At 51.6% G+C, this 259,875-nt stretch overlaps 13 protein-coding genes and 1 long non-coding RNA gene across 41 annotated transcripts; 5 read left to right on the top strand and 9 right to left on the bottom strand.

Annotated features, from left to right (window-relative positions):
• Nucleotides 1-2,783: 2,783 nt before the first annotated feature.
• SRF (serum response factor) lies at nucleotides 2,784-16,653 on the bottom strand. 4 transcript variants are annotated; one of them, XM_064647855.1, is made up of 8 exons: nucleotides 16,112-16,648; nucleotides 14,532-14,798; nucleotides 9,585-9,843; nucleotides 9,067-9,246; nucleotides 7,353-7,472; nucleotides 6,463-6,654; nucleotides 5,857-5,933; nucleotides 2,784-5,590 (listed from the first exon to the last, which is right to left on the bottom strand). In XM_064647855.1, exons 1-8 carry the CDS (start codon nucleotides 16,550-16,552, stop codon nucleotides 5,495-5,497), a joined length of 1,632 nt encoding a protein of 543 aa, XP_064503925.1. In that variant the 5' UTR covers nucleotides 16,553-16,648; the 3' UTR covers nucleotides 2,784-5,494. The 4 variants fall into 4 exon arrangements, with proteins under 4 accessions (XP_064503925.1, XP_064503927.1, XP_064503926.1 ...); XM_064647857.1 differs by lacking the exon at nucleotides 6,463-6,654 and having other exon boundaries at nucleotides 16,112-16,651; XM_064647856.1 differs by lacking the exon at nucleotides 9,067-9,246 and having other exon boundaries at nucleotides 16,112-16,645.
• A 5,570-nt stretch (nucleotides 16,654-22,223) lies between these two features.
• Nucleotides 22,224-59,817, bottom strand: PTK7 (protein tyrosine kinase 7 (inactive)). Its single transcript, XM_064647844.1, has 20 exons — nucleotides 59,708-59,817; nucleotides 35,534-35,827; nucleotides 34,903-35,005; nucleotides 34,175-34,365; nucleotides 33,369-33,516; nucleotides 32,276-32,406; nucleotides 31,750-32,016; nucleotides 31,394-31,527; nucleotides 30,867-31,002; nucleotides 30,613-30,732; nucleotides 30,297-30,446; nucleotides 29,869-30,019; nucleotides 29,388-29,515; nucleotides 28,880-29,083; nucleotides 24,819-24,974; nucleotides 24,406-24,638; nucleotides 23,779-23,859; nucleotides 23,547-23,698; nucleotides 23,291-23,469; nucleotides 22,224-23,069 (listed from the first exon to the last, which is right to left on the bottom strand). Exons 1-20 carry the CDS (start codon nucleotides 59,736-59,738, stop codon nucleotides 22,909-22,911), a joined length of 3,150 nt encoding a protein of 1,049 aa, XP_064503914.1. The 5' UTR covers nucleotides 59,739-59,817; the 3' UTR covers nucleotides 22,224-22,908.
• A 974-nt stretch (nucleotides 59,818-60,791) lies between these two features.
• On the bottom strand, nucleotides 60,792-66,584 carry LOC135410922 (heme-binding protein 1-like). Of its 2 annotated transcripts, XM_064647861.1 has the most exons (6): nucleotides 66,166-66,251; nucleotides 65,129-65,224; nucleotides 63,898-64,065; nucleotides 63,428-63,569; nucleotides 63,112-63,295; nucleotides 60,792-62,947 (listed from the first exon to the last, which is right to left on the bottom strand). In XM_064647861.1, exons 3-6 carry the CDS (start codon nucleotides 64,054-64,056, stop codon nucleotides 62,773-62,775), a joined length of 660 nt encoding a protein of 219 aa, XP_064503931.1. In that variant the 5' UTR covers nucleotides 64,057-64,065; nucleotides 65,129-65,224; nucleotides 66,166-66,251; the 3' UTR covers nucleotides 60,792-62,772. The 2 variants fall into 2 exon arrangements, with proteins under 2 accessions (XP_064503931.1, XP_064503930.1); XM_064647860.1 differs by lacking the exons at nucleotides 63,898-64,065; nucleotides 65,129-65,224 and adding an exon at nucleotides 66,368-66,584.
• A 91-nt stretch (nucleotides 66,585-66,675) lies between these two features.
• Nucleotides 66,676-92,093, bottom strand: KLC4 (kinesin light chain 4). 8 transcript variants are annotated; one of them, XM_064647850.1, is made up of 16 exons: nucleotides 91,951-92,093; nucleotides 81,461-81,727; nucleotides 81,036-81,266; nucleotides 80,584-80,662; nucleotides 80,270-80,495; nucleotides 79,865-79,952; nucleotides 79,459-79,560; nucleotides 78,981-79,154; nucleotides 78,724-78,823; nucleotides 78,146-78,198; nucleotides 75,715-75,782; nucleotides 75,524-75,632; nucleotides 74,608-74,730; nucleotides 67,774-67,898; nucleotides 67,603-67,660; nucleotides 66,676-67,158 (listed from the first exon to the last, which is right to left on the bottom strand). In XM_064647850.1, the coding sequence occupies exons 2-16, from the start codon at nucleotides 81,707-81,709 to the stop codon at nucleotides 67,069-67,071; spliced, it is 1,875 nt and encodes a 624-aa protein (XP_064503920.1). In that variant the 5' UTR covers nucleotides 81,710-81,727; nucleotides 91,951-92,093; the 3' UTR covers nucleotides 66,676-67,068. The 8 variants fall into 8 exon arrangements, with proteins under 8 accessions (XP_064503920.1, XP_064503924.1, XP_064503919.1 ...); XM_064647854.1 differs by having other exon boundaries at nucleotides 74,581-74,730; nucleotides 91,951-92,003; XM_064647849.1 differs by lacking the exon at nucleotides 91,951-92,093 and adding an exon at nucleotides 90,255-90,631 and having other exon boundaries at nucleotides 74,581-74,730.
• Nucleotides 92,094-92,155: 62 nt separating this feature from the next.
• MRPL2 (mitochondrial ribosomal protein L2) lies at nucleotides 92,156-93,771 on the top strand. Its single transcript, XM_064647859.1, has 6 exons — nucleotides 92,156-92,414; nucleotides 92,500-92,641; nucleotides 92,730-92,845; nucleotides 92,935-93,045; nucleotides 93,366-93,439; nucleotides 93,527-93,771. The coding sequence occupies exons 1-6, from the start codon at nucleotides 92,171-92,173 to the stop codon at nucleotides 93,737-93,739; spliced, it is 900 nt and encodes a 299-aa protein (XP_064503929.1). The 5' UTR covers nucleotides 92,156-92,170; the 3' UTR covers nucleotides 93,740-93,771.
• A 477-nt stretch (nucleotides 93,772-94,248) lies between these two features.
• On the top strand, nucleotides 94,249-109,697 carry LOC135410914 (cullin-9-like). 5 transcript variants are annotated; one of them, XM_064647842.1, is made up of 29 exons: nucleotides 94,249-94,318; nucleotides 95,117-95,725; nucleotides 98,008-98,162; nucleotides 98,527-99,045; nucleotides 99,186-99,321; nucleotides 99,514-99,704; nucleotides 100,177-100,552; nucleotides 100,752-100,953; nucleotides 101,262-101,469; nucleotides 101,572-101,759; nucleotides 101,905-102,122; nucleotides 102,268-102,499; nucleotides 102,882-102,987; nucleotides 103,284-103,511; nucleotides 103,658-103,992; nucleotides 104,178-104,283; nucleotides 104,437-104,532; nucleotides 104,620-104,795; nucleotides 105,297-105,430; nucleotides 105,510-105,686; nucleotides 105,929-106,044; nucleotides 106,515-106,697; nucleotides 107,048-107,208; nucleotides 107,531-107,741; nucleotides 107,836-108,001; nucleotides 108,146-108,291; nucleotides 108,474-108,591; nucleotides 109,047-109,243; nucleotides 109,324-109,697. In XM_064647842.1, the coding sequence occupies exons 2-29, from the start codon at nucleotides 95,131-95,133 to the stop codon at nucleotides 109,606-109,608; spliced, it is 5,961 nt and encodes a 1,986-aa protein (XP_064503912.1). In that variant the 5' UTR covers nucleotides 94,249-94,318; nucleotides 95,117-95,130; the 3' UTR covers nucleotides 109,609-109,697. The 5 variants fall into 5 exon arrangements, with proteins under 5 accessions (XP_064503912.1, XP_064503911.1, XP_064503913.1 ...); XM_064647840.1 differs by lacking the exon at nucleotides 94,249-94,318 and having other exon boundaries at nucleotides 94,940-95,725; nucleotides 103,658-103,748; nucleotides 103,821-103,992; XM_064647838.1 differs by lacking the exon at nucleotides 94,249-94,318 and having other exon boundaries at nucleotides 94,933-95,725.
• Nucleotides 109,698-109,894: 197 nt separating this feature from the next.
• Nucleotides 109,895-171,370, bottom strand: LOC135410916 (phosphofurin acidic cluster sorting protein 1-like). Of its 2 annotated transcripts, XM_064647845.1 has the most exons (25): nucleotides 171,168-171,370; nucleotides 129,753-129,840; nucleotides 124,687-124,776; nucleotides 124,214-124,339; nucleotides 123,866-124,028; nucleotides 123,623-123,714; nucleotides 121,446-121,526; nucleotides 120,585-120,644; nucleotides 119,788-119,939; nucleotides 116,256-116,349; nucleotides 115,867-115,938; nucleotides 115,451-115,572; nucleotides 115,195-115,327; nucleotides 114,966-115,070; nucleotides 113,535-113,641; nucleotides 113,065-113,219; nucleotides 112,861-112,971; nucleotides 112,671-112,773; nucleotides 112,281-112,313; nucleotides 111,880-111,922; nucleotides 111,735-111,777; nucleotides 111,502-111,643; nucleotides 111,127-111,350; nucleotides 110,823-110,936; nucleotides 109,895-110,722 (listed from the first exon to the last, which is right to left on the bottom strand). In XM_064647845.1, exons 1-25 carry the CDS (start codon nucleotides 171,353-171,355, stop codon nucleotides 110,607-110,609), a joined length of 2,757 nt encoding a protein of 918 aa, XP_064503915.1. In that variant the 5' UTR covers nucleotides 171,356-171,370; the 3' UTR covers nucleotides 109,895-110,606. The 2 variants fall into 2 exon arrangements, with proteins under 2 accessions (XP_064503915.1, XP_064503916.1); XM_064647846.1 differs by lacking the exon at nucleotides 112,281-112,313 and having other exon boundaries at nucleotides 171,168-171,361.
• Nucleotides 171,371-179,664: 8,294 nt separating this feature from the next.
• Nucleotides 179,665-183,071, top strand: LOC135410910 (transmembrane protein 121-like). 2 transcript variants are annotated; one of them, XM_064647827.1, is made up of 2 exons: nucleotides 179,665-179,855; nucleotides 181,535-183,071. In XM_064647827.1, the coding sequence occupies exon 2, from the start codon at nucleotides 181,536-181,538 to the stop codon at nucleotides 182,469-182,471; it is 936 nt and encodes a 311-aa protein (XP_064503897.1). In that variant the 5' UTR covers nucleotides 179,665-179,855; nucleotide 181,535; the 3' UTR covers nucleotides 182,472-183,071. The 2 variants fall into 2 exon arrangements, with proteins under 2 accessions (XP_064503897.1, XP_064503898.1); XM_064647828.1 differs by lacking the exon at nucleotides 179,665-179,855 and adding an exon at nucleotides 180,106-180,331.
• A 2,378-nt stretch (nucleotides 183,072-185,449) lies between these two features.
• Nucleotides 185,450-196,758, bottom strand: RRP36 (ribosomal RNA processing 36). The gene is made up of 7 exons (XM_064647826.1): nucleotides 196,541-196,758; nucleotides 191,544-191,682; nucleotides 188,174-188,240; nucleotides 187,280-187,384; nucleotides 187,085-187,159; nucleotides 186,869-186,986; nucleotides 185,450-186,630 (listed from the first exon to the last, which is right to left on the bottom strand). The coding sequence occupies exons 1-7, from the start codon at nucleotides 196,728-196,730 to the stop codon at nucleotides 186,491-186,493; spliced, it is 834 nt and encodes a 277-aa protein (XP_064503896.1). The 5' UTR covers nucleotides 196,731-196,758; the 3' UTR covers nucleotides 185,450-186,490.
• Nucleotides 196,759-196,786: 28 nt separating this feature from the next.
• Nucleotides 196,787-201,970, bottom strand: LOC135410906 (neuronal PAS domain-containing protein 4-like). Of its 2 annotated transcripts, XM_064647817.1 has the most exons (8): nucleotides 200,072-201,970; nucleotides 199,352-199,518; nucleotides 199,118-199,254; nucleotides 198,838-198,943; nucleotides 198,446-198,692; nucleotides 198,083-198,192; nucleotides 197,509-197,678; nucleotides 197,125-197,437 (listed from the first exon to the last, which is right to left on the bottom strand). In XM_064647817.1, the coding sequence occupies exons 1-8, from the start codon at nucleotides 200,170-200,172 to the stop codon at nucleotides 197,252-197,254; spliced, it is 1,224 nt and encodes a 407-aa protein (XP_064503887.1). In that variant the 5' UTR covers nucleotides 200,173-201,970; the 3' UTR covers nucleotides 197,125-197,251. The 2 variants fall into 2 exon arrangements, with proteins under 2 accessions (XP_064503885.1, XP_064503887.1); XM_064647815.1 differs by having other exon boundaries at nucleotides 196,787-197,678.
• A 122-nt stretch (nucleotides 201,971-202,092) lies between these two features.
• KLHDC3 (kelch domain containing 3) lies at nucleotides 202,093-224,765 on the bottom strand. 7 transcript variants are annotated; one of them, XM_064647818.1, is made up of 11 exons: nucleotides 224,568-224,765; nucleotides 216,353-216,588; nucleotides 213,981-214,157; nucleotides 211,690-211,805; nucleotides 210,253-210,324; nucleotides 209,814-210,027; nucleotides 209,451-209,537; nucleotides 208,051-208,159; nucleotides 203,399-203,472; nucleotides 202,948-203,026; nucleotides 202,093-202,728 (listed from the first exon to the last, which is right to left on the bottom strand). In XM_064647818.1, the coding sequence occupies exons 2-11, from the start codon at nucleotides 216,504-216,506 to the stop codon at nucleotides 202,662-202,664; spliced, it is 1,149 nt and encodes a 382-aa protein (XP_064503888.1). In that variant the 5' UTR covers nucleotides 216,507-216,588; nucleotides 224,568-224,765; the 3' UTR covers nucleotides 202,093-202,661. The 7 variants fall into 7 exon arrangements, with proteins under 7 accessions (XP_064503888.1, XP_064503893.1, XP_064503889.1 ...); XM_064647823.1 differs by having other exon boundaries at nucleotides 224,574-224,765; XM_064647819.1 differs by lacking the exon at nucleotides 224,568-224,765 and adding an exon at nucleotides 224,263-224,339.
• A 91-nt stretch (nucleotides 224,766-224,856) lies between these two features.
• On the top strand, nucleotides 224,857-226,075 carry MEA1 (male-enhanced antigen 1). Its single transcript, XM_064647829.1, has 3 exons — nucleotides 224,857-225,127; nucleotides 225,207-225,318; nucleotides 225,385-226,075. Exons 1-3 carry the CDS (start codon nucleotides 224,915-224,917, stop codon nucleotides 225,546-225,548), a joined length of 489 nt encoding a protein of 162 aa, XP_064503899.1. The 5' UTR covers nucleotides 224,857-224,914; the 3' UTR covers nucleotides 225,549-226,075.
• Nucleotides 225,954-254,028, bottom strand: PPP2R5D (protein phosphatase 2 regulatory subunit B'delta). Of its 3 annotated transcripts, none has more exons than XM_064647813.1 (16): nucleotides 253,923-254,028; nucleotides 253,034-253,117; nucleotides 246,233-246,440; nucleotides 244,892-245,091; nucleotides 244,382-244,492; nucleotides 242,519-242,611; nucleotides 241,893-242,023; nucleotides 241,726-241,785; nucleotides 240,931-241,039; nucleotides 240,007-240,060; nucleotides 237,063-237,233; nucleotides 234,927-235,054; nucleotides 232,793-232,894; nucleotides 230,529-230,601; nucleotides 229,162-229,278; nucleotides 225,954-228,810 (listed from the first exon to the last, which is right to left on the bottom strand). In XM_064647813.1, the coding sequence occupies exons 1-16, from the start codon at nucleotides 253,947-253,949 to the stop codon at nucleotides 228,673-228,675; spliced, it is 1,806 nt and encodes a 601-aa protein (XP_064503883.1). In that variant the 5' UTR covers nucleotides 253,950-254,028; the 3' UTR covers nucleotides 225,954-228,672. The 3 variants fall into 3 exon arrangements, with proteins under 3 accessions (XP_064503883.1, XP_064503884.1, XP_064503882.1); XM_064647814.1 differs by lacking the exon at nucleotides 253,923-254,028 and adding an exon at nucleotides 253,581-253,724; XM_064647812.1 differs by lacking the exon at nucleotides 253,923-254,028 and adding an exon at nucleotides 253,533-253,613.
• A 307-nt stretch (nucleotides 254,029-254,335) lies between these two features.
• LOC135410912 (uncharacterized) lies at nucleotides 254,336-258,225 on the top strand. 2 transcript variants are annotated; one of them, XR_010428933.1, is made up of 3 exons: nucleotides 254,336-257,042; nucleotides 257,284-257,631; nucleotides 258,037-258,225. It is a non-coding gene; the product is annotated as an uncharacterized LOC135410912 (long non-coding RNA). The 2 variants fall into 2 exon arrangements; XR_010428932.1 differs by having other exon boundaries at nucleotides 254,336-257,631.
• The last annotated feature ends 1,650 nt before the right edge of the window (nucleotides 258,226-259,875 follow it).

Genomic DNA, 259,875 nt, shown 5'->3' with positions numbered 1-259,875 from the left:
CAGTTCTTGGAGACTCCACAACCTCTCTGGAAAATCTGTTCTAGTGCACGGTCACTGCACAGTAAGGAAGTTCTTCCTCATGTTCAGGTGGAACTTCCTGTGCATCAGTTTCTCTCTGTTGCCTGTTGTCCTATTGCTCGCCACCACCGAGCAGAGCCTGCCTCCATCCTTTTGGCATCCTCCCTTCAGATACCTATAGACATTGATGAGGTCCCCTCTCAGTCGTCTCTTCTCAAGGCCGAACAGGTCCAGCTCCCTCAGCCTGTCCTCGTAAGGCAGATGCTCCAGTCCCCTAATCCTCTGTGTTGCCCTCTGCTGGACCCACTCCAGGATCAACGTGTCTCTTGTCCTGAGGAGGCCAGAACTGGACACAGCTCTCCAGGTGATCCTCACCAGGGCTGAGTAGAGGGGCAGGATCACCTCTCAGCGTGCTGGCAATGCTTTTCCTAATGCACCTCAGGATACCACTGCCCTTCCTGGCCACAAGGGCACTGCTGCCTCCCCTTCCCGGGTCCCTCTGAGGCGAGGGGATGCAAGCTGCAGCTGCAGCTGGAGCTGGAGTGCAGGGGCCTGTCTGTGGCCACACAGCCACGGGTCACAGGGCTGCTGTCCCTCCCTGCTGGTGGTGAGAGACAGAAAAACATGGAAGATCAGAGTATCTTCTGATTCTCCTGGCTAATATTAGAAATGAGAAGAAATGGAGATGAGAGCTGAAAACTGCACCTGCCATAGCTCAAGAGGCTTTTTGATAACATGTGTTGCACTGTGCATTGGTACAATTTCTCTGGTGGTTAATTGTCTTCATCAAGGGCTGTAGCAGAATGGGTGGTAGGTAGGCTAAAAGCATGTCATGTCAGCACTATCATTATTATTGCAATAATAATGTAATAATAACCATTAATCAAAAATTACAGCAACATCAGGCCCGTGGCCCTGGGGTGGTTCCAGCCCTGCATCCACCCTGTTCGGCTTCAGTGACAGCTGTGCTGGCTCTTGGCAGGTTTGGGCCTCTGAAACTGTCCTGTTCTCAGTGTTGCTAGAGAGACAATTGAAGCCTGCTGCACACAAGTTTGTGCTATTTCCAGTTCCTTTCCACCTTTGGTGTAACACTGTAAAATCTAAATTCTTATCCTTTATCCATATTTCCCTTCCTTGGTAGGCCTCACAGCAGTCATCAGACTGATAGAAACCTGGATTGTGGCTCACATTTGTTTTAAATTATAAACAAACATTAAAATCAGCTAAATAGATGAGACTCTACTTTCTTATTTGATGCTGGAGCAACTTCATGTATGTGCCCAAATTAATTTCTACCCTCAGAACTAATGCAACTGATCAGACAATTTCCATGTTTTACAATAGCAATCAGCAATTAATCCCAACAATATAATGGCAATTAACTGTAGGCTGGATAAAGCAGTGCAGTACTGCATCAGTTTGTGGAGACCATCCTCTAAAGCTGGGGCACCAGTGGTGGACTGTAAATGTTCATGTTTCCAAGCCAGGCTCTTGATTTTCACCATTAGTGCATGTAATCTCTTCTGATGCTATTGATGCTCTCTTTCTAGAATCCCATGGATGCTCTTGAAATCTCCATGTTCTCAATTAACATGTCATTTTCCTTCCCCATTCACTACCAAGACATCTTGTTTGTGACACTGAGAGGTTTTCTGTGGTATTTACACGGCCTGCTTATGTCTTGGCTCTAATGGTCTGGATTCTATGCTTAGTAGGTCATTTATCCTAAAAAGATACATCCTAAAGATTACATCTGTGGTATCTTGCTCCATATGTCACAGACAGCCCCCTGTGCACAAGTGACATGGGATTGCTTGTGCTGATAGGAGGTTTGTGGTGCTGAACCACGAGACACACCTGTGTAGGCATGCTGCACATGGGGCTAGCTGTGGTGTAACCTGTAAAAGTGAAGCACCTCACTTCCTGATGGGGTAAGAGCCATTTGAGCTGTGTTTTGCTCCTAAGCACTTTCTGTGCAACCTTCTCTCCTGCTGCACTGACATATTTTCTCCAAACAGCACTGTGAGGAAAAGTGCTGTGCCTCCACTGCACAGACTTTTATCAGTGCTAAGCTTTCCTTGCACCATACTGGTATCTGCTCCAGGATCTGATGCTAGATAGCAGCATTTTTAGCTGGCATACTGTTGCCCCAGCAGTCCTGAGGATTGTAATGAGCCCCTTTCCTTTTGGTTTCATTCACAGCTTTACACGCTTTACTGAGCCCCCATGTGCCTTGACCTGGCTTCTAGGCATCTGCCTTTTACCTGACTTCATGCCTCTCCAGTTTGGATTTTGAATATTGCCGTACCTTCTCATAGCAGTTTTCTGCAGGGAATTTAACAGTCCCCCTGCTCCTCCCTATTAACACCCATGATTTAGAACAATTCTTTTTCAAAATTCCCCATTCCTCCTCATTCCTGGTTTTTACTTCTCTTGACTGACACCATGCCCTGCTTACCACCAACATTGTTCCAGAGCTTTCAGAAAGGACAGCCCTCACAGTCTTGCTGTCAGCCAAAGGCCCCCTCTGGTCCTGCACTAGGTCTGGAACTCCCAGAGTAGAAGTCCAGGTGGTTGGGTCTCACCTGTGCAGGAGGCAGTAGGGATGGAGACTTTTGCAAAGAACCTCTCTTTGCCACATCAGGCTCAGACAGACCCTCATCCTTGACAGTAAACAGACCGATGCAGGATCTGCCTTTGATCCCCATGCGTTGCCCCTAAGGTATGTGTCATCCCCTCCCGCAAAGAATGATCAAGATCCCAAATCTGTGCACAAAATGATAACATTTATTGAAAGAGTAATTTTTTTTTAATACAAAAGAAAGCTCTGTACATAGTACTGTGATTACTTCCACATCCTTCCAGAAACACAACCCTGGAAACTGGAGGGAAAAAAAATAATAATCCCAAACACACTTATGCGTACACACACACGCACGCGCACACACACACACCCCTCAAACCAGTAAAATTAACTAAAAATGTCACCACACAATAAATGCCATTTCATCCCTGATACACAAGTGTTCTTACAAGTCTGCACTTAAATAAAATACACCATTAGCGTTTAACCAGCAGTTGCCTTTGGGGAGCCAGGGAGGGGATGCAGTCAGACACCCTGTAGCAGCAGGGGCTCTCCTGCCATTCTGGCCCAACAGCTCTGCTCCATAGTGCTAGCACAAGCAAAGCAGAGCAAAGCCAGGCCACACTGACGTGCTGGGGCAAAGGACAACGCAAACCCCAAACCCACACTTCTCCCTGGATGAACTTCTAGGTACCCAGATTGCTTTGGAAGCATTACTGAGCAGTTTTCATACACCTAGCAAAGGGACATGGCTTAGCACTCCCATATGCTCTGAGCTGCAGTGTATGCATCACTCTTAGAGCAAGGATACTAAGGGGAGGCAGCATGCAATGTCACTCACCAACTCTCCACAAGCCCTTCCCAGGCTGTCAACAGACCAAGGGCTGAAAGACCCTTCTGGGAATTCTTTGTACAGGGAGCTTGGAGGGAACCTGTCCATATCTGTGTACTGCAGAAATGCTGTAGAGGGGGATCTACAGCCCAGATCTTCAGCTAGGGGTTCAGAAGATGCCACCCACACAGCAAGCAGGGAGAACAGGGATTAGCCACTGCTGGTCACTCACCACACCCAGGGAACAGTGGGGATGCCTAAATCCCTTAGTCACAGGCAGCACTGCTGCACACCAAGAGCAGTGACAGAACAGCTGCAGGTCCCTGGATCAGAAGTGAACAGGGTGATCATCAGAAAACCCAGCTCAGCTCTGACTCCCATGCATGCTACAAATCCCCTGCTCCTGAGGAATGGGTTTCCCACTTCTAGAAACTAGCCACTGCTTCACTCGCTTTCTGCCCATTGAGCCCAGAGTTATGAGTCCTCAGTATAGATAAGTGGGAAACAAGCATCCCACTCAGTTGAGCTTGATCCCTGGCACATGCTGGTGGATGAAGAGTGTGGCTTAAACGCTAATGCTGAGGGAACATGTCCAAGGTTACAATACAAACTCAAAAGCAAGGCCCCTTTCCTGCCTCCATGCCCACCCACCCACCCCTCTCCCATCCCCCTGGTACAAATCCCATTAAAACTGTACAGGAGCCAAACTTTTATTCCTTAAAGAATTACATAAATACTGAGTTTAACACTTAGAAAAATAAAGTAATTTTCTTTTTTTTTTTCTCCAAGGCTTCTTTTGTCTTTAACTTAAAAAAAAAAAAAAAGTTACAGTAGCTGCTTCTTCTCTTAAGGATTCAGCAGCTTCTCTCACTTGCTCACTCTCCCTCCAGGGACAGGGCTAGGTAGCAGAGCCATTCACAGCAACTCCCATGCAGGACCAAGCATGCTCCAGCCCTTCTCCCTCCAGCCTTGCTGAGCCTGTACAGGCATCACAGCTGTTCCTCCACAGCCCAGGATGGCCTGCAGATCACCCTGATGCTCAGAGGAAGAGCCTGGCACCTGCCCAGCAGCTCAATGCCCCATGGGCTCTTCCCTTTGACATTTGAGTTGCTTCTCCACCTTGCATCAGACACAGAAATTTAGAACACGCCGGCTGGAGCTGCAGGGGGATGTAAGAAGGACCCAGCCACGTTCCCCTGGGTGTACGGAGTCCACAAGCAGTGCGAGGGCTGAGAGTGTGGGGCTGAGCAGAGCACAGAGCCCCTGAGGAGCTCTCCAGGGCATCATTGTGTTCCTGGACATCTACAGACCACCTCAGCTGTGCAAGGGCAGCCACTGGGGCTGTGCCAATCAGGCTGAAAATCTGCCAGGCAGCCCAGTGAGGAGGCACTAAGGGCAGAGGGCTCACTGTAGTGCATACAAGGAGGACAGGGCCACGTGCCAACAGCTGTGCCCTGCCCTCCAGAAGGAGGGCGCACAGGCCTAGAGATGCACATGCAAGCTGGCCCCTCTCTCCTGTCCAGAGCCCAGGGTGAGTTGCTGCAGCCAGGACCTGTCACCCCACAAAGGCACATTGCTGAGGCCAGCAGCACAGCCTCAACCCACTCTGCTCTGAGCTGCGCCTGCGTGATGGCTCCGGGACTGAGCTGAGCCCCACGCAGAGTAAACACTCATGGGCAAGGTAACTCGGAGCGCCCAGAAGGAGCCAGAGCCTTCAGCTGGGAATGGCCTGCAGTATTTATTTACAGTGCAGAGCAATCCTCCCCTTGAGAGACAAATTTCTTTGGCTGGCGTGAGACAAGCACAGCTATTGCAGCATCCAAATGCCCCAAGCCCTGCATGGCCCCAGCACCGCTCCACCCCAGGTGGGTTCTGCAGCCCCACGCGCATGCCTGTGTGCGTGGGGGTGGGCGAGTGCGTGTGTGTGTGTGCATGTGTGGATGAAGGAAACGTGAAAAGGCAACAATAAATAACTGGTGCAGTCTGTATGAGAAGGAATTGCCACCAGCCCCAACACTGGCACGACAAGCCAGATACAAAAGGCTGGCAGCAGAGGCCTCTCAGTCACTCTTGGCGCTGTGTGAGGTGTCCAAGTTGACCACCTGCAACTCCGTCAGGCTGCTGCCACTGCTGCTCTGCTGCCCGATGACAGCCATCTAGAGAGAAAAGGGAGGAGGACCGACTGGGGGACAGCATGCCCTGACACCATGCATGCCAGCAGCCAGGGGGGCACTGTCCCTCCTGGGCACCTGCCCACGGAGGACAAAACTGCGTCACCCAAAGGTGGGTGGCACTGACAGCTTTCCCAGACCTTGAGGACTGACCCTACCCAGCCAGGTCTGCCCACGTACACAAAGGATGTGCAGGCAGGAGCAGAGCAAGAATACCCCCTGAACACCTGCAAGTACTACTCTGTGCCTACCTGGTGAAGCTGGACAGCTGAGACTGGGATCTGAACAGTGCCTGATGGGGCTGTCAGGAACACTTGGGGGACGCCACCTGCCACAGAGAGAAGCACAAATGACACTGTCCCTTAAACAGTGCTGCCCACTTGGATCCATTTTCTGAGCTCCATGGAGCTTCACAAGGACAAAGCTGCCAGTCTGCATACATGGAGGCATTCCAGAAGAAAGCCACATGCATTAGTTTTCCAGATGCTGGGAGAAGCAGGCACAAGTCCTCAATCCAAGTCTTGACCACATGGCTTCATGCTGTTTAGTTCCCTCATGCAACCACACAACCTCTCCAGAGTCTCCTAGCTCCCTCTGCTGCCTGCCCCACACGCCACCCATCCCAGAATCCCTCACCCTTTTTACCCAGCAAGAGCTCAAGCAATCCTTTGCACAAGAGAATGGCAAGATCTAGAAGTGCACATCAAGCATCACCCTTGCCAGGCCTTTGTACAGCCACTAGGACTGCTGAGAAGAAAATTCTTGGAAATTAACATACAGCATAAATACATGCAAGAGGAGAAAAATCAGGATGTGGGTGCACTTTAAGGGAGCACTGACCCAGACAGCTCTCTTACCCTGATCCTGGACCTGGCCGTGGGACACCTGCATCGCTGAGGGCGCCTGTGGGAAAGCGTTGAGGACTGCAAGTCCACCGTCCGCAAGGCCAGATGTGGGCGCATACATCACCGCGTGTGGGCTGGGGTACATCATGTGGCCACCCACAGTGGTTGGCACAGACGACGTCATGATGGTCGCTGGGAGGGTCACTGGCACCAGGACAGACTACATGTGAGCCACATGAAAGGGGTCTGCCACACTCACATGCCTGCTCAGCACCCCTCAGCCATGCTGTGCTGAGGCATGGTGCATGAAGATACCCATCTTGTCTCCCAAGCTCTTGGGGAAAAGTCCCACAGATCAAGTAGAAGAGCTCAAACCTCTCCTTTCATGAGTATGAAGGGGCAGAAAAGCACAGTAGTCAAACATCCCAGGACTAAATTCAACTTGTATCTCAAGTTCCCTGATGAAGCTTTAATAAAGCTGTTGAACTAGATTCAGCCTGCATCCAGGCACCTGAACTCAGAATTTGCCAACAAAGAGATGTCCTATGCATAGACAGTAAAAATCTCAAGCAGATGTGAGCCAATGCCTTGTGAAGCAATGCTGCCTCACTAAGAAACCATCTGAGAACTGGGTAACCTGTTCCCAGCTCCATGCTGTAAGAGTTAATGATGTATCTGGAGAAGCTCTGAAATCCCTTGGAAGGTGCCCTAGGCACAGCAGCATCTACCTAGATATGACATAGCACAGGAGCTGGCAACAGGGATCAAGACACCTGGGAAACTGTCAGAAAGGCTGGGATAGAGTTGGTCTGAAGAAGGAAACTGGGCAGGGAGCAAGCACGAGGTCTGTTGGTGTGGGTTGTTATCAGCAGTGGTCAGGAAGGCAGACAGAAGGTGGTTACCTGTTCCGCTGGAAGAGGTCTGGGTAAGGTCAGTGCTGCTGTCACTAGAGGGAGACGTTTGCTGCGGTGCCTGGTGCACCTGGATCGCTTGGACTGGGACCTGCTGAGCCATGGTACCACCTGGGGAGAAAGAAGAACCCATGAGCCTGTGGCTCCACAGGGATACAGGCACTCTGGACCACGTGAAAGCGCCGCAGTCCTTCACTGGCTGCATACAGTTCCACAGCATGACACTGCACTGGGGAAGGCTAGACAAAAGCAGCATGTGGCAGAAACCAAAATGTGTTCTTTCCTGGCACACGGGCCAAGAAGGTAGCTGGCCCACAGAACTCCAGAGAGTAAAGAACAGGCCACAACAGCTTTTGCCAAACTTCCAGGCATGGTTCAAGAACATCTGGGGCCCTCCTCACCATTCCTGGCCCCACCAAGACACAGCACAGAATATGCTGGGAGGAGAGGGCCCAGCATATGCCTCTCCAATGCTCAGCCAGCTCTGCAAGGATCATCTCGCTGCACCAAGCAGAACCGCAAGAGCCTAAATGCGCAAACCAGCTGGGCTCTGCTGCCTTCACAGTCTGGAGATCAGCTTGATCCTCCACAGGGCTCTAGGCCACTGCTATCTCAGAGCTTGTGACCTCAAGGACAGCACAGTGCCCTACACAGGCATTACAGAACACGTGGCCTCAAGGCATTGAATCCTAGAGGTGCAGGGGCACAGCCACACAGCCTCTGGCCCAGACCACTCACTGCAAAGCAATTCAGCTCCAGAAACAGAGCTTCGCACAGAAAGCTCCCCTAAGGCTGAGGTCCTGTCTCCAGAGGGAAGAGTAAGGGATGTCAGGGAGCAGGAATCACTGTCCACCTTGCTCAGACGGGGCATCTCCCCACACATCAAACGAGAGAGACATACATCAGTTATCCTCTTAGTTCCTCCAGATCACAAGGGAAATCCAGACCCCTTGCATGGGATCATACTGTCTGCCAGGGCCCATGGGAGCCTTAAGCATTCCAAGAAAGTACCCAGGCTATCAGACTCGTCAACTTGGGTATAAACAGGTAGGACACAAGAAATACTGTCATACCAATGCTGGTCCTCAGATGATGGCTGCCCCACAAAGGAGAGCCTAACCCTGTTCTGAAACTCCAGCCAGGAGCATGTCCAGCCACAGCACCACACCTGGAGAGCCTTGACTCAGCACAAGAAGAAATTCCTACAAAGGACAATGTACACAAGGAAGCACAGCAGCACCACTCCTCTGCTCTTTGTCTCCCCCTAATCACTGTGGTTCAGTGACTGACTGCAGACCCCAACACAAAAGCCAGGGCAGCTGCTACTCAATAAGTAGCCACTGGGCACCTGAGCCCCTGCAGTATCCTTCCATCAATTCTAGCACCACAGTTCAGCCTCAGCACAGCTGCACTGGAGACCTGTCTCCTCTGTGTTTGCTAGCCACAGGCCAAACCCTGGAGCAGGAGACTGAAAACCCACTGCTTCTCTTGGTCTGTATCCCCCAGGATGCCACTCCTGCCTACATCAAGCATTCTCTGCCCTGTCTTCCAATCTCTCCCCCGAAGCTACAACAAGGGTACTCTGTGCTCTGCTTCCTCTGTGCTCCCACCTCAGTCAGTGGTCAGCTGTGTGGCCAGGACCAGGACCCGCACAGACGCCTCCATCCCCCCACCTCTAGCAAGCGGAGGAGAAGCGAGTGCTGACCTGTCAGCGACACGATCTGCCCTCCAGCTCTGGCAGGGAAGCGGAAGACTGTCTGTTGTGCCTGCTGCAGCTGTCCAGCTGTACCTGTGACCACCTGGCCCTGCTGGCTGGAAAGAGCCAGAGAGTGCGGCTGTAACTGAGTGAGAGGAATGGTAGGGGTCCCCGGAGAAAGGGAAGCACCTGCCAAAAGGAGGGAGAAAGAAAAGCTTTGTCACCACCAGCTCTTTTCACTCCCTCCAGGCTTCTTGGTGCTGTCCTGGGGTCCTAGCTCAGCTCCCTACCACCTCCCAGCAGCAGGGCCAGCTAGCAGCACTCTAAGGAAACGGTCACTACATGACCCTTCCCCAGCCACTGGCCTGGCTGGGTTTGGACAAGGAATCTCAGCCAGGTTCACCTTACAGCAACAACCCACTCTGCTTCCCTTCTGCCACTAGGCCTCCTCTTCCCCAGAGAGAACAGCAACATACTCCAGGTGCCAAGACAGACAGATGCAGCCCTCAGCCCCTAAAGGCACTGACCTGACATGAGGGTGAAGCCAGTGGGTATTGGCATGAGGCCCCCAGACGTCACTGCACTGGCTCCAGTAGTCTTCAGCACTGTCCCGTTGGCACTGGTGACGGCGTTGGGGCTGATGCTGGCAGACACTGGTGCCAGGTAATTAGTGATGGGGAATGACGGGCCACTGCTGACCTGCATGGAGGTTGAGGTGGTGGGGGCTGTCTGGATGGACGTTGTTCCCGGCAGGTTGGTGACAGCGAATGCGGGTTTCAGTGCATCCTACAAAAGGAGAGATGGTGAAAACTCAGACCAGCCCATGAGACTTCTGCCCACGACACCAAACCAGGCTCTGTAGGTTGCATCCCCTTGCCAAATCATACCCTCAATAGCCTGCTGCCAGCACATGGAGGAGAGCCAGGGCAGCAGAGAAGAGTTGCTTGTACAAACATGAGGAAACTGTACCCAATAATGCAGCATGAGGAGAGCTAGAGAGTGCTCAGCATAAACTCTGGATACAAGCCCAGGGCCACACAGATCCCCTGAGAGCCTTCCCTGCAATGCATCAGGGGAAAAAGCAACCCTTCCCCTCCGCAGGAGTCCCCAAAACATCTAAGAGGAGAATAGCCTCTTTTTGGCACACAACAGGTAAAAGCAGTTCTTGCAGGGACAGATGTAAAGGTATACACTGCCTCCTGTCAGGAACACACAGCACTTCCCTTAAGGCAGGAAACACACAACCAAGAACAAGCCGAGAACTGGCTCTTAAAGGCAGCTGTATGCTGAAAGCAGCAAGGGAGAGGTGAGCAAAGGCAAACCTGGACACTAGGGAGACCCAGACCTGACAGCAGCTTTGGCAGGCCCTGGGGAATGCCTCAACAAATCTCCTGGAGCAAAGGCAGTAGAAAGCACCTATTTGCAAATCTACTAGCAGGAGACGGGCACAAGGCAAATGCTTCCAAAGGACCCTACGTGTCAGCTACAGCCAGCACACAGCACAGTCCTGCAAGGAGCATCAGAGCACTATGCCTGAGGACAGCATTGCCAGAGAAGCTGAGCACCAGGGAAAGGGCCCTGTGCTGGGCCAACACTAGCCTCGGAGACTGGTCTGCCAGGTCTGGAAACAAGGGAGGAATGCGTGTGCCAGGCTGCAGAGCACATAACACCCTGGTTTCCACAGCCACAAAGCACGAAGCTGGATGTGGCTTGGGTCTGCAGAAACCGACCAAGCCTTGCTGTCTCTAACAGTCATATTTCACCTAACATGCCTCTGTCCGCCAAATCCCCTTTCAAATACCCAGGGTCCCCATGGCTCCTCCCTGCCCTGCTCATCTGGCCAAGAGCACACTAAGAATGCACTGCTTCACAGGAGACCATGTCACAAGCCACAAGGGACCTGCCATCCCCATGTCCTGCCACAGCTGCCAGTACGTCTGGGAAGAGTTAAGGCTGCCACACTCCCACCCCTCCCACTGCAGGCTGGTGGGCCCAGCTCTCCCACGTGCTAAGCCTTGTTCCCAGCTTGTCAGGCTGCCAGGAACAAGGAATTCACAGCTCAACGAACAGCTAAAAAAGGGAAGGCAGCCCATTTTGGACAGGGGGATCCAATCCCAGGCACTCAGTCGTGCCCCAGGGCCTGGGGAGGGAGGAGAGTAACACCCTTGGCACCGCAGTGCCTGAAGTCCAAATTAGAAGAGGCACGTGATAACGGAACAGAGCCCAGCAGAAGCACTTTCCATTAGCTCAACCACAAACTCCTGCCGTCGCACATGGGACACAGGAGGCTGTGGGTGCCCTCTCCATGTGGGTGACAGGGCAGAGCTCTCCCCAGCCCACTCAAGAGTCAGAGCAGAGTGGGGCAGGACAGATCCTGTTCCCAGTTGGAAAAGCCAGGGTTCCACATCCCCAGCTATAGCTCTAAAGCAGTACACCCTTGAGACAGTCCCCAGGCAGCCAGGGCACTCCATTCTCTCAGGCCTTGAGGAGACATCCCAAAAAGTTCACAGCACTCTACTCAAGAGGATTCCCAGGGCTCCCTAGAAGCATAAGAGCAAACCTCAGTATCATGAGAGCAGCAAAGGTGCTTGGAGAGTTGTTGCCAGCAGGCTTGAACCATGCATACTCCATCTCTGCACTCCCTGTTCTGACACAGGGGAGACTCAGATTCCTTCCATCTTTATTGTGTTTGTCTTGGGCTGCATCAATAGCTCCCAATACAGAAAGAGAGCTGGGAAAGGCTTTGGGATTGGACACCCGCTGCCACATACCCATGATTGTCTGGGGTGCCTCAGTGACCCTGGGCTCCTTGGCTTTCCCCAGCACCCTGCAAAGCCCAGACTACACGCATAAGGCCAGCCTTCAATAGGAGTCAAGCCATGGATCACCTTCAGCAGAGGTTACCCAAGGGGCCATGGACAAGCCTTGAGGCAAACAGCAGCCCTGAACTCCATTCCCTTCCTGATCCAGCTGCATGTCCATTCCCCATCACAGCTCAGTGCAAACTTCAGTTTGCAGAGCAGTGTCTGGGAACAAGCACAGAGCAGAGAGGTGCAGCATAGCAGCAGATGTCTGCCCGCACCCACATCACTGCTTTACAGAATGAGTGGATCACATAACCACACCCAAGAGATTGCACACGGACAGTGTCCTTTGGGGCCTGCAAAAGATGAGACAGGTCAGTGCGCAACAGTATCATCACAAGGATACAGCATGCCCCAATCCCAGCTGTGGTCCGAGCTCAGCATCATGGCAGAGTTTGGGTCTGGCACAACAGGAGAGTCTCATAGCTGCTGCTGGCTGTAGCACAGAGGAATGCCAGCAGGCTGCTGACTGCAGGTAACAGCCTGGCTCCATTGTCTTCCCAACTCTGCTGCAGCAGCTGAACACAAGCAGGTTTTGTCCACACAGAGATCTGGAAAGCAGAGTTCACACAGGAAGGCCAGAAAGCCTCTCAGAGCATCCTATGCAGCTGGACCTGATCGTCCAGGCTCTGAATCTCCTGCCACCTCCTCCAGCGAGGTACCTGTGTAACCCAGCCATGTGTACCACCCATCCCTCAGCAAATGCCAGCCACCCAGCAGGCCAGGGTGGGTTTAATCAGAACGTCAAGCAGAAGACAGGGCCATAGAGCTCCTCCAGCCTCACATCAAATGCTGGCTGTGGCCACAAAGCACCCCACACTAAGCATTACCACTGGGATAGAGCTTGCAGTGTCGCATCAGAAAGTGGGAAAAGAGAAGTTGTGTTAAGAAGATCTCTGCAGAGTAAGTGCACCCCAAGAAAACAGTTCATTTGGGGCTAATTAGCAGTACTTTCAGGAAGAATCTAAAGGGATATGATGCAGACAAGTCCCGTGCTAGGGACAGATCAGCTGCCACGCACAGTGCTTCCTGCACCTCCAAATTACTCCAGGCACAAGTAATTCGTCTCATTACAAAATGCTCACAGAACTTGTCTTTTCATCCAGGAGAAGCCCAAGAGACACAAGTCCTTACAAACATAGGCTGCACAAGGGAGAGATTGCTGGTGATAGCTGGCTCCTCTGTCTACTGGAAAGGGCTGACACAGCTCACACTGAGAATCAGAGGCACTCAGGGAAGACATGCCAGACTGGGATAGCCCGGACTGATGTTGGGCTCTCATCAGAAGGAAGCCTTCCCAAGGACTCTTCTGGGCTCCTGCACAGAGTCTCCAGTCAGGAACACTTTGGCCCACCACAGCTCCTCTGTTTCCAGGGATCTCTGGGACTGCTGATGTTTCTCAGGGCTCAGCAGCAATAAGCTTGTGCTTGGTGCAGCACTGCACACATGTGGGGAAGTGGCCATGGGGGGCTGCTGGGCACCCAGCAGCACTGTGACCAGAGCTGTTGTGCTGTCATAGCATAAAAACAGGCAGCTGAACACCCCTGAAGCCCCAGGCAACATGCTGAGCACATGTCAGGGCTGCACTCACTACCTTTGTGATTATTCCACAGAGATCTCAAGGTTCTATCTGCTTAATGTTCAGCGGCTACTGCATGGCAAGGATGCTGCTGTGGCTTGTACATAAATGGTTGGAGAGCTCCTAGAGCAAGGCCACAGTTCACTTGGAAGGATACTTTTGCAGCAAGCCCAGTACTCATGCCACAGGCACAAGTACAAGACTGCTCTAACTCACAGCACCCAAGGGCACTGCACACAGATCTGGGAAGCTGTGGCTCAACTCCAAATTCAGCATGTCATCCCAGCCTTGCACCACAAACTTCCCTGCCTCCCACCTCCAAGTACCTGTGGAACCAAGCACCAGCCTGCAAAGGAAGTAGGAGGGATACAGGAGACGGCTTTCTTGCAACAGCTGTGAGGAACAGCATCAGGGAATGCAGGGATAAGACAGAGCCCTTCCAGCAGAAAAGCACTATTGCCTGACTCAGCACCCACGGGCAGGCCACCCTGAGCAAAAGGCCACAAGTAACACAGGCAGGCAACGGCCAGTGTCTGCAAGGACAACAGGCAGGGAGCAGAAATGGTCTGTCCAGCCAAATGTTTCCATTCCCCATGTCCTCCCTGCCCCCTTCCAAAACAGCACCAAAGCAAGAGACAGCTGCAGCTTATAAGGAATGTGAGGGGCCCTGCCAGGGACTCTGGCGAGGGAAACCAGGCCTTATAAGGCCATGGAGGCAGAATCAAATTTTTATCAATGAGTGAGAGAGCATGGAGACGCCTGGGGAGAGATAACAGTGCTGAAAGCTGGCCAGGGGGGTGGGTTGGGCCAGTGGGGAGCCATGCTGACACCTGCCACCCACTTCCCTCCCTCTTCAAATCACCACTGTTGTCAGCCAAGGATTCAATCCTAAGAGCACACAGCACAAGCTCACTGTAGTTGCAGTAAAAGGGGATCCATCCCCAGCTCCCTAAGCTGCTATTTAAAGAGGCCTGGGGATGATCAGGGCTCCTAGCACAGGCCATGCCTCCTTGGGTGCCCAGGAACATTACCTTGGTCTCCCCACTGCTGTCCGACTCAGACACCTGGTAGGTGAGGTCCGTCTCCTCAAAGCCCGTGGCACTCATGCGCTGATCAGTGGTGGGGTCCGAGCGTGGGGGTGAGTCTGGGGAATTGAGGCATGTTTGGATCAGCGCCTTCCCGGTCTCACTGGTGATCATGGGCTGCAGCTTCCGTGTGGCAAACGTGTACACATGGCCTGTCTCGCTGGCCACCAACAGCAGGACTTGAGTGCCAGTCAGTGTGGAAAGCTCGTAGGCCTGCCAGCAGCACAAGGGAAGAAGAGGAAGTCAGGGAAGTCAGAAGAGGTGACAGGGACAACATAAAGTGCAGGACAAGAGTCACTGCATGTCCCTGCACTCCCAGCATGGCTGTCCTGTTCCTCACACCAGCTCAGGCTTCCTGTCATGCCAGAGGAGCTGTGGCCTCTAAAACCAACCCAAGATTGGTTCTGTACAGGTTGAACTGTCTCGAGCTGTGTCTCCACCCCCTTTAGCATGCCCTTAGGTGATGCTGCCTGCCAAGAGGCCGCAGGTAGAGTGGTCCCCTCAGTAGAGCAGTCTGAGAACACAGAGACAATGAAATATCTCCATTCTGGAAATCCCACTCTCCTGTCCAGACACATCCGGATGTCTCTCCTCCTCACCTCTGTGAAAAGATGTTACTGGGCCTACACGTCTGTTACATTATAACAATGTTACAATGTCTCTGCTACCTTGTTCCCCTTACTGACATTCCATTCGGACTAGGACCCAGATTGCTCTCTCAGGCTTCACAGTCCTGAGCACAGCTGCACCCAAGCAGCACTGCACCATCCCCCAGGTGAATACCTGTGGACTAGGAAGTACACTCTTCATATGCCATCACTGCGCACTACAAGCTTCCACAGACAGGATGTCCTAATTCTACATCCCATACACCCAGGATGTGTCCAGTGGAACCCCATACCCATTCCCACCTTCCCAAGGTGCATGATGCCCAACTCAGCTGGGGTGCAGCACTGCCCAGTTGTTCAGAAGATGCTATGAGCACCACCAGGGATGCAGGTGAGCCAGCTGCTTCCAATCGCCCACAAATTCCCCCAAGTTTCTAATCTGTCTTTGCACACCAGGAACCACGGAGTGCACTCTGGACCGGCCGAGACGTGGCGTTAGTCCCTTCCGCGGCCCGAGGAGCCAGTCCTGCCGGGCCCCTTTGTGGGGCAGGGCAGTCCAGCTGTGCCACCAAACACCCAACGACGGCTCACAGCGTGGAGCGGCCCAGAGGTGGACGCTGCACCGGGATGGGCTTCCCCAGGCATACCAGACGTCCGTGGACCGCCAGGCACACCGACATCCCCCGGCCGCGGGGGTTCCCGCTCCTGGCCGCCCAGCTCCCCGCCCGAGGCTCCCGCGCAGCCCCCCGGAAAGGGCTGGTGCCGGGCCGCCCCCTCCGGTCCGCGGGACCGGGAAGCCTCAGCCGTTTCCGGGCACGGCCCGCTCCGCGCTCGGCCGGGGTCCCACGGGCAGGTGGGACGCGGCCCACACCCCCGGCCAGGCCGACCCCCTCGCCGGCCGTAGTCGCGGGGCCGCACCTTCTTCATGATGCCGGTCTTCCTCTTGCTGAAGGTGGTGTAGCGCCGCAGCTTGTTGTCGATGAACTCCATCTTGATCTTCACCCGGCCCCGCGTCTTCTTCCCAGGCTTGGCGCCGCTCACGGCCCCACCGCCCCCGCCGCCGCTGTAGGCGGCCGCCGCCGCCGCTCCCGCCGCGGGCCCCGCCGCCACCGCCGCTGCCGCCTCGGCCAGGCCACGCTTCACGCCGCGCCGCTCGCCGCCCAGCTCCTCCTCCTCGGCCGACTCCGAGTCGCCCTCGCTGCCACTGTACAGCGCCTCCCGCTCCAGGCGGCCCCCGGGCGCCCCTGCCGCCGCCCCGCCGCCGTTCGCCCCACGCGGCACCGGCGACCGGCCCAGCCCGGAGCTGCGGGCCAGCGCGGCGGCGGCGCCGTTCCCAGCCCCGGCCTGGCTTGGCAACATCGCGGCGGCGAGCGCGGGTCGGGTCGGGCCGGGTCAAGCCGGCCCCGCCATGGCCCCGCCGCGCTCCGCGCTCACGGCCCCGCTCCGCCGCCGCCCCCGCCGCGCCGCACCGCCCCCATATAAAGCGATACAATGTTGCCTTTTATGGCGAAGGCGCTCCTTATATGGGGCGAGCCGGCGCCCCGCCGGGACGCGCCGTCCCATTGGCTAGCGGCTGCCGAGCACCGGCGCCCATTGGCCGGCGGCTGGCGTTTGATTTGCATACGGCCCGACCGCGCTCGCGTCACCCCCGGGTTGAAACACGCAGGGAGGCTCTTAAAGGGACCGCACGGCCGGGCGGGCGGGGTTGGGCCCGGCCCAGCCCAGCTGGGTTCGGTTCGGCCCGGCCCGGCCCGGCCCGGCCCGGCCCGGCCCGGCCCGGCCCGGCCCGGCCCGGCCGTCCTGCGGCAGGGCGCAGAAGCGAGGGCTTAGACGCCCGCGCTGCCAGCCCTCCCCTCGCCCTCTGTTCCTACCGCCAGCTCCAGGCAGTCGGTTCCTCGTAGGGGACACACCACGTGGCTCAAAGATTACCTCGAAATCCTCAGGATCTAGCCAGGAGGGGCTCCGCACCATCCTGCCTGCCTGTAAGTAATGCCACTAGCTGTTGCTCGCGGCAGCTCTCCACCCCGGCTGCTCTCAGACCCTGCAAGGGACAAAGTGCTGTCCCCCTTGTCTCTCTCTGGCTGCAGAGGCAGTGGGAGGGATCTGTGGGCAACGTGGGTGCTCTGGGGTGTGCAGGACACAGGACTGAGCAGATATGTCTGAAATACACATTGCCCAAGCACAGGTTGATCACTAGTCCAAAGAGAAAGGGTCTTGATTTATCAGGATGGGCCACAGCTGCCTTCAAATCCACAGGTGAGGATGAGGATGTACGACAGCCATCCACGGGTACGACAGCCATCCACGGGTACGACAGACCACTTTGTACACTTGGGACGATGGCCGGGCAGGCTCCAGCACAGATGGCAGCCCCTGCCCACCCCTGCTCTGTAGATCAGAGGGCTCCTAGCAGGTGGCACAGGTGTGACCCAGGACCTCCACAGGAGGGACAGCCCACATAGCCAGGACAACTGTGTGCAAGGCAGGCTGCCTGTGGGTCAGCAAAGCTGCAGAAGGGACCACAGCCCCAGAGCTCAAAGTTGTGAGAACAAAGTCACATCCTTGGCTGAGGAAAGGGCTCTCTCACACCCTGTCCTACAAACAGGAACTGTACCCCAGGGCAAGACCTCACCTGTGACAGCACCAGCCCTGCCACAGGCCCATCTTGTCTCCTGGGCACCCCACGGAAGGTTCTGCAACTTGCACAAGCCTTTTCCATATCTGCCTCATCACTCAGAGGACATGCACGCTTGCCACCAGTCTTCCTTCACAGCTGTCTCCCACAGCCCAGGGCCAACCTTCTACAGAGCAAGGGAGTAACTGCAAAACTAAACACGCCCCTCACTGCCACCACCGCCTCCCCCTCCTCCCCGTCAGCCATGCTCCTCCAGTGAGCACACATGCCATTTTTAGCTCCCAGCAGGGCTGCTGGAACTCACATGCCTCCATCACATGCCCTGGCCACCTTCCCTTCAAGCTGAGCACAAACTACACCTAGCACAGGTGAGACTGAGGCCCTTCTATGTCATGCCAGACTGAGAAAAGATCAGCAAGACCCTCTGCATGGCTTGAGGCACCAGTTAGACTGGGAACAATAAACACATAGATCTGACAGCCAGAGCCAGGCCAGTCTGCGTGCCTAGCACAACTGTACAACCATTGCAGGCTACCAGAATTTGGTTTTCTCTTGTTTGTGAGATGGCTACACACTCCCTTCCTCTCCCTGGGCCTTCTGATGGCAGGGCCATGTGGAGGCCTTTTGCTCCCCAAGCTGCGGGAGGGTCTACACAGGCAAGAGATGAGAGCTGGCTCATCCCTTCTGTTGCCATCTTTTCCCTCCCTGGCCTCATCTTGGGGATGTTTTCCAAGACACTTGTCCTGCTTATTCTCTGAATGGGACCAGAGCCTGCCTCAGCTTCCAGGGATGCCAATCTCTCACCCAGGGCAGTCAGATGCACGCTCTAGAGCCAAGCTGTGTCCCCAAGCCACCATCACAGGCCACAGGACACAAGTTACCAGCACGCCCTCCCTAACCAAACCAGCAGGCAGTGACAATGAAAGCAGCTTAAAGCAGGTCTTCAACCACTTGACAGTCCCATTTTATCTTCAGGGCTATTCTCATTTACAACCCCCCAGTCATAAAATTCCCATTTCTAACCCTCTTCTTACACAGCTTCAGGCACAGCACTTAACACTATGCCATAAAAGCCTCTTAACCTGATTACTCACAAGGTTCCTTCCGGACAAGTTGCCTAACGGCTCCGCTTTAGCATGGGCCCAGCTGCCAGATGCCCCCAGCATCACCCCAACCCTCCTTGCCCCCTTTTCAATCCTCCTCTAGGCCATTGCAACAAGCCCTTCTTCATCCTTTTCCAGCTCTTCATCCATATTTCAACTGGGAAACTATTAAACACCCTCTTCACTGGGTGCTGGGGTTTCATGGTTTCCATCCTGTTCCTGATCTTCCTACTACTGATACTTCAGCTGCTTTTTTTTGACTGCTGCTGAGTACAGATAGCTGCTCTTTTTTTAACAGACAGATCTCTTCTATGAGCAGTAACAACTAGAATGGTGGTACTGCTGCACATGTAAAACTAGGTTAGGGCCTTTCTTAATGCGCTTTTTTTGGTCAGCAGAGGGGTGCATGAATGGGGCTGCTCCACGAGGGGTGACTAGACACTAAGGGTGACCCCATGCCCTCATGAACAGGTCCCGCAGTGCCTGAGCAGAACTGAGACAAGTGTCGGTATCAGGGTCCATCCACAGAGCAAACAATGAACCAAGTTCAGTATCTACATAGTCATGAGAGAGAGCCAAAATCAGGACTGGATAATAAGGCCTATGTGTCTTATGTACAAGACAAAACCAAGAACGCCTACAAAGTTGCTCAACGCAAACCTGAAGGCCCAGGCTTGAGCTTAAATGCAGCTCAAGAGTGTGTGGAAGTCGCAGTTGAGGCTGCTTAGGACCATTAAGGCCCATTAGTTCCCCCACAGGTGCTTGACACAGAGCTGCAGAAGATCCACAGGGCAACAGATGAAATTGGAGTAAACCAAAAAGCCACGCAGTAGATCTGTGCATTCACTGATCAGGGGTGCTCAAAGTATACATGGGTGCAAGGGGAATTTGGATAACTTTCTGGCAAGAAAAAACATCAAGGACTGCTGGAAATGCCTGGTTTGGAGGTCTTAATGCTTTAGGGAGTTGTTATTGGGACTAACATACACCTGTGCTTGCTCTTCTCTTACACTGTTCAGTAAATGTTCAATTTTGGCCACAGAAGGTGGCCCACTAGGTGAACCTTTGCTCTGATGGAGCCATGCTGTTTTTCCTGGCCCTGGATAATCACATCTTTAAGGTGTTCCTTCAATTTGGGCTGAGGCAATTAAATCCCACCTCTGCCAACTGCCCAAGTCCTCTCATTCTTCTGTAGGGGCTTTGGCTAGGACTGTATTTGCTCAGCTTGCTGTTTCTAATTAGTTTGGCCAACATCTGTCCTATCCCCAAGAATACAGAACATTTTCATGACATCACTTCCAAAAATACACAATCCCAACCCCCGTCACTCGGCACTGTTTGGGTCTGGAGTTTGTCCTAGCTTTGGTGACTTTCCATTTGGGTGTTTCCCTGTAGTCACCAGGTCTCGACTGCACAGCAAACAGGTACTCAAGCCTCCAGGATGTGTTGGGATAAAGAAGATAACCCAATCCTGACACTGCTCACTGAACAGCTCACTGCAGCCATGGTGTTCCCTCCCAGTACACAAGATACCTGCATGAATAAAGCTGCCAGAACAAGGATGTTACCCAAAAAATCCTTGGCATCTCTGTTCTCTAGTTATGGCATCACTGAGATTCTGCTTGGCTAGGCCACTGCAAGTGGCTGCAGGAATCAGCCCAAAGGGTGCAGTGGTCCTGCCTGAAACGAAGGACAGCAGATAGGAAAGTCCACAGGAACAGGATGGATGGGAGAAATGGAACAAAAGAACATCAAACAGCAAATGTGAGAGGTCACTTGCAAGTTTGAGAGCACATACGCAGCAGTGCTGCAACACTCATGCTTCAAAAGGGTTGTGTGCACACTGGAGAGAGGACTGGGGGGTGACAAGAGGGACATGCAGCTGCAAGGGGGAGAAGGCAAGGCACATCCTGACACAGCCTATAACAGTTCCTCCCAGCAGTGCCACCAGTCCCAGGCTGTGGTCAGGCCATCTGGTCACGTAGGCAGCAAGGGTTCAGAGTGGCAGTAACCTGCAGCCAAGTCCACCAGGAGCACTAGGTCTAGTGAACTAGACGTGGTTGTCACCCTCTAGAGAGGGGCCCAACATCCAGCCACTGCCAGTCTTAGCTTGCCAAGAGGCCTTGGCTTGGGGAGACTCCATAGCTCCCAGCTGCAACACACAAGTGTTGGAAAACAGACAAACACTTTCGATAACTGTTCTATGGCCAGCAAACTTGCTTGCAGAGTTTCCAAGCAAGCCATTTCCTGGACCAAATTTGAGCTCAGAGTCAGCTAGCACACTTCAAGAAATGAGCCCTTTTCACCCTCCAGTATCTCCACAGCCTCTCTGGGTAGCAGAGGTGGGAAGGGGATCCTGGACATTTCTGGTCCATGCCTGATTAAAGCAGAGCCATCTAGACTGGATTGTTCAGGACTTAAGTGGTCCAGGGTTGAGCATTTCTGATGATGATGATGGAGATGCTGTAGCTTCTCTGGGACTCAGACCTTTGTTACACTTGAGGGGAAGCATTTTCTCTAATACCCAATATGAAAGTCCCTGGTGCAGCTTACGCCCATCACCTCCAGTTCAGCCTGAGTAGGCTTCCTGGAAGAGCTCAGATCTGTCTCTATAACCCCCCCAACACAGAGCTGAGCAGCAAGTGAAACTGCTGGTCTGCATCTTGGTCAAGCCCTGCATCTCACTATGTCTCCAAGGGACTTAGCTCATGTTCATGCTGTGGGGGCTGGGGCTTCTTGTATGTTATCTGCCCACCTTTCTTTTCCCAAGAAGAGACTGCCAGGACCCTGCCACTGCTCTGGGCCATTAGCACAGAGAGGGTTGCAGACCACATATGACAGCAGGATTTCCCCCAGTATCCCCATACAGGCCCGGCCCTACTAGCTTCTGTGTTCCTCAAGTAGTAGCAGCTGTGCAAAAACACAACCCAGTGCTGGCTGCAAAGCTGCCCCAGGCCACAGAGGTATGTGCACAAATCCCATTACTACCTGAACTGGAGGGAGACTGTCAACGGGTCCATAAGTGGTTGTTTGCTTGGAGTTTGAGAGGGACATTTTCTCTTGAGACACCTGTTCCTGTTGGAAGGCAACCCATGACTGCCCAGAGAGACAGTAGGTGCTGAGGCAAAGTGCTCCCTCAGGAACACAAAGCTCAAATTCATCTGAGAAGGGGGCTAAAGGGCTAAACACAGGAGACAGACGCCTGAAGAACTGGCCCCCAACCCTTCCCAGGAGCTATGTGGAAGAAAACAGCTATCTGACAGCAGCATCTTACAAAGACAAAAAAAACCCAAAAAAAAAAAGCGCCTTCTTTATTGAGAGCAGCACATAAAAACCCAACAAAACCCAATCCTTCTTGGCTGCAGTACCCTCCACTCAAGCAAACAAACTAACCCACTCTAGGCTGCATTCCAGTAACAGAAATACTATGGTAGGGAGGAGTCAGCGCTCTGGAAGAGGGAGAGGGAGAGAGGGGGCTCTGCCCGGAGTCATAGTACAAAAAAAGGCACAGGGTAACTGGGAAAGGTAGTGAGCTCCTTCATATGCCAGGCACTTTGTGCTCCTGTTGGCTGGCCTGTACCCATGGGGGTGTGGGGAAGTCAGGCATGCCTAGCACAGATGGACGGAGAGAGAGGCTGGGCCAGGCCGGCAGGTATGGACGTGGTGAGCAGGGACACCCCAGCTCTCACTGGATGAGGGGGAGCTGCGCTCCATCCACACCAGCAGCCTAAGGGCACCGGGCTGAGCAGGCGGAGAGCAGGAGGCAGCAAGGGCTGTCTTTTGGGACATGTGGAGGAGGGAGGTGGGGCTGGGGTACACTGGCTTGTGCTTTGAGTTCAGCAGCTGCTGGCACTGAGCTGCTTGCTGGCGCATTGGGGTCGGGCTCAGCAAGGGGCTGCAGGAGTGCCAGGGGCTCCCCAGGCACATAGAGACCCCCTTCCACCCCGCCACGTCCTTCACCAGCAAGGGCCGGATGCTCAGGCTTTGCTGTCAGCTGAGCTGTCCCCAAGGGTGGTGGCAAGCTCACTGAAGGAGGGCCGATCCTTAGGGCTGGGGGCCCAGCAGCGCTGCATCAGCTTGGCCAGGCGGGAAGGGCAGCCCTCGGGGTGCGGGAGCTTCGTCTTTCCTGACTGCAGACCTGGCATGAAAGAAAAGTTCAAAGGGCAATAGGGAAGGGCTGTGATCCTCTCTGTGGAGTGCAAGGAGGGCAGCAATTCTCCATGCAGGCTGGGACAGCCTCCTCAGACAGATTAGCACCATGTCAAGAGGAGGGACATCACACAGCTTGTCTGGCCACCCTTACCACACGAAAAGAAATAAGGCTACAATTTCAGAGACAGCGCAAGGTACTCCACATACCTGCTAAGACCTCATCATCTGCCAGTGGAGTGTAGGGCATCTCCCCATGCGTGAAGACCTCCCACATGAGCACCCCAAAGGACCACACGTCCGACTTAGTGGAGAACTCATCTTCCAGCACAGCCTCAGGTGGCATCCAGCGCAGCGGGATCCAGGCCTGGCGGAAGTGGTAGTACTCACTGTGGGCAGGACAGGCAGGCAATGAGATTGGCGCCATTCCACCCCCATTCATTCCCCTATCAGGCTCCCACTTGACCTGTTGTACACGTCCTTGCTGAGGCTCAGGGATGAGACCTTGACCTGCCGCTGGGCACTGACCAGGCAGTTCCTGGCTGCCAAGTCCCGGTGCACAAACCTGCCATTGGAGAGATGCTCCATCCCCAGGGCCACCTGTGTGCAGAGAGACACCTGACCCCAGAGAGGTGTCAGCACTGGCTGTCCTCCTTTAGGTCCCCAACCCCACAGCACTTCAAAAGCTGCACTGTCACCTTATGTTTGGTAGTGAGAGGCTGTGGCTTCAGAGACTCATCTTTGCTCTTCGAGATCCTCAGGAACTGCTTCAGGTCCCCCTGGGAGACAGACAGCAATTAAGACACAGCACCTCTACATGCGGCCAGTCTCATCAGTCCTTGCAGTGCCTGGATTTGGCAGACCCACAGATCCTCATCTCCTGATCCATGGTCCCTGCCTTGCAGGGCAAGCCAGTATCTTGCTTCTGGGCCTCAACTGGCTACAATCAGGGCAAGCAGGTCTTAAGTTTCCAGGAGGTTTTTCATGCCCCAGATTGATTTCTCTCCTACAAACTCCAGACTGCCTATAGCCCTTAGCATTCACAGCCATTCTGCAGCATGCTGTCCCACAGCTTAGCTTACACAGCTGAGTCCAGGACATAAACCAGGAATCAGGAGGATGTAAAGAACAGTCACCTCCAGGTCTTGCAGAAGAACTTCATTCCCCTTGAGACTCCTCCACAAGTTGGGAACAGCAGTAAGCTCAGCCTGGTATCCCTACACCTTGCCTGCCCTGTGCTGCCAGCCTGTTGTCACACTTGCAAGCCCCATGCCACTGTTGTCATCCCCCTGCTTCACTGCAGGCACTGCTGGTAGGGCCCTTACCAAGTCCACATACTCCAGGACCATGTAGTGTGGCTCTGCCTCACGGCACAGCCCCAACAGCCGCACCACGTTGGAGTGGTTCAGCTTGCCAAACATCTCTGCCTCTCGACGGAAGTCCAGCTGCAGCTGCTCATCCCTCGTCTGCAGGCTCTTCACCAGGACCAGCACTTCCCCCTCACCATCTTCTGCACCTTTGGCCTTGGCCAGGAACACTTCGCCAAACTCACCCCTGCCTGAAAGTGCAGAGAAGCACATGGGAAGAGAGCGTGTGTTAGGACAGCATGTGTATTTGACAGTCCAGTGGCTGCAGGGCCCTCAGTACCCCAGCACATTCCATTTTTTGGCTAGGACAGCTGGGGTTTCAGTCAGGTTTCCTGCTGGAGAGGGGTCAGGGCCAGGGTGGCCCAGCATACCCAGGGTTGTGATCGTCTGCAGGTTGGAACGTGGAAAGTGCATCTTGTCAGTAGCACTGTGCCGCTTGCTGGGCCCAGAGCTGCTGCCCAGGTTGGTCAAGGCCACTTCTTCCTGAATCTCTGCTGTCATCTGCCCATTCTGCAGCAAAGCACCACCTGTGAGGGAAGCACAAATGGCTTCAGCATCCTGCCAGGCTGTGCAGAGAATGTTATATTGGGGCTTAACCCCTTCTGAGCCTCTGACACTCCAAGCACTCACAACTGGCTCCAAGCACCCCAGCTTGATGTCTAGCCCCAGGCAACAGAGTGGCCTTCATGCAGTTGTTCCCTCTGGGCTCAGTTCCGGCCTCATCTCTGGCAGCCCTGCAGCCACCCTTGAAATCAGATGCTGAGCAATGGCTTTGGTCCCAGAACCAGCCAGCCCCATCTGGCCTTGTCCATCCCATGCCACTCAGTCATTCCAAAGCGGTGGCTACATCCAAACTACCACTGACAAAACTCCGCAGATCAACAGCAGAGGATGAGGCATGACAGAGAGATGGAGCAGAGTGAACCCTGCTCACTATAAGCACAGTCTCGTGATGCCAAAGAGCATCTCAAGTCTATCTGGCCTCAGCTGCTGCTGTCTTGATGTCCCTGCTTGTTACACACTTCCCAGCAAGCCAGCAATGCTCATGTCTTCGGAAATCTTGAACCTGTAAGACCAGATCAGTCTGGACTTTAACTGGCTTCGTTAAAGCAGTGCTGGGAAGTGCTGTCCTTGCAATCAATCCCAGTAAATTTTCTGCACAGGAACTCCACTAGAAATTTCCTTAGCATAAACAGAAGCCAAAGAACAGGACAAAACATTATTGCCTTGAGAAAGCAGAGAACCGTGCATTTTACAGGCAGCTTGTAGAAGAACAACTGCATAGATAGGAAACCTTGATTTTAAAGGCATTTTGGATCAATTTGGATCAGACCTGGTACTTTGGAAATGGTACTTTCCATGAGCTGAAGGCAGGAGTTGGAATGTAAAGGAGGGCACAGCTCTGAGCTAAGGTGGCTGACACACTCTTAAGCATCACTCTGTGTACTACTGTGCACACTGCATTTCAGCTAGTCCTGAAACAAGCATTAGGCAAACACTTAGCCATGCAAAAGGAAATCACAAAATTAAGACTTAACCCAACAAAAAATTAACTCCAACAGGAATCCCACTGCCTGTAATTTCCATCAAAGGTTATTGTATAGCAGTGCGTGTACATTCATGCTTACAATGAAGGTGTACAAGAGAGGTACCAGCACATCCTGAGCAGGTTTGGCCACCCTGACAGGGACCATGACTTTATCACGGGTAGGACTGCAGCTGTGAACACTGAGTTATGTTGACTTAAGAGCCATGGCTACTGACAGCCGTACACTCTCACATGCTGGAGTAAGATTTGCAGAAGACAATAGTGAAAAAACACCACCTATCCTATAAATCAAAACTTGATGCTACTTAAACTCTCCCTGTTTTTACACTAATTATCAGCAGGACTGTTTGACCCTGTGCTGTCTGCACTCATGACTGATCATGTCTTAAGACTACAAGCTTCACGCCAAGAAGATAACACAAGAAGACCACTGCAACTGTGCCAAGAAAATCCCAAAGGCTGTAGAGTGAGTGTGCTGCCACTGAGAGACAGCACCAGCAGGCAGCAAGAACAGATGCTTTTGAGAACAGACTGTTTTACAGAGCTTGGAAAAGGCAGTTAATAATAGGGGGACTGCAAAAATAACAGGAATTTAATCTGTGTATCCAGCAATCCAGAGGCAAACCAAGTGTAAAGAAATGGCCTACTTTGCCCACCTGCCTGCAACACCTGAAGAAAGAGACAATGCCATCCTGCCCTAGAGACATTAGCACATGCCACCTCAGAAATCAGTCCCCACAGCCATTAGCCTCCCCATATGCTATGTCTGTATTCACAAAAAAAAAAAAAGCAGCACAGTCAGACAGAGGGATACTGAGAGCAAGCACCCTTTTTATAGAGGCTGTGGCACAACAAGGACATGACCTTGGAAGGTAAACTGACTGGTTAGGAGTGGACTGAGCCATAGGAAATCCATAGGAAGGATCTACTGCACATCCATAGGAAGGTCAAATCTTTCTGGATTCTGAGGGCACTGGACAAGTCAGCTGGTAGTCAGCCAGGGAATACTTGTAGTTACTGAGGTAGGTGCTGAGATACTTCAGCTTAAGAGGGACCATATCAAAAAGAGGCATAGAGTCAGATCTTTGAAGACTATGGTGAGTGGGATGACTCCAATGGAGCTGAGAGCAAACACAAACCACTTCTCCAGACAGGCTATGAAGAGGAATGTAGACATCTGGGCAGCTGGATCTGCTTGTAGCAGTGAGGATGCATCTCTCTGATAGCTAAAGTGGTTACAGATGAAGGCAATAAGAAGAGGCAAACTCTGGCAGAATAAAAATATAATAAAGAGAGGCCAAGATAAAAATTTGAGACCACCTCAAAAAAGATTTTAAAAAAATCCTGTCCCAGGAAGAAGATGTTGGCCAGTGCCTGCTGACACAGGTGAGCTGCCTGTGACTTGTCCACAGAAAGAGTTCACAGTAGTGATAGCAGCAGACCACAAAGCTGCAGAGATGCTCCCACATGCCTGCTCCCAGGGAGTTCCCCACAGCCAGACTTCTCTTCTGGAGGTTTGGCTCTGTTCAAAGTACCAATGCAAGAGGAAAACCAGGAGACAAATCCAGCAGTTATGTTTTGCCAGGCCCTCACAGCAATTCACACGTGATCAAGTCATGGCTGTGTGCTAGATAGAGAATTGGGAGGGGAAACATGTGCACTTATGGGGAGGTATCGGGAGATTCAGGGGATTAAGGACAGCAAACTCGACTGTGCTCCATCACTTACAAGTCCTCACTAGTATCAGTGATGCAAGGACAACCACGTTGTCAGGAGAAAGCTGAAACAGCTTTTGGAAATGAAAATTATGCCCCAGAGATCTCTTGGGTTCATTGAAGGAGTCCTGTAGCTCATGCACAATGGGAACCCAGTTTAATCTATTTGCTGGGTCTCATGGAAACAGCTGTTAAAGAGCAGCTCAGCTGCTACAGGACATGAGGAAACATCCTCCAACGGACACACAGAAGGTAGGAATCATGGCAGTACAACACGTTGCCAACATGGATGGGGTACTGCTGGCAGCTGTTTGCCAAAGCTGCCAGTGCAGCTAGCAGCAAAGACAGAGGCCAGCTGTGGCCAGCTGCAGTGACACTGAGAACTGGGAGGTGCAGCCAAAGATGCAATGTGAAGCCCGAGGAAAGCAATGTCTTATCCACAGTGGTGGGCTCAGCCAGCTCTGTCAACAGGGAACTGAAGCCAGGGGCACAGCTGGGAAGAAGACATAGCACAGCTGTGTCACTCTGCAAGGTGGACGCACCAAATCCTGTCTGGGGCTCCCCATCCCAGGAAGGTGACAGCACAACCAGAAAAGGCACACGCAGGAACAACCAGACATACAAAAAAGTTGTGTGTTCCAGTGCAGAGCTGGTAAGTGACAAGCTTGAAAAGCAAAGAGAGAATTTTTAGATAATCTGTTATGCTCCAGAAGTCCTTGTTGGAGAATGCTGTAGATGCTCAAAGCTTGTAAGGGTTTCAGGGATAACAAAGTGAGTTCAATGAAGCAACTTCTCTCCAGCACCAGGAGCTGCTGAGCTGTGATTTGAAGAGGCCAGCAGAGTACAACTATTTCATTACATTGCAATAGGGATCCTTTCCTCCCCTGGTGTATATGATGCCATGTACAGGTGCTGGGATGCAGGAGTAATACATAACTCAGCAGAAAGAGATGCCCACAATGACAGGCTGGGACGCAGGTTTCACACCGACTTTCCTATTTCTCACCTGGTAGCAGGTCTCTGCCACCAGCCATAGACAGAACCAAGAACAAGAGACCAAGGGCAAGGAATCGCCCCGTTCCCTGGGAACTCCCTGCCCCTCAGACCCTCCAGCACAGGCATAGGGGGCCAGCAGTGAAATCCCCACCCTCAGGGGTGTCAGCCTCACCATTCAGACACTCCATTTCGGGCTCCTCGCCCTCTGGGTGCTTCTTCAGTCTCTTGGCTTTTCTCCGCTTCTTACAGTAGAACATCAGCCCCAGCACAATAATAATATAGGCAACAGCTGCCCCCACCGAAAGCCCAATGGTCTGGATCATCTTGTAGGGTGTGTGGCTGCCAAGTCCCTCATCCTCTTCTGCTGCTGGCTTATCTGTGGAGCAGAGAGCACCAACCACATGAGGGTGTGGAGAGATCTCCCAAATCCTGCTCAGGAATGTGCTGTAGGAATGAGAAAAGCCCCACCCTCCACCTGCTGCTGTGGCCACCTCCTCATCCAGGCACAGCAAGCTGGGCACATCCCACAGCACACTGTGCTGCATCCCTATGGGGATGATGTTGTGACTACCTGACAGGCATGACCTGACATGTAGCACCCACATATAAGGCCAGAAGCAAGGCCTAGAATTGCCAGGGATCCCAGGAGGCCACGTCCCAACACTGGGCACCTCCCTTACCTACAACATATAGGAAGGCCTCGCGGTGCTTGATGTTGCAGCTGTTGCCAGCGATACAGGTGTATTTTCCAGAGTCCTCGGTGGTGACGTCGTAAATCACCAGGGAGCCATTGGGCATGATCTGAATCCTGCCAATCACACACATAGAGCTCTTTGCAAACACCAGAAGGATGAGGCAGACTTGGGGCACCTGAAGCCCCATCTGTCCAGAATGCCTCAGCCCCACGTCCCTCGTGCAATCATCTTCAGTCTCAGGCTGTGCAACGCTCAAGAACAAATGACTGCAGCTCAATCACAGCTTGGCAGGCTGTGCCAGAAAGAGTAACCCTGGGACCAGGGGAGTCCAGGTCCTGGCACATGGAGACAACTATGTGTCCACCAAGCTGGGAACCCAAGATTGCACTGCTGGCACCCACATACTGAGTAGGCAAGGGGAACATCAGGCTGCACCATATTTCAGCTTGGAATGGAGGCTGTATACCTGGGCAGCAGCTTGCCAGGATCCAAAATCTTGTCCTTCCCTTTCCACTGGATGTGCGGTATGGGGTCCCCCTCTGCCTGGCACTGGAACATGGCTGTGTGCCCCTGGTACACCGTTGTGGGCTCTGGCTCTAGCTTGAAGGTGACATAAACTGAAGGCAGAGAGACCAATGCGAACACTATCAGTTCCTGGGAACGGTGCTCAGCTCCCACAAGGGTGCAGGGCCAGCACTGGCACAGTGGCACATGCCCTCTGAGGCTGCATGCAAAGCACTGACAAATCAGACACTTGAGTGCCACAGGGCACAGCTTGGGGTCAGGCCAGACATTGCTTTCTCTGCAGGGATATGCCAGTTGGGTGCCGCCCAGGCAAACCCACTGCAAGGCCAGCTCAGTAGGAAACCCACCTGGCTGCTGCAGAGCCCTCACCTGCTACCACAAGCTGCACGGTGGCACGGATCTCGCCCTGTGGCCTGTTGGAGGCGATGCATGTGTAGTTCCCTGAATCGCTCCTGCTCACCTTGTGGAAGGACAAGACACCAGCATTGTGGCTGACATGGGATGGCAGGCTGCTCCCATCTGCAGGACACAAGAAGATGGATGGACCAGTCATGCATGAAGCACTGTGCCACATGGCAGCTTCCTAGGCAGCCATAGCACCGCTGCTTCACCCACATTGGAGGTGGGACAAAGTTCCTGGGGCCCCAGGTCAGAAACAGACATATCACATCCAAGTCTCTCTTACCTGTTTTAGTCCACTGGATGGTGGGTTTTTCCCGGCCAGTGGCTGAGCAGGATACTGTAACCTCTTTATCAAATTCCATGCACTGCAGTGGCTGGGGTGGCGGGGTGAACTTCAGCTTCTCTGCAATAGACAGATGCGCTGTTTTACACCCCCCACAGCCACAGGAGGCACTGGAGCCACAGGTATCACACCTGCACCCTGCCAGGCAAAAGAGGTCCCCACAAGGGAAGGAGGTGAGGTGACTGTCAGCATACCTAGCACGTGCACTCGTGCGTACCCCTCGATGCTGCCTGCTGGTGTGCTGCTCACGCACTTGTACATGGTCCCATCATACACCTCCACGTTGTTGATGCGCAGCGTCCCATTGTCAGAAATCTCAAACCGTGAGTCCTGCCCAGAGGGAGGGAAGGAGAAGGGCAGAAATGACACTGTCACCAGCCCTGGGCTCAGCCCTTGCTTGTGGCACTTCTGACACTCCACATGCCCACACCATGCTTCAGATAGACATATCCCTGCTGAGACCCACATGGAGAACTGAGACAAGCTGCAGTGACCTTTCTGTTGTCACTGCCCCAAAAGCACAGGGCTGACTGGCAGCCAAGTGGCGAGAGACAGCCAGTTGTGTATCAATACATCAGAGGGATGAAGATAGTGGCAGGAACATGGCCAAAGTGGGGGTGACAGGGATGCTGGGCCTAGGAAAAGGTGAAAAACAACAGCAGCAGAGCAGGTGCCCAGCAGAAGTGCCCACAACTAGCAGGGGCTTGCCCCATCACCTCACCTCAGAAATGGAGACACCGTTGCGGTACCAGGTGACAGTAGGTTTCAGGGAGGCCTTGCTGAGGCAGTGCAGGTATCCTGGCTTACTCTCCTCCAGCTGGCTGTCCTTGGGCATCTCCACCCACTTGGGTACCGCTGGGCACGAAGGCAAGGGGTTACACAGGGCCACTCACTATCCCCCTGACCAGCACCAGTGCAGACCAGACACGCAGTGTGCAGCCAGACAGGGGGCCTGGCAGCTCAACCATGAGAGAAGTGCCTGTCTGTATCAGAGAGGTGATGCACCATGCTGCCCCAGCTCACCTTAACCCCCATCCAGCCCCTTTTCTGCTCCCCCCTTCTCAGAAAGTTGCCTACTAGCCACAGTGATGCTCAGCTCCTGTTTTTTCTCTCCAGCCTTGTTGGCAGCATGGCACGTGTAGATCCCTGCATCCATCTCAGTGATACTGGTAAAAACAAGCTGCTCTGCCTCTTGGTACACCCTGCCAGCAGTGGGAATTCGTTCCTGGTTCCTCTCCCACCAGACCTGGGGGGTGGGTACACCTCGCGGGGCAGTGCAGGACACGCGATGCCCCTGGTTCGCCGTCAACACCTTCGGGGAGAAGGGTGCCATTTCTTCGATCTCTGAGAGGAGCAATAGACAGCAGAGCTCAAACAGGGCAGGAACATGCAGGAAACCCACCAGCATCATCATTCAGATGGGAGGCATCATTAGAGGTAGAGAGTGCACAAGCTATGTTTGCTCCCCTCATCCAGGCAGCAAGAATGGACCATTCCACAGATAAACCAAGCAGTTTTCCATGTACCATCGTCACACAGCTCCAGAGTGACACTGGAACTCTGGGACCCACTGCCCACCCTGTCACCAGCCCCAGGACCTCACCTGCTAGCCGCAGAGTCGCCTTCAATACAAGAGGTTTCCCCCTCTGCCCGTGGCCAACACACTTATAGACACCGGTGCTGCGAGCCCTCACCTGGGTGATCAGCAGGGAACCGTTGGTGAACACAGTGGTCCTGGGCACATGGGGAGAGAAGGGCTCAGTGGGCATCTCTGCAGGGCATGGGCCAGAGCTACAGCCCTGCAATGTCCCACACGAGCCCATGAAACCAAGAGGGAGACTGCGCTGAGCCAAAGCTTCCCAGTGTGGGGGGAGCAGCACACATACACAAGGAGATGGCAGGATACATTCTTCATGGAGGAAATGAGCTCACAGAAGTCTTTTTCCTGGTGAAGAGCTGGCTCCCATCAAAAGATGCATCACGAAACTGGGCCAGTTCCGAGAGAAGGAACAGCCAGGAGAGGGGGCAGGGGGCACAAGGTGGTGCCCAGGAGCTGCCGGGCCAAGGGCATCTGGCACCCGGGCAGCACTGCTTGCCTTGCACAGTCCGGTTGAGAGACAGCCGGCCTCCAGGATCACTGTTCCCAGCTCTGCGGACTGACTAGGTGTCTGGGGCTCAGAAAGGTTCCTGGCTTTGGGGATCACCATGCACTGGTATCTGGCAGTGCAAGAGAGCCATGCACCCAGTGATTGCTGTGCAGATGCTGGGGGTTGGGGATTTGGGGATCACCACGTGTGGGCATCTGGTACTGGGACACATTCCTGACTGTGAATTGTCCCAAGTCAGTGACTGGAGCTTGAGCAGTCCCTGGCTCCATGAAATCACCACACTCAGACATCTGGGGCTGGGAGACATCCCCAGCTGTAGGGGCCATCATTCAGGGGCATCTAGAACTGACAGCCCCATGGACTCATTTGAGGACAAACTACAAAGAGTCCTTTGCAGATAAAGCCATGCACAAGGACCAAGCCCCTACTAAACCCAAGCCAGCGAAGCTGAGAAACCAATCCCCATGGCCAGCCTGATGCTGCATGCTTGCCTTCATGCACAGACAGGGTTTGGCCTCTTTCTCTCACTTCCGGAACACAGTGCCCCTCTCCTCCCAGCCCTGCCCACATCACTGAGGTCCCTGTTACTTGGATCTGTTGGTGATGGGGTTGTCTTCAAAGAGCCATTCCTGGGTGGGAGGGGGCACGGCTGCAAACTGGCAGTCAAACATGGCCTCTTCATTCTTGGTCACAATGAGGTCCTGTGGGACGATCACTGCCTGAGGAAAGCTCTCATCTGCAATGGCAGAGACCACAGGAGGGTGAAAGGAACAAAATGGCCTGTGTCCCCTCACCAGTGCTCTGGGGGAAGCTCAAAGAAGAGGTGGATGCACCCTGCAAGCCCAAAGGAGACCGACACTCCAGCATGGCTGGAGTTATGGAATCAGAGCCCAGGACTGCATGTGGTAGCTGCCCTTCTGCTTCCAGCAAGGCCCTGAGCACCCTGGCTCCTAGCAAACAGATCAAAGTTGTCACTGGACTGCAAATTCCCTTGTCCAGTTCCAAATACCTCTCTAAGGTCAACATTTCCTGCCCTCCTTGGGTCTTGCCTCCAAAGGCCAACGGGAATCTACCCATGTGGCACTAATATTAGCAAAACCAGCAGTACCTACAGCTTCCAGGGTCCAAACCTGGTGCTCCACTACCAGAGACAACAGCATAAACCTGCTCCAGAAAAATACAATGGCAAATTAACACCTGTAGATAGGGCAGGGTTCAAATCTGGCCAGGATTTTCCAGACCTGTCTCTGGCCAGAAGCTTTGCACAGAGAAAGTCACACTAGCCTGACACTTCCCCTGCAGCCTGGCTCCTGGTCCTGCAGGAGAGGGGAGGCTGTTATCAGGGAAGTAAAACAGCTGAGCCTCCAGCCCTAAACAGCTGGGTCACAACTCACCAATGACATTCAGTGTGAAGTTGTTCTGGCTGCAGATGAAGCCAACGGCACTGCGGGCGCAGCAGTAGTAGAGCCCGTTGTCATCAGGGCTGGCACTCTGCAGGGTCAGAGTTCGCTCCTTGTTGCTGACAGAATAGGTGCTGCGGCCATCGGGGAGGGGGTTACCATCCCGAAACCACTGCCATGTGGGGCTGCAAGACAGGGACAAGAAGGTGACCAGCTGCATGGCACCGTCAGGGCTCCCCAGAGAGCAGGTGTGCAGAGGAGACAGCCCAGAGATGGCCCGTTTCCCTGGTTCTCCATCCCTGCTGCTGGCCCTGACACAGACACAAAGCCATGAGACGTGCAGCCAAGTGGATGGGACGTGACTGGAAAGCAACAGAGAGTGACTGCAGCACACCAAGCAGCTCAGCGACGGAACTGTGACAGCCCATTCTTACTGTGCTCCTCGCTACGCGGCTCTGAGGAAGCCGTTTGCCTTCTCCCACGGTGATCAGCCACAGGCTCAATCCTGCCTTTCGCCTTTCCTAGACTCTACTGAATTCTTGTAGGAGAGAGGAGGGTAGGTGGGGGAGAAGGAGAGAGAGAAAGGGCAGGGAAGAGAGAGAGAGAGAGAGAGAGAGAGAGAGAGAGAGAGAGAGAGAGAGAGAGAGAGAGAGGGGAAGAGCACACAGCCAAGGTGCAGGGGGACCCCTGGCAGGGTCCACTCCTCAGGAGGCAACCCTTACCGCGGGTGGCCATCGATGTGACACCGCAGCACCACTGTAGAGGAGGGCTGGATCTCAGCTATGCTGGCCGGCTGCTTCAGCACCACACTGCCCGTCTCAATCCCTGTAGGATCAAAGAATATCAACACAGCTGGCTCTCCAAACCTAATGAGCCCAGGTAATGATTACTGGTGACGCACAAATAACCAGAGCAGGCAGCAAGGGCACAAGCATGCTTAGAGACGCATAAGCCCTCAAGCCAGCACAGAGTAAAGGGACACCCACACTGCAAAGGTCCAACTTTGCTCTGTGTAGCTGTTCTCTGAGGGGTGTTCTGAAAAGATCTGCAGTGCCCAGGACACACTTGGTGCAGTAATGTCTCCGTTTCATATATACAAATGGGAATGACAGCATAAGAAAGCATCTCTGACAGTCTTGGTACACCAGAAGACACAAGAGGTCTAGAGGACATGTTAACTGGAGAGGAATCCTACCTGCACAGTCCAAGCTGTCCAACCCCTGCCTAGCCCCTACCCCCACAAGCATCAGCAAACAGTGTGGCAAAGCTGTTTCCAGCTTCAGGCCCTCCCCAGAGTGCTTCTCCCTGTCCACAGTGGGCAGCATCAGGCTGTTGCCTTCACCCCACACTCACACTTGATATTGAAAGATGCATTGGCTGTGTGGGCCTCCTCCCCAGTGAGCACGTTTCTCACTAGACACTGGAAGACCCCAACATCCCGGTGCCGATCGACAGCAGCAAACTGAAGGTTGCTGCCTTCCTTGAAGCGCTGCTCCGTGTCCTGAACGGGAAGCCCATTCTGCAGCCATTCAAACTCCACATCCGCTGGCTCTTTCACCTCGCAGCGGAGGATGGCACTGCGGCCATGCAGGGCATCCTGGGAGTACGGCTCTTTGGTGAAAAGGATTGTTGCCTGAGTCCCCATGGCTGCAAGACAGAAAATGGTGGGGGGCACGTTCAGAGCAAGGGGAGGAGGAGAAGGGATCAGGTAAGCATGTACTGTTCTCAAGGGTCTCTAGAGAGTCAAAACCACTGTGTTAGGAGAAACATATCCCAAAGCACATCTGTCAAAATCAATTCAGAGCTTAACAGATCTATGCTCAGATTCCAGCACAGCTGCTTTAAGCCTGTCTCTCCAGCCATCACTGGAACAGGGCTGCCTGAGCTTGCCAAGACAAGGAGAGCCTTCTGCTCTGGGGCCAGGGGAGTTAAGAGGGAGCTCCCATGATCCACTACTGAGTGTTAGTTACACTTTCAGCCTCAACAGAGAAGTGTCTTGCAGCTGGGAAGTCGGTCACCAAAACATTGGACAGCAACCAGCTTCCTGGGCAGTTCAGATGTTTCTTTGACCTCTTTTTGGGTCTTCTGGGATGCATCCTAAGTCCCAGCCATGCATCGAGACTGCCCCTGATCAGAAACACCTACAGACTGTTTCTAGGCTTTCCTCAAAGTTTCTCTCCCTGGTATTACATCTCCGTCTCACCTACACATCCTCAGAAATTACCCAGAAAAACACTTGTCTGGAACAGGGATTGTCTATGTGAATAAACACAGAAGTTGCTGGAGCACAGCTCAGGAGAATGACACCCCAAACTTATGCTGGTGACTCAGCCCTCTTGCAAGTTGAAGAGGAAACAAGAAATCCAATAGTTGACCTCGAGGTCTGATAGCAGCCTGAAGGGCTGGAAGCATCTTTCTACCACGATAGAAAACCCAAAGAACCCTCCTTGACACACTAAAGCCCACCCAAGATCTCAGGGTCCCAGGAACAGAGCAGCCAGTACTTGCCTAGGCAATGCCTGACACGGCTGCTGAGGGACGCTAGCACACTCCCAAAGCTGACTGCTGCCTGCCCACAGCCAGCCCTGCAGGCACTCTGTACAGTTACCAGCTGGCCACAGCAAGGAAAGCAGACAAAAGGGCAACTCAGCACATGCTGATGGCTGTTGGACTCTGTTCCCAGCAGCATGCTCTGTAGGTAAAGGGGTGAAGCCAGGCAGATTTCGAGCATCTCAGAATGAAGATGAGCAAGAAAGTGGTCAAAACAGCACATTCCCAGTGCTGAAAGCAAAACATGGTTGCCTGGACAAGTTACATGAACAAGATCCAAGTCCAGCTGAAAGGCAGTTTCTCTTAAGACACTCAGCCAGATCCTCCTGTGTGGTGTTTGTATACAAGCCTGGTAAAGGGAGACAATTTGACAGGACATCTCAGTCCCCAGAGCTAAGGGTAAGGGATCCTATTCCAAAAGAGGTGCTTTGAAGATCATCACATTCCAGAAAGCCTCAAGAGCCCTTCCCATGCTGGAAAGCCTTTGGAGCCTGCTACGCAGTGCAAGCACCAAGCGGAGCTGCTCACTGGTGTCCCAGTGCCAGCCACACATTTCCAATGTGGCTAGCCTGAGCTCTCCCACTCTCAGCAACAGCAAGGTATAGACACAGGTGCTTATCCAGTGCTGCTACTTCCCAGGATGCAGCTCCAATCTCCCAGCTCCAAACACATCAGCCAGGAGCAGGGGCACCTCAGCCCATATCTGCTAAAACCCTCTCCCCACAGTCCAGACAGAGAGAGCAACAAAGTCCTCCCATTGTGAAAATCATAGAAGCCTATTCCCAAAGACACTGGGGCAGAGGAAACAGTAGTCCAGAACCCAGAGGTCTTTCCTGCCTACAGACTGTGCAAAGTGTGACTCTGGGTACAAATCTAATTTTCAGTCACCCCAAAGAAGCCATTCGGAAGGAGGCAGCAAGGAACTGGGAGGTCACAGGAACAGCAGCGTACAACAACATACTGCAGGGTCTAGATTATGGATCTCATTGCAGCCTGGCTTTTTACCTTCAGCATACAGCTGAGTCACTGACTTTGGTGTGCAGGCAACATTCTCAAGGGACTGCCCTCAGTGAGATTAAGTCCCACAGTTCCTGGGTGGACATCATTTGCCATCTGTCCTCACAGAATTAAAGGTCACCAGGAGTAGCCACAGACTGACACCTGTGGCCTGAATGGCAGAGCTGCAGACAGTGATCGAAGTCCCATCTTTTGGGTCTCCTACTGAGCCAAGTCCCATCAACATGCTGTTCTCCAAAATCAGCATGTCCAGTGAAGTTTCCATCGCCAGCTACCATGCACCTCCCCTAAAGGTAGGACCTCTCCATCAGTCTGTGACACTTGTCCACTTGTGTCATGAACACCACAAGATGAACACATGCCCCAAGGTGACACAACATGTGGGAACATGTTCTTGCACAGGTACACACATCTAGTTCTCTGCACATCAGATCTGTCTCATCAAGAGCACTCAGCAGGGCAGCAACCACCCAACCTCACACAAACACAGCTATGTGCTCAATAGTCCAACAGCTCCAGAGCACCAGGAGCTGAGGTCATGCCAGAACAGGCTGCTTGGAGAGACAGAGAGGATGAAAGGGGAACAGAACAGTCAAATCCATTCAAGTTTGAACCTAGAGGAGCCGGATCTGTCTGTTTCCACAGATATGCCTCAGGGCACCAGGCACATGACCATCAAACCATATCTGTATGGTGCAAAGCATGTGCAAGGTGGCAGGGTGCATTAAGAGAGCTCATGAAGGAAACAGATTTGTTCTCCTCTTGGGGTCTCAGCCTACTGGTCATGCTAGTGCTGGAGTTTGTGATGAGGTCCCGCTCTCTGAAAGTATATGCCATTAGGGTATTAAGACATGATATTTTAAATTATAGTGTTTCTAGCATTAAATTAGCGACATTACCAATATAAGATTAAAGAACAGCAGAACTGCTTTCACCCCATCAGTGACAGCACAATTGCATTTTCCTCAGTGCTGATCAGCTGAGAGTTTTAGCTGCCTCATTATGCCCCATGTCCAGGTAGGACATGGCTCTGTGGACAGAGGGCATGATGAAGGGTTGGCACAAGTCCCACATGGGAAGCAGGGATTTTACCAGGTGTCAGGAAGCACTAGGATCCAGCTCCCTGGTGAAACAGGAGAAACTATTTATGTCCTTGTTTTCCATGCTGGGGAAATGGATACAAACATTTCAGCTCTAGCAAAATCCCTGTGATGAACATCTAATGAGCACAGGTGTCAAGGTAAATTGGGATAAATAAGTGTTAAAGTGCAGCAAGAGCCATAAACTTGTGTTTTGTTTTGACGATAGCATCTAAGGCGCCATTAATGAACTGGCTACACATGCTGGAAAACCATTGTCCCAACCATATATCAGGTTTGGACTGCAAGGAAAGACTGATAGCAGCTAGACGTAGTCCAGATGTTTTGGGTGGAAGACATCAGAAGTCCAGAGCTGGACACAGCTTTTCACAGTACTTTAATCCAGAGCACCAGGGCCCACTGTTCGGAGATGAGAAGTGCTGCACTTGCCCATAAGAGCTGTACAACCCTGGCCCAGGAAAGGGCTGCAGTAAGCAGGGTTCATGCATCCCCCCTACATCTCACCTGGGCCTTTGGGACAGAGGCTCAAGAAAGCTGTCCAAGGAGAGGGCTACTGTGTGGGATGCCATTACACCAGAGTTTGGGTAAAACCTGTATAAAGTCAACAATCTCCACCAGTGATGAATAAAGAAGAAAATTACTCTGCTTATTGTACTCACCAGTCGGAGGATCTCCCAGCTTCACTGTGTGGCAAAGTCAGGGCTGTGCATGGCTCAGCCACTGGTGGCTGCAAGAACTGCCCCAGCTGGCAGATGAGAGAACTCTTGCAGCACTGATGGAGAGCAAAGATGACCCCAGTACAATCTGACTGGACACCTTCCCAACAGCATGTTTCTGCTGTGGTTTCATGAGCTCATCTGGGCTAGGGCGCATTGCTGGGAGCTGCTGAAAGAAGCAAAATGACTCTTTCTATTCCCTTAATGAGAGCCACCTCAAAAACTACTCAGCAACACCAAGTTAGCTTAGCAAGACCAAGCCAGTGCAGAGCTCTCCCCAGCAAGACGGCTGGGCCAGCCACAGTCCTTGGCCAAAGCCAAGCAGCAGTCCCAAATGTGTACTCTGGCAAACACTCGGCCTCTGCATATGTATGTGACACAAGCCACCCCTGGCTGGGAGAAAAAGAAACCCTCAGCACATGTTTCTGGCCTAAAACCATCTCAACTGTGGCTACAGAAAGCTTTTCAGGAAAGCTTCAGCCAGATTAGACAAATATTGTTGAAATGCAGCACACTTGAAAACACCCAGTAGTGTGTTACCCAAAGGATATTTAATTGAAATGCAAACCCCTCCTGTTGGAGCAATAGATAAAGGTTAAGTGAATAGTCCAGGGAAGTTGAACTAGTACCTACAGGTCCTGAGGGTATCATTCCCACACACAGAGCAAATCACCTGGAGGGGACGTGCACCAGTAGGACGCACACGGACAGAGAAATGAGCAGGCTCAGATCACATCCTGGCTCTGAGATCATACGGCAAAGATCTGAACGCAGGAACACAGCATTTTTTATGCAGAAGTATCTCCTGCTCAAAACTAATTTCATTTATTTAAGGAGGCAAATATCAGCTCCCCAGGAAAAACATTCCACTAGATCTGCATTGCCAGTCCAAATTTCTACCAAGTGTATCTCAATTCACTTCTTGCTCTTGGTATGTCGCCAGGACTCAGCCATTGCCAGGTTCCAGCCTGAGCATGCGCAGAGCATTTCAGGGTGACAAATTAAATCATCAAAGCCGTATTCAGGACAGAGTTGTGAGGAACTCTATGAAATTAGCCACTGTTGTCTGAAGCTCTACGGGATTGCCAGGAAGCAAAGGGCTCTCCACACATCTGGCAAAGGAGACCCAGCCCCATGGTAGGCAACCCACTCAAAGGCTGCCACAGCATTAATGCAGTGATCTGGTAGCAGACTTAGCAGAGACTGGGAATGTCTTTGGTTTGGGACCATTCTCCAGAGCTAGAAGAGAGAGATATATCAGTATTGCTCTTTTCATCAGCCAGAGCTATAAGAAAACGCACCCAAAAAGTAATAAGGATCTGGGGGACCCATGGCAGAGCCGGGGGCTAGCACAGGGAAACTGGAGCTGAAATTTTGGGGGATTCCACATTCCCACCTGGGAAGCACCAGGTTTGGTATATCCCAAACACAGAGACATTGTAGGGCTCTGGGGGAAGAAGGTGACAGCAAACTGCCCAGCCCTATGTCTCAATGCTCACCTCTCAGGATGGACACTGTCCTCTCACTCTGTGCCATGGAGATAGCTGGGCAACGGGCTCCAACCTCATGGACTGCAGACCTTTGTAGGATGCTGGTCTTTGTAAGCACAGAGATACAGCCAGAAAATGTGTGGAATGGCAGAACTCAGCCTTGGGAGATCAGCCCTCTCTAAGTCTATATTTAGGGCTGCAGCCAACAAGAGGGTCCTGGCACAACCTGGACAGGCCTGGCAGTAACAGTACCAACCCCACCTTCTGCAAGAGGCCTGAGAGCACCAGGAATGCTGACTGGTGAGTCCCAGCCATGGTGCCAAGGCCAAATGTTCATGGTCATCTTACAGGCTGCAAGGGCATGGGGGGCAACATTACAAGCCAGGCCTCGACCCAAGCTGGGTTTTCCATCCACTGCTTTAATGCATCAGAGTACCAGTTCCACATGAGCACTTGCCTGGGGACTACACTCCAGTAGTCCAACACCATCTGGATACTGCAGAGCAACTGTCTAAGCTTGAGGAGACCAGGCAGCACATCTCCTGCCCTGCTTGAAAGGCCAAGTCACCTACATCTTGAAACAATCCAAAAATCACTGTCTCCTTGCCTGACGACATCACTTGGGAATGCAGCCTCAACCACAAAGCCCTCAGCTGCTTCACAGCCTCAGATTCCTGCTGAGTCCACAGCCGTCCCCCTCACCTAGAGCCAACAGGCAAGTCACCTGGCAGCTGGAACACAATGCAATGCTCCACATCCCTAGCCCCATGGGAGAAGCCATGCACCCTCAGGCATGCCCTGGGTCCCGTTCCTGGGCACCTCCTCCTCACCAAAGAGCTCTGAAAGGGAAAAGGAAAGGATCCATTTCACTGGGTACCCAAGAGCTCACCAATCTCTCGAGACACCACAGGATATGAGTAATCCCAAAGCTGTTTGCAACCAAACAAGGAACTAAAAGCATGGGAATGGGATTTGGGAGAGGGCTTTGTGCAAGTTTAAGGTTTCCTGGTTTGGCAAGCAAGCACAGCACTGTGGGGCTTCTGCAGCTTGTAGCCCAGCCTTACTCTCCAGCCAGGCCCCAGGGGAGACTGCAGACTTGCTTCCAGAAGCCTGCCCCTCTGCAGACTTGCTTCCAGAAGCACTTCAGCAAAATTCATCCTATGTCAGCTCAGCCAGATGTGCAAGCCAGTTCCTTTAACACTCTGCATGTGGAATGGCAGATTAGAGGATCTGTAATTCATCTGCAGCACCCAGGACAGCAAAGCCCAGAACATCTAAACTGCATCCATCCTTTCTCCCTAGAGGGGAACCCTCCTTCTCCTCCCCTGCTAGCAGGAGGTCTCAGAGCTGCCCCAGATGTGGAGGGGGATACTTGGTTTACAGGAAACAAAGACCCAAAAGTACCAGGATGCAATGGAAGAAGCCAGCTGCAAATACTGGCACAGCCAGCTTCACCAAGGAGCTGTTCTGGCAGACAACACAGCTGGCCAGCATTTGTCTGGCCTCTCAAAGTAGAGTTGGTGTCACGTGGCCCCATGCCAAAGCAAGGGAGCTCACAGCTGTGGAGCCAGCTCTTCACAGGGCTGCACAATGAGCATGCAACTCTCAGACCTGAGGTGGGAGCTGAATGTATTGACACCACCAGCTCAGCACCCAACAAGACAGAGAGCTTGGTAAAACACTGCTGAACATTTGTTCCCTGCCTGTTTTCAGTAACAGTTAGCAAGGATGTCATGATCCATTAGAAGGCACTGCTGCAGCACACAGGTGGGGAGCCTGCTCCCCCTGGCTCGCCAAACTTGCAGGGCCCTTTGCAACACCCAAGGAGCAAAGAGTACAGCCACTCAAGGAAGGCCCTGGGTACCTTGCAGCAACCACACAATGCACATTGCTGCAGAAAGGAGGCCAGGGATACAGCTGGGAGAAAGGAGGGTAACCTGGCCAGAGATGCCCTAGTCCTCACCACTACCTTGAGGCGGACAGCAGGAGTAGCCCAAATTCCATTCCCAGGCTACAGCCCTTCAGCCTAAAACTGAAAGACCAAGATTAAGAGGCACTTTCACCACTTTTTAATCAAGCTACCAACTCTGGGTGTGTCAGCTAATTAACAAACCACAGCAAAGCACGGTGGCAGCAATAGATTTTAGCCACCTAGGAGTCCACTGCCAATGCATCGCTACCCCACCATATCCACAGTGACCTCTATGTTTCTGCCACTGCCATTGCTCAGACCACTGAAGAAACAAAGCCTCTGCAATTCATCCAGCGGCAATACATGCTATTCCTCTTTGATGAGCAACCACTAAGGGAAACAGAAGATTTGGATGACCTAATGCACTCTGCACTCATATTGCACTGCAGCACTCACTCTCAGCTCCACAAACCCGTAACAAGGCAAGGAAGACACAGGCTCTGAAGCTGTCATTGTATCCCTCAGCAGCATGTTTAGCTGCTCATAAACCTGAGCAAAACCAACAAACCAGATCACAGCTTCAAAAATCACCTGGCTCTCTGCAAGCTCAGAGGCAGAGCTAAGGGTCACAAGAAAGGCAGACCTTGAAGGAAAAGAGAGAAGAGACTGAGAAGCTCACACTCAGGTCCCATGTCCCAAAGGAGGTCAATGTGGGGGGGACACAGATAGTCCCAAACACAGGACTGATTTATTACCATGTTCTCTGAGGAAGACATTGGGCCACAGCAGAAGTCTAGTGTCAAAGGCAACCATATGCACATTTTCAGAAAAGATCATGACCTGTGCTCCATCCCAAGGCCACAAAAGGCACAGCAGGGATGGTATTAGGGTTTGCAATCCAGGACTCTTACAGGTTTCAATAATACGCTCCCTAAGAGTGTTATCAAACAAGTCTTTTCTTTAGGAGTAATTTATTAAACATCACTGTCTGCAGGCAGCAATTCCTTCAGTTGCCAAGTTCTCAGGAATGGCTCCAGTACTTAGGCTTTGCTTTTAGTCACTCTTGGATCAAAGAGCAGCAGACTCTGTGTTCAAAGCCCTGGCTTGCTTCCAAAGGCTGGGCAATGAAATCACTGAGCTGGAGCATCCTGAGCTTGCTGGTCCAGAGGACTCACCAAGCCCCCTGTCAGAACACGGCTGCACTGCCTGCAGGCAGGTTTAACTCCTCATGTGCTGGGTGTGCACTTCTCACCAGTAGCTCAGCTCATGCAGGCTTGACAGCAGCTCCTAGAGGGGAGCACCAGTCCAGACACTGAAGAGCTGCTAACGCTCAGGACTGCAGCTCTCACCTGACAGCCTTTTCTTCCTGTGGCAGCCAGGCACAGGATGCACAGTCACACTGTCCATAGGATACTTAGGGCCCAATGGGTTTCACACATCTCTCTCGTTCTCTCTCATCCCCATCCACAATCATCATCCTAAGCTGTCAGCAGCACTTCTTTGCCTGCCAGCAGTGCTCGGGCTCCTTCCTACCCAGCCTCCACTCTAGACCAGGGGAGCCCCAAAGAGCAGCACATAGTAAAACCACTCACTCGGCCTCTTCTCCTGCCCTCTCTGCCACCACTGGACCAGCCAAGCACTTAGTATCTTGATCCCATCTCCTGCTCCCCATCCACTGGGGCCCACAGGATATAGACTGCTACAGAGCGAGCAATGCATGCCAGCATCTGCTCTTTGTCCCTGCGAGGCTCTCAGTGAGCACAGGGCCCCATACAGACCTCCCATTCATGGCTCAAGCAATCCATGTGTTTCCTGGCACAGTTCATTATGAACATGCTCCTATAAAAGCAGATTTTTGGCATGCCAGAACTGGGAACAACACATGGGTCAGCTCTCCCTTCCCTCCTGGTCACAAACACAGAGCCAGGAGGCTCATTTGCACCAGCTGAAGCTGTAGAAGTGGCAAGAGAAATCATGAATGCTTAATAACATGAGCAACCCCCTGCCCTGTGGGCTGGTCCCTATAGCCACATAAAGCAGCTGCTCGGAGCACGCCTGCTCCACACACAGCTTATTCCACTGCTCAGCAGATACCGTGGAAACAGCAGCCAAGCCAAACACCCAGAGATATTAGCATCTCCAAATGATTTCCAACCAGCATGTTCCTTTCTGCAAGAGGTTCCAGTTGAGAAAGCCTCTCACATGGATAGAGTTGCAATAAACCACTCTCTCCCAACAAGCCAGATGGAAAGGGTTTTTCATTCAGGCAAGGAGCTCTGAACATGGCAGACTTGGTCTGATCAAGCCCAACATCTGGAAAGTCTTTGGGCACCCATCATCTAAGCCTTCTAAACCTACATTGTTTCCCATTTACAGTTAAAAGTAAAAACAAAAACTCACTGCACCCAGGAAAACAATCGTGGGTACAAAGCAGCATTTCCAAGAAATGCTCTGCAAGAGCCAAAGCTGACTTTGGCTTCGTGAGCCAGAAGGAACTGGCTCCAGAAGCTCCAGGAGATCAAGATGATGATGAAATTGGGAAAACATCATCTATATGTCCCAACAGTTGTACCACGCATCTGGATCCAACAGCTCTGCTATGAGGGTGAGTTTGCTCAGATGACCACCAAACCTCTCCCTTTCGTGGCAGGTTGCTCCAGATTTGCAGGAGACACGATGCCTGCACACCACCACTTCATGCCAGTTATCACACCACCACACAGGATGGGAAGAACCATCCTGTTCTTCCCACTTCCTCCACGGATGGCCACATCAAATCAGCCTGTACCACAGCCATTTGCCTCTGTGAGCAAAATTTCAACTGCAAAGCACCCAGATACGCAATCTTCCAGGTTGGATTTACTGATCCGGAGGAAAAACAACCCAGAATCAAAGAAAGCACAGAGACATCCACATCCTCTAACAGCTGCTCATCCCACAGTACTTGCGTGTTTTGCTTGGGTCCCAAATGGAAACTGAGACTGGTCCATTCTTTCCTCAGCTCCATTCCTGTGTGCCAGTTCAAGATTACATCTGCCCAGGCCCCGGACACCTTCATGGACCCCACCAGGAGCCCTATGACTTCTGGCACAAGTAAGCCTTTGCTTGGAAACAACTTGGCTGCTGGCCTACCAACAAGTGTCAATTGCTCTGCTGCAGGACTGCAGCCTGAGCTCACTTCAGGTAGTCCACAACACCTCTCTCCACTGCTTTCTAGGTGGAGCACAACCAAGCAAACATTGAGAAGCCAATTCTGCCCTTCAAACCAAGCTTTAGAACTGGTGGGGAATTAAAAAAGAAAATTAAAAAAAGCTGCAACCACTTAGCACAATTCCCACTAGCCTCCCCAGAACTGTTCAAAGAAGCTCCAAGCTGTGGGGGATCCCTGCCCTTCAAGGCCCAGGATCCCATACGTGGGAATGGCCAAGCCCAGCTTCTGAGCAATTATCACAAGAAACCAGAATAAAGCCACTGCGGTTTGAACACTGTAAATCAATTGCTGGAGCAGACACTAAGGCAGAGCTCACAGTAATGCACTGGAGTACAGCTGGGCCACGGGAAGAGCTTGCTGCCACAGACAGCTCCAGTCCCAAAGCAGGCAGGTCCTACTCACACACCTGCTGCAGGAGAAAAGACCAGTATAACTGAGAAAAAAAGCTCACAAGGACAGTGAGCCCAGGTAACCAGCTGCAGACTCCTCCTGATTGTTCCAGCACATGTCAGGATAGATAGACCCTGGCACTGACTTCACTCGCCCACTCAGTTCAAACTAGTTTGGGGCTTCCCTGCCTCTGTTCCTTACATTGCCCATTCTACTTCCTCAGCCCAGACCCTGTGAATCCCAGCCCCCTCCCCAGCCACACATCCCTCCGGCTTCCTTCTTGCAAGACCATTCCAAACCGAGCTTCCTAACTCTGCCATAGGAGCTCTGCAGCCCTTAACTTTCATAGCTCCCTGCCTTCACCCTCACCAGAAGTGAGCAGAGACCCTGCCTCCCTGTGTGCTCAAAGCCAGGCAGCAGCCACCCCAAAGCAACAGCACATGATGATACCCTCTGCAGTCAGGGACAGGGCGGTAGTGGGGAGCGAGGTCTGGGGCAAGAACTAGCTGCTGCTTTGGCAATGAGCAAGAACAGCAAACAAGGGTGCTACTCTGCAGCCACAGAGTGATGGGAATATTTCGAGAGGTTCCTACTCATTCTCAAGCAGAGCAGGGCTGCTGCCAACCAATACTCCACTGCAGGCTTAACCAAGCTGGCAGGGCAGACACCATGCTGTGCAGTTTGTCTCCAAGGTTGCTGGATTCATTTGTGGTCTTTATGGAGGATGTCTGGGCTGAGCTGCACTTTGCCCTACAGTCTCTCACAACATCATAGCACCTTGCTCAAACAGGAAAAAGCTGGAGCGAGAGAGGGGAGTCCCCATGGTAGCCAAGCTCCTTGGCTCCCTGAAACAGCTGGGGCTGCTGAACCAGAACAACTGGCCTTGGCACTGCAGGAGCTCCCTGTCTGCCCTAGGAGTAGGTTGGCACCGCTCCGAGCAACAGGGCTACCGCCCGTGCTCCTGGCAACCACTGCAAGAGGAGGCATGGGCATCTCCCCATGGAGACATATCTGGACCCAGGAAAAGGATGCCATTCTGATGGGCCACTGAGGCCACTGTGTGGTCCCAGGCCCCTAAGAAAAGCCCAGGTACCCCTCCTGAGCCCCCAGCCCAGAGAAGCAGCCCAAGCCATGAGTGCAGTGCTGTGGTCATGCAGCTGGGAGAGGAACAGGGCAGAGTTGGTAGCTAGACCACCACTTCTCCTGCCCAAACATTCGGGGCACAGCTGCATGCTGGCAGCTGTCTGCACCACTTGGCTTCTGGCTTATGGAGAAGGAGGCTTGGTCAGGCAAGTGGGCCTGTGCCCGTGTGCTGAGCAGCACAGGCAGTGGTGGCCATGGGACTCCCAGAAATACCAGGACAACATCTTCATAGCAGATAAACAGAGAGAGAGCAATAAGTGAGACAGGAAGACCACAAGTCCAGCGCAGGAGATGGGAATCCTGCTGGCTCAATGAAACCATCTTTAATGGTGCATCAGCCAAAGGCTCCCAAGCAGACATCGCCAGCTGCATTGCCAAGCCCCAGTGAGAAACACAAATGTTTCAAGGGTGACTCAGCACCACTGCAGGCTTGCTGCACCCACCACTCTTGCCAACTGACTCTCCCAGGCTTGCTCTGAGCCTTTGAGCAATTCTCTGGCTTCCTCATAAACAGCTGATGATTGCTTCTGGCAGCATGTGGCAGATTGGAGACACAGTGATCTGAAGGCTAAGCTCTCTGGCCAGCACAGCAAAGGTATTGCACTTTTCTCCCACTACAGGAAACATGGTAGACAGATGCCAAGTGGAGCTAGGATGAACCGCACGCTTCCTGTGCAGTGGTCCTGAACGATGATGCTTCCCCCACAATGGGGCATGTGAGAATGCAAAGGTCTTCACCAAGCAAAACTCCTCTGATGGTAGAGGAGAGCCTGGTGGTGTTGAACAGCCAGGCAGGTCCTGCCAGCAGGAAAGAGCTGCGACAGAGCTGGCTCAGCATTCCTTGCCCCGGAGCTGGAGGCGAGGTGAGGACCTGTGGCAATGAGGCTGCATTGCTGCACCCACAAGGTCTGTGTGGCTCAGAGCTCGTCCCGTGGTAGCTGGGGCCAGCACCTCCTGATCCATCCCTTCCCTTGGGCTGAGGACCAAAGGCTGACGTTGTTCCTGCCATCCCAAGCCCAGCCAAGAGGGATTCCCCCATAACAGCACTGTGTGTGTGTATGGAGCTTCTGGCCAGGGCTTCACGTTTTTCCTGTTCCAGCTGAAACACCATTCCAGATGACAGGAAAAACCAGAAGAAGCTCCATAAAACTGTCTGGCACTTCCCTTCAGCAAACAGGAGCCCCAGCCAGCCACCCCAGAGAATGGAAACTCAGGCTGCAGAGACAAAAGGGCAGGGGGTGGGGGTGGGAAGAGGCCAGGGCAAGGAAAGCAGTGCAAAGAGAAGCAGCATGCACATGGGGCCTGCAAGCCAAGACAGCTGCTTCATCAACACATCATAGGAAAAGACAAAGCTGCTGTCAGAGCCAGGTCCTCTCCATACAGCACGGTGCCTACTCAGCACCTGAGCCAAGGCTGGACTGGGCATGGCACACTCCTGCCAGCAAGGCCTCTTTGTTCTCCCAGGACTGACTGTTGAAGAAAAAAGCATATTTGGCACTGAAAGTGTTTGTGTGAGCTGCTTCTTTGCGCGCTGCCACCAAACCCACTGGAAGGATCAAAACCTCCCCAATACCGCCCAAACCCCTGCTGGCCTTTGGATACACTCTATCCGGATGTCTTGCAGATCATGCTTGCTCAGGAGGCCAAGTGAGAGGGTTACAACCCTACCCAGGCAGACCTCAAGACATAGCTCACCAACAAACTCCACAAACACCCTGAGTGCAGGGACAGCAGCTGGGGAGGGAGGGGGCAACAAGGGGACAGAAAGCGCAGTGAAGAACTCACATCTACACTAGCGCAAATATCCTCTCCATTTTGCTGTCAGCTACATGTTTACACTATCCATATGGACATCCATGAGCAACTCGCCAGTCCCAAAGAGGACTCCCAGAGCTGGGGACAAAGGGACAGCTGCACTTCTGAGCCTTGCGTGCAGGGAAACAGACAGGGAGCTTATTTATATCCCAAGCTCTGCTCTAGGATAAATATTTTAAATCTCTCTCCAGGTCATGGCAGTATATTTACAGCTAAGTTTCCCTTAGTTATCTGCCTGTAGAGACTCAGATGGATTTGCCATGAAGCCAAGACGATCCAGCTGGCCAAGCTCTCCAGACAGCTTACAGCTCATGGGAGAAATGGTTCATCCAGTACCACAGTCATGAAAATTACTTGCCATGCACTTGCCATGCACTGGCAACTGCTGCAGGGATGTGTACCCCCTCATGCTGCTGCCTCTGTATAGCCCACTCACAAGCATGCTCTCAGCCACTCTGCCTTCCCAGGAGCAAGGAGAAGGCAGAGGTTGGGAAATGCCACATACAACAGTAGATCAGGAGCAATCCTGCCGCTGCACTCCCCACAGAGCACAGCTGCATTGTGGGTCCCACTGGAGGTGAGTGGGTCTCTGGAGCATCCTGCTTTGCCACTTGGTTTACTGAAGGTTTAACCTGTTTGCTCCCCTCCCATAGGAAGAGAAGAAGCTCCCAGAAGAGGCATTCACAACAAATTCACTTGAGCTTTTCCTAGCAGCCACCACAGTGCTGCAAACTAGAAATTGCTACAAAAAGGCACGGAGGAGACACCTCAAATAGGCTTCACTCCACTAGCTGCATTCGTGTCTCTCCTGTTTATATGGGCTCTGCACTGTTGAGTTTTGACTTCTGGCTGCCTCTGAAGCTTGAAGAGGATGGATTGGTTGCCCCGGGCTTCCCGCTGGGTTTGTATGATTTCTGTGTCAACTCTCACAAGTGTTTCAGGAACACTAGTTCATAAATACTGCCTGCATCTATGTGGCACTGACTGCTTCCTGGCTACAAAATATCATCCACAATTCCCTATATCTGTCTCCCACTAAGTCCTAAGGTCTGCAGATTTCTCCTAGATCCTCCTCTTTTCATTCCTGGAAAGCTGAAGATCAGCCTTATTTCACAATCATCATTTACAGTTGTGCAGGGAAGCACTGTTGTCCAGGACCTTTCTTCCTGGGAGAAGCATCACCAGGGAGGCTGAACCTGCAGTATTATCTCTGAAAGCAAAGAGGGCACAGAGAAGAACAGCTCCTTGTTTATTTTCATTAAACCCATTTATGAATCTATATTAAAAGCCATAAATATAGGAAAGCAGACAGAGAAGCTAATATTTCCTCTGCTCATGCAATATTAATTAAAAGGTAGCTTCTCTATGAGACATTGCTACATTATCTCTGCTAAAAATGGAAAAAAGTCACTGAGTGGGAAGAATATGCAAGCAGGACACTTTCTGGAATATTTTACAAATCAATAACCAAGCAGAACACTTGCACTAAATAGATCTAATGCAAAGCTCCAGTGTCAAATTAAAAAAAAGCTTGGCTATAACAGACTCACTGAGACAGAAATTCATGCTAACCAGATCTCCTTGAAAAACAAGCGCTTTCCTCCATTGTGGCAAAAAAGCTAATTTCCAATATATCTGGAGAGCAAATAATTCTTACTGGACAGCTACTAATCTACCAGTGTGAGGAGTACCTGGACATTTGATTAAATGCCAAGGCAGCACACAAACTGTGGCAACAGACAACCAACAACGGGTCCTGGAGAGCAAGAAGTTGTGCTGAAATATCTGCAGGTGCCTGGCTGATCACTGTGGCCACTCAGCAACCCAGGTAAAATGGATTGCTCCATCAAGCCCATGACAGGCCTTTGTCTGCAGGAACGTATCTCCAGCCAGTGAGAGGCAGGGCCAAATCCCAGCAAGGCCACAGAAACAAAATGTGATGCTGAACGATGCCCAATATGACACTTGTTATTTCCTTGCCAAAATGTTGACCATTCAGATTAGTGGTTTCTGCTTCAGGCCACGTGGCTTTGAGATGTTTCTTCAGCTAAGAGAAAGAATTCTTGTCAAAAAAGACTTATGATTTCCAAGATCCACCTGAACATCTCAGCAGCCCTGCGCCAGCTCTGCTCTGATTTCTCACCAGCCTGAGCGAACTGGGGGCCTGGCTCAAGAAGACAAAGGCAATCTCAGGATGGGATGAGAAAGCCACAGCCACACCTGGCAAAACAGCAGTGCTCAGAGGCAGGCATTGGAGAGAAACCAAGCAACAGCAAAGTCTGAGAAGGGAGCATGTGGCATGCTAAGCTGGGTCTGGATAGAGGAGAGGAATCAGGAAGAAGGGGAGACAGGAGACACAACTGGAAAAGGAACAGCTGCACTTGGGCCAGAACAAGGCAGCAAGACAGAGGCAGGACCCGGGCAGGAGGGTCAATGCTGGTGAGGGCCCAGCCAGCAGCTCTTCCACTTACACATCTGAAGGCTGTAAGCACACACACAAAACATCAGGGAGAGCCATCAGGAGTGAACTCAGCAGAGAAAAAAAAGCAACAGACGTGTTGCCTTTGGAGCTCGGTTTTAGCTTGGAATATGGTGGATACAGAACTGTTCAAACCTAGCTGGAGGAAAGAGTGATCACAAAACAAGATCTCACTGCCATCTCACTGCTACAGAAGGTGGCTCAGCCCAGGAACTGGCCACTCCCACAGCACCTGCCAGGTGCCCAGATGTGTCCCAGGCTCACAGCGTTTACAGTAGGCAGTACGGATGGATAGGAACAAAGAACATCAAGTAACTCACAAGAAGCTATCTTCTTCGGTCCAAGACAACTTGCAGAATTCCTGCAACTGCTGAAGGAGACTTCCAGTGTTGGCCCCTCTGCAGAGGTAACTAAATTACTTGTCCTCAGCAGCACAGACCCATCTATGCTCCCATGAACAGTTAAGGAGCACTGGATGCACTGCCCTGTGTGGCACCCTACAAGACTGTCTGTCTTTATCTTCTCTAGTCCTGTCTGCTGGGAAAGACACAAGCCACAACCTTTCCTCCCATGAAAACTTCCCACAGATACAGGCACTGTAGCAACTCCAACAGAGCCAGCACCATGGAGCACCCATCAGTCTGTGCCACGTGAGTGATGGGCTGGCCCAGCAGAGGCAGGACACACACCAAAGCACAATGCATGGAGAGCAATAAAGGAACTTGCAAGCCACAGCTTGTCCTGCCTTTAACCATTTAGAGCCACTGTATGGTTTGAATCAAAGGCTTCCTTTGTGCTCTTCAAGAAGCCAATGAGCAACTGTAGTGAGGAGAGCATTCATAGTTGGTCTTAAGCAATACCATGCCTATCTTGTGCATCACTGGACAGCAAGGACAACCCCCTATAGGGCTGCCCAGAGGCATGTAAGCCACCCCTCTGCTGCCAGAACGGTACTCGGCCTTCACGTGCCATGGCTCTGGGGACAGACTCCTCTGGCTTTCTGGGGGACGGAGGACAGAGTCAACTTGCCAGTGTGCTCAAATCAACAGCAGTAGGGCGCTGTCTTGGCTGCTCTTCAGGGTGGCCTGAGCTGCATTCAGGTGTAAAATTCTGATGCTGGGACAAACCTCATTTCACAGCAGCATCACAGGAGAGGAAAAGTTATAAAGCCTGTCACTTTAGAGCTACTCTGGAAACAAACATCTGCCATTAGCACTGAGGTCCGAGTGCACAGCACTCATGGACTCTGCTGTCTCCTGGGAGATAAGTCACCCAGGAACTGAACAGAGGTTAACCAGGGGCTGAAATACAAGTAGACTTGTAATCCTCACTCACTTAAGCCCTAGCCCCTTTCTGCACTAGCTCCCAGCACACACAGCAACCCCGTGTCATCGCTTTCTCCCAGCATGCAACATCTTTCCTTCCAGAGAGGGAAGGTTCATGCCCTGAAATCAAATGCGTCACGCCACTTTCCAGACAGAAATCTGCTTGTATCAGTTTTCTTCATTCATCATCCTGCACAATACAAGCATCAATCCAAGACATCCCAATCTCACAGAGGTCCAGACCATCTGACAGTGGTGGACTGAATTCATGCACACTCAGGGGCCCTGTGCACACTGCAATCCACAAACGCTGAACTTCCTGCCCGCTCCATTCAAATCACAGCTTAATTTGACAAGGAGAAGACAGACCATTGGTATCCCACTGGCAAGCATCATCTCACACAAGGAATCATCAGTTTAAAAACAGTCATGCCTCCTCTCCAGACACACAATCTGTGTGGACCTGCTGTGCAAGGGGACAGGAGTTCAAGAGTACTCCTCACTGCGCTGTTCCATCCTGATTTTTGCAGCTGCATCTGGCTAGCTTTCATTCTGCTCTCTGGGGCATCTGAACGCCTCAGCATTCACCTGTTCGCTACCAACAGAAATGTTTTAAGTAACGACATAGGCCTTTGCCTGGATGTCACCTACAATTTTTAAGGATTAGAATGCATTTTCAAGAGAAGCCTTTGGAAAACAATTGCAGAGGGTCAAAATCAGAGAATAGAGGATGGATTTTTGAAAGCTAATCAAATAAAAGGAGCAGTCTCACGCAGTAACAGTCTGCAAAGAGTATCAACAAAAGCACCTACCCATCAACTTTCCCAAACTACTCTAAGACAAGCAAGCTCAGGAATGGTCAGAGCTGGGCAGGCACACCCAAACTCCCCATCCCAGGCACACAGAACAGGCTTTCAGAAACTTGCAAACCACTCTGAAGTCCCCCCTTGCCTCTCTTTGTTGATCAGAGAACATGTATTAGTTACTTCTCAGAGCAGAGGGAAGCAGTCTCTGTCTGGTCACAGAACAGACTGCTTCCCTGAAAATGGCAAGGCTTAAATTAAGACTAGAAGTACTGTACGGCTCAACCTTTTAAGATCAGGGAAAATATTTTTGTATTAAATTTAAAAAAGAGCTGGCAAGAGTGAGAAATGGAGCCGGAGCAGCAGTCAATGAAAAGCACATGCGCTGCAGACCTGGCTGCCAACACAAATTGATGCTTTGAAACAAAGACCACTTGTGTTTGGCTTGAAGATCTTCCACAGCTACTCGGCAAGGGCTGCACAGATTAAAAGGAGACACAGGTAAACACAGAACAGCACTTGCTGCCAAGTATTTCCCTGGAACAAAGGAATAACCAGAAATGGAGTCCTTGCCTTGACGGGTTAGCATGGGTTCATCCTCACTGTGCTGCAACACACCAAAGCAGAGGCAAGACGAAATACTGGACAAACCTATTCAACCTCTATTCAAGCAGCACCCAGATCCACAGCCTGGACATGGAGAACTGCAGCTGCTAAAAACACTGAATGTGCCTCCATCCTTAAGAGCCCACAGGACTACAACCAGCCTTTGCCCACTTCCAGAAGAAACCCCAGACATCTATTCTTCCAGTACTTCACTTCTTGAGACTGCAGACACTTGTGTGCCTCCTGCAAAGCTAGATTCTGGTCTAGTTCCCAGACTAACCTATATCCGTATAACAACATACCTTGCAAGCCTCTTTTGCTTTCTACTGCCTGCACAGTGATATATATGTTCAGAAAGCACAGGAAGAGTGAAACAGGAGATGGTTTCATCATTCTTCTCCAGAATGATAATCCTTCAGTCTGGTCCTTTTATAGGGACACCAGCTGCCCTCTAAACCAAACAGCAAGAGCAACAGTTCCCATTGTAGTGCAAAGGTGGACTTGCTGGCCCTGTATGACTTGAGAGGTGACTGGACACTGCTCCCTCACATAGCACCCAACAGCAGTGCAGGAAAGCAGCCTCTGGATCAGATCCCACAGTGTTAGGTGGGGAAAAGGAGAGAGCTGACACCTCATCAACACAACCAGCACAGCAGATCCTGACAGGGTCTGGTAGGATGAAGGAGGTAGAAGTACAGGACTCTGAACTGGCCACATCCTCCAAAATCAATGTGCTTGCTTCCTTGTGCTGTGGTTCAATAGCTTTGGCATTAGGAAGCAAGCAAACAGGTTTCTAAAAGACCCCAGGGTCCCCTGTCTTATTTGCAACTCCCTCAGAACAACCTCCCTAAAAATGCAAGAGATGCACAACATTTCTGGACTGCTGAAAGCTCACAAGAATATGAGGAACAAGACGTGAACTACATGCAGAGCCTCCAAACTATGGCAAAGCCCGGAACAAGATGTGAACTACATGCAGAGCCTCCAAACTATGGCAAAGCCCAGGGAGTGGCTGCTGCTCTAGCAGCAGCCATATGAAAAGCCTGAAAATCTGCAGCATCCCTACCTCCTTCCTGTAAGGTCTCTCTCAGAGAACAAATTCTTCCATGTCCAGCAGTGGGATTGCTTATTTCAGGCAATCCAGCACATAAGGTACACTACATTCACAGCACAGCCTTTTAACCCCACTGTGCAATACAACATCTGCTCTTCTAACAGACTAAAAAGCATTTACAAGTAGCTCTTAGATGACACCTTCCAACATCTTCCAAGCAAGGAGCCTGACGTGGAATCACACCACTCACCTTGGTACCTCTGCCATGCTGAAATGTACACTGAGGACCAATTACCAATATGCTGGTCTTTCTTTCGGTCAGTTGTCAAATCGTCATTTCTCCATCTCTCCTTCCTCTCTCCCCCAAGACACAGTTGATTTCTTATAAAGGTAAAAAACACTACAGTTGCCTTTCTCCCACATCAGGCACTATCAGCCTTCTCCAAGAGGTATTTGCCATGCCAAAGGCCCACCTGTGGGCCTGCCTCTTTCCCTTACACAGCAAAATCCACTGTGCTGGTTCACAGCCTTTGCAAACCCCACCAAACCCAAAGTTAACACCCTGTGCAACTTAAACCTCACCAAGAAGAATGTTCCTGTGCATCTGCCAAACATCTTGTTGGTCTTGCTGCCCTCCAGGCTTCCAAAGAGCTGCCTGTCCCAACCCACGAGACCACGTTAGGAGAACGAGAACTGCTCCTTGTGGTCTGAACAAACAATAACATGTCCCCCAGTCTCAAGGGAATTTCCCTGCAAACACCGCAGCAGCAACTGCCTTCACAAAGAGCACATTTGTACCTAAATTTGTCCACTGCTAAATAAGCATTTGTTCCAAGTTCCCAAATATCGAAAGTAGTGGAAACACCCACTGCTAATGTGAAATATTTTGCATTCCAGGCATGAGAGGTATGCTTGAAAATGTTCAGAGAGGAAAGAGTGTTTATTCACTGGAAAGAGGTGTATACTAGGTCCAGCTATTTACTTAAGTCCACGTTAGCTTGCTGGAATATAGCTTTGATCTTTGCAACTTAAATAGCAGATGAATTGAAATGAAGGCAAGAAAAATATTAGTGTAAAGATCCTCTAGCAAATACCTGTAACCAGGCCTCACAGCCTTCAGATCTTTTTGAAGTGCCTTATCGCTTACAGCCAAACTGGCCTTTGCATTCTTGTCCATTGCCCCAAAGCCAGGTTCTTCTCTTCCTACCCCTTTCCTACCTTCTTTTCTCCATTCCCCTTGAGCTCCATGGCCTTTAGAGAAAGTGCAGCCTGCCCTCCTAGGACACGTGCCTATCTGCTTGGATGCAACATGGACCAGCCCTTGGCCAAACATCTGACCTACTAGCAGATATGAGCTGCCATCCACTTGCCTCCCTTGAGCAAGAGGTATTCAGCAGACTGGGAGGAAACATATTCTCAATCGGCAAGTATTCATTACCCAGCATGCAACTAAATACAGGGTGCTTGCTGCAGTTTAAACCTCTGCCCATCTGCCTTTAGAAGACAGCTTCATTCCAAATCAATTAAGAGCGCAGAGGACATCTTTAAAGGATGCAGAACATGACAACCCTCTGATCAGTGCCAGCTCACAGTGGTTCAAGACCCCACTGTGCAGACAAAGAGGTGCCTATGGCCACGACTATGGAGCTGCCATGCCTTTGAAGCTCCTGCCACATCAGGGTTCCAGCCCGCCTAGAGCCCCATCTGAACACAGCCAAGTCCCAAGGGGGATCAGATCATTACTGTCTTCAGAAATTTTCTTCTTTAAGACCAGGCTTGCTAGCAAACATGAGAAAAGTACTGCCATACAGAAACACAGAGCTCACCACAGGACATGGAGGCATTTCCAGAACAAAATCAACCTTTTGGGGTTTTTTTCGCTTTAAAGAAAAGTTGACTCAGCAAATATTTCCTCTGCTAGCACTTCAACCAGATGTTCCAGCCTAACTCAGCTCACATTTGGCATGCTGCAGTGCCACTGCCAGAAAGATCACAGCTTCACTGAACAACGGAAATGGAGGAACAAGGACCAGCAGTCCAGGCACCGAGCACTTCTGAAACACATGGCAAAGGACCTGCATGAGCCTCCACGCCTCACAGGTCTTTGCCCAGTGCTCTTTCCAAACAGCATCTACAGGCAAAGGGAGACAATGCCTTGCAGCCCACAAAACTTACCACTAGCCTATAAAAACCTAGATGTCAAACAGTATGTTTCACCGAGATTTTTTAGTGTCTGAGAGCCCAACAGCAGCATGTTCCTCCCAGTGCTGCAGGACATGGTCTTGCTCAGCAAGAGAAACAAGGAGTAGTGTACATGCTTGGAGCTGCACAGAAACTCCAGCAACTGAAGAGCGGAGTGTGCTGGTAGGAAAGGCAACCGACAGCCCTCATAGGCAGGTCTGCACATCCCAGCTGCCGGTAGTGGCCTGCTGGCAGCTAGGTGAATGCTGTGGCAGGTTCACAGGGCCCTGTGGCTTCAATCCAGGGCCCAAGCTAAGCATGCACTCCCTCTCCAGAAACAGCCTTCCCAGAAGGCTGCCAAGACGTTCTGCAATCACGGTGCTAATCAGCTAAGTAAGCGTTGCTTTTCATGCTTATCAGCTGTAAATTGGACAATACTTACCGCCTGGCAGCAGGGCTCAGCCACACCTCCAGATATGGAAGGGCAGAAGCTACAGATATCTTTCCCTCAGAGGCAGTATCCTACCCAAGTGCTAAACTAAGATTGCTCTTGATTTTGCAGCAGAAACTGGAAAGCAAATTCTACAGCTGTGCACACAGTGAGACAGAAAGGACTGCAAACGGCTACTAGCAGCACGCAGGACACTCCCCATCTGCAGGGCTCCAAAGAGAAGAGACAAAGTGCTCTGTTATGGGGCAGCCGTGGGACCTTTCAAAGCCAGGCTGAAAACCAGCTCACAGCCCCTGCGGCTCTCGTGCCACAGCCAAGACCTTGGGCTCCTCAGACGAGGGAAACGGTGCTAAGAGGCCAGCGGGGGAGAAACACCATGGAGCAGAGCGAGGGAAGGTGGGTCTGGGCTTTGTAGTTGGAGTTGGACAACGTGAAAAGCAAGCAGCCAGGCAAATCAACGGGCCGCAGAGCTAGGGCAGGGCAGGGAGGCTGGCTCACACCCTACACGGCATGGAGGGTGGCACGGGGGGCGGGGGAGAGGGCTCATCCAGATGCGCTCAGCAAGGGACAAAACCCCTCCAGCAGCCGGGAGGTCAATCTCCACGGGTGGAACCCCCCCGCGCGCCCACTGTTTGTTCTCGAGTTTTGATCTGATCAGATTTCACAGGAAAACCACCCACCACTGCACACAAACAGCCTTCCCAGTCTCAGCTCTCTCCACGGAGCCCGGAGGGGTGCAGGTCGGGGCCAAGCCTCGCTAGAGGGGCCTCCGGGAGCCCTCCCCGGAGCGCGGCTGCTCCGGGAGCGCCTGCTCGCCATCTCCCAGACGGCAAATGTCTGGCGCATTTGCATCCCTGTGGATTTAGGCACGACGCTCCCCCATAGGAGCGGGCGGGCGGGCAGGGCGAGCCGGCGCACGCCGGGGAAGGAGAGCCGGGCGAGGCGCCCCGGTGGCTCCCGGGGCTGCGCGGGGCGGGGGAGCGGCCGCCCCCGGGCTGGAACACATAGGGCCCCACGCAGCCCCTGCTCCGCGCCGGAGCCCCGAGGCTTCCCCCCCCCTCCCTCCCTCCCTCCCTCCTTCCCTCCCCAACCCGAGGGGGCGCAGAACACCGGAAGCTCGGCCCCGGGGACGGCCGCACCTCCTTCAGCCCCGGAGCCCCCCGCCCCGCCGTCAGCCGCATCGCGGCCCAGCTACGGACGCGAGAGGGGGCGCGAAGCCCCGCCGCCAGGACCTGCATTCCCGGGGCGGGGGAAGCTGCGGCGGCTGCCCCGGCCCGCACTCACCCAGCACCAGCAGCGCCCGCACCGCCGCCATCCTCCGCACCCCTCGCCGCCGCCGCGCCAGTCAGCGCGCCCGCCAGCCCCCAGCCATGCCGCTGCCGCCCCGCCCGCCGCCGCCGGCGGGAGGGGTTCCGGGGGAGGGGCAGCCACCGGAAACCGGGCGGGGTCGGGAGGAGCGGGGTCCCGCGGCCGGTGCCAGGCTCGGACCCCCCGTGCCTGCATCGCGAGGGGAGGGGCTCGCCGGCGTCATCGTGCAGAGCCTCCCCGGTACCGGGGGCCGTGAGGGCCGCGCCGGGGGCCCCTGCGCTGCGCGACCCCTGCTCCTGCCGAACACGGCGTACCCGGAGCAGCGAGGAAGCGACAGAGGTCCCTTCCCGCCCAGGAGTTCCTCGTAGTCGGGCTGTTAAGTTGATGGCAGAAGCTCCCGGTCTGTACCGCTGTGAGAGACCCTATGAAGGCACTGGGGCAGCAGGGGCCAGGAGCTCCACACCCTGTTAGGGGCAGAGGGCTGGACACAGCACAAGAAGCACAAGAAGCCTGCCCCTTGCTGCTCCTCTGCAGGGCTCAAGCCGAGGCATTAGCTGGTCTGGCCATCTGCATGGCTGGAGGCCTCTCTGCCCGACCCAATGCATCCGGTAGAATGTGCTGCAGTCCTGCAACACGGGCTTTCACAGCTGTAGCTCTGAACGCCAGCTTTCCAGACGGTTTGTTGAGCCTCCAAAATGCTAGCTGCTTTTGGTACTGCATGAAAGTCTTGCCATCAGGCACACAACATCCCCGCAAGCGCTGCTGAATCCATCATAGAGGATGCTGAAGCCTGTACTCACCAAAACCTGTGGCACAGGATTGGAGCGTGCTGCTGCCCTGCGTGGCAGTGCCACTCTGGTGCTGCACCAGAAGCCTCCATTACCACCTCCTGGAAGACCACAGAGCTGCTCCCACAGGGCATGCAGCCATGGAACTTTGCCAGTAACCACAGACCAGTCCCCTCGTGTAGGGAAGCCATCATCTCCTGCCACCAAAAGCTGTTCTGGTTGTGGTTGGGGACCAAGAAGCCTCAGAGGAAGTGGTACCCTACTCAAAAAGCTCTAGAAAGGAAGTTTTATTTCAACCTGCAACTCAAGACAAGCAAAGCAGCTAATGTGTAGTAAGAGAAAGTGTCTCTGTCCCACACACACTGGCAGACTTTCTCTCCCACTGATACTGAGCCACCTGACCTGAGCCTCACATAAGAGCATTGCTGCTTTTTCCCCAGGAGAGAAAGTGAGTTCAGCTCTGCTGAACCAGGTATCATGACTTGTCTGAGGAGCACTTACCACATCAGCCTCAGAGCTGCAGGCTGTCACTGCATCTTCCCAGTCCATATTGCCTTTAGTGCCCCAGGAACAAGAACTGCACCATAAGATACCCAGGAAACCACTGTCTGCCCTTGCTGTGCTTGCCCAGACTCTGCCTGAAGCTTCCTTGCTTCCTTGCTCCCTTGCAGGGAAGGATGTAACATGCTCAGCCCCACTCTCCCCACAGCCACCAGCTAGGCAGCCAGACTCCTTGCTGCCAGAGGGCAAGCCAGCCTGGAGAGGCCAGTGAACAGCATCTGACTGAAGAAAGGAGTGGCAGAAGCCACCTGTGCTGCTAAAGGCAGTGAGACCACAGAGCTGGCCCTGGCTTTCCCCCCATTCCTACCCTCCAGCTGCAGTGTAGGGCCAAAGGGCCAGAGCCAGAGTTTGAGCAGCAGGCAGCGAGCCACACAGCACACATTCAGTCACAGCAGGAGGAAACCCCTTGGGAACTGGGTCAGAAGCAGTCACAAGTCCCTTGACACCAAGCCAGTTAAACACTTCCCTACAGAAGTACGTGTTTCTGCAGCCAACCAGCATGACGTACAGTCACATTAGAATTCTCACCCCCAAAGATCAGGAGCCCATGTGCAGTACAGCCAAAGGATCCAAATTTTGCATGGAGAAAAATGAGGCTAGAGCAGACCCCATCCAACAGCAAAGCACCTTACTGGCAGGGGAGCGTGCCCAGAGTTGTTTGCAGTAGCAACAGAAGCAGCATGTGCAGCAGTGCAGAGGCTGTGCTTGGCTTAACACAGGGTCATAACCTGGGCAAACATTAGAGCCCTTCAAATTAGCCACAGCTTTGCAGCCTGGAGCATCTTCAGGAAGGAGACAGCAAGCCTCTTCCCAAGCCAACTCACGCACCCCACATCCCCACCATCAGTGATCTGTAGCTGCAGTGGTTTGAGCTGGGTTTATTTACTGTTGGCATTGCCAGCTTCCCCCAGGAAAGCATGATCAGTGCACAACACACAGTGGTGCCACGCCTGCTGCTGTCAGCACCTGTCCCTCTCAGCAGCAGGTCTGCAAAACAGCACCCACAATAGATGGACAAAGGCTGCCAGCACCCCAGTCCTGGCTGATGACTGTTGAGTGACAGCCAGGGAGGCATCCAACAGTACAAAGAGAGCCACCCCGGCAGGAAACATTCAGGATTCTCACCTGAATTCAAGCCCTTTCCCCCTTCAAATCCCACTGTCCCCGTAGCAGCATTTCAGTGGCTCTGTTCGGGACAGGCAGCCATTCTCACAGGAAGCAGGCCAGAGGCCACACAGAGCCCCACACCTTATACACAGTCATTTGCTTTCTAGACACCATCAGCTTGTGCTTCTGCCAACCACAAGCCCCACTGGCATACCTGGCACAGCTCTGCAAGCCCAGCTCAGAGCTGAGAGGAGCACAGGTCAGGCTAGCACATTGCGCAAGCCCACATGGTTACTGCCTTAATGACCCCCCACCACATGCTTCCCACCAGGAGCTTGCTGCAGAGATTGTCCCTGGTGCCGGCTCCAGCCTCAGCTGGCCCCTGTGGAGGCAGGTGAAGTGCAGATCAGGCAGGATTTCCCCTGACAGAACCCTTGCAGGGCAGGCTGCAAACCCACCCCGCAGTCTCTTGGTCTGTCATTTTGTGGGTGAATAGTGGGTCAGGACGTGCTCCATCTCCTTTGGGTCAGAACTGCCATCTGCACCAGGTCCAGTTACAGGACGGTTTGCAGTCACAGAGGGGACTCACTCTGCTCGGCAGATGAACCAGATCTCATTGCGGCGCTGAGGGATGCTGGGATTTTCATAAGAAGCCACAATGTAGGTTTCCCGGAGCACAGTGTCTGTGGAGCCCAAGAGCTCCCAGAAGAGATTGATCTCCCGCAGAATTGTCTCTTCAGTGGTCATCCCATAGAAAACCCTGCAGCAAAGGAAGCAACATAAGCAACATAAGTAACAGAGCCAGCACATTCCCCCTTCCCACAGCCAGGGCTCCCATCCCTCTGCCCAAAGAACCATAGCAGCCATGCAGGGAGTTCGTACATCTCCGCTGAGCTGAGAAAACACCTCTGGTGCTGGGGTCACCTGGTTATAACCCGGAGCGGTGCCCTCTCAGTGATGTGGATTTCAGGGTCCATGGGAACAGGAGGATTTTGCTGGAACTCTCCTGGGAGATAATAGGCAGTTACGACCTCACGCTCCAGCTCGGTCTCATCTTTGGTCAGGTGGATTTCGTTGAGCACCGGGACTGTCATGCCCAGATAGCAACCTAGAAGGAGGTAGGAAGGCAGTTAGACAGGTGGGTCAGAAGTGGCAGCGCTCCTCCCCACTCCAGATGGACAGTGGCAAAGCCCTCCCTCTGTGCAGCCTGCCAGCCCCTCCAGCCGTTGCCTGCACACACCTACTGAGTTCTCTTTGCAGATGTAGCGCATGAGCTTCATGAAGCTCATGGAGATGCTCTGCTCATACATGGGCTCCCCCTTGGTGACACACGCCCACTTCCCAGCTGGGTAACGCCGCTCCTCATAGGCTGCTTCCTCGCACTGAAACAGGCCACAGAGAAGCCAAGTCAGAGTTAAGCACGCTGACAACACTGCAGCACTTGGGTGGAAAACCAACACTGACAGGCAAGAAGCGGGTAGACACAACCCTGCCAAAACAAGCCCCTCTGCTAATCAGTTGGCAGAGGAGGACAAAGAAGGCAAGGGGAGCTGGCATGACACACACTTCAGACAAGGATACTTATGAGCACCGGGCAAAAGTCAGCAAAAGGAAAGGCACAGATAAGGGACAGGGTGCAAGGGGGTCTGGAGGCTCCCGGCATGCACAAGGAATGCAGTACATCCTCTGGTCTCTGTCCTGCCTACTCACAAGGATGTTCCTGATTCCAGGCACCCAAAGGCCTCCAGTAAGGCTGATGTTATCCTCAGGTACAGTGCCTTTTCCTTGGAACACTGTATGCACAGAAGATAATGAGCAAAAAGACTCCCACCCAGTACAGGGGAAAATCTGGCAGAAGAGCTCTAGCATCCAGAAGAGCTGTGAAGACAGGAACAAAACTCCTCTCAGATCCTTCTCCCATACGAAGAAGTGACAGGAGGAAGAAGAGACATGAACCCAGCTGGTGCAGAGAGGACAACTTTGTGAGATGGGTCAGAATCTCTATTTCCAAGACAGAATGTCCAGTCTTCTGGAGAAAGCCAACACAGAAGCAGGGCAAGGGGAGTGGGGAAAATTGCACCTGGATATGTTCATAGTTCAGCTCATGGCATGTCTGTGATCACAGGTAACACATAAAGAGATGCTGGGAAGTTGTAACCAGCACCTATCTTCCTGCTGTTCTCTTGTTCTTCAGCCAGATTAAAGTGGTCATGAGACAACCTTGTTCCACAGAGCTTAGGGTATCTTTCTAAACTTCTTGCTTCCACAGCTGTGCTGGCAGTGACTGAGCCAGGAAGCTGTGACTAGACTCAACAGTGAATTGTTGTCCTCCCTGTGCCTCCACCCACATCAGGTCTCTGAGAGCCAAACCAAAGGCAGAAGGAAGGCATCTGGCCTACTGTTGTGCATCAGTGGGATGCCAGTAAGACTGCCCCAAAACACTGCAGGCCAGCCTTCTAGCTGAGGCCATGCCAGCTATTGTCCCACCAAGCAAAGCAGAGCAGGGCAAGAGTCTTTTCCAAGCAAGAAAACTACCAGTTCCTCTACACTATTTGCAACTCTCATCTGCCACACCATCTGCAAATAAAATTATCAACTCAGCAAGTCACAACAGCAGGGTATGCCACAGCCTGACCCTTATATTAAGCACTACCACTCCAGATAGGAGTTGGCCAAGAGAAATATTGAAGATGCTTCACACAGATCCAGTAGCAACAGGTCCCTGCAATGTGAGCTGGGGAATTTGACTGAGTATCGACAGAGCACAGCACTGTAGGTGACACAGTAATTCACTTGCCTCTGAGAGAATGAGGTCTTGTAGCACTGATAGCTCAGGAGAAGCAACAAATACTAATGACCTGCCTGAACCTGGGAAATGTGTCCCTAAGAGTCCAGCTCCAAAGTCCCCTCAGCACTAATGCCAGGAAGTGGCTCTTCTCACCCAGCCTCAAACTCCAAGAATCTTCCTCAGGCACAGAGGATCTTCAGGCAACAAAAGATCTTCAGTTCCCACAAAGTCCTGGGGCCCCATTCCTGCCTGGGATCAACACAGGTGGAGAAGAAGCCAGATTAAGTCCCTGGGACCAGAAGAACAGGGAAAGAGAGTGTGGTGAAACCCCAGTTCAGAGCTGCACAACCCACATGCTCAGACATGTTTTACAGGGAGTGCTGGACCTCAGCCCAGAAAAAATGGTTAATCTCTCCTCATATAGAGGACAACTGACAGATGCCTTGGGTAGCAAGCCCAATGAGGCCTGCAGAGACACAGGAACCAGTCTGACAAGCAGTTATTTCTCAAAGCTCAGAAGCACCATATGTGCAAGAAATGAGAAGAAGTGTGCAACTTGACCAGCATGGAGAGGAGATCTTCAGGCAGAAGATACCATGTTTGGATTGGCAGTTGTGACAAGTAACAACACATGCTCAGGTCTGACGACAAGGGCCAGAGGCCCTGCATTCCCCACAGAAGCATATTTATCTTATGCCTGCTGAGATCTCCAGCTCAAAGAGTAGCCACATAACCAGCATAAATACAAAGCCAGCAGGGCTTTGAGCTATGCAATGAGGAGTTTCGAGCAAGGCAGGGAGCAGACTCTGAACTGAAAATTCACTCTCTTGGATGTGCCCACCCCAGCAGAGAACAGGTTGGTAAAGAAGGCAGCTAGAAGTCAGAAGACCAGAGAAAGCAGCAGGACTAGTCCAATTTTAAAATAAAGGCCGAAAAATTGAGCACTGCCATTACTCTACAGAGGAGGAGATGCAGGAACACCAGAATACTGCACCGATCCAAAGGTGCCATCCTGGGATGCTTGTGCGGGAACCTCTGTGAGGCTTGTGCGCGCCTGCCGACACGGGGCCACCTTCCCCGCCAGGGAGAGGCTCTTCCTGCTCCCCGGGCTGGCAACAGCACCGGAGCCTGCCTCACCACGGGCGGGCAGCGGGTGAGAACCCGGGCGTGCGGAGAGGGTCCGGCCTCACCTTCCCGTGCTGCGAGAGGGACACGTACGGCACAGGCTCGCGAGCCTGGTTGTGCCGGGCCATCTGGGCGATCGGGCCTGCCATGTCTGCAAGGCAAAGCAACAGGAGAGACAAGGCTCGCCCCGGCCGCAGCGCAGGAGGAGTCCTGGTTCGTGCCGTCAGCCCCGGCGGGCCCGCGTCACCCCCGCGGCCCGGCGCTCACCTCGAGGCAGGCTCACTAGATGCGTGCTAGCCACGGCCTCCCAGTGCGCGAACAGCCGGCCCTGCTCCTCCTGGTCGTCCTCGCTGTCGCCGCCGTCCCCGCCGGCGGCCGCGGGCTCCTCGCCCAGCCGCTCCAGGTCCTCCAGCGTGATCCGCGCCATCGCGTCCGCCGGGAACGGCGCCGGGAGCGGCAGCGCCTCGGGAGCGCCCCCTGGCGTGCCGGCGGACCGCGCGCGGACCGTCGCCGCAGTCCCCCCGCCAGGCGGCGCCCGCTTCCCCCCGCCCACCCCGCCTCAGGCCGAGCCGCGGTCGCTTCTAGGGTCGGTTTTATTTAATAAAATAAAGTACAGCGATCACCCGGCGGGGGACCGACGTCTGGGGGCACGGGGCACTTCTGCCACTGCCCCGGCCGGGGGATAGCCCGCCCCCCCTCCCCGGGCTGGCGATTCTACCTGGCGAGCGTGTGCGACCGGTACCGAGCAAGCCGCCACCGGGGCTGCTGAGCCCGATGTGCGGCAGAGGAGCATGCGGGCGGGCTGCGGTGCCCAAACTAGCTAGGGACTCCCGGGGGAGGCCGGGCTGGGCAGGCAGACGGTGGCACGAGAGCCGGTGATGGGGAAAACAGAGCAGGTGGTGTGGGGAGGTGCCGGGTGCTGCCCTGTTCAGCGCGAAGCCAGGGTGCCCAGCAGCAGAGCAGCCAGGTCAGTTGGAGGAGAGCAGGGAGCTGTGGGAGGACAGGTCCATGCTGCTGGCGCTGAGGCCTCTGCTCTCCGCACGGAGGCCTTGGGTGCCCTAGAAAAAATACAGTGCTGGTGAGGTACTTGGAGTCCAACCCCATGCCCCAAAGCTGCTACCCCAACTCCTGCACCCCTTGCCTCACAAGCCAGAGATACCCTGGTGTTGCTGCTGTCAGACCCATTAAGTGCTGCCTCTGCTCTCATTCTGTGGCTGGAGGGGTTGCTGAGCAGGCAGGGAGGTGGGTACTTGGAGGCAACACCTTCAGGTTTGGAGCTATGACCTTGGAAGAGGTCTGCGGCTGCCCAGGGGTGCCATGGGACCACCAGCCTAGGCAGAGTGGCTCCAACACCGCACAGCCGCAGAGCGCACACACTGTGAGGTCTCAGGCACTGCACCTGTGGCCCGCTATTATGCCCCTCACCAGCTGTGATGCAGGCCACAAGGCCGCCACCCCAATGCCCGCTCCTGTACCAGCCCCTCCACCCACCCTGTGCTTACCTCAAATGAAGCATCGCTAGACTTGTGCAAGTAATTTAATGATGCAGCTCGTTTCATGCTACAAGAAATCAGAGGAGAGCAGGTTTGACCATGTTGTGTCTGATCAGATCCAGACCCACAAGGTGTCAGGGCCCCCACCTGCCCTGTACCCAGCCTGATCCTTGTACCTACCTGGTATTCCTGGGCTCCAGGGGACCATTGCCCTGCAGTTTCTTGACCAACATCTCACTGCTCCTCCGTATCACATCCCGGATTTTCCCCAGGGAGCTGCTGCGCTGCAGAGTGCCACTGCCGTCCTGGACACAGAGACACAAGCCAGGATGATGGCTGAGTGGCACTGATAAGGTTCTGGCATGCTGCTGATGAGTGGCTGGAATTGGCTCCAAACATCCTCTTGTCTACCTGCAACTGAGGATTTAGCTCTGGCCCAAAGCAGGCTTAGTGCTGACTACATGGCTCCCCCCCACCCTGGTCCTTCACAGGACATGGGGATCAGGGATCCCCCCATACCACTGTCTGGCTCATCCAAACTGATGAGCCTATCTGGTGCAAGCCTAACACCCAGACAGGTTGCTGACTTGCCCCAGGGCACCAGCACAAATGGCACTGGCACAGCTTCATCACCTGCAACAGCTCAGGCAGCAGCTGCCAAGGAGGTACCACTGCCCAGGGAAGCAACAAGCCCTGATGAGAGTCCCAAGTTTAGGGATACTTTTGTCAGGCCAGGACACACTGCCAGGACTCTCTCCTCATCTGCCACTGGCTGGAGACTATCTTCCCCCACCCCTTGCCCTTCTTCACCATACCATTACTAGTCCTCCTCTCCGTCCAGCACTCATCCCGATGCACACCCTGGTCCTGCAGGCTCACTCACATCAAACAAGACCATTCTACAAGCACACACAACCTTGTCCCACCTCTAACAGCCCCAAGACAATTAGCTTTGAGCCTCCTGAGCAACTCAGGCAGCTCCACTGGGGACACATTCATTTGGCTGCTGCGTTGCCAAGACTCCTATGCCCCCACCCTTAATGTGTCCGGCCACACTAGCTGCCCCAGGGGTGGCACTTAGCAGGGGTTTCTTTATGTCTGCCTGCTTTTTCTGAAGACCAAAACCAGGCAGAAATCTTGTTCCCCAGTCTGTTTCCTCCCACGTGCCTCCAAAAGTCCCCAGTACTCAGAAAGGCACTTTCAGCCCTTGACAGGCTCTAGCCCACCTCCTGCACTTAGCTCCATATGCAGGCAAGGCACAGGTTGCCTGCCTGACACCACATCATGCCACTGCGTCATTACGGCACCAAGCTCTTCCCCTGTGGCCTGGCCTGCTCGTTACATAAGGTTATGGCACCACTGCTGATGTGGAATTACTTTTGCTCTGATGACCTGATAACAGCAGTCTTCCCTGCTCCCAATTCCAATGGCCCCTGGCACACACAGGCAGTAGAAACTGAGATAAGGTGATGGCAAAAGCCCTTTGCTCCTTAAGATGTGGGGGAGCCCCTCTGAACCATTCCGAATGACCAAAATGCATTGTGACTCAGGCTAGCAGCAGCAATTACCCCAAGACTATCCATGCAGTTCTGCAGGTAAGCAGGGTCTCTGCCTTAGGCCAGTCCCTCCCTTGTGCTGACCACTACAGCTTGTGGTCCTAGGGAAGACTTTTCCAGCACTTCTCTGCCCTGATTTCTCAAAGCTGATTCAGCCTTAGACCCCTCTCTAACAGCTGACCACGACTTTTCTTACCAGCAACCCTTTCTCATGGTATTCATTTCATCCCTTCTTGGATAAGCCAAGTGCATTGAATCTCTTCACTTTCTCATTGGAATGAGGGGTTTCCAAGCTGGGAGCCATGTGTTGCTGCTGCAAGGGACTCACTCACCAGAAATGCAGAGCACCAAAAGCAGCAAAGTAAACAATTCATTCACCCATGAAGCATCATGGGTAGGTTTTGGAGGAGATGGACATCAAGCGTGTGGCATTAGCAAAGATGGGGTAGGGTGTTTTTTGCCTCCACAGTAGATTTGCACTGGTCACAACTCTTCCTGCCATGCTAGACACTGTTCCTTTTCCCAGGGCACACAAACCAGTGGTGGAAGAGGGCACACAGCTTGGGAAGGGGAGCAGGACTGTAGTACAAGGGCAGCAGGATCTGGCCAGGAAGTGTGCTCTTGTGTCAGGGCTGGAGAGGATGGAGCCACATTTTCCCAGCTGCATTGATGCAGACTGACTGCAGACCAACACCAGAATCGAATGCTGCTGCATGCTGGGTTAAAAATAGCCTCTCTTCTCTCCCCACTCCCTTTTCTGCAGGGTTATTTTTAACCCAGAACATTTATGGGGTTTGGTTTGCCGCAGAGCCCCCACCCCATTGAATGCTCTCATCCTGGTGGGTGCAAAGAAAAAGCAGCAGCTCTACCACTGAGCTGCTCTCCCCTGCATGCTCCCACCCTGCCTAACGCACAGAAGCAGCAGACTTAGGCAGGATTTGGCAGCATGTGGAGTTAACTCAGAACTGGGAGACACAAGGGGGTATTTCTTTGGCTAAATAGAAACGCCTCTTGGTGAAGCTTAGATCCCCCAGGGCAGCCTTGCCACACATGGTTACAGAACTGAGGTTAGCAGCAATCCCAGACTGGAGGACAGGGAGAAGCACAGTGGAGCTGGGTCCTTCATCTCCACTTCTCGGCCTAAGAGAGGTGCCCTGGGGACAGCATATGCCCCTGAACACACACAGACAGACACCAAGCATCCCCACACCTGCTGCAGCAGCATTTGCACTCACCACCCCAGGACTGACCGACGCTGGCCTACAGAGCATGGAAAGAAGCACAGGGCAGCAATTTGGGTCTGTCTACCTTTAATTAGAGGTATGGTTGTTACAGTACCAGGTCCAGGACATGGCAGAGCACAGGGTCAGGTGGCCCCAATGTCCAAATGCACCCTGCCCTGGGGACTCACAACTCTCCAGGACCATGGAGCAGCACTAGGAGAGGCAGGGAAGGCACAGCCCTGGAGCACTTGGTCTTGGGCTCCACAGCCCATGATCCAGAGGACAAGCTTCCTTTCAGCAAGCACAAGCGCCCAGGGGAGCAGCATGCATGTACCCCAAGGCCTTTGCACCACCACAGGAAAGCCAGGCCCAGACAGACACAGGCACATTTAGCATCATAACCTGCCAGAAGACTAGCACGAGAGAAACAATCTAGCTAAAAAAACAAGGAAGAGTCCTGCGCTGGCTTCTGGGCTCTATCCTGCTGGCTGCAGCCTCCTCAGCTTTCTTCCCAGATAGGAGGGCCAGGGAGGTTCACTTCCCATAGGAGGCAGGATGACTGTGTAAACCCAAGGGTGTGAGACTCAGAACAGTGGTAGTCTGACTCTGGGAAACATTTCCTTTCCCAGTAGTGACCAGCAGCACCAGATCCTGTGAAGGCCTGAAGTACCAATCAGAGGCACTGAGCCACCCCCACAGACCCTCAGGGTCAGTACTGTGTTCCTAGCAGTTAATTGGGTTACAGATTTCCCACCCACTTGGCTAGGGACAGACAGACTGCAGTCAGCCCCAGGGACCACCTATGAGCAATCCAGCCCCTTCCCCCATGGCAACCTCCCTCCAGCCATCCCACCTGCTCCCACATGCTCAGAGCATCCCCAGCCCCAGCTCCTCCCTTCCTCACATCCTTCTTTGCACCTCCTTTTTCTCCCAACCATTCTGCTCCAAACCAGTCCTTTCCCCATCTCAGCCACTTCTAATGGCCTGGGATCTGACCCCTTGCAGGAAAGTTCTTTCCTCCTACCCTTCCTCTGCCTCCAAGGAACAGCAAACAACTTCAGCCCTGCTTCTCCCACCAGCCACACCTAGGAACCCCACAGCAATGGGGAGCTGATTCACCCCTTAATGCCAACAGGTGAGGAACGTGGCTACAGCATCCAGTCAGGAGGTTGCAGCCAAACATGCCTGTGCTGGCAGGTCCCTGTTCCATGCATGGCCCTTGGCTGTCACCCCTTCACCTTGTCTTGGATGTCCAGTAGCTCTATGGGTCGTCCTATACTCCTGTGCCCTGCAGAGAGACCCACATACTGCCCCTGGGTTGCTGAGCTCAGCAGGGAGAAGGGTAGCAAGATAGGGACTGCCCTGTGCTGCAGGAAGAGCCCAGCTCACCAGGGACCAGCGCAGGTTTGCTACAGAGCACTAACATCAGCTAAGCCTACAGGGAAGAAAGCAACTGGGCACATGACAGCCCTGCCTAGGCCAGGCCTTGCTGTCCCATAACAGCCACCCATCTTCGTGCTTCTGTAGAGATGGAAGGAATAAGCTAGGAGGGTTGAGGATGTCTAATGACAGTGGAGTCACCATGCCTGGACTGAAGACAAGCCCCTGCAGGCCTGGTCCCCAGGGATGTACAAGGGCAGGCTGGGGGTGGGGGCATGCAAGGGGACGGTGGCCCGTCACCCTGGCCTGGGGGAGTGGGCAGCTCCTCGCAGATTCTTCCTGCTCTTGCTGGCCATGGGACTGGAGCTGGGCCACGTGGCCAGGCACTCCTCTGCAGGCATCACGGTGCCCTCGCGCGCCGGGAGGGTTGGGGGACTGGTGTGGAGTTCTCGCCGAGGAAGGAGGGATGGTGTGGAGGAAAAGTCGGAAGATACAACACAAACATCCAGGTGACTGCAGTGGAGGGGAAAGAGGGAGTCTCGGGAGGCATTTAAGCCTAGTGCACAGAGAGGAGAAAGACACAATTTACAAGGCTGTGAGGTTGTAGGTCACCTAGGGAACAGGTGGGGCAGGGCCCAGGCTGCATGCAGAGACAATGGGCCACATCTGAGCAGGGAGAGATTCTTGTGAGACAAACCGCAGTCTCATTTCTTTGCCAATGTGTTTAGCAGGCTGGCAGGAACAGCTAGCTCAGGGAGGAACAGCCTAGGCCTCCTGCTCTGGGGGCTCCTTGCTCCTGGGCCTTGGGCATGGGGTACCTGCCAAGGCCACTGCACCACTGAGCTGGTGCCATTCCTGCGCTCACATCCCAGACCCTGGCTCTCACAGCCCAACTGCCTGGGCAGCAAGCAGTTGGTCCAGGCCCTGGGGTGCTTCCAGAGCTGCCCATGGGCACAGAGGTTCCTGGCATCCTGGGGGCTCCAATGGCCCTACCTGCAGCACATGACAGCTAAGGGAGGGCAGCAGACACAGCTTTAAGGGAGCTCATGTGTGGTCTCCGGACCAACACAGAGAACAACAGGCCGTGACAGACAGGAGCAGCAGGAGCTGCCACAGTCTTCTTTTCAGGGGAGCTGCAGCACAGTGCAGGGCTGCTGGCTTGGGAGAGGAGACTGGTTATGTGTGCAGCAGGCTGGAATAGGCATCATGTGGCAGCAGCTGTCTCGCCTAGGCCCTCAAATCCTCTATCTACACCTGGCTGGGTCAGGGAAGCTCTGTGAAGACCCTTGTGGAAGGGTCATACGAGCAGGAACTACTCCCCTTGTCTAGGATGGGCTGTGGGAAAGGGTGGCATTGCCTACTTGTCTTGAAATGATCACCTCAGAGACTGTCAGAAAGGTCTTCCCAGACCATCACCAGTGCAAAGAGATGACCCAACACCAAATACAGCCAGGAGGAACTGTAGAGATTCAGCAGCCAGCGTAGGGACCAGGCAATTCTAATCCAAACCTTCAGCCCTCCCTCTGTGCTTGTCTAGCCCCATTACTAATGAGGAGTGCAAGGGCCCAGGGTTGGTGCCTTGACAGGGCTAAAACCCTCTTTACTCCTTATGCCAAGAGCTGGCACAGAGGAAGCCATGCATCTGGCAGAGGCTGCTGGGTCCTCTCAAAGGTCTGTTCTCCAGATCCCCTTCAGCCACCTCCTGCGTACAATCCACAATCAAGAGAGCCAGCAGGCTTCAGGCTTCGGGTGTTGAAGGGCTGTCATGGCAACAGGGAAAAAAAAGGAGGAAAGGAGGGAGCTAATGCAGGTGAGGATAGAGCAGAGCCAGGTGGAGAAGGGTTAGTGACAGCAGATGTGAGGGAGCAGCAAAGGACTCCGTGTGCTCAGCGTCTTGCCTGTTCCAGGCTGCAACAACTCCTAGGTACCCAGCTACACTACACTCTCAGCTATAGTTTGCAGAAGTAACAGTAAGTGTTAAAAGCTCTAGCAACCCTCAAGCCAAGCACCCACCAGCACCATGCTCACTTGTCGCCTCTTCTCCATCCTCCTTGCAGGAGACAAAAGGTGCCTGTTCCAGACCTGGATCACTACCTTTCTCCAAACTCAGTGCTAGTAACCAAAGTGCCCCTCAGCCTCAGAGCAAACCTAGACAGCCTCAAGTTGGCCTGTCTGTGCCTCAGCTAACATCAGTCTCTACCATTAGTCAGCTCAGCCTAGCATCCCACAAAGATCTGCCTTTTATCACCTCTGCTTGGCCAGAGACAGTTGAGGGCATGAGACCAGGAGATGGGGACAGCAAAGACACTGGCTGCACACTATTCCTGTGCCCTGCAGTCACTCACTCACAGACACACCAGGCACATCACATGCACACAACCCTCCCCAGGCTCAGCATTGTCTGTGGCGCAGTGCAGGACAGACAGCCAAATGGCTCTCAGAGGCTGTGTGAGCCTGAGATGGGGCCGATGCTCTCAGCCAGGACCTCAAGAGGGGAGCAGCAGGGAGAGATGTTAATAAGGTTGCAAGCCTAAGATTAAGGGCAGATCAGGACCAGCTCATGCTGTGCACTGCCAGGGCCCGGCAGCTCCCCCGAAGCAGGAGCCCTTAGTTGGGAATATCTGGCCTGTACACCTGAAGCCAGACCCAGACACGCACCTTTGCAGGCTGTTTGGCTCATGCCAAGAAAGAGGGGAAGGAAATGTGCAGGGAACGAATGGAGGCAGACAAGGATGCCACGACAGGCCACGCGGGGACAGCCCTCAGCCAGGTTGTCCCTTCTCTCTGGCAGCCGGCTGAGGCCATTCTTGATGGTGTCTTGTACTTACCCCGCTCCATTCCACGCCCATACTCACTTCCTCGCTACCGTCTGTGGCATTCTCGTACTTGACGCTGCCTCCCAGGCTCCGACGTCTCTCTGTGCCATCACCCTCCTTCAGGATCTCCACCACCTTTGTCTGGTTGATTGGGTCAATGCCCTGCAAGTAGAAAAGGATAAGGAAGAATCATGTTTTGCCCTTCTGTATTCCTTCCCTCTAGAGATCTGTCGTGCATCACTGTGCTTGGTTCCATTCCCTCTCTTGGCCATTGCCCCATCACAGCCAAAACATTCCAGCACAAGCAGGATGCAGCCAAATGTCATTTCCTGCACTTAGCAATCTCTGTTTGGATTCCCAGCTCTGTGAGACCCCACAAAGCCATAAACCACCCTGGGGAACAAGGACTTGCTACCCCAAAGCTGACAGCCTTTTTTCTTCACATTCTGGAGTGCTGTCCTTCAGTCTTTGTGCTAGGTGCTTACAGTTCCTGCTTTATTATTTGAGGATTGAGAGGAGACTAGGGAGAGAGGTACTCTAACAAATTCCAGGTGTGTCCTCTGGACAAAAAAATTAGTGTGCAGAAAACATCCCAGTGAGTGCAGTTCTCCTCAGTAGCTGACTAAAGTCCAGTAATCTGCCTTAACTCAGCTGCAGTATTTCTACACTCAATGAGCCATGCCTTCTTCCTCACGCATGCACACACTGACATCTGCTCCATCCCTGCGCACAGGCACATGCACAACCCCACACATTTACACACGTGTGTACCTCTGCACAAATGCAATCCCAACCACCAAGGTGCTCTGGTGTCATGTGAATGTAAACCAAGAACATAAGAGACTGCAAGGCCCAGGAGAATCCCTCACCACACCCAAACCAAACGCAGTGCCATAACCTCCCACCTCAAGTCCTGCAATGCCCCCTCCACCAGGGAAGGTCTCTCTGGGGTTACCTGTCGCCGAGAGCGAACTGCGCACTCCTCCAAGGTCTCCGCTGCCTCCAGCTTGCCCTGGCGCCGGTACAGTGCACCCAGGTTCCTCAGAGTGGTATTCACAGTTGGGCTGTGGTAACAGATGGAAGGTGAGTGGGAGCCCTGGGGCCATGCCCTTCAGCATCCACAGGTGCCCACAGACCACCTCTTACCTGCTAACCTTACAGGCCTTGTACCAGCCACCGTACTCAGCATAGGGAGCACTGTCTCTGTGTTTGCTCTACAGAAGAGATCAGAGCTGTTAGTCCCACACCTGCTGCCCTCCTCTGGCCTGCGCTCTCCCACTGGATTCCAGGGGCAGGCCCCAGGCTGCACCCCCACACCAGCCCAACCTTTGGAAACACAATATGCAAATACAGTGATGAAGCCCAGCAGGTTCCTGGAGTGAAAGTTAAAGGCCCATTTGCTGCAACACACTTTAGCCACAAGCAAAAGTGATAAGCCAATACCAGGAAGGAGCATTATCCCATCTCCTTACCCCCTTCCATGGTACCAAAGGCAGCACGGACAACACAGCCCATTTTCATGGCATTCTGGAGGGCGTAACACCCCAACCAACATGCAAAAGGGAGACGAGAAACCCAACAAAACCCCAAAGGCATACCAGGCTGCATGGGCACTAAGCCCCTCAGCCACGGCTAGCAAAGGAATCAGCCAGCCATATCCCAGCCTTCTGCCTACAAGGTCAGGCCTGCCCCACAGAGCTCAGCCCAGTTAGTTGTCTCCTCTCCATGCCCAGCCTTTGCACCCCAAAGGTGGCTGGCTGGCCCTGTCATACCCAGGTGCAAAGGGGCAGAGCAACAGGACCAAGCAGGTTCAGGGAGCCACTGCTCCACAGGAGGAGTTTCCCCTCTGGAAAGAGTTTTAGCCCAGAAGAAACTGTCTGCATGGGGGACCATTTTTCTTACTCAGTCCCACAGCACTTCTCAACTTTATCGCACATGCCAGAGTCTACCTGAGCCATAGGCACACGTGGTTTTCTTTGCACCAGAGCCTCCACAGCCTGGGCAGACACCAAGGACAGAAGAGTTCAGGACTCAATACACCTCTGAAGCTTGAGGCAGCCCTAAAGGGTGTCCAAACCTGATAGGAAAGGTGTCAAATCCTCTAGAGCAGATAAAGCCAGGGCTGCCAGCTGTGCCCAAGGCTTTGCTGTTGTCATGAGCTGGCCTCCCTCTGCTGCCAGGAAAGAGGGCAAGGGAAAAAAGTAGTGAAGCTCTGCAAGAGGGATTTCATGCATTTTAAAAGAAGATATGGAAACAGCACAAGGCAGAGCACAGCAGCCCCATCTCCTGGGCCAGCAGTACAAGCACGTCTGTGATTACTGCTGCCTGAACAGGAATGCCAACCATGCTGTGCCATGGGGCACAGGCACAACTGCCTTAAGGACAGGAGCCCCAGGGGCAGGGAAAGAGGCTCAGCCCTTGCCTCAGACTCACATGTAAAATGAACCTCACTCCATCTGTGAGCCCCTGAGTCTGCTGTCTTGCCCTGTGGCAAAGCTTGCATTATCTGGAGCATAGCTCCATACTGCAACTATCTACTTTTGACCTCTTAATTCTCCAAAGATACCATCAGAATAGTCTCAATCCCAGAGGCGCGGGGGGGGGGGAGATCTCTACTCCAACTTGGATTTCTCCAGGATGGTGCTGCAGCAAGTACAGATTCCTTGCAGCAGAGCCTTCATAGTGCAGCAACTGGAGCACTGAAAAGCTGAGCACTGCCCTGCACTGGGAACGGCACGGAGCAGTTCAATAGGAAGACAAAGGATGCTGGTGGGAAGCACCTCCTAGTGCTCTGCTCCCAGGACTCATAGGATGGGACTGATCAGTCACTAAGTCAAGCCTGCCAGCCTGCTGCCTGAGCCCATGCAGGGTTGGGACCTGCTCTGAGGGCAAAGGAAAACGAAGACTGTCTGCTCCCACTGAAGCTAGAGGATTAGACTAAAGCCCTTCACTCTGCTGCTTCACCCACCTGTTAAAAAGTAGGCAAAGTCTTAGACTTGGCAAAAGCAGAGATAGGACTTCACTGTATTTATTGGCTAACCACAGAGCAGGGCCTGGGCAACAGGAGCAACAGCAGCTTTGCCTTCCAGCCTACTTCAAGGCAAGCACAACCTATTTCTATCCTCTTTAAGGGCCCACCCTGTTCAGAGATCTTTTTCAGGTTTGGCTCCATTTCCTACTGCAGTTTCTTCTTGATCTCCGTTTTTCCCTAGACAGCCCTACAGGGCTGCTTCAGAAGCCGGTTATGCTCTGAGTACTGGCAGCTCTTAGGAACAGAGTGCCAAGGCGTTGCAGCACAACCCTCTGCCGTCTACCATCTTCCATCATCTGCATGCCCAAGAGGAATCACTAAAGCAAAAAGAGATAGCATGCAGCCATGGCTGAGAAGCTCAACAGTCCTAGGAAAAGCCTCATGCTCTCTGATGGGCCTTCCCTCCTTGTTGTCCTAGGGAGCAGCCATGCTGCATCCCCTCTCTCCAGACACCTCCTGGCCATGGCAGCTCTTTAGACTGCAGCTCCTCCAGGAAGAAGCATGTGGCTGTCATAAGAGAGGATCAAACCTCCTGGAATCACTCACCTTGCTCATCTCCTCTCTCTCCTCTGCATGCATCCAGATTGGCTTGTGTTCATCTGTGTGGGGAAGAATGCAGAACAGGTCCACTCACTACCTCATCCTGTTGCTCTGCCTCCTGCACAACCCAGCACTCTGTCCCCAGAGCCAGCAGCTCCTCAGAAAGAAATGACAAGGTTTCCAGATACTTCTGGTCCCTAAGCCAGAGCCCCAAGAAAGGAAACCAACATTGCAAGGGCAGGACAGGGGAAGGAAAGAACAAGTCCTCTCATGGGGAAGTACATGTGCCAAGTGCACAGGAGAAACTTCAGCCCAAGTCTGGGAATGACTGCACCATTTGCTATTCCCCCTTTTAACCACAAGTATTCCTAGCCCAGTAAAGACTGGGTTGAGACTTCTGAGAGAAGAGGAGGAACAGCTTAACATTACTGCCATAACTAGAATGGCAACATCTCAAGGGCTGCCCAAAGCAGGGACCCTGCAAGTCATCCCATCCCTCTTTCAGGGCAACACCAGAATCAGCTGAGTTTAGGCTGAGAGCCAGGAGACCCTTCCCCAGCCCCAGTGGCTTCTGCTGTACAAACCATCCACAGAGCCAAACTCCTTCACGTGAGCACGGGTAAGGATCTCCTTATACAGCACCTCTGCATCTTTGTATTTTCCTTGCTTCAGGTAACAGGAAGCCTGCAACCAAAACAAAACAGTTCCAGCCCCACTGGGCAACACAGCTGCAAGAGGGGGCAGAGTTAATCTATTTTTCTGCATCTTCTAAGCACCAGGCAATGCTCACCTTTCCCATGGCACCCCTCCCTAACCACACAGCATCTCCCCAAGGTCTCACCAGGTTGTTCTTGGTCTTGGCCACATTGGGGTCATCAGGACCCAGGCAGCTCTCATAGATCTCCAGGGCCCGGCAGTAATAGTACTCCACTTCATCATACTTGCCCTGGTTCTGGCACAACAGGGCCAGGTTGTTCAGCTGCTTGGCCACATCAGGATGGTCTTTGCCTAGAACCTGGGTGAACAAAAGAAAAGAAGCCACAAAGACTGCAGTGGACTCCTGGAATTAGTAGACGCTTGTCCCTCCAGCACATGCCTATGTCAGACAAAAGCTAAGGACTAGGGAGGTAAAGAGGAGAAATTCCAGCTTTCACCTCCTGGCAGGCCTCTCTAGGGCTGCAAACACTGGAGAGACAGGAAAGGTGGTGGCAGAATCAGCAGCTAAAGAGACTAGGTAGGTCCTGAATCTTCCATGTACATTGAGGTAATGGGAGAAAGGCCTAAGAGAGCTGAAAGGAGAAAGTGTGGGAGACTAGTACCTTCTCACGGATCTCCAGGGCTCGCTTACACAGTGGCTCTGCTTCTTTGTACTTCCCTCTCTTGCCATAGAGAACAGCCAGATTGTTCAAAGTTGCTGCCACCTACAGAGACATAAGCTTCTCCGTGAAACAAAGCAAATTCCAGACCAAACAAGGGGTGCAAGCAGCAGTAACAGTGACTGTCCCATTTCTTCCATGCCTGCAGAACTGCTGCTTCTAAAGATAAGAAGGTCCAGAGACAGAAGGCTTCCCTGCCTATATGGTAGGATCCAAGAGAAGACAACTCCTGACAGGCCATACCAAACCAGACAGCAGGAAATATTGAAGCAGTAAAACACTGCCAGAACAGTGCCCCAGCAGGACCCAAAGGTGAAGGAAGGGACTGAAAGAGGAGGGAGACACTCACCGCTGGGTGGTCTTTGCCTAGAGTCTTCTCACGGATGGAAAGAGCATCATTCAAAAGGTGTGCTGCCTCTTTGTATTTATTCTGATCCCTGCAGTGCAAAGCCAACCAGTTACTTGGGATTTGGACAACACAGCCCACAGCAGGCAGAGCTATGAAAAACAGTCCTCCTTCCACACAGATCCAGCCCTCACAGCCCTTCCATTTCTCCACTCCTCCCTACTATAGCCAGTCCCTAGCTATATCAGGGAGTCTGGCAAACTAAATACCTCACCTATGCCAAAACCTTTTTAAAAGGGAAATCACTGGAAGCTGGGGGAGCTCCCTGTCACCAGGATGTGCCATAAAGGTGAACAGGAGATGCAGAAGCCTGTCTTGGCCCAGTCTTGTCCTCCCCACCATGCTCACCTGTACACTAATGCTAGAATGTTGAGCATGGTAGCCACATCAGGGTGATCGTGGCCTGATGTCTTCTCCAGATCCTCCAGCGCCTGCTTGCAGAGCGGCACAGCCACCTCATAGCGCCCCTGTGACGCATACTGGATAACAAGGTTGTGGAGGGTGCGCAAGCGTGCAGGAATCTCATAACCTCCCTGCTGGGCAGCTGCCACAGCACTGCTGTGCTGGTGGGGCACTATGGGCACAGAGAAATAAACATGGCACAGTTGGCACAGCAGGCTTGAACAGAGACAGGCAGCAACCATGCATGAGCAAACACTTACATCCGGGACCATGCTCCTCCTCCTCATTTGGGAACAGATCATCCAGGGAGTCCTTGGTGGAGTCACCCTCCTTCTCCTCCTGAGAGGATGAGAATCACAATACTGTTGCTTCTCAGAGGAGACAACAGCAGCCTGGGCTAAGTCAGTTGCCAAACTCTCCACCTTTCTGCAGCCCACCAACACACTCAACTTCCCCTGTTGTCTCTGCCACCATATTCCCCCCAAAACAAAATGGATAAAAGACTGATTTCCCCAGCACCAGCATCCATGCTACTCCACGTTCTTCCAGAGACACTGCCCCATGCAGGCCCCCTTTAGTTACAGGCATTGCTGTGCATGGTAGTTGGGAAGGGACAAAATCCAAGGCAATGCCTGGATTACACCCAGGCAGTACTGCTGGTCCAACCTCCCAGACCCACAAAAAGCAGCTGCTCAAAAGGACTCAGGCATACCGAAGGTGAGACATCCTCATCATACTTCTTCAGCTGATTCATGAACTCAAGGTGTTTCTTCTCCTCCTCCAGCTGAGCCACAGTTTGTTCACTACGCTGCAGCTTCTGCTGGGTGTTGGCAAGCTCATCACGCAGCCACTGGTTCTCCTGGCACAGTCTCCGCACCTGAGCACGCAGCTTCTGCTTCTCTGACTCCACAGCATTCAGATGGTTGGACAATGCCATCATCACCTGGTTAAGAGTCTCAGTCAGTAACAACCACAATCCTGTGTCTCCCTCACATGCATGCTTAGGGTACACCTCAGGGTCATGCTGGCCTTCCACATTTAGCCCCCTCCTGTCCCTGCAGCTTATGGGAAATGGCCACATGCCTACCTTCCCCCATCAGTCCTGGATAACACACAGGGGATCCCCCACCACCTCACCTGAGCTTCTCCAAGCCCTAGTTCAATCATCTCCACTGATTTGCGGAGCAGGTTGGATTTCTCATGCACGAGATTGGCTTCTTCATCTTTCTTCAGGCACTTAATGGTCTCCAGCAAGCTGTGCAAGATGGAGTTGTGTTCATTCTTGAGTGCTTCCAGCCCTTGCATCACCAGCTTGGTGTTGGAAATGATCTCCTCTTGGCTCAGCTTGTCCAGTTTCTCCTCCCTTGGGTACACCATGGTGGACATAGTCCTACTCCTGCAGCCCTGCAGAGACCACGACAAAACCTGAGTGCCTCGGTGCTATTTCAGAGCGCCACAACCAGACACAGGTATCACAACCTCCTTTAAGCAGTCAGAGATAGAGTTTAAGTGGTTGCCTACTCTAAGCCCTTTATCTTACCCTCTCCCTTTGGCAGCAGGCAGCTGTCAGGGCATACGCCTCTGCTTTTGTGGCCTGGCATGCTGGCAACCAGTGCAGGTGGCACACGTGGACAGGAGACAAAAAGGCTAGAATCAGTGCTGACCTCCAACACTCCCACACGCCCAGCAGGAGGAAAGCTAATTTAGCTTCCATTTAAGAGTAGAGATTTGTGGTTACAATCCGTACATCTCCTGCCCACAGACCACTGATGCAGAGAGGCTGTCAGAGCTCAACACCTCTTCTGACTGCAGAAGAAAGGGAACAGAAAGTGGAAGGATGCCAGCTCAAAGCTTTCTGCTTCCTCATGGAAAATCTCCTGGAAGAACTTCTCATAGACAGGGGGACAGCAGTGGCATTACTGTGCCAAAATATTGCCTGACCAGAAGAGCACATCCTGACGATCATGGCCCTGGCACAGAATGGCCATTGTGGTAATAAGGGACACAATACCGCCAGCAGGACTGACTCACACAGCGTGGGGAAGCTTACATACACCGACTGCTACAGTCACACTAGCATAACCCTTGTGTGGGTGTCAGCTTGAAACACTAAGAGTTTTTCCATCTTCATGCGCCCTGCTGCCAGTCCAAGGACTCCTCAGGATGGCATAAGGACTCTGTACTCCTTCCCTAGATATACAATGGGAGAATACCAAGCTACTGCCTTGGCACAGGGACACCAACCACTACAACCCACAAGGTTAGTGTGGCTGCAAGATCCCTTCATAGAAAGTCCAGGAGCTAGGGAAACACAACAGGCGAAAGAGTGCGAGGCACAAGAGACAGGCAAGACCCCTTATAGCTGGTTGACAGTACCCTGGCTGCTCCATGAGTCAGTCATCTAACCCGGTCCCAACCTCCCCCTCCAGCTGGGCCACCCCAGCAGCCTCCTCGCATTACTCAGTAATAAAGCCACCACCCACCTCACTATGGGTCACTTCAAAACAAGCCTCCTGTGATGCCCTGCACAGGCAGCACCTGCCCACCAGCACCTCCTTGCCATCTGGAGCTGGCAGAGGGCTCTGCAACCTGAGTGCCCAGGGCCCTGCTGCCAAGAAGCTGGAAAACTGCCCAGGAGCTATGCAGGAGGTGGTGAGAGAATTGCTGCCAATGGATTTGTCCTTGCCCTTCTGTAGAAGACACCTCTGCATGGTTTGAGCTCTTTGTTGGGCAGCTGCCTTATGCCTAGTTTACTGAGAGAACAGAAATCCTGCCTCAGGTACAAGAACAGAGAGAGCAGAGCTCCTGGCAGGACTCATTTTCTCCTCACCTGTGCAATCTGCCCAGGAAGGCTCAGGGCTATCCCACAGTCCAGCTACCAGGGAGCTACTAGGGAATCGACCCTGAGCAATTGAGGGGCCCAGTTTCTTCCTCATTGCAGCACTGAAAGTAAAGATGACGATCAACACTGGGACAGTTGTTTCAAGTAACACATCTCATCATATCCACTAATTTCCTCCTCTTTATCCTCACTCTTTCTTGAGTTATTTTATAGGCCTGAACTCTCAACTCTTCTTTGGTTTCTGTTTCAGTGATACAAATCCATCCGTCAGAAAGGGGAGAAAACCCTCAACACACAGTGGAGACCTTACTGAACCTCAGCAGGGCAGAAGCACTTCATATCTTTTGAAGACTCCATTCCTGTTCACACCTCTGAACAAAAACTGAGTTGTGCTCCCCCATCTACCCCAGTCACAATGCTGACATCACATTTACTTCATGATCCAGCATCAGCAGCAACCATGAGTCAGACTTCACCGTATTCTCCACTTTTGGGTATCTGCCATGCTTCATATGCAGTTAACCCTGTGCATTGGGCACTTTACACCAAAATGGTCTCATATGGACCACAACTTACGGCAGTTTGCTTTAGAGAAGACCATATGATAAGAATAGCATGAAAAACCTCATTATGGTTAAGATGGAGGGCACAGACTACTGTTTTGAAAGGAAAAATAGGTCTGTTGAGAGTTGGCTGCCACTCTCTTCCAAACTGATCTTCCAGAAACCAGCAGTTAAGCAGACCAGTTGACAATTACCCTGGTTATTCTTTTTCCCACCTTTATAACACATCTGGAGTGTGATCAAGTGCTAAAGCAATAAAGGAAGCCTTTCCTAAGGCAGACTTCTGCAGGTGAGCACAACTCAGGAAGAAATGTGCAACAATTCCCAGCCTGAAAGAAAGAGGCTGGCAGCCCAAAGGACACTAGTGCTGCCTCATCTGGCCAAGCACTGTTGTCCTGCTCTGAAATAGGTCCAGACAGCTTCCCAGGAAGGCTCAGCAGGCACTTACCTGCTTTCACAGAACCCAAGGGTTCTGCTTAAGGGTTAAATGGCTCCATCACTTGTTTCAACTCATAAGGAAACACAGCCCCAGACTTAGAAACAGGGAAGTAGGAGTTCAGTGGAGCATAGGCAATGCTTGGGACGCAAGAATATACCCAGGAATGGCCTCCTACCCAACATACCACAAAACTAGAACTCTGCTTTAAAGCTGACACAGCTAGGCAGTCCCTCTGGGTACCGGGTCGGCTGTGAAATGCTGAGTTTTCATGGCAGCACCACTTATGTCCATATCGAGATCTTGCTGCCATCTTTAAAAAGTACAATACATATGCATTGGGTAGAGGAACATGTTATAGGATAAAAAGCCACCAGAGCTTGCACCTTGCTAAGTAACAGTCAGACAAGACCCAAATCCATAGAAAATCAGCCTCAATAGTTCTACTGTACACAGAACCACTCCCTAACTGTGAAATTGCTGTGTGTTAAACCACCGGTGCCTCTACAATAGCAACATTCTTTCTTCAGCCCTTCCAGCAGAAAACATTCGAGCATTTCATAGTCCCTACGATCAACTTGTTTTTTGAAACTGTAAAAATTTCAGACTGAGAAGCAAAAATAGTTAAGACATCCTGACCCATAGCACATCAGACTCACCCTACCCTGCAACTACATCCTCAGATCCTTCAAGACATACCAATACAGGCTCTTCTCTCACTGGCTGTGCAAACATCTGTACACAACCTTGGCCTCTCTCCCCTAGGATGACATCCTAGAAACACAGCTCTGCTCGATACCAACATGTTTCCAGTGTTCAATGGCTGACAGGGGATTGTTCAGACTGGACAGACCTAAGAACAACACACAGCTGCTCAACAAGAAAACAAATGGGAGACTGCAGAGAAGTCACTCGAATGCTGCTACCTCTTGCACAGCAAAGAAAACCAACAAACACTGGTGGGAGCTGACTTATTATCCTTCTAAAGCAACAATTTTCCCCCCCAGAGCCTTATTTCTAGTTCTCCCCAGTGCTGACAGGTCTACACTCAGTGCTCAGCCCTCCAAGGAGGAAACATGCTCTGTGGCATCAATGTCAAGGTCAGGCAGGCTGAGGCTGCTGTATACACGCTCTTCCTACTCCTTTGCATTCAGCATTCAGTGTCCTTTATCCAGGCACAAAACACTCAGAGGTTCCTGAAGAGAGGAGGGGAGACATCATCATTTCCCTTTTGCCAGGTGAGGCTAAAATGGAATAGGAAGAAAGAATGCTTCTCCAAATAGCTCCTTGAGAGATGGACTGCCCAGTTCCCAGCTTACTCTTCTGCATTCCTCATGGCTCTGCTGGTGTCACAGCCCAAGTCTCCATCTGCACGTTTCCACTCTAGTTGGCATGTCTTCCCTATTTACCATGAGCTGCTAGAATAGCCTGGCTTTCCAACAACACCCATCTCATCTCCCCTCTTCCGCTCCCGCTTGCAGGAGTGCTGCTAGAAGACAGGGAAGGAAAATGCGTGCACTGAGCTTTGTGGCAACTGCAGCAATCAGCCAGGAATCCACCAGCAAGCACATCCTCCCTGGCACAAACCTTCCTCCTATATTCAAGTGCATAACCGGGAAATCACTGAAACTGCTGATGCAATTTCAGCAGCTCATTTTTCTGCCTCTGAAAACTGCTCCCACATGCAAGAGCTTTAAGATGAAAGAGCTGGAAGCTTCACTGCTTTTATCTTCAACCCACAACAGCTACAAGGATGTCAGATTAAATGGGTCCAAATGAATCTTGAAGCTCGGATTATGATGCCTAACGCTGAAAGACTATGGAGAGTGGAAAAAAAAGCACCAGGGAATCAGGAGTCAAATACAACAGGACAGAGACTCAGGTCTATGCACACCTCAACAAATTCAGTTCACTGCCTCTCTGCATGTTCCCGGACCTAAGTGAAATGCAGGGTACCATCCCAACTTGAACAAGCAATAGTGTCAAGACAATAACTGCAGCTTCCTTCAAATTGCAGAAGGTCTGCCAGGTGATCTAAGGATAAGGTAGTTGCAGGAAAACAGCTGGGTTGTGGAAAAAGCTTCCTGTGGAAGAGTAAGTCTGACCCATAGCAAGAATGAGTGACCATTTGGGAGACAGATAGCAACAGCAGCATTTAGAAATAGGAACAGAGGGCTTAGTCTTACTTCACCATAATTATCCCAGTCTCATGCTGTGAGACACGCTTATGCTACCTGGTAAAACAGCAAGGTTATACATTTGGGAAGAAAAACAACTTGACAAAAGCAGGGAGGGGTGGCGCGTAGGGTGTTTTGGTTTTTTCACTGTTGGACCTCTGCCAGCTCATTACTGCTGAACAACAAAGGGTCTCTGGAAAGACTGGTTGACCTCCAATGAAGCTAGAAGTGAGTTCGCAAATAAGACAGTTGAGTCTTCAACACTGCAACAAAACCATGACCTAATACTTTGGATGCTGAAAAATAAAATAAAAGCAGTAAAAAGCAATCAAAGTGCCAAAGTTGCAACCACCACAGAGGCCATGTCATAAGCACAAGCTTTCTCCTTATTTTGATACCATAGTGTCAGAAAGCAAACAGAGGCTGTAGGAGATTACAGTCAGCTGCACAGAGCCTCTGAGATTTCCACTGCACAGCCAGGACAGATTAACACTGCCAGGAAACTTGCACACTGCCACACCACTGCTAGAAGAACCACTGTGCTCAGGGTCACCACCCTAGGCTACCTGTAACAGACCGATAGAAAAGGGATGACAAACTGGTGCTGCTGAGCTGTACATCCAACAGTCAGCATTTCCAGAGCTGCTCTAATACGGGTAAAACAAGAAATGCTGAGGTTCATGTGAGGCACAGAGCAGCAACAGTGCTCTGTGATGCTCGTTACCACTGCCAGAAATGCCTGTATGCTCCCCTAGAGCCACTAAGAACACGCAAAGAGAAGATCAGTGACGGGTCAGCACCCTGGAAGTTCATATCCAACAAATCTCTGAGCTGCAATCCCAAAGTCTTTCAGATATTACAAACTCCAATGTGCATGACATTCTCTGTCACCATTTGTTTCTGGCTCAGAAGTTTCTACCCTACTGCCAAAAAAGGGGGCACCTAGAGCTTCATCTGCCACCCAAAGTTCTTTCCCAACACATTTTCCAATAAATTCCTGAATTCCTTAGATAAACTCAATGCATTTGCCTTTGCTGAACACCTTTTCAGGACAAAGGAGCGAGGCACAGCACTAGAAACTGATCCAAGGCCTAGAGACAGGGAATGCAGTGCATGCCTCCTTTCAGCAGGGTCCCACAGGGATCCTTCTCCAAAGCAAGAGAAGCAATGCAATCTAACTCAAGTAACAGAGCAGGCAGTGGAGGCAACAAGCTCTCTCGCTCACATTCTTCTGTGTCCCAAAACCAGGACTCTCTTTGGCATCCAGGCACCCTCCGCACATAGTTTTGAAGCAAACCTCCAAGACCAGAAAGGCTTCACCCAAGCAGCTTCCACAATCCTTAGAGTAGTGTAACTCAGTACAAGTTGACTGTGCTATTGGAAACAGCATAGTCCTCCCTATCCCCTGGACAGGGATCAAGGCTAAGATTGCTTCTTTTAGCAGCAGCTGACACATGCCAGCACTAGCTGACTGTGAAGCTCTCAGGGTTTTTTTCTAGATAGTGTAAGGCTTGTGTTGGGAATGTCTGTGCTAACCAGCAGGCTGCAAGAGGCCCAGAGGACTAGGACTAAGGACTAGATTTGCAGCTCAAGTAGAAGGGTTCTGCAAGGAGATAAGAGGCTCCCTTGATGCTCTTTCCCTTCAGCACCAAACACTCCTCTCTGTCCCAGAAGCTTCAGCTCCCTACTACCTACCACCTCTAACAGAAAACACACCTTCACATAACCCTCCTGAAACCAAGGGCAACGTGGTGCTAAAATGGCTTTAAAAGGACTTGGCCACAGTGAGTCAAGTTCAAACCACTTCAGAAAGAACATGGGAGCTTCCCATCCTCCTCCCTCTTTCCAGCCTTTAGCTGGAAATGACAAGACAAAAGGTACTAGGGTTTGTTCTGATTGACCAGAGCAAGCAATTTTTGCGTTATCAAAGCATGATCCAATTCCAATATGCATACGTACTCTGAGGAAGACAGAGCAAGTGGTCTGGTTGGCTTTGTATCAGATCACTCATTTCTTTCAAGACCATGAAGGTCTTACTCCCTTCATTGATTACTACTAGAGAATACAGATATTGGAAGCAATAAGAGTTAAAAAACCCCAACAAAACAACCATCCATAGCAAAAACAAACAAATAAACAGCACCAACCTGTTAGCAGAAAACCATTAGCAGAAAACCACTCTGCTCTGTATTACACTTCATACTGCTTACAACACCAGCTGGCTGGGGTAACGTGCACCTTCCAGCAGGCCATTGGAATGAGAAGCAGTCTCCACTACCCCCACCAGCAAGCTTGTGCTGGCACCTCCAGATCAGCTGATAAGACCTTGTTTTTAAATTCTTGCTTATGTCTGCAGCAGCTCACCAAATCCATTCTGCATCTGCTGCGCCGGGGACTACAGTAGAACACCATCAAAATGTGTTTCCAGGCTAGTGGAGACAAGAGCTAAGCAGTTGGAATAAAGCCAGGACAAGCATCTCTTCCTAGTTTCAGAATCTGATTGGGAGTCTCACTCTATAAAAAATAGAGTGAGAGCCATTACCTTGCCCTGACAGCATGAAGTGGTATTAAAGCAGGCAGAATAATTCCCAGTAGCCAGTGCCTCTGCAGGCATCTGTCTAATGTGAATGCTATGCACTGGATTTGCCTGAGGAGTACAGGAGAAGGCCAGGATGCAGATGGGACCAGCAAGAGCCCTGAAGCCACTGTGTGTGCCTCGAAGGGCTCTGGAGTGCAGAACACTCCTCCCATGGTGTACCTGGGGCAGCCGCAAACACCAGTCGACTGCAGACTGCAAGACTGCGCTATTATTTCCAGAAGCAAACAGGTTTTGTAAACCATAACAAGGCAGCCAAATTCACAGAGACAAACCTCTACCTGCATAACAAGCAAAGGATCCGTTCTACCTCTGGCTCCCCTGTCTAGCTGGAGCTCTTTGAGGAGCTATGTGGCTCTTTCCCAGCAAATTAAGCCTTTATCCAGAAACTCTGCCAAGGTCAGAATCTGGCCACGTGTCCTTTGTGCCCCAAGAGCCATTTTGGAATTTGGGGTTAATATTGTTATTCCAACCTGGACATTCCTCCAAAACAGCAGATGAAAGAACACATGCTTCCTGCTCCTTCTGCCAATTAAAAGCAAAGCGCAGCCATGTTTATTTACCCTGTGTCTGAGCTGGCTAGATCTTTGACCTATGTGTGCTGAACACCACCCTTTCCCCACACTAAGAGGCAGGGGCGGGTGCTTTCCATATCTCCAAGGTGGCATGGCAGAGAGGAGAGCAAGGGCACTAGGGAGCATGGAACCGCAACAGAGTGCCAGATGTCCCTGTGCAAGACACAGGGAAGCCTGCGGTTTCTGGTAACGTGCTGCTGTCCCCCACGATTGTGCAGATTTCTCCGGCTGCCTGGCCAGAGCGTTCTACTGCACCATCCCCCAGCTCTTCTTCAGACACCACCTCCCAGACGCATCCTCTCCTTCCCAGAAGCTTACCAGCGATTGCCCCCCCTCCCCCAGCCCACCACTTTTGGTAGGGCGCACCTCCAATTCAGAACAGCTTAGGAAGCAGTTAATTGATGGAAGGAAGGTTTGGGAGGAAACAAGGCTCTTTGAGAGCCATCGCTGTATGACCTGCCTCCGTCATCGTTTCTCCGGCTTTGTCTGGCAGGAGTCACGCCCGCTGCGTATCCTTGGAACACGTAAGCCAGAGAAACCCCTTCAACCCTCAGAACCACCACAGAGAAATTCTGTGGCCACCTGGCTAAGTGCAAGCTTTGCGAGGAAAAAAAAAGTTTTCATCAGCTCTGCCCGAAATTGCGCATCAAAGCGGTCCTTTGTTTCAGGGTGCCTGGGCACCCTGCCTGCCTCAGTCACCGGATGGGAATGTCCCCCGCCCCGTGCCGCAGAGGAGCGGTACCTGGCTGCCTGCAGCGGCTTGTCCAGCGCCGGCTCTCCCGAAGGAGGCGAAGGAGCGATGGCCGCGGCACTCCGCAGCTCCCTCTGCCGCGCTGCCCTCGGAGCGAGCAGCGGCGCAGGCACCCGACGCTCGGCAGCCAACCACACTGCGGCAGGGGGAGGGGAGGGATGCGGACAGGCTTGGGGAACAGGACGGTCGGACGCTCTCCTGGAAGCGCAGAAAGCGCCACGCGCGCCAAGCCCACGGCTCCCTCCTCAGGGATCGACGGGAGCACCAAGGAGCAGGGCCAAGCCCCCGAGATGCCGACAAACTCTGCTCAAGGAGATCTACCCAGCATCGAGCTCCTACTCAGATCGGCAAAGCCCTGTTCCATCCCACCCTCCATCCTGTGGCAAAAGGTTTTACATCCTGTTTGGCATCACCCTCGCCTTCGTCCCACTGCTGACCCCATCCCAGCCCCTAAAGCCGAGCTGGTGTAGCTGCAGAGAACCATCCAGTTGCGTGGTTGCTATCGCTGTGCCCACAGCGATGGCCAGATACAGGAGATGTGGGATGGCTGGAGCCCTACTGTGTACACACTGCACAGGGTGGACTAGGCCAGGCAGTGCTGAGAAGCACTTGTTCAGTCTCTAGATGCTTTACACGGAGAGGGGAAAATGACACAGCCTCCAGCTTGGATAGTTGCTACAGTCACCCCATCCACAGTAACACACAACTGTCATGGTGCTCTCTACGATGTTTTGTGAGCCTCATGCTGTCCCCAGTTACCTACATCTGCCTGTCCCAGTGCTTCACTGGTGTTCCTGTCCCTTCCCACAGATTCCCCCGAGGGGGAAGGGCTTCAGGTATCCCAGGAGGCAGCCCAGCCATGTTGACACGCAGGTTCTCTCTTGCCTCATCTCACAACATATATTTCTTCTCTAAAGCTGTTCTCCCTTCCCTAATTCTGAAGGGCAAACCTGGCTTGCTATGGGGTATACACAGCAATGGAACAGTTAAAAGTCACACAAGTTACATAGGAGGAATGCAAACATACATTACATACGTTATTTGTCTTACAGTGAAGGCCATTCCTGGCAGTGAAGGCACAGACTAATTATAGAGCGGTGAATCCTGCAGTCTGTGCCCGCAGCACCCTGGAAACAGCCATGGCTGGGACTTCGGGCTGACCCGCCGTTGTCACATACATAGTCTGCTTCTCCCTCGGGGGCTCCTGGCCCCCGCCAGCCGACCCGGCCCTGCCCGCGGTGGGGCCAGGACCACCGAGCCCGCGGACCCGGTGCTGCCCGAGTAGGGCGGGCGCCGGCGGGGCTCCCGAGCCAGCGGCTCTCCCGGTGTCGGCGGGGGCCGGTCCCGCGGGCTGCACCTCCCCGGCTCCAAAGTCCGCAAGGCCGGCGCCCTTCACGCCGCCGACTCGCGGCGTTACCGAGGCCCGCGGGACCCGGGCACGGCGGCCCTAGCCCGAGCCCTGCCCTCGCTCCTCCCGCTGTCCCGGCGAACAGGACACGCTGCGGTCCCCGAGCCCCGACGGTCCCGGGCCCGCCACAGGGACCTCCCCAGCTCCCCGCGGGGATCCCGCCGCGCCCCGCAGCCGGTGGGCTGGGGGCGCCGCCCGGGAAGGCCTGCGCCGCCGAGCCCCACTCATCCTCCCCCCGCTCGGGGCCGCAACCGAGCCCCGTAAGCCCGCCCGCCCCACCTGCTCGGCGCGACACCTCGATGGCGGCCCCGGTCGCTGCCCTGGTCCCGGTGGGGGCGGAGCGAGACGCGCACCCAACGCCACCCACCCTCGCAGCGGCACAGCCCCTTTAAATCCAAGATGGCCGCCACCTCCGCCCGGCGGCGCGCGCGCCCCCTGCCGGCGGCTCCCCCCACCCCTCAGGCGGCCCCGCCCCGCCCGGCGGCCCCTGCGCGCGGCCATGGCGGCGATGGGGCTGTGCCGCGCCTTCGGGGCGCTCCTGCTCTCGGCGGCCCCGCGCCGCGCCCGGCCCCCCGTGCTGCCGCCTGGGCCTCCGCCCTGGCTGTCGGGGCCGGTGGCTGCCGCCTGCCGCGGGCTGGGCGGCTCGGCGCCGCGCTGCACCACCGACCCGCTGTGGAAGTGCCGGGTCAAGTACACCGTGCGGCCCATCGGCATGAAGAAGACGGGTGGCCGCGATCACACAGGTGGGCGGGCAGGCGGGGACGGGCGAGCCCCCGGGGCCGGCGGGGCGGTGCGGGTCCCGCCTGCAGCCGCTCCCGTGTCCCGCAGGTCGCATCCGCGTGCGGGGGATCGGCGGAGGGCACAAGCGGCGGTACCGCATGATCGACTTCCAGCGGCTGCGCTACGAGGAGGGGGCCCCGCCGGAGCCCTTCACCGAGAAGGTCATCAAGGTCCGATACGACCCTTGCAGGCGAGTGCGGGGTGCGGGCTCGGCCCGGGGCCTGGGCAGCCGTGCCAGCAGTGACCCCCTGCTCAGCCACCGCCGGCTCCCCGTGCAGGTCGGCTGACATCGCCCTGGTGGCTGGCGGCAACCGCAAGCGCTGGATCGTTGCCACGGAGAACATGCAGCCGGGGGACATCATCAAGAACTCCTCTCACATTGGCAGGATGGCAGGTGCATGCCAGGGCCAGGGGCAGCTGCACTGGCCTTGCCAAGGGCTCGTCAGTTGCTCTTTGCCCAACTTGTCAGCTTGTGTCTTCCAGTGTCTGCCAACGAAGGGGATGCGTACCCACTGGGGGCTCTGCCTGTCGGCACACTGATCTGCAACCTGGAGAGCCACCCTGGGAAGGGAGCACAGTACATCCGGGCAGCTGGTGAGGAGGCCTTGCACTGTTTGTAGTGGTTTGGTTCTGCACAGATGAAGAGGAGGACAGGGGGGCACTGCTGTGGGTGGCCAGTGACAGGGAGTTGCTTTCCTCTGCTCTCCCCCTGTTAAGAGTGCAAAACAGCCCTCCAGAGAGGCAGGGACAGCTCTGTCTTGTTGATTTCTCAAGGCCCTGTCTTCAGCAAGAAGTGCTGCATGCAGTACAGGCAGGGTCTTTGGAGAGTTTCCAGCATGGGGTTGTGCTTGCCACAGAGTGGGATACTTTGACCTGCTGCTCAAGGCAGCTACCTCCTCTCTTGCCTGCTGCAGGGACTTGTGGGGTGCTGCTGAGGAAAGTGAACGGGACAGCCATCGTGCAGCTGCCCTCCAAAAGGCATATGCAGGTAAAGGAGCTGTGCTGCCCCTGGCTTGACTGCCTTGGCATGCAACTGTGTCCGCAGGGAGGGCTGCAGCTCTTCTCTGTCCTCTAGGTGCTGGAGACCTGCGTGGCTACAGTGGGCCGCGTGTCCAACGTGGATCACAACAAGCGGGTGATTGGGAAAGCGGGCCGGAACCGCTGGCTGGGCAAGCGCCCACACACAGGCCTGTGGCACCGCAAGGGTGGCTGGGCTGGGCGCAAGATCAAGCCTCTCCCGCCCATGAAGAGCTATGTCAACCTGCCACGGGTCAGAGCAGCGGAGTGATGCCAGCGGCCAATAAAGCATTCTTCATGCCACTGCTGTCACATTACTGATGCCTTTTATGCACAAGGCCTTGGGGTCTGGTAGTGGGGTTGCCAGGAGAGATGAGCGTGGGGTTGTGGACTGCCTTGGCTTGAGTTTGAGATGGGTGGGTGACTCAGTGGGGTCAATGGGCACACTCGTGCCAAACACAGCTGTAGGACAACTAGGCTCTTCCCCCACCCTCAGCTTGTGGAGCAATGAAGGCGAACGGGCAGGAAGGTGGCTTCCAGCAAGAGTGACCTGCTGCACAGCTGGGAAGCACAGACCTCAATGCCTCCCAGCCCCGTTAACCCCTCACTGCTCCCAGCCCGCGCCGGTCGCTGCCTCCCCTTTCCCTCTCCACCTTCCCTGTCCTGCTGCCCTCCGAGTGCCGCACTGTGCCCCCGGTGCCTCACACAGCCCCCAGCGCTGCCCCGATCCTGCAGTGTCCCGCCTCCGCCCGGTCTGAGCTCCCGGTGCCGCCCGCCCCGCGCAGCCGCGGTCGGTGCGGGGCCCGCGCAGGCGCCCGCGGGCCGGAGCGGCGCGGGAGCGGTGCTGGAGGTAACAGGGCCGCCCCGGCCCGGCCCCGCGACGGAGGGAGGGCGGCGGGCTGGGCACAGCACGGCCGGCGAGCGCCCCGAGCGGCGCTGTCCCGGGCCCTTTCGGGGAGGCCTCGGTAGCGGCCCCCGGCCAGCCGGGGAGGGGGTGCGACAGCCAGAACGGGCCAGGCCGGACGCTCCTCGGTGCCCGGCGAGCTCTCGTTTGGCCCGCGCCTGGAAGGAGCTTTGCTGCTGCCGCTGGCGCGGCCTGCCCGTGCGAGCGCTCTCCGCGGTGATGGTAGCGCCGTGCCGCCTGCCTTTAGCGTGTGTGTCCCGGGCACAGGCCTGTCCCTGCACCGTGCTCCCAGTCCCGACTGGGTGATGTGCAGCGGAGCCCTCCAATACAGACTTGTACAGGCCCCTGGGTCCAGCATGCATGTTCCAGCTGGCTCGGGGAGCTCCATCAGCACACAGACAAGGTGTTGCAGCTGAACTCCTGGGGAAAGCTGCCGTTCCTGGGCACTGCTGTCCGTGTTCCTGCCATGCCCATAGCCCATTTGGCAGTCCAAAAATTACTGTGTTCTACCGTATTGTCTTGTTTCCACACATATGCAGTTTTCCAAAAAGAAAGCAAGCTACATCTCATACTTTACTAGACTTGCTGTATTAGGAACTTGTAACACTAACCATGAGTACAGCCACTACAAAAGCACATTTTATTGGTTGCACTGCCATGTCCTGAGCACTAGATTACAGATCTCTAGCCATAGCATGCCTCAACCACCTCTCCCCAGCTCCTACTTCCCCTCTGTCTCTGCAGGCACATCTGCTGCCATGGTGAATGAGAAGCACAATGGCAACCTGCTTGTGCAGCTGGGACCCAAACTGCAGGCCCACCCGGAGAAGCTGCTCCGGCAGCGTCGAGGCCACAACGACAGGCTTGAATACCTGATCCAGTGGAGTGTGATTAGCTTGGAAGAGAGAGCAGTGGGAGGCAGCAGTGCCTCCTGTGCAGAGACCAAGCCGGAGAACATCTCGATGTGGATGTCTGCAGAAGAGGTCTGTGCCAGCTGCCCAGCACTGCTGGGCAAGAGGAAGCTGGAAGGGCTGTGGATGAAAGAGGAGAAGGCACCAAGTCCGTTGGCTGCAGATGTCCCGCTGGACGAAGCCGCGCTGCTGGAGATGAAGGCTGATGTCAGGAGCCTGGTGCAGCGAGCCATGCGGCAGTTGGCCAAGGCCGGGACGCCCAAGTGCTCCATCCTGAACACTGTGCACGTGCTGAGCGCCTACGCCGGCATTGGCTCTCTGGCGGGTGCCTTCAGGGAGACGGGAGCCCTGGACGTGCTGATGAAGATGCTGTGCCACTGGGAGAAGCAGATCCGCCACAGTGCCGGCAAGATGCTGCGGACCCTGGCTTTGCAGGATGCAGGTGGGGGCTGCTGCTGCTCAGTGCCTCTGTGGAGGTGCTGCTGGGCAGCTGAGGGGTGACAGTCCTTTTGTGGGGGTGAGATGCCTGGGAAGCAGCATGCCTTGGGGCTTGTTGGCAAAAGGGGAAGAATCAGTCTGGATCTTCCAAACTTCCTCAGTTGTAGTTGTCTGGAGTGCTGTAAGAGTTAAAAACCCCAGACAGGTTTCTGAGCTGGGATGCTAATTAATTGTTAGGAGTGTTAAAGAATATTAGGGGTGGCTGTCTCCTCCAGCAGTCCCAGCACCTCTCCTGCTCTGCCACTAGAGCCCAGCCTGAGGAGTCTGGGGTTCCTCAGCCTGAGGGGTGCAGCTGTCGCTTTCCTGTTTGCAGGTTCAACTAGTAGCAAAGCTATCCCAGAGCACAGACACATGCAGGACACTGACAAGGCTGGGCACGGACAGTGGTGCCGTCTTCAACAGCACGTACTTACGAGACTCACATAAACACAAGCACAGACAGCCATGTCCCCTCCTGCTCTTCGTCCAGCCGAGACAGAAGGTCGCTCCTGCCAGCACACACTGCACTTTCCAGGTTCACAATTACACACACATTCATGGATCCCTTGGGTTCCAGCACGGCCCCTCTGTCTGTCCTGCACCTGTGCCTGGATCCAAGCCCGCCTACCAGCCTCAGGAGTCCCCCTGCTCATCCATTTGTCAAGCTCGATGCTTGCTGACAAACATATAGCACTCAGACACTTGTTCCTCCCACAGTCCACATTTCACAAGTCCCTTGGGACTTCCAGCACAGACCACCACCTGCCTCATACCTTGGTCTGGACCCAGGACCTCCTACTTTCCAGCTAATCCAGCGTGAAGTTTTGCTAACAAGTTAAATGCACACTCCGTGCCCAGCAGGACTGGGGAAGATAGAGATACTCGCCCTTTCCTGCTGGCACCAAGCACTGCAGTCCTGTTTCAGCTGCTGGTGCTGACCTTCCAGTAGCTTGCCTCCCTTCCAGTAGCTGTATTTTGGGACACACACTGTTCGGTCCCCAGTGGCTGATGGCCGAGGACCCTCCCTGCTCCAGTCACTAACACTGAGACCCTTGCACTTGCCCCAGTAGCTGGCACCTCAGACCAGGGACACCTACAAGTCTTGATCAGACTTGAGTAGCTTGTACTGAGCCCACTGTACGCCAGTCTTCCCAGTAGCTGGCTCCAGGCTCAAATCCGTGAGACCCTCCCCAGGTCCAGAGGGCAATGGCATTTCCAGTTGTCAATCTCTCCACTTGCTGACTCCACAGGGCTCCCACGCCCCCAGTTAGGCTCCAGTTCCTAGTACCGAATGCAATTTGCACAGGTCTCACCAGTAGCTGGCACAGAGTGCTTGCAGTACACACACACACGGGGCAGAGAGAGTTAGAAAAGATTTAATAAGAGGACGTAAAAAAGTAGGACAAACTGTGTCAATGAAGTACAGGGCTGTCAAACAAGTGCACTGGCTAGCCATGCTTTAAACATGACTGGTGCCTTTTATATTCCTTTCTGTGCACCCTCTTTTGTGTTCCTTGCCAATTCCAATTACTCAGATAATCTTACTGAAAAATAATCATTCTTAAACTCCAGATGTCCTTACTAATTATTGTGACTGACCAGATTTGTTTCTCCTCACTGCCTCCATTAGCATTTGTCAGTCACGTTTGTGATTCTTTATGTTATCGTTTATGGCTTCCTTCTTTCACTTTTTGCAGTGAAAAGGTCCTTGACTAGATACACTTAGAGGAACAGACAGTCTCCTTCCGCATACCCTTGCAATGACGACTGGTACCAAGGGGCTTGGCAGAAGCCTGGAGGATAGAGGCTGGTCCTCACCCAGTTCTCTCATTTAAGAGGAGCTGCCATGACTTGGAAGTGCCTGATGAGCCTTGGGTGCACCTGGAAGGTTGCTGGTTGTGGTGTATCCCACAAGAGATCTGGCTTTCCCTGTCCTAGTGTCTGAGTTCATGCAGCTCTGAAGTGGGGCAGATGAGGGGCTGATTGAGGTTAAAACTTCTTTTCTTCCCTGGGGCCCTGATCTGTAGTCAGTTATTTGGGTTGCTGCTTTGGGTGAATCTTGCAGCTTTAGGGGTAGAAAAAATACATTGTGGAGCAAAATGTTGCCACTCCAGATGGAAGGATAGAACATGGTTCAGGTGACAGGGAGCAGCAAAGCTGTTCCTTGCCTGTGGATCTGTCTCTCGCAGGGAGGGTGGGGTACGGGTTGTCTTTATGGGGCCTGAAGAGTTTTTGTTGCTGTTGCAGAGAGCCGGGCCTATGTCCTGCTGTCCCTGAGCCAGCAGGATGGCATTGAGCAGCACATGGACTTTGACAGTCGCTGCACCTTGCTGGAGCTGTTTGCTGAGATAACATCCTCTGAAGAGCAGTGCATGTCCTTTGAGGGGATTCACCTTCCACAGGTAGTGGCAGGCCCTGCCAGCCCTGGGCCTGTGGGGCTTCAGGGGCCAGGAGGGGTGGGAGTGGAGGGCCAGGGCGGTGTCCTTGTTTGGGACAAGAAGGTAGTTGGAGTTGGGCAGCTGAGCAGGACTGGCTATTGGGAGAGCTGGCACAGGATCTGGGCCTGGTGTGAGGCTGGCAGTGGAGGAGGGGCACATGGAAGCCTTTCTGTGAGCAGGGAGACGAGGGTGGGCTGAGAGGTCTCTGCTGCTGCCAGCTGGTCCAGAGCTCTCCTGGGATCCTGACTGTGGATGAGCTGGTGGCTTGGAGAGAGCCGGGAGCTGGAGGTGCTCCGCAGGCTGAGTCTGACAGCTGTGCTTGTTGCAGATCCCTGGGAAGCTGCTGTTTGTCCTGGTGAAGCGCTACCTGTGTGTCACTTCTCTCCTGGACAAGCTGAGCGGTGGTGTGGAGCAGGGAGAGGAGCAGCAGGGGTGCTCTGTACCCAGCCTGCTCCCTGAGGAGAGGAGCCGTGTGAAGCAGGAGTTTGAGTTCAGCATGGCCATGGCAAACCTCATCTCGGAGCTGGTGCACGCGATGGGCTGGAACCACAACCACAAGCCAGAGCTGTCGCCCCGACAGGAGCTCCGGCCTCGCACCACCCGCTCCATCTTCCAGCAAAAGACTCCAGCCACCACTGCTGCTGAAGCAGCCCCTATTTCCCCACCAAAAGAGCCCATCACCTTCAAGACACGCTCAGCCTTCCCGAGCCGCAGCAGCTACGTGGAGTACGTGCAGGCGAACCTCACATGCGGCATGCGAGTGCGCATGCTGGAGGACTATGAGCAGGTCAGCGCGGGTGACGAGGGCGAATTCCGCCGCAGCAACGACGGCATGCCACCCGTGCAGGTACCCTCTGCTAGGGGCCAGGGGCTGCCAAGTGGCCTGTCTGCTCTGTTGGCTACAGGCTGTTGTGCAGCCTTCAGTGGGGACAGTGGGGTTAGGCTTCCCTTTCCTCAGCTGGGCTTCTGTTGGGCTTTCCTCTTCAGGTATACTGGCAAGCCCTGGGCTGTACATACTGGGTTCACTGGCACATGGTTGAGATGATTGGCCCTTCAGAGCAAAAGGAACTTGAGGGCCAGGAGAAGGTGAACAACCTGACACAAAAACACAGACTGAGAGCAGGTGAGCAGCCTATCAGTCTCCTTCCAGCATGTTCCCCCTCTCCCACTTCCCCTCCCTTTCCCCCAGCAAGCTGGGGATCTCTTCTACCCAGACACTCCACAAGTTCTTTCCTTGGGGAATGTAGAGTGTACAAAAGAGGATGGGGGAATTGGCAGAGCTGACAGTGCCCTTCCTTGCTCTGCCCTCCTGCAGTTGCACAGCCATTTTTGTGCAAGCCCTTGGGAGGTCTGTACTCCCTGCCTTACCTGGGGCAGCCGCTGACCAAGGCTGCAGAGGCCCTGAGCCGTGCCGAGTGGTGGGAGCTGCTCTTCTTTGTGAAGAAGCTGGAAGCACAGGAGCAGAAAGAGATCACCTTTCTCATCCAGCATGACCAGGGAGAGCAGGTATGGGCCAGTGCCTGCAGTGGAGAAACAGGAGGGAGAGAGCGAGGGAGAGCATTAGGGAAAGGACCAGGACCAGTGGAGATGGCAAACATGAGCTATGCAGGGACAGACTGAATGGGGCAGAAATGGGACAGAAATGGGAGGGTGAGTGGGGATAGCAAAACCATGGGGAGCTTGTCCCAGCAAAGCTATGAGGAGAGATGAGAGGAAACGCAGTCTCCCATGACTGGAAGAGTGACTGTCCAGTGAGGTTTGGGGTCATTCTGCCAGTTGCAGTTGGGTAGTGAGTGCAGGTGGGAGGTCTGGGCTGGTGGCAGTTGGGTTGGGGACAACCAGGGTGGCACTGGGAAATGGCTCCAGGGACCTCCAACGGTGCAGCCTTTCCATCAGTTCTGCCACTGGCTGTCACAAGGGGCATGAGGGCTGTGGCGAGTCCAAGATTAACTTGGCCCCATTGGTCTGGCTGTTGGAGGTGGATGAAGAAGCCCTGATCCGGCTGTCGGTACCTGTGGAGCTGGCCCAGAAGGTGCTGCAGGTCTTGGAGAAGCGATGCCAGGGCAGCACTCTGCGTGACCTGCGTGGCTGCCGCGTCTATGCCAGATACTTCCTCAGTAGGGGAGCTGAGCAGGATGGTGGGGGAAGCACTGCAGTGTCCTCAGAGGGCAGTGGCTGCAGGAGTATTGGCCGTGAAGCCACGATGGCCAAGGCAGCAAAGGAAGACCTTTCTGCAACTGCAGTGCCGCCCCAAGCCCCCAGTGTGGCAGTGAAGTCCGATTCCCAGCTGTTCAGCGAGCTCCTTAGGAGTGAAGGGCTGTGCTTCCCAGAGGTGACGGAGGAGCAGATCAGAGGTAATGTCCTGCTACGTGCTGGGGTGCACAGGCAGTGCTGGAATTGGCACCGTTGCCTCAAGAGAGGAAGGTTCTGGGCAGGGCATGGGGGGCCAGGCAGCTGGTGGGGTGCCTGTGGGTGCTGGTTTTGTGAGTGCATGGCACCCTGGGAGCTGCTGGGGGTGTTACTGCTGCCTGATGCCTCCCTCCCTCTGGCCAGTGTTGGGCAGCACCAAAGGGGTGAGCGAGAGCGGCTCGCTGGCCGAGATTGCAGCCATGGTGGACGTGATCGAGAGCAGCAGCTCAGCGGTGGGGCTGCGCTTAGTTGGGCTCAAGCAAATCTTGAAGATCCTGGAAGAGGAGCCCAAGTCCGAGCAGCAAGTTGGCACAGCCCAGGGCAGGCTGGGGACCGGGAGTGCTGGGTGAGCCGTGGGGTGCTGCACACCCCTCCTGCTGCCTGGGGAGGGCTGTGTCGGCACGGTGGGGGACAGTACTGGAGCTGGGAGTACCAGAGGTGGCAGTGGGAGTGTGCAGACTGGTATGTCCCTGCATGCTTGGCAAGAGGAAAGTGGATTTTGTGTCCCTTTGTCTCAGGCAGGCTCATTCCTTGGGCTGACCCAGCTGCGGCAGAGCCATGTGGGCAGAGAGGAGGTGGCTGGCAGGGCCCAAGGTGCTGGTGTGCCAGCGGCAGTGCCAGGAGGCTCCTCCTGAGGTATCCTTTCCTGAGCAGGGAGAAGCTGGTGCAAGTGGCAGTGGAGCTGCTGAGCACTGAGGTGGCAGAGAAGGCGCTGGTGGCGGTGACGCTGCGGCTGCTGGCCGTGCTGATGGCACAGCACGACTGGCGTGTGCCGTTTGCCACGGAGGGTGGCGTGCGGGCCGTGCTGGCCTGCATGCAGCAGCACAGCTCCTCCGCCCTGGTGCAGCAGGCTGGCCTGGCGGTGAGTGGCAGAGGGGATGCTGTATGTGGGCAGGCAGTGTGCAGGCTCACCCAGGTGTGGTGGAGATGCCCACTGCCCTCTGGACCGCTGCTGACTTCGCAGGCCCTGAAGGTGCTGGTGGGAGCTGCAGATGGTGAGCCAGGAGGTGGGAAGTCCTTGTCCTGGAACCATGCTGACGTGCAGATGATGCGGGAGATCTTTGCCAGCATCGGCTCTGCCTCCAGCGAGGGCTCTGCCAGTCTGCTGAGTACTATCCCTGCTGCCCTGAGCACCATGCAGAGGGTCCCAGGGTAGGGGCAGAGTGCGGACAGCAGCTGGGGCTGGGGGGACCCTCCGCAGTGGGGAGGAACGAGCACGGCAGGCAGGCGGCTTGTGGGTTCAGGGGAGGCTCTGTGCCTGGGGGAGGAGAGTGCCCGCATGGCTTCGTCCCTGCAGGGGCTCCTCAGGAGTGCAGAACGGCTTGCTGGTGGTGAACATGCTGATGGATGGGCACCGGGGCCTTGCGGAGCAGCTGGCGAGTTGCGACCTCCCGGCGGTGCTGCAGAGCTGCTGGAGGGATGGGCAGAGCAGCGGCTGCCCTCATGCGGTGCTGGCCCTTCGTGCCATCAACCGCCTCGCAGAGCACGGGCTGCCCCTGGGCCTGAAGGCAGCAGGTACCGCACTGCCCATCCTCCCCATGCCACGGCTCCACGGGTGCCGCAGGCAGGGATGCCTCACCTGCCAGGGCAGAGCACCCCGAGATGCTGCTGGCTCTCAAGCTGGTGCCTGAGCTGGGCCCACATGTGCTTGTCATGGCAGGCAGAGAAGTCCCACTGGACCTGAAGGGTGTGCAGATGCTTCTGGGCAGCCTGGAGGATGGCGCTTTGTCCAAGGAGGTGGTGGTGGCCCTGGAACGGCAGCTCTGCGGTGAAGGCCCTGTCCCCTCTGGGCAGGTGGCCCAGCTGCTGCAGGACCACAGCTGCTTCAGGCTGCTGCTGCGCAGCTTGGAGCTGCTGGGGGTGGAGAAGGCTGTGAGCCTGAGCATCCTCAGGTGGGTGCAGGGGGATTTGGTGGGGGTCTGGGGCCCCCTCAGCAGGCGTGTGAGTGCTGATGGTGATGTTGGGGAGACACAGCACATGTTTGTGGGTCCTAGTGGGGGTGTTCTTCACCAGGGGCAGGGGCAGGAGCACCCCAACACATAAGCAGGTGCTTATTGGGTCGTCCTGGGTACAGGGCCATGTGGGGACAGAGCAGGATGTGTCTGGGTGCTGGTGGGGACATGCAGGGGCAGCACAGAATGTGCCTGGCTGCTGATGGGGTGTCTGAGGTACAAGGGGAGCCTTGGTTACCAGTCCCTGAGAGGTGCCTTCCAAGTGGGGCAGGGAAGCAGAGCTGCCTCTGGCACTGCTGTCCATGCGCCCTCTGTCGCTCAGGATCCTGAACAAGTTCCTGGACAGTTATCAGGAGGATGTGCTGCCCTGGCACGAGTGTGTGGAGCCCTGTGTGTCCTCCCTGAGCGCCCACAGCAGCAGCTGGGAGGTGAGGGGGCCCTGGGACTCCGGGCAGGCAAGGGCAGCTGTGCTGGCTGTGCCGTGCATTGGCCGGGCCCAGCATTGGTGAAGCAGGTCCCAGCCTGGCCTTCTTGTGTCTAACGTGCAGCTGTGGGGAGCAGCTGTCCTGGCCGTGTCCATGTCCTGATGGCCACGTGCCTGGCCAGACTCTGGTGGGCACTGGTGCAGTCGGGGTGGGGGGGATGGAGCTGCAGCACCTGCAGCTGGGGGGGGGCAGGGGAGTTCCTGGCACTGCCCCTGCTGCTCAGGGCTGTGGCTCAGCAGGTGCTGCAGGAGGTCGTTGGCTTCCTGCACCGCCTGGCCACTGCCAGCAAGGACTGTGTGGTGGTGATGTGCCACGTGGGCACCCACGAGGCTCTGTCCAAAGCCCTGGAAAAGCACAGTGTGGCTCCGTCGCTGGCGCCAGCCCTGCTCAACCTGGTGACGGACTGTGAGAAGTACACCAGCCTCTACAAGAAGCTGACGACCAGAATCTTGGCTGGCTGCATCCAGGTGGGCCTGGGGAGGCCCAGCTATGCTGGGACTCTGAGTCTTAGGGCACTGAGGGACAGCCTTCTGCTCTCTGCCAGCCACAGCTCTGCGGTGGGGGAGGGGAAAGGACCCAGGCCCCCCAGTAAGAGCCTCACCCCATCCTGTAGCTGGTCCTGGGGCAGATTGAGGAGCACCGCCGGAGTCACCAGCCCATCACCATACCCTTCTTTGATGTCTTCCTGCAAAACCTGTGCCGAGGTGAGTGCTGGGAGTGGGAACTGACCCCTGTGCTGGCTTGGTGGCTGAAGGCTCTGTGTTCTCTCTCCACAGTGTCCAGCCTGGAGGTGAAGGAAGACAAGTGTTGGGAGAAGGTGCAGGTCTCCTCCAACCCGCACCAGGCCAGCAAGCTCACGGACAGGAACCCCAAGACATACTGGGAGTCAAATGGCAGCACTGGCTCCCACTTCATCACTGTGCACATGCAGTGTGGTGTGGTGATCAGGTGGGGTTGGGCCAGGAAGGCTGAGAGGGCTGTGTATGGAGAGGGCTCTGGGGATCTGTGCAAGCCCTGCCATGGTGGCCCCTGTCCTGAGGGTAGCGGGACATGGACAGCAGTATGTGGGACTGTCAGGGGTCAGGGCAGGGGGGTGGGAACTGCTGGGCAGCCCTGTGTTTGCTGTGCTGCAGGGAGATGAGCATGCTGGTGGCCAGTGAGGACTCCAGCTATATGCCATCCCGCGTCGTGGTGCTGGGTGGGGACAGCCCTGCCACCATCAGAACGGAGCTCAACACAGTGAGTCCCCATGGGAGTGGCAGGTTGGTCCTTGCTGTGCCCTGTGGAGGTCTGGCCCTGGTATGAGAGGCTACTGGGGAGTACAGAGGCTGTGACTAAAATGGGGGGTTGGCCATGGGAGGGTGTGGCATGCTGAGGGCTCACTGCCTGCAGGTTACCATCCTGCCATTGGACAGCAGAGTGATCCTGCTGGAGAACATGACCCGCTTCTGGCCCATCATCCAGATCCGGGTGAAGCGGTGCCAGCAGGTAGGGGAGCAGGGGCCAGGCCAGCCAGCTGGCAGTGTGGGGTGTCAGGGCTGTGCCTGAGGAACTGAGGGTCATGCTCTCCTGTAGGGTGGCATTGACACACGTGTGCGTGGCATCGAGGTGCTGGGTCCCAAGCCCACTTTCTGGCCCGTCTTCAAGGAGCAGCTGTGCCGGCGGACATTTCTCTCCTGCACTGCTCAGGCTCACGCCTGGGGCCAGGAGATCTGCCGGGACCGGGGGCAACTGCTGCAACTCTTTGGCAGGTGAGTTGTCTCCTGGCTGTGCTATCACAGGTGTCCCAGGGCCCCAGGGGGTGTTGCTGGCAGCTTGCAAGGGGACTGCGGGGCTAGGAAGGGAGCAGCTGGCTGTCCTACCTGGACAGGGAGGGGCCCTCACTCCTTCCTGGCCACCAGTGCTCCCAGAGGGCCAGGGCCACCTGAGGTCCCCCAGGTTTAAGCTGGGTGTGTGGACTTGGTTAACCCACCAGAGAGGGGTGCTGGTTCCCCACAGGAGCTGGCACATGCTGACATGGCAGAAGTCGGCCAGGCGCAGCAGGATCTCATGGCCACAGGCACTGCAGAGCCCCCCAGCTTGGCCCAAGGGCCATTGCGAGCAGGTTCCAGGGGCAGCAAGGGGCCCTGGCTGGTGGGCGTGAGTGAGTCATGCCTGGCAAGGGGCAGAGCAGGGAGCAACCACGGCACTCTGCTTTCCCACGGGAATTCTCCCAGCCATTGGCACCGTGTGCTGCCTGGTTGCTGTTGCAGACTGAACCGGGCGCTGCAGCACGAGCAGGGCTTCGCTGACCGCTTCCTTCCTGATGACGAGGCAGCCTGGGCATTGGGCAGGACGTGCTGGGAGGCCCTGGTGAACCCCTTGGTGCAGAGCATCACTAGCCCAGGTACGCTGCGCTCTCCGGGGCCCATCCGTGCTGTGCCCCAGGCAGAGGCAGCTGGCTCTGAGTCTGGTTGGCCTTGCAGACCCTGATGGCATCAGTCCCCTGGCCTGGCTGCTGAGGGAGTACCTGGAGAGTGTGGAGCCGCCCCACCGTGCCAGGGGACACAGGGCTGCCTTTGGATCCTGTGTGCGGCGCCTGACCCAGCTCCTGGTGCACGTGGACCCTGATGGCCCAGAGCCAGAGGAGACAAGAGCAGCTGGTGAGCGAGGCACTGCCCTCCCATGGGGCTGGGCTGATGGTGGTCCAGGATGTCAGGCTGTGACCGTGGGGCTCGTCTTGGGAGGGCTCTGTGGCACAGGAGGCTCCTGAGCCAGGAAAGGCTTGTGGTCATGGCCCAGCAGTGGCCATGCCTGCCCAGCGTCCCCTCTGACCTGCTGTGGTCGATCAGTGTGTGGGGTCTGTCCACAGAGCCACACTAACCCCAGGGTTGACCCTTGGCAGGTGGGAAGGCGGGGAAGAACAAGGAGGTGCCGGCCAGGGCTGCGAAGGGAGTGGTGGAGAAGTCGAGTGGCCTGTGGGGAATCTCTCAGTGCTGGCGTGGCGTGGTGCAGCAGCAGGTAGAGCTTGGAGGGGCAGCTGGGAGGGGCATGTGGGACCCACACTGGGTGGGTGGAGCAGAGAGTGAGGCCTGGCAGTGCCCTGGGAGCATGGGGAGGGCACAGGGCTGTACCAGGCCTCCACAGAGCCCAGAGCAATGTGGGAACAGCTCCGCTGCACTTGCCACCCTGGCATGGCTCAGGTGTCAGCCAGGCCCTGCACCCAGGCTGATGCTGCCAGGCCAAGAGCAAGGTACAGTGTCAGACCCCTGATTTCCTACTGGGCTGCTGCTGTGCCTCTGTCATTCCCTCACAGACCCTGCCCAGCCCTCTCCACAAGCTCTTGGCAGCCTGCAGCAGCAACAGGACCCCGAGTTGGCCCCTGGCTGGGACCCAAGGAGTCAGTGTTGGCAGAGCAAGGCTGGGGCTGCAAACATTCCCACGGGCACATCCCGCTGTGGGGCTCACCCCTCTCGCTCTGTGTCCCACAGGTACAGCAGTTCCTGGAGGCAGCAGGGCAGGTGCCAGACCTTGCAGAGCAATACTGCGGGCTGTACCAGCGCCTGCGCAGTGCCACAGAGGAGCTCTTTGGGCAGCAGGCCGCCTTCATGCTGGCCCTGGGCCAGGGCTTTGCAGGGGCTTTGCTGCAGCTCTCCTTCCTGACTGCCCTGCACGTGAGTTGAGGGAGTGCGGCACCGGCACCAGTGGCCCCAGGCGGGCGCAGGTTGGGGAGCTGCCCTGGCCCATGGCCTTGGGGTGAGCTCTGGGTGGGTGGTGTGCTCGTCCCCACCGAGCCACAGAGCCCTGTCCTGCGGCAGCCCGGTCCCCAGCTGTGGGTGTGTGGCGCTCATCATGGTGTGGGGCTTGCCCCGGCACACGTGTGCCTTGGGCTGGTGCTTGGGCACCCTTGGCCCCCACCTGAGAGTGCCAGAGCTTCCCAGCTGCTCCCCCAGGGGACATTCCCCCAGGCCTGCACTGTGGCCACCCTGTGAGTCCCCTCCACAGCTAGCCCTGTTCCTCACAGGTGAGTGAGCAGTTTGCCCGCTACCTTGATGTGCAGATCCAGGAGCTCCGCAGGGCAGCACAGGGCAGCACAGGGCCGCTGGAGCGGCTGCAGCAGTTCTTGGAGCCCTTTGTCGTCTTCGGTGGCCTGGAGCTCGCCCACAGCTTCGAGCACTTCTACAGGTGAGGGTGCTGTGTCTCCGTGGAACCAGGGGCCTGGTGCAGGGTGGCATGGCATGGTGGGGGAGCCTGGCCCAGTGTGGCAGTGGTGCTCCCGCTTTGCTTTTCCCGGCTCTGGTGTGTGGAGGACCTGTGGGTGCTGCCAGTCTGCAGAGGCACATTCCCTGCACACACATTCCCAGAATGTGTGTGCATTCCCAGAATGTGTGTGCTGCCAGGCCTGTGTGGCATGGGATGAGGCCGGGGCTGTGTCTGTCTCCTGGCGGGTGGCTGATGACCACAGGGCCGGGGCCCACCCCTGACCTAATGCTGGCGGCTGTGGCAGGCACTACCTGGGGGACCGGCTCCTGACACAAGGGCCGTCTTGGCTGGAAGGAGGCATCGTGGAGCAGATCGGGCTGTGCTTCCCCAGCCGCTTTCCCCAAGATATGCTGAGCAACTTGGCTGAGTCAGAGGAGCTCCAGCGGCAGTTCTGCCTCTTCCAGCTGCAGGAGCAGGATAAGCGGCTGCTGGAGCTGGACACGGGCCTGGATGAGGTGAGAGGGTGGGGTGGGGAGGTTGGAGACCACCGGCATTCCTCATGGGGATCCTGGAGCCTGAGCTGAGCCACCCTCATGTCCCCATGCCCAGGTGCTGGAGACAGCCTCGGTGGCAGATGTGCCAGAGGTGAAGGTGCTGGCCCTGTCCTCACGCTGCTGGCCTGTTTCCCCACTCTGTTACATGGATAACCCTGGGAGATTTTTCTCGGCAACGCTGAGCTCCCCCCTGGATGAGTTTGCTGACTTCTGCCGGCAGAGTGAGTGCTGTGGCAGTGGGTGTGCGTGTGGGTCTTGCCGGGGCCCAGACCCTCCCCAGCAGCTCAGCCAGAAGTGGTGGTGTGCTGGCATGGGCTGGGAGTGCTGGTCAGGGCTGGCCCTTGTGCTGACACTGTCCCTGGCAGGCCAGAGCCAGCTGGGCTGGGAGTGCACGAAGCCCCAGCGATTGCAGTGGACGTGGCTGGGCCACGCTGAGCTGCAGTTTGGAGACTGTGTCCTCCACGTGTCCACGCTACAGATGTACATCCTGCTGTGCTTCAACAGTGCTGAGGTAGGAGCTGGGGCCACAGTGGGGGGAGGGAGGCAGTGGCTGCCAGAGCCTGGCAGGGCTGTGTCCTCCCTTCCCTTCCAGTGGGGTCTCCAGCAGCGTTTGGGGCACAGGACACCCTTGTTTAGCTGGGCCTGCAGCCAGTAGGTCTTGGCCAGCCATTCACCTCCCATGCCCTGCTGCAGGAGGTGGCTGTGGAGGCCCTGCTGCAGGCTACAGGGCTCCCTGCTGACCTGGTGCACCACGCGCTGACACCGCTGACCCACGGCCAGGGCGTCCTGGTGCAGAGCTGCACACTGGGAGGTGAATGTGGGGCTGGGGCACCCCTGGGGAGGTGCTGCTCTGAGCCCTGAGTAGGTGCTGGGGTTTGGGGTGCACAAACTCGTACGGCAAGTGAGTGGGCTGGGGTGGGTCTGTCTGGTGGTTCTGGGGGTGCGAGTCTGTGTGCCAGGTTGGGGCCATTAGGCCAGGTGTAGGGTTGGGAGTGGTGTGTGGGGCTGGGGCTTGGGGCCATGCTTGGGGTGCAGGTCAGTGTGGATGGTTGTGTCTCGGGTCTGTGTGTGTGGGCTGGGGACAGGGATGGGGTTGTGTGCGTGGCTGTTGCTTGGGGCCACGTGTGCGGGACAGGGCTGTGGCGGCCAACTGTGGGGGCAGCAGGAGGAGGCCCAGGTTGGGTCCAGCAGCCACATGTGTGTCCTGGGGCTCCTTCAAGGCCCTGCTGGAGGCTTGGCTGACCCTGGGTTGGGTGCTGGCTCCAGGTGCACTGCGGCTGAACCAGGTAGCCCTGGCCCAGGCCTCTGGCCGCCACCTGAGGCTGCTGCCTCAGCAGAGGTACCTGCGGACAGAGAGGGCTGAGGTGAGCGCCCTGGAAAGGAAGAGGAACGTCCTCTGCTGCCTCATCACCCGCATCCTCAAGGTGGAGAAGCAGCTCCACGTTGACAACCTGGTGTTCAGGGTACGAAGGTCCTGGGGGGCAGAGAGGGGCTGCATGGGTGCTGTGGCACACTGCAGTGTGGGGCTCCCTTGCTGCCATAGGTGATTGATGCCTGTCAAAAGGGTGAACTGGGGCCAGGTGTGCAGTTTCTGAGCTTCTGCTGCCACAGCGTGGATGTGCTGTCCTGTGTCCTCCACCTGTTGAACCAGGGCTATCTCCGGCGCCAGGAGGGGAGGCCTCATGTCTTGGAATACATCTCTGCTGAACCCACAACACCCCCCACTTCCCAGGTCCAGCCACAGGTTGCCTTCCAGACTGTAGAGATCAAGATGGCATCAAGCCTGGCCTCTGCCGAAAAGAGAAAGGCATTTTCCACATTCAGGTAGATGAGGACCTGGTTGGGAGGACTCAGGCTGGGTCTAGTCTGTTTCTTCCTTGTGGGTTCTATTTAAATAAATGAGCCAAGTGCCATCCAGTCCTGGTTCATAGTCTGTCAGAGAGTTCAGCTGGCTCATGACTGGGAGTGTGGTGAGGCCACGTTGCTGTGGTCAGGCAGCCCTGACTGCTGTGCTTGCTAGAGTGGGTGTAGTAGCTGCACCCTGCCCAGATTTATTCTCCCCCAGCTGTGCTTGGTCATGCCCTGAGACATGGGGACACACACACACCCTGCCATAATGGTACCAGCATTAATTTATTAAAATTAATCCTGAAAAGTAACCGTACAATAAATTTAAAAAAAATAGAATCTTGTAAAAAAAAAAACCCAGGTGCCCTCATGCCACACCTCCAGCTGGCAGCACCCTGGGGTAGGGCTGGTTGGGAAGGGATGGGGGAATGAAGAGGACAGCCTCAGCAGCAGGGCTGCAGGGGGACTGGAAAAGCTGCTGAGGCTCTGCTGCAGAGGGCATGGCCAGGCACAGCAGCATGAGGCTGGCAGTGGGGCTGGCAAGGGGCAGCACAGGGGTTGCGGGCCCTGCTCAGCACCTGCCCCCTGCAGGTGGCTGCAGCGCTGGGGAACCTGCCCAGGCCCAGCCCAGCTGGGGCCCTGGCTGGCTGCAGAGGTGGCCTGGCAGGTGCATCTGTGGAGAGTGAGGCCCAGAGCCCTTCCTGGGGCCCTGCTGGCTGGTGCCAACCCTTGTCCCAGGCTGCTGTTGGGGGTCATGGGAGGCAGATGGCATGGTGCCCTGGCTGGTGTTGGAGGGTGCGTGGACCCAGTCTCACTGGCCTCACCTTCACGGGTCTTGGCCCACAGGGTGGGGGTGTGGTATCCCCCCTCCACGGAGCAGGCAGGGACTGGCCACAGAAGATGAGGACAAGAGCATGTCCATTTCTCTGTCTCTTCTTGCAACCCACTGCAGCTCCATTCCAGGGATGCCCCCATGTATCACACACTCTTCGAGTAGCCAAAGATACCCACAGGGAGGTACTTCACGTGTGTTGGCCACTGTGCTGCCAGCTGGAAAAACTTCACATCGTTCCACTCCACCCCATCTATGGAGACTGAGAGGAAAGGGTGCAGTGAGGCACAGCCCTGCCACAGCCAGCCTCTGCTGCTTGGTCTGCCCCCCTACAGCCCCAAATGGCTTATACCTTCCCTCACCTCGCAACATGGTGTTCTGGTGCTTGGCTGTGCAGATGAGGCGTGTGATCCCTTCGATGACTTGGCTTTTGGGTTCCAAGTCCTTTTCTTTAGGTTTCTTGCTCAGGAACATCACTAGGGGCCAAGGCCAGACAAGACCAATGTTAAGATGTCCCCACCTGGCGCTGGGTGGGAGCCCTTGCCCTAAGGCTGGCTTATTGACTGGCCCCTCCTGGGCCAGCTCTCAACCCTGTCCTCCCTCCCACCCTTTTTGCAAAGGACTGTGGCCCCACAGCCAGAGAGCACCCAGAGTGGGCTTGGTTACCTTTCTTGTTTTTCTCCTTGGTGACCACAGTCATGGCCATGGTGCTGGGGGGCACCAGTTCCCCTGTGCCAGGGATGCGGCTGACCTGGAGTGAGCGGAAGTTGCTCTTGAGTGTGTTCTTGATACCCGTCTCTCGCTTGTCACCCTCCTTCTTCCTGTCCAGTCCTTGTGTTGTCCAGTAGTCCACCTGCAGGCCCATTACCTCCACACCAGGGCTCAGAGACCTGGGCAAGATGGGCAGCACCATGTAGCACACAGGTGCTGCCCGTGCTCCTCTCCTTCTCAATTGCCCAGCTGCAGCCTGCCCGGGGAGCAGCAATAATACTCCTACCCCAGCCCCTGCTGCCTCAGGCTAAGTGTGGCTTGCCTTCTTACCCAGCACCCGAGAGGCCGCTGCTGACGGACGGGGAGGGTGGCGGAGTGCTCACGGTCTCCTTGCCATAGGGAGCTGCTCCACTGGTGGCTGGCGCTGAGCTCAGCAGGGAGGGGGTACAGACTGTGGCATCATCTGAGTCCACTGTGAAGGAAGAGTGCGGGTTGTGGGGGCTGGGGGACCCCAACAAGGGCCTCCCACAGTGGAGAAGAGAGCTGGGCTCCCAAGGACTCACCAGAGGCACTGAATGACTGCTCCACCAGGCCCACCTTCACCACCTGCAAGGACAGATGAGTCAGAGGACAGCCAGCATCAGCAGGGCTGCGCGCTGCCCCTCTCTCTTCAGCCCCAATGGCCTGCTGGCCCCTCAAAACACTCACCCCCACAAAGGGGACAAACTTCTGGCAGGAGTCCTCGTCGGGGCTGGAGAAGGAAGAGAGGTTGGTCAGGGTTTGGGTGTGCTGAGCACTGAGTGTCATGTGACTATCCTTGTGCCCAGGCACCCCTGCACTGGCAGGGGTCAATGCTGGCTCACAGCCACTGGCACAGTCTCCTCTGCCCTCCCTCCCATGGGACCCCCTGTCCCCAACATGGCAGCACAGGGCACACTACACAAGGAGGCAAGGAGTTGTCCCCTCCAGTGCTGGGAAAGGGCTTGCATGCGGGAGGGCAGCCCTGCCCCACTTTGGGGTCATGGCTCCTCTGCACAGCAAGAGGGATGGACGCACATGGGGGAAGGTGGGGGGGGCCAGGCAGCGGCACAGCAAGCACAAGCCAATACCTGATATAAAAATCAAAATAGAGACTTCTCTTCCTTGAGTGCCAGAAACCAAGAGAAGGGAGAGGTGAGAGTGCAGCTGGAACACGAGCGTCAACCCCCGGGCAGCACAATACCAGCTTGCAGCCCCCACCCAGCCCATCCCAGTCCTGGCAGCTGGTCCCCACCACTGGGACTGTCACAGCCACAGCTGCTGGAGGGGCCGAGCACACCGGGAGGTGGCAGGGAATGGTGCTGCTCTCACTGTGGAACCCCAGCTCCCCTCAGCACCACGCTGCTCGTCAGCGGAATGCCGAGCCTCACTCACTTGTCCCATGTCCCACATCCCTGTCTTGAGCACAGCCCAGACTGGGGCGACATGAGGGAGGACAAGTGCCCTGGGGACATGCTCACCTCTTCTGCTTGTATGTCAGCATGGCCTCAGAGATGGGAAGCTGGTGAGAGAGGCTGGCTCCAGCGATGAACTGGGCAACACGGCCTGCAATGTCCACAGTGTCTGTGGGCACAAAGAGCCGTGAGGGCCTCAGTGGCACCTGGGATCACCATCAGGGCACTGCTGATGCCACCCTGCCCTGCTCCTCACCTGCGGTGGGTGGCTCAGCCCTGCTGAACAGCTCCCGCCATGCTGTGTCCAGGAAGAGAGTGCTGTATTTGTTATCCACTGAGGCCAGGTACTTGGCCAGAGGGTGAGAGCCTGTGGGTAAGAAGGGCAGCATTGGCTCCAGGCAGGGGAATCTGGGGAGGTAGGAGAGGACAGCCCTGGGAGCAGGCTCACAATGGCTCTCACCCAGCGGCACAAGAAGAAAGCGAAGGTAGTTGAGCCAGTCGGGTGTCTTGCTGGCCAGTTGCTCCACAAAGAAACGGAGGACAACACTCAGGTAGCTCTGGTCCCCTGCCACCACCACCTTCACCGGGGGAGGCATATGAGAGTTACAGTTACAGCTGCCAAAGGAAGAGAAAAAGAGACCATGAAGGATGTGTAGTGGCTCAGCAGGCAGGCCAGGGGACATGCCCTGCCAGGCCAGCTGACAGAATCCCATCGCTGAGAATTTCCAGCTTGCTGTGCACTGCCAGGGGCAAAAGCAGCACTGGGATACTGGGATACCAGGATACTCCACTTTCCCCAGGTCTACACTTGTCTCTACAGTAATGTCCACAACCCCAAAAGGTCCTAATGAGCCCTGGGGAGCCACAGCCATACTGAGCCCTTCTCTCAATTCATATGGTGCCACCAGGCTGAGCCCAAGCTGTACTCACTATCGCTGGATGCGGGAGACAGTGGTGTTGAAGGCTGCCTGGATGTCCGCCACGGAGCAGGTGGATACGACCAACTGCTTGTGCGCCTGGAGCTGCTCACTCACGTACTGCCAATGCAGAGAGCTCAGGTTAAGGCACCCTGGGGGCATGGCTGTGCTGGCCAGCAACAGCACGTGCCTGCCCTGGCCCCCCCCCGCCCTCTGGGATAGAGCTGAGACCCCTGTCCCCACCCATGCCATGTGGGTAGGCTGAAACCATCAGGTCACTCATGGCTGCATGCCTGAGCATCCCTGCTCCTCCCACCTCTGCTCTAGAGGCTGCCTGCCCCAGCCCTCTGCTCTCACCTTTGAGCACAGCAGTCACCACCCTTGCCATGGCAAGGGCAAAACCGTCCCAAGAACCAGGCTGTGCTCCTTGAGATAAGTGGTTTGGTCCAGAGACACTCTGATTTAAATTCTGCTATCCCACAGCACGGCCCAGCTATAAGCTCAGTCCACCTCTGCTCATTCCCTCCTTTTGCTCTCCCCCACTGTAACACTCCAAAATCCTTCTGTGTCTCTTCAGGTGTCTGCATGCAGTTCAACAATTGTAAAACAAGGGGGCTTAGAAGATACCCGATGGGGTCTGGAAGTGGGCATTGATCCTTTTTTCCCTATCCAGGACAAGTGCTAGAGCAGGAATATGTCAAGAATGCACAGCCTGAGTCAAGACTTCACCACCCTTACCGAGAAGCCCTTCCTTCTTCCATAAAATTTTCCAGCACTGTTTCTGGATATCAGATGTAGCTGCAGGATCCTGAAGGGGTCTCAGAGGTGTTTTGTCTAACTGTTTGCATGTTTGCACATACGTACATGTCCCTGCTCACCTTTAGCGGTCAACTCCTCCAGGTATGGGGAAGGCAAGTGCTCATCAGGGGCTGGGCCCAACCTCACATGGACAGTCAGCATGAGGCAGGAAGGCCTCACATGCCCCCATGTCTGGAGACCCCAGCTCTGACAATGAAGTTAATGCTCCCTGGGAATGGCAGGCAATGTTCTTCCATCTCTCAGTGGGAAACACCTCTGCTGCTTCCCAGGGCCTGGTGCCCACAGAGGAAGGGAGCCTTTTGCCAGGGCATCCAGCAAAGCTCTAACCCGTGGGGTTCCTGGGAGCCAGGACCAAGCAGTGAGGGCCCAAGGTACAGTCCACTAGCCAGCCTTTCTGGGACTGAGCTGCTATGTGGCACGTGACAGAGGAGACACATGCGACTCTTCTGTATGTGGCTCAGCACTGTGTAAATGCATTGTCTCCCTGAAGGAAGGGCCATGCTGGGGGAGAGGAGGACACAGCTAGTGCAATTTTCCCTAGGACACCCTGTCATGGTTGGGAGAATCCTTGAGGACCCTGCTTACAACTGCCCTTATGCATCCAGCTCCCATCATGCCTACTCACCTGCCCCTGCCACTCAGCAACATTCACCAGCACGATGCTCTCGGGGAGCTGCTCATCTGAGACCAGGATCTGGTTCAGCTGATCGTAAACAGACTTTCGGGGCACCTATGACAGCATCAACATGAAGGTTAACCCCAGTGAGCCGCCTTGGACACTCTGCCCATGGCTGAAGACCTGGCAGAGCTCTCAAATGAGAAGCCTCCAGCTGAGACTGTTCCCAGGGCCTCACCTGGGTGCTGTGCCACGAGTCTGGAGAGCTCTCACTGTCCAGACTGCTGGCACGGCCACCCTGTCCCTTTGAGCTCTGCCGGTCCTTCACAGAGGTGCTGCGGGGACGCCACAACTGCTTGCTCTCTGCCTTGCTGTGAGTGAGAAGCAGGAGAGGCAAAACTGTTGACGAAATCTCATCTCCACCAATCCCCACTCTCTCCAGGGAGTCAGTGTGGGCCCATGCAGCCCCAGCATGGGGCACAGGCCTGCCTTACCTGGGGGACACGGCACTGGGGAGCTCAGCTTTGGTCCCAGGGCCCAGTCTATCCACGCTGCCCTCCCTTGTGGCAGCCTCTGTGGGGGCCAGCCGTGGACATGGCTCCTCTGCAGCCAGCTCCTGAGGGCCACACACAGTCACTTCATACACACTCCTCTCTCTGCTCCTGCAGGGAGCAGCCCTGCACCCATGGATGCCCATCATCCAAGACAGGCCTGGAGAGCCAAGGCTGCAGGGCCTCGAGAGGACTGGGCTGCATCTCCTGCAGACCCTAACATTCCCTCCACTCTTGCCGCTCTCCAGCACAATGTACTTGTCTTCCCAAGCCCTGCTCCCAGGCTGGTGGGCACTCTTGATACTCCAGAAAACAAGGTGGGGCCTGAGAGAGATCCACATCTCATAGCCCGTACTCACCACTGCAGGGATCTCCACTCCTGGCTCTTCCTGTGGTCGCTGTGCTCCTGGCTTCCGCTTGTCTGCCTCGCCCTAGGGGACAGGGAGTGGGGTCAGAGCAGGATGGAGCATGCTGAGCAGGGAAGGTGCCAGTGACCCATACCTGGCCTCACAGAACACATGCTCCCACAGGGGAGCCCGGCGTCCCCCTGGGACCAGCCCCAGAGGATGCCCCCCATCGCTACCTGTCTGCCTGCGCTGGGAAAAAGAGGAGGAAAGAAGGAAAGGAGCAGCCCCAGGCAGGTGCTGCCAGGAGCTGTGGTCTCAGAGTGCAGGCACTGTGGGGGTGCTGGGCTGGCTGGGGAGGGAAGGGGTCAAGAGGTGGTGGTGATGATGGTGGTGTAACTCACAGGGCTGCCCGACTCTTGATCCTGCCCTTTCTGGCTGTGCAGACTGCCGATCTCAGTCTGGGAACCAGAATGAGAGACTCCCTCAAAGAAACGCCTGCAGAGAAACAGACAGACGAACGGACGGACAGACAGACAGATGGGAGAGAAAAAGGCAGGAATAAGAGAGGAACAAAGTCACCATGATCCCAGCACACCCCCACCAGCCTGTCCCAAGCACAGACCACTGTGGAAAGGCCCCCAGTGGGACACAGGGCCAGACACCCAAGTGCCCAGGCAACTCACAGCCTAGGAGCAGACCTGCCAGCAGTGCCACCTGCAACCCTGATGAGCTGAAGGAAGCATCCCTATCTCCCAGCCAGCAGTGCTTTCTCCCTCAAGTGATCCCCTACCCCTGCAGTGCAGGTGAGGAACTGCCGCCATTTCACTGGAGTATAGTCTCTGTAAAACCACAACTCCAAAATACTGCTGAACCTCTCTGCCTCCTCTGCACCATCACAGCTTCCACAGATTTCTGCTACCTTCCCTTCTGCTTCCCCATTTTCAGGAATGGCTCCTTGCCTCTGCCTGCTGCTGCAGCACACTTCTAACCACATCTTCCAACTTCTCTTTTGCTTTCCCCTTTCCCAAGGCTCTGAAGATCACAGTATTGCACACAGAACCACACCTCAGCACAGTACTTAAATCTGCCTATTTTTAGTCTCTGAGCTGACCTTTTGGTAGAGCTGCAGGGTGCAACTCCAAGGACCTGTTTCCAAATCACCATGGTCAACAGAGGAACTCTCTTGGGGCAGCCAGCACAGTCTTTGCTGCAACAGTGTGAGCTTCCACCTTTGCTTACCCTTTTTCCACACATTATTTATTTGCCAAGGACCCCCTTCGTATCCTGTGGGCTGCTTGAAGACCAGTCTTTAGGAAACAAGCAGGCTCTATCACTGAATCTCACTTGCCAGTTTTCCCAGGACCCTTACAGCAACCACAGTCCATCTGCAATGTGTGACTTTCCTGCAGGAGACTTGAGCTAGATTCCCTCTAAGCTGTGTGTATGTGTTCATTAACTCCCAGGAAATGTTTCTCCTGATTCGCCTAGTGCACAGATGGGGACATCAAGTTGCAGGTTTCCAGGGATGGCCACAGAGGCATAGAGAAGTTCTTCTGTTAGGACTCTATCAGAGTTTCTTTCTATTGTTTTCTACTGTCCTCATCTGGACATATCTGCAGCTTTCTGCAGGATTCCTCCTCATTTTACTTTCCTTTTAGCATGCTTCCTCCTTTGTATACAGCACACTGTAGTGCCAGGCACGACAGTGTTTGTCAGGTTTTACTGCTACTAAAAGGACATTCTATCTCTGTAAATACATGATGGTTCCCACTGCAGAGCAGCTCTTCAGCAGCAGTGTTTATACACTGGTTGGGACAAGTCAAGGCTCGATTTTCCCCTCACTGGCCCAGTGACCAGTTGCTCACGACATGTTTGTTTACCAAAGCTCCAGATTTACAGTCAGAATTGTACTCTGATGGGACATTTTCTCCAGGTCACACTGGGATAAATTATGTCTCCTGTTAATAAAATATCTCTTCTCTCTTCTAGCCCTTCTGAACAGCCTCCTTCCATTTTCAGCAAATTTATTCCCCTTCTTCCCCATTCATTTTCTCAGTCATTTATAGAGACATTTGTTCCTTCACCTTTGATCTACAATCAGTTGGTCTGACTATTGAGGACTTACCTAACAGCCTCAGTTCCAGCTCCAGTTTTGCCCCAGTGCAGGAGCAGCCTACAGCTGCGTAGCCTCCCTGGCCGATCAAAAGGATGGCTATCAGCTCCCAACACCACTGGCCCAATCCAGGGCACCAGCAACTGCTCACCATTAAGGACTACCTTAATGCCCTTGCTCCACAGAGACCTTCACAGCGTCTAGCAAGGCTGTCTATGACAATAAATCCAACATGAGGATCACATCTCGAATTTACAGGTTGGGCTGGAAGGTCTCACCAGCTGAGAAGGCTATGCAGGAACCACGGGAACCATGAAGTCTACATTAAACACCTTGGCAGTCAGCTTCCACATCTCCTTAGAAAAAGTACAGACACAGTAATGTGAATTCAAGGGATACATACAGCACTGCCAGAAAGTGAGGCACTAGAGACCGAACCAAGCCAGGGACACTTTGTGAACAGGCTGAAGAACACGTCAAAGCCCAATAGGCTGTCCTTCCAGAGTCAGCACCAAGAAGACTCTAACAACAGGTACCAGCAGAAACCAGTGCTCACTCTGGGATGCTGTCCCAGTGACCAGATGTTTGCAAGTAGAACCAGGTTGGAGGTCTTACATTTAAATACACTCAACAGACTTTTCTTACAGTTTCACATAGTTCACATACATAAAGCGTTATCTGACCATCTTCCTTTTTCTCCCACAGCACCTTTGTTTCCTTTGATGAGAGACCACGTGAAACTCCTTTTGGAGTCAAGCAGATCATCTAAGCAGCTCCTTGTCCATGTGTTTGCTCTCTCCTTCACAATGACTTGCGGGTTTGTAAAAAAAACGACTTCTGTCATGTCCCTGTTTTTTCCCCAGTGCCCCATGAGTTCCAGAATCCAGCAGATTTAATTTCAAAAAGTTTGCCTGCAGCAAACCAAGTCTGCTACTCCTGCTAAGTACCTTCAGCAAGGATACCAACTAAGCCAAATTATATTTAAATACTATATATATATATAATATATATATTTACATGGCAGGGAGGTTGGAACTAGATGATTCTTAAGGTCTCTTCCAACCCAGGCCATCTTATGATTCTATATATAAAATCTATAGAAAAAATAATGTCAAGTGAGCTTGGCTTGGCTAGAAGAGACCCAATGCACTATGAGGCAGTCAAGTAGAAAGACAGTAAAAGGCGACCTTTTCACAAAAAGACAGCACAAAAGCAGAAGAGCCGTGAGCAGAGAGGCCAGGTGATCGCAAATCACATGGGAGCAAAGCCTGGTTTCACTGCATGGTCCACTGGAGACTTCTGTACCAAGTCAACAGTACTTGGCAGAGCAAGTCAAGTCACCAGCGCCTGGGGAATGGGATGAGGAACATTGCTGATGGTTGCTAGTCACGTTTCCACAAAGACTGGGAACACAGCATGCACATCTCACAGGGACATAAAGACTGGCCCAGGCAGTCACTAAGTGCTCATGCTTCAGTGCGGAGAGCCCAGAAAACACCAGGACTGTTGGCAGAAAGATATGAAAGCTGGGAGCAAGCAGCCGGGGCTTAGATCAAGTAGGTACTCTTCCAGCAGATCAGCGTCAGATGCTGGGCTGGCAGAAAAATGAGACTAAGTGTGAAAGAAGATGGATTTTATGGGCAGTTTTGAATTTATTAAACAGGATATGCAAGTGAGGAGCTAGAGGTGCCAACAGAAGATGGCAATAGGAGTGGAGACAAGACAATGCCTGCATTAGCCCAAGCAACAGAAAAGTGTCGGAGGGCATTTCTTCACATCCAATAGACTGCTGTTGGCCAGGGACTCCCTTCAACCCTTACCTCAGGGTGGGCTTGGGTGTGCTGTGCACACTCTCATTGTCCTCAATCTCTGGGCCGCTGTCACTGTTGTTGCACTCTTCCAGGCTGTCATAGAGCAAGCCCAGGTCTTCCTCCACCTCCTGGGTCTGGTCTACAGGGTCAGAGTCCAGGACCTGCAGGACCAAACCCAGAGGACAGTGAAGAGATACAGAGTTACCTGCATCCCAGAACAGGCACATAGAAACTGCCTGACAGTCACAAGGCACACCATGGCACCGTTCTCACCTGAGAGAGCCAAATCCAGGCTGTGGACAAATCCAATGACACTGCCATTAGGCCAAAGGAAGGTGCCACGAGCATGACATCCAAAGGAGTCTCAGACATCCATCATACTTACTGGCAGTTAAGACACTTGGGAGGACCTTCACTGACTGTGCTGCACACTTAGTGCAGACTCTCAGCCAAAGCAAGCTACCCCCAGGCTGATGTTAGCCTGCTCTCAGTCACGGTCAGTATTGCCCCAACAATGTCAGCTCCTGGTGCAGAATCAGTGTGTGACCGAAGCCTTCTTCCCTGGGCACCTCTCCCCAACAGGAAGGTGCTTTTTGATTTTAGCACAATGCTCAGAGCTACATTCTTGAGGCAGAAGGCTTTGGAAAAGCCAAGGCCCAGTCTATGCCATGTCTCACACCACCTTTGGCACACCCCTGAGCAGCTACAGCTCATGCCTTGTGCTCCCAGTGAGTGGGAACCAGGACTCTGACATCTATACATCTGCCAGAGACATTCTCAGGTGAGGCAGCCTTCTCGCTTCTTACCTCTTCTGTCACTTTAAACCTCTTCAGCAAAGCCACAAATTTCTGCTTGAAGTTTGGTTGCTAAAACAAAAGAAGATCAGAAAGAAGGTCAGCAAAACTACTAAACCTCATTCCAAGATGACTAACATACAGGCCACAGTTACTGTCTCTAACACGCTGTCAGCTCCTTTCTAGCTCCATAGGTCCAAGGTCAGCTATGATCTCTCTCACTCTTTAAATTTGCTGTAGGATTTGGACTAATTCTGTACTCCACAAGAAGCCACTGTCTGGGCATGAGGGGGGATGAAAGGCTTCATACTTTTTCTGCTACAGGCTGGAATAGCACTCCATTTAAATCTCCTTTCTCCCCAGATCATCTGGTTGAGGAATACTGCCTTCAAGCAAGAAAAGATGGGGAATAAACTCAGGAAGAAGGTGGCCAGACACCTACAGGGCTGAAGTCAACAGGGATGAGAAGAAGCTTGGAGAGCAAGGGGCTGGCAGAGCAGCTCCTCCCTTCTGCAGATAGGCAGAGGAGCTGCTAATCGTTCACCTTTCTTTGTGCCTACCTCCCCTTCCTCAGGAAAGGAAAGAGACCATGTCACAGCAGCAAGTTAAAACTGTGTTGCATACAGATCATCACTGATATGAAGTCAGGCTAAACACAGTACAGACCATGAATCAAGGTACAGCCCTGAGCAACAAGCTAGCTAGCTCATTAATGGCAAGAGGTTTGTTCCTTCTTCTCAGAGCCAAGGGGGCTCTCCCCTGCTTTGCACCAAGGCCATCATTCCCCCTCCCCAATGCCCCTCACTGCCTTCAGGGAGGGGACAAAGTGAATCCCTTCCATCCCTTTGATCACGTTGTAAATGCTGATGTTACTCTGGTCATTGATGTGGTTCGGATCATTTTCCTCCTAGCCTTCTTGGTTTTCCTCAAGTCATCCTCTTCATCAAACAGATCCTGCAGGTAAAAAAGTCACAGCACATCAGAGCAACTGAGTTCAGGGAGCAGCACCTCCTAGTTCTCCTGCCCCACGCTTGCCCTCCATTTTGAAAAGCTTTGGTCCACTCTGCTCCCAGAGTCTTGCTTCTTATTTCCGCTACCTCTCTCCATTGGAGCTCCTTCTCCCTCCTTAGCACTGTACCCCAACAGACCTTCTTCCCCAGCACCTGTGCCACCAGGCCCCTCCAGGGATAAATGTACCAGCAAGATTAAGAGGAGAGACAGCAACTTTCTGCAACGTTCCTTGTTGCAAGCTAAAACTCTGCTCTCTGCACTCATCAGCCTTCCCCATGAACCATGTCTTGTTCTCCTGCTCTCCCCTCTCCATAGTTCAGAGGGTACAGCACACAGAGTCACAAAAAACCATTTTTTCCAGGGATCAGCCTTAACAAAACGCACAACTCCCTGGGACATGGGACCCTGATGTGTTAACTCAGCACACTGGGACGGGTAATCTGGAGAACCCTTGTGAGAGAGTGAAATGTTAATCATTAATGATTCAAACAATCAGTTATTTGCAAAAGCAGCAGAGTGTTTTGCCAGGCCAGGTTTGCACCTGTAGGGGAGGAAGAGAGTCCTGGATGTGTGGTGGAGAAACTTCTGATCTGCATAAGAACAGCTCAGGAGCAGAGGGGGTGGAGCACCTGTCACCACAGGATGACCATGACAAATCAAGCTTCGCTAAGCAACAAACTGGATTTTGAGCCAGATAAGGGAAGAGGCCACTAAAAAGCAGATCCTGCTAGGTGGGATAATGCCAATGTCCCCCCTTACACAACCAGCTCAGCTGTAAAACCCCACTCCACCCCCCCCAAACCCCAGGATGGTATCAGGACATTCACAGGTAGGCCTGAAGGTATTGATCCTTCTGATGAGGCATAACTGGCTCAACTACACTGATGTGAGAGGCAGCTGTCACGTCTTAGAAGGTATCATAAACCATCAAAGTCCCCCAAAGCCCACCAGACTCATTCCTGAGACCTTCCACCAGGAGACTGATCCACAGTGTTTCAACAGATCCACAGTGTTGCAACAGAGTGTAAAACTGTGTCACTCTCACCTCCCACCCAGAGAGGTATCTGGGTGTTCACACCTAAACCTAAGCATATATTAACCCATTGAACTCTATGTTTTGGGGGCTTCCCCCACCTTTGACAGATCAAGACTGTGACCATCACTTTGACCAAGCAACAATCAAGTCTCATTGCTGGATCCACAGGTAGTGATATCTTTCCTCTCCACTATCTACTCTTATCCTTCCTTCTTTCCTTTCTTTCTTTTCCCTACATATTTTCTTAAGTGATATCTTTATACTTTTATATTGTTATATTACTATAGATAATAATAACCAAAATGGCTACATTCCACCTTTCCATTGCAACCAAAGTGTTCTGAAATAAACCTGCCATATATATATATAAACACCAGTCATTCATTGTCACTTCACTCTAATCTGCCCCAAGGGATCTATTAACAAGAGCCTCAGTTACACCTGCCTTCAGGGGTGGGTCATAACAACCCTGAAAAGGGTTTGTCCCCATGCTTGATCAGCATGCTACCACAAGTCTTTCTTTGGCCCCAAATACAGGCAACCACAACATGAGGACAGCAAACACAGTGACACAGATCATCACAGGGCTGGGATGAGTCAGCAATCTCTGACCATTTTCAGACCTAGACAGTACTTCTTCCTAAAATCTCTGTTCTCTCTCAGAGAGTGAGCAGTCTGGTCTGTTAGCACAGGGAGACAGGAGAAAATCATGGTGGCCAGACTGAGGAGGGCTCAGCAGTGGTTTTCTGCTGCAGACCCGACACCTCTAAAGACACATGGTTGAGACCTATGGCTCTCCAAAGTCCCTTGCCTCACCATGGACTTGACAGCAGCCCACAATTCTTTCTGCTGTCAGGTATTATGGCTCTCTGCCCTCTGAAACCATGCCAAATGTTTCATGAGGGAGATGAGAGGGCTCAGGGTGATCAAGATCTTCAACCCCCTAACTCTTGGCCCCAGAAACAGGACCAGGACATAAGCCATTTTGCCAGGCCTCCCTTACCTGACCCTGCACAGCATCATCACTGGCTTCCTGCTCTGAGGAGAAACTGTCATCCTCTTCTTCAGAGTAGTTATCAATGTCCGGGGAGCGATCTGAAACCAGACAGTGCAAATGCACAGCTAAGCATGATGCTTGTCATGGCTCCAGCGAAATGACTGGTACTGCTGGCAGGCACTGGGGTACACACTCTGTTACCCATGTCCTGTCCCAAACGCTCGCCTTCAGGTCTGAGTGCTAACACACCTGAAGCTTTGATTTTAGGACCTGAGGGGACGCTCCCATCCTCGTGGTCAATGGGCTGACTAGACAAAGAGTAGATGCTGATTTCAGCCACTCGGATGTTCACATCTTTCATGTTGCTGTGGAGGCCCAGAAGTTGCCCACCATCCGTCGGGTGCTGCATCACCTAGACAGACAGACAAGCTCCCTGACAGGATGACACAGCTGGGAGCCCACCTCCTCTATATTATAACCCACCAACAAGCCAGAGCACTCCCAGCAATGAGGCTCTGTCCACCAGCCCAGCTCTGTGCCCAGCGCTGGCACAGGGAAGGCCATGTGAGGCTCCCCTCTGTTCCCAGCTCCCTGTACCTCGGCCATGTTAATGATGCCCACTGCAAGAGTCTTGTAGCCCAGGATTGTGCGGTTCTTGTATCTCTTCCTCCGCTGCAGCATGATCTGTAGTTTGTTGCCATCTCTCTTGAGGAAATGTGGGTACTGGGGAAGGAATGGCAGCATGAGGGCAGGGCTCAGCATGACACACAGGTAGAAAACTCTTCCTCAGTGCTGATGTACAGCAGGATACGACCTGCCAAGCTTTGAGGTGCTCCTCAAAGGCCACTCGCACTTATCCATCATCCTCCATATCCCGATGCCCAGCAAAACAACCCCTGGAGCAACGGAGCACTTGGCCTGTAGCAGGAATCTGTGCTGCTATGGTCTGAGCATGGGCAATCACTGGAGGCCCCTCCCCAGAGACTATGCCTTTCACAGTTAGCCCCAGTGTTGTGGTTGCTGAAAAGTGCCAGGCAAGAAAGCCCAAGGGACCAGGCAACACCAAGTACCTGCAGTGAGAAGGTCAGCTCCAGCTCAGTCTCCATCAGGCCTCCAGGTGGGAGGACGTATTCATTTGATCTCAGGACTCGCTTTGAACCCTACAACAAGATTGGCAGACACACACTGTAAGTTAAGCTCAACCACAGACTCCACTGCACCACACACACAAGTCAATGGTGTTCACAGTCCATAAGGAAAGAAGACAGTGCCATGACTCTGTTCTGTTCCACCTCACAGAGCCACCTTACACACACCTATCAATGCTTTGCAAAAGCCTGCAGTTTCTCCTGAGCTGCCAGAGGTCCCTTCTCCTTGCCTGCCTGCCAGGGAGCACTTGCTCTTCACAAGTCTGTTTTGCTTAATCTGGCTCTTTGCATGGGGAGTGCAAGTCTAATATTGTGCAGGGGACACTACTCGAGCCAGAGGGAGCCATGCAGAGGGAAGGAAAGGGTCCCGACACACTGCCTGGCCAGGAAAGGGAGACATCTCTGCCCTGCAGTAGACAGACCCTGTGCAGACAGATCCCTGTCTAAGCACAGCTGGCAGAATGGTTCTTCTGGGACCAAGTCAGAATGTCCCAGGAGAACAGGGGTCCCTCTGCTTGCTCATCTTGTGTCTCAGAAAACTCCTCCTAGTCTTTTCCTCAGGCAACAGTCCTTATGTCTCCACATATAGATATGGTTTTTTCCCCAGAAGGACAGTAAGAGAAGCACTCTAATTATGTACCCACTCCAACTCTTTTACTTCTGTCCTATCTTTACTATCTCTATGTCTTGGCTTCTGACAGAGAAACTGAATGACTTGTGGGATGAAAAATGCTGTCTACATGCATGCAACAGGCTCTCTTGGCTGCAGGGTGGCACAACTTGCAGACCCTCCCGAAAGTTGTCTGCAATGCTGTTCCCAGAGTCTGTGCCAGGACCAAGGCTTTCCTATGAAAGGTCTTCCTAAAACTGAAGAGAGGAGGTGGAGCACATCCCCTTCACCATCTGTGAGCATTCCTGGCCAAGAACACACTGACTCTTTCTTCCTGAACCCTTCTTTGATAACAGATGACAGGTAGTCACAACGAGAGTGACCATTTGCTGTTTGATGCAGAGAGATTATCCACCAAAGATTCATTCTTTCATCAAAACACAAATACTACTGCAATTACTCTTGAAGATGCTATTTTTGGGGAACGAGTTATGGCAAAGAAAAGGTGAGGATACCCTGGGTGGTGTGTCCAGCATGTGAAGGTTTCATAAACGATGCTGTCCTGTGCCTTATTGTCATTTACCACTATGTCCAGCCTCAATCCTAGGTGAATCCAGTCCCTCAGTGAAATGCCAGTGCCACATCTATGTGGCGTTGCAAGGACTGGGACAAAGGCTGCTTCACTATCACAATGCAAGCACAAGAACACAGAAATACTGAGGATTCTCCATCTCTTGAGAAATTCAAACCTCTACTGGATATAGCACTGAGCACCTGATGTAGCACAGCTGTTCTGCAACTTGAGTAATGTCAGGCAAGACCAACTTCTCAGCACAACAGTTGAGTATCCCTATGAGTACTACAGGAAAACTTAATATCAGACTGTTATAGTGAAAATCACAGATAACAAAGAGTGTCAAGGAAGTGAAAAACAATAGAGAGAGGTCATGGCCACAGATCTTCACTACCTAAAAACTGAAAACATACAGGAGCTTTCACTACTATACACAAGCACATGATGCCCAAGTGTGGTCTGCAAGGTACAATTCCCAATTTCAGGTATAAATCTGTCCTAATTGGTCTGGGTTATAACACGGTTGAAACTAGAAGAGCATACCACACCTGGAAAAGGAGAGAGAACTAACATAATATTGGAGACCTGGCCTTAGGCATACAGCAAAGCACTAACCAGAATTCAAGCTAAAGGTGCATTTTGGGAGGGAAAAGACCATTAATATCATCAGCATATTTGGAGTGTAGCTGAAATTACTTGGGTAGGAGTGAAAAACAAGTGGTTGCAAAGAGAATACAAACAAAGCATAAACAGAAAACTCTGCATAGCAAGAAAGAGCAAAAAATCCAAGTTCCTGCAGGAAGCAGGGCTGGAGCAGCAGGCAGGCCCGTCAGAGGCAAATGAACTTCTTAGCCTGGCCTATTTTGTAGCACACACTCTGGTCTGCTATGTAGTGACTGCCAATATCATCCCTCTACAGCAGTACCAAGGTTTGAATCTGAGTCACCAGCTGTATCCTGCAAGCAGCTGCAGAAGGATCTGCATCCACAGCACCTGTCACAGGAGCTGAAAGTTCTGGGAGTGCTGGGGTTTGCTTTCTTCTTTCTTTGATTGTTTTCTCTATTCATGGCTCAATATAGGGTATTTCTGAACTATAGTCTCTCTGTCGAGAGGGAACACCCTGTTTCCCTTCATGACATAATCAGTTACGATACCAAGACAGGTATCTGCACCTTTATGGAGCTGAGCCAGGCACATCCAAATCTCTTAAGGCCATGCTGAACACCACACAGAAGGAAATGCTCTATGACATCTCCAGTCTGTTAAAACAAATAACAAGGGATAAAAGTTTAAAGACCACTCAAACAATACGAGAGTAAATCCCCTTTTTCACATAGTTCAGTTCTCACTCAAGGCTACTGAACATTATATATTGAAATAACCTGTGGGAAATGAGTAAGTCCTGTAGACGTAGAAAGCTCCCTTAGTCCTTTGACAGTGGTGTTTTCAGAAGAAGGAGCAGGTAACAGCACATGGCACAGCTGGAAAGCTATCTTTTAAGACCAGAAGGGCATGATCGCTGTGAGATCAGGTATTCCAGACAGGCTTACACTGTCCTTTGAGTAACATACATTTTTTGAGCAGACTACGTCCAGCACTGGGGCTGTTTTCTTGGTGCCAGCACCATTCAGGCACAGTCAGAGGTTTGTTTCCATGCAATCTGCCCTTCAGAGCAGCAACTTCCCAAGATTCAACTTTCTGAACCCAACAGAGCTGCTACTGAAATAAGAGAAAATACAGCTCTCCTTTCCTCTAGTCCCCAGCTGCCCCCTTGGGAATTTGCAGGTCCTCCATACATGCATCAGCTGTTTCCATCCAAAAGATGGAAGCAGCAGCGTTCACTGGGCAGCCTTCAAACAGCTTCTTACTAGTGTGACTCATCTGTTACCTAGGAGAGGAGCAGAAGGAATGGATCCGTCTGAGGCCACATTGTAGGCAGGCTATGCTGAGGCTGCCTACAGCCTCCATCTGCCTTCCAGCAGTCCCAAACCCTGCCAAGGCGGCTGGTCAGGCAGGTGAAAGCAGTCTAAGGAGGCACACAGATCCACCCCACTCCCACAATCAATGTTAAGCCATAGAGTAACGTGGGCAAAAGCATTCTCCTTCAGTTTTCTTCAGCTTTGCAGGGAGTCTACATCATGCAGTCATAGCTATGTGGCCCTGCAGAGAGGAGGTGACCATGTTTAAATCAAGTCCCTGAATTCAGCCTCCATTCCATGGCCTCCATTCCTGCAGTGAAGAGTCCCTGTGGCTTCAAATTGCTGAGGCCTATTAATTTCTTTTGCCATCAGGGTGCAAGATTGGCCTGTGGCAGGGATGGGGGTGATCTCTTTGAAAGAGCTGGAGTCCCACTGCACAGCCTCTTCCACAGTCTCACATCTGCAGTGCATGAGAGGGGGCATTCCTGAGGACCTACACACTCAGCACATATCAGTCCAGGCATAAGGGATGCTGCACAGGAACTCAAAGATCCCCAGTCCCACAAAACACACACAGCTTGGGCCAACAGTGCAGGAGAGAAGTGAGACCAACCTAGCCTTCCCAGTCAGGAGGGACCCACAGCTCCCAGCTGGCTCCCAGCCCCCCAGTCCTGTGCTGCTGCCACCTGTGGCCCAGCCTTGATTGCTTCTGCATTTCCAGGGGCCAGGCACTCTCTGCTGCCCAGGTTGTTTCCTTGCTTGCACCAAAGGGACACAGGTCTTAGAGGTCCCAGGGCTTTCAGCTCTCCTGAATGACATCATACACACAGTGATGGAAAGATCAGCAAAGTGGGATACTGACCAATAATGCATAAACCCCAATATCGTCCTGCTGTCCTCACTCCAGGCCCCAGTTTTCACGTATTCTGCTTTCTGTTTCTTCTGTGCAAGTGAATCAGGTCTGCCATGAAGACAAACTCCAGCTCCCAGAGCTCCACTAATGCTGCAGCTTCCAGCATTAATCCAGGATTTAGATCCTAATGTGTGCAGCACAAAGAGCTCTGTGGGAGCACAAAGCTGCTGAGCTTCTGCCTCGCAGTGCTTTCAATGGGATCAGCAGCTTTCCTGCCAGCTGACAAGAACGAAGGAAGGACACCAGCACCCTAGTTGAGTAAGAGGGGCTGTGGTGAGAACATACACCCAAGACGCATCTTGCTTCCATGCTGTCTCCTTTGGCAGGTGGAAAGGATGTGACTGCACCCATAGGAATCCATCTCTTCACCACCAGCTGCAGAGAGGGTGGGGGGATTGCACATACCAGGATAGTGGCAAATTCCCAGTCCTCTCTCCCCTCCACTCTGCCTGGTTCAGAGTAGAGGCACCAGGCCTAGCACGGATGCACAGAGAAAGGGAGAGGACAGCAGAGGGAACTGTGAGATCATGCAGGGTACAAATGTCAGCAGAAGTTATGCACAGAGATGATGCTGATCTCTTGCACCCTTCCCACCCTTCACTCCCCAGGGAGTGATCTGGATGGACGGCACTGCCAGAAACCACCCAGTACTGATCCTTTCTAAAGGGTTGGGAACGGTGGGAAGCCAAAGTCTGAACAGCAGCTTGAGAGGAGGGCCTTGGCTGAGGTGGGCAGGAAGGTATGACACATTCTGTCCCAGTGCCTAACCAAATTCATCCCTGATATAAACCAGCACCATGCAGTTTGCTGCTGTCCCACTGGCCTGAGAGCCAAAATCTCCCCAGGGGTGCTAATCGAGACAGAAGGGGTTGATTGGCACAAGGCAAGGGACATGCAGACCAGCACTTCACAGAGAGCAAAAGGACAGGCTTGGCCTGCAGCCATCAGGCAGCAACATGGATAGGAGCCTACCTGAATCTTCACAGCAATAAGCACAGAGCTCAGCTCTTTGTCCAGCTCTTTCAGCACCGTGAGTTTCTTCAGGCGCAGACTGCAGAGCCTGTAAGATAGAGAGAATGGGACACATTCAGGCACCACCATCCCTGGGGCCCTGCCACATGGTACCCGGTGCTCGGAAGGCAGCCTAGATGCTTGGCCCACTTGCAGGCACAAGCTTGGCCGAGGAACACTGGCATTCAGGCACCCCTGAGACAGACCATTGGGGAAAAAAGGAAAGAAGAGAAATTAACAGAGCTAAAGCAGGCTTAAGGGATTAGTGGGAGACAGGAAGTCCAACAGCAGGCCATATGGTAAAGAGATCCCTTCCCAAGCAGGGCTGTTGCCAGCTCTGCTTAAATCTACCTTGGCCACAATGCTGTTTATTTATAAACCAAAGCACTTAAATCCACTCTTATCCTGGACTTAGTTAAGGCAAATGTTCCCATGCTCTTCTCTTGCACGATACCACACAAAGCTGACTCGGGAAGCAGCCTCACAGGAAGCTTCATACAGCAGCCACCCTGACAACCACAAAAACCTGGGGACTCAGCACGGTAAGTGGCACTTGCAAGAAAAAGCTAGGAAGGAGCCTGAGGCTAAGTGAGAAGAGCGACTTTTGCTGCTCAAAGGATTAGTCAGGGCCTGTGAGATAGCCAGCCACCCCAACCTCCTGTCTAGGAGCCTGCAGCAGAATTCCCACAGAAAGTACCTGCAAGGAACTCTGTGTCAGGGAGCACAGGCCAAACACATCTTTACCAGCAACACCAGCACGCTGATGTTCTGCAAGCCAGCCCCTGTGCTCCACGCTCCACGGCTGCAGACACTGGTACCCAGGACTTTTGTGGATATCAGTATGCTGGACCTGAGATTTAGGCCACCCTTCCTGGAGAACAGATTTGGCTACTACCAAATACATTTCTGTCTGACACATTGTGCTCCCTGAAGGACCAAATCTATTCTCTCCTGCTTTTTTTATTTTTAAAGGAAAAAACCCTGCTCTTGCTCTGCTAATGTACAGGAACAGTGTAGAACAGCCCAGAGGTGGAATGACAGTGGAAAGGGAAGGACAAACAGCCAAACTGCAGGACAGGTTTAGGACTTAGCAAGCACTCATTTCCTACCATGTCCCTGCCCTCTCTTCTAAAATAATTTTAGCTTGTGCAGAAGATTTTCTGGACTGTGACTGCAACCCTGCTGCTCTGTCCTTCACATTTGGGTAGCAGGGCATGGTGGAGATCAGAATTCAGGAAGCTGGGAGTGCAGACAAGCTCTTGTACACTTGTTTGCCCAATGGTCTGCATTCCTTCAGCCAAAACCCAGGGCTACAGACCCCTAAGCCCTTGTACCCTGTGCACCCCAGCACTACAATAAGTGATCCCATCTCTGTCCACCCTTCCCCTCTGAGCTTCTGCTTGTAGGAAGGGAGAAACCTTATCATCTGGGGCAGGTTTCTTTCTCCCCAGAAGTACTTCGTCAAAGTTAGGAGTGAGCTGAAGGGAGCAAGGCCAAAGACAAAGAGGATGTCTCTTGGGCAGGGAGGGGGGACTAAATGCTCACCAAAAAGATGGAGTACAGCAACTACACCAGATGTACTAAGGGAAAGCTTGCAAAGAGGCTAAGCTTAGCTAACACCATCACTAAGTGCTGGCTTTGACTGTCCTTAGTCCCTAAAGAGAAATGAGGCTTGAACATGTAAGACAAGAACAGGACATCTACTCAAATTTTCCTTACAGCACTGATCTAGTTACCTGCATGGAAAAGTTATCCCCAAAAGATTAAAACTTCCATACGGATATCCAATCTTAATTTGAGGATATCTACCTGGCAGTTGTTCTCACTGTAAAAACACACTCCTCATCCAAATTAATCAATTCATTAGCTCTTCATGCTCTTCTCTGAGGCACTCAGGAGTTCTGTCAGTACCTGGTATTTTTTCTCAGGGAAGAATAAGTGCACATCGATCAGCTTTACCCACTTGGGCAGCTCTTTCACCTCTGATAAGGCAGTCGACAGCTTCTTTCTTCTCTCTCTCTGAAAGCTTCTATCCCTCTCCAGATCTCTTTCACACAGTGTGAGACACTGTACTCTGCACCTTGTCCTTCTCATACCCCGTGCAGGAAGGTGGTTACCCCCTCCCACCCTCTGCTTTTCCTCCCCTGCAGCACTCAGAGATCCAACTAGCTCAGGTATAGCTTGCAGCCTGCAACTCAAACCCTTCTCAAAACAGTGCTTTCTAAAATACCATTACCCTTCCGATAGGGATTAACATGCATGTTCTGGAGTCTAAATGTACTTATTTGCAGCACAAGAGCACACAATTTTTAAAAGGGTGCTCCTTTAGCAACTTGGCTGTCCCTGATGATCCTCTTTTGATCGGTTACTTAACCAACCCCTGCATCACCCAGATTTGTGTCACTGCTGGGTGTTCAGTGCCAGTACTGGGCAGCAGTGGGTCTCACACTAATCCCTGCAGATCTCTACAGGACAGGATCGATCCACAGTGATCAGAATGTATGCTGCTCTGAACACTTCAGCCAAATCCCAGGGCAACTACCCCATGGTTTTGCCCAGAATTGATCAGTGTGTGATACCCCCAAGTGACTAACTTTTTGGTAGATAAATTATAAATCTGGATTTACTTGTTCCTATAATTAAAGACAATAACTAGCAAATGTTCTTGACCTGTGGAACTACTGCAAGGACTTCCTCTATATCCAGTTGTGGTAAACATGACTAACATTCTGACAGCAACAGTGACTGGCAGCAACAAGGAAAATGAGCTCCAACAGGACAGTCTGACAGCCTCCTGGACCTCCAGTACTCCTACACTCCACTACTGGTTGTTTACTAGTGAGGAGTATTTTTCCTGGTATTATCTTTAAAAATGCTGCCTTCTTTTCATCACTAACTTGGATGGTCAGTCAGACAAAAATCCTCTTTCCTGATCATGGCTTTTCAAACATGCAACCAAAGAAAGCATCTCCTACTTTTCACTTGTTCCACTCTACCTCTTTATTCAACCCCGTACCCAGCAGGAGCACACATCCCTCCACCGCTACTGCCTGAGGAGGTAACAAGCAGCAGTATGTCTGCACATTCACACACCCAGCACTGCCACCACCCTCAGCTAAGATGATGGTAACAAAAAGGAACACGTGCACATATAAACACACACGCATCCCAACTGCCTGGCTAAAGAGCATGTGCGTGTGTGCACCAACACACATACAGACAGACACACAGTGCCTGGATGCACCTCAGCTAAGCAAGCACTGACTTTCAAGTTGGGATTCTGAACTGCAAGCAATTACATCTAAATAAGAACATGGGGAGCGAGAAGGGAAAAAAAAAAGAGAAAGGGGCAAACGAGGAACTCAATGAGTTAACAACTCATTAAAACCACAAAGATGACATTTCCTGGAGTATGTTTTCAGACACTTAGGTCATACTTTGAAAACGGTCCCAAAAACATCACTCAGCACATTTCTTTTGCTTTTCTTTCGCTTTTCTTTCCTGCTCCAGGTTGCAGCGTCCCAGCTGTTTCCTTCCTCTCTAGTTAAATGACAAATTTGGAGCTTTTGCTCTGAAGTCTGATTGAAACACTCATAACACTTTCACCAAGCTGGCCTGTGAATTCATCTTGAAAAGCAAAGCTCCTGTAACACATACATTTTGTGAAGTTCAGCGCCAGCAGCAAAGCACTGCCTTCAGCGTTTTTTTGCAAATGCCAAGAGGTGACTGCTGCTCTCAGTGGACACACACACACAGTGGCTAGTTTTTTTAAGGAAACCTTCCTGTCTGAGTGGTCCATTCAGGACTACTCTGGGAGTCACACTCCCACCACCCCAGACTTTCATTGCTGGGACCAAAGCCCCTTCGCAAGGGGCAGCTCCATTGGACCAGTGGGTGCCCCAACTGGATCCCACCACACACTACACTCATTTAATCACAGGGCAGTAAAACAATAACAGCTTGAGCTAATGCCTCCAGGGTGAATGTAGAAATCTTTGGGCTTTTTTACTCTGTTTTTAGCCTGTTACTTACACGCTCTTCACGCCCCTTACATGTGCCTCTTGATCCAATGGTGAAATTTGGTCAGGGGTCTTCTGCTTCTTTATTTGGGTTCTACAGAGTCTCTGGGTGAACCAGCCACACAGTGCCACAGATGGCAGTGTCCTTTGTTAGGCAACAGGTCAGTGCCAGTTCATGGCTCCTTTCATGGGACTCCAAGACATCTCCTGCCATCCAGGGCACAAACCTGCAGCTCACACTGCAGCTGCACACCCAGCTACCTGCACTAGGTGTACTCTTCAACAGCTTTATTGTTGCATTTTCAAGGTCAATGTTTCAGTGAATGCCATATATCCCTAAAGCCCCTGATGTCAGGGGAATATAAACCAGAGGTATGGTTCTTAAGGCTCATAGAAAGCAAAGGAAAACAGGATGAAAATACATCTATGCACAGTACAGGATGTGGTACATTTTTCTGCTGGCATCCTGGGGCTGTTCAGTGCTTGGCTTACTGACCACTGGTGAGCAGCAGGTCATTCTCTGGAGAGGACTGTTTCACTGGACATTTGAACTGATTTTTTCAAGTGGCAGCAGCCAGGTTCCTTGGGTTTTCCTGTAGCTCCTTTGCCACCTACAAATGTTAGAACACAGCCACCCCTCCCAGCACTGACCCTCTGCACTCCCTTGTAAACGCTACAATCCTTATTGGATGCACAGCCATGGACTAAGCCTTCAATAGAGGCAATTTAGTAGCTCTTCAATGTTTTTCCTGACTTTGACGGCTCAGGTTTCCCTTTCAAGGTGATATTAAACTCTGAGACTGGGCTTCTGGAGAGATGCCAGATGTTCCGTAAGGCTCACAAGGTATGGGATGCTCCCGACAGTCCTGCACCCCTGCTGGAGCAGCACCTATTCCCAGTAAATGTTCCTGCTAGAGGACAGAACGCAGCTGGCCAGGACCAGACATCCTGGGCATGGGGACACCCTGCAGACTGGCTGGTCTTATGGAGCAGCTTGTAAAAGCAGTTTTACTCCCTCTGATCAGAGGGGTGTCCAGCCCTACAGCTCACCTCTGATAGTGGCCAAAGGGAAGGTGTCAAGGAAAGAGCACACCAACAGGGTGAGAGCAGTGAGATACCACCCAGAACGTGCCACAGCTTTCTGAAGTCAAGATACTCCCTGAGCCATAGTGGTATCTATGCACGAGACACCACTGATGCACGCAGAGGGGAGGAGAGACCTACTCCACTTACAGAAAGCAAGTCCCTGTTGCCAGCAAACAGGAGCAATGAACTGGGACAGCAGCAGGTTCATCAGGCTCTGCAGCTCAAGCATCAGGACAGGTAGGTAGGCCAATTACAGACATACTGGGATGAAAGCCAACATCAGCCTGCTTTGAGAGCCTCCCCAAGGGAAAGAGAGACAGAACAGTCAGGGCTTGCTAGCACACTCTTGCCACTCTGCCTTCTAGCAACTGCTGCAGCCTGGGAAGGGCAAGAAAAGCGAGCTGCGCTGAAGTGGTGTAACACAATAGGATGCAGAGGCCAAAAGCCATGATAGCACCCTCTTGGGATCTCCAAGGAAAGAGCTAGGGCCAGAATCACCAAACACCTGCTGTGTATCAGGTCCTTTAGCCAAGTTATGCAAGGTGATGCGCAGCAGAACAGCCCTAGTGCTGAACAGCAATCCTCTCCTTGCCATGAGAGAGGCATTTTGGCTCCCCTACATCCTGGCTGACAGCAGCTTGCTACCAATAGCACATGTCTGCCCTGTTGCTGGATCCAGAGCAGAGTTCTATTACTGCAAACTGCAGTAGGTTTGACTTATCCCAATTACCAACTGATCTTCCCAAAGGAAATCCTAAAGCATGAAAGATAGGAAGACAAAAACTCCCCGCATTGTTACATCCCTTCATTTCCTGTAAAGCATTCACAGCTTATGGTTCTGCCTGCCTCACAAAATCCAGGATGTTTTCCCATGTGACTATTCCTCTCCTTCATCATCCCATCTCCTTCCAAGTGCCTCTAGACAGATGAAACCCAAGCCAATGCTCAGGCATCCCAGAGGACCAGCTGACACTCTTCTTCCTTTTGTCTCTGAGGCTTGTAACAGCAAAGGAATGTAAGCCTGTGCTGAGAAAGGGTTCCTTCTCCTCACAGCAGCAACTTGGCTGCACTACATGGGAGCAGGACAGGCAAAGGCATGCTGGGAAGGGCAAAGAATTACAGTATCAGTAGGGTACACATTAGGAAGAGCAAGATGTCATCCTCAGTCAGGAAAAACGGGAGGCCAAAGGAAGAAAACAATGTCCTGAAAGCAGATACATCCACCTTTCCTTGTCTTCATGGCTGGCTGTTGCAGCTGCCCAGTCTTCCTCACAGCTTTGTGTCCTGGTTAGCATGTGCCCCCTGGGATGGCCATTCCAGATAGACCAAAAAGAGGCCAGTGCAGGCCCTGACAGTGCAGCATATTAAATGGGACCTCAGCACCACTGTATTGAATTGGAGCACCTCTTTTTTTCATTTTCCTATCCTGATGGAAAAGAAAGTCCACACAATCAATGCTGTTATCATCTGACTGGGCAGTCCATTCTTAACTGCATTAAAGATCACTGTGTATGCACATTTATCGGGCATGCCCTGCTGCAATCAGCCCTTGGAAGGGTGCCTAACTCTTTATTCTCTGGGTAGATGATTCTGGTTTGGTCAGCAACTTGCCCTTGAGCTTGCTGCACCAGGCTGCTCTATTAAACACTCTGAAGCGTCTTTCCCACTGTAGGGACCACACACAGGTCTGCCCAGGGGCTCTGACTGCCACCCAGAGGCCTCCCAGGAACCGCCTGCTCTCCCATCACAAGCTCTTAGCACTGCTGTGTTCTCAGATATGTATTTCATAGTATTGCAATACCACTGAGACAGCACACAGCCACTCCCAACAGATGCACAGGAAAAGAGCGGGTCACACCCCAAAGAGATGCAACAGTCACGACAAGGCATAACAGACATTCCAGGCTGGGGCAGGTGCACCAATGAGATAAGGAGGCTCAGATAAAGGACAAGAACATCAGACTATGTGCATGTTTCAGCCAGCAGCAGTAGCTACTAGTGATCATTAGCAACAGCTACCAGAGCTGCTTGCTGCCAGTGTGAAAGCAGCCAGGTGCGAGAGAAGAAAGCACAGATAGGTACTGGATTCACTGATTTGTCTGGAAGACATAAGATTCACTCAGCATTACAGAAGAGATTTGTTGGATTTATTTAGGTGAATATAAAAATCTTTCTAAATACCTAATAAGATGTACAAAATCATCCTCTTCCTCAGGGTTTTCAAAACCGGTATCTGACATCTGTAGCCAAACTGTAGCCAAAACTGTTTCTGGACCAGCCACTGTTTCCTTCACAGGAAGGTTTTAACAGGTTATGTTTTTGAAACACCCTTTTTAAAGGAGATCAGCCAATATGCATTACTGAGTGTACACCAGCCCTACACACATGAGGAGAGGCAGAAAGACCAGCAGCAGTGCTTGTGCTCAGGGTGCAGAGCACTTCTCTTTCCAAGAAGCTACGTCTACTACAGGCTGCTTTTGTGCTGCCAAAATGTTACCATGCCGGCAGTGCACACCGAAAAAGATCTGAACTACTCATAACATTGCATTTCTAATTAAAGAATGGCTGCTTAGGACAAGACCTAACATCAAGATCCCTCTGCTTGTTTGCTGCCCATGGCATAGTGAGGAAGTGGGGGCTGTTGCAAGCAGGAGGGCAATGACGCAGAGATCACAGCATCCCAAACCAGGACAGAGCAGGCCTGGCTGCAATGAAAAAACAGCTCTCAAACAAATGCTTGGCCAAGGCCATATACGACTATTCCCTGTTCTCCAGTATCCTCACTAAGCACAGACAGCAGTGACACTCTCAAAACAGCAAATTTCCCTGGGATTCCCTCTGGTCAGGCCTGCAGCCAACTGCTCCAGAGCACATGTGCTCTCCTTCTTCAGACTGCTGAGACATCCTCTGGTGTTTGGATGTGCCTCGTCACATAGGCAAGTATATGACATCTCTGCAAGCAAATCACTTCTGAAAAAGACAAATGCTGCTTTCTCAGACCACTTCAAATGCAATAGCGGAGGCAAGTCAAAGATAAGCCTGTATTATGAAATGCTCCCTTCCTGTTCTGTGGCAGACTTCTTCAAGTAAACTGTCCTGTGCAGGCTCCATAGCTACAACAGGTCCACAGTTTCAGACTCAGTAATACAGGCAGCCTCGAAAAGAAGCAGACCACTCTGGCCTACTAGCTGTGTGTGTTGTGGACTTGTGTCTGTGACACTACACAGCAGACAAAAAGACTGCTAAACTCAATATATAACCTAAATGCCACGCCTGACTTGAGGACTGCTTTCTCCCGATCTGCCCTGCTGTGGACTGAGAGATCCCACACGTTTTGCCAGCCTGGAGAATAAACCACATACATCCTTCCCCTGATCTCAGGGGACATTCCTACTAATGCAGCTAGTCCCACTGTAGGAGGAAAGAGCAGCTCCTACCATGATGCCAAGCCTACCTAGCACCACAAACTCCCAAACAGGATGAGTAGTGCCTGTGTATGCAGCCAGTGCAGAATGGGGCAACATGAAACAGACCACTACAACCTGTCAGCATTGGCAGGGCTATTCCTGCCTCTCCTTTCTAGCAAGTCTCTTCTCTCCAGACAGAATTCAATATAGAGCTCTGCTCAGCCAAGTTGTTTCCCAATAGGTTTATAACCTCTCTGATGCACAGGTCTCTTAATCTACTGATCCAGACCAGTGAGGCCACTGTGTGAACCACACACAACAGACCCTTGTCTGAAAAGTGGGGAAGCCACAAAAGGACAGTTGTTAAAGCCATGGAAGAGCAATCATTCTGTATTCAGTGTCAAAAACAAGATCAGAAGGTGGAGTGGAAATCCTGAGATCTGCCTAGAAAGATACTGTTGGTCTGCTCCAACCTGTCACTGTCACAGACATGCCAGAGCTATCTCACATCCCACAGAAAGGAGCTGCAGCTTACCTGGCATTACAGAGCAGCTTTCCTTTTAGCACAGAAGTGCCTGCAAACCCTCCAGTGTGCATTGTTTCTCCTCGTCAGTCAGCTTCAAAAATAACCCCTCCTGGCAGAGACATCCATCTTGTCACACCACTGCAATCCATAGCTTCTGGGCTGTTTCTACCCAACTATGCATGCTTTTTTGAGGCAGAGATGCCACACAACCCATGCAGCTGGAGCGGAAGTGAGAAGGCTGTACATGTTGCTACGGTTCACACTAAATTCCCTAGCTCAGGGGTACCATGGTATTTACCAGAAAATCTCAGCAATAGAAGAGTGCTTTGTGTCCAGGTCCACTATGCCTGTAATATCAAGCTCTCTGAGAGCAGGCATGGAAAATCATGAACCAGCTACACTGCAAAAATAGAGGAGCTGTGTCCAGGAAGCAGCCTGAGCTCCAGTGGGCCAGAGCAGAGGCTTTTTCTCCTTGGGGCCCTCTCCAGGTGAAGCCTGCAGGCAGCTGCCATTCTCAGTCATTCCTCCTCGCTGGCACTCAACCAGCAGGCTGCCAGGCTGTCCAGCAGACTGTCCCTGCTCTCCAAGGTGCTGCAGCTTGGGCTCAGCGGTGTCAGACAGTTACTCGCAGGCCGGCAGGGCCCTGGGGGTCCCAGAAAGCAGCACACGGACTAAGCAGATGACACTCCATGCACTTGCAACTGCTCACTTCCAGCCACTGTCCCAGTGGAACAGGACATTCTTTTCAAGGATCACTGTGCCCACTCACCACCTCAGCAAGCTGCAAGCAGAGCCAGGAGCTATTGCGGCAGATGTTTCGTCTAGCAAAAGGGTCCATAAATAACTTGGTGTGACTCCTCACCACAGCCTGTATTACAGCCACACTGGGCACAGGCAGGCATCCAAAGACACCCTGGCCAAGAAAATTTGAATTTGTAACATACATTAGAAGCTCAACATCCTAACAACCACTTTGTCTCTTTAAAGCACAGTTTTGTAGTGCTCACTGAAGCATCAGAGTGCCTACTGAAGAACTCAGGAAACAGAGGGACAGGTGGTTTATCATACAATCCCTTCCCACCCACCCATGGGAATCTGTGGCTGAAGGGAAAGGATTTCCTGCACAATAGGTGCACACAAAACCACTTGGTGCAATGGAGGTGTTCCTTTATGTCCATTATATGGGCATATGCTGGCCTATATGTTCAGATGCATCGCCCTTGTTTTCTCTCTAAGTACTCTGAATTTTTATACAGGAGGTCATTAAGCATTTCTGAAATGAGTCGTCCCCAGCTCTTCTATATAGCCTTTTAGAAAAACATTTGCCGGTGCACATACCTTGGGATTGGCCCACAGGAAGCTCTGCACCAGCCAACTAAAGCAGAAGAGACAAAATGTGGCTTTTTTGGTTCACTGATCAAACTGTAAAAGAAGCCTATAAAAGAAATAAAAGCCAGTTCCAGCCCAGAATAATACTGAAAAGTTTTAAAAACAGCCATGAGGGGACAGCTTTGAATTTGACTCTATCTAACAGTGGTTAGTAAGGGCAGGAAATAAGACTGCAAGTGACTGAAATTCCAGCCAATTACAACTTTTAAGAGGACAAAAGTCAAGGGACAACAACATCAGAGGAGAAAACTTAACTAAAAGCCCAGGATCTGAACATACCAAAAGTGTACCACTTAAGGCAAAAACCTAGTACAGAAATATCTGGCAGTTCCTTAACAGAAACACTGCTTGCAGCTATAAATAGGCTGCCAGTTCAAAGGAGAATGCCCTCCTTGGGATAATCCTATACAGAGAAGAGGCAGAGGAAGCTGTTCTCCAGGGAAAGCCAGATACAAAACCACAGGATCTTTTGTTAGTGCAATTCCTTGGATGCAATTGCCCTACTCCTCCCTCATGTATAAAAGATCAGAGATTCTACAGATCGTCACCACTGCTCCTTATCGTAAGAGACAGGATCAGCCCAGATGAGGTTGAGGTGAGGAGAGATACCAGTCCACAATACCTGGAGATCCAGCAACTATCCAGAATCCTGGAAGCTGCACAGACTATCTGACATGCTCAGAGCACCCAGCCTCACAATCACAAGCCAGTAGCATGGCCAGCAGTGGCAGAGCCAGGGATGTCCAGTCCAACAGCCTGCAAAGCCTGCACTAGTTTAGGTTTTTTAACATGCACTAAAATTGCATTGGCAAATTTAAATATAGTTTTACAAGAATAAACCTTACTTAAAATTAGAATGTAATTAGAGAAACATGTACAGGTCAGTCAAAATTGGACGCACTGCATTTACTCTTGCCCTCATCAAGAACATACACAACCTGCCGTCCTTCACACTGCAGCAGCCAAAGCACATGCCCCATACGGACAAGGTATGCCTTAGCTGTGAGACAACTTGCTTCTCAGAAGTAATTCCAACACTGTCACAAGGCACAAGTTGATGTGATCACACCCTAGTCAAAAGTGAATACTGAATCCTTGTTCAGTGCTGGATTTTAGTGAGCTGCTTCTGAAGCTTGTTTTCATCTGCACCCAACAGTACCTAATTATCCCACATATCCCAAGTGATCCAACTCATGTTCAGTGTCAAAGGGGCTTTTAGGCAGCATCCAACCTGGTTTATGTCATCAGAGGAGATAAAAGGACAGTATGGAAACAAACAAACAGCACAATCAAAGTGACCTATCTCAGTAAAATAAACCAAACTGGCTTTTCCCATCTTGGAAGCAGACCAGCACTTACTGGAAGTAGCAAAACTCAATAAATTTCTTTCACACTTGAGGCAGCTATACAACTTGGCACCCAGTTGGCTACTAGCTATGCACATTCACAAAGAAGAAGAGATAGGTTTAGACCTATCTAAATGCTGGTTGCCCTCAGCAATGCAAGGACAGGTTTACCTACTACAACAGAAGAGGCTGCTGTTGTTTAAAAGGTTTTTCCTCCATCAAGCCTTATGAACAGAGTTAGATGTACTTAGGTACAACCATTCTTAAAAGGAAAACATTTTGTTCTATTGTACCACGGTCAAACAGTACAATGGGACAATAGGATACACTGTTGCCCTCCAAAACTTGTCAGTCCATACCCTACAAGTCCAGAAGGCTGTTAAAAAGCTCATCTCTAACGTAGCAAAGCCTCAGACACACAAGAACTACGATGCCACACTTGCCAATGTCTTCTGCAGGCTGCAAGTCACTGCTTCAGGCAGTGGCACAGGCTAAGCCCCTCCTCGTCCATGTCCACACTTCACTTCCTGCTGTGGCAAGCTCATGCAAATACATCCTGCAAGCTGCTGCTTTGTATAGCGATGCACAAACACAGCCCATGCAAATGCAAGCATGCCCACAGCCAAGCTCTGCTCTTTCCCTGCCTTTGCCAGACCATCACCAATGTACGTCCAAAGGCCCTTTGCCAGGCACCACTCTATCTCCAGTACAGTACATGCAGCCATGAGAGCAAGATGGATATGGTAGGGAAGGCCAACTCCCACTGCAGGCTGGCCCGGGATGTGCCATTGCTGAGAGAAGACAGATTAGGGTGCAGTGGAAAACGTTCTTCCCATCAGAACACCCATCTGACGGGAGTCCTGCAGCAGCAATTACACATTTTTAAAGACCTGTCAGGTAAGAGGAAAGAGAACCACTAGGAGTAGGCTCAAAACACTCCTACTGGGAGAATTAACTGTGCAAACAAGAGTTACTCAAGCCTACCAGGTTGACAGAATTTGGACAGTAATGCTGAGCTCCCATTACACCTGGTCTGAACCAGACTTGGTGTTCTTTGGCTGACCAAATTTCCTTTCCACTAGTGGAAGATGAGCAACAGCAATACTTATACACGTACCACTCTGAGAAGTGTCTGAACCTATACAGCCCCCAGTTTCCTCCCTGGGAGGAAGTAACACTAACACAGAGACTTTTCAGCAGAGAGCTTCCCCAAAACATGCACAGCTACACCAGACATCCTCTCCTTCATTCCTCCAAGAATGCCTCCCAAGTTCCCACAGGCACATTCAGTTGCTGATGTGCAGAGACTGGCACAGCACACCACCCTTTGTAGGACAGCTGGATGAGCACAGGGTCACAGCAGGAGAAAGCCACAGCGCCACTGCTGCAACACTCAGAGCGCTCTGACATGCTGGCCTCCACTGTTGTCAGAGTCCCCACATTCAAATCCCAGCAGTTTGAGATGGGAGAGCCCAGAGTTTGCTTCCTGCAAACAGATTGACACAGCAGAGCCCGTGAGTGTTGCTCCCCTAGCAACTGAGAGGGCAGAGAGAAAGTCTTTTGCAGCTTTCTACCTACCAGTGTCTGCACCAGTAGATGCATCCCTGGCACACAGGGGAGGCACCACACACAGTCCTGGGGACAGAACACCTTTTCCGCAGCCATGCAGAGTGTGAGCAACAGTGTTCTTCCTGAAAATTATACAATATACATATCTATAATGTTGTTGGACAACTTTAACTGCCCCTCTGAAAACTAATGACTGCACAGTCTGTTTTTCTTTGATAGACAGGTCCTTAAGAGGTATCTGAGCAAGAACAGCCTGCAGATTCACCCTAGGAGGTGATCTTAGTGAAGGACTCACAGATCAGACAATGGCTCAGAACGACCAGAAGATGCCCCAAGGAGAACCTGCTCCAAATGACTATTCAGCTCTTGAATTGAAGACACACACAACATGCACAGTTGATGAATGGGTTCTTGGAAAAAGGGTAGGCAGAGTAGAGTCAGTCAGCTGAGCTCAGCAGAAAGAGATGAACTTCCAAGACCTGTTTCCAATGTCCTCTCAAAATACTCTGGTGACCAGTGACCCAGGGGAATGGCGTGAAGCTGTGTCAGGTGAGGTTTAGGCTGGATATTAGGAAAAGGTTCTTCACCTGGAAAGTAGCTGGGCACTGGAACAGCCTCCCCAGGGAAGTGGTCATGGCACCAAGCCTGCCAGAGTTCAAGAAGTTTATGGACAATGTTCTCAAGGCACATGGTGTGATTCTTGGGGTTGTCCTGTGCAAGGCCAGAAGGTGGACTCCATGATTCTTGTGGGTCTCTTCCAACTCAAGATATTCTATGATTCTGTGATACTGCAGACAGCTTGAAATCTCAGCATCCTCAGAATATTTAAAAAGCTGCTTGACAGAGATCCAAAGCATCAGAAAATTCACACCTGAGATCTAGCTGCAACTTAGCCAAGAGGCCAGGCACAACCAAACAGATCAGCGTGCTCGTGTCCAAGAAGCTTGATGCATCTGTAGTCTGGAAATTCATATTTTACTCTGGAATAAAAAGTCTTCAGCAGCTGTGAGATGCAGCCACTGTTTCCTTGGCAACAGAGATGGCAGGATATCTCTCCCCAGGGCTGCTTTCTCCCTGGAGAGTCACAACCAGGGCAAAGTGCTAAAAGGGCACCCTTGGATCTGATCATTCCTCAGAGGGCACCCACAGCACCCCTGTTCAGTCTAGCACTCTGCTACTGGCAATCAATTGCTTTCACAGGAGGTCAGCAGCACTGGACTCTTATAACACTCAACAGCTACAAGTCCAGATACCATCTGAAGCTCAAGAACACTGTCAAGGTCACAACATGCTTCTGGGCCTGTAGAAGACTTTCAGGGTCTGCATCCAAAGGGTGAGCAGTTAGAAATAAAAGCAATAATTAAGACTGCAGAATTAAAAAAAAAAAAAAAAAAAAACACATTATCCAAATCAGGAGCCACTATTCTTAAAATTACATATCCTTGCTCAAACTGGAACACTACATCCACAGCAAAAACATCCTAGGCAGCTCTAGTCTAGGTGCTGGTCTGTCAAAGGGATCCCATCAGAACAGTTATCTTAAGACTTGGACCTTTAACTTAAGCTTTTCATTAGGCTGCATGGATATCTTGGGGAGGGTTCAGCCACTCACTGGACCCCATGACTAGTACAGAAATAGCTCAGAGTTATCCTACCGTTGACATCTGTGATCTATGATTTTCTGTGCCCTGATACATACACGCACTGGCAAACAAGTCCTACACTTGTCCCATCACATTAGCACAAACCCTCCACTGCCTCCCCTGCTTGGTTGAGGACCTCTCTGAGGAAAGTCTCAGCAGCACCAGACACCCTTTTCCTGAGCCAGGCCATGGCCACACAAACCCCTGATGTTCAGCCTCAGAGACCATCTGTCCCAGATCAAAGAGTAAACATGATCACAGCCAACTGAGACATCAGAAAGAGATTTCTTGCAGACAGTTCTGACTAACCACAGCTGGCTATGGAATTTGTTTTAATCCTTACCAGGAGAGGAAACCAGCCCAAACTATTCCCCCTTTTGTGGCTGAGCAAAAGACAGACCTGCTGCCAAAAACCTACTGCTGCTGAAGATGCAGTTCCTCCAGCACCTCTCCATGCACTACCAGACGATCCTAAATTTGCACTGTGACACAGTAGAGGGGAGTCTTGGTCATGGGTGTCTGACCTACAGAGCTACAGCCAGGGAATTAGAAGGAAGGCTGGCATACACACTGAGGTTTGGCTATTGCATTCTAATGTAAAAAGTAACAAACTCTGAGCATGTAGCTCAAAATTTAAATGAAACCTAAACCAAAGACAGAGTGAGTTTCTTTTGCAGCAATACACCAGTCTAGACTGTTCTTTTCTCTGCAAGCAATAGGATTCGTTACTGAAGCATGAACTGATTGCAAAAACACACTAGTGGTAGCCTTCCACAGCTATTAACCTTTCTTACCCTGCCCGTTTTCACCTGCCACTTCAACAGTCTGTGTTCACAGAGGCCTAATAGGCTATGATTCTTCCTTCAAACGCTGCTGAAATCCTTATCCTGGGTTTGTCTGGAGGTTTAGACTTACTGGGGACAGGTGCTGATTTTGTCAAGATTGTTCAAAAGACCCTATTAAGCTTGCACTGGGTGCCTACAAAGAACAGGCCTGTGGTTCCAGGGAATCCCTTGACTGTGCTCACTGTCGCTTCCTATCATGTTCAGCTAAGAGAAAACAAGCAGGGATGAGGAAAACAACGCACAGAGCAGTGAGGAATACTAAGCAAGTGCTTTGCTATCAAATTCATGGAGCTGGGAGCTTTCCAGAGGAGATAACACAGCATTGGTCTGTTACTGCAGAAATGGCAGACACAAGGCACTGACACAGCAAATGCAGCCATATGGGAGCTTACAAGAGCAACATGTTTCAAAGATGGAGTGGAAAATACAACTTCACTGTCCCAAGTCAGGATTTACATTTACCTGGTGAGATAGAAACAGCCTGCTCTCAAAGCAAAGCAAAACTGCATCAAAAGGTGACCTCGAACTATACCAACAGTGCAAAGAGCATCCTGAGGAATAAGAGACAGGACACCATTTATCATCTCCCAGACCCTCCTCTGTCCAACAGTGAGTAAACAAACCAACAAGTAGATAACTATTCCAAGAGAGGACATCTATGGAAGACTGACTTCATGGCAGACACCAGTTGCTTCCAGCACTGTAAGCCAGTCTCACCATCCTAGCAGACACACTGACCAATTCCTCCCATTCAGAATTTGCCTCCAACCTAGTGATCACTAAAGTGTTGGCCCCGAGCGCTGGCCTTAAGTGTAGTGTCTCTTGCACTCTGCTCCAGCTCCAGCACAGGCTGCCATGCTGTAGGAAGGAGGTGGCCAGCAACATTCACATGTCCCTGACAGGCTTATTTCCAGTTGCCAGAGGGCACAGCCACAGCACAGTTAGGGTGGTGCTGCCAGTAGGATTTCAGGATGTGCCAGGCAGTAAGGGTGAACAGATTGCTGACACAAGTCACCCACATGCATGATATTCATTCATACAAGCCAATTTCAGGAAGAGTTGAGAAAGTTATTACCATTATTTCTACCTTTGCCTGCTCAATCTTGTTGTCCTAGTTACCAAAGCCCTGGTGACTAAGGCAACCAGCCTTGGCAAGTAAGAGGCAGAATGGAATGAGATGGAATAAAAATATTTAAGATGACTCTCAAAGAGCAAAACCAGAAACAAGTAAAAGCAAATCTGTGCCCCCAGAATCACTCCCAGTCCCTTGGTCTACTACATTTCCCATCACCTCCACAGGAGTTTGAGAATGGACACTCAGGTATGTTTGTGACATACCCAGGAGACACAAGGTGGGCTGCAAACCCAACTCAAATGTGCCAGAGCTCCCCTACACACTCCCTCTTCACACAATGAGTTAACTGTACAGACACTAACATGTACAGAATTGTGCCCAGCCTGAAGATCAGAACTTGTACTGCCATTCAGGAAACATCTCTTCTCTACTGCTGCCTGTGCAGCATCCAGACTCCATGTTCATAATGTCCTGGAGCATTTCACACAGGCATTTCAAGGCACCTCCATCTAGGAACTGAGTAACATGACACTTCTGTGGTTCTGAGATCACTACCAGTTCTGCAAGAATCCCAGTCCTGATTACATATTTGCTTCTCTCTTATTTTTATCACAGATACACAATACCCAGAACATCTCAGGCCCAAGGCTATGTAAAGCTAAGCCAAAAGTTACTTTAAGTGAACTATGTGACTTGGAAATATAAAGAGAATAATAACTGCAGTGACCACGTGCCACAAAATTCTCGGACAGGCATGTCCATTGGCAATCATCCAGTCTCAGAAAAATACCTGTATTATAAGAAAGCACCATTTACCAGCACACTTAAACCATGCAAGGGGTTGAGGTAATCTGGCACAAAAAACGTAGCTGAGAGTAAGGATGCTGAGATTAACCTTCTGCTAGAAAAAGATCAACCTGCCACTATTAATTTGAGGCTATTGAACCCTCAGAAGCTGCAGAAAGACTTTGCAATGTCTGTGACCAACACTGGGCTCTATCACCTTCATCTGCTAGGTATATAGGGAATATATATAGGGTATATAGGGAAAGTAACCTTGTGTGTCCCAGCAGGCATTACACCCTGCTGACTAGCCAAGACATGGAACGAGTTCTACATCTTCCAGCTCTTGACATAACATCACTGAGAAGCATGATGGGGAGCAAACAGGCTAAGTCCAAACACCTTCATGCTTCCAGCTTCCCTAAGCCACCAAAAGAAGCTGATACTTCTGCTGTCCACAGTCCAGAACCTTGAACTCTACACTCTTATGATCCTGACCCAAGAGCATATAAAGCCCGAAGTATAAGCAACTCTTGCTGTCTTGGAACTCCCAAGTAGCATTTCACTAGGCTTAGGCTTCTCTCCACAATTGCTGCTAAACTTCATATATATAAGAGAAAACTACATGCTTTATACTTTAATCAAAACATCAGTTCTGCAGAACCTGTTGGACTGAAAAATAAAAAAAGGAACAGCTTTTGACAAACACTGCATGTTTGGCTTGCCCTGAACCCTAAGTAGTGCTGAGCACCTCACAAGAAACATGAAAACAAGACTGTGCTGGGATAGGTGGTCAGATCCTGAAGAGAAGACAAGAAAATTTCAATCAAGATATGCGTATAATAACCCATGATGAATAATAATAAGGCAGTGTTTAAAAATTAATTTAAAAGAAAAAAAAGATACTTTTATCCCTCTCCAACCCTTAACTTCCCCATATTACACCTGTCTACCATTTAATTAATCAGCTGTTTATCTTTTAAAAAACAGACACATAAAATGGGAAGTTTCATTTTCTCTCTGGTTATTCACATTGCCACACTCAAAGAGATTTCCACCCAGGACCTTGTAGGCATCCTCATGAGAAGGTGTGGAGCTTCAGAAGAAAAATTGCAAGCATGTAGAGTCAAGAGGGGACAGTTCTGCACAGACTACACGTTTCAGCGAGGACCTCAGCTAAGAAGCATCAGGTCCTAAGTTACCTTGAAAGTTTGAAAAATTCTGCCTTCAAAGGGCTTAGCTCAAGGCCCTGCTTGAACTACGTTCCACTCAAACAAACTTCAGAGGAAGGAGCTCGCTTGCAGCAAGTACTGTTTTAAGAGCCATGTTTTTGCTTAAGTTATGAATATTTTTTCACCTAAAATGAAAACAGCACAGAGTTTTCAAATCAATCTGACCTAAATGCAATAGGGCCAGGACACAACAACTTTAACCACTTTTAAACTACAACTACTTTAACTATGGCAGGAATAAGCAAGCAAAGGCAACCGGGAGGTTGCAGAGAGGCAGCTGCTCTTGCTCATCTGTCCAGATGGAGGGAAGGCAGGCACTGTACTGCAGCTCTGCCTGTTCTCTGGGAAGATGGTGCTCTCTGCCCTCACCCTTTCAGAGACTGCTTAGCTTGTCCAGCAGGCAAAGTGCCCCAAGGCCCAGCCCCCACTCCCCCTCTCCCAAGCAGGATGAATAACAAAGCTTATTGGGAAACCAGAGACCGGGCAGGGGCTTGAGGGAACCTATGCAGGTTACCACAGCAACTCCACAAATACATGTCACCAGTGACCACCATACTCTGAAAACCCTGACAGCAAAGCCCTTCTAGCACCTGGATGACAGGCAGTTATCCTGCTTTCTGGCAAGAGGATTGCAAGTCTAAGTAAGATCAACCTAGCTCAGTCTTATGAATGGAAGATCTCCAAGGGACACCAGAGCAGCTGGCACATCCAGTGCAGGCCTGGCATCCAGCAAAGCCAAGCTGTGAAGGTATTATAAGGCAGATCGTTGAACTGCCACTATGATTGATTCCCCAAGTTTTTCCGTTTCAGAGAATGACACACTGGAGATCTTTGAAGACTACACACAGGAGCTTCAGAGCAGCACATGCGTGATGTGCATCACAAACAGATTTTTCTCTGTTAAAAAGTAGCCTGAGCTGCTTCAGCACAACAGGCACTAAAAACATAAAACTAGACCTACTGGAGTGAGTAATCCTCAGAACTACTTTATAAGGGCTGACAATAATTCAGAGCACAGCAGTCTTCCAGCATTTTCCAAAATTATAGAAATAAAACAGGGCATTTTCCCTTTCTTGTTTATATCATCTCTCAAAGCCTGAACTCAAGCACCTGATATTAAACACCTGGCTTAAGCCTCAGTCAGACAATACTGCCATCCCTCTGGCTCGCAGCACTAGCAAGAGTTATAGGCTTGATGCAATTGCTTCTGCCAACCCCTCTGACTGCCTGTAACCACCATGTAGAAAGAACAAATTATTCCCACAATTTTACAGATAACCTGAAACAAGAGACTCATCTACCACTTGCATTTCTGTTACTGTGACTTTTGCCTCTCTCTGGAATATCCCAATTTGACGGCAAGCCCAGCCTCACTTTTGGTGATGCTGTGGAATGCCAAAACTCTACAACTGAACACAGGTGAAATATAATAAATCCAAGATGTGCACGCATTTAATTGACAAAGAAAACATAAGATCTATGGCTCAACTCTTCCTGTAAGAAAAGAGATTTAACCCAGCAATGTGAACGGCTATGAAATACAAAGAAAAAATCCAGAAAATACAGGTGACAAGCAAACTCTTAGAACAGAGATCAGGCACATGACTATGAGAAGTTCCTGCATCAGTTACAGCCATGTCTGTTTTCAGGTTTGCTAGCTACATAAAGCACACAGTACTTGTCCCTGGGTCTCCATGAGCAGGCTCTGTGTACACACCCTGTGTATGAAACAGCACCCCATGTCTTCAGAGTAATGCTGCTTACTCCTCAAAAGGCAGGCTGGGACAGTCTCCCACAACCAGCTGCTCACAGACACCAAAGCACTGGGTTTCAGACTCAAGGTCAATTTCCTCTCTGTAAAAAGAAACGTTTAAAGGAAAGATTTCAGTCACAGAACAAAGACTGGGGGCATGGGGTACTTGTTAGCTGCTTCTGGCTCTTGTTTCTTGAGTTTGCACTGCTTCTGATAAAGCTGCTGAGTGCTATTGATAATCTGCCCAGCACACGCCCCTGACTGAGAGCTGCACTCCTGATTGAACTGTCTCCAAGCGCAAGATTTCAAAGCCTTGTGAATAGCCCTGCCGCTCACCTGCTGAATGATGTTTGCTTGCAGCCCCAGGTACACCATGGCAATTTGAGCTTAAAACACCTCTGTGCACAGGAAATTCTGTAACAGCTTCAAACATAACAAAAAAGGATGATTTCTTACACAACACTACAGCAATGCCCTTGGGAATCCCTATGCTTCAGTGCAACTTCACTGTGCTTTGGTGCTATTGGAAGAGCCTTTCTTACAGTTAAGAGACATATTTCCATCTCTGCAGAGAATTTTTTTCAAGGAGTCACCTGGAAAAGGTGCTAGGGAAGAGAACACTTGATAACACACCCATTAGAACTGGCACTCAGTGAGAAATACCTTATTCATGTTATCCATGCCAAACACTGTTAATTGAAACCAGCACAAAACAAAATGTAAAGAGGACTACCTATTCACGTTAATCAAAGGGAAAAAAACATATTTGTGAACAAATAAAGAGGAGGGTTTAATTTGTTTACACTAGGGCTAAATTAAAAAGACCTTTCCCTTATATTGCTGCCCTACACCCCTTCCTTCCCCCCCATAGACAAAACAGCACAGTTCCATTTTGTGGACCTTATGCTGCAGGTTGAGCCCATTTGAGAGGGCGCAAAGGGCAGCATTGAGCAGGCAGATATCTGGGGTGACATCACTGCCCACAACCAGCTTCCCCCAGGATGCCCTCAGGAGTCCAGGCAGTTCACTGCCAGACTAATTTTCAGGTCCTTGTAAAAGATGCTCACGAAATCAAATATCAACCCAGTTCTTCAGGAACACTGACATCCCTTTCAGAGGGTACAGGCAGAGAAGTTGGTGAACCAAGCCAGCAGTCCCCACCACCAGAAGCTAATGCCGTATTCTCCACTCCCTGTAATTCCCCACCACCACTGTGTGTTTGAGTACACGACGAACTGACTCAACCTGTTAATCCAGCAAAGAACAAACCTGAAAAATAATGAGTTGTTTCCTTCCAGGCCAGCACTGAGATAGCTTGCCACATAATCAAGCATGTGCTGGAACTAGTGCCAAGCTGCAAGGCTGGGACTGCCAATTTGTACCATCTCAGGTGTCATGCTGAGTGTAGGTACACTCAGGCCCAGTGTTTGGAACTGGACCTGAGAAAGGAATAAAGCTCTCTCACCTTCTTTTGAAATAACCCAATCAAAGCATCAATTACCCACAGGAAGCACTTGTAATGCCAACTATACCCAGCACCCCAGCAGAAAGGCATGTAACTCAGGGAGGCTTCCAGTTAAGACAACGGCAATTAGCCACTTTGGGGTGCCTATCACCTTTCTAGTTCTAAAGCAGCTTCATGAAGGCAGTATTGCTGGCTTTGAGTAGGGTTTTTTCACCTACTTTGTCCTGTGTCAAATCCTGCAACCTGCTCCACAGATTTCTATTGACAATGCTGGCTGTGCTGTGATGAGAGCTCACACAATAACTTTGGGTCATGCATGCCAGCTACTTGCACTGCAGCACGTGAAAGATGACAAATCATTTGAAAAGATACTTACAAGAAAACCATTCAGTGTTAAGAATTAACATGTAGCCCTCTAAAGAGCAGCATGTAAGACTTCCCATTGGGGTAGGGTTCCACATTTTTTAAGATTAGAAGGGCCATAAGTCTTTAGAGTCTGTCTGGCCTGAGCTCCTGTAGAGCATACACAAACAACATATTTGCTCAGGCAAACAGAAAATGGCAACACACCAAAAAGCCACAGCGGAATGGTCCATCTTTTATCAGTGAGTAACAAAACTTGGGCTGGTGTCAAGCCATCTCTGAAATTTATCACCCTTTTTGTGAAGTATGTCAAGAGGGAGATTGATGGACTGGAAGAGAAGCTGGCACACTGCAGAGAGAGCATGGAAGAGGTGGATCTTAAGCTGCGCAGGGAGAAGCTCAGTCCTGAAGGAAGGTATTGGTGACCATCTCCTTTCACAGCTGTGGCTGTGCACTTCAGCTACTTGTTGCCCTGCTGTAGTACTGAGCAAGGGCTCTTGAAAGGATGGGAGTCTAGGGTTCCCTATGATAAGACTCTCTTCCCTCAGCTTGGAGCTTACTTGGGGAACTTGCTGTATGAGAAGTTCAGTCATACATGGAGACAACTTTATCTTCTTAGCAGCCTGACTCCAACCTGCACCACAACCAGACAAGCAGTGCCCAAAACTTGCCACTTCATTTGCAGATCTGACTACCGGCCTACTAGGAGACAGCTCTGTCAGTCTGGCAAGGTTTTGCTGCGCGCCATTGCTGAAGCCTTGCCAAAACTGCATGAGTTCAGTCAGGGGAGATGTGCAGCAGCTACTACTGAGGGCCAAACCAGGCTGGGATGCAACTGCAGAAGGGGCTGAAGGAAATTATCTGTGCCTGTGTTGCACATGTATCTAGATGTAGGGATGCATTGACACACTGGCTTTTCTTGGGAAAGCTAAGAGGGACAATCCCCCTAAAATCTGCCACTGCCATAGAGGTGGCAACTGTTGGCTTCCAGAGCTGGGATTCAAGCAAGGACTTTGGCCTGGATTTTGTAGCAGACAGAGGCAGAACCTGCTTTCTCTTGAGCGTGAAGCAAGAGATCCTAAGTCTCCCAGCTGATTCTCAAATCTCTCAGTTTGCGGACATTCTTTCAGTCACCTGAGATTAGTTCAGTTGGTTGGAGCTTGGTGCTCTTAACACCAAGGTAGCGGGTTCAATCCCCATAGGGACCATTCCCTTAAGAGTTGGACTTGATGATCCTTGTGGGTCCCTTCTAATTCAGAATATTCTGAGAATTAAAAAAGGCTACACAGCTGAAAAAGTGCCTCAGACATTGGATGCAATTCCTTGTCACAGACAGACAAAGCAGCGGCCTGATCCCAGGAGTAATTCCTCCAGCAACACAGTGTTTAATATTCATTTATAGGAGCTGTAAATGAATTCAACATTTGCAAAGTTGAAATTCAACAACTTCAAAGTTATTGTTGCATTAAACAGCACCAAAATCCTTACACTTAGAAGCAACTTTTTGGAAAGCTCTGATTCCCAACCTGAACAGCTCTGTCTGGATTCAGAGATAGCTCCTCAAGTCGTTGCCTAGAAATCATCTTTCTTTCCCATAACAAAGTATTAAGTAGGAGAAAGCTTCCCTTCCCAACCGTAAACTCCTGGTCTATAAGTCTCTGACACATAGCCAGGGAGCTTCAAGATGTTCTTCAGAAATGGGGACAATTATCACAGAATCATAGACTGGTTTGGGTTGGAAGGGACCCTAAAGATCATCTAAGTCCAACCCCCCTGCCATGGGCAGGGATACCTTCCACTAGACCAGATGGTTCAAATCCCCATCCAACCTGGCCTTGAACACTTCCAGGGATGGAGCATTCAGAACTTCTATGGGCAACCTGTTCCAGTGCGTCCCCCACCTTCAAAATAAAGAATTTCTTCCTAATATCTATTCTAAATCTACTCTCTTTCAGTTTAAAGCCATTGACCACAACTCTTTGAGTGTGACCATCCAGCCAATTCCTTATCCACCAAGTGGTCCATTGATCAAATCCATGTCTCTCCAGTTTCAAGACAAGGATGTCAAGCAGGACAGTGTCAAATGCCTTGCACAAGTCTGGGTAGATGACATCAGTCACTCTCTTCTCATCCACCAATGCTGTAACTCCATCATAAAAGACCACCATACTTGTTAGGCATGATTTGTCCTTAGTTGGGCATGTTGGCTGTCACCAATCACCTCATTTCTCTTGTGCCTTAGCAGAGTTTCCAGAAGGACTTGCTCCATGATCTTGCCAGGCACAGAGGTGAGACCGACCAGCCTGTATTTCCCTGGATCTTTCTTTTCTTCCTTTTTAAAAACAGGGTTGTTTCCCCTTTTCAGGTCAATGGATGTTTCACCAGAATGCTACAATTTCTCAAATGTGATAGATAGTGGTTTAGCCACTTCATCCACCAGTTCCCCCAAGATCCATGGATGCATCTCATCAGGTCCCGTGGACTGTGCACCTTCAGGTGCCTTAGATGGCCTTGAACCTGACCCTCTCCTACAATGGGTGATTCTTCAGTCTCCCAAGCCCTGCCTTTGCCTTCTCCAACTCGGGCAGTGTGGCTGGATCACTTGCTGGTGAAGACAGAGGCAAAAAAGTCACTGAGTACCTCAGCCATCTCCAGGTCTCCCCTTTCCCTCTGGAGAGGGTCCTCATTTTCCCTTGTCTTCCTTTTATCACCAACATACCTATAGAAGCTTTTCTTCTTGTCCTTGATGTCCCTGGCCATGTTTAATTCTACCAGGGCTTTAGGTCCTTTAACCTGATCCCTGGCTGCTTGGACAACCTCTCTGTATTCCTCCCAGGCTTCTTGCCCCTGCTTCCACCCTCTGTGGGTTTCCTTTCAGTGTTTGAGCTTGTCTAGGAGCTCCTTGTTCATTCACACAGGCCTCCTGCCATTTTTGCCCAGCTTTCTCTCTGTTGGGATGCATCACTCCTGAGCTTGGAGGAGGTGACCCTTGAATATCAACCAGCTTTCTTGGGCCCTTCTTCCCTCAGGGCTTCATCCCATTGTACTCTACCAAGCAGATCCCTGAAGGGGCCAAAGTCTGCCCTCCCGAAGGCCAGGGCAGCAAGTTTGCTCTGCGCCCTTCTCACCGCCCTAAGGATCTTAAATTCCACAAGTTCATGGTCCCTGCACCCAAGGCTGCCCTTGAGCTTCACATTCTCCACCAGACCCTCCTTGCTGGTGAGCAAAAGGTCCAGCATAGCACTTCTCCTCCTTGGCTCCTCTATCACTTGGAGAAGGAAGTTACTGTCAACGCATTCCAGAAACCTGGATTGCTTTTGCCCTGCTGTGTTGTCCCTCCAACAGATGCCAGGGTGGTTGAAGTCTCCCATGAGGACCAGGAACTGTGAACATGTGGCCGCTCCTGTCTACAGAAGGCCTTATCAGTTCAGTCTTCCTGGTGGCGTGGCCTGTAGCAGATCTCCACTATAATGTCACCTATCCCTGACATCCCTTTAATCCTGACCCTTAAGCTCTTGGTTGGTTCCTCATCTATTCCCAGGCAGAGATTCATGGACTCCCTCTGGTCACTGACACAGAGGGCAACACTCCCTCCTTATCTCCCCTGCCTGTCTTTCCTCAAGGACCTTTCCTCATGGACCTGCATCCTTCCAACACTCCAGCCATGAGCTACCCCTCTATGAGGTAAATTACCATCATCCACCCTCACAACCTCACAGCAGGGCACAATTTCAAGCATCCTGAGTGTGCAATAACATGACCTGCCTGTTCTGCTGCATTTCAAGAAAACAGCAGAGCTTTATTGCACATGAACATCTGCACAACCTGCCCACAGTCAGTTCACATGTCAAATGCTCAGCTGGTTGGTCATCTAATGGGCTTTTCCATTCCCTGAGTTCTCCGCCCTGGCATGGGCCCCATCACTGTGTTAACTGAACCCACAGACTTTATACCACATTACCTGCTGCAAGGTATTTCCAATTAAAGTTTGAGACTTTTAGGTTGTTCTATATGGAGTAAGGAGTTAAACTTGATGATCCCTGTGGATCCCTTCCAATTTGGGATTCTATGATATTTGAACTGTAAATGCCTCTTCTATCCTAACACACTGTCTTACACCTGAAGCATGTGAACCAACAATCCTACAAAGGGCATCAGAGCATCTATAGGATTTGCTTCACACCATGGTCAGCCACACTTTCAGGCAACTTCCAGAAGGGCTGCAGATAGCTTTTCTTTTCTCCATATACCCAGGCAAGAAGCAACTGAGAGGAAATTATGGGACTCTGCTTGAGAAAACTTGCTTGTTTTCTAATAAATAAAATTTATAATTACCCAGCCCACTGTTTTTTCTAAAAGCAAACAATGGGAGATAATATGTCTAGTAGATACTTTACAGATAGTCTGCATGCCCCTTCCCATCTCTTCTGGAAAAAAGAAGGGAGAGAAGCTGCACTAGAAGATGTTTCTTAGCAGGAAGGAGTAAAGGCAAGGGGTGTTCATCCCCAGCAGCCCCATTGTCTGTAAAGCTGGCATTTCTCCCCACCGACCCACCAACTGACAAACTGCCTTAGAAAAGACTGGAAAGCTGGAAAGTCTCCTCACACTGACTAACCCCACCCAGATCCATATAAGAGAAGATGGAAGTCAGCAACCATGGATGAAGAAATCAAAAACATAGCATCCTTCCAGCAGCCAAGTCTGGATTTTCATCAGACACTCTTCTTGCCCTCCAGCAGAGTTGCTGCTACCTCTGAGGAGTCCCAAAAAGGCAATGCTCTTCTACAAAGGGGCAGCTTCTCAGCATCCATGCCATATTACTCCATTCTCCTTTGTACTGGTGAGAAGACTAACTCACAAGGGAGAAAACAACTGCCAACTTATTCACTGCTAGAGATGTCAGCTACTGGGAATTAGTTCTGGATTTGCACTCGAATTCATACTAACCAGTAATGTTGAAGATCAGGTCCAGGCAGGCTTTTCATCTGCACTCCCAGGGCACAACAGAGTATTTCACACACTGCAGCCATACCACCTTATGCTTGCTGTAATTCTCATGTGTTACTAAATGGCTCACACTACAGGTGATTTAGTAAGGCAGCAAGAGCCTGGAAGTCTGCCAAAAGCCATTGAGAAACAGCTTGAAATTCATCTCAAAGGACAGGAGGGAAAATTCAGCCATACACCTCACAGCTCAGTTTTCTCAGTTACGTAATAAAATAGGTGCCTTAAGAACAACCTAACACTCAACATGCTTGTTACACTCTGGAGCTGTGGCCTTGGAAGCTGCCTGCAGTTAGGAGCAGGATTTTATATCCAGTTTTGTCACTGGATGCAGCCCAGTAATTCATAGCATAGAGATAGATCTGATTCTAAAGCATATGCTTTAGGAGCATCTCACCCATTTCATTTAGTAGCTGCAGCCACAAAGAAACATATAGCTTGTCCTGACAGAACATTCCTTATTCAGTTAGACACCTTCCTTCAGAGCAAAACGTGCACACATCTTCAAAATTAGATCCTTGCTCTTTAAGGGGAGGCAAGCTGCTAGACTTACTATTCAGAAGATGACAGTTCCCAAACGCATAACCTCTGCAGGCAAAGTAAAAAGAAACTGAAGCCTGCCTTAAGAATCATAACACTTTACAAGAAATCTATTATCAATGCAACAGAAATCACATGCCAAATTCTGCTAGGGCAGGGAAGGAAGATAGACAAGGAAGAAATACCCCTGTGGGTCCCAGGCAACTCTAAATACTTTTGTTCTCAGGTGTATCCACTTGGAAAAGAAGGTTCTTTTCCTATTCCATATCTCAAGGCCTTCCACTAGAGAAGAAAAAAAAAAATCATATTTACGTCCTATTTTTTGTGTACCTGCATACATACTATACGAGAGCTTGAAAGGTTCACTCCTCAAAGAACAGTAAGTGTAAATCAGAGGAAAGGAAGCATTCAGTTTAGGTGAATTTGCTCTAAGTTTGCCTTCTGTTGAGGCAATTTAATGATAGTAAAAGAGTGTGGTGAAACTCAGCATAAGCAATAAATCCTTGTGTTTCAGGTTGTGAATCTTAAGACAGCATGTCAAAAACAAAGGAGATCCTAGATTGGCAGTGGCTGCACATTCACAGCTTTAAGTGCAACACAGTACAAGACTGAAAAGCTCTTTTGAATCAGTCGTACACAACCTCATACAAATTCCTAAGCCTGAAAAATATTTGCAATCTTTTTTCACTGGCCTGGTCATTTTACTACCGGGTCACTAGCAGTTGCCACCCCAAACCATCTGTCATTACCAGACCTACTCCAAGAGTAGTTTGTTCAGGAGATGCTTTTCTTCCCGAATGTTGAAAGCTGTCCATGCACAAGAACAAGGTCACCAGGCATAAAACAGACTCCTTTCCCTCAACAACACTTCTATCTAATCCCAAACATTAAGGCTTAATCCTTCAAAATATTTGTATAATAGCTGAAATATGGGAAATCTCAAGGTAACACAAAACCTGAAAATATAAAGGGAAGAAAATTAACAAGTGCAAAACACTTGGCTTTCACCCAGCCCCACTTGTCCTTTATATAATCTAGATGTTGTAGGAAATAGTGAAAAGATTGAGAACTATGGGAACCAGAGAGAGCATAAGCAAACGGCACAGGCTTGTGTTCCTACTGTGCTGACAGTTGTGATACAATTATACAATTAGTGACACAGTTGCACAGTGTCTTCGGGTTCAACAGGAGAGAAGAGCAGAAATTCTCCACTTTTGCCCCCTCTCCCTAGACCTGCACCAGAGACATGGACAACACCAGCCTGCAACTTGTTTGCTTTAAATGGATTTATTGCTTTTCTAAAAGGTTGAGCACTTCTGTTCCAGGAGAAGGGAGGATGACAAGCAACAGCAGAGCACAGTGCAGGTGTAATGTCCAGGACAAGCATGCTGGTGGAGCCAAATATTCTGCACAGATATGTGCTTCAAAGGTAGCATTTCAAATACTCTCCATCACCACCCCTCATCACCAGGTATCATTCGGAGGCAGCAACTGTCACTTGCAACCCAATGAGCATCCTACAGGTTGCACACAGCTGGCACTTCAAAAAGAGTTCACAGGCACAGGGAGAAGCAGGAAGGACTAACAGTCACATCACCACAGCTCAAATTCAAAGGCCTTTTGCAGCGCATGTATTTCCAAAGTGTCCTTGATAAGGGAGATAACTTTTCACAGAGGTCCAGTTTTTGTCTTTCAGGGGGGCAGCGGGGAGGGTGTGCACATGCAAATGTTTCAGTTACGTGCCCAAAGAGCAATAGATGTTCTACAGAACAAAGACCACATATTTTGTGGGGAGATTTCCTACTGGAAAATAAGGGAAGAAGAAGTTGTTCAAAAGTCTCCTTTTGGGCAGCCTGATACTATCTTTCTCAGCCCCAGAAAGAAACAAGTTACTTACAGCTTGATTTCTCATATCTAGTCAAGAAACAAGAGCCATGACACTCAAAAGGTACCTCTAAAAATCCCTATATTGACACCAAAAAATCGCTTTTCTTTCTTTCTTTTCTTTTTTCTTCTCTTTTCTTTTCTCTTTTTTTTCTTTCTTCCTTCCTTCTTTCTACAAGATTCCCGGTTTTTTAGCATTTGTTGTTCTACCTGATGCTTCTGAGAAAGTCCCGCATCTTGCTCTCTGTCCACTGCTTAGACAGAGAAACCATATCAGATATGAATTCACCTGCACTGTTGACAGGGGATCAGGACTATCAACTCAGGGATACTTCTAGAGAGCTATCAGCAGCAAATGTTTGTTCTGGATAACAGGAACTGAATTCTGAAACTTCACATGCTTTACTTATACAATAAAATATAATTAGTGTTAAATTAGTGTAAAACAACATATAACCCTACACTTGATTTTCATAATCTCTTTTGGAATGCTGTGCTATCACAAGGAAGTTGTTCTGTAGACCTGGACAGTTGAGGCTGTAACCACCCCGGAATAGATCAACACTGAACACTTCTAACCTCAACAGAAAGTTTGTTTGGCTTGAAATCACACCTACTCTGAAGGAAGAGACCATGGAGCTTCTCTCACACAAATCTTGCCTGGATTTTAAACCGTGATCTATTTAGTTTTACCTTCTTCCCAAAGAGAGTTCCGACATTGTGCATACCTCAGAATCAGCTCTCCTTGAAAAGTCATTTACTCTCATAGTATTAGAAAAAAATAGGCTGTAATTAAGCAGAGTTATTAATCTTTTGTCACCTGGGACCTGAAACCTATTCATATTCATGTCAGTAGAAGTGTTTGCCACTACAATCAGGACTGCACCCAAGTGCCTCATCATTTCTCAGAAGAGAATATAAGAACTTCTGGGGGCCAATAACTGTTCTGCCTTCTGTTCACAGCAGTGTTTTGCTGGGATTTGACCACTTCTGCCAGCCCATCACCAACCATTTTGCTTTTCTGCATCTTGCCCAAAGAACACCATTCCCCAGTCACATGCACAAGCTGCCACAGTCTACAGCCCAGTTTCTTCCATATCTCACAAGTCTGCTAGCTGAGAAATAGAGGAGAAATAACCATGACTGAAGAGGTAGAGGTGGTGTTTGGAAAATGTTTTTCAAGATTCCTCTTCTCAAGAGCACAGAACTATCAGGATCTGTTCAACAGTCTCCAAAAGACACCTAAATCTTTGAAGGAAGTCTTTCCTTACCTACAGAAATAGACAGGACGCAAATTTTGGGGCCAGCTGTTCTCATGCTCCTTGGACAAACTCCAGGTGCTCAGTGTGGAGCCTCATCACAGTTTCTTCAGCTAATGGTTAAGGCATGGGGAGGTTCAATGATTTCCTTTATAGACATCACGTCCCTGTCTGCAAAGGTACAAAACCAAGACTCCTCTCTTCTAAGTGGGGTCCAACAGTGTTAGGATTAAAGTATGGCTGTAATTGGATTGCTTACTGTAGTAACACACAATAATCAGGTTAAGAGATTTCCTTTCCCTCCTCTTGGCTAGGCTTTAAGTAAGCAGAAGTTACAAGGTAGGTGGGCAGCTGTTAAACCTTTCCTCCTCCAATTGCTTAAGAAAGGTGTTTAGGGTTGCTAATTTTGCCTCCTACTCATTGGTTTAAAGGCACATTTACCTATGCAGGGAGCAAGTGCACCTTGCTGCACAAACAATGAATGAAACAGACTCCTTCAAATCAATCTCCTAACTCTGCATCTTTTCACATCATATACCCCCATGGACCTCTGGAAAGATCACAGCTGAAATGGCATAGCCTGAAAATGCACTGATCTCTCCCACCCCCGTTCCTGCACTTATATAGGCTCTTTCTAGGCTGCCCTCTCTCCTCCTTTCCCCCTCCTGATTCTCAGTACCACCCCACTAGAAAAACACAACAAACCTTGAGGATGGTTGAGAGTTACCACCACAGCCCACCCAGGTACATCAGCCAGCAAAGGGGGGATTGGAAGACAGCCAAGTTCTCCATTAAAGGTACCTAACTGGACCACCAATCTCCCTCTAACCACTGATTGCTATGAAACATGGTTCTTTGAGACAGTTGCCCTTGACAAGCCAGTACAAAACTGGGCAAATGGATCAGAAGTTGAGAGCGCTGGACAAACATTGTGTACTTTCCTGTGTAAAGCTACAACTCATTGGCTGTGTTGCTCACAATACTCAAACATTGGGGAAGGGGTAACAAAAAAGAAAAAGGAAAAGCAATTGAGGACAAACCATACCAAACAACTGTTGCCCCACCATGTGCTCGGGAGAGTTGCAGTGACACAACTACATGCCTTGGGTCCTGCTACAGAGAGACTTCATTGCTCTTGGCAGGAAGCAATTTAGATTCGAGATCCAGGCAGAGAAGCAAGATTTAATCTGTCTCTGCCACATTTTAACTGTTGCATGAATTACTTCGCCTCTGCTTCCCCCTGACCCACCTTTTATCAAATACACAGAGTGAAACCCCCACCCAACACGCAGCGTTTCATTGTAGCACATCATGTAGCACCTTCCACAACAGGAGATGAGACTGCCATAGCCTCCTGGCACCTCCTGTCACACAAGCTGAATTCCAGATAATAAGACCATTGTCAAGAAGCATCTCCTGAGGAAGCACTAAGATCTACCCAAACAGCCTGTCCCAGCATGCACAGCATGCTACCCAGCCACACAGCCATCATGTTCCACTCATGTTCCACCCTTCTCATATCTGCAAGCTATGCAGATATTAATTGCCTCTAACAGGAGACACGTCTTTTCTCTTAAAAGAGCGGAAAGAGCTCTTAAAACCTCATCAGCAAGTCCAAATAATTTTCACATACTGCTCCCCAAACCTTACTCCAGACTCCACCAGTTCCCAGGGGATTCCCAGCTGGCAGATGGGACAGCAAGGAAAACTCTGCTGGGGATCTTGCTCTTAGGTGGTGTCTCTCCAGTTGTCCCTTTACAACTGCACAGTCACCCTAGCACATTCAAGGAAAAGAGAACACTGCAGCAGGGAAACATGCATGGAAAAAAAGTGGAGAGAGCAAGAACATGAGTCATAGCTGTGGCTTCAGGGAGAGTAAGGGTTATTTGAACTAGAAGAGGAGCAAGTAATTTCAGATCCTGGATCTGAATCTAAGCCTCACTTTAGTATCTAAACCGCAAGGTCATCTTTCTGCTCTATTTTCAAACAAGTTACTTGTTTAACAAAGAGCATATGACCAAATTCATTGCTGATGCATAACAGCCTGCCTAGAAACATTAGAAAGAGCTTACTAACCAATCCACAGGTCAGTGGTAACATGCTGCAGTGAACTTCTAGAATCATTTTTCCTAGGCAAAGAAAGGGTACATTACTTGGGAAACATCCCATTTTACCTGGTCATTGCTTTAGTTAAGATCACTGTGTTAAAAATTCCAGCTATTCACTTGGGATCTACCCAAAAGCCACCTAAAGGTAGACAGAAAAGAAGTGGAAGTCTGCAGCAGCACATTGAACTTGTTCATTTTAGCCATGCTGAAATTAGGCATCAGCAACAGTATGGCTAATGTCACAGAACTTTCTTCACAAATGTAACAGACTGAAATTTTCGTCTCCATGTGCAGCAGAATTGCTGCACCAGCTGTCCTCAACTCCAAGCCTGCTTTAACAAAAGATGCTGCAGTGCCAGTTTCGCTGAGAGCAGCAGTCAATGGCTGCAAGGTGCAAATGCACCACACCTCCACGGAGCCACAGCACTAGCAGTCTGCCATGATACCTGTTGCTAAACAGCTCACTCACTGTGTCTCCAGGCTACAGTAAAATGTGTTAATGAATTAACCACCACAAAAGTGATTACAAAAACACCACTTGCAGCCTTGTCTGTAGAAAGGAAAGCACAAGTGCTTAAGGCACAGTGACAAGTACCTTTGAACCAAGTGTGAAAGTCCTAATGGGGATGCAGGACAGGCTACATTCTCACACTCATCACCTGGCAGAGTTTACTGGGTTACACCTCTAAGTCTGCTGGAGATGTGCCAATGTAGCCAAGCTGGGAAAGGCTGGTCAAGCTGGGAAATGAGGTTAAAGGTAGGTCACTGATACACACTAACTTCTTCCATTGTCCAGACTGTCCTGGTAAAGATCTCCACACACACTGACAAAAAGCAAACATGTACCACACAGCAGCTTTGGTAAAGCACCGTCTAGCAATTTTCCTACTAATGATGAACACAGAGTTTATGTTTCATTACAGCTTGCTACTTCTGAAGTAGTATGGACACAGGACTCTGTCATCCCATCTACTTCCTCTGCTGTTATCTTAAGCTGGCAAGCACCTAGATCTGAATCCCTGCAGGCTCATGAACATGGTACCATGGTATGTTACATCTGGGAAGAGAGTACAGAGGAGGGACTGAAGTGACAAAATAATAGTGATACAAGCCCATGAAAGAGACAGTGTCAAACCAGTATAGGCATCTATTTTTGAGGCTTCTTCATAAATGTAAGAAAAACATTAAAAAAAACCCCAACACAACAGTTTAATTCTAAAGAGTTGCACAATTAAGACTCTTCACTCAAAAGAATGATTCTAACCAAAGCTGGCAAATTTGTGCATAGGTTTTTCATCCACTTGCAATGTAAGCTGTACAGTGCCTGTACAATGCAGTTCTCTGCTCAGATCCTTGTGGGTGGAACGGGATCCTGAAACAAGGGTGACTTGTCCACACTTCCACAAATCAGTACGGCAACAGATAAAATTACCTCCAAATACGTATGAACATTTCAGCAATACACAGATGAGATGGAACACTGTGTAAATGCACAGTAATGGGAATGTTGTCCTTTTGTCTGACTGGAGATTAGGGAGCACAATAGGCAGGAAAAAAGAGCTTGAAATGTCAAGGGACTTGACAAACTTCAAGGAAAAATTTAATAAATTATTCATACACACAGTATGCTGTGAAATCCAAATGGGACATCCAGAGTCTGTTTCTGACAAAGGAGCACACAAGAAAGGAAGGAATATTGGAACAAGCAGCCTTGAGGATAAGGTATGAGAAGACTGAAAGAAATGTCAACTTATGCGACTGTATTTCAGGGGTGCACATACAAGACAGTTCAGAAAGTCTAAAAGAAAAAAACAACTGACATTCATTAACAGTGAAAAAAATCTAAAAGCCATTAAAAACAAGCCAAGCGCTTCAGAAATATAGTTCATCTGAAAAATAAAAACTATAAAAGAACAAGATGTGGTCACTACAGCTTCACAAGGAATAGTCTCTGAATTTTGAGAAAAAAAGCAAACTACTTTGAAAAGAGAAAAATTAAGATTCAGAATGAAAAATTGCTCATTTACAGGTATGCAAGTCAAGACAGAAGCATGGAAAAAACCATGAGAACAGTGCCAAAAATATCCACAGGCATGTGCAGGACTTTTGAGGTAAAGGAACAATGAGAAAAAAGTGAATGTATTGATCAGGCAGAAAATAAACACGCTACTAGAAGACAGCTGAAAGAACATGGGGGAAAATGCTAAACAAATACAAAAAATAGAATATAAAAATAAATATATAAATAATGTAAATCTAAACAACACATCTAAATAATACGGATTCAGAGACACTACTTGAACTGTTACTGAAAAATGAGACAGCAGAAGAATCAATGAGAGGCATTGAACAGGCTCTTCTCCCTTGGTAGAGAAAAGGTATTAAAGAACAGGAAAAGAGTAGCAGAACCCTTTTCCAGGGAGTTACTCTTACTCTAGCCCTGTTACCATTGCAACAGTACAACACCTAATTGTTAGTGGTTTTCAGTTTTGGAAAGTGGAACTAAAGACATGAGTCCTGCTATCATCCCGAACTGTTTATACCAATGAGAATTTAGTTATCATATATGCAGAAAAACAGTTGAAATACATAGCTGGGCACAGAACCTGGACATTTTTTGTCCAGGAGATGGTCCCATATGCACTGGCTTCGGATCTCATCCTACTTAAGATATGCTTGCTCTGAAGAATAAGAAACACGATAAGAAGGATCTACAGTGGAAGTTTAAAAACCAGCATGAGTAGGAAAATAAGGAGAACCTAGAAAAACTAGAATAGCAGCCAAAGGACAATAGGAGTTCTTATTTACTAAACAGAATCACTCACTGAGTTAGACCACTTGATACAGAGCAACAGAAAGAGCATGAGAGATGGCAGTGGACAGCATTATAAAGAAGCAAGCATTGCAACAGGTCAGCAGAAAATGCCAGCGTAATTTTGGGCTATGTGCACAGAGGCTGAATCACACTGCAGAGCAGGGAGTGGTCTCTGTAACCACATGCAATATTTCAGGTGCTTGAACACATTGCATGTCTCCTCCCAGTCCACTGCAATGAGTATATTGAAGTATCCAAACAAAGCCTCATTTATCTAAGAGACTTCTAACTACAAAAGCAGTATCACTTAAGCTGTCTGCTTCACTGAAGGCAGACACGGGTTCCTGCTGCCACATCCCACACAGAGGAGTAAGACACTCTCACTTCTTGTTTCCCAAAACAGTATTCACCAGCTTTGATGTAGTTAAAAAAAACCCCAAAACAATCCAAAACAGAAGCACAGCTTCCCCATAAGCTGGGATGCTGAAAGCACAGATAATAACACAAGGTGTTTGGGAAATAACCTTGTCCATATGCTCATCTGGCATGCTATAAAGTGCAGTATGTTTCTCACCTCTGGCTCTCTTTTGGAAATAACTTCTGAAGTTGACTGGAGACATACTTTCAATCCAGAATCATTCCACCTTGCAAAGAATTACACAAAAGCATTGGCACAGATTTCATCAAAGAACAGATCTGCTACAGGAACCCTGTAGGCTACTGGTGCTCAGCAATTTATTCTTTTGACAGAATAAAGGTCAGGGAATCTCAATCCCAGAGGAGGGTGCACTATACACATCCTACATGGCTGCCAGTAATCAGTCACAAGTAACTGAGTATGCCAGAGGAAGCGGAATGCAGTCATGGTGTACTAGCACAATAAAAACAATGCAAGATTTTTGATAAGCCATCAGACAACTGATGTAACACAGCCTAGCTAATGAATGAAACACTGGAAAGCAAGGCTAGGAGGCAGCATGACAGGTACTTCAAATAAAATTAAGCCCTCAGGGAAGCCACTACTAACATTCTGAAAGGAGCACATCCCCCATCAATCATACTGGCAGCGGACATTTGTCCGGAGTTCTACTAATGAGCAGAAAGGAGTAACAGACAGCCACTCAATTATTGTACGCTCAGAAGGGAAACATAACACTGCCAGAGAAGAAATCCCAAACGTGCTCTGCTGCCACAGAGAGCGACAGATAGCGGACAACACATCAGACTTATTATGGCTGCAGGCCTGTAAGCCAAGGCCTGTAAGCCAAGGCCACAATATTAAGAATAATAAGCAATCTGATGGCTGTTTAGGACATTTTGTTTTCTACATAGGACTAGAAGGAAATCATAATTCAAACATGGCAAATATCACCAGTTATAAGAGATTGTTTCCTTACAAGAAACTGTGGCCTCTCCCAAGCATTCCGGGTCTGAAGCTACTCTGGTTTGTCACGGCATGACAGTATTTTTTGAAGGAACAATCTGGAATCATTTAACTTTCCCAGAGGTGCAACTCTGTAGCTTATCCAAACAGAACAGATTTTGCTGAGGTTGGAAGTTTACAATGAAAATGTCTGATTTACCCAGGAAACCACTCAAGAACATCTCAGGAAGATAAATATATGTTATTCCAGCTGGAGTAAGTGTTTCTTAAAGGGACACCCAGTTTAGAGGCTCTTCATCACCAAACCAGCTTCAGAAAAGGAAACTCTTACGGGTTATAGAAAAGACAGGCAATACTCTCTGCTGAGAGTAAACAGACCCCTGAGCCCACAGCAGCCCCTTTGTGAGGCTGCAAGATGCAGCCTCAGGTAGCTGTGCCAGAGAAGAGCACATTCCTCCAGGCTTTATGGCAGGTACTGTCACTGTAAGGATTTCTGGACCTCAGGCAAAGGAAACCATGCAACCATCTGCACAAATGAAGTCTTAACCTACTCTCCATGAGTTGTCAGGGTAATGGACACTACCCAAACAGTAAAATAGGGTTGCAGAGACAAGAACATTGACCTCATGGCACTTTAAAGGATCACCCTAGCTGGCACTTCTGGGATATTTCCAGTAGTACTTGCAACAACTGCTCTCATTTCAAGAAGACTATTAGGCTATAACTTTCCAAAACACAAGTTTGCCAAGTTTTAATGACAGGGAATTCAGAGCATCTTCTGAAATATTAATATCCTGAAGGTACACATACAATGTCTCACAAAGTGAGCCCAAACCACATGCATTTCCCTCAGTCGATGCTTTTCTAACTATCATAAGCAGGAGACACTGTGTTCAAGTACAACGTGTGGGTGGCAGCAAGACTTGGAATGTTTGTTTGCTCATGCATTGTACTGAGATATGAGGTACTGTGGATGAAATGGAGTGTATTTGAATCCTTGCAACGCCATTCATAGCATAATCTGTACAGGTACAATCTGCCTGAGCTCAAAATACAGTAGCCAAAATACAACTCTAATCTCTCACCTCTCACTAGAAATATGGCTACTTATCACTGAAACAACATCCACATAACACTGAACACAACAGCTGTGTCATGGAAGAAGTGAACACAATCACACAATCTTATCTTGTTTCCTAATTAAGAACTTACATTTATAGATGTTCAGATGTTAAAAAAAAAAAAAAAAAAAAGAGCAGTCCATTATAAGAGGTTGAAAATACCACTGTGGAACTAACAAGATCTCAAGCATGTTGGCTTAAACCTTTCACACATTTTTTCAAAACATACTGCCTGATCAACACACAAAACACAGTTAAGACATTACCTTGATGCAGATGGACATTTTACTTTGGCAAACCTCTAGTTCATTTCTTGCAGTCTTTCTACAGTGAAAACTTGCTACTACCTTAATAACCTTAATTTTATAGTATTTATTTGCAAGGCATCACAATAAAGACACTCCCACCTCAGAACACTGCTATGAAGACTTCTGCTAAGAAGTGAGTGGAAGTTAAGGCTAATTGATTGACTATTTTAACCAAAGCATGCTTCACACCCTGCAGCATAAACTAATCAGGCTTGCTTTCCTCAAAAGGCATTGTGATGGGAAGCCAATAATTCCTACCCCAATGGGCAGCCTAACTGAAGATGCAAAGTGCATTTTGTTTGGTTACCAGGTGTTTACTTCCTTCTGCCTCTGCCCAGAAAACTCAGCTCTGCCTCCCCTGAAAACCACTTGAGCCAAAGGCATCTGGATCTAGGCTATGCTCAGTCAGTTCATAGGAAGGTCATTAATAGGTCACAGATCTCTCTCAACTTGGGTCTGAAATGAGAAAGACCCTGCAGAAGGGATGATACTTTCATTCTCCAGGCCATTTGCAAAAATAAATGTGGACTTAGTTCAGGGGCATATTCCTGATTCAGCAGGAAAAAACTTCCATTACGGCCAACAGTTGATCATCAGACATCTTACAGTCATACTACTGGACTGTTCCATGCACTGGGGCTTTTACTTCACAGTACCTGTTTTTACTGGCCCAGACTGTCTCTGGCATCCTGAAGGCCTGGACACAACCTCTGAACTGTCCTGCATTAACAGCCAAGCACAGAGCAACCCCACAAAAGTTAATCCAGCCTAGTCTCACTCCTGCAACAGCCAGAGCTGCATCTGCAGAAAATGAAACACCTAAGAAGGAGCACAGGGACAGCCAAGACTTGCAAAAGAGAGTTCAGAAAAAGAAGCCATGTTCTATAGCATTAAAACCAGTGCAAAGTTCTCCTTTCCCCAGATATGCATAAGGATGTAAAAATTGAGACTACCCATGGATAAGAAACAGAGAAGCCCAAGGGAGAAGCATGATTGCCCTTGAATGGATGTTATTTTGCCACCACTACCACCCCCAAAGCACAGTAAGACCAGAGACCACTTGTGCTGGGCACTGAGACAGTACAGCAGAGTTTCTGCCTTGAAAAAACTAATGTAAAGACTAAAACATTATACAAGCACATCAGTAGAGGAAGAACATAGACAAACAATAAGTAAGCACAGTGCACAGACACACCATTAACCCAGCTCAGGTTTGGGGCTTGACCTCCCTTTAGTTTCAGTGACCACAAATATCTGCCTGACAGGTGCCCATCTGTGACCCATTCACTAAGGAAAGCTTGGGCTAGCTGAAGACTGGAAAACACAGAAGCACCAGTCCCACACTGGTCACTGTGGACTGTGACCACAGGCAGAACTTCTCCAGACCTGCTGACTCTACAGACATGGCAGCACAACATGTTAGAGCCATGGTCTCTGAAGGAAGAATCAGCATCAGCTTCTTCCCATCTTAGCAAATGTTGCATTTGAAGATATTCCAGAGACTAAATTTCAGATTAATTTAACAGAAGTTTCCTGCAAGCTGCTGTGTTAGATGGCTGCCCCTCTAGCTATCAGCACACAAAGAAGGTCATGCATTAGAACAAGCACCTACACAATGCTAATGGAAACTGTCCTCATGAAAAGATACAGGATTCACTGGCCAAAAACCAGTTCTTCAAACAACTTAACTTTCAGACGGATTACACACCACTTCTTCTCACCCACTGACTTCCTGAATCTGCCCCATAGCTCTCATGAGAAGACCTTCTGATCAGTATTTGATAAGATGAGTGAGCCAAAAGACACCCAGTTTGTTAACACATCAGGCACCTCTCGGCTCCAAGAGAGGTGTTTACAGGCACATCTAGCCTGGACTATACCCTTAACCACAGAGTCAGCGATGACATCTATACCACTCAGCTTGTCTCCCAGCTCTGCCAGAGATACAACTCTGAGTTCAGCTGGCAGCACAATGAATCCTTCTTGCTGTTCCCTGTGGTCTGGAGTGCAGGTGACACACTCCCACAGGCTCAGGGATGCCTGGTGGCCACTGCCTGGCTTCAGGGATCCGGCTGTAAGGCCAACCCGTTCACTTAGGAGGCAAAGAGGCAGCTTCCCAAAGCAGCACGGCCACGATGACACACCCCGTTCTGGGATCCGTGGCCATCGCGGCACAGTCCCCAGAGGCTGCAACATGGAGGCAACGCAGCGGCGGTCCGGTGGTGTCCCACCCTGCCCCGCGGTCCCCGGGGCTGCTCCCGCGGGAAGCACGGCGCGGGCACGGCGGCCGGGGCTCGCCGCGCATCAGTCCTTACCCGGGGCCGGCCCTCCCCGCCGCCGAGGGGGCGCGGCCCGGCGGGGCAGGGATGCTGCAGGGCCACCTCCCCGCCGGCCCCGGCCGTGCCCGGGCTCACAGCAGCCCCCGCGGCTGGGAGGGGCGGGGTTGGCTCACCTGGGCACGCAGCTCGGCGCCGAGCGGTCGATCTCCCACGTGGCGAAGAGATTCATGGGCACCGGCACCGGCCCGGGGCCAGCTACCGCCATCGCGGCCGCCGCCCCGCCGGCCACCGCCGGAGGCCCCGCGGCGGGGCCCGACCCGAGCGCGCCGCCCGCCGCAGCCGCCGCCGCCATCGCCGCCATCCCGCCGCCGCCGCCGCCGCTGGCGCTGGGGGGCGGCGCGAGCCCCTCGCCTCAGCGCCGGCCTCCGCCCCGGCGCGCGAGCGCGCGCGCCCGCCCGCTCGCTCGCTCGCGGCCCGTGGCCAATCAGAGCGCAACCGGGGCTCGGGCACGGTCCAACCGGAGCGGGGAGAAAGGGCGGGGACCGAGGCCGGTGGCGAGCAGCCAATCGGAGCCTCCGGGGAGGGAGGCGGGTACGGAGCGGCCAGTACCCAATCGGAGAGGCCGGTGGCCGGGTCCAGCCAGTGGGAGCGGCGCCGCGGCCCCAGAGGGGCGGGGGGAGCGCGCGGCGTCGCTCCCTCTAAAATACGCCGGCCCCGCCCCGAGAGAGCGCGCGCAGGGGCGCGGCCGGGCGCGCGCGTTCCGGCTCGAGGATTGTCCGTCCGTCCGTCCGTCCGTCCGTCCGTCCCCCGGGCGGGAGGGGGCGATCCCCTCGGCCGTACAAGAGCTGCTGTGCCGGGGGTGGTGGCAGAGACATCCTGCTGGAGATCCCCAGGGCGATGGCGAGCCCGTGGGCCGCCACGGGGAAGGAGTGCCCTCCGCGGGGTAAGCAGCCAGAGGAGGGCCTGAGGAGGAACAGGGCAGATAGACCCGCGGGCATGGTGGGTTGAAGCTGAAAGGAAACCGAGAGCTACAACTGATTGTTTCCTCGAAACCCCGGGAACTCTAAGGGAACCGGCTGCAGGGAGAGACAGAGAAATCCACTTCAATCACAATGAACATCTCTCCACGGGAAACGCAGCTAAAGGAGGAACCTCGTCAGCCAGAAACTGCAAGTGGCGGCTGGTGATGAGCAAAGGCCATTTGTGCTTTGGGGACCATGCCCAGAGCTTCAACAACTCTGAGGAAGCATGGCACAGCTGCAGGGCAGAGCATCCTTAGGGGCAGCACGGTTTGCGGGGACAGAGCTGAGGGCAAGCCTGTGGTACAGCAGCTGGGCAAGTGCATTGCTGTGGTTCTGTTCTGGCAGAAAGCATGAAGGTTGCCCTCCTGGACCTCACCTCTAGTAGGGCCTCAGAAGACGATCTGTCTGAAATGGCTCTGCCTCTCAATAAAATTGGAAAGGAACATCAGAAAGTCAGAGAAATCGGAAATCATCAGAGGAGGGTGGTGCTGGTTGAGGGCTGCTGGGAGGCAGAGATGAACCAAGAGCTGCAGTGCTTCTCATTGAAAACTATCTGAAAGAAATGGCCAAGTCAATAATGTTCAAAACAAAATAAAGAGAAGCCAGCAGTTTCTGCAGGGATCTATGCTGCTCAATTCACCTAGTAGTGACAAAGTTTTCCGTGGATGCAGTTATTCCTGGCAGACTGTAAAATGTGGCTCATGCCAGTGGAGGAATTAGAATTTGAGAAGTGACAGCAGCACAAACTTGCAAAGCAGCCTAAGACATCCATGGTTTCTACTGTGAATCTTGAGTACAGCACTGATGTTTTCAAAATGTTCTCAGTAAACATTTCAGGGGCACTTCCCTGAATACTGATGTCTGCTTCTTGCTCCCTGCCCACCTTCCTAGCCCATTTCTGCATTTGATGACTGGCACAGATCCCAGCAGTTGCTCAGACCTCCTGACTTGCTCACAAAACAGCTTGATTGCTGCTTTGGTGCATTTTCTTTCCTTTAAGCAAGTCATTAATGTACAAGAGGACCTTTTGCTTTCATCCTTGGCAGCCATGGTTCTCTAAGAACATTTGCTAAGAGATCTTAGCAGAGGCCTTTGTGGAAGTCCAACTGGATCAAGGATGAGCTGCATTTTCATAGCATTCTGCCAATGAATATGGGAACCTTGTTTTTGCAGCAGGAGAGAGTCACACGATGGTCATGGCCTTATCTCAGCATTTTCACCCATCTAGTTTGACCTCAGCTGGCTCAAATGGGTATCACCATGGCCTTTTCCCAAAAGCAGCTGACTACTCCAGAGAACCCTCCTAGATCTGGGGGCTAGAAAACCCATTGCAGTCCCCAGCTGTTTGCTTTAGTCCGTTTTCTTTTCAGTCTGAGTCACTATTCCTGACTATTTGTGTGGTACTTTAATAACATTGAGTGCTCCAGGTTTTCAGGGATGCACTCTGTCATAGGTTTACTTGTTCTAAAAAACCAAGCAGGGAATTTTTCTTTCCCCTGCATCATTGTGAAAGAAAGATGTTGAACGGGGGAGGGTGGTTTGGCTAGAGTGATTCACACACACAAAAGAACTGGCCGAGGGCCCACATTCCAGGCTGATAGCCCTCAGAAGACTGGGGAAGGGGAGGTGATGAGGTTTTTTTCCTCCTCATCGGAAACGGCAGGTCACTAGACTTTTGCCCTGACTCAGGGAGAGTGTGTGTGTGGAGGCATTCCAGGGTTCGTTTTGTTTTTCAGCGGGGTCATCTGGCTGCTTCTGGCCCCGGTTCCCTTCTGTTCTTCTGCGCCCTGTTCTGCCCCCAGCCCGGACTTGTTCAGATTTCATCGGAGAGGCTTGGCCCTTCTGCGAAAGAACCTTTGGGGGAGTCCCGGCCGGAGCCAGCCGCCGACAGCGTGAGTCTGTGGGAAAATCTCCAGTTCGGCTCCTCCCGCGCTCCGGGGCCCTCCCGCGGCGACCGCCAGAGCCCAACAGCGCCCCCTGCCGGCCACCAGAGAGCAACTGCAGGCTCTGCTCCTCCAGTGATCCAACAGCGCCCCCTGCTGGCCCTGGTTAGAATTGCGCCAAAAGGCGGAAAGTACTGAACGGGGTTTTTTGGAGGGGACTTTGGGTACAGGATTAGTGTTCAGTTGTTTTTGTGTTCTTTTGTTGTTCTGCCTGTACACATATATCCTTTAATAAAGGGCTGTTATCTTTTCTTTCTCCATACTTCCTCAACTGCAGCCTCTTAATTTCAGATTTACAATTGCTTAGAGGGAGGAGCTTGGTCTTCCTCATAACTCATCTTCCTTAGCAAAACACTTCAGTCTCATTAAACTGAGACATACTCTCACTTCCAGGAGACCAAAGGCACCTCTCTGCTCAGCCCAGGGCAACCTGCTGAAGTGATGGCCCTTGAACACAGCCTTCCAGGCAGCTCCCAAGGGCTGGCAGTCCTGCTGCTCCCCTTGGCCACTTCTCCCCTGCCTTCCTGAAGGATGCCCATCGTTTCCAGCCACCTTTGCTCTGCCCTGTGACTGTGCCACGCTTTACAATCTGTGACACTTTTTCAGAGCTGTTGAAGCTCTGAGCATGGTCCCCAGGTCACAAATGGCCTTTGCCCATTGCAGTAACCACTTGCAATTTCAGGCTGATGAGGTTCCTCCTTTGGCTGCATTTCCCTTAGAGGAATGTTCAGTGGGATTCAGATGGATTTCTCTGTCTCTCTCCCTGCAGCCTGTTCCCTTAATTTCTTGCCTTAGTGCAGCTTACTTGCTTATTTTGGCCTTCTGGCTTTTCTACAGATTAATTTATGCATTTGTTCTCAGGCTGTTTCAATTTGCCTTGTTTATCTGGGGGCTTGGCTACACAAGTGCACTCTTCATTTTTTCCTGCATTCATGTCATATTGGCTTTGTGCCTACAGCATGAGCTACCCACAACTGTGCTCTTCCACACATGGTGGCTTTTCCCTGCCTTTGGGGTCAGAATTTTCATGTGTTTGTCATACTAGAGCCTGGTTATCTTTCAGCTTAAACAGAGATCAGTAGAGTTGCCATCACATTCAACTGTGTCCCCATCTCCTCTTACACTGAGACCTTTCTGCGTGACAACCACCAGCTGTTTGCTTCATTGTGGATATGATCCTTGAGCACATCAGGGAAAGTACACAAGGAACCCTTGTCTTTAACATCCAGGTAACCAGCTTGAAATCTGCCTCCAGAAAAGCCCTTTTACTTGTTTTTTTATGTGTCACTGCTATCCAAATGGACTATGCCCATGAGCATGCCCAGCACTTCAACACTGTTTAGAGATATCATAGCAGACAGTACCTTTGCTCTGGGCAGACAAGGTGCCACAGTGTGCCTCTATGTGTTGGTCAAGCCTTTAGAGGACACCCGATCCCTTCAGGCCATCATTTTTCTCAACTACACTGTTCCTGGAAGAGCCACACGTTGTCTTTGCCCCTGAACAAGGTTGAGGTGCAGCAAGACACAGCAGCTGCTCTGGAGTAGAGCATTTCTGTTCAGTACAGACATCACTGTCAAGCTGTCATGGTTTTAGCTATAATAGCACCTTTTGTGTTCAAAGCCATGTTTTCTCCCTCATCGCCACAACCTGCAGGCACCTTCTGCCAGCAGCCCCAGCCCAGCCCAGAGCAGTGGGAAAGTTGTGCCGTTCTCAGGCACCAGGCCCAGTGCAGGCTCGTTCTGCTGTGTCCTGGGCAATCTGGGGCTGAGAGGGGCTCATCCTGTGCTGCTGGGGATGCTACGGTGTCTCAGTTTAATGAGACTGAAGTGTTTTGCTAAGGAAGATGAGTTATGAGGAAGACCAAGCTCTTCCCTCTAATTGTAAATCTGAAATTAAGAGGCTGCAGTTGAGGAAGTATGGGGAAAGAAAAGATAACAGCCCTTTATTAAAGGATATATGTGTACAGGCAGAACAACAAAAGAACACAAAAACAACTGAACACTAATCCTGTACCCAAAGTCCCCTCCAAAAAACCCCGTTCAGTACTTTCCGCCTTTTGGCGCAATTCTAACCAGGGCCAGCAGGGGGCGCTGTTGGATCACTGGAGGAGCAGAGCCTGCAGTTGCTCTCTGGTGGCCGGCAGGGGGCGCTGTTGGGCTCTGGCGGTCGCCGCGGGAGGGCCCCGGAGCGCGGGAGGAGCCGAACTGGAGATTCCCCCACACCGGGAAGGGGAAGGGGAAAAGGGAAAAAAAATAAAGGGCTTTTCCCACAGACTCACGCTGTCGGCGGCTGGCTCCGGCTGGGACTCCCCCCCTCCTCGTCGACGGGTACAAGCATGGGAGCAGAGGAGGGAAGGGGCGGCCTCCTCCCCCAAAGGTTCTTTCGCAGAAGGGCCAAGCCTCTCCAATGAAATCCCCGCAGGTCCGGGCTGGGGGCAGAACAGGGTGCAGGAGAACAGAGGCGAACCGTGGCTAGAAGCAGCCAAATGACCTGGCCGAAAACAAAACAAACTCAGAGCCTTTACACACACACACATACACACACACACACTCCCTGAGTCAGGGCAAAAGTGGAGTGCCTGCGGTTTCCTGAGGAGAGGAAAAAAACTTACCTCCTCCCCCCCCCCCCCCAGTCTTCTGAGGGCCATCAGTCTGGAATGCAAGCTGTCGGCCAGTTCTTTTGTGTGTGTCAATCACCCCAGCCAAAAAATCACCCTCCCCCTCCCTCCTTCAGCATCCCTCTTTCCTAATGATACAGGGAAAAGAAAAAAAATTCCCACTTGGTTTTTTTAGAACAAGTAAACCTGTGACATACGGCTGGGGCTGGAGGGTGTATAGAGGGTATTTGGAGAGGGCTCTGGCCCCGCAGCCTGGATGGGACAGGCAGATGCTGCTGGTTACACACTGCCCCCCATGCCAACGAGCCAGGAGTGTGTCTTTGTCCTGAGCAGGCTGCGTAGATCTGCACTGGCCCCCGGTGGCAGTGGCCCACACAGCCATTCCCAGGGCTGGCCCCACATCCAGCTCAGCCTCCAGGCCCTAGGACAGTGCTGCATCACCAGTGCTTGGGCTGCTGGTCCCTCCTCTGCCACTCGGGTACTTCACCTTGTGAAGGGCTGGGGTGGCTGCAGGATTTGTGTGCTCCGGATTCAATGCTAAAAGCCTCAATTTTCAAAATCCTTATGAGCCCAGGCTGCCATGACTGCATGTGTTACCAGCTACAGTGTCCCCCTCTAGGTACATCCAGGTGGTCCAGGATGTGTGCTCTACCACAGCTTTGCACCGTGCCCCTTAACTTGCTGTTTTTCCATGATAGTCCTTTCTCTCTTCCTCTGAGTTGCTTGCAGCAGAAGTAGTAGCACCCACTCTCTGTACCATCAAGGTGTGTGATGCTGCATGGAGCTGTGTTTGAAATCAAGGTTTTCCAAAAGACACCATTTTTTCAGAGGCCCAGCTTGCACCCCATTGCTCTATTCCCTCCATTCTGTATTTTTGACAAATAGTTCCCTGAATTGACTCTATATTAATTCCTTTCTTTTCCTACTTGTCATGCCCAATTTCTGTCTTCTCCACTCTGATGTCACCTTCCAACACCTTGCTCACATTAGCCTTTTTTTGTGATGTTAAGACATCTAGCACCCTGTGATCAGCTTACTCACAGGCTGTTCCCCACTTGTTTGGAGGTTTTTTAAATTGCTTTCCTAAACGATGCCCACCAGTTCCAGCCACCTCTTGAGCTCTGTGGCCAGATTCTGGGGGTCACAAGCCTCTTTTGGAGCAGTTGAAGCTCTCAGCATGGTCCCCAGGTCGCTACCAGCCTTTCCCCATTGCAACCACTGCTTGTTATTCCTTGCTGACAAACTTCCTCTGCTTCCTGCAGTTCCCCTTTAAGGATGTTAACCAGATGAAGGTTGGATTTCTGATGGATTTCTCTGGCTCTCTCCCATCAGACTGCATTGCTGTCACTGCCCTAGAGGGACTCTTCAGTGACAACAGTGGGGTGCAGGTGTCACAGGCAGCACAGGGCTAAGCTGAGGATGCTTTTTCACCCAGGTCAAGCCAGCAGCAGCCAGGGAGCAGCTATGTGCCTTGGAACCCTGGTGTACCCCCTTTGGTTTCCTTCAGTTTTGTCTCTGATACAGCTACTTCCACATATGAACTCTGGCACCCTGGTTCCAGCATCATGTTTTAGAGAAGCACAGGTATCTGCTCTTGCTCTGATTCCTTATTTTTATGTGCCTCGTTAAAGCAGTTCTTCACTGCTTCCCACGCAAATGTTGTCACCTCCCGTCCTAGTCTCTAGTGAAGACTCAGGGGTTTTATGATTCCAGCTCACAGATGAATCATCTTATCTTTAGCCACACTGCTTGGTAGTGACCTCCAGCACCTCTGTCCTACCTCTGTCACATAGGTACCTCTGTGGTGTCCCACTCCCTGGGCACCTTCATAGACAGAAACCCCTTGAACCTGCAAGAGATTGCTCTGATAGCAAGTGAGAGCTGGTGCTTCTGCATCCAATAGAAAAGAGCTAGTTTTTTTCTGTGTCAGCTTGCCCTCTTGTGCCTCACAGAGCTCTCCACTGAGGTTGAGTTGCAAGGTTTCATTTTTGGAGGCAGGTTGTTTAGGATGCTTTGTTTTCCTGCTCTTTCAGCCCTTTTGGGGATTGCTGCTTATTCTGGGGCTAGGAGAATGATCCCGCAGCCAAACTCTTCACCTTGTTGTACCTCTGTAAGGCAGAGCTCTGCTGCCTTCACAGAGGCCCTCCACCTGCCTGCACCAACTAGTCCACACTCACCATGGGACACATGAGCTAAGCCTGGATGCTGGTCCAATGTCTCCATTTGCCATGGACACTGCAGATGGGATTCATATGTTCATGGTGCCACTCGAGATGCTCCAGGGCATCAGATACAACAAGGACCTATGGCTACCCTGTCAGGAACCTATGCAAGGTGGGCTGCATTTCCCCTGGCACTCTGTCACTTGCACTTGTCCTCGGTCTCAGGTCTATATCTAGTTTTGCTCTTAGCCCATCTCCAGAGATCCAAGAGCCTCTCCATCTCCCAAAAATACATATGTTTACAATGAGCACTTTAAAGCCAGAAATACACTGCTAAACCTTCCCTGTGTAGCTAAGACCTAAATCACTTAGAAGCAAGTTCAGAGTTAAATGCAATAAGCTGCTTAGGCTGATAGAAGAGCATTTGCAGAGAGGTATATCCGCCAAGGTAAGGGAAACCTTTCACCTTCCCTGGCTTGGTTTATCTGCACACAAGCCCCTGGCTGTGCCAAGCCCAGCTGTACCAGAGTCCTGAGGAGCTGGAGCTCCCAGGATCCTGCAGACTAGCATAGCTGGGTGCCAGGTCACGGAGGTGCATGCGTTCCCCCTCCTCCTCCACCAGTGAGGCCCCAGCAAGGAGGGGTCCTGGCCCCAGTCCCTCCTGGAGGGCAGGCAGGACCCTTGTCAGCCCAGGCTTCCCTGTGTGCCACAGGTTTTCCTGGGACCACTGCTGGGGTGCGGCCGTGAGGGGTCTGTGTCAGGCTGGGGCAGGGCGGAGGGGCAGGAGGAGGCCGTGGGGTGGGAGGTTGGCTGGAGGAGGGAGGGGGTGCAGGACGTGGCCCCAGGGCGGGAGCTGATGGGGACGGCAGGGGAGCGGGAGACCCCCCGAGGGGCCCCAGGGGCGGCGGGCAGAGAGGAACAGGAGCAGGAAGAGCGGCGGGCGGCGCCGGGCCCGCCAGTGAGGCGGGGGCCGCCGCAGTCCCCGCCCGCCGCCCACCGGGAGGGGCCAAGCGCCGTCGCCGCAGAGCCACCGCTGCCGGGCCGCGCCGGGCGATGCCGCGCCGGGCCCGGGGCCGCCGCCGCCGCTGCCCTGCGCCCCGGGGAGCCGCCCGAGGTAAGCGGGACCCCGGGGGGCCTGCGGGCCGAGCTGCCGCGGCCGGCGGGCAGCGCCCGCCCCCGACGAGGCCCGGCCGGCGTGGGAAGGGGGCTCTGGACAGGCGGGGTCGGGGGCGCCCGGGCACCCAGAGGGGACACGGCCCGGCGGGGCGGCCCCACTCGGGCCCCGGGGTGGGCGTCCGTGCGGACAGGCCCTGCTGAACCGGGGCTTAGGGTACCCCCAGTCTCTCCGGAGGCTCGGGAAGGCCGTGGAGTGACAGGCGGGTGAGCCCCAGCCGTGTGGCGCGCTCCAGATGTGCCACATCCATGAGCTCCCCCAAGCTCACCGGCCTCTGATCTCTTCCCCCTGAGAGGCACCTGTATCTGGCAGCTTCAGGCTTCGCTGCCTCCCACAACATGCAAGGATGCTGCTGGGCCCAGAGATGCACGACTGTGCCGGACACCTGCTCCCTCAGCCAAAAAGCAGGAGTTCAGGTACCTTGTGCTCAGGGCCCTGTGCCATCAGTTTCAGCACCAGGAGCATCCGTGTGCAGAGGTGACCATTAACTGTGCGGTCTCCATCCTGCTCTCAAGTGCTCCATGGTCAAATGCCACTCACACTGGATGACCAGGATGGTGTCCTGGTGCCCCTGCATGGCCCAGGTGTGGCTGAGGCGAGCTCTGCGTGGGCAGCCATCGTGCAGCACTGTGCCACACAGTCATCAGCCCAGCTTCATCCTCCATTTCATCCGGGGGGCTGGCTCCCCTCCAGAGCAGCTGCTGAGTTGTGCCTGGCGAGGCCCCGACTCTGTCCTCCCTCTCTGCCTCTGACAGCAGCTGCCTGCAGCTGTGCTTGGTCAGGGGGAGGGAGTCTGACAGTCCTGGTGCCATACAAGGCACGCAGGGTCCTTTTGGGGATGGTGCTTTGCTCTGCCCCAGCCCAGGAAAGCTGAGCATCCTGCCAAAATTGAGGGCCTGTTGCAGAGCTCCTTGTGTCCTGGAGCTGTGGGCTGGTGCTGCTTTTCCTTGCTTTCAGTTTATGGTGTTGGGGCAGGGTAGGCATGGGCAAACAGCTCTAGGCAAAGCTCTTGGGGACCATGAACCTGAAGGAAACTGAATATTGGGCTGATTTCTTCCCTCCCACCCCACAGGATAGCTAGGCTAAAAATAACCCTTCATCTTGTGCTGTACATGAGAATAAGGAGACTAAAAGAACAGTCTTGGATTGGGCAGTTAAGGGCCTGCTTGGGTTAAATGCATAGTTGTGGTCTTATGTGCCTTGGGGGGAAAAATATAACCAGTGCCACTGGCTGGGAAGTCCCATGGAAAATAAGGCACATACCCTTCATGGTGGCAGAGACTAGCCAGTGAGATGAGCTACCAGAAGAGGCAGTGGCATCCCAAGTGCTTGAAGTGTCCCAAGTGTCCAGCCTGTCCCACTATGTGCAGCCTGGGAGCTGGGCTTCAGACATCATGGGCCACCGGGATGGCCTGGTCAGGAGTCTCAGGAGCACTTTGGCTAGAAGTCTGCAGGTTTGGAACAAACCAGGCACATAGGATGGTTGAAATCTATGAACGCCCCCCTCCCTTCTTTCAGCCATCCACAGCTGTTGGGGAGAGGGCAGCAGAAGGGGGCCCAAGGGTGGGGATAGGAAATCTCAGCAACTCCCTGACAACCCCGCCTGTTCCTCTGTGCAGGATGGTTCCCCCACCACCTGTCAGCAAGCCCCACGTGTGCCTCTCCACTGTGCTCATCATGACCAGCCTCGTCCTCATGGATGCCTACCTGGTGGAGCAGAGCCAGGGCTCCAGGAAGTTGGGCATCTGTGTCATGGTGGCAGTGGGTGACTTGTGCTTCCTGCTGGTCCTCCGCTATGTGGCCATCTGGGTCGGGGCAGAGGTAAAGACAGCTAAGCGGGGCTATGCCATGATCCTCTGGTTCCTGTATGTCTTCGTTCTGGAGATCAAAGTCTACTTTGTGTACCAGAATTATAAAGCTGATCGGAAAAGCTTGGACCTCATAGCTCGCAAAGCATTGACCTTGCTGCTCTCCATCTGCATCCCAGCCCTCTACGTGTTGTTGGTGGCCACGGAGCATATGGAGTATGTCAGAACATTCAAGAAGAAGGAAGATCTCCGCAACCGCCTCTTCTGGGTCATTGTGGACATGCTGGATGTGCTGGACATCCAGGCCAACCTGTGGGAGCCACAGAAGAAGGGGCTGCCACTCTGGGCTGAGGGCATCATGTTCTTCTACTGCTACATCTTGCTCCTGGTCCTCCCGTGCGTGTCCCTGTGTGAGATCAGCATGCAGGGCATTGGCATTGTGCCGCACCGGATGATGCTGTACCCCATGCTGAGCATGCTCACTGTAAACATCACCACCATCTTCATCCGAGGCAGCAACATGGTCTTCTTCAGGGACGCCCGGGTATCCAGCATCTTCATGGGCAAAAACATGCTTGCCATTGGGATGAAGGTCTGCATGTTTGTGCAGTACCAGCGGCACCAGCACCACACACCTTCGGGGCCAGACCTACAGCACAGTGACCCAGCCCAACTGCCCACAGTAGGGCTGCGCAAGTCCCGGGACCAGCCTGCCTGCCCCGAGGAGCTGGCCCGGGACAACACGTGACAAGCCAGCAGGAGCTACAGCCTGGGCACCACCATGCCTGGCAGTACCGACAAACCAGAGGCCGCTGAGCTCCCCGCCTGGACAGAGGGCAACGACCCTGCTCCCTCCCTCCCTGGGCGAAGCTGCTCAGGGCCCCGAGGGTCGCATGGTGAGGGCCCCTTGTAGTGGCCTCCGTAAGGCTGCAGAGCAGTTTGAGACCTCAGCACCCCACCAAGTGAAACAGGCAGCAGAGTAGAGGAGGAGGCCAGGGTTGCTTGCCAGGTGTTGGGTCTGGCTGGGGCCAGGCAGCCCTATCTTGTGCCAGGCTCCCCCACCAGTGCTCCCCATACAGCACTGCCCTCTGGCCAGGCAGGGCACCACACAGGGACACAGCAGGTCACCTGCTTTACTGTTGTGGATGGCCCTGGCTCCAGTGTGGTCCTTGGCAGCAACCTGCTCCCCACTGTGTAAGTCAAGGCCCCCATGCAGGAGGAGCAATGCCTGGGCCTTCCCCTGCTGTCACCCCTCTCAGCCAGCTGCAGGCCTGGGGGGACCCAGAAAGGGGTGACTGTCCCTTTTTGTATTATCTCCCTCTTTGCAATAAAAGACCTGAGCCCTGCAGCCTTCTCCTGTCTGTGTCCCTGGCAGCAGGCTGATCCCCCCACCACTCCTGTGTGTGCGTGTCCCTTGTGTGCCTGTAAGTCCAGCTGCAGCGCATGTGGAGAGGCTTGCTCAGTGACTGCCTAGGCCTGGGGAGAGCATCCCAGATACCTGGGTCTGAACATTTGGGAGAGGAGAGGCGGGTCCTTGTGAGAGTCAAATGGGCTCTGAGGGTGTCACTGGTGGGGTAGGTGTGGCAGCTTTGTCAGTCACCACTGCCTGTGCACAGCTGCAGTTACATCAACTGGTACCAGCCATGCTCAGGGACACCCATAGCAAGTCCCCACGCTTCACCAGCGCAGGTCTGGAAGGGACACACTGCCCGAATCACCTTAGAAACAAGGAAAATAACCCAACTGCTTGAGGCTGGGAGGCTACAGGAAAGAGCAGCTTCCTGGCAGTAGGAGGCTCCGTGGAGATGGTGGAAGCATCTCCTCTTGGAGCTGGTGTTGCCATGCTGCCGCCTGCCCAAATACCCAGTGACACCTCACTACTGGCTGAGTTGGGCAACGCCCAAGGACTTCCCCTGCTGCGGGGTGCTGGGCCCAGGAGCTGGCACGTACAGAGGCCAGCAGGCTCACTCCTCACTACTAACGTGCTGAGCAGAAGCAGGTGACATCCCAGCGAGGATGCTCACCTTGCAGGCTGTGCTGGTTTTAAAAACTCAGCGGGGAGAAAAAAAGTTAAGACTGCTCAAGCCACCCCTTACGATGGTGGAGAGGGAAAACAAAAAAAGACTGCGAGAGGTTAAAAAACGTTAGTCTCACAATTTTACTGAGGTAAAACTCACAAATAACACAGCAATACAGAGGAAAAAGAATGGTTTACCCACAAAACCAACAAAGGTAAAAAATTGTTACGTTCCTCCCCACACACCCAGGGCAAAACCAAAAGAAATGGTTCCCGTTCCCACTGCGCCGGCCCCACGTGGTCCAGGGGAACAAAGAAAACAATGTGGCAAACGAATCCCCGCGGCCCGACGCCCTCCCCAGCCAGGCAAAAACCACGGGGGAAACACGAACAAAACAGAAACCTGGAAAACGATTTAGTCTGGAAGGAGTTATGCTGCCGAGATGCTGGCGTGGGTCCGGGCGTAGCGGCGGCGTGGGCGCAGGGGGCTCTTGGTTCCCTGCTGTGCGCCTGGAAAAAGTGGCGGTGGCAAAAACGCGTCGGCGGCTTTAAAAAGCGGGAAGCGGCGATCCGCTAAGGGATTGCGCAAACCCCGGGAGCGGCGTGCGGTCCAGGGCCGCCCCCTCCTTTTGAAGGTGCAGAAACTCCGCTTTCAGTAGCCGCGGCGGCTTCTCTCTGTACTGAGCAGCCACACAGTCTTGGGATCCCCGATCTTACATCCTCTCTCCACAACCGGGATGTAGCAGGCGGCGGCAGGCTGCAGGGTATCTCGGTGGCTGCGAAAATAGCTCCGGAGCGACTCCGGACCCGTCGGGACGGTGCCTTTGCCTCCCTTTGGAGGAGAAGCAGACGGCATTCCCGGTGGCACCGAGCAGCCATACCGTCTCTGGGATCCTAGACCCGCACCCTTTCTCCTCCGGAGCGCGCCACCAGCAGCACTCACTCCTGCTTCCGACGTAGGACCATCTGAACTTCAACTGTCTCGGCGTGTTTATGGTGGAAACCACGCCCGCTCGCTGTGACGCGGGTATATTGAATATTCAACACTAAAGCTCCACCCTTTTGCTTTGTAAGCAAAGTAAGGCGTACAGGCCTCAGCAAGAAGATGCCCCTTGGCTCCAGACGGGCAGGAGGGGAAAGCAAGACCACTTTGGGTCCATCAGACTTGCCACCTCCTGTACAGGACCTACAAGCGCCCTACATGGGGACACGTACTCAAATGCTGAGGAATGCCACATGGCCCCTTAGCAAGGCTGTGGCAGCAGGTCTCTAGCCAAGCTGGCACATCCCATTTCTACTGCCTTCCCCCAGTTACACTAAGACCTGTCAGCACAGCATCACCCACAGGAACTGCAGTGGAGGCAGGTGCTTTAGCAACACCCTCAGGCCAATGAGCTGCTCATTGTTCCATGTTTTGCTTATAGCAATGCCTGTCCCCTGGCCCCACACAACTGTGGCCCACCTGCATGCAGCACAGCTGTGCCCAGGCAATGCCCTGTTCTGCAGAGCCAAGGCACTCTCCCAGCACCAGCTCCAACCTGTAAGACAGGGATCATCCAAGTCACCTCCTTATCAGCACAACCACAGCAGACAGGGGTAACCAGAGTAAGGAGAAACAAGAGAGCTGGTGTTCAAACATAATATTGGAGAGAGGCATTAACTCCCCTAAGTTCAAACACTTTTGACTGTAACAGCAACGACACTGGGAATAAAGGAAAACCAGTATTTTATTTCATACAGGATCAGCTTCCCAGAAGCACTAACAGCCCTGCGGGGACAACCATGAGAAGCCAAGGAGAGAGGCCAAGCTGCTCTGAAGGAGAGATCAGGAGTAGCAGTAGCTGAGCAGTCAGCAGCATGCCCTGTGACAGAGGAAGGCTAGCCACAGCTGGGTCTGCATCACTAGATGCAGCCCATGCAGAGCAGTGTGATCCTCTTCCCTTTACTCAGCCCTTGTGAGACTACGTCCAGATACTGCATCCAGGCTGGGCCACCAAAAGACAGATGGTTGTCTGGGCTGACTCCAGTTCAGTATGTGAAAGTCGTCAGAGGCTGAAGCACTGCAAGGAAAGACTGAGGGAACAGGGTTTATTGACCCTTAAGAAGAACAGACTTTGCAGAGACCTTACAGCCCCTCTTTTCCACCCACCCCTCAGACTTGTGACAAGGCTACTGAAAGACAGCCGGGCACTTCAATGAGAACAAGACAATGATATGGATAGCACCAGGCAGGTTTCCTGGATGAGGGAACAAAAAGTTCCATCTTGAGAACCTGAAGCAGTAGAGCAGAGGCCAGGAGAGGTGGTGGCATCTCTCCTGGGACATTAACAGACCCCACCAACGCATCCCATGGCAACCTGGTCTGAAGTCAGTGCCAGCCCTGCTTTGAACAGGTCCTTTTCCACCTCAGTGGAAGTCTGAGAAAACCTGGAGTAGAGCCAGCAATGCAGGGCAAGACTCATGCTTTCCTTGCTAGAGTAAGAAATGAGCAGGTGCAAGGACAAAACCAGCTGTCAACACTGTAAGCATCTGCACGACACACTTGTCACCACCCATGGTCTAAACCACAAGTTAAGAGGATATTTCAGCTACAAAACCCCCACTATTTCCTTCAGTTTAGCCTCTGCTCTGCTGCCTTACAGCATCACTGTGCAGTGGAAGGCAGATATTGGGAAGAAGGATAGCCATCTTCCAGGCCTGGCTAAGGCAGAATGAGTCCCAGTGCCAGACAACAGCACGTCTGTCCAATGTCACAAGTTCTTCTGTGAGGGTAGACGGCGCTTGTCTTTGATGGCATTTCTCTTCCTCTTCTTGTTCAGGAAGCTCTCCAGCTTTCCACTCCTCTTCAGCTCTGCATACTTCTCAGCTAGCTCCAATTTCCGCTTCTCAGCTGCAGAGGAGAGGGAAGCAAAGTTTTAAACCGAAGCCCAAAACACATCTACAGACCAGCCCGTCCTCACCTCTCCCTCCCTGGCTCCCAGGCTTAGCTTGCCCATTGAGCACCAGTACTAGAAAAATCCCTCCATGGCTCTGTGGAATAGTATTGACACCTCACTACAAGTGCTTGAATTCCTGTCAGCAGTACTCCCTCTAGGTCTTCCTGCAGCATGTTCACACTGAATACTTACATTTCTTTAGGAAAAAGGGTTTCTTTCCCTGCTTGGCCAATTCCCTCTGTTGTCTCTTCAAAGACAGCTCTCTCTCCCTCAGCTTCTGCTGTTTTTTCTGTGCCTGTTCTTGCTGTGTCTGTACAAAAAAGATGGCCTGTGTCAGCATCGAGGCAGACCTCAGGTCACACATCCTCTCTTCCAGTGCCTCACAGAGAGACGCTGTGCTGAACTCACCATACGGTTCAGAAGCTGCTGAAGTTTCTCCTTCTGCTCCATGTTCCGGCATTTCTTCAGCTGCTTCTGAACCATCTAGAAGAGAGCAGAAAGCTGCATGACTGCCTGTCTGTCACCTCCACTGTGAAAAGCCTTGGAAGAAGTAGCCCCTGCCAAGCAAGGTTCTTCCAGGCAAGGACAGGCACAGAGCATCACCTCCTTCTCCTGCTTCTTGATGCTGTCCAGGAAGCTGTACGTCTTCATAAATATTTCAGGCTTATACTCTCCAGACAAGTCATCAAATCGAGGGTCTCTGCGGACCTGATGGCAAGGAAGGCAAAGGCAAGAGCTGTAGCCAGGATTATCCTATTAATAGCCTGCTTACTCTCCTTTCACAGATCAGACCTTGCCATTTTTTTCACCAGCAATATTACACACCCACCATTGAAACATCTGCATTTGGCAAAGACTGAGTGCGATGATTAAGGTGGCAGTCCCTCACAAAAGCAAGCCTGCATCCAGTCTACCAAACAACAGACATTTCCATATGCAAGTCTACACCCAGGAGTATCCAATTCAAGGAACAGGAGCAGGAGTGCTACCTCCAAACACTTGCAACTCCCAGACCAAGAGCTTGCTTAATATGCATTGTCAAGGTGATGGATTTGGGAACTCAAACCTATCTAGATTTTCACAGATTAACTGGGTCAGGTCATAAAAAAGGGAGAGATAAAAAGAGATCTCTAACTGCAGAAATCAACATATTCAGATGATCCAGCAATAACAAGTCAAAGTTACATTCAGATTAGAAAGTAGATGGACATTTTAACTTCTGGAATTAGTACTGAACAGTGACTGTGGCTTGCAGTGAAATTGTCATTGGTGGGAGTCATTACATCTTCTAGAAACACTTTGGACACAAACACTGAAGTTAACCTGCAGCTGCTCCTGCACCCATCCCTTCTTCTCCCCAGGGAAACACTATCACTGTCTGCACTCACCAGTAGACCAGCCCTGTTCTCTAGAAACAGCCGCTGCCATCTGCAGCAGCCCAATTACCAGCATTGCTATGGGAAGTCAGCTCCTGAACTGGGGAGGGGGAGCACCCACCTTCTTTCTAACAGAGACGACTTGTCGCAGAAAAGGCACAGGCTTCTTGGCAGACATCTCCAATGGCCTGAAAAAGAGAGAAATGTATTTAAGAGGATCAGATGTCAGAATGAGGCCCAGGCTAATATTTCGGGAGTTAGTCAAACCCTCAGAAGAACATTACTGCACAACAGACTCTCCCAACTCAATCCTCCCTATACCTGCAGAGAGCAAAGAGGTGACTCAGTCGAGCCACAGAAGGCTAAGGCAACCAAATGTATAAATGTGTAGTTAAACTAACCCTACACAGAACTTGTAACAGCCCCACTGAATCGAGTGAAAACCCACCACCTGCATCAGTAGATGTGCTGTACTCGATTATTTCTCTCATAGTCACAGAATGGCTGGGGGTGGAAGGGACCTTTGGTGATCACCTAGAGACCACCACTCTACTAAAGCAGGTTAACCTAGACAAGGTTGCACAGGATTGCATCCAGGTGGATTTTGAATATCTCCAGAGACAGAGACTCCACAACCTCACTGGGCAGCCTGTTCCAGTGCTCAGCCACTCTCACAGTAAAGTTTTCCCTCATACTCACATGGAACTCCCTGTGTTTCAGACTGTGCCTGTTACCCCTTGTCCTGTTGCTGGGCACCACTGAAAAGAGCTTAGCCCCATCCCCTCGACCCCTGACCTTAACATTGATAAGTAAGCATTGATAAGGTCCCCTCTCAGTCATCTCTTCTCGAGGCTGAACAGGCCCATCTCCCTCAATCTGTCCTCAAAAGAAAGATGCTCCAGTCATTTTTTTTGCCCTCCGCTGGACCCACTCCAATAGCTCTGTTGTCTCCCCTGTCTTGAGGAGCCCAGAACTGGACACAGCACTCCTAATGTGGCCTGACCAGGGTTGACTAGCGGAGCAGGATCACCTCCTTTGTCCTGCTAGCAAGGCTCTTCCTAATGCACCCCAGGATACCATTGGCCTTGCTGGCCACAAGGGCACACTGCTGGCTCATGAAAAGCTTGTTGTCACCAGGACCCCCAGGTCCTTCTCCACAGAGCGGCATTCCAGCAGGACGGCCTCCAGCATCTACTGGTGCTTGGGCTTATTCCTCCCCAGGTGCAGGACCCTGCACTTGTCTTTGTTGAACTTCAGGCAGTTCTTCTCTGTCCAACTCTCCAGCCTGTCCAGTTCTTGCAGAATGGCAGCACAGCCCTCTGGTGTACCAGCCTTTGTGTTGTCAGCAAGCTTGCTGAGGGACACTCTGTCCCTTCATCCAGGTCACTGATGAATAAGTTGAACAATGCTGGACCCAGTACTGACCCCCACGGACACCACTAGCAACAGGCCTCCAACTAGTCTATTGCATCTCTGATCACGACTCTCTTGAGTTCTGCCATTCAGCTGGTTCTCAATCCACCTCACCATCCACTCATCTAATCCACACTTCCTGAGCTTGCCTATGAGGATGTTAGGGAAGACAGTGTCAAAAGTCTTGCTGAAGTCAAGGTAGACAACATCCACTGCTCTCACCTCAGCCACCCAGCCAGTCATGCCATCACAGAAGGATATCAGATTGGTCAAGCAAGATTTCCCCTTGGTGAATCCATACAGACTACTCCCAGAAACCTTCCACATGCTTAGAGATGACCTCCAGAATGAGACTCTCCATCACATTTCCAAGGATGGAGGTGAGGCTTACTGGTCTGTAGTTTTCCGAGTCCTCCCTTCTTGCCCTTTCTGACACTGGCTTTCCTTCAGACCTCTTGCACCTCTCCTGCTCTCCATGCCCTTTCAAAGATGATGGAGAGTGGGTGAGCGATAACATCTGCCAGCTCCCTCAGCACTCATGGATGCCAAAGTAGGGAATTTCTGCACTGACCTGGAAGTTACAAAGACAGGCCAGGCTCAGCAAGAAAGCACACTGTAACACCAGTAAGGAAAAGGTCAGCCCCAGGATAACGGGCTGCACAGTGTGTGGTACATATCCCAAAAGAGACTTCACAATGAATCAGGATTGTGAGGATTACAGTGACAATCAATTAAGGGAAAAAGTTTTCCTTGCAACACAGGCCTTAGAGCTTGATGGTATAAGGTGGCAGAACAGGGTATTTACTCTCCCTGTATTACTTGGATGCTGCGTCCTGTGATTTGTCAGGTAAGGTACCAGAAACATGAAAAACCTGCTGAGAGCACCCACAGCGTGGGCATTGCACCCACAGTCAGCCACAAGTAACATCAGGGCAGGAACATAACCGCCCAGGAGTAAGTTTTCCAAATCCCTCTTAGAGCAGCATTCAGTGTATTTCCATGTCTGCTGATGTGGCTACACCCCTGTACAATGCTCTGGAGTCAGCTTGATACAGCACTGCTGAAGCCAGCTAAGTGCCAGGGGATTTCTTTGATGTCCTTTCTTTAAGAAACTCACTTCCATAACAAAAACACAAGAGAAACACCACGTGGGATTTAACATGCTTTAACAGGTGGGGTTTAATACATCGCTTAAAGGATTAGGGGAATTAAATAAAAGCAGAATTATGCAAACTGTGTGGCAGAAATTAGAGACACTGTGTGAAGATGCTGGACTACACAAAATCCCCCAGAACCCTGGGTAAAAGGAAAAACAGAAACATTATTCTAATCAACTGTTTACAGCAGGAGAAACATGTATTAAGCAGAGATTCAGAAACAAATTAGGGAGCGCTAGTGTAACAGAGGAAACCTGTTCAAATCACTTGGATGCAACTCTGAGGACTGAAAATTAGCTAAATACTGCAAATAAAGGGTAAGAGTATTGCTGTTACTAGTGGGGGTCTGTGGAGACCTGTAAAAAGATCTGATAGTTTTTGTTGTGCCAAATACAGGAAAAAGTCTGTAATGTTCTCCCTCTGTAGAGAGGGGAAAAAGGGAAAATGAACACAGACAAGCCACAGATAAGACAACAGCAGGATGAATGAAATTGCCTGTGACTGTAACTCCAGCCAGTGGAGCCAGGCAGAAGATGCTGATAAGCTGGAAGAGGTTTAGAAACCAGCAGGGTAACTATTTCAGGTCACAGTGGACACTATCATACAGTTTGAAAAGCACACCATGCTGAGGGTGACAAGTGCTTTAACACAGAAGGTATAAAGGCATTGAGTGCCAATTTAACTATCAAGTAACAGGTGGCTGCTGGGGATTTGAACAGGATAGGATATTAAGAGCTCTGAAAACAGCACCGGACCATTCCCAAATGAAACACTATAGTAACAGGCATTATTGTCTAGTACATTAAAGGAGATCTATGCCAGCTCCAAGGCAACACCAGCACTGTGAGGAGTTCCCAGTGTAATTTCTGGAGGCAGAGAGCACACATGCATATTTTTCCGATCACAAAAATGCCTCTTTACCCCTTTTTGCCTTGTTGCTGCTTCACCATAGCTTTGGTAGGTTTTGAAGTTTTCTTTCCACTGGTCATCTGTTTGCACACTCTTGTTCTTGCATCACTCTGCATCTGCAGTAGTTCCTCGAAAGACATGTCAGACTGATCTGGAAGAGAGCACAGGACACACCTAAACTGAACAGCTTCTCAAGGCACTTCTCACTCCCAAATTCCTCCAACAGGGATGTCTCAGAGCCTGAGACAGTGACACAAGCACAGTAGTGTCATCCCTGTACAACTGCATGGCAGAAAGAAGCCTCTGCGTCTCTCAGCCTTTGATTCCTCTCTCATTAATCACTTCAGTCTTTACCACTGGAATAGCCTCCCCCTCACCCCAATGTGTCTTTGCTTCTCTCTCCACTCAATAGCACAGAAAAGAGCAGTACAAAGGTTCTACCTGGTACAAAGAGCAGTATGAGCTCTGCACTGGGTTATACTTTGGCTGCATTGCAAATTCTGGCCACCTCTCAGTCCCGACTCTCCCACTTCAACAGACTGTTGTTCCATTGCCTTTAAATGGGCATCATCACACCTCTTACAGCACAAAACCAGCCAAGAGGTGAAAGAAAACCACATGGGCTATTCAGTCTGTTAAGATTTGGAGACAAACTCCCCACTGCACATCTGCTATTGCTCTGCTCAGTCAGCAGTGGAGCAGCTCCCACAGCAGACCCTCCTCAACACACCAGGGGCCTGTGAACTACTGAAATCTAGACATTCAACTTCACCACTCACTGCCAACAGAAACAGTTTATAGCCTGATTCACTGGGGAAGAAAAAACCCCACAACACCAAAAAGCAGTTTCATATCCTAACCTTGCTGGGAGTTCCCCAGAACATTATTTACATCCTGTGTTTCATAAAATGTTCCTTCTCTTCTCTGACTGCTGACAACATAGGAAACAGCAAAACTAATTCTACCCATGGTGGTAATGAATGCACAATATTCTGCTGGAATTGTCTGTTGATATGTTTCTTTAATATCCCTCACTGTCAGTAACCTTTAACACTTCTTATAACAGAGTGTAAAAATGATTCTTTCTGGATTTACACCGCTGGGTGTTCAGAACTAACAACTGAAACACTTTTTAAGTCAGCACTTGGATACGCTTATTCTGTTCTCTCATAGGGGCAAGAAGGGGTTTGTACTGGCTCACTTCTAAAAGGTAAAGCCTTGGCAAATTGACTTGGGTGGTGTTTGCCTGCTCAACACCTCTGAGCAGTGACAGGCACATGGCCTTTCTAAGCCTCTGTGATACTAATGCATTTGTCACAGAACACCCCAACTGTGGCCCAGCAGGAACAATCACATCCTGTCTGTGGTACATTGGCCTTGGCTGGGTGCCAAGTGCCCACCAAGCTGCTCTATCACTCCTCTCCTCTGCTAGATAGGGAAGAGAAAATACAACAAAGGCTCGCGGGTTGACATAAAGCCAGGAGAAATCACTCACCAATTACCGTCACATGAGCAAAACAAACAGATTGGGACACAGTTCTTCACGAACTGCTCCAGTCTGGGTCCCTTTCCACAGAGTGGAGTCCTTCAGGAACAGGCTGCTCCACCGTGGGTCCCCCATGGGGTCACAAGTCCTGCCAGCAAACCTGCTCCAGCTTCTCATGGTGGCACATTCACTCACTTCAGTGTGAGGTCCTCCATGGGCTGCAGAGGCACAGCTGCCTCACCATGGGCTGCACCACAGGCTGCAGGAGTATCTCTGCCCAGCTGCCTGAAGCACCTCCTCCCTCTCCTTCTTCACTGATTTTGGTGTCTGCAGGGCTCTTTCTCTCACATATTCTCACTCCTTTCTACCAGTTGCTGATCAGCAGCAGGGCTTTTCCCCTTCTTAGATGTTACCACAGAGGTGCTACCACTGTTGCTTATAAAAGCCCTTGGCCACAGCTGAGCTAATGGGACATGTGAGAAGCTTCTGGCATCCTTGTAGCCCACTCACTACCAAACCCTTGCCACGCAAACCCAAAACACTGCCCCAAGAGCAAGGTTTCTGTGTGCTTTGCCAAATTCAGGAAGCAACATGAGGTCAGTCACATTGGCTCAGAGCATGGACTTACTATTTATTATCCCAGTCACTCTCATCCTGGCAATAACTAAGACCTTCTGTTTCAGAAACTACTCTCATCATTCAGAAAACCTAATGGGCACAGCCATGTGTTGCCTCAGGAAATGTTTTCTTTTTGCTTGTTCTGAACACTCATGAACTCTGCTCTGTCGATGTCCTTAGTCCTCTGAAGTAGGCTAAGGGAACACTGCACATCCAGTCTGCCACACAAGGGACAAAAGAAATGCGAATACAGCATGATTTCATTACACTACTTCCCCAAAACACCCTTCCCCCTTATCTTACTGCAATTTGACATCCTCTCTTGCTTGGACTCCTGCAAACACCCTTGCCCCTGCCTTCTTAGCAATGACAGCAGCATTGCCCTTTCTGGTCTCCACCTTTTCCCTTGTCACTTGTGTACAATCGCTTACTGCCTGCCCAGAATGTGAAATCCCCTTCAGACCAATGAGCTGTGCCTGCACTCAGGCATGAGCAGAGTGCCATGCAGCTCAGCAATTTACATTAATCTCGCTATTGGGGTTCACAGAGACACAAGAAAACCAACAAATTCGTGGACAAGAGAATCTGCTGCCACACTGCTCAAATTCAGGAAAAATCTGTGCTAATTATATGAGTTACTGGAGGACAAAGCAATTAACCTCTACATACAGCAATATTTAAGTATCACTCAAAGCATCACTAGGCACACAAATGAAAGACACTGAACAAGGACTAGTGAAAAGGGCAAAGAAAGCATTAAAGGAAAGGAAGAATCATAGAACAGAATCATAGAATCAGCCGGGTTGGAAAGGACCTCTGAGATCATCAAGTCCAACCTTTGATCCACTACCACCGTGGTTACTAGACCATGGCACTAAGTGCCACATCCAGTCTCATCTTAAAAACCTCCAGGGATGGAGAATCCACCACTTCCCTGGGCAGCCCATTTCAATGCCTGATTACCCTCTCTGTAAAGAATTTCTTCCTAATGTCTAGCCAAAACCTCCGCTGGCAGAGCTTAAGACCATAATGATGTGGAAGATACTCTTAACACAGGTTGAAGACAGACAAGACGCCATCACTTGCACTACAATACTCCACTTAGCTGCAATTCCAAAACAATACTATTTAAATAGCAAAGGCTTACAAGATGTCACTAAAAACAAGACAAAGACACCATATAAAAAGATGCAAAGGATTAGAAAAGAGATTTGGTATAAACCAGAGAAAGCAAAGGCATGCAGAGCTTCCACTGATAAAATATTTCAATACTGGTACAGGTGACCAGACTTGACTACCCAAAACCTAATGGGGATGATTTCCACACAGTAGTATCAGTCCAAGAAATACACCCCATTTGTAGGAGATCGAATTAGCCACTCATTCATCAAAACATCACTGGACATAATAAACATGTTTTGGGGTAGAAGTGAATGGTCCTAGCAGATGTTCATTGCTGGGCAGCAGAATTGGCAACTGTGTGTGTGAAAAGGCCCCAGTTAAAAACACAGGATTAGTTTATTTCCCTTGTTTCTTGCATTCTTTCTTGAGGCCCTAATTTCCCCTTTTTTTTCATTCATTTTTCCCCCTAGAATATAACTTATCTTTTCTGTTCTGTCTCTGTAGTCTATTTCATTTTTTCCCTCCTACCATTTTTTCCCTTCATCCATTATTTTATAGATTATTTCCTCTTTTTTGCACCTCTTGATAGGTTACTGTTACCTACTGATAACAGGGACATTTCCTGCTCAGGAGCACAGCCTCCTCGTGTTTCCTATCCTCCCACAGACTCCTGTGACACATGGACACCTTATGCCTTTCTCAGCCTGTAGAGGGCTATACGACCTGCTGAGCACATCAGAGCGTCCAGGATGCAAGAACAGATGGCCTAAGAAATGGCTGATATCTGCCCAGTTGTTCCCTACTGAAACAAAATTAGTGCTGGACTCAAATATAACTCCTTCTGCTCCAGAGAAAAGATTACAGAGCCCTCCAACAGATGGCAAAAGTAAAACTACTGTTCCCATTCACATCAGCTGTGGAAAGGAAAGGGTGCCTGTCAGTGGTCCTCTCTCTGAGCTTTGCTAAAGCTCACCATTTCCTCACCAGAGAAAACCAAAATGACTAAAACAGATAGTGGGGCACCCTGCCAGTCCCAAAAGTCCACCTTTAGAGGAGATGTGCCTCCCCCCTTGGCCCCACTCAGACACACCACGGAGAACCCTTTCACAAGACAATCAGTGACTCCTCACACCTGAATCACGCCATGTGTTTGACACCTCAGTTTTGTTTAAGGGCCTTTGCTGTACTTTTCGTAAGGTTTTCGTTCTCACCTGGATCATTTTGAGATGAGGAAACCACACTGTGCTCACCACTGTGGATGAGAACCACCACCTGCACAGCCTGAACCTCAGCCCAAGCTGTGCCCACAGCCACGCACCGCCCGGTTCTCCCACTCCACCTCTCCTGGCGAGGACCTCTGGAGCTCCTCCGCGTCTGAATTTGCACAGAGCAACTGTCCTGGAGATGTGTGAGATCTTCCACGGTAGAAGGTGTCCCTGCCCACAACAGGGGGGCTGGAAGTGGATGATCTTTAAGGTCCCTTCCAACCCAAACCACTCTACAGTTCTGTGATTCCACATACGGGGAAGGCGACTACGGGGAAGAGGCCCCTACACGGTTTTTGTTCCAGGGACCGCTCACGCATCTCCAGCGCACACCCTGCTGTGATCCCGAGCTCATCCTCTGAGCGGAGCAGGTGAGGGAGGGATGCAGGACTTGGAATACGAAATGTGACCAAGCCATTTGCCAACTCGTTTCCCACTGAGCGGACGGCCGTGACCCCCCCGATGCGCGCTGAGGCCGCCGCCCGTACCGGAGGCGCTGCCGCCGGGCCTCCCCTCACCTCTCCCGCCGGGCCCCGCCGCCTCCGCCTCCTCGTCCCCCGAGAGGCTACCGTCGTCGTCGCTGTCGCCATCGCCCTCCGCCGCCTCCAGCCTCCCGAGCGGCTGCTCCGCGACCGCATCTTCCTCGCCCTCCGTGGCGGCGGCAGCGGCGACTCGTCCCCGTCCCGCCCGGTCCCGGCGCGGCCGCATCGCCCCCGCCCGCGGCCCCGCCCTCCCGGAAGCGGAACCAGGGCACACCAGAGAGGCACGTGGGGGAGCGGGTTTTATTGGCGTCATTTTTAAGCAAAAATCGTTCCTTTGTGAGGAACAGGTCACGTACGCACTCTGGTGATATCCAGCTAATTCGTCAATAAATGGTGAAGTGCAAGATCGAGATCCCTCTGCACTGCCGAACTGAGTCATCTTGATGCTGGATTGTATCACAGCCTGACCAAGGTTTCTAACACGAACACCAACTGTGTAAAATGAGGGTTTGCCATCGCCTTGAATTGCGAAGGTCTTAGCAGTGACTGTCTGAACGGAGATGGAGTTACATACAGTGGCCTGCATTAGGAGAGATACAGTCAGCACACCAAGGGATGTCAGTGTCTCTGTAGACTTGAGACCTGTGAGGGCACACTTGGAATGTTGCATCCAATTTTCTCACCGCTCCCCAGTTAAAAGGAGAGGGGAGGAACTGGGGAGGGTTCAGTAGAGAGTTCCCAAGACAGTCAGAGGAATCGGCATCGCCTTCCTCGGGAAGGGGCGGGGGTCTTGGCGCGGGCGGGGCAGAGGCGGTCGGCGAGAGGCGGTCGGCGAGGGCGCGGAGCTGCGCGGCGAGACGGCTGAGCTCCGGGCCCGCCGGCGGGGCGGCGGCGCGGGGCTGCCGGGAGCGCAGGTGGGCCGCCTCCTCCTCCCTGCGGGGACAAGGGGTCAGGGGCGGCAGGTGATGCGGCGGTCCCCGCCACCCCCCCCGGAGCCCCCTCACCTGAGGCAGGTGCAGGTGCAGGAGATGCAGCGGCCCCCGCCGTCCCGCCTCGCCCACACTCGCAGCCAGGCCCAGGCGCGGTCCCGGCGCAGCACCCGCAGCACCGCGGTCCCGGCGCAGCACCCGCAGCACCGCGGTCCCCGAGGCGGGCCCGGCGCCGGCCCCGAGCGCTGCGGGCAAGGGAAGCGACTGCGTTAGGCGGCGGCAGGCCGCCTGTACACCCCCTAGGCTGCCTCGATGAGGTCTGCAGGCGGTCACTGCTCTGGCCCCAGCGCCACAGAAGCCACACAGAGCAGAGTCAGACCGTAGGAGTCCTGCCCCCCGAAAGAGCTGGAGCTCAAGGGGGCTTGTCCCTCCTCTGTCCACTGTGGCAAAGCCTCCGAAGCTTGGAAGCTACATGTGACCTTATAGACAGTGTGTGACCAACTCCCTGCCTCATCCTTTTGGAGCAGGGAGTCTCAGTTGGGCAGGACTGAATTCGATTTGTGTCTGCTGTCCCGGATAGACATGTTTCAGGCACAGCCAGACCATGTAGCCAGAGGACAGTACACATGTTCCTGGGCCCGACACTCACCCACGGCCCTGTGCTGGGCAGCTGCCAGATCAGCATCCTCAGGGTGCAGGAGGCTGTACCAGGACTGACCGACTAGCTCCTCCCTGCGGTAGCCAAGGTGGTAGGTGACACTGGGGGAGACAAGGGGAGTGGGGACTGAGTGCCATACAGGGTCCGCACCCTGTCAGCAAGGAGCAGCAGCTGCTTGATGGAGAGCAAAACAACAGAGGTACAGAAATAAGTTGTAAAGGAGGGAAGAGGTCTGTGAGTCTCAGTGCTCACACAGTATCTAGCCTGCATCCCATACAAGGCTTGGTGAAGGGAAATGATTCTTGCTGCCTGAGATGTACAGCTGGGGCTCTGGTGCAAGCAGGCACACCTCACCTCTCCGTGACATCAATAAACGTCATGTCTAGGATGTGCGTGCTCTGGAATATGTCATCCTGGGAACCACCTTCGCCATCTGCAGGCGACTGCATGACCGGTGAGCAGAGTGCCAGGAAGGCTGTGGTGGAGGGGGAGGGTGGCCAGCTCAGGGCCACAAAGCGCCCACACACTGTCACGACCCGATTCCCTCCGTGCTTCAGCCGGAAGGCCTTGGACGTGCACATCTCACTGACAAAAGTGACTTCTGCAGAGAAACAAACCATTCCGAGTGGGTCAGAGGCTCCCCTGCTCTGTTCTCAGCAGGGCTGGCCCTGGATCTCTGATCACAGCCACTGAGGGCCAGAGCAAGATGGCAACATCTGCAAGATGCCAGCAGAGGCCTCCCTTACCCCTGCCAGGCTCCTTCTGGGCGAGGAGGAGCTTCTTGTACACATCCTCACATGCTTGCCCATCCAGGATGTCAAAGACCGTGTCCCCCTGGGCGAGCAGCTCCACCTGACAAAAGAGGGGGCTTTCCTCAAGAACTGTGCCTGTTTTGGTGAGCCTTGGCTGGCACCATGGGCACACAGACCACTGGAGCCACAACCTAGCATCTGCTGGGGCAGTGTGCTGTGCACACAATAAAGGCACCAGGACAGTGACTGCAAATGCCTAGTGAGCAAGCCTTACCACGGAAAGGCCCAGGACCTGAGCCACGTTCTCTGAGATGTAGACCAGCTTTCCACTGGCTGACAGCACAAGTAGAAACCCCGGGAGCAGGGAGAGTAGCTCTGTGCCGAGGGCCGGTTCAGCAGGAGGAGCTGAGCCTGCAGGGGGATCAGGGTGAAGTGCTGTCTTGATGGAGCAGGAGCAGCACCCCACACAGATGTAAGATAGTATGGGGTACAGCAGTGCCATGGGTACCTGGAGGGAACAGCTGAGCCCCCCGCAGCCGGAGGCACACCAGGGCCATGGTGTGGAGGTAGGAGAGCCGCTCCTTCTCCTGCATGGAGATGGGCAGCAGGGAACGCAATGCCTGCAGCTCTGCATTGATCTGGTCCCGGCGAGCCTTGGAGGCACTCTTGGTTGACCTGCAAAGCCAGCCATCTGGGGAGGTGCATCCAGGGAGGGAAAGGGACAGCATTCCCCACCTGTCGCTATGGGGAGAATTATGAGCTTGGGGATATGGAGTGGAGATGCTCAGCACCCATGCCAGCTGCTGCCTCTAGGAGAGCAAACCTTGCGTAGCTGTTTCGGTGCACTGGATGCAGGCAGAGGTGCTCAAGGCTACCCAAGGGGACATGCTGCTGGTGTGGCTGGTGTCTCTCCTGCTGGGGACCAGGTTGGACAATGACCTGTGCTTTGGTGAGGAGCCCACGCGACACAACCTCGCCACCAAACTCCGCAAGGATGGAAATTGCATCCAGTGCCAGAATGTGCACCCCAGTCCACCAGATATGTCTTTCCTCTTCAACTACCCAAAATCCCTCTGCCCCACCAAGCTCCTGCACCTCCTCCCCACGTGCCAGCTGACAGCCCCACTGTCTCAGGCTGGTGTAAGCCTTTTGCAAGGGCCATCAGACCTGTCCCAGGGCTCTCAGAGGCCATCACAGCCCTGAAAGTGGGAGGTGGAGGGGAGCTCACCTGAATGGCCTTGAGGCCCTGGGCGCCTGCTTGCCCCTCCTGGGCAGGCAGCTCATCTCTGCCTGCAGGGGCTGGTGGCAGTGGCTGCAGAAGATGGTCATACTGCTGGTGCTGCGATGCCTGAAGCTGGCAGGCCTGAACTGCTGCCTCCTTCGCTTCTGGCTGTGGCTGAACCTGCTGACCCCTCTGCTCCTGGCCTCCTTTTGTATCCTCCTGGGGTGCAGAGGCCAAGCCACTCATGGAGAGAGTTACCTCTTGTGACGCAACTCCAAACAGCTCAGAGCTATTTTTAGAAGGCGGGCTGCTAAAAATAGCCTTGCAGCCGGCTGCAATCTGAGAGGGGAAGTAATAAAAGGAAGCCAGGGTCTTTAAAGCAAACCTGCCACTCAGGAGGGGGCAGTGACGAAGACAGCAGGGATCCCCCTGCATGGCATACATCTGCCCAGTTCCTGGCCCACAGCTGCTGCCACCCCAGTAGAAGGTTCTGTGTCTAGTCTGCCTGCCTGGCAGCTGCTCTCCAGCATCACTGGTGAGCTGGGTGCTGTGAGAAGGAGCTGATAAGCCAAGAAAATGCACTGAGGATATCTGGACCAAGACAGTGAGAATTTCCCATGCTCAGGCCTGCAGCAGGGTCCTGGCAAAGGGAGTCAGGGCCACAGCACCCCTGAACCCAAGAGAACCCTTCAAGGAGATTGGGGTGTTGGTGACCCCATTCTTTTCTTCCCAGAGAGGCCTTTTCCCCACCAAAGGTTTGCTCTCCTAGAGGCAACTGACATGGGGTGCTGAGCCCTTCTAGGGCCTGTTGTCTCCACTTGATGGTGTAGAGATTGTGATTCTTCCCAGACAAGCCCCAGTGACAGCCATTCATGGACAGAATTGAGAGCACCTTTGGGGAGCCTCTGCTCAGCACCACATTACCCAGCCCAGCAAGTCTGTGTGGTCTGTGGGTGTTTCCTGGTGCCTGGCATCCTGCAAGGACAGTAAGCTTGGTGCTTCAGTGCTGGGAGAGGGGATGCCATGGCAAAAAGTCACTATTTCATTTCACAGCTTGAGAGAGAGCCTGTGGCTGAAGCAGTTGATTTGAGGAGTTAGAGCTGCTGCACAACAGAGGGTAGATGTCCACCCAGCTCTCACAAGTAATCTGCAGCTGCCAAGGACCACAAAGGAGGAGCCGAGGCTGGGGCTGTTCTCCCTGAGCCAGATGTACTGTCAGCACACCTGTCTCCCTCCAGGCCCCAGGCTGCCACTGATGCTAATCACCCACCACGGTGAGCTGCCAGTGCATGAAGAACAAGCTCTTGTCACAATTGAGGTGCCTTCTGTTCTCCTGCCACCGGGTTTTCACCACTCTTGTGCCACTCCAGACTGCTCCATTGTGCCCACATTGGCAGCCCAGGCAACCATGCAACCTTGTGCTGCTGGATGAGCAGCACTTGACTCTGGCTGTGTGCCAGCCCTCAGGGTAGGGCAGACAGCCTAGGCCCTCTGCCACCCATTCCTGGCATGTGGCTGCAATCATCTCGGCTGCCCAGGAAAGACCCTCAGTGCTTCCCTAGGCTAATGCTGTCCCTGCATTAGCCTCACTATAGTTGCCATGGGAGCTCCTCTTCACATCAGACACTGCACATCCACAGAAAGGGGCTTGAGCACAGTGCTCTGTGCCACCCAGGAAGACTGTCCCAGGCACCACTCCATCTCCAGCCCTGAAGCAGGAAGCAACAGGGCATCCACCCTTCTGAGGCAGCACAGTCCAGGAGACGTACACCACTTTCTTCCCTGTCCTCTTGGCAAGGCAGCACAGCCCTGGGCAGGAGGCAGGTACACCAGGGCAGTGCTGCTGTGGAGGGCCCAGCTTCCCTTCTGCCACCTCAGCCAGGGCTCACACCAGCCAGAGCCTGCTGCTGCCACAAGCCACTAGTGGCCTGCAGCTTTGGAGGAAAGCACTTGGTTCAGTCTCTCCTCTCTCACACCCTCTCTCCCCCAGTTCACCAGCTAGGACACACACAGCAGCAGAAGCCATGTCTGCCTCAGAATTTATAAAACTGCCCCCGATTGCTGTTTTACAATTGGATCTGGGCAGAGAGTCCAGCTGGGCCCAGCCCTCCACATTAGGCTCAGCTTGGAGCTGGGGCCTGTCATCCAGTGCCAGGAAGTTGGTCAGTGCTGGCAGGAGCAGGTGTAGAGGTTCCTGCTCTCTTGAGGCAATGCAGGAACAGTTCATAGCCTGAGGTCAACCCCAGGGCCATGGCTGGTGGTAAAAGTTGATTCAGGCCCTTGGAAAGTGGCCGGGGACCGGACAGCACAGCTGCAGTTCCACAGGCAAAGGGAAGGAAGACACTGGAGCCATCAGCAAGGAGAGGGGTCACAGCTGTGCTGCTGGGGCAAGCCAGTTTTTTTCCCCAGTGGCCAGCTCTGCCTGTACACTTGTGCTGCCCAAAGCATGACAAGGGCAGAGGGAGGCCTGGCTAGGGCAAGACAAACTGAGCTCACACCTTCCTTGCTTGAAAGGGCTAAAAATTCATGCAGGCAGTGGAGCAAGAGGTCAATGTGTGGAGGGGCGAGGGCAGGGTGGTAGAGGGACGAGTCGGCATCAGCCCTGGTTGGAGACAATGGGGCGACTGATGGTGCTGTTTGTTGTCATGGCCGAGAGCTCCCATCTGTAACACACCAAAGGGACACACTAAGAGAAAGCACAAACACAGTGCCCAGGGCTGGAGCAGCTTTGCTTCACATCAGCCTCAGCTGTAGTCTCCAGCCCAGCCTGCCCCAAAGCTGCACAGTGCCAAGGAAGGCCCTAGGCAGACCTCAGCCAGGGCTGGAGCACCCTAAGGACAGGGATCACCCACAAGGTGACCTCCCGGCAAGGCACACCATACCTGATGTCATGGGGAAGGCAGGACTGGTCCAGGCTGTACTGAATCACTGCTAGCTTACACAGCGTCTTTAGACTGGGGCCTGTGGAAAGAGGGCAGTTAGCCACAGCAGTCCTCATCTGGACACCATGGGGGGGTCCAGCATCATGCAATCAGTGCCACAGGAAACAGGGCAGAGCACCCTGGCCATCCCTCTCAGGGACAAGGCAGAATGCATATCAGGAGCAGTTTTCTATGCTGCCACAAAGAAGTATGTGTGCAGGAGTGCATGACACACAGTTGCACCTCTGGCTGGTCTGCCTTAAGCCATGTACACTTGTCAGAGACAGCTGTTTGGCTCTGGGATACAGGCACCTGGAGCCACGTAGGGCACAGTATGGTGCTTCACAGCAGGGCCTGCTCACAGGGCACCTTGTGGCAAGAGGTACAGGCTGGGCAGGGAGTGCTCACGTACTGAAATCGAGGATGTAGAGATCTGAGTGATCCATCAGGTCGAATTCATCACCCATTCCCTCCTCTGGAGATGGGCTGCAGAAACCAAGCACAGTGTGTCAATCAGTGCCAAATTTTATTTTATTTTTTTACATCAGTTACAGTCCCTTGGGCTCCCCAAGGGCTGAGCAAGTCTCATCCCTCCTGCCCCTCTGATGCCCCCAGCAGCACTCAAAGTCATCACTTTCACAGTTCCTCGCAGAGTAGGCAGAGCCACACAGAGCCAGAGAGCAAAAACACACACCGTCTCCCCCGCAAGCAAGGGATGGGGGGATCTGCCTCCTTCTCACAGATGACCATGATGATTCCAGCTGTGAACCTCCCCCTCACCTTGCCAGCCTCTGTTACTTTGCTGCACCTCCAAACACAGGTCCCACCCTGCAGGGAACAATCCTTTTCCCTTCTTGTACAATTGACCAGCCTCTAACTGGTTTCACTCTCTTCCTTCTCCATGTACCTCTCAAACTGCTCTCCAACAAGTGAGCAGCCCTGGGGACTTCCCTGGAAAAGTGGCACTCACACCCAAGACACGAGGAAAGTGATGGCAAACAGCTGCCTCCATAACTGAGGCATTTCAAGGCTCTATTTGCTCAGCAATTTCAGTGGATCCAACCCTCCAAAGAGCTCCACTCAGAGAGGCAGAGCTGATCCCCAAGACAAGGCTGAGAATGACACTGATCAGGCTGGAGAAGGGATGTCACAGCAGCTCCTGAAGGTAGGCATACATGCTTGCACAAGCCTCTGTCCCACTCCTTATGAGATAAACAGGCCCCATGGGCTGCTCCACAGCTGCCACGGCCAGACAGGCTGGCATCACCTGGAGAATCAGTTCAGTGCTGGAGACTAACCAGCTTCTCAGCTGTGCTGTATCATGGAAGGCTGCCCTAGTAACGTTAGGAGACACATACAGATCAAACTTTCCAAGCAGGCAGGGTCAGCCCATCCCCACTTGGTCCCAAACACCACATGGGGCAGCATTACACAGCCTACACTGTGCTTTCTACAGACCTCAGGCCAGCTTCGCCTCACAGCCAAGGGAAGGCATGGGAAGCACTGTGAAATACAAGGATTTGGGAAAACATCACATGGGACAGGCATTTGATCTAGGAAGAATCTGACACTACATACTGACAAACTACAAAGACTAAAAAGCTGTGCTGGTGTCCCTAATGAGGTAGGAGAGATAAGTTGGAGACCTAAGAGGACTTTCTGCCAAGATCTCTAGTTGTGCATCTGGGCCACAGATGACAGGAACCATGACCTATCTCCAGAGATGATGACAGCCAGGAAAACATACTATTTTATTAGCTTGTGTTCCTAGGCCAGCAGCTGGACTGGTTTTGGGTTCTGCTGCATGAGCTGAAGTTGTGTGGCCAAGCACAACAGCACAAGGTTTAAAACAGATTCTGCCCAGGCACACACTGTCCATCACTCTTCACATAGTTAAGATCTACTGCAACTATTTCAGCTTGGCCATTGAGATGCTGTAAGAAGAGTGTAGAGAAAGCAGATGGGAAACATCTGCATGGCAGGGCAAGCACAGACATTTCTCAGTCCGACTAAGGAATCACTTTGGGCTCCAGCCACAGCTCCCTAGTTGTGCCAAAATGGGAACAGCATTTCAGAGGACTGTAACTGAGCACTAAGCAGTGCAGCAGTCATTTTAAACCAATTCCAATTTGCCGATACTCCTATCTGATGCTGGTCCTGGAATGCTAATGAGGAACTATGACTTCAGACATTTCTAGGGAACAGACAGTCTCACTTATAGCTCCTGCCTCCATGGTCTTGATGGAATAGCCAAAGCACCTGAGAAAAAACTGAACGTCCCTTAGCACAGAGAGACTGCCTGTGCTGGAACAGTAGTGCCTGGACCAGAGGAAAGCACTCCCATGGCTGATGGTTGTTTGGAGAATTTAAAAGAAAGAAAAGGTGGTTTAAGTCCTGCTTTGGTTTGTGATGAACCAATTTAGGGTGCCCTCACTGCTTAGCTAGGAATGACCTCATGCAGTGACTTCTTGCTCCAGTGTCACCTGTCTATGACCCACTAAGCTTCACTTCCCATAGGACATGAGGCAGTACCTGCCTCCCCAGGTTCCCACAACCCCAGGCCAAACTGCAGCACACAGCTCCCTGCTGTCAGAGAAGACCTGCTGCTGATGGGACCCATCTGCCCGGATACAGGCAAGAGCCCCTTTAATTCCGCCCCTGTGTGCTTACCACACAACAATCTAATCTCACATCCACGTCACAGGAAACCCTAGACCATCCCTTATCTATCAAAGGAAAGCCAGCAGGCACCACATCTGTGGTTTTAATCACCAAAAGGCAAGTAGCAGGGTAAGCCTGGAGTTCAAGACCAGGAGAGCTGCAACTCCCAGGCAGCAGGGTGCAGGGCATGCCTTTGTCAGCAAAATGGATTGTTCCAGCTGCAAAACAATGCTCCCTGCACTAAGCACTCAGCGAGAGCCCTTACTCCCTCACCAGAGCCAGGCATTTCTAAGCCTTGTCAGGGAAAACACAGCCTCAAGACAAATCTGGATTGGCATCTCTCATCTGTTCAGCTATTTCATCTGTTCAGCAAAACTTTGCTTTATAGCATTCCTTCTCCCTTGTAGATGGTCTCTGCACGCCAAAATGTTGGTGAGTTTGGGAGGAAACCAGACCGGGGCCACAACTGTGACACAGCTAATGGGAACACTGAGCTTCCTGGTCACTTAAATGGGACATAAGTGATAGATTGCTCCTGGGCACAGTGAGAGACCACAGCTGGGGCAAAAAGACCAGGCTCTCGGCAGGACTACAAAAGAAACAAAGCATTTGGATGCCATACGAGCAGGCAGCCTGCAGAAGTGCCTCTTCAACAGTCTACAGGACGTGTGAATCCTGTTAAGAGCAGGCAGGACACAAAGGGGTTTTGCCTGCCTATCCCCCAGCATTGCCACCTAGGAAGCTGAGCCTGCGGGCTCACCCTCCAAGAATCCTGCTGGATCTCCTGCAGTATGCGAGCCCCCTCCCCCTTCCCAGCCAGGGGAGCACAGGTCAGGAGGCAGACCACTGGGAGTTCTCCATTACAATGACTTCCTGGAAAAACTTCTTATCTTGCCAGGCAGCTTCAGAACACACCTGATAACTATTACAGGAAGCGAGCATGGTCCCCACCCCCACCTCCCACTTCCCCAGCTTGCAAGACCCTCCCTCCAGTTCAAGCAGGCTGCATTCCTGGCTGCCTGCAGCTCTTCCTACCTCTCACACTAGTGCTGATGAACATGGCTGTATTGGTTTTGAGCCTGAATTAAGAAACAAGTTGAATTCTGAAGTGATTCAGTGGAGAAGACAAGGCACTGATGCATTGCCTGGCAAGGGCAGACCAAACTCCAAAAAGCTGGTGTCAAATTCTTTGTGGTTTGCTCACATTTCCTAGGAGTGCCAAGGCTCAACATCAGAGTTCAGCTGCTGCTGTAACACAAATCTACATACACTGCAACATCTGGGACCATCCAAAACTACCATAAAGTTCTACCAAGCCTTCTTCTGTACTGAGTAGCACCAGTATCACTTGAGGTAACTGGATAAACTCAGCACCTCTGCATACCTCACCTGCACTAAGCACTCCCTCACAGCCACACAGACATCCTACAACTAAGCACACCCCCCCCACAATCCCTGGAAGCTGAAGGCCCTTCACCCTATCACACACTGGTATGGTCAGGCCATCAGCAGAACCTGCTATGGTCCTCTGCCCCAGTCTTCAGAACCATTCTCAAAAAGCTGCTGCCAGAGTCCCAGAGAAAGCCCTAAAGGTTTCCAAACCATGCAGAGGGTTGAAAGCGCTTAAACTGTCTCTGCAAGGTGGATAGTGGGAAACAGGCCTGTGCTCTGGAGCTGCAATTTGTCATTCTAGAGAGCATAGAGTGTGTCCTGGTGATGGGCCACTTCCTTTCTTTTAGCAGCTGCTAAGGTTCTTGGCTACATCCAGCTGCCCTGCACCCTGACAGTATCACTTCCAGTGTTTGACAGCTAAATTCATAACACCAGGTTCCTCTTGTGAATGGAAGTGTTGCTAAGGAACAATGGCACAAGAAGAAACGTTGTCTTGTCATGTGTATAGGCTCCTCAAACAGCTCCCAGCTAAGCCAACATCCCACTGCAACTTAGCAAAACCCACACTTGCCAATGGAAGAAAGAAACTCTGGTGGGAGAATCAGGGCACCACATAGGCAAGGATAAGTCAGTGTGAGGTCTGCTACAACACAGCAGACTAAGACGTGTCCTTCTGATGGCAGGATCTCCTCCCTCATCCCCACTACCTTTTTCACAGAAAGCTTGACCACTGCACAACCCCACCAGAATAGCATGTTACACACTTCTGTCTCTGCATGTACCAGACAGCTTGTCATCGGGTGCTTTACAAGCTACATGACACCTTCAGTCTCCTCCATGGCTTTTTTCCAGAGGAGCCCCGATGTACACGATTGGTTACACTTGTCAGACAGATGGACAATTGCCATGTAACTTTGAAGTCCATCTGACTCTGCATGTGGCAGAGTGTGGAGGGACACTGCGCTGAAGGGAATGGCAAAACCTCTCACGGAGCCTCACCACACAACTCACCTGGTGCCTCCAAACAGAATGATTTTGTCCCCCACTCTGCAGCAGCACTGCCGGCGTCGAGGACATGGGCCTTTCCCCTTGGGTTCAATCTTCCTCCAAGAAAGAGAAACTAACCAGAAGAACAGAGTGCACCACCTTGTCACAAGAGCCTGACCAAGATCATGTATAAGCAGGTTATGGATTTAAACATCACAGGAAAACCTGTGGCCCACTGCCCCTCCCACACCAACTAGCCAATATCCACCTTTTCCCCTTGACCTCCTCACTAGTGGCAAAATGATGCACTTCTATGAGGTTGTTACTAAAGTGTCATTTAAATGCCAGAGTCCTGAAGTTCTGCCTGCTGAGACAGCACTTGCAGGTCATGTCATAGAATGGTTTGGGTTGAAAGGGACCTTAAAGATCATTTCATTACAACCCCCCTGCCATGGGCAGGGACACCTCACACTAGACCAAGTTTCTCAAAGCCCACTCAAGGCCTTTCAGTTGCAAAGGCTCAGCGCCAGGACCCACTGGCGGCGGGTCGGACTTCATGGGGAGCTGCACAGGGGTGAGCTGCAGGAGCAGTCAGGCAGCCTCCCTTCCCCGGCACCCTACTGCGATCCGGATCTGGAGAAGGGAGACCCAGGAACGAGCTCCATCTACTGGCAGTCTGTGATCACTGAGCATCCTGGCAGAGGGGAGGCTGCTGGGGACAGCTCAGCGGCGGGAGGAGGGAGTGGGGAACTGAATGAGGTGGAGACAGCAGCCTTTGCTGCTTTCTGTGGCAAGGATGCTGGGGGGTGACTAATGCAGCACTCAAATCTTCAGGAGCTCAGACACTAGCTCACGGATCAGTTTAGGGAGCAGCAAGTTGGCTGCTCTCAGTTAACTTTACTATGCAAAGCAATTAGCAAACAAAATCAGTCTAATGACTGCGAAAAGCGCCTGAGGACTGAGGACCCCAAAACAGCTCAGTCGACTGAGATATTCAGTGTGATATTCAGGGTACCAGCTGAAGAACACCCCTTCTGCAGCACAGTTTGACCTGGTACCAAGAGAGTGTGGTATGATGATCCTGCAGCTCAAGTTGAATGGTTTCCCCAGCTCTCTCCCTCCCCTAACCCCATTGCTTCTTCCTATTTTCTCTTCTGCCAGTATTTCTGCATATTTAAGAACAAGACAAAGTTTTCCAACGAACTATGTCTTTCAGCAATACCTTCTCTTCCACTTTCTAACTGAGATTTGGAAACATCCTGAGGAGGAACAGGGGTCCCAAGCACAGTAGCAAGTTCCTGTCAGTGCTATCAGAAGAGAAATTTCCCCTCAAGCAGTACTCCTTGGAGAGTAAGCTCCTCTGAGCGCTCACTTGCCTAAGGGCCTGGAGCACTATCACTGCAACAAGTTAAAAGCATAAATACCTGGATTGAATTTCCAGAGGTCATGGAAGTGTCTGTTCAGGCGTGCATTGTAGCCACCAAATACATACAGTTCCCCATTGTAGCTGACTGTAGGGAATAAGCACAGACATCAGAGTGCCACCCAGCAGGTCTCTGACCCAACATCAAACACAAAGCAAAGTGGTGCTGGTTGTTCACCTTTGCTTACATCACCTTCACGTGCAGGGTTATGTGCAAGGCTTTTCAGGGGGCAGCAGCTTTCCACAGAAACTGGGCTTAGTGCACCCCTTGCTAACCCACATCTCGATCCAACAGACCAGACAGTCCTAACGCAGGCAGAAATTTCTTTCCACCATCCTCCACCCTCAGCAGACCCACACTCACATGCTGAATGACTCCGCCGGCCTTCAGGCAGCACAGGAGTTGGAGGAGAGTCCAGCCAGGAGTTTGTTTCTGTATCAAATACTTTAATGCGGTTACAGTAGATCTCATTGTTGGAGTGAAATGGCCCAAAACGATCAGCTCTGCCACCAAATACGTACATCTTTGTTCCAATGATTGTAGCTGAATGGAAGTCTCTCCAGCGAGCTGGAGTACCCTGAAGGGACAGAGTAAAACAGAACAAGAAAAAGAATGCAGATTACCCCGGCAGATGACACATCTTGATGGGGAAGTTGGGTGGCTGCCTTCTCCTGGAGAACTTCCCATCCTGCAGATTCCTGCCACACCAGACAGAAGCTGTGAGACAAGTGTGGGCAGCTACCCCAGAGAACAGCAAATGCAAGACTTCCTCCCCAAACCACAGTGAAAAGCAGACACTGACCTTGGCAGAGATTAAAGTCCACATCATATTTGTGGTGTCCAATTTATGGATATCGTTTGAAAAGCAGTCAGCCTGAAAGACAGCAGAGCAGCCTGGTCACAAAGGGACTGAGAAGTCTGGTCACATCTGGTCCCAGGAAGGATGCTGTTCTATAGACCTGGAACATCTCTTTGGAGTCAGTACCTCCTAAGAGATAAGGTGATTGCTCCAAAATGTCAGGCAGCATACTTATCACTTAACAAGAGGAAGGCAAAGCCCATTTATTCTCAAAGGTGTCCTGTCTCTTCCTGCAGCTTTCCCATTTATTTGGTGATCAGTTCCTCCCCCAAAGACTGTCCTGCACACAATACATTCACAGCAGAAACCTGCCTCCTCTCCATGTAAGCAACAGAAGAAAAAGGCACTAACAGGACAGGCAAACTGGCTCTGGTAAGGCCACCCAATGAGAGGTAGAAGCTAAGATTACTTCTAGGTAGCTAAACATACAGGAACAAATATACTCTGGGTTCTGAGGCCCCACAAAAGCCATCTGCAGCTAGCTGCCTGGAAGAGATTGCACTCACACAAACAATGTGGACTCCTGCTCTTCCAGGTAGGGGAGAGAGCAGCAAGACAGTCAGAGGCTTATTTGGTCTTGGTTAAAAACAAGCCACATTTGAACTGCTCCTGCTGCTGTAATCAAGATCATGGATTTGGCATGCCATTGTCCTCAGAAAAGGGCGAATAACCCAGAGACTGCTGTAACAGAGCCCCAGCTTTCTTCCAAATAAACAGATGTGACTTTGTGCAGCTTTTCTGGAGCCTGGTGATAGGTTGAAATGATATTTTCCCATTTCTTAAGATCAGAGGATAAAGATTTGCTCAAAAGATCATTAGACACACTAACAGCTATTGCAGGATGACTGACTCAGGGTATGCTTAACAGGAGGGCGACCAGGTGTTTACTGGAGGAGATCAACAAGATGCCAGAGCAGGTACGGACTACAGGGAACATGCACCAGACTAAGACAAACCTCATGGCAACACCACGGACACTGGTAAGTGATTTTTCTGGCTCATTTTTCAGCCAGAAAATTGAAATAAATGTACATCAGTATATATTTATTAAAAACTATGTGTATTTATCTATCAAAATTTGGCTGAGAAATGAGCCATAAAAATTATATATAAAAATATTTATATTTTTACCTCTTTATGGTAAGCATGTTTTGTGAAAGAAAAAAAAAATCACCATTTTTTAGGCTTGCTTTTCTAACCATTTTCTCCACAAAACAATGAGCATAACCTGGGTATTAATGCCATGACTTTGCTAAGTTACAAAATGAAAGCAACTATGAATACAAATACACCCCCATATCCTGCCTCTACCAGTGTCCTGGGTATCAACACCCTCTTTTCCCAAGGGCTCACCAATTAATAGTTACAGAGACTACTCACCAGCTGTTCATAGCCTCCAAAGATAAACATGCTCTTTGCCAGGACACAAGCTGAGTGCCCATCTCTTGCTCCTGGGACCATTCCAGACACCTTTGGCGTAAACCACTTGTGCGTGTCTGAAACAAAACAAGAGGCTGAGAAAACACAGTAGGTGTTGGGATGGGATAGCTCTTTACTACTGTTCTTAATTTCTAAGACAGAAACCCTTCTCTCTTTCTCACACAGCATCTGCTCTGCTGGAGAAGCTGCAAGCTTCTTCAGGCAAGGCTACCTGCCTGAGTCTCCACAGAGGGGCACAGTGACAGAGGTCTCAGCCTCTGGGCATGGCCACCTACTGCCTGACCTGATAAAGAGCTCGCATTTTAACTGTGAGTAGTACAGCACTACTTGAGCACCATTATTTTTACTGAATCTCTGGCAAAGCATACTTGTGAGTCACTTACCAGCTCTGCATTTACAGTTTCAATTACAATGAAGTAATAATAATGCTAAGTGGCTCAACTGAACTCATGGCATGGAGATGCTGACTAACTGACTCAGGAAAAATAGCTCTCAAATGCAGGCAGAAGTCACTTAGCCACAAATTGCCGTGCACATCCCCACCTCTGCAGTGCAGCTCTCCCTATATTTTCTGCTCCACTTTTTACATTCTCATCCCCTCTCCAAGGGGAGGCTTCCTCACTTTCCACCCTTCACAGTGCTCCTTGTGAGCCTACACCAACCAGATTCAGCCCTTTAGCCTGCATACTCCAAGGGTTGGCTTGATTTAGGGCATGACTTAAAATCCAGCCAGAGCTGTTCTGCATGCCAGGGCAATATGGAGCTAAGCCAGCGACTCACTGCCAAGCACAAATAGGCACCTGTTCCAAGAGCCCTGAGAGGCACAGATAAGCCTCAAGGCAGCAGGAGACATTCCCCCCATCCTCTCTAACTGCTGTTAGCTGTCAAAAGCAGTGCTTATTTCAGGAAGTCGTAACACTGAAGCCAAAGCAACATTCTTCATGAGGATAACTTCTCTGAACTTGGCCTGCAGACACAGCTATCCACCTATACTCCATTTGGAACTACACAAAGGGTCTTGCGAGGTCAACAGAACCCTTGGGCAGCCTCTACTGAGAAAGGTCCAGTGGCTATCAAGTTCCTTTCCTTCATGGAGCTGCTTCCAAGGCCAGTTATATGATAACAGCAACAGCTCATCCAAGTGCAATATGTCAAATTAGAGATGGAAAAGACCTCGACTTGTGCTCAGCACCTGAGGGACAAAACTGCACTCAAACAGGACTTTATCCAGCCCAATGTGACTTTTCAGTGGAACTTACACTACAGACATGGGACTGTGACTGCCACTCTTGCTTTCCAGGAATGGTAGGGCTCAGTGTGTACAGACAGCTGCAGAGGGTTTGGATTAGGACTGAAGTCTGGCCTGCTAATTTTCACATAATGCTAAAGTGCAGGAGTTGGCAGGGAGATCAGGCAGTTCCCACTACAATGCCTCTGTGTAGGCAGAGGTTCACTGATGGCTTCTCAGCTGCATGTGTCATGGGAAGAAGGAAACCCTGTGACCCAAGCTCTAAGATATTTCCTAGTAAAGAAGAGAGCCCATGACCAAGCACTAGAGCAAGCAGTTTCCTTCCAAGTCCAGGAAGACATTTACTGATCACTGTTTAGATGGACTTGCCTCCAGAATCCTTTCCTGACACTTGTGTCCACCCAGTTTCTGATGGTGCCTTTTCTTCAAAGATGCTCCATCAATGCTATGGAGAAGTCAACCAGAAGGTTCAAGGAGTTTATTCTTCAGGTTTATCTAACTTGATTCATGCCTTCCCTTATTTTGCCATTCTGTCCCTCACCACTCCTAAGTTTTATTCCTTACTCTTCTTCATGCTTTCAGAAAGAAGAACCACACTGGAGAGGAACTGCAATCCTCAAGAGCTCTAGCCCCTTCTTGCTGCAACCTTTGCCACAGTTAAGGAATAATAAACCACACAGAGAGAACGTTTCAGTCATAGCTACTTTCAGAAAGTGCACGCAAAGGTGATAGAAAAATTAAAACCATTTGGACTATTAGACAAGATCAGTAACCTCTGTTCAAAGGCTTTTACAGAGATTCAAGTGTGCAGACACAATGGCCACACTGCTTCCCTTCTAAAACTGCTGAAACAGCCTGTGACACCATTTCCTCCAAACTGTCACTGAGGGATGGGAAAAAGCTGGGGAGCAGTGTGGTGTGGCAGAGAGAAGGTCTGATCAAGAACAGTTATGACAAGGAAGAGTGAGAAGTTGGAACTTACTGACATCAAAAGCATAGAGCACATTGCAGGCTCCTTCTGTGTCGTTGCGACCACCCCATATGTAGACAGTGTCATCGATGAGCACTGCTGAGTGCCCATACCTCATGTAGGGCACCTCTCTCACGTGGTCTCGGCTGTTTGTCCACACTGGAGGCAACTTGATCCAGCGCAGAGACACTGAAAACACAAGTTTGAGCCCATGTCAAATGCTAAGCCTGCTACATTGCTCTCAGGTCATAACCCATCCTCACGGAGCTTTTTTTCCCCATGACGAGATGCAGAAGTAGTCAAGTAAACAAGAGAAAGCTGTGTCTGACACCAATGGTAGCTAATTAAGAAATATAGAAGGAGGTCCTCTGGAGGAGCAGAGGAGTCTATACAGAAATAGGCTCTGTTCTGCAGCACATCATTGAAAAGGCTCTGGCTCATCCTAGACTGTGAGTGAAGATACAGCACACACAAAAAAATAGGGAAAGGAAAAAGTGCAGAGATGACAGTGAATGCAGTCAATGCTCCAAGCTAGTGACATTGTTGAAGAGACTCAAAGCTGGAAGAATGAGCAGCACGAGAATAATTCACTGCAGTAACATGCAAGGGAACATACCTGAAGGCATCACTTGGACTTGCAGAAGCACAGTTTAAGTAAAGCAAGACAGCAGCTTTGCAGGAACAGGGTTTGTTTGCTTTTGTTTTGTTTCTCAAGCTATAGATGAGATAGCTGTCTGTCTCCTATTATACTATATTCTCCCTTCTTGCTTATCTATACCCAAGTTCTCCCTGCTAACTTTGTGTTACTAAATCGGAGTTCCTTGTAATTACAGGTTCTCCTTACTGGCAGCCTGCATGTTGTGTTCAGCAGTAGCCAGAGCAGTCAACAGGGTTTAATGACAGTGCAGGAGTAACAGCAAGTGTTACATGGCCATTTGTTCTCTATGTGGAGCTAACATAAAATATAGCAGAAAACTATAGTTCCTCTGAAACACTAACACAGAGAAAGGGAAAAGGTCAGCCATCTTAAAAGGTAGGCATTTACTCCACTGGCAGAAAAGGCACTGAGGAAGCACATCCAATGCTAAAGTCAAGCTACACAGGATGCTTCCTACCTAAAATACAGTCTTCATCTTTGGAAGACTGAAAGAGACCAATCAAAATCTGGTATTTTGGCTTTAGCACTGGAACCTGACAATGCTAACTGAGCAAGGGCTTGGGAAGCCATTGCCACCTCCCACATGGTGGCTGCAGCATCACGACACTTTAATATTTGGGAGTGGTAAGAAGAGAAAACAATGCAAGAGCATTCCTTTAGACACAGTAATTATGCTTCCCCGTAAGAATGGTGCTCTACTGGCACATTCTACAAGATACAACATTCAACTGTGTTGAGTGTGAAAGTCCAGTCTCCCTGGACAGAGAAGAATGTCTTTGTTTACAGGATCCTGAGCTACACTCTCCTCTTGAGCAGGTCACCTTGGCAGCTCTGTGTAACCAATGCCTTTATCCCTGCTGCACACATCGGTCTTAAAGAAGTGAATTCATTGCGAACTACCTTTATCTACATGTGACATGGGTGTTAGCAGAGAATTCAGCATGCTGTTCAGTCTGCAAAACTGGTCATTGGTTCTCTGTTCTTGGCTCTGTTTAGCTGGACCCATCCAAGCACCTCTGCAGTTTTTCAACCACCTGCTTAATTACAGGGAAATATTTCATGGACCAACTCAGTAACCTTTTCAGTTCAAAAAGCACTGAATCAACAAATACAGCCTCTGCCAGGACAGCCATGACTCCAACTCAGCGTCATGACAGGTACTGGCTACCCTACACAAATGCCTCTAGTTCCAGATACTTTTCTAAGCTATGTTATGAATCTGCGTGATAGCTGCTACCAAAATGGGAAGGCCTCCATCCCAGCCATGTGCCCCTATGGACTCCATCATGTTGGCAGCAGTTGTCAGGTGCCCCCACAGGGAAACAGCTCAAGAACCTAAACCTGGAGTCTTAACTGAGTGCACTAGCTCCCACCCTACTCCTTCCACATGAGCTGAGCATGGACCTGGAGGGGGAACCTGAACCAGCTAGATATCGCTTCTTTGCACGCTTTCACAGAGAACAAGGACAAAACATGGCTATGTGGCTACTTCTAGTGAGTCCTTACTCCAGCAGTCTGCTGAACTACAGCACCTCTGTGCCCTGCCTCTGAAGCTGAAAATACAAGGCTGCACAAGGAAAGAGGCTCCCATCTACTCTGATAATTTTTTTGGAAATTACAGTCAGACAGCATGTTACAGTGTAACACCTTAGGCAGTAGCAGGCAAGAAAACTAATAATTGAGCCCAGCAAGCCAAGTCCTTTGCACACCACAAGGACACATTTACCTGCGTTAAAAACGTGGACGTCGATCTGCCGCAGAGTCTCATAGTCTTCTCCAGAACAATATCCGCCAAAGGAATAGACCTTGTGTCCGACAGCCACGGCTGCGTGGTTCACCCTCCGTGGCCCACCTTCCAAGTGCACTGCCCACCGTAGCATTCCTCCCTGCAAGCCAGACGGTCTTCAGGGCCCCCAGTGCCACAGCCACATGCTTCCTGGGCCACCACTATGTCACCTGGCTCTGAGAGAGAATGATAAAATAACGTGATCCATCTTGCAGATCTTCCTTGAATCCAGCTACAAAGGTTACATTGCTGTATCCTCATTCATCTGCATCCCAACTGGAGACAGTTTTACTCTCACCTCAGAAAGGGGATACAGGGCAGGTATCATAACCTGAGCAAGGCTCAGAGGAGCAGGCAGAGATGCCCTCACATACAAAAAACCCTCAGGGTGACTGTACAGGCAGCCCAAGCCAAACACCTTGGGCGAAGGCAGCCAAGTGCAGCACGCCTGGCCGTGCCCTGGTCATGCACACATCATGTACATGTCAGAACCATTTGTCCGCATGAATGAAAACACAGTGAGAGCCAACTGTGAAGGTGAAAAGAACAGAGCCAGAGGGAAGAGAGCATGCTCTTTGGATCAGTTGTAAGAAACAGAGGAAAATATTAAAACACCCAACAAAAAAACCTTCAAAGAATCACCCCCACAAAAAGCAAGCAACTTGCCATTATGGGGGTGGATGACGACACCACCATTTGGCCTCACTGATTGGAGCCCCAGGGTCCAATCTAATCAGACACAAGAGAGCAGAAACCCCCTAATCTAGGTAGAAACCTCTTTGCTAATGCTCAGAAAAGGCCTTTTTCTCCCACAGCAAATCCAGGCATAACTATGAAAATTCTGTAACATCATATCTCTGTTAAGCAACTGATATGCTTCATTCCTCAAACAGATGGCTTAGATCATATCTTAGAAAAGTCACCACACTTCATTCTTTTAGAGATTCTCCTTTGGATCTTAGAATCTAGAGCAGAGCCTGGGTGCTTCTCAAAAAGCAGGTCAGTTTGATTTTTAACAGTTTTCTCCCAACTGAAAAACAGCCATTAGAATATATGTCAGTGTTTCAAACAGCATAAATAATACTGTCTTTTCTTATTTCTTGGTTCTAGGTTATTGAAAGATGCAGTCAGCACACTCCCATCCCACACCCAGTTTTTGCACTTGCAGAATCCAAAGAAATTTGGGGATGCTTCTGAATAAGTTCTAAAATTCCTACACATACATAAAATTCCTAAACTCTGCCCCTTTTCTTTTTGGAAAGCAGTGAGCTTTCACAAGGAGAAGTTTCCTCTTTCAAGTTTTCTGAAGTAGCTGGAGGGCAGCAAAAGGGGCAGCGCCCCCAGCCCTTCAGTCAAGTGTAACCACTGCTCACAACCAGGTCCATCAACAGCCTGACCACCACAGCGCCTGGCCCACCCACACACTCCCATTTTATCCCCACCCATGTAAAGAGTCAGAGATGCCACCAACAGGGAGCTCCTGGCATGGGGCAGAGCTCAGGCTTCCAGCTTCATCCACTCATTGTACAGACAGTTCAAAACCATCCAGTAATCGTCACCTCATTCCAGAACTCGCAAATCTCATAAAAAATTGAGTAGCTTCTTTCTAAAGTTATTTCTTTTTCAAGTTGTTTTCAAAATAGAGACTGGCAGCCAGAGCATGCTCTGTACCTGGAAGTTACAACAAAAGGATGTGCAAAGCCCAACAGAGAGCATCCTGAAGCCTTCCTGTAACAGATGAGCGCAGACCAAGGAGTCCCTCCTGCAAACCTGCAAACTTCTTCGTGCAGCACCTACCCTAACCTAAATTGCAGTTAATAACCCAGAAAGTCACATCAAACTTTTCTCCAGCAGAGGTGCTCCAGAAGGGCCCAGGAACAGCCCTTGTCTCCTACAGGCCGTGCTTCAATTTCAGATCTAGCAAGTTTGGGGTTTGTTTTTCAAGTTACTACTTTTTTAAAGCCAGGCAGCACACTTGTGTAAGTCCTCTGCAAAGCTACAGAATAGACGAGTTTCCATGGAGCCCACCAAAGTCACCTTTCAAGCTATTTTGAAGGCTTCACATTTCTATATCTGTTTTCTGCCTCAGTCAAAAGTTACTCCTGAAAAATCTAACCAATGTTTTCCTCAAAATCTCTTTTTGGTTAAGTGATTCTGCAAAGGAGCTTAAGTGGACTTTATCACCAGCATCAATATTTTCAACACCCTTCAGACTGAGCTTGATCCAGGAAGACCAAGAGGATGCATCTTACTTCTAAGTTCTCTGCTTGGTTCCTTGTGTGGAGAAGCACAGCTGCCTGGCATGGCAAGCAGGCATCATACCAAGCCCCCTGCTTTTTTGTCAGAAGGGCTGGGAAAACTCTTCCTCACCCTTGGGAGTTCACTCAAGTCAGGTGAAAGGAGCTCACTGCTGCCAGAGCAGGACGCTGGTCCTGTCACTGCCACAGGAGCAGGCCACCCTCCCCCAACAGTTTCGTCACTCAGATCAGAAGGCAGCACACCCAAGATGGGCCACTGAGAAACAGCTCCAGGCCCTGCCTGAGGCACTGCAGGAAAGATGCTGAGCTTATAGCAATAATGTTGAAACGTTGTTTCCTACAACTACTGAGAAAGTTGTTCCCAAGATAAGCCCTTCCCAGGTGACAGGCAGGTCCAGGGTGGTGGCGAGGCCAATGGGGTTGAAGTTGGCTGTGCTTCTCCTTGGCTTGGGCCAGGGATACCCCTTCAGAACAAACACAGAGCTCTGCCAGCACAGCCTCCTGCTGCACCTCCTCAGAGCCGTGGAATGCAAACACCCATTTGAACACTTCATGAAAAGAGAACAACCAGAAGTGTAAAGCGATCTTTACAGCAGTATATTAAAAGGCATGGGAAAACACAGGATTTAACAAGCTGCCACGGTTTTTCCAAACCCAAGTGCTCTCCTCCACACTGTAATAAAAGCATCAATCCAGACTCCCATCTTCCTCTTCTGTCACTAGCCACAGCCCTATCCTGAAACTGTTGCTCACCCCTTTCCAGCCAGCACAGGTCCTCCCCCCTCTCCTCCCTGCACAGCCCTGTCTCCTAAGGATACCCCCCGCCACTCCTACCCATGCTTTCTGCAGCCAGCTCCAGACTCTCCAATCCTGCCTTTTTTGGAATTGTTTCATTAGACCAGTCTTCTGCCCAAAGCCAGTTTTCCTCCTGCTAGTCCCCACTGTGCACTATCTGCAAATATGATACACATATTTTGAGAAAAAACTGTTTTCTGTCCTACAATCATGCACACTGTTAAGTTCCATTTCAAGTTTTGATTTCCAATGATAATTTATATGATATAAGTGATGACATAAATATACCACTTTTCAACCTCATTCCTATGAGGACTTCTTAATAGGAGGCATTAATACACTTGACATTAAGCTGTGCATTAGGTTTCTTTAAAGATCACATAGGACACAGCCAGGGAAAGAGGAAAACAGAAAAACTGATAGGAAATAATTTACTAACAATTTCCCCCATTTGTACAACATTAGATCATGCAAAATACATCCTGTGATTTCTCATCTAGGACACTAATAACACGTATGTAGGCTACAAAACACAGAAATATTGGTAAGACAGTGGCAAATTGTATTAGAGAACTGGGAGGGCACTGGCTGCAGGAGGTGGCACACAGAATCACAGAATTGTTTGGGTTTGGATGAGACCCTAAAGATATCCAGTTCCAACCCCACTGCCATAGGCAGGGATACCTTCCACTAGACCAGGTTGCTCAAAGCCCTATCCAAGCTGGCCTTGAACACTTCCAGGGACAGGGCATCCACAACTTATTTGGGCAACCTGTTCCAGTGCCTCACCACTCTCACACTAAAGAATTTCTTCCTAACATCTAATCTAAAGCCCTCTTTCAGTTTAAAGCCATTCCCCTCCTTTTTCTATGGCTACATGCCCTTGTGAAAAGTCCCTCTCCAGCTTTCCTATAGGCCCCTTTTAGTCACTGAAAGGCCACCATAAAGGTCACCCTGGAGCCTTCTCTTCTCCAGGATGAACAACCCCAGCTCTCTCAGCCTTTCCTCACAGGAGAGGTGCTCCAGCCCTCTGATCTTTTTCACAGCCCTCCTCTGGACCTGCTCCAACAGTTCCATGCCTTTCTTGTACTGGGGGCTTCAGAGCTGGGTGCAGCACTCCAGGTGGGGTTTCACCAGAGCAGAGCAGAGGGGCAGAATCACCTCCCCTCGACCTGCTTTTGATGCAGCCCAGTTGGCTTTCTGGGCTGTGAGTGCACATTGCTGGGTCATGTCCAGCTTTTCATCTACCAGTTCTGCTAAGTCCTTCTCAGAGCTGCTTTCAACTCCTTCACCCCATAGCCTGTATCAGTACCAGGGGTTGCCCTGGTTTAGCACCTTGCCCTTGGCCTTGTTGAACCTCATGAGGTTCCCCAGGGCCCACTTCTTGAGGTTGTTCAGGTCCATCTCAGGCAAACCGGGTGTTTTTTCAAAGCAAAGACACAGATAGTGACACTAACATGTACCATGGATCAGAGAAAAGGGCTTTTGCACCATAGAAAAATTAAGCTGGAATCATTTAAATCACAGAAGTCAGCAGTGAAAGAGAAGGATTGCCTTCTACATGGATTTGTGCAGACACTGAACTAAGCATATGGATCCTGCTGAGCCACTTCTCTCCTCCCCAGAGCTGCACCTCTTTTAGAGCAGCCACCACACTTCATCTCTGCCCATAGTAGAGGCTGGTTGAAGGCCTGAGGCATCTCCTTTGGCTGATTCAGCATGACCAGGTGGAATCATGCCCCAATACCCCCAGGAACTGACCATAAATGGAGACCAAAAAGCTCCATCAAAACAAGCACGTGTTTGTTATACAATGAGAGAAGTTTCATTTTCTAGGTGAAACAAAACCCAGGAAAGTGCACTCCCACATGCTTTGCTAGCTCAGCACACATTTGCTCACCTTAGGTGAGGAAGCTCCAGCTGCCTCTGTTCCACCAATCTCAACTGGAAAAAGCAACGTACACACACACTCAGGGTCTCCTTCGCAGAAGGGCACACGTGCTTCTTTTCAAGCCACTGCTTGCTTCCACTGATGCACATCAGCTCCTCACTTCACCTCTCCAAAAACTCTTTGATTTTTGCAGTCATACAGGCAGCAATCATGCAATGTCCACAACTCCTCATTTCCCTGGTCTGCCGTAATCTATCCAGAGATACAGTCAAGCACAGAGAATTTTGAAACCCTGGTAGGTCCTGTCATTAACTGCCAGGAAGAAGAGCATTTCTAAAACTGAGGATACACTTCACCTACTGTTGAAGTACCTGATGATGATGGAAATTAAGTGAGCTCAGCAATGAGTTGTTCCTCTACCACAAAGCACATGGAGGCTAAAATTAAAAAGCAGCCAAAATAACCAGGTGCGGTCCCACAGAAATGCCTGGATCCCACCACTGACTATGCACAGCACCACAAGCCCAGGTACACACTTCCAGAGTAAGTGGTGCAACAACAGCCATGGGGTGACCTCAGACTGGATCTGTTGCTGCAGCCAGGCTGGCACCTGAGCACAACCAGAAGCTCACACATCCTTAACAGAGAAATGGCTACGGATGTCCTTTAGCATCTCCCTTGTTCCTTGTCAGTGCTGACTTCCAGCATAGGGAGCACAGCAATTCACCTGGAGCACTTCACTGCTAAGCAAGAGAAAAATCGGATTTAAGGCAGCTCTGCATCCTTTGAATACAGCACCTATAGACAACATTCCTAAATCTCTGGCTGTGCTGGTGTCTGAAGATACACTTAATGCCTGAAACAACCTTCATCCCAACTGCTCCAGCTTACACCTCACAAGAGCCTACGAGCACAGCATATAGATGTCTGAGATCACCAGAAAAACCACTCAATAATTTCTCACTAGCATATCTTCAAAACTGTTGTGGTGACGAGCACAGTGGCATAGATAGGAAAAAACTCCAAACAAACAAACAAAAAAACCCAACAAAACCCCAATCCAGTAATCATAGTTTTTAGTCAGATTTTTCACCTGTTTATTCTATTGGCTTTGGACTCACTATTTTCAATACCTACAATCAGTTATGAAAACACTTCATTCAAGATAAAACACTACTGAGCATCTCCACAGACAGTAGCCAGGTGATAATTTTAGAACAAAACCATATATGCATGGATCCACTTCTTTGCACAAAGGGAGTTCACATTCCTCTACACACACAGGAAGAAACCTAGAGCCATTTCTAAAAGCTGCTCAGATTAGCCTTGCTGCTGTCAATTCCCACAGCAAGGGGGGGAAACCCAGCAGAAAGTGGTCTGGATTTTCAAGGACTCGCTCTGTCACCCCCAGAATTACAGCTGCACCCCAAGCAGAGCAGCATACTGACCTGCAAAGCCACTCCAGAGAGCAAATCCTACCGTGTGGCTGCCTCAGTCCCGTCTCCCAAAAGACACCACCAGCCACAAGGTTTAGTAACACTTAAAATAGCCCAGCCAGCTCACAGCAGTCCATATAGACAGTTCTATTTCAAGCACATCCAACATACTGTTAGAGATAGCACAGGAACAACCCGCTTTCTTCACTAATGCTTGACATTTATCTGATGCTTTGACTATTTATGCTAAGGCAGTGTGAAACTGCAAGCTTGCACATTCAGCAGCTTGGACAGTCACAATGCAATTCCAGCACCAGTAAACTAGACGGTGCTAGAACAGCCCCTGAGCTCATTAACTGAGACTGATCTGGAGCTCATGTTAGCCACGGGATTCCCGGACCATGCTGCTCAGGCAGAAATTTATTTCAATGTCCCTCTCTGCAGACAGCCTCACCACCTCCTTATTTCTGACCAAATATTTTGCCCACTGCTGACTTACTTTTGGCCAAAGCCCAGGTGAGATTCTGCACCTACTGAGCTGACTTCTCTTCTTCACCTTGCCTCCCAAAACCCACCACTGCTTCTCTATGGAGCACGCCTAAACGCCAGAGATATTGCTTGACCCCCTCTCCCCCAGGAATTTGTCTCAGCATGTCAAGTTGTTTCTGCCATGCCAAGGGCAGCCCTTGGGAAGAAGCAGGCTCAGGAAAGCTGAGCTAACAGCTAGTGTGGCGTTTTTTGCTTTATGCAGGGCTGCACTCGTTTCCTCCTCTGCACCTGCTGTTCCATCGACACGGATGCCCAGGCAGTGTTCCGCTAGGCTTGGACACACACATGGCAGGCTCACAGGTGCCAGCCTTCCCTCTGCCTGGTGCACAGGGCTGGGGAGGACCAGGCACACAGCCCCACACCTGCCAGCATGGCCAAGACTGGGTGAAAGCGTAAATGGGCTGAAACCAGATGAGCCCATAGAGATGGAGAGAGAAGGCACGGTGGAGGTTATGCCAGGGTGAGAAGCAGAAGGGCAGCCTCCCTGACACACCAGGGGAGGAGAGAGATGAGTAAGGTCACAGAATCCTTTAAGGTTGGAAAGGACCACCAAGATCACTGAGTCCAGCCATTAAGTCAACACTGCCAAGCCCACCACTAAGCCATGTCCTGAAAATGCCACATCTACGTGGTTTTTGAACACGTAGAGATGGTGATTCAACTACTTCCCTGGGTAGCCTGTTCCAATGCCTGGCCTTTTCCATGAAGAATTTTTTAAAATATCCAATCTAAGCCTTCCCTGGTGCAGCTTGAAGCCATTTCCTCTTGACCTGTCACTTGTTACCTGGGAGAAGAGACCGTCCCTCACCTGGCTACAACCTCCTTTCAGGGAGTTGTACAGATTGAGAAGGTCTCCCCTGAGCCTCCTTTTCTCCAGGCTGAACGCCCCCAGCTCCCTCAGCCGCTCCTCATAGGACTTACTCTCTAAATCGTTCAGCAGCTCCGATGCCCTTCCCTAGACACGCTCCAGCACCGTTGGCCGCCCCCGCCCGCCCGAGCCCCTCGGGGCCGCCCCGCGCCCCCATGCGCCGCCCGCGGGCCCGGCCGAGGATACCCAGGCAGAGCGGCGGCCCCGCGCCCCCAGCCCTCACAGAGGGGCTCGGCGGCGCCTCCCGGCCTCACCCTCACCCGCCCCCAACTCCAGCACGGCTCCAGCACGGCTCCAGCACGGCCCCACCGCCTCCCCCCGCCTCCGCCGCCGGTCCCGCTCAGCCCCAGCCCCGTACCTGTACCCGTACAAGGCGCCTCGATAGCCCCGCTCCGACGGCTGCGCCCGCCGCTCTCTGGGACTTGTAGTGCGGCGCGGCCCCGCCCGGGACGGCGGGCGCCCTCCCCCGCCGGGGCGGCGCTGCCCCGAGAGGCCCTTCCGCGAGCGCCGGGCCCCGGCTCCGCCGCGCTGCTCCAGCCCCGTCCCGAGCCGAGATGGCGGCGCCCGAAGGCACCGGCGACGCGTGTCCACGGCACAACCTGCCCCGCCCGGGGCACGCGCCGGGACTACAGCGCCCACAGTGCCCCGCGGCGGCCGCGGCGGTTCCGGGCGGTGGCGGCGGCTCCGCGGCGCCGCGCCCTGTGCATGGCCGTGGCGCCGAGCATGGGCCCGGAGCGCGTCTGTCCCCGGGAGCCCGGGCTGCCGGAGGGCCCTGACGGCGCGGCGGGGTGGAGCGGCGACGAGGAGGAGGAGGAGGAGGAGGAGGAAGGTGGCGGAGGGTATTTGTACCAGCCACTGAGCCAGGAACCGGAGCAGGGCCCCGGCGAGGCGGGCCCCGGCCTGCAGGAGCGGCTGCAGGTACCGCCCAGCGCCTCCCGCCGAGACGGGGTTGGGGGCACCAGTGGTCCCGACCCTCGCTGCCCGCTTTTCTCCGCAGATGCTGAGGCTGCACTTGCCCGACCCGCCGACGGACAGCGAGGAGGAGGAGGACGACGTGGCGGAAGGCGCTGCGGCTCAGAGCAGCCGCAGCTCCATCCCCATGGATGCAGGTAACGGCGTGTTCGGCAGGGCCCTTTCGGGGCTCCGCCGCGGTCTCACGCCCTCTCTGTTCCCAGAGCATGTCGAGCTGGTGAAGAGGACAATGGCCAGCGTGAAGCTGCCTACCCTGGGCATCCCCGCCTGGGCCAGCCAGATCTCGGAGGAGCAGTGGAAGGACGTGGTGCAGCGCACACTGCAGGCCCGGCAGAGCCTCGGTGGTCCCCGGCCCGAGTGGAAGTGAGAGCTGAGCTGCAGCACAGGAGCTGCAAACCCCAGCCCTCCCTCCACCCTGCAGGCATCCGCTGCCTCCAAACCAGGTGCTGACAGGACTTGCCGGTATCGACCTTCCAGTTTCTCCCACTGACATTGTCTGATTTTCCTTCCCACTCCTCTTTCCTGGTTCTGGCTGGTGCATAAGTCAATGTGATGTCCTTGTGTTGGCTTCCTCTGCCTCTGAGGAGCCTGACTGGTTTCCATACCTGTGTGTATGTGGGGCGAGGGGACTTAGCTGGCTTTGCCCAGATTCCCTCAGGACAAACACTGGACTTGTCCCTGTGCTGACAGTACCTGAGAAGTCCCTCTTCAGGCTTGGGCCCCTTCTCCCAGGACAGGGCCTGTGTTGGAATATCAGAGGCAGAGCCAGATGTGTCATTCCAAGAGATTGGTTTTATTTAGTTCTGTACATACAGGGACATCTGTACAAAATCCAACACTTTCATACTATGTAATGCTCTACTGAAAATAAAGTACACCATATGTACATATGAACTGTAAGCAGCTTAATACTTGTGTCCAGGGGGTGAATGCAGTAGTTTTGCTTGTTCCCTTGGGAGGAGGGAGCCAGGTGAAGTGGAAGAGGCAGCTCCAGTTCTGTCCATTTGGCTGACATGGGGAAAGGCATAGGCAGAAATGAGCAGCACTGATGCTAGAAACCAAGTATTGAGCAAGGGGCAGCTGTAGTGTGGCAGATACAGATCTGCCAATGAGCAATACATGTGGTGAGAGGGTGAGCACACTCCCCCCTTTCTCACATGGTCCCCTTCTGAGGTGTCCAGGACACTGGAATGAATAGGCAGCAAACAAAGGGTGAAGGTACTAAGCCTAAGTTCCCTGACCCAGAACAAGACACACAAAGCTATGGGAACACTGAAGCTGTACAGCACGTAGTCATGATGCGTTAGAGTCCTATCCCTGCACATGGCATGACTCCAGCAGCATTCCTCTGGCCAGGCTCAGGGGCTGCCAACAGAGACAGACCATCTGCAGGACAGCATCAGCCTCTGCACACCACAAGTCTCTGTTCCTTCTGCAGGCAGAGCAGCCTGCAGCAGGGAAAGGCTGCCCAGCAGCAAGCAGGCTTGAGTGAGGGCACACCATGCTGTAGCAATCTAAAAATGAGGTGTTGGCTTATAGCACAATGCTAAGAGCCAGTTGGAAAGCCTGCACCGAAAGGAAGAACCATCCCGCCCAACCTGAGCCCAGCAGTCCTCATCTCCACTGTGCCACTCCGGTGCACCATCTGGCATCACCTGGTGCATGTCTACATGCTGTGCCAGGCGTGAGGTAATTGATTGGCAGCTGATAATGAGCTTGGAGTAATGTTCAGTGTAAGCAATAACCTCCCTGAGGTGTTCTAAAGTCTCCTGATGAACTGGCCTGTGGCGGAGGGGAGGTGGGGTCCTGCATGACTGGGGGGATCTCACACACACGCTCACCAGCTGCTCCGAAGAGATGGTGGCACCCCTTGTGAGGGCTGAGCCGAGAGAGACCTACACAGGGCAGGGATGCAGGATACAGAGGTAAAAACAGCCTGGTTGGGGTTGGAGGAAAGATGTGCTGCACACCAGCAGCACATATTAGAGAGGATAAACCTCTGACCTGGGAATGGTTTACTAGTGAGGACAAGCAGATACATCAGAACCTTCTACAACATTCCACGATGCTGCAAACAGTGTCAGGCTAGCACCAGTGCCATAAGCTCCCTGCACTACTGCAAACCCACTTAAGCTTATGTGTCAAGAAAGCAGGTACAGCAGATAAGAAGCAAGGAGGACTCCCTTTTCTATCACAAGCCAGCCTCTGAGGTGGCACCTTGGCCTGGCACTGAATCTGCACCACAAAAAATAGGGGTGAAAGCTGGATCACAGTAGCACCCAAGTGCTGCGCAAGCCCCTGGGCTATCAGCAAGTGTGCTCTAAATGCTAATTTAGCAGAGTCCCTGATGCACCAGTAATAACTAACAAGGGCCTCAGCTCAAGGGCCTCAGCGGGTGCCAAAGTAACAGGGCAAGGTGAACTTTGGTCAGAGCACCCATGGAAGCAATTCAGCAGTAACACTTGGCCATTGATCATAACAAGGAGACAACTAAACACTCAAACTCAGCCACGCCCCATAAGGTGTATCCATTGCTTCCGCTAGCTTGCAGAAATGACTTTAGCAGCACAAGCTTCCTAGAAACCCTGGCCACTGCAGAGCTAAAGGTGGGATACAGAGACAAAGGGAGAGCTGCAGGAGTATTTTAATTGAGCAGGTAGAAGAAAGCAGAATTCAGTGGCTGACACCTGTTACAAAGCGGGAAGTTAATTCTGGGCCCACAATTAACCCAAGACATCGGAATGGAGATGAGTCAGCACAGACCAACACAAATAGCTGAAGGAATCACTTTCCCACAAGAGAGCTTCTAAGGATGTCCGAAAGGGAGGGCAACAGTATGTAGTGCTTGCACCCAGCTTTACTGGGGGTGGCAAAGCACTGAACCCCCCACTCCACTGACAGAGGAACAAAACAAGAGGCTTGGAAAAAAAGAAAGGTGGAAGCAAACATCTCCTCCACTGTACGTAAGACCCTTCAGCTGTGGAGCTGCACACCAAGGCAGCAAAGCCTCCACAAGCTCTGCTCCTGCCTCAAGCTCAGCCTGACCTCTGAGCACCACAGGGCTCAGCTGCACAAGCAGCACAGGGGCAGGCATGGCAGAGATGGGCACTTGGGGCTTGGAGCAGTATGCTGAGCCACGCATGGTTGTCTCTGGCCAACAGAGAGCCTGAGCAAGGCTCTGGCTTCCAGGCAGAGTAAGAAGAGGTGGCAGCTTGCAATGAAGTGAGTCCTGCCTGGACTGATACGATCAGAGGTCAGGCAGGCTCCCTTCATGCATGCACAGCCAAGGTGAAAAAGCAGGAGGACATGACAGTGGTGAGATACAAGTTATAACGTAAAACCAGATCTACCCTGGAGGTATGCAGATGGAGTGGAGGACAGGCACAGCTCACCATGTTCATTCCTTACTTATACATGAGAACCGAGTGCATTTCCATGACCCCTGGAGAAAAGGGATGGGGCAGAGCTTCTCAGGCCAGCCCCTGAGCCCGTCAGAGAGCCTCCTGGCTTGAGGTGAGAAACTCTTCTGCTCTCTTGTGGGCCTCCAGGGCTTTTATAGTGTAGACGTCCTGCGGAAGCTCAGATTTCCGGCGCAGCAAAACTTTGTCCTTCTTAATGTCTTTCAGCATCTACAGACAAACCGAAGGAGTCAGGGATCAGTAGCAAACCCCTTCACCTCTTCAGCCTCTGACTCCAACCACTCTAGAATATGCTGGATGACACTGCAGCATGCTGCAGAACAGTCTAAGAGCCAAACACAGACTAAAAGGACAGAGAAAAGTCCCACTCGCACTTTTTCCAGAGTGGGAAGGTTAGAGGGAAGATTAGATAAACTCTACTCTTCAGACTACAGGCTGATCTTTTAATGATCAGGGATGAGAGTAGGGTCATTTACCCTCAGAACACATGGAAAGAGCCAGTTCTGGCTGTTGGACCCTGAACTGAGAGCAATTGTGGAAGGACTCTAGTCACCTACGCACCTGCACAGCCTCTGTCTCCACTGTTTTCTTCAGTAGCTGTATATCCTCTGCAGTCGGGGTCTCTGTTTCCATACAGCACACAGAAGGCAAGGGTAGAGGTGCATAATACATGGGGTACTGCAGACAACACAGATAACTGGAGAGTCAGCACTCCATACAACACCAAGCCTTCTCCCCCAGCATCCTAACATGACATGGCACACTTCTAGCTGCCCTCTCTGGCCCCTACAAAGGTAGTAGTAGGTACACAGACAGGAAAGCAGCATCCTCTCCTACCCATTCCTACCAATGCTGTCTGAGTCACAGCACACAGCATGCAAAGCGGCAGCTGAGAGCACGGCCCATAAACATGTATGTGCATTACTTAGAGGTCAGTGCTACAGAAGGCCAGGCTGATAAAACACTGTCAACATTCCCAAGACACTGGGTTTTGGGAGGGACAGACCACTGCTGCAGCAGTGTGCACAGGACTGGGATCAGGTGCTAAAGCCTGCTCTCATGGTCTGAGAAAGCAGGTTAAGACCTCCAGCACATTCTTGTCTCATTCATCCCAGGTTCTGTTGTCACAGAGTCACAGATTATGCTGAGTTAGAAGGGATCCACAAGGATCATTGAGTCCAGCTCCTGGCCCTGACAGGACCATCCCCAAGAGTCACATCATGTGCCTGAGAGCATCATCAAAATGCTTCTTGAACTCTGTCAGGCTTGGTGCTGTGACCACTTCCCCGGGGAGCCTGTTCCAGCACCCAACCACCCTCTGGGTGAAACACCTTTTCCTAATATCTAACCTAAACCTTCCCTGACACAGCTTCAGGCCATTCCTTCAGGTTCTGTCACTGGTCACCACAGAGAAGAGATCAGTGTCTACCCCTCTTCTTCCCCTCATGAGGAAGTTTTAACTGCAATGAGGTCTCCCCTCAGTCCCCTCTTCTCCAGGCTGAACAGACCAAGTGACCTCAGCTGCTCCTCATACAGCTTCCACTCAAGGCCCTTCACCATCTTCATTGCCCTCCTTCAGACACTCTAATAGCTTAATATCTTTCTTATATTGCAGTGACCAAAACTGCACACAATATTCAAGGTGAGGCCGCCCCAGTGCAGAGCAGAGTAGGACAATCACCTCACTCGACCGGCTGGCAATGCCTGATGCCCCCAGGATATTGTTGGCCCTCCTGACTGCCAGGGCACTGCTGACTCATATTCAACTTGCTGTCAAGCAGGAACCCCAGGTCCCTTTCCATGGCACCGCTTTCCAGCATCTCATTCCCCAGTCTGTACCTACATCCTGGGTTGCCCCATCCCAGGTGCAGAATCCGGCACTTTCCCTTAAACTTTTTATGGTTGGTGATTGCCCAGTTGTCACCCACCTGAGGGTTCAGCCGGGCCAGCTCCTCTATTTTCTGCCACATTTCTTCTCGTTCCTTCATCCTGAACCTTCCCCTGCAGAGAGAGAGAGATCAGGTGTGAACTCCTGGGGAAAGTGCAGCTTTCACTCACTGGATGACAAAAGCAAGAGACAGCAGAAAAATGCAGGCAAGGGGAAGAGCTGCCCTGTCCTTCAGAGACCCCTAATTCTACCTACAGGTGACATGAGGCAAGAAGAGGGGACAAACTGCAACTAGCAGAAGGTAGGCAGGCACACTCCTCACTCACCTCAGAGCACATGGTGGCAACAGTGGGCTGCATAGGTACTTTTTCCCTGGCTTTGTGCTGCAGGAGTGGACCAGAGTGTCTGGTTTCTGGGGTAAAGCAATGACACTAGTCTGGATTTCAAAGACACATTTTCCTGGTGCCTCACAGATGCAGAGGGACAAAATGACATTTACAATAGAGCTGGAGTTCCACTGCCCACTGTTACCTCTGTCTCTAGCCATAACACACCAGAGAGCTGCCCAAACCCCCCAGGCACAGCTCTTGACCTTGGTACAGACTTTGGCACACATTTTAAGTGACTGTTCAGCAGGGCCACTTATAAATCCCAGGGCAGTGAATGTTCCCAGCAAACAGAGGTAAGCATCCACCACCCCTTATTCTCTTCTACATTTTAAACACCTGCACTAAAATCTCAGCTTTATTTCTGATTTTAACTATCCGGCTTTCATCCCAGCTAGAAGTCTCTTTAGTGCCCTATCTATCCATGCTAAGGAAGTTCTTTTACTCTGTAATAACATCACAACATTAACACAGAGTTGAGCCTTCTTGTTCTCACCCAGAAAGGCCTTCTTATCTGTGTCCCTGTGGCAGGGAAATCCAACATAGCTGAGGAATTGTATCATGCTCACCACAGTATAATCTCAAATTATGCTGCTGAAAGGCATTTTCACATCCTGCACACCAAGCTTTCAATTGACGTTTTACCAGTTTTGGTTATCCAGAACTGCCAAAGGTATATCCTTGATAAAAATCCAACACAAGGTTTTCTGAAGCCTAATTAGACACAGAGGCACACTAGACCAAAAAAAAAAAATCATCTTAACATGAGCAGAAAACAGTGCAGCTCTACCCATCCATTTATTGGACAGCTCTGAGCTGCTTGTTGAGCTTTTCCAGAGCAATCCTCCATCAGCCACACACCAGGGCAGAGAACAGTCACTCTCAGCAGGTCAGCATGAGTAGAAGCTAAACAGGGAGAAAAAGCTCCTAATGGAAACACCAGGTAGATCTTCTAGGAAATGTGCTGTCACTGACTGAAAATATATATGCAGATATTTGTGGGCTTCACAAATGCCCTAAAATGGGAAAAAAAGAAATCTTGCTTGCTCCCATTTTACATGTTAACAAAACCTTAATTTCTCCATAAGCAGGTTACCCATCCAAAGCTCTGATTCAAAAATTAACTTCATTATTTACTACTATTCCACAAAACAATGAAATGTACCCCAGAGCTCCCCACTCCCAGCAAGGATGAGCCCACCACCAGCTTTGGCTCATTCGGGAATGAGATGCACTATTTTCTGTCACTAAGTCAGAAGAAGACCGTTGAGAAAAAAAAAAATCAACAAAGTTTCCTTCTAGCTTACTGGACTGACTCAGCTCACCAAGGCAAGCTATATAAGCACCAAAACCAGCAGAAGGAAGCAGAAAAAGTGAAGTTCTTTCCTCTTTACAGCACCATGGCACAGGTACTTGCTGAGTTCAGATTTTATCTCCACCATCTGCTCTTTGAAATTGCAGGAATTATTCCATCTTTATCACTGGAAAATTGAAAGCATCCTCTGGTATGAAAGATGCATTATGCCCACTGCTGCAAAACTCTTTAGAGTTTTTTAAAGCAGTAGGATTCCACTGGCATCACTACAACATTTGTGAGCCGGTAAATATTTCCATGGCAGAGCATAAGCATCTCTGCAAAGCTGAGTATCCTCTACATTGCAATCTATTTCCTTATGACTCTGTCACTCTTTTCTAAGCTACCTGGTTCAGCAGGACTGAAAGAATTTCTATCACGACACACATTTTATCTCTTCTCATCTCTACTCATAGTTCCTGCTGAGGAATCCTACTTTTTTTACAAAATTACTTGTACCACCTTTCCATTTCCCCTCTGCCAACTGGCATCTACCATCTGTTACTGTACCCCAAGGAGACTTCAGGATGAGCTCAAGTAACTTGACAAAAACCTGTTACTCACTTCTGCTTCTCTGCCTTGTATTGCTGTGTGCAGTCATCAAAAAGCTTTTGGTTCATCTCCATGAAGAGCTTCAGTGCATTGTAGATCAGCCCGTGGATTGTTCTGCAAAGAAATGAGGAAAGAACAAGTCATGGTGGGCAGGTTCTGAGCCCTGAGTTAGCAGCAGCAGCACAGACAAGAGGTAACAGCAGCAGCAACTCATTCTATATCCGTGTGACAAAAGATTTTTACGCATTTCCAGCTCCTACCACAAGAAAACCCCTTCCACAAACAGAGCAGAAACTACACCACAGGGAGAAAGAGATGGAGAAGAAAGAGAAGACCACTGGGGCAGGTCTCCTCTACCACAGTCATAGTAATGAGTGCAAAACTATGCATTCCTGTATTCATTTCTTGTAGTTAAAAGTGGGAAAGGAAGGATGCTAGGAGCCTGTTCAGGGCTGTTCTCAAGGGGGCTTTAGTGCCTCACACAGTTCACCTCACATATACAAAATTACTTTTTTGGGCTGCCCAGTATTTGGTCACGAGCTTTGTCACTGAGCTGCCCAAAACACAGGGGCAGCAGCCCTGTAGAGATGGGAACTAGCACAAAGAATACCACAGAAGAAAAGTCAACTTCGTGCCAGCGATTTATGGATAGGTTGCACTGTGTGTGAGCTCCCTACAGGACAAAGACTCTCCTGGGGAATAAAAACAAGTGTTGAAGCTGTCTCTGAAAGACCTGACCCAGAGGCTAAAGATGAGACTCAGAAGATTGAGCTCTGTGCCTCCACCAGTTCTACAAATGGAATAAGGAAGAGAGATGCAGCCATGCTGGACTTAAGCAAGCTATCTGACCAAGGAGATGAACTATGGGAAGGAAGATGGGCATCTGACATACTCAACCTGCCCTCTTTTAGCTATTGCTAAAAGAAAGACAAGGAGAAATAAGAGGAAAACACTTTCAGAACTTCTTCTGCCATACCACTGGGAAGCAGACAAGAAGAAAAATCAGAAACAGTAGAATCATGAATCTTGACTGCTGCAAGGACACAGTACTGGTGAAGGGTTTCAGACAAGAACATAAAGTCCTTTTCTGAACTTTGATCAAGAGGGGCAGAAACACTGAATGAGAGAGTGTCTGAGCACATCTGTCTGCATGCACGTGTGCACACACATCACACGTATGTGCGCATGTATGTGCCTGTCTGCACATGTGTGTGCCTGTTGGTGTCTCTGGGTGTTTGTGTGTGGTCATGTCTGCACATTTGTGCCTATTCTAGACTTTAGAGCACCCTTGACTGGTGGCTCCAGTCTGTGCTTTCTGATAGAATGGAGAGCAGACTAGTGGGGAGCTCTCTGCAAACAAGCTCTACCTCACAACTTTGTCATTGCTACCACAGTATACTACTGAGCTCTGGACTTGCCTAGCCTCCCTAAAATTAATTATTTTGCTTTTTTCCACCCTCTAGAATAGAGGAAGATGGCTTTTTTTTTTTTGGTCTTCTTGTGGTTTTTGCTGAAAGACTTTAGGATCTCAGCTGTGGACCAAGTATTTTTAGCTGATTCATTAAAAGGAAGTGTGTTAGATTAAATTAGGTAAACCTGAATTAACCAGGTAAGGAATCAAGTGAAGGAGAAGTCAGTACAAAAGAAGTTGATAAAAGAACCATAAAACAGAGTAGTATCTAGGAATCAGACACAGGGGGCAATATTTGACAGGGACAGCTGCCCAGTTAGTTCTGCTTCCTCTATTCTTCTTGTACTCAAGGAGTCAGGCACTGCATCAGCCAAGGTCTCTGCTCATGGAGAATATATGGGCTGGACATTAGCTAAAAAGCAAACAGAAGTCAGTGGGAAAACCTACAGCACACCTCGGAGAGACCAGCAACATTACTGACAAGCAGGTATCAAAAGCTACGACTCGATGGCCCCCAAGGCTGGTAATTGCAGGTGCCTCAACTCGTGCAGAAGCAGGCCTCTGTGGTCTGCCGTGGCACTTTTCCATGCTGATATTACTAACAACCCCCCTGCTCAGCACCTGGTGCCACTGAGTGCCATGCAATGTTGCACTGCAGCAGCATGCCCCAAGATTGCCAGTGGGTCAAGCAATCCGGCATGCACAGCAAGTGCCAGGGTATGTGGGAAGACCTACTTGTTCCAGTGACTCTTGGAGTTCTTGTAGAGCGCTGGAAACATGATCGGGAGAATTTTGGCTGCATTATCGCTGATCAGGCTCATGATATATTCGTTGTTCCAATAGTACAGAGCTCGCTCTGCCACCTGCAGTGGGAGAGAAAGCCATCCTTGAAAAGGCTCCTTCCAGTAACACCTGTGGTGCACAGGGAAGCCACCCTCCAGTCGAGGAGCCCACATGCTTCCCCACAGCACAGGCAGCAGGGTTGACCTTCACAGACTTCTACAAGGCCATTCATCCCTGCTTCCCAGCCTTCCTTCCCTGACCCTCTGTCAGACACTTCTCATTTTCCTGGGAAAAACATAATGTTCTTGAATAGACAAGCCTACTGTCAATATACTGATGACCCCAACACCCTTTACACAACACTTGAGGACAGCATTGTCATCTGCTCCAGGTCCCAGTTCAGACTAGCACCAAACCTCCTCCATTTCTTCAAACTGTCTTCTGTGAAGTTCCACTCCTTCCTGGCTTTTCCCACAACAGACTCTCTCAGGGCTTTGAAGCATGCTTCAGTCACTAGTCCCACAATTCAACCCCCTGATTTACTAAGGGTGAAAATATGGAAAATCTTGGGGCAGCCATCCTGTTCTAACAAGACAAACAAGTTTAACAAGTTTCCACACAGTGACAGACTCAACCACAATTCTTCATATTTACCACAAATCTGGGCAATGCAAGCTAATTTTTGCATTTAGGACTAGCTTGAAAATGGCTTAAAAAACCTAGGAATAGAAACATCCAGACTCAGTTTTATATTTCAGATGGAGAACTAACTATATGCCCTTAACATATTGTTCTACATGAGTAAATGAAGGGAAACTCACCTTGCGTTCACTTATCTAGTGTTTGGTTTTCCAAACACTAGATAAGCTTTTGTTTGCTGGATTAACAGACAACCCACTCAGAGAAAACTCACTCCCACCAAAATGTTCAGACTTACTAAGAATTCAGTTCCTAATTTTGCTCTCAGACAAGCTGCAGTCATAGAGACTGGTCAGTCTGACTGTATGATACACCTTTGGGGTAAATTTTCCTAGGCTCTAACATGTTTGCAACTTCTCCAGGCTTTTCAGTCTTGTTTTTCAAAGAGTTTGGCAGCAGATGATGGCTGCTATCAAGTACAGGATGTCTCTCCTGCAGCCTTTACCCGACTTTATTCAATTTCCTTAGTTCCCTTTGGTAGCTCCCTCCATGCCCTAAGGTCACATTAGTCCTTTGGTTCCCATCACCACACCAGTAATCCATGTCCAGCTGATTTCCATCATGCTCCCCTAGTCCTTTACAGGAAATTATCTTTTACATACACGTGACCTAGACTGATTTTATTGTTGGGTTATAAACACATGACTTTGGACCTCCCTATACCAAAAGACAGATTGAAGCCAGTCTGCCTTGCTGTGCAGTCACATTCATTTGGGAGATGGCTATGTCGCTATTTCTTTAACACCCCACCTATACCAGGGTCAACAAGCAAGCTATCTTCTTCCTAGGCGCTCTTCATGGCAATCTAAAACACTGAGCCAAAAACACCTGCTAGGAGCTACTAGCAGGTCCTACCACCCTGTACATTTTAAACCTTAAGACTACTATCCACAGAGATTATTTCAGCTTCCCTTCAGTGAGAAGAAGAAGCAGACTCCAGCACTTTTTTAGTATACCTCATGCTTTACCACCTATGCCAGAATAAAACAAAGTACCTTCTCTGCATAGTCTCTTTGGTTGGCCTCCCTCCAATACTGCAGAATGCTTGGTTTGCTGCAACAGGGGGACACTGGATGGATCTCCTGTCTTTGCTAGCCAAAACAGGAGGTGGCAGAGCACCTGTGCTCCAGCTCCAGCCTGCTGCAATACACAGTGCTGAACAGCACAGAACAGCAGGAGGGGGTCCACTGATATGCTTTGTTTTCTCTTTGGATGAGCTTGCTCTGTGGTTGTGGTGAGGATTCTCACCACATCACCCCAATACTCACCCTGGTCACACCTCCACGTGCCACTGATCCACAAACACAATACCAAAAGCTGTGGTGTCACCCTCACATGCCAAGTGGCTTACATGTCAGTGCTCTATCCCCTCCCTGCGCTGCAACCCACCTGGAAGTGTGGGCTGGAGACACACTTGGCCAACTGCCTGAACAAGGGTTCCATAACTTTCACAAACTCAGATGGCTCAATCACGTCCAGGATCTCCTCCAGCTCATTTAAAAACATCACCTCCTTGGGACTGTGAGTTTTCGGCCAGAACTTCAGCAAGCCCACAATCACCTGAGTGGGGAGGGTACAGAGACAGCGTTAGAGGATAAAAGTTAACACCAGCTGCAAAATAAATTTTTAAGGATCCGGTCACAACAGCAGAGGGCAGGAAGTAACAGAACAGATTTTCTCAGAAAGTCAGGGTGGGTTACCAGGGAAGAAAGAAGACAAAAGCCCAAACTCTGCCCAGTGACATTCATGACAGCAGCTCTGCCTAGGCTGATACAATTCCATACTACAAGCACAAAACTTATAACCACTTTCTTTCCCCAAACACAGCTTAACACAGAAGGCTGAAACTGGATTGGGCAGCAGCTGGCCGACAGCGCAGAGTAACCATGGAAGACCAACTAATAAAATGGGAAGGTCTCTGAAGAGTCATTATTCAAAACACCTCAGACCTTGAACACTGGGGAGCAACAAATAAATAATGCAATGGATGGGTTTAGGACAAGGAAAGGAAGTTCTACTTCACGCAAAAGTAACCGGATTATGGAACTCATTCTTGCAAAACTTTGTGGAGACTCAAAGTCCAGAAAGACTCAAGAATGTAGCAGACAAGTTTGGGGAGTTTACAACTAATGGTTTTAATTAAATATGACAATGCAATATGACAATACTTCTGGCTAAGTAAACTATTGCTTACAAGATACGAGAAGAACATACTAGCAGGGTTAGATTTTATTTATTTTTAATACTGCTTCCTGTCCTACTCATCTGCTTCTAGACACTGTCAAAGGCAGGATCCAAAATCCTGCAGACCTTCACTCTGTAGGAAGAAAAAATGCTAACTCTGTGGACACCAGAGTCACACGCAGCTGGCAGTAGGAGTTAGTTGCTCTTTCAAACCTGTGTGCTTCAGCTACCTGATCCCAAAGCCAGCATTTGAGAAGAAGTTCACAGCAGCAGAGGAACAGTAGTGGGCAATGCAACAGCAAGATTAGAGACACCTAAGCATTGTGTTTCTGCCAACACAAGGCTTGAGAAGCCAGCAGTTTGTTATGCTCAGTGTTTGTCATAGTCATGTCTGCCATTCAGGCAAGAGTTACCTTCAGCGACTCAGAAGTAACTTCTCCTACAGCTAAGGTGGTCTGAGATGTGTCAATTCCGTCTTTGCTATTACTGAGCACACCTGAGGCTTTGCTCACCTGGCAGTCTTGCAGACTGCTGTTAACACAAGAGCTACTATGCTAAGCCTTGCTGAGCAAGCTTCTGGGAGGCCGACTTGAGATGAGTGTGGGCCCAGTGAGTAATCTGGCCTCCTTTCAGCACTGCTGGTAATATCTCCTAGTGCATTCAGACCCTTGCTGATGCACAAGCCCTGTAATTCTTCCAGACTTCAACAACCCTAGTCATCTCAGGGGTCTATTCGAAACCTTCACAAGCAGGATGCTTTAACAGGACACGACCTGTGGCAATTTGGCCTTGGTATGTCTGGTTGAGACACAATGCAACACTCACTGAAGGTAACGAAATTGGGTCATCCCACTGCTTTCCACAAGCACCAAACCAGACCTGGGTCTGTAAGCCAAGGGCCACTAACCCGTTACTCAGGAACTAGTGATGAGCTATGGAGCTTTACTATTTGAATAAGCTGCAAAATGAATCCTGGAAATATTGACAGATTTCTATTTCTCTCTTTTCCTTCACCCTAAGAGGTGCATTGGCAGGAGACTGTTGGACTGGATGTCAGCCACAGGAAGTACTCATCATGATCAGGAAGCTACTTTACACAGTTTGTTTCAGAGCAGGCTTTTGGGAACACAGGAAATGGAGGACCCACATTTAAAGGAAAAGCTAGGAGGTCTGCTTCAGCACTGCTGTTGTCAGAGCTGTGGAGCCAGAAAGCTGACAACAGCTGACCAACTTCTATCAAGCACAGTCAGGCTCACCATGAACGCACACATTTAAGCCAGAGAACAGAACGACCTCAGCCAGCACTACTCATTAAAACGCTCACACTTTCTGGTGCTCCCTGCTACAGTGACACAAGCACACGTTCTTTGCCCATCTGCTGTTTTGAGTCTGTGAAGCTCAGCTCTGTAGAAGACATTTCCTGGCCTGAAGTGGGTGGAGAAACATTTGTCTCCTTCTTGCTCCTTCAAGCTGGCATATAGCCTGGTTAGCACTGCAGGTCTGTGCAGCCAGTGACTAGAATATGAGAGGTCTCCACCGCTCACACATTTTAGAATCTGCTGTTTCCCAGCCCTATATCCTGAAGGCAAATGTGTCTACAAGGTGACTTAACACTATGAAGGTAGCAAACCGATGCTAAAGCTGGAAGGAGAATACTTTCATGAAGGAACAGTGGCTTGCCTAAGTAGATCTTTGTGTCCCAGGTTCCTAACCTCATCTCCACAGTTTTGAAACCAACTCCAACAGTCTGGAGGGGTCTCCACTATTTCATGGCCCCCACAAGCTCACACTGGTTCCATCAGATGGTCATGTGTTTTGTCTCTGCAGCATCTGTCACTAGCTGAGAGCTCTACCCTGAAAGAACAGCTTGGTATAGTGTTCCTTCTCCTACACCAAGATCTGAAGCACTATAAGCATCAAAGACATCAAATAACCCACCTTCATGAAGCTTTCAGGAGAGAATGCTAAAGGCTTGCACATGAGCAGTACAGCCCCTTCTGCCCACAGGGAACCAGGCAAACCCAGTAAACAATACCACTCACCGACTCTCAGCCTCTTTACAGCAAGGGTTAAAAAAAGAGTACTTTAAGGAAGCTGTGAAGCTTTTTGGGGTTTGACTGTCACATAGAAGTTAAGCAAGGTTACTCACTGGCTCTGTCAAACTGCTGTCTTTCTCCAAGAACTGTACAACACAGTACGCCAACTGTAGGAAAAAACATGGCAAGATTAGAGCTTCCTCAAGTGTACCCGAGATTAAAGTGCCACCATCCCCCCTAGGCTGGAAGTAACACCATGGCCATTCTGTTGCAGCTCTAAACAAATTCAGTTTTTCTTATGGCAAGCAAAGGCTTTAAGCTCAAGCAGGCAGGGCCCCAGCTCCAGATATTCATGCAACATACAGGATAAAACTTGAGCCACCTAGAGCATCCACAGCCAATAGATTCAGATGCAAGCACAGCCGGACACACAGGGAGGAACAAACCGGACTGTCACAAAGCCCTGCCCCATAAAAACAGGGCTGGGAGAACAGACATCACTACTTAGCACCCATATTTCTTGACTTCCTAGCCCAAGTTCTGATCTTCTATATTCTTCTATTATGTCCTCAAAGCCTGAAGAAATTGTTCATTATACCAGTCTAGCAGACCAGCACACCAATTTCTCCACATATATCAGCAGCGACTAACAGCTGACACACCACATGCACAGCTGGGAATTTTACCTCTCTGGTTCCAGCGGGGCCCAAGTATTTCACAAGCTTCCAGCACAGAAAGACAAAGCAGGCCACAGCATTAAGTCAGCAGGAAATGCCAATGCCTATCAGCCAATGGCACAGGCCCGGGCACCACAAGGATGGGACAACCACTGCAGTAAGGGACTAGTGCAGAGCCCAAAACATATCACAGCAAGAACTTCGTACAATGCAGCAATGTGGCCTGGTGAATAGCTATAAACAATGAGCTTATAAGCTAATATATATATATATATATATGTATATATATGTACAGCTTATAATAGCTCTAAGTTCTTGCAATAATCCCAATCTGCCCTGGGAACTTGAAGCACTTCTCACCTGTGGATGGTAGACACTGAGAGACTTCACTTTGTGCAGTGGTAACAAGACTCTGATGAGGAACATCTTGTGCTCTTCCTTCAGAGGCAAAGCAAACCCATTGATTATGCTGAGAAGAAATAAGAGTCTTGTTAGCATCCTTACCCAGGAGAAATACAGTATCTCTCACCTCAAAGACTTGCCCTAGCTCTCATTAGTCCCTCGAGAAAGCACTCACCAAAAGTGTGGTCACTGTGGCCCAGCCTGCGCACCATGCTCAGCGAGAGTGTGTCCTTGGCAGGCACCACAGGGAAACGCTTCTGATGGGGCTTGGGCTCTGCTCCTTTCTGTGCCAGGCTGAGCCCACACACACTTAGGTAGAACCTCTGGGGAAGGCCAGCACAGAGGCAGATCAGTGCTTGAGCCTCGTGCTTTACAGAACAGGAGGATGGTGGTACAAGAGGGCTGCAAACAGAAGGGCAGTTAAGCCATGGTGAAGGCTGCCCCCTGGTAAGGCTGCTAAGGCTTCCCACTGCTTCAGGGGAACTATTCTCTTTTACTGCCTGCTGAAGCAAGTGTGACTGGACTCAAACGAACAGGAGAAAAATCTGGGGAGGAGAAGGCTACCACTGCACTTATCAGCAGGCTGGAGAGCACTTTAACTCTGTGCTGCATCAGACTGAGATTCTCTGGAAGAGGAGCCTCCTGCAAGGACTGCTGAAGGAAGGCACTGCCAGCTCACATAGCACACTGGGCTAATGTCTCACTGAGTGTCACTCACTGTGGGCCCTCTGGGATTTCCAAAAGTGGCCTTACCTTCCTAGGATCTCCAGTAGCTCTGCAATCCCATTGTGGTGCTCTGTTTCATAGATGAACCTAAAGAGAAGGATGAGAGATCATTGCCAAATGCTGGATATAGTCTGATAAAAGGAAGGAAAAACACTGGAGACAGGGACTCTAAGTGGTACTAAGAAACACCTCACCTGTAAAATATATTATTGATCTGTCTCCTCACATATGCTCGCAGACCCAGGAACTTCCCGTAGATCCTGTGCAGAATAGTCTTTAGGAAGTCTCGTTCTCTGGGGTCTTCACTGTCAAAGAGATCCAGAAGCTGCGGGGAGAGAAATTCAGTCGGTATCTGCATACTGCCTGTCTGAACAAAGCTACCAGCAATGCTGGGCACTGCTCACACTCGGCAAAAGTGGCACTTTCAGCTGGGTGATGCCCTCAGCAAGCTGAGCACAGTGGTCATTTCCCTGAAACATGCAGCCTCCTAGTCACAAGCTGGAACCATCTTCTTTCATCTTCAGGAACACAGTGATGGCCCGCACTTTCTACAAAGCTGCACATCCCCAGATTTCCCCTGCAAGGCTCCTGCACCCCTCTCCACCTGTACAACAAGTTATGAGTTCCAGAGACTACAGCTTGCACACTGTTTTGCCCAGCACAGAAAACTCTGTCTGCTCATCCAAGACAAAGGAATAAAGAAAAGTCACATCATCAAGCACTGCTGTCAAAGCTGGACTGTTATGTAAAACCTTGACCCAAATCTGCTGCATGTCCTTCATAAAGGTGGTGCACAGTGGCAGAGGAAATGATTACTTACAGACAGTACAAACTTCTGGTCAATGTATTTCTTGGCTACATTTGGTTGGAAGTCAGGCGATTCCAGGAACCGGAGGAAGAACTCATACACCAGCTATGAAGGGAGAAGGAGAGATCACTTAGAAATCCCTCTGTCCTCTCACCACTGTTTACTTCAGATTTTAAAGGTTTTCCTTCTCCTTAAGGATTCAGGGAAAGGCTGGAAAGCCTGAACAGGAGCACAAAAACCAGTGTTTCCCCACTCAATGGGATCAACGCAGCTGCCCTTGCTCTAATGGGCAGGGGTCTGGTGGCACATAACTGCCCAATCATGAGATCTCATCACTTCAGGTCCCCCCATAGACAACATCCACCTACTCAGATTAAGACACTAGGCCTGGGAAACTCTTCTCACATCTTCAGCACACATCTCTACAGAGAACAGAAACCTTCAGAGATGGCAAAGGCTGAGGCTTCATTGGAAGTCCTTGAGACATGCCAAGGAAGAACAGAAAAGCAGAGAAATGAAACAGACTCCAGGAAAACATGCCGTGTCCTCTGCCTCCTGGGGACTGACTCCAGGTTGGCTTGGCCCCACTAAGCCATGTGAGCTGCATGCTGTGTCCCACTTGGACAACAAAGAGCAGCTTGTTTTAAGAAGGCTGTCAGTGCTGAACTTCTGGTCTCGCTGTCCTCTTAGAGGGATGAGTCCATTCCAGGGCTGACCCTGCCTAGTGCTTCTGAGAGGCCACTAGGCCAAACGACAGTGATACATTCCAAAGGTCTGACTCTGGAGTTGAAGGAATTATAGGGCCATGCATCCAAAGGCAGGGCCCAGCTGCAAAGGACACCAGCACAGAAAAAACTGAGATGATGACCAACAAGCTCAGCACTCAAGCTCATTGCCACAAATCCATGCTGGCTGCTGCTGGCTCAATTCTGAGAAACAAATGCTTCCTAGCATCCATTGCACATGATGAGGACACGCTATTTCTATCGACGCTCACGCCCCTATGTCAACTGCAGCAGTGAGAAGCGATTAACCACTGCTGCAGAACTGCACCTTATTTCTTCTCTGTATTTTCTGCTTCATTCTGCAGTACCTGGCTCATCGTCTGCCTTTGTCTGCTCGACAACATGTCCCTGTGCAAGTGCCTGGGCTTACCTCCTGACTTCCATTGTTGAGCTCTGCTAAACCATACTCACTGTCACTTTCATAACCTAGTTTGTCTTAAAAGTCTGTTTCCCAGGGAACACAGCCTAATGAAAAGGTCTTTGTCTCCCTTCCCCTCTTCCTCACCCTCCAGCTCCCTATCTTTTCTTGTCAAACATTTGCTCGCAGCAAATGCAACTGAATTACATCCAGCCTACAGGAGGCACATTAGCAGGTACCACCACAGGCTTTGCTTTGGCACCAAGCAGCCCTCCTCTTCCATGTACCTCCCAGGTAGCCGGGCAAGGTGAGGAGCACTGAAGCAGAAGGGGTGCTGTTTCCAATGCTGCTGAAGCCCAGAGGATGCAGGCTCTCAAGTCTTCATAAGGGACAGTAACACTACTGGGAACTGCTTCTTACATAGGCAATACAGCACAACTCCTTCACTCCTAGCAAAGTGTTCGCTCCCAGCCTACTTGAGGGCCACGTGGGACTACAGGCATCTGCAGGTGAATGTTGCACACAGCCTTCAGCCAGTTCCCAAGACACCCTTGCTGTCTGTACTGCCTAAGAGCCACCTCTGACCCCTGGGTGGCAGGCCTGGTCCTTCCCCAGGAACCCTCGCAGGCTGGTGAAGCAGCCAGTGGCAAGACTGGCAGGCTCCAGCCCTACATGGACTCTCGACTTCCTGGAGATAAATTCACCACATCTATATTTCCCCCTCCTCCTCACCTGAAGGTGTGGCCAGGCAGCCTCTAATGTAGGCTCATCTTCCTCAGGGTCAAACTCTGCTCCTGTGGGATTGGATGATGGTGGGAGTGTCCGGAAGAGGTTCACTGAAAACTAAGGTGAGTGAAAAGGTGCATGAATGACATCCCCACACCTCATGATGGTCCTCCACATAGCAAATCCTTCACTGCAGAGCAACATATTGTGATTTGCCACAGCTGTACCCACAAACCAATCCCTTCCTGCAGGCTGTAGGGTAATAGTCTGCATAGAAACTCCACAAGTGCAGTCTATGCCCGAAACAAGAGCTTCCACCTCTCCCTACAGCAAGCACTGTCACCATGACATCCCCTCTGCCTCCACTTCTCTTTCTGGAGGTGGGCAGATAATAAGGAATAGGTAGCACTGGGGTCACATTCCTCCCTGATAAATCCCTATCCCCTCCTCCTCCGCACACTTCTGAACAGTCTCTATTTCTTTGGCATGCAAGCACATACTGGCCCCATGCCCTACCATGATAACAGCTTCAGGATAGATAGCCTCAGTGACGACATCACGGTTGTGTGTGATGTACTCCACCATCTCATTGAGGCCTGCTCTCTTCACCTCCTTGAACTTCAAGTCGCTGAGAGGGTCAGAGATGAAGTCAAAAAGCACACAACACTGCCGCAGCTTCTGGATGAAAAGCTCTTCTCGTTCGTGTGGAGAAGCATCTGTCAGAGAAAGCAGGGACATCTGTCCTTGAAGATAGGCAGAACATCTTCCTGGTTTCCCCAGATATCAATGTGGTTCACTCCCTGTGGTTTCCCCCTCTCCTGTCACATCCTCTTTGAACTCATGGGTGGGGAAGATGGAGAGGCAGCGTTGCCCCTGCTATGGACACGAGACAGTGGAGGGAGAGGGACTGCAAGGCCTCTGAAGCAACTATCCCATGAGAGGATCTCAAAGACAGTAGCAGTTTCTAATCTGATAAGCACTGATCTCTTCCCTGTGCAGGGTAGCCTGGAAAAGAAACTCAACTAGCTCCCATCACAGACCAGTAACACCCGCGCTCTGAACTGCACAGACACAAAGGGAGCTGGACAGTGCACACTGTAGCCTAACCTTCCGCCCAGAGAGCAGTGCAGAAGAGAGGGGCCAAGGTGGCAGGGGTTCTATACTCTTTTTTTATTCCATACGACTGGAAACTATGCACTGCCTTGGCCAATGACACAAAGTTACCTCTTGCTTGCAGAATGCTACTGAGCTGCAAGGTAGCTGCCTTTTCAAAAAGGGCTGCCTGTGTCTGTGAGCCACATCAGCAATGGGTCTGGCTGAGTGACTGCTGAAAACACTTTCTTCTTGTCCACACTTAAATCATATTTAATTGCAACATTATGTTCACTAAGTGTCAATACCAAGTAATTGCCCTAAGGTGGAGAGCTTCAATAGCAGGGCTACAATTTGCAATGGAAACACAATGAGGAGGAGGCCTAGTCCTCCAACAGGAAGAGGTGGCTGTAGGAATCAAGGGCAGTCTGCATCAAGGTCTCTGCACTTCATCCTTTCCTGCATAATCTGCTGAAGAATCTGAAGCAGTCCTCAGTACATAAAATCATGAGAGTTTAAACAGTTCAAATGGGAAGGTAAGTACTGAAGTTTGCATTGAGAATCCTCTGATTTTTTCAGGCCATCCATCAATTCTCTACCTGCTGACAAGCCAAGCACTTTTCCCAGAATATCCCTGCTGCACTGCCCGCAAGACTAGCCATACACTGTCAGAGTTGCTTTGGGAAGAGCCCTTACACCACCACACTCTGCCTGGAGAAGGTACAGCTTGTCATGCAGGTCACTCCCACCCCACAGCTTCTTTACCTTTAAGGGCTGGGAGTTTTTGCAGTTCCCGGTTTTTGCTCAGATTGAAGCGAGAAGAGCTGTGCCGGCGCTCCTTCTTCACAATCTGGGGTCCCCCTGAGTACTTGATTTTATTCAGCTGGGTTGGTGGGGGAGCGCTGTTACTGGGCCGCTTATTTGATGTTGGCTGCTGCTGTGGTTGCTGTGGCTGCTGCTGAGGCTGCTGGGCCTGATGAGAGACAAAAGAGTAAAGCCACTCAGAAGTCTTTTACCTAAAGACCTCAAAAGCAATTAGACACCATCAGCATCTTCTTAGACTGAAGAAACTGGGCAGGTTTTTCACTGTTGCACTTGCAATTAAGTGCACCTCACCCATTCCTGCCAGCTCTAGATCTGTTGGTTGCATCTGCACCAGATCTGCAAAGTAGGCAACAGTTTTACTCATATCTGTGAGGCACCACAAAGACACCATATCCTCTTGGCACAGCAAGTGCTATGGATATGGAAAGCAAAGTCACATCTTTCAACAGGTTACAGAAGTCTGTTGACAGAAGAAAAAAGCAGAAATAAAAACTTCCTGTGGTCCAAACAGAAATCTCAGTGTGCTGCTGTCTCCAATTACATCACTCTGTACAATTTACAGCAAGCAAGTATAGAAAACTAGCAATTTGCTTCTTTGTCCTTGCGCAGGAAAAAAGCACAAAAAAAAACCTGGGGAAAAGCAAAGCAGTGCATAGTACAGAGCAGACACAATGGCCCTGGAAAGGCAACAGTAAAGACCACTAAAATCATTGCTGCATCCATAAACCAGGAGCACCGAGTCTACTAACCACGTGGACTGTACATACATACATACACAACCTTAGGTCGCAGGTTGTGAGCTCTCCCAACCGACCCTGACTGTTCCATCCTCTCAAGCTGTCTCCACCTCACTGCTGTCTGAACTTCTGTAGATGTGCTTTTATCACATCGCCCCTTTTAGCCACACAAACTCTGTGCCTGCACTTTCCTCTCCCACTTCACGCTTGCTAAACTGCACTTCCAGAGGCACTTTTTCATTTTTAACACACGACCAGAAACTGAAGCTGGTGTTTGCTCAGTTCAGCTCTATTCTGACCTTGCTGAAGCTCTGCTGGTTCAAGTCCCACTTGGGTCATAATGACTCAATAACTGACCCTTTCATTTCACACTAACCCAACCTGTGGAAAACTTAACAGAGGAGAGGGCAACATCTTGTCAGCAAGCCTATAGCAGAGGATTCAGCTGGAGACAGCACCCAGCCTACTGCACTGCTGGTACATGAAGCCAAGGATCTGCAGAATGAACCTGTTTAGGATACAACAGGGATAGCACAATGGATGGGGGGACAGAGGTGGGTGACATCTTTGGACACCACTCCCTTCTTCCCCCATAAACTCCCAACAGCCACATAGAGCACAGTGGTACATACACACATCTCCCCAGAACACTGACCAGCAGTACTTTGAGGGAGCGCATCAGCAGTGCAGGAGCTCACCAGAGCTCACCATTCTCCAGATGAGGTACGGCCAGTCTCTTCCTGTGAGGAGCAGCTGAGCTGCAGCTTACTCTGCACAGTCTGTTCCCTGAACCGGTTTCTAAAGAGGTGCAGCACAGCACTACAGTGCAAGAGCAAGAGTTACTGCACCTGCAGCATGTGGGAAGGCAGCAAGGTAGGAACAGGGAAAGCTGTCTAGAAGAAGATGCTGCTCTACAGATTTGGATCTGTAGAGCAAGTGCAAAGACTCCCTGTGGAAAACAGCACTGAACACAAAACACCAATTGTTTTGCCAAGCCATTACTTTTTAAAGAGAAATCAGAAATATTTTTGTTCTGGTCTAGCTCTGTTTGAAGGAAATCTTGAGTGGTTCTGTTTCAGGCTCAGCTCCAAGCCAAAGTGTGGGGGGACAACAAGATCTGAACTCTCTTCAATTTACATTTGATCTGATTCCTTTCACGGAGCAGCATTGTCCCATGATGAGAGGAGGGAGCGAGATGAGCTCTTGCTTTGTGATGAAGACAGCAGTGGCTGCCAAACAAAGCAGGCCTAGACTACAAACTGGAGGTAACTTATCCTAAACAGTGCTCTCTCCTCAATTACGTCAGGACAAATCCTTGCTGGCAACCTTACAAGACTGAGAAGTTCATTCCTCACTCTGAATATTTGGTGAGCCACTCAGATGTTGTCCAGATGCCTTTGGGAAGGCTAGACCTCTACTCTACATCACTCTCCTTCCACAGGGAAGAATGCTGAGCCATCACAGAGAAAAGATCATACAGAGAGAAACAGAAGATGCAGTGGTGGCCTCGCAGGTAACACTGAAGGAAGCAAGACACATGGGCCCTCCTAGCTGACGAGACATGCCTGTGCACTCCTCACCCACCCAGAAATGCCACAGGCAAATGTTCTGAACATGGCATGTGCACTGCATGTGAACAGGCTGGATCAGGGGGCTAGAAAAGTCCTTGTCACTAGTCTTCAGTAATCTACAGTCTTCAACAGCTTGCATGAAGAGAGACAAAACATAGCTTCAGGTTTACCTGCTAATTATTTAAGAAACAGTCATACATGCACAAAAGTCACACGACCAAGATTGCTAGAGAAAACCTAATGATTGGGGAGGTCAAATATACTCCTATGCTGCAATGCTTAGAGGGTTTAGGATGGATTGCTTCTATATGGACTTCCTGGTATCAAGTTGAATACCTGCTTTCAGGAGGTGCTTCCTGTGGCAGGCTTGCTGTCCTGCTGCCTTCAACACCTCCTACCTTGGTCACATGAATCAGAAGGAGCTTATTTTAATTTTCCTAACACTTTCTTCTTTGAAGTTTCCATCCCTGAAAACACAGCAGCCTGCTGAACCTGAAAGCTTTTCTCTTCGTGCACAGGTATCAACCTCACAGACTATTTCCCCGACACCAACACCAGCTGACATGGCTGCAGGTGCACATCTACCTGATCAGGCTCAGCCCCTCCTGACAGGCAGGGCTCACACCACCACAGCAAAGCTGACAGCCTGGGAGACACTGTTTTGCAGCGGCTGTTACACTGCACATGCTGAAGTGACCAGAGAACTGCATAAAGTTGTTCACCCAAGTGTGGTGTGGCAGCCCCACCTTTCCCACTGTGGTGGAGCAGCTACTTGTGTCAACAGGACAGGCCAGCCCCAACTCCCCCAAGCACAGGTTCCCTGGCTCCATAGCACTTCCTCCCCACTGATTCCCACCACCTCTCCTCCTTGCTAGGAACTTGTCTGCACAAGTCAGTGAGTCCCAGGCCCTAAGCTTGCTCTTCACCCCAGGCTCCCAGGGACAGATATCCTCTTCCCCCAGCCACTCTGAGCTGTGCAAGCTTTTCCTCCGCTCCCCCACCCATGCATGACCTCACCTCTGCAGGCACTCCTACTGCAGCTGGGTGCATAGCCACTCGGAAAGCCCTTCTGCCTCACTGGTCCCTTGAGCATCCCCTGCTTGCTAAGCTTCTCAGCCCAGATCTGCTCTCAGCTCCTCCTCCTGTGATGACTCTTTCCTTCCCATCCCTCAAGTCAGTACCTGCTCTCTTTGTCTGCTGTTACACAGCTTCCCTATTAAAATCAGGCTCTCTGCCTCAGAAGTAACATCAGCACACTGTAACGCCTGTCTCTGAATAATGAACTCCAGGTACTGCAGCCCCATGGAGATATCTGCAAAACACGAAAATACAGCAAATCAGTGAAAAGGAGCACCCTCTCCCAGAGCTGCAAATCTCATCAGGGAGACTCCAAGCTGCCCTCGAGGCTGCAGAGCAACTCCTCTCTTTACTGCTGCTGCTGCTAATCCCTGCTCCCACTTCCAGGTCATTAACTCTCTTCCCCACCCAGCTGCCTCTCCCAGTCTTTCTGGCCAGGAGGAGTAACTCTTTCTCATCCTCTCATCCAATGCTACCTTGGTCTCTGACATTATTTCTTTTTTCTCTTTAAATAGCTATGTAGAAATTCTCTGCATTCATATATTCATCATGTTCCAGAGGGAAGGAACTAAACAAATCTTTCATTTTCCACTCCTTGCTCTCGTGTTTTACTCCACTGTTTTACTCCTTATCTCTCCCTAAGCAAATTGCCCCCGCCAAAGCCAGGGCCTGGCAAAGCTCTGCTGGCTCTTCACATCAGATAGCTTCACCCCAAGATGAGCATCTAACCCTGTACTTAAAAGGGAACTCAAACACTTGCCTTCCCTTGTGGGGATGCATCTGCTTTTGAACATATCTGCCCTTCCAGATCAGCTCCACTAAAAGCTCCTTCGCTGCAGAGAACAAAGCACTGCGCTTAGGGGTTTATGGACTGACTCCTACCCTCTTTGTCTCCGTCCACAGAGATCCCCATAGGAGCTCCTCTTTCACTGCATTTGCTCAGATCTGTCAAAACAGAGCTGCTCTTCAGCAAGCTTTACTCATTCCACCAGCCAGACAACTTGCCTCCAAAACAAGTCACAACTTTCTGGTACCAGGATAAATTAAAGTTGAGTCCTCCCCTGCTTCATGGTGTGAGAAAGGAAAGCACATACAGGAAGAGAGCTGCCCAAGTGCCGCTCCCCCACCGCAAACCCATTAAGCATCTATTGAGGTACGAAGAAAAAGGAAAAATGTCTCTAGTGCACACAATTTTCACCCTAGAAAAGGCAATCAATCAACTGTAACTCCACAGATGAATTCACAGGGCATGAACTCTCCCAATGGCAGCAGAGGTATCCAGGCTGGGCTCAGCCCATCAACCCCACTAGACAATATCACTCCCAGCATTTCACAAGTCAAACCACCTCTTGCTTCCGACACAAGGAAGGACAGGTCTTGCTCCCAGCACATTACCTAATTCCTCACAGTCCCCCAGTGTGAAAGTCAAAATACCTTTCTGTGCTTCCTGAAGAGCAAGAAAATCGCATTCAAAGTGGTATACATTTCTTCATATCAAGCAAAGAGCGCTCTTCCATTCTGCAGCAGAGCAGTCCAGAGACAGACAGGAAAGCACCAAGAGAGAACAAACTTCACTGCAGAACCAACAGGGAAAGGGAGAAGAGACCTGTGGCCCCGCACACTGCAGAGGTGTCTCCTTTCTGCTCTGCTCTCTGTTCTTACAATCAAAGGAAACTCAGTTTTCCATCTTAAAGAAGGGCTGGATTATGTCTGGAGTATGAGGAAGTGGCTGGGTATGTTTTGTGGGAGGGGAAGTTAGACACATCACTTCTAAGTTTCTTCTGCACCCAGGCAGACATTACATGCCATTTCAGGTCACAGAAGAAAGCTTGTAGCCTGTGACATTCATCTCTTCTTACTGCAACACTTGTAACCAGGAGAGCAGTGCCACAGTCCACTGCTGATTTGGACGGGCACATCAGAGCGCTCTGCTTTCATGACTATCCATTACCCTTGCATTGCAGGACCCAGGCTTTCCTTCCTCTTTCCAGAGTTGTGAACGCAGCAAAGAGTGCCAAATAAATAAAAGGTAAGTCTGACTCCATGATGCCAACGCAGGAGTTCTTTCAATTCCTTGGAGTCTTCAGGAATCTCTCCCAGCAAGCCGTTTTCAGCTATATACGCAAAATAAAATGGGTAGAGGCAAAGGCCAGGATGAAGGATCTACAAAACTTTGCTACCTGCTCCAAGGCAAACAAAGTCACATTCTGATTCCTTGCTGGCCACACGGCAGGTTAGGCATGAGCACAGCTTAGACCCTGAAACTGAGTGCCTAACAGTGAGGCTCTGCAACACAGATCTATGCTTCGAAGGAGACTCTAAAATCACATTATTTTGACTACAATCACACCACCGAACTACACATTTCTTCCTAGTCTTCATTAGCCTTACATGCCTCCTATGCCCAGTCCTCCAAATTACAAATGCAACATGTTCCAGACAAGACTTGAGCACACAGGCTTCTACAGATATAGAAGTGGAACAGCTTGCTTGCCAAACTGCAGTATTAAAAAAAAAAAACCAAACCACACATATACACATGCTTCCTTGGACATGCATACAACACTTTTCTGAGCCAGTCCTTAAACTCCACAACTGCACTAAGTGCCAGACAAATTCAAGACTACCAGAAAAGTTCCAGCGTACACAAATTTCTACTAATTCTAAGCCCACCTTATCATAACATCATATTCTGCTAAGGCCATTCTAACACATCTAGCTTGGCAACATCAAAACTGAGAGTGACAGAGACTCTGCGCATCTGGGAATACAGACTGTGCCTTCTTGTGAGGAATGCTGTGCTCAGCAACATGGTTGTTATACCAAAGGAGAATCATTTAATCTGTAGCAATTTATCCTTTCAAGTGTTCCTATCCATAACTTCCTAATCTCACTCCTCCAGAAAATGCCTCAGAAGAACAGTTCCTTTTCTATTGCTTCTCAGTACTCTCCCACTCTGACACGAAGTGACAACAGTTTATTGCGCTTTGCTCCAACTGGAGCACGGCAGCTGCTCCCATCTGTCAGGCTTCCTCCTCCTTGATAACCGTGGCTTGTCTGTTTCTGCAGCCAACTCTGCCATGCCCTGCCCACCTCTGTGAGCAGCGCTCGCCCTCAGCTTCATGCCAAATCTCTTTTTCCAGGTCTGTAGGGTATGAGACTCATGTCTCTTCCATAGTCATTGTTCCCTTTGGGCCAACTTTCAAGGGGAACTAACTACCACCTTCTCTGATTTCTTAAGATCTCGGTGACATGTTATCTGGAAGAACAGCTTGAAGTAGATAGAATGAAAGATTTCATTCCTCCCCGAAGATGAGCTGTACATGCACACTGCTGTACCAAAGGTACAGCCTTACCTCTTCTGAATTCTCTGCCCCACCATCCTTCCCGCTACTGCTGCTGCCAGGCTTTGTGGTGCTTTTGGTAGACTTCGGTGACTCCTGAAAGGATGAGAACATATTCAGAGAAAATTTCACCTTGTTCAGAGTTTTACCATCTCTCTGCAGAGTTCAGGTGTGCACTGACACAGACTACCCCACCTCCACCCCTGCAGTATGCCCCGTTTCAGGCATTTACTCCCAGCCCTCTTCCGCTGGGAAAGGCACCCTGAACGGCTCCCCTGGCAGCGGACGCCTGGGGCGGAGGCCACGGACCCAAGCACAGGAGCGCTGCTGGCACATCCCGTCCCGGTCACCGCAGGCTGACCCCGGCCGGGCACCTTCGGGTGACAGGGCCCCGCGCCCACCCAGCCCGGGCCAGCCCTTCACCGGGGCGCGGCCGCATCTGAGACACAAGGTGTCAGGGCACCCACAGCCTCGGCCCGGTCGCCCCGGGCGGCAGGATCCGGGCCCTCACCCCGCCAGCGGGCAGCGTAGCGGGGCCAGGACGAGGGTGCGGCCGTACCTCCCCCACCGGGAGCATCCCCGCGGCCCTCGGAGCGCGCGGGGCGGGGCGGGGCGGGCCGGGCCGGGCTCGTGGGGGGGCACCGGCGGCCGCCCCTCCCGTCTTCCCTCCCTTTCTCGCTCTCCCGGCCCGGCGCGCGCCCCCGCCGCCCTCCTGCGCCACCCGCCCCGCCCGCCGCGGGCGCGCGCCCCCGCCCCCTGCCGGCCGCAGCCCCGCGCGCGCCCCCGCCCGAGGGCCGCGCCAAGGGAAGGCCGCGGCGGGGAGGGGCGGCGGGAGCGAGCGGCCGGTCACCGCGCCGCGAGCAGGGGCTCCCCCGGCGCCGTCGCCGCTCCGGAGCCGCACCTTCTCCTTCTTCAGCTTGTAGGGCATGGTGAGCGCTGCGCCCCAGCCGCTCCGCGCCCGCCGCCGCTACCGCCGCCTGCGCCCGGGCCCGGCCGCAGCGCCCCGCTCCCATTGGGCCAGCCGCGCCGGCCTGCCTAGCAACAGCCTCCGCCGCCGCCGCGAGCCGCTGACGCAAGGCGGCCGAATTTTCTCATTGGCCACAAGGCGTGTGGGCGCCGGGCACGCCCCCGGAGGCGGGGCGGGGCGGGGCCGGCCGCGAGCGGCTCTTCCGGGGCAGCGGCGCCCGCCGAGCCAGGACACGGGCTGGGCTGGGCTGGGCTGGGCTGGGCTGGGCTGGGCTGGGCTGGGCTGGGCTGGGCTGGGCTCGGCTCCCCTCCCCTCCCCTCCCCTCCCCTCCCCTCCCATCTCCTCTCCTCCCCTCCCCTCCCCTCCCCTCCCCTCCCCTCCCCTCCCCTAGCGGTCGCGGGAGCGACTTCAGGGGCGTGCGAGCAGTAGCAGATCCCCACGGGACACTGTAGGCGCCCGGCCACGGCGGGGTGATGCCGAGCTGCCGCCCGGAGCTCCCAGATCCTCGCTGCAGGTGGTCCCCGCAGAGCGCGGGGAAGAGGAAGCCCTATAGCCTGAGCTGGCTCCAGGGGTTGCACCCCCCTTTGCGGGGTGGGTGCTTGTTGATAGTCCGAGGCGCAGCTTTGGGGAGGCTACTGGGGGATATAATGGGGTCAATGAAGCTGGTGGATGGATGGGTGGATCCAAGGATGGGTGGAAATGTGTGTGTGTAAGCACTGCGAGGCCCAGCACAGCCAGAGCTTTGCCCCTGCTGATAATGGAAAAGGCTGTTTCTGCATCATGGGTCCCAGGACACTTCCCTACTCACATGGGGCAGCTTGAACAGCTCATTGGCAGGTGGTCCTGCATCCTTACAGTAGGAGGATGGCCTCTAGCAGCCTGCACACATTTCCCTCAAGGTGATCAAGGTGGGGAAAAGCAACCAGCTGGTAGCAAGCTGTCCTTGAGTTCATGGACCTGAACTCAATGATGATGTCTAGAGTGTCTAAGGTCAGTCCTTATTGTCCTTAAGGTAGTGGCTGTTGCTGTTGCAAGAGGTGCAAGAGCTCCCGTTCACTTTAGCCAAGCCAGTGGTAAGGATCTCATGGAATGTGGCACATCAGTGGGGAGAGAAGCAGGGAACTGGGTGATGTCAGTGGTGCTTCAGCAGGAGCACAGTCTTTTCAGTCATCAGGTGAACAAACTTGACATGGCAGGTGGGGAAAAAAATTCCCTAAGACTGTTGTGAAAGTATCAGTCCATCATTTTATTATTAGCATGCTTATCATCTTCATTGACTTGACAGCCATTGGCACTCAACAGGTTCCCCAGGAGCAGAGCAAAGTCCTTGTTGTTGTTCCCTTCCTGTGTCATGCTTAAATGACCCTGGCCAGAACACCAGCACAACTATCTGGGTGCTTGTGAGCAGGAAAGTGTGCCAGTGTGAGCAGGTAAAGGCCACTTGCTTGAAGAGTTCATGGCTATCACCATTCCCTCTCATCAGCTGTCACATGGAATTCTGGATTGGCTTTCCTTGGTCCTGAAGGAGCTCAGCTTCACCAAACTGGTATTTGGCCCCCGACTTTGTCCCAGTGGCAAGTGGCTGGTGTTTGGGCCTAATTTCCTGACCTTGCCAGCATTCTGCTGCCTCAGCTGCCCAGAAGCTGCCTTTTCCCTGCACAAGCACATGAGCAGTGAGACCTGCCCTCTGCCAGTCTCAGTTTTCCATCCTTCTCTTGATCGTGAAGGATGTGATTGCCAGACCAGGGAGCATTGCAAAGAGCAAAACTGTAGTTTTCCAAGCTTGCCCAAGAGCTCTTGGAAGGGATTTTACCAGAAAGCCCTTTGCTGGCTCAGCCCAGGACACCTGCAGGGTCCAACCCCTGCAGCAAAACTGCAGTAAGTAAGCTCTGCATCCCCCCTGCCAGCTGGGGCTGCTGGCACCACTCCCCCCCCCCCCCCCCAGACTGGGAATTCCCTCCTAGTTGCCATCTCCATGGCAGCAGGTCAGTGACAAGGCAAGGGACTGTGATGGTTCCAGGGTGTGGGATCCTCAGCCCAGAGTGGGCAATGTGAGGGCTTGTGCACTGAGGGCTTGCATCTGCTTCTGTGAGAGTGCTTAGCTGCTGTCCTCTCTTGCTGCCTGGGTAGTGCTCAGCTGGGGACTTTGGCTCTGCTGCTGCTCCAAGGGCTCTTCTAGGCCATCCCAGATATTTCAGGGGGCCAAACCCTGAGCAGGAGTAGAGGGAGCAGCCAGAGGAGGGCAAGGGTTGCTGGAGGATGGGAGGAGACAGAGGTCTGGGGGTGCCTGACTCCAGCTGGGGTCCCCCTAGCCTTGTTTGACCATCCCCCAAGCTGTGCCATCCACAGGCATGATGGAGGCACCCCTCCTTCCCCATAGACTGTGCTGGGGAAAATGGGCCTCTCACTAGGGCTGCCGCTAGCTCATGGTGTCTACTGGGAGGTATTTGAGGCTGCAGCATCCACTGTGACACAAGGTGGCCACCAAGGTTGCCTCCATAAAGAAGGCACTGGAGAAGACCTCAGGAAGTTCCTGCCCCATCGGATGCAGGCAGGGTGAACAAGTGGTATTGGTAGGGGGCAGTGGGAGGGGCTCCTGAGCATCATGAAGTGCTTCAGGGGAAGGGAGGCATTGAAGGGTCCCTGGGGCTTCAGGGGCTAAGGAGGGAAGTGGAAGCACCCTTTGGGGAGCGTCATGGGCAGCAGTGCTACTGGATGGCTCAGTGGGGCGGGGGCTTTTTTGGGTTCAAATGGTTGGGAGGCAATGGGCAGGGATTCAGAGCGGCAGAGAGCTATTGGAAGCTCCGGGTGGATGGCAGCCTCACTTTGTAGGGAGCTGCCAGGGGTTAGGGAAACAGTGGTGGAAAAAGGGCCAGGGGGTGCAAGGCAAAGGGGAGCCAGTGGAGGGCAGGGCTGTTCCACAAGCCCCTGCGTCCATGGGTCCCGAGGGGCTTGTGCCGCAAGTGCCTCATTACGCTGAACTAAAGCGCGGAGCCGGCCCTTTCCGGGCACATCCCGGAGCGGGTGCTTGGCGGATCATGTTCCCCAGCCCACGTACTGAAGGGCTTCCTAGAAGGCTCTCTTTATCTCCACATCACTGACTGTTGCACTGCACTCTTACTCTCCCTCCACACTTCTGCTTGCTCCACATCTCCCAGTCCAAGCTCTCCTCCTCCTAGAGGAGCCCTTGGCCCCTCATCTACCCACAGCTTTTTCCTCTGCCCCTGACCTTCCCTACCCCACACCTGCCATCTGTCCCTGCCTGCCCACAGCACATGCTGCCTCTCCTCTGCAGGGACTTAAACCTGAAAAACATTCTCCTGGACAGTGAGGACAACATGAAGGTCTCCATCTCCAGATTTTTCCAGAAGGGTGGTCCTGCAGGATGTCAGTGGGGAGTCTCTTGGGACCTCTGCACACCAAAGCTGCCCACCAAGGCAGTGCTGAGCTAGTCCTTCTGCCAATCCTGTGCTTATGCCTGTCCTGCGATCCTGCAGGAGAAGCCCCGTGACCTCTTCCTGGAAAACACATGAAGTGCTGAAGTCATCCTCTGCACCTTGCTCCAGGATTACATATATTGTGATGCCACCAACCTGTGGCACGTCCTGCACCAGACCCAGACGTCTTCTGTCTTCCCTCAAAGGTAGTCCTTGCCGCAGACTGGGGCAAGTGGTAAGGGGGCTGGGAGCAGCTGGGGCGGGAGGCATTGGAGAGGCATTGGGGAGCATTGAGGGCATTGGGAGAGGGAGAGCAAAAGATGGAGGTCAGGGGAATGGGCTTTTGGGGGGCACCTAGGAAGCATCAAGGGGAAGCTAGGACCATAGAGAGCTTTGAGGGTCATGGGGAGGGGGCCAGAGGGCATTGGGAGGTTGTCTGGGGAGAGCTGGAGGGCACTGCAGGAGTTGTGGGGGCATTAGAGGAGCTAGGGGAGATTGAGGGCAGCTGGGGCACCAGGGGCCAGGGCCATTACGGTAGGAGTGTGTAGGGGTCTCCCAGATGATGGGTTTCCCCCAGGCCCCACCTTGCTCCCTGTGTCCTCCCCCACCAGCACCTCTCAGCTGCTGAGCTGCTCCAGATCCACTGGGTCTCTTGGTTCCTGCTCCCAGAGCACCTGCCTTTGGGCACCTAGGCTGCCAAGCAACCATTTTGATTTTGGAAGGGATTTTACCAGAAAGCCCTTTTGCAGTTTTGAGGCCCCCTCAACTTCAGGGGGCTGCTAATAAAAGCCTTGAACCTTCTCTCTCCTCCTGTTGTCCTGGCAACCCTCCCACAGAAAGCCCCTGCAAGAGACCTCACCAAATCCATGGTGGCATCACCCTCCAGCCCACAAAGGAGCCTCCCCATCTGGGGACATCTCTCCATTCAAAGCTTCTCTGTGACTGCAGGACCTGCCAGGCCCCAGGAATCTGGAGGTTCCTACCAGAAGCAGAGCCACCCCCAGGCCTCTCAGGAGTGTTTCTCCAGTCCCTTCATCATCTTTGCGGTCTTTTGCAGCACTTGCTCCAGTATGTCCACATCTCTCCTGTGTTGGGCAGCCCAGACCTGGACACGGCACTCTGGGGGTGACCTTGCCAGGGGGGAGGAGAGGGGAAGGATCACCTCCATCCAACTACTGACAACACTCCCGCTAATGTAGCCAGGAGGCTCATGGCCTTGAGTATCCCAAGGGTGCACTGATGCCTCATGTCCAACTTGGTATTCAACGGGAGGCCTTCAGGGCCTTTTCCAGACCTTTCAGGGCCTGTACCAGATTGTTTCAGCATTATCTCCACTTCATAAAGCCAAACTACTACTCCTGATGGCTGTCTTATCCTCCTTGTGTCTGGAATGGTTTCCAGGATTACTTGCTCACCTTCTCAAGGATCAAGGTGAGGATGGCTGGCCTGCATTCTCCTGCTTGCCCTCCTTGAAGGTGGCAGCAACACTGGCTTTTTACCAGTTCTCAAGAACCTCTCTGCATCACCATGGCTGTATTTACAAATGTGATGGGCAGTGGTCTTGGAAGGACTCGAGCCAGCTTCTTCTGCACTGCAGGGGCATTGCATCCCAGGAACTTGTGTCTGTCCTATTAAAGTGTTCCTCAAACCAGTCTCTTTTCTGAGTGGAACTCTTCCTCACCCCAGGCACTCCTTCTGGCCTCAGAGAGCTGTGATTCCTGAAGGCAATAAAGGCCAAAAAGTTTTAAGGCCATGGCTGGCCAGCTGCCATACCTCCAGCATGTACTGGTGGCTGAGGTTTACCTTCCCCATGAGCAGGACTTTGCATGTCCCTTTGTTTAACTTCATGAGACTCATTTCTCCAGCCTGGGCAGTCACCTCTGAATAGCAACACAACCTTCTTGTGTATCAGTTGCTCCTCCCAGTTTCTGATCATCTGCAAACTCACTGAGCATGCACTCTGACCCATCATTCAGGTCCTTAATGAAGAGTAGTGATCCATGGAGCAAGTTGCCCAGAAAAACTGTGGGTGCTCCATTATTGGAAGTGTTCCAAGTCAGTCTGGACAAGGCTTAGAGCAACCAGATCAAGTGAAAGATGTTCCATGGCAGAGCAGTCAGACTAGATGATCTTTAAGTCCTTGCCAACCCAAACCACTCCAAGATGCTGTGATTCTGCATGGACTCTTGAAATCCTGGAGATAAGCCACCAGACCTGCAGCATCTGGAGGAAGTTCACAGAAAACTCATGAGCACAAAAGGATTTGAATTACATACCTCTATCCCATGACCGCCCATCACTGACCACTTCCACAGGTAGGAAAGATAGTCAGCATGGAGAAAACTGTGGAGAGACACCTTTTGGCCACCTTCAGACACACTGGTGAAGAATCACCCAAGCAGTCACGTGAGTAGAAATGCTTCCCAGATGCTTTACTTCTAACTGACAGT

This window comes from Pseudopipra pipra, chromosome 3 (genome assembly GCF_036250125.1).
Source record: "Pseudopipra pipra isolate bDixPip1 chromosome 3, bDixPip1.hap1, whole genome shotgun sequence".
Classification (NCBI taxonomy): Eukaryota; Metazoa; Chordata; class Aves; order Passeriformes; family Pipridae; genus Pseudopipra; species Pseudopipra pipra.
This window is presented reverse-complemented; position numbering and strand designations above follow the sequence as displayed.

What these genes read in the sequence shown, in the direction of transcription:
- LOC135410914 (XM_064647838.1), top strand. Translation starts at nt 95,068, where the DNA reads ATGCCTCAACCACCTCTCCCCAGCTCCTACTTCCCCTCTGTCTCTGCA. An exon ending in TGCAGCAGGCTGGCCTGGCG is followed by an intron (nt 101,470 to 101,571) that starts GTGAGTGGCAGA and finishes CTGACTTCGCAG; the next exon opens with GCCCTGAAGGTGCTGGTGGG. An exon ending in ACCATGCAGAGGGTCCCAGG is followed by an intron (nt 101,760 to 101,904) that starts GTAGGGGCAGAG and finishes TCGTCCCTGCAG; the next exon opens with GGGCTCCTCAGGAGTGCAGA.
- LOC135410922 (XM_064647860.1), bottom strand. Translation starts at nt 66,527, where the DNA reads ATGGCGCGGATCACGCTGGAGGACCTGGAGCGGCTGGGCGAGGAGCCC. An exon ending in TCTAGTGAGCCTGCCTCGAG is followed by an intron (nt 66,252 to 66,367) that starts GTGAGCGCCGGG and finishes TTTGCCTTGCAG; the next exon opens with ACATGGCAGGCCCGATCGCC. An exon ending in CCCTCTCGCAGCACGGGAAG is followed by an intron (nt 63,570 to 66,165) that starts GTGAGGCCGGAC and finishes GGCCTGTTTCAG; the next exon opens with TGCGAGGAAGCAGCCTATGA.
- LOC135410910 (XM_064647827.1), top strand. Translation starts at nt 181,536, where the DNA reads ATGGTTCCCCCACCACCTGTCAGCAAGCCCCACGTGTGCCTCTCCACT.
- MRPL2 (XM_064647859.1), top strand. Translation starts at nt 92,171, where the DNA reads ATGGCGGCGATGGGGCTGTGCCGCGCCTTCGGGGCGCTCCTGCTCTCG. An exon ending in GGGTGGCCGCGATCACACAG is followed by an intron (nt 92,415 to 92,499) that starts GTGGGCGGGCAG and finishes CGTGTCCCGCAG; the next exon opens with GTCGCATCCGCGTGCGGGGG. An exon ending in ACAGTACATCCGGGCAGCTG is followed by an intron (nt 93,046 to 93,365) that starts GTGAGGAGGCCT and finishes TGCCTGCTGCAG; the next exon opens with GGACTTGTGGGGTGCTGCTG.
- PPP2R5D (XM_064647812.1), bottom strand. Translation starts at nt 253,598, where the DNA reads ATGCTCCCGGTGGGGGAGGTACGGCCGCACCCTCGTCCTGGCCCCGCT. An exon ending in ATCAATAATATATTTTACAG is followed by an intron (nt 241,786 to 241,892) that starts GTGAGGTGTTTC and finishes CCTTCTCTTTAG; the next exon opens with GTTCATCTATGAAACAGAGC. An exon ending in TCAGTGTCTACCATCCACAG is followed by an intron (nt 240,061 to 240,930) that starts GTGAGAAGTGCT and finishes TTTTTCCTACAG; the next exon opens with TTGGCGTACTGTGTTGTACA.
- LOC135410906 (XM_064647815.1), bottom strand. Translation starts at nt 200,172, where the DNA reads ATGACCATCTTCTGCAGCCACTGCCACCAGCCCCTGCAGGCAGAGATG. An exon ending in AGGTCCTGGGCCTTTCCGTG is followed by an intron (nt 198,944 to 199,117) that starts GTAAGGCTTGCT and finishes CTCTTTTGTCAG; the next exon opens with GTGGAGCTGCTCGCCCAGGG. An exon ending in TGCCCAGCACAGGGCCGTGG is followed by an intron (nt 197,679 to 198,082) that starts GTGAGTGTCGGG and finishes CCTTGCCCGCAG; the next exon opens with CGCTCGGGGCCGGCGCCGGG.
- LOC135410916 (XM_064647845.1), bottom strand. Translation starts at nt 171,355, where the DNA reads ATGGCGGCGATGGCGGCGGCGGCTGCGGCGGGCGGCGCGCTCGGGTCG. An exon ending in CAAGGAGAAAAACAAGAAAG is followed by an intron (nt 110,937 to 111,126) that starts GTAACCAAGCCC and finishes CTTGGCCCCTAG; the next exon opens with TGATGTTCCTGAGCAAGAAA. An exon ending in CCAGAACACCATGTTGCGAG is followed by an intron (nt 110,723 to 110,822) that starts GTGAGGGAAGGT and finishes CTTTCCTCTCAG; the next exon opens with TCTCCATAGATGGGGTGGAG.
- KLC4 (XM_064647847.1), bottom strand. Translation starts at nt 82,037, where the DNA reads ATGGAAGCTAAATTAGCTTTCCTCCTGCTGGGCGTGTGGGAGTGTTGG. An exon ending in ATTCTAGCATTAGTGTACAG is followed by an intron (nt 79,953 to 80,269) that starts GTGAGCATGGTG and finishes TTTGCACTGCAG; the next exon opens with GGATCAGAATAAATACAAAG. An exon ending in AGAGAGAGGAGATGAGCAAG is followed by an intron (nt 75,783 to 78,145) that starts GTGAGTGATTCC and finishes TCTCTTCTGTAG; the next exon opens with AGCAAACACAGAGACAGTGC.
- SRF (XM_064647855.1), bottom strand. Translation starts at nt 16,552, where the DNA reads ATGTTGCCAAGCCAGGCCGGGGCTGGGAACGGCGCCGCCGCCGCGCTG. An exon ending in TGGCTTCACCCTCATGTCAG is followed by an intron (nt 9,247 to 9,584) that starts GTCAGTGCCTTT and finishes TCCTTTTGGCAG; the next exon opens with GTGCTTCCCTTTCTCCGGGG. An exon ending in GACCTCTTCCAGCGGAACAG is followed by an intron (nt 6,655 to 7,352) that starts GTAACCACCTTC and finishes TCCTGGTGCCAG; the next exon opens with TGACCCTCCCAGCGACCATC.
- MEA1 (XM_064647829.1), top strand. Translation starts at nt 224,915, where the DNA reads ATGGCCGTGGCGCCGAGCATGGGCCCGGAGCGCGTCTGTCCCCGGGAG. An exon ending in GCCTGCAGGAGCGGCTGCAG is followed by an intron (nt 225,128 to 225,206) that starts GTACCGCCCAGC and finishes TTTTCTCCGCAG; the next exon opens with ATGCTGAGGCTGCACTTGCC. An exon ending in CTCCATCCCCATGGATGCAG is followed by an intron (nt 225,319 to 225,384) that starts GTAACGGCGTGT and finishes CTCTGTTCCCAG; the next exon opens with AGCATGTCGAGCTGGTGAAG.
- KLHDC3 (XM_064647818.1), bottom strand. Translation starts at nt 216,506, where the DNA reads ATGCTACGGTGGGCAGTGCACTTGGAAGGTGGGCCACGGAGGGTGAAC. An exon ending in GGACTTTAATCTCTGCCAAG is followed by an intron (nt 210,028 to 210,252) that starts GTCAGTGTCTGC and finishes CTGTCCCTTCAG; the next exon opens with GGTACTCCAGCTCGCTGGAG. An exon ending in TGCCTTCCCCATGACATCAG is followed by an intron (nt 202,729 to 202,947) that starts GTATGGTGTGCC and finishes GGTGTGTTACAG; the next exon opens with ATGGGAGCTCTCGGCCATGA.
- PTK7 (XM_064647844.1), bottom strand. Translation starts at nt 59,738, where the DNA reads ATGGCGGCGGTGCGGGCGCTGCTGGTGCTGG. An exon ending in GGCGACTCTGCGGCTAGCAG is followed by an intron (nt 32,017 to 32,275) that starts GTGAGGTCCTGG and finishes TGCTCCTCTCAG; the next exon opens with AGATCGAAGAAATGGCACCC. An exon ending in CGCACGAGTGCACGTGCTAG is followed by an intron (nt 30,733 to 30,866) that starts GTATGCTGACAG and finishes TGTCTATTGCAG; the next exon opens with AGAAGCTGAAGTTCACCCCG.
- RRP36 (XM_064647826.1), bottom strand. Translation starts at nt 196,730, where the DNA reads ATGCGGCCGCGCCGGGACCGGGCGGGACGGGGACGAGTCGCCGCTGCC. An exon ending in TCGTCTCTGTTAGAAAGAAG is followed by an intron (nt 187,385 to 188,173) that starts GTGGGTGCTCCC and finishes CCTTGCCATCAG; the next exon opens with GTCCGCAGAGACCCTCGATT. An exon ending in AGCAGCTTCTGAACCGTATG is followed by an intron (nt 186,987 to 187,084) that starts GTGAGTTCAGCA and finishes TTTTTTGTACAG; the next exon opens with ACACAGCAAGAACAGGCACA.